The 288,358-nt window shown below is 41.6% G+C and overlaps 1 protein-coding gene across 7 annotated transcripts; it reads right to left on the bottom strand.

Annotated features, from left to right (window-relative positions):
- Nucleotides 1-66,279: 66,279 nt before the first annotated feature.
- LRFN2 (leucine rich repeat and fibronectin type III domain containing 2) lies at nt 66,280-242,374 on the bottom strand. 7 transcript variants are annotated; one of them, XM_030034415.1, is made up of 6 exons: nt 242,214-242,374; nt 241,174-241,256; nt 240,460-240,666; nt 219,104-219,183; nt 111,895-113,287; nt 66,280-68,997 (listed from the first exon to the last, which is right to left on the bottom strand). In XM_030034415.1, the coding sequence occupies exons 5-6, from the start codon at nt 113,265-113,267 to the stop codon at nt 68,079-68,081; spliced, it is 2,292 nt and encodes a 763-aa protein (XP_029890275.1). In that variant the 5' UTR covers nt 113,268-113,287; nt 219,104-219,183; nt 240,460-240,666; nt 241,174-241,256; nt 242,214-242,374; the 3' UTR covers nt 66,280-68,078. The 7 variants fall into 7 exon arrangements, with proteins under 7 accessions (XP_029890275.1, XP_029890276.1, XP_029890274.1 ...); XM_030034416.1 differs by lacking the exon at nt 219,104-219,183 and adding an exon at nt 115,828-115,920; XM_030034414.1 differs by lacking the exon at nt 219,104-219,183.
- Nucleotides 242,375-288,358: the final 45,984 nt, after the last annotated feature.

The following is a 288,358-nucleotide window of genomic DNA, read 5'->3' as shown; positions in this document are numbered from 1 at the left end:
GGTCTGAACGGCAAGAAGGCCCATTCTAACACATGCAATGGATCCGGCCAATCAGAATTCCATTGTGCGATCATGGCAAAAGGTACCAATTTGTCTATTAATACAAAAACCTGAACTGAAACTGTCAGATCAATTCTCCACACATGTTTATGCACAATTGCTTGCTCTACTTCTGTAATTACTTGTTTTGCCTCAGGGGTTAATGCCCGTGGTGCAGCAATATCTGTATCACCCTTCAATAAATCCAAAAGTGGCTGTAATTTCGATGATGGTAACCCTAAATAGGGTCGAACCCAACTGATCACTCCGGCCAATTTTTGTACATCATTTAAAGTTTTTATCTCCAATTGTAACTGAATGGGTTGTGGTGCGACCGTCTGATTTAATATTTTCATACCCAAATACAGCCACGGATGTTGACGCTGTACCTTTTCAGGTGCCATAACTAGGCCTAATCGCTGCAATGAATCACATGCTGTGACTTTCATTTCACTTAACATCTGTTGAGATGGAGCGGCTAACAAAATGTCATCCATATAATGATAACAATAACATGTTGGGAATGCAGCACGAACTGGACTTAAGGCCTTTGCCACAAACCACTGACAAATGGTGGGAGAATTTTTCATTCCCTGAGGCAAAACTTTCCAATGATACCTTTTCGTCGGCTCACCGTTGTTCACTGAAGGTACAGTGAAAGCAAACTTCTCCATATCAGGTGCAGCTAAAGAGATGGTGAAAAAACAATCTTTTAAGTCCATTACAATAATTTCCCATTGCATTGGAATCATAGTTGGAGAAGGTAACCCTGACTGCAATGCCCCCATGGTTGCTATTACCTCATTAAACTTTTGTAAATCATGCAATAGCCTCCATTTTCCAGATTTCTTTTTGATCACAAACACTGTTGTGTTCCATGGGCTATGAGAGGCCTCAATATGACCTGCGGCCAATTGTTCTGCAACTAAAGATTTCAAGGCGAGGAGTTTTTCTTGATTGAGGGGCCACTGATCCACCCACACTGGTTTATCTGTTACCCAGGTCAGTGCCAGTGTCGGGCACTCCACGCCCTGCAGCACAGTGGCCCCTATGAAAAATCCGTGGTAAGACGCACCCCCATTGATCCAACACATCTCGACCCCATAAATTAAGTGGCAAAGTGGTGACAGATGGCCTCACAGTGGCTTTCTGTCCCTCTGGGTTGCTTATTAGCACAGGTTTTGCTGCAATAAAACTATTTGAAACTCTACCTACACCCAACACTCCTTCCTCATTTACAACCAATGGCCACGAGGAGGGCCAGTTACGCTGTGCTATGATGGTCATATCAGCCCCAGAGTCCAGCAAACCTATCAATTTTATCTGTGATGTGGATGCATTTGCCATAGTGAGGGTACAGGTCATTTCTGGCCTGCTTTCCATAATGCATTGTGACCAAAATACCTGTGGCTTTCCCGTGGACCCAAAACCTTGAGTACCACGAATTACCTGCTCTGTCGCAGGCACACAGCTCATAAATGGTATGAGTTGAGCAATTCGTGTACCTCCTTTTATAGTGACTGGGGGGGGTTGCAGTAGATACCATTGCACTATTTGCCCATGATAATCAGCATCAATAACTCCCACATGCACCATTAACCCTTGCAAAGTACTACTTGATCGTCCTATTAGTAAGGCACTTAATCCTTTACCAATCGGTCCCCAGGCTTCCAGGGGCACTTTATGCACTCCTTGGGTAGATAAAGTTACTGTGTGGGCGGTGCATACATCCATCCTGGCTGCTCCTTGGGTTTGTCCCCGTAACTTGTCACAAAGGCTTGTGGTGTCTGCGCTGGCTGTTGTACCAGAAAGGGGTTGCTGGAGTGGTAGGGCATTTGTGTCTGCATACCCCCCTTCACGCTCTTTCTGCCGTTTCCCAACTGGAGGGGTTGACCGTTAGCATGAAATTTAGATTTACATTGCTTTGCAAAGTGTCCCAGCTTTCTGCACTTAAGACATGTAGCTGCTCCCACGGCCACCTGCTCGGGTCCTCCTTTTCTATTTTTAGCGGGACAGTTAGCCTTGACATGTCCAGCCTGCCCGCAGCAGTAACATTTCTGATTAGACATACGCATTACAGACATAGCTGTAGCTAATGCAGACATTTTGTGTTCAACAGAGCCCACCTTCCCACAAGCCGTAATCATAGCTTCTAGGGTTGGATCCCCAGGGAGCATCTCAATCACCTTTTGACAATCTGTGTTAGCATTGTCATGGGCTAACTGTTTTACCAGCATTTCTTGTATATGTGCATCAAATACCTGCCGCTCTATAGCCCCCATCAATTTCTCTACAAATGACAGAAACGGCTCTTTAGCCCCCTGTTTAATCATGGTATATCTTGCCTTAGGCTCTGCCAGCTCCACCGTTCGGAGCAAAGCTTCTACACCAATAGTCTTTACTTGCTCCAATACGAGTGGATGCCATTGAGCCTGATGTTGAGGATTATTAAATTGACCAGTCCCGGTCAGAACATCAGCTCCGTTACCATAATGTGGATCGGTTTGTGAAAGCTGCAAATTGTGTACTGCTTGCGCCTCGGCTTTCTGAGTCCAGATACTAAGAAAAACAGCACATTGCACAGGTTGGAAAATAATTTGAGCAATTTGAGCAATATCATAAGGTGTCATTTCTTCCATAGTTAATAGGCGTATTAATTGCATAACTGCGGGGGAGTTGGGACCATATTGCGCAGTTGCCTTTTGTAAGTCCTTTATCACTTTCCACGAATATGGTCTATGTTCATCCACAATTCCTTGTCCTGGATCACCCCGTACCACGGGGAAAGCCATTGTCCCAGTCCCCCTTAAATTCGTTTCACCGGAGTTGCCTGCTGTTACAGGAACGTTAATTTGCTTGGACAGGTCCCAATTTCCTTCTTGCAGAGCTCGAGCTTTCACCTGCTGCCAGAACTTCATGGGGTTGTGGGGACTGACAGTAATTCCAGCTGGCGGAAGGACCCAGGGCTGTCCTCGGCAATTCGAGCCTCCCTGTAATTGTCTCTCCTTCGGTGTTCCCGCAGACCCCCCAGATTCAGGATCCCCCATATCATTGTCCATGGGATCATCCCAATCCTCTGATGTTTCGGCTGGCAGAGGGGGGTACAGGCATGAGGTCCCCTGTTCCCCTCCCCGTGCCGGGGGGGGCCATTCCTCCCTTCTCGATCCTCTGAATCAGGCGGCAAGGCGGGGGCGGACGGGTTAACCGGCGCCTCTGCCGTTTCAGCGGGGCATACCAGGAAGCAAGTCCTGGGGCCGCTTATAAGTTCTATCTTTAATAATCCGAGAATGTCCTGAGGGCTGCTCATCATCACAGTCATCAATGAAAGGGTTCTTTTGTCGGCCCCATGGCTTTGGCTGCCCTGCGCGCTTGCCAGAGGACTGGGCAACAGACCCCACGTCCTCTGTGGGAGAGGACTGTCCTCCCCCCGCGATGGGGACGTCTGGCTCCTTCATCCTATCCCTTTGTTCTTTAATGTCTTTGACGGTTTCAAGGAGCAGGTACCACGTCATCAGGAGGCTGGCTGCCTCCTTAGACCCTCGGGACGCACTGTCAAACAGCTTGTCCCCGAGTCCTTGCCATACAGGCACACTAAATGCAGTCACTGTGTCTGCTTTACATCCGTGTTGCTTGCCCCATAAGAGCATTTTCCGCAACATCAACTCTTCTACTTTAAGTCCTCTTTTTTGCAAAATTACTTTCCACATATTTACAATTCCGGCGTCCTCTTTACTGAGGGTCCCGCCCATGTTCCCGGCAGCTCACCTGTTTATCTGCAGGTGTCAAGTATCGGTCCGGACTAGCAGCTCTTCCCGCCACTCTCAAGCTATGCCGGGCTCCGTCTCCACTGCTCTCCTCGCAGTCACAAGCATAATTTACAGCATCACGTCGGGGTCACCAATTGTCGTGGTCGAGACGGACAAACGACAAGTTGAGATGGGTTGACCCTGGCTGGTTGCCAGGTGCCCACCAAAGCCGTTCTATCACTCCCCCTCCTCAACTGGACAGGGGAGAGAAAATATAACAAAGAGCTTGTGGGTCGAGATAAGGACAGGAGAGATATCACTCATCACTTACCGTCACGGGCAAAACAGACTCAACTTAGGGAAATTAACTCACTTTATTACAAATCAACCAGAGTAGGGTAATGAGAAATAAAACCGAATCTCAGAACACCTTCCCTCCACCCCTCCCTTCTTCCCGGGCACAACTTCACTCCCGGCTTCTCTACCAACCCCCCCAGCGGCACAGGGGGACGGGGATGGGGTTTACGGTCAGTTCATCACACGTTGTTTTCTGCCGCTTCATCCTCCTCAGGGGGAGGACTCATCACACTCTTCCCTGCTCCAACGTGGGGTCCCACCCACGGGAGACAGTCCTCCACGAACTTCTCCAACGTGGGCCCTTCCCACGGGCTGCAGTTCTTCGCGAACTGCTCCAGCATGGGTCCTTTCCACGGTGTGCAGTCCTTCAGGAGCACACTGCTCCAGCGTGGGTCCCCCACGGGGTCACAAGTCCTGCCAGAAAACCTGCTCCGTGGGCTCCTCTCTCCACAGATCCGCAGGTCCTGCCAGGAACCTGCTCCAGCGCAGGGTTCCCACGGGGTCACAGCCTCCTTCGGGAAACCCACCTGCTCCGGCGTGGGGTCCTCCACGGGCTACAGGTGGATATCTGCTCCACCGTGGACCTCCATGGACTGCAGGGGGACAGCCTGCCTCACCATGGTCTTCACCACGGGCCGCAGGGGAATCTCTGCTCCGGCGCCTGGAGCATCTCCTCCCCCTCCTTCTTCACTGACCTTGGTGTCTGCAGAGTTGTTTCTCTTACATGTTCTCACTCCTCTCTCCGGCTGCCGAATCTGCCTGTCCCAACTTTTTTTCCTTCTTAAAAATGTTATCACAGAGGCGTTACCACTATCGCTGATTGGCTCGGCCTTGGCCGGCGGCAGGTCCATCTTAGAGCCGGCTGGTATTGGCTCTCTCTCGAACACAGGGGAAGCTTCCAGCAACTTCTTACAGAAGCCACCCCTGTAACCCCCCCCGCTACCAAAACCTTGCCAGCAAAACCAATACACAAGTACGCATTCTTATAGTACAAGCAAAGAAGGGATTTTTTATTACTACAAGCCAGCAAATTTATTCCTATTATACTTGTTACCTTGTACATATGTCTGTCCCTTATTGGTCAGAAAGTTGTCAGAAGTTGTTTTTCTCACCCCTCATTGGGTGGCTTTTTTCAGGTTCCTTATCACAACTGCAAACGGTCAACACATTCCTTAAACTTAGTTTCCCAGGCATTCTTCTCCTCCTTTCTTGTTCTCTCACGGGAACACTGCAATCTTGTCAAGGTCAATATCCTCCCCAGGCCCCTCGGTCCAGCCAAGGTCCTCCACAATTCCAGACCATATGATGTCATGCTCAGCATGGGGGAAGAAGAAGGAGGTGTGGGGGATGTTTGGAGTGATGGCATTTGTCTTCCCATGTCACTGTTAGGCATGAAGGAGCCCTGCTTTCCTGGAGATAGCTGAATACCTGCCTGTCAATGGGAAGTAGTGAATGAATTCCTTGTTTTGCTTTGCTTGTATGTGCGGCTTTTGTTTTACTTATTAAACTATCTTTTTCTCAGCCCATGAGTTTTCTCACTCTTACTCTTCCAATTCTCTTCCCCATCCCACCAGGGAGGAGTGTGCGAGCAGCTGTGTGGTGCTTAGTTGCTGGCTGGGGTTAAACCATGACACGTACCCACTTTGGTGATTCATAAGCTCTATGACTAGAAGGCTTTTTTTTAATGTCTTACCTGAATCTCCCTTATTGCAATTGAAACCCCTTTACTTCTTGTCTTAATCTCATGGACAAGGAAGAGAGATAATAGCCTTTGTCTTTGGAGCATCCTCTTGCATATTTGCAAGCTGTTTCCATACTTTCTGTCATTATTGCCTTACTTAGACAAAATTTCTTCTCATCTTTCCTTATAGGTTATTATTTCTAGACCTCTGACAATGCTTGTTGCTTTCTCTGTCTCTCTCCAATATGGCTACATCACTCTTAAAGGGTATCTTCTAACTGTAATCCATTTTGGTTTTAACTTATTTTATGAACTTTTGAAACTGACATTAATGTGTATGTTTCTTAATTACTGGAGCACAAGGGAGCTGCTACTAATAATATATCAAAGATCAAAATTTTTCAGATTACTATAGTAATAAATAATTATTTTCTATGTCTGTGGCACTATTGAATTCATGGGTCTTCAGAGAGTTTTCTGGATTATAAACTTGTTGCCTGAAACAAAAGCCAAATAAATCAGAAGAGAGATTTTCACTGAGTTAATGAACAGGACTTTGATTATGATATAATTTATGTCAGGTTTAGACTAGCATGACACTAATAACATCATGGAAGTTTTTCAGTGGTATGAAATGATCCTGAACCTCTGTTAATTTTAGCAACATCGCACCTGTTGCGCCACAGCACCCAGCAGTAAAAGATCCTTATGTCAGTCAGCATAACAGGGAGAGCCTATGTGTAATTTAGCCACTGAGTGGGCTGGTGTTGGATTAGCAGCAGAAATTTGTCTTTTTTATGAAGGGAAAAAAGAAATCAAGACAATTTTTTATACAGGAAAACATACAAATTCTTTCTATTGTCTGCTGCATTTGAAATCTTCATCTCTAGTTCTCTGCTGGTGCATCCTGGGTTTTTTTTTTTCTTCTTCCTTATCACCTTGACAGTGGCTTTTGAACAGTCCAGGGTCATAGCCCTGAAATGAAAAGAAGAATAGCTCTACTTTAGGCCCTTTTGGCATTATAATCTGTACATAGTCCTTTTAATGAGGCGTAAACAGTATCTGTAGATTGTAACGGAGGGCTGCTTCAACCTCTTTTTTTAATTTATACCTATGTGACTGTGAATTTCAATTTGTTTGCAATTCTTCTCCCCTTCCCCAGTGTTTATGGGCCCTTGCTTGCTATTAAAAGCAAGAAGGGAGCATAAGAGTCAGCCAGTTAAAAGCCTAGTGGTTTAATTAAACACTATTTGTTTTGTACTCAGTAGAATAGTTTCCTTGGAGTGAGCCATACTATGGACACTTGATGTAGGTCCCACTTGCCCAGGTTACAATATAAAGCTCATGGCCTCTTCAACCGTGGGAGAAATAGAGAGAGACTTCCTGGGACCATTGTTAATAACACATGTGGAGATCTAGTGAATAAATAGCGTACTGAACACAGTTTATATGGCAAGCCCCATTGTGTCCTACTGCTTACCGGCAACAGACTGCTCTTGCTGCTCCCATCCCAGGTTTCCTCTTGTAAACAAATCAAAATGGTATTAACTTAATCTATTTTGTTCATGTTTCAGGTTGCTGAAAGGGGCTTATTTCTAAAGCATGTGGTGAGTCAAAAAATGGTATCATGCTTTGTCATAACCTTTTCAGTTTAGGCACCAGACCTTCATTAGAAATGCACAAGAAGTATTTCTCCACTCTAACGTTTGACTGCTTTTGAAGGCAGGTTGCATGGACTTAGGTGTGTTATCTCGGGCTAACTGTGATGTTCAATAAGATACAGTCAGGCCTGCCATCTGTGCCTTTTCTTCAGCTCTGAAGTATTATGGCAAAGTATTATCACTTCAATTCTGCAGAATTATGACAAATTCTAACATGAAATTGAATGCATTTCTCCAGGAAATAAGAAGTGTTGTATGGCTCCCCATGAGGGTAATTCAGTTGAGACAAGGGGAGTCAAAAGAATCTCAGTAGACATAATAAAGGGGGATGAAAGATGATGTTTAGCGCTTACATTGTTGAAATTAGCTGACATAGAGACAGTCCTTGATAAAAAGAGCTGGTCCTAAGAACCAGCCAATAAGGTAAAGACAGTTCCTGATAAGAAGCAGGAGCAGGCCCCAAGAGCCAGCTAAGACTGGTCTTGCGGCTTGGGTGAATACCAAGAAATCACTGAGCCTGCGCAAGAAGAAAGGTTACTAGCGGTGACGAAGAGGAGTCATCTATCTTCATCTCTGTGACCACCAGACGACCACCATAAAGAGGCACTGCGCAAGCGCAGTTGAGAGGAGACTATGGAAATGACCTCTCGGAGCTAATTTTAATATGAAGCGGGGACAGGTCATGCATATGTATAGGCGTATTGTGAATATGTAACACTTGACTGTATAAACTTGAAACTAACTGCCGAGTCGGGCACGCATGACTTTGGTGGGACTACCCCCCGTGCTGCCCAGCGCTGAATAAACATACCTGCTTTACAATCTCACTGATTGTGGAGTCCGTTTCCGCACATCACAGTCCTCCAGTTGTGGGGTAAGTGGGGATGTAGTGATCCAAGTGGAGGTGACACAAGCCCCTGCAACAGTAGTTACTGAACAAATGCAGTTTTCTTTTCCTTTCTGATCCACTAACTGCCTGTGGGTAGACCTGGTCATAAAAAGGCTATTTTGGATATGTTCTCATTTGCTGAATTTCAAAGAAGCTTTTACCAGCTTCCCCCAATGAGTGCCAACGCTGCTTCGGGTAGAGTGTTTGTCATTATGTGGGACCCTGGAGCACACTGGAGGTCAGGGACAGAGCCAGGACTTTACTCCAAACCTCTTTACTTGTCTAGGTGATAATCACTGCACTGGGGTGTCTCTCAGAGCTATAAAATGCCATGTGGACAATCTCTCGCACTCACACCCACACATTCTTCGTCCTCCTCCTCCTTCTCCTGTTTTCATACATTTGCCTGGATAATGGATAATGCCCTTCCTGTCACCCCACATTGCCTCTCAGTTGGAGACAGTATTGCTTAATTGTAAAAAAAAAAAAAAAAAAAAAATTCCCCTTCTACAGCATTTGTTTGGAAGGGAAGGTTTCTCTGGTTTCCATGGCTCCTTTATCATATGCAGTGGAGTTAAAATGTTCATACTTTTAAAAAGCTTTCACATTAGGAATTATTTTACTCTCCTGCCAGAGGGACTGCAAATGCTGTTCTCCTGTTAGTCTTATGCTTAATCTGCTGTTTGCTACCCACATTAGAGCTGACCCAGGGCTCCTGTCTTAACATGACTTGGGTATGATTTGCACATGTATCAGCTTCAGGTGCCTTTCATGTTCTTTTTTGGTTTTGTTTTGTGTTTTGTTTTTTGTTGTGGTTTGTTTTTTTTTTTAACTACCTCCATTTAGTGCGATCTATATATTTTGCATAGATATTATGGACGGGATTTTCTAGGATCCTAATATGGCTTTGTATCCTTACCTATGGCATAAGAAAGGGAGATAATGGAGTAGAAAAGAGATGAGGCAGGCAAGGCATGAGTGGGTGGGTGGGAATAGGATTACAGAATGGAAAAATGATCTCTGCTTCCAAGAATTAGAGCTACATTTTTACACTTTAGAGTTGCTCCGTCTCCAAGACTCTGTGAGTCAAAAAGTGATTCCTCCATCTGCATTTGAAGGAAATAGAAAAACAAGCAGCATGGTTTCACATCCAGATGAAAAAAAGCTTAGTGCTTTGCTAATGCATTGGCACCTAGATAGTCTTATGATTATGATGAACTGCACAGTGAACATCATATAGTTGATGGTTTAACTTAGATTCTCAAAAGTCCTAACCCATGTGTCCTGTTCTTCTTCTCAGTAGTAAATGGGAAAATTCATACAAAGCTGGACTGTTAATCACTGTACAGCACCTTTACATTTCTTCCCTCAGTAAAAGGCTCTTGAAATGGGTGTAAACATAATTCAAGACAATTTTATTGTCATATGCTCCAAAAGAGGTATTAAGGGGTATTAGTATTCATTAATCATTACATGCAGACCTACTGACATGAATGAGAGTAGGTCTGAGGCTCCTTTCCAAAGAAATGTATTTTTCCTAGTTTTTCTTACTTTTCTGTAAAGTTTGTGAAAAGGATTTTCTCCCCAGGAGCATTAATACTCTTTGCTTCCAGCTAGACCAAGTTTGTTGTTATTTTTCAGTTCTTCTGCCTCTTTGTGCTGCTAAAAGACAAGGGTCAGAATACTGCAATAAATAGCAGAAGAGCGACCACCCTTTGGGCAAGGAAGACCTACCTCAAATGAAAAAGCTTCTGAGAAATACAATTCTGAACCAGCTAGGAAGCTGACTGCATTATCTAATAGCTCTTTGTCCTCTTCGCTAGTTTGCATGAAGAGAAAGAGACCAACAAATCTTTGGTCTTTTTTTCTTTCTTTTAACCTTAAAAGGCAGTTTATCTGGAATGTTAAACCCAGTTTCATTTGTGGTTCTTTTATCTTCTCCAGATGGATTCATCTAACATACTGACAGCCTGTAATTCTATGCAGCCAGCGATGGGTAATAAGCTTTAGGTGTTTCTTGCATGAAATAGGATGTTTATTAGAACTAAATGGTCCTGGCTGCAGACAAAAAACATGTGAATGACAGAACAGTCATCTTTGAAACAATGTGTTGACTAAAATAAAGCAGAGCTTCAATAGGAGTGAAAACAACCACCATAATTTCTCTGATTTGTCACAAATTTAGTGTTCTATGCATAGTCCAGGTGAGCAGTACAGAATGTAGCCTTGAGAACAGTGTTCAGTGGAGGTCTGATATCTTTGGAACACCATTCCACCTTCTGTTGCCTCAAGAGTCTTCCCAAGTAGCACTTCCTTGGTTATGCAAGAAAGCAGCAGTCACCACGAAAGGGAAATGATAGGAAGCTGAGCTAAAAGGCAGCATTTATGATTGGCCAGAAGCTGCAAACAGACTAAAATTTTTTAATTCTAGATTTAACCCATGCTTTACCATGATGACAGGCAGGACATAGCTAGCACATGTGCAAGAAATTCAGTTCCTTGGAAATATGATTTATTGCCTGTAAGTTATCTTGGCTTTCAGCCAAGGTGTCAGGATGTCAGAGTAATTTGTTACATGTATTTACTTCTTCTTCCCTCCCCCCTTCCTTCTTTCTTCCCCTTCTTTGCTCCTCACCCCCCCCCCCCCCCCACTTTTCCCCTGCTAGCATGTGGGTGGCAGGAACACTTCATTCAATACTTCCCTTTTCAGTATTGTACCACCGGGGTCTTTTCATCTGCCAATACTTTATCTGTTGTTTGCACCCATTCTTCACAAAAGCTGTTCACTACATCACAGCCCATGCACTGAGTTGTATCCCCTTGATAAAGCTGGGGGAGATCTATAAATAATTTCATTAACACCTTGTCATTCTTGAGGAGAATCACAGCAGACCATCCATAGGCCAAGCTAGGAACAGGAAAGCTGCCAGGTGACTTTGGAGTACTTACCATAGCGCCAATGCTTCCTCCAGTGGAGTCAATAGATGATGGTATAGCTCTACACAATGAGAGTAAGATAAACCCTTGAAGAGATTCTTCCATTCCCCTTATGCTGAAAAGTTTATAATGTCAGTCTACATCAGCTGGAATCACATCAGCAACTCAGTGGATAGCTGTATTTTTATGAATTTCACTGTTTTAGGATAAGAAGTAGTGTAGACAAATAAGATCATAACAGGTTGACATATAAGTTCTCCACTCCAGGCAGCTTTATTGCTGACAACTCATCATTTGTCACTGACATTGGGGGTGTATCATTAAGCAGTGGCATCATCTGACAGTGAGACTAATCCTAACAATTAATTGTTATAAACTGCCGTTTCATGCAGGTACCTGTTCAGTGGATTTGCCCAAATGACACCTTTTCTTTAGATCTTGGAAAAATAAAGAGGTGTGGCAAGAAGAAAGCACAAAGGATCATGTTGATGGTAAAAAGCACCAGTAGTGTTATGATTATTGAAACTTGTAGGTGGGCAAGGAGAAAGAACAGAGGGAGAGAGAGAGGTAGTTTGGAGGAGGCTGAGTTTGTTCCCTGGTCCCTGTTGCATCCCAAAGTTGGAGCGACTCAGGTTCGTGGATTTCCTTTGTCAGAATTAAGGTGAAATGACACCAGGGGAGTTCAAACAACAATCAACGTTTATTCAACCTAGCTAACCTTGCCCAAGTACAAGTGAACTTATCAATATGAACCTTGCAACATGTCATTAAGCCGCTGTTTGAAAAGAGAAGGGAGGTGTAGAAAAAGAAATGGAAAAAAGAAATGGAAAAATGAAAAAGAATGAAATGTATCAGAAGGAGAGCCCTCCCATTGAGTCACGAGGTTCAGAGCAGACCCCCTTGCTTTCTGGACTCCTTCTCAAATAGGAGCCCAGGGGCGGCTAGATCCACTCCTAGTCTCAGACTTGGTCAACAGTTTATGTTTAAAAGGATGAGGTGTAGGGACTGTGGAAAAGAGAGAAGGAAAAGAGGGAGAGAGAGAAAGAGAGAGAGAAGGAAAGAAAGAGAAAAGAAAAGGGTTTCACCAGTCCTGGGTCCAGCGTTGGTCCAGCCAGCGTAGAGATCCAGTTCCGGAGGGCGCGCGCTGAGAACTCGTTCTCCCTTCTTTTATAGTGTGTTAGTTGATGGTCTTGACAAGCGCAGTTCCCATTCCTGGGGTTCTCTGGAACAGGTGAGCTTTGGGGGGGATTCATTGCAGAGTTGCCTCTCTTTTTCTGCTGGCATGACCACTTAAGATAGAAGCACAGTCCCATCCTCTGTGGGGCCTCCTCCTCCGGGCGCATATGCTGTGCTCCTTCTCCTGGTCACTTAAGATAAGGAATTGCGGCTTTGGAGAAGCGCAGTCCCACCCTCTGGGAGGCCCTCTCCTCCGGCCACATTGTCCTGTTCACAAAACTCCAGCGGTTTTACAGAGGCCGTTTTCTCCACCAAAGTTCTTTAGCGAATGTTTGAGACATTGACTATAATTTGTCAGACCGTCACAGTACCAAAGTAGATTTTAGTTCCTAAGATGCACTACCATTCACTAGCTAACAAAGGAAATCTTGGCTGATAATATTTCCTATGCCATGTTGTAGGTACATATGCCGCTTCTCTCTTGGACAGCATCAGATGCCCGCTCTTATGCTGCTTGCTCTACAGTAATTTTAGACAGCGATAAGTATACATACATAGGCAAAAACACACTCATATATGGATAGACTATATATACATCTTATGTAGCGTTGCTACATATCAAGGTGCCGTGATTAGATCACTGGTTGGCCCAGACCAGGGAAGAGACAGATAACACACATGGTGTGAGCGTCAACTTCCTCTTTTATTGTGCAGTTAGTTCCTTTTATACTAACAACGGTAGGTGGGATCACTGATACGTCATAGGGAGGCGACGACTAGCCTTCTACCTTTCCGTGACATCGCGAGATCTTCCGAACGCTGTACCCTACATCTCCCCCTCCCCATGTCTAGCTAGCTTCTATTGGTTACACACATTATTCACACATTATTCATGCACTGTCCACGCGTCCAGTTACACTTAATGATTGGTTGTATCAACACTGTACAGGCGCATAAACATAAAACATAATTGGTTATACTAACTAAAACATACGAGACTTATCTCAGTCTAATTGGTCAAGATAAACTGCCGAATTGAGGTTGTTTGTGCCAAGTTCTCTTTATCGTGGAATGCGCACCTGTGTTTTTCTAATTGGTAACTTTCTCATTTTTGGCTTCTTGTTTATTCTGTTCAAGACCTTCTAAAGGCGTCTGGAATGCTCTTGTGACCGTTAGCTAAATATGTTCCCACAACAATTCCCCCCCCTTTTTCTTCAAAAAGAGCATTAACAGATCTAGTCACCACCATCCGCGAACTCAGCCCAGCAATCGGTAGGTGCCAGCTTTACATGGGCATCCCCACAGAGGCAATGATGGCCTTGCTGTACACCAACCCGATGCTCTTTGGAAAGTCCCGGTATTTATATATTTGCAGAGGAACGGATTTCAGCACACGTGGCCAGCGGGTGCCAAAATTCACCTCGGTTGAAACATGGGGAGCCTATGGCGCATGCGGTCGCTGGCCAGGCATGCCGCACGAGTCATAGCCATCCTGTCTATTGGTTCATGGGCTTTGTGACGTGGTTGCAAGGCACAGAGAATCTTGACCTGTTATGTCGGCTAAGGTGACCTACAAGATCTATGAACACAATTAATTAAACACAGTAAAAGCAACATTATACCTAATAAAATATACAAGAATAAAAGAAACCCCGATTTTTAACAAAGATACAAACCAACTCCTAAGTCCCCATCCCGCAGCTAAATGCTCTAAGCCGAAATGACAGCTTTTTTAATTGCGATAAAAACTCTTGCAGCTCCTTCTTGCCTCTGCAGTTTTGTTATCTTGTTTATTAATTGCTCCACTGTCAGAAATTCGTAGCAGATACCCAAGACGTCACAAGCCAGGAAAGGATGACAGCGATCTGTAAAGAAAAACACTCAAACACTACGAGGTTAGGGCAGGACGAACCATATGACTAGGGACCCATTTCAGTAGCCCTTCAGGCGTCTGTACACAGGCGTACCCCCGCCCGAGGCAAGGCAGCTCAAACGGTCCATCCCATTGGCGTGTCTGGGGATCACGCACACGGACCAACGGGTAGGGGCCTTTCTCTTCCGTACTCGTAAAATGTCGTTGCGCCGCAGTCTGGTCCAGGTCCCCCCGAATTGTCTGATTTAATGAAGTTAACGCAGTTAACAGGAGACGCTGTGTACGGAGAACAGGTGAGTTATCCCGTAAGCAGGAGGGCTCCGTGTGGTGCCCCTCCCTAAGCCGATCTAGCAAGGTCTTTAAGGTTCGATGTGCTCATTCTACAATGGCCTGGCCGGTGCTGTTATAAGGAATGCCATGTACAAGGTCAATACCCCAGGTTGCACAAAATCGCTTCACATTTTCTGCAGTATAAGCTGCACCATTATCCGTCTTGATCTGTCGTGGAATCCCCAGTTGGGCTATGCAAGCACCCCAGTGTTGTACAACCGCCAAGCTATTCTGCTTACTGTGCGCTGTAGCGAGAATATATTTACTATAGGTGTCTACGGTAACATGCAAATACTGCAGTGGCTTAAAGGGAGCATACTCCGTAATATCTGTTTGCCAGATCTGATTCGGTCGTAAGCCATGAGGGTTGGCCCCGGCTTCCCAAAGAGGTCCTTGGGCACAATGGGGACAGGCCGCGACAATCTCTCTAGCTTCGGCATGGGAAATGCCCGTTAGTACCGCCAAACCTCGGGGACAGCAATGCAAGAGGCGGTGTAACGTTATTGCACGTGCCCTCTCTGGCGTGCTGTTTTCATTACCGACAGCAGCTAACAACGCCCGTGCTGCGTGGTCGGCGCGGCTGTTCCCTTCGGCTAGCAGTCCAGGGAGACCAGAATGACTGGTGACATGAATAGGGAAAACGGGTGCACTACGCAACTGTAAGGCGTTCAACAGCATACCGGCTATCTCCGTAGAAGAAGCTAGGGCCCATTCCCGCACAACTAAGAGCTTATACACATACAGTGAATCCATGACCACATTCAAGGGCTCAGTTGGCCAACGTAACAATGCCATTGTCACTGCTTTGGCCTCCAAAAACTGCACTGAGCGACTTGGCTCAGTATATAATATTTGATGCCATGCCCCATCTTCCCTCCAAACACAGACGGCCTTGCTAGTCTTGGAGGAAGCGTCAGTAAAGATTGTGCGGCCGTCATTAGGGTGTTTAGCCAATTGCTGTGCTGGCAGGATGGGTAAGGCATGCAAGACCTCCCCACAGGGATGGACCTCATGTCCTGCTACTGTCCCGGCAAACTCTGCCAACGCACCCTGCAAAACGGACACCTGTGGATAAACTAAATTCCATTGCGTTAGGGAGCATGGCAAGACAATGCGGTCCGGGTCTTTGCCGATAAAGTGTTGACAAGCCCTCCGGCAACACATGATCATGGCGGCTACCAACAGCGGCCAACTAATGATGGCTGTGTGCACTTTGCCCTGATGCAGCCACGCAAAGGGCCACTCTGGGCCCTCAGTGGTCTGCATTAACACACCGTGGCAACTTTGCTTGGCCACAAAGTGTCGTGCAACAACTGGGCGTGTGGGTTGAAACCTCTGCAGGCCCCATTGCTGAGCCCGTTGGGCTATGTTTTCTAGCAACTCACGTTGTGCTGGTTGCAGCACACGTGGTGCCTGCAAAGGTTCTCCTCCCCGGAGTAGTTAGTATAAGAGATTCAGTTCATCGTCAGCAATGGGAACGAAGTTCCTTAGCCACAATAGTTTGCCCACTAACTTTTGGGCATCATGTAAGGTATACACTTGGTCGGGGACTGTGAAACTCTGAGCGGTGATTGTGCGGGGGGTTAATTGAGTGCCTAGATAACTAACAGAAGGTGCTATTTGTGTTTTGTTGGGGGATATGTGTAGCCCATATTCACTTAGTTGTCGGACCGTCTGATCATAGAGGCGTTGCAACACAGACTCGTCCTGATGGGACAGCAGAATGTCATCCATGTAATGTATAATGGTGGCCTCCAGGTGGTCTTCTCGCAGAGACCGTAAGGCCTTACCCACCGCGATTTGACAGAGAGTCGGCGAATTTTTCATGCCTTGAAGGAGCACTTTCCACTGATACCGCTGCATGGGTGCTTGATGGTTTCGCTCCGGGATTGAAAAGGCAAACCTTTCGCGATCTCCTGGGTACAAGGGAATACTGAAAAAACAGTCTTTTATATTGATCACAATGACACCCTGTCCTTTTGGCACGATGGCCGGAGAGGGCAGTCCTGGCTGTAAAGCCCCCATGTCCTGTAAGCAGGCATTGACTGCTCGCAAGTCATGGAGGAGCCGCCACATCCCTGATTTCTTCTTTATGACAAATACAGGAGTGTTCCAGGGACTGGTGGAAGGTTCAAGATGGTCCATTTGCACTTCCCTTCACACCAATTCTACTACTGCTGCCCGCTTCTCCTCAGTCATCGGCCACTGCTCCACCCACACTGGCCTGTCCGTAAGCCAGGTGAGCTTCAAGGGACGGCAGATGGCAGTGGCCTGCATTAAAAATCCGTGGAAAGGTGACATCCCCAAAGATGTAGGCAACAGCGCCCAAGAATGGCTGTTGGGACCGTTGCCACCATCAGGTTGCACCACGCCACTCTGTCAGAGTCTGCAGCAGTTGTAGGCTGGGCAAGAGTGATTTTCACTGGGGCCTTACTCATCCTCGACTCCTGTGCTCTCCCCACTCCTATCAATTGACCTTGTACTGTGGTGGGCCACTCTGGGGGCCAGACATGAACTGGAATCACGGTAACATCTGCTCCGGTATCTAACAGGGCTAGCAGAGTAATGTGGGGTGGAAAAAGGGGTAGTCCCACCTCTAGAACGATCACCCTTTCTGGACGGGTTTTCATGCCCATGGTCAATGCTATTTGGGCAGTAGGAGGAACTGTAGGAACCGTTGTCACATTGCCCTGTTCGTGCCCCTCCCCTTCAGTGGTCAGTTCTACGGGAGCACTGTTTGATCCTGGGTTGTTGTCGCTGGGCCCTGTACAAAAACCGAAGGAGAGGGCCCGGCCCCCATCCCTCCCCTCGTACCGTTTCCCAACATCGGACCCCATTGTTTTGCACACCCCAGAGCCCCCTGCTGGGCCCTGGTGCGGCATTCTCGAGCTCTGTGCCCGAGCTTGCCACATTTCCAACAACGGAGTTTGCCCGCCCCCACCTCCTGGGCCTACCCTCCGGGTTTGATTGCGCAATCCCTCGCTATATGGCCTCTACCCCCACATCGGTGACAAGTGCCTGCACCCGCCTGCAAAACTTGTTGCAAGGCCGCCACTACTGGACGTGCTTCCTGTTGTTGCTCTCTCTCCAGTACATGGCGTATCATGTTGCCTAGCGACGAACCCGCTGGCAAATGAGAGAGAAGCGCTGCAGTCTGTGGGTTAGCTTGAGCCTTAGCACATTCAACCACAATCGCTTCTTTAGCCGCCTCCGGAAGGTTTGCCACTTGCACAGCAAGCTGAAGCCGATCTAAAAAGGCAGTAAACCTCTCGGCAATCCCCTGCCGAACTTTCACGCAAGGGGCGGTCCGCTCTATCCATGGCCGCGACATGCCTAAGCTCGGCCAAGGCAGTTGTTGCGACTGCCGTAAAGTCACGTCCGCTCATGCCCTGTGCCTGTGCCTGAGGCATTGCAAACTGTCCCCCCCCCATAAGCTGCTCTATGGTCACCCCCGCCAGGTGATGACCAGGAGCCTGAGCGTCAGCCACTACCTTAACGCATTGAGCCCACCATTCCTCCTTAAACAACAACAGCAATGACGGGGGCAATACTCCTCTCATTAGCTGCATCACATCAAAAGGCACAACAGGTGTTGAGAGCAGACATTCAAACAAAGTGAGCGCCTGTGAAGAATTCACTCCATGCGCCTGCACAGTACTTGCGAGCTCCCGAACGGTTTTTATATCAAAAGGTGACCACTTGTACCCTCCCCTCGCTGCTGCCTGAATAGGGAGAATGACCGGTTGAAAATGAACCCCTGAGAGGCAACATTCTTTGGCCACCAGTTGCCAGTCTGTGCCCCTCTGGGTGTCCCCTTCCTGGCCATCCCCCGTCCCCGGCGTCGGAGGCATCAATGGCACCGCACGCTCCGCATTCTGTATAGCCCCCTCAAGCCTCCGCAACAAGCCCTGCAGTCTCTGCAAGGCATCCTGCCCCCCTTCTGCCTGCACTGGTGGCGCAGGTTTCAGTGGCCTCCGTACTGCATTGTCCGCCTTCCCTTCATCAGAACTATCGGAACCGACCTGAGGTGGCACCTCACGCCACCTCTGGAAGGACCCACACGAGGGTTTAATCCGCTCCAGCAAGGGCGCAGGTGATGGCTCAGCAGGTGTAGGCTCGGGTAAAGGTTCAGGAGGCTCAGTCCGCTCTCCCAGCAAGGGCATCTGATTTTCCCCATGGGGAGGTGCCTTGCCCCCCCCCCCCATAGCTTCCAGCCCCTGCAGCCTCGCAATTATCTCCTCCGCGCGTGGCCGTTCCTCCCACTCTCTCAGTTGGCAGTATAAATCGCCCTTGACATCCACGCCTGGGACCCAGTCTAAAAGGCGTTCTTCCAAGTCCCTCCGAACCGCCCGCTGCAACTCCTCCCATGGATACTGGGGGGGGGGGGGGGCGCATCAGGTCCCACTGGTGCCGCCTCTACAGGAAAAACTTCCGTCTCCGCCGCACCCTCCGTGCCCATGTCCGCAATTAAGGACAGACCACTCTGTGAACCCCGCTCCACGGTCGCCCACTCTGTTTGAGTCTGACTCACTGTCCCCGAGGGCACTGTCTCCCGCTGTTCCAGAGGCGGCTCTTTATCCGTGGACACAACAGCTTGCGTCGCCAACAAGCACGCCATAGTCTCCCGTACCACCGTGATCACCTTCTCTACCTTCCCCCAACTCTCCAATCGTTCAGCAGCGATTGGAGCAAGGACTCCCGAATATCTCCCCATTTTGGGGGGCTCAAAGCTTCGCTAGGAGACCCAATGTCTCCCCGGCGCAGCAACCATTGGATGCATTCGCCCGTGGGGCCCTTCCTAATTGAACCGCGGGCACCCACCTCATTGGCTAACGCCTTTAATACCTTAATCGCTTGCGCAAGCTCCATCGACGCCTGTGAGACCGATCACGTCGGGGTCACCACTATGTAGCGTTGCTACATATCAAGGTGCCGCGATTAGATCACTGGTCGGCCCAGACCAGGGAAGAGACAGATAACACACACGGTGTGAGCGTCAACTTCCTCTTTTATTGCGCAGTTAATTCCTTTTATACTAACAACGGTAGGTGGGATCACTGATACGTCATAGGGAGGCGATGACTAGCCTTCTATCTTTCCGTGACATCGCGAGATCTTCTGAACGCTGTACCCTACATCTTTCTAAGAAATTGATAAAATATCTGAAGCCACAAGGTGTGGGGACCATATTTGTCTACCAACATTTTTTTCTCCTGTGGTGGTCCTTTATTAACTATGGCAAAACATAAGGATGCATATTTTAAGCTGATAATTGCCCTGCTAAATGGGACCCCAGATGCTTAAAGAAGTTGGGGAGGACTGTAAAAATTACTGACTGTACTATCTTGCCGTTCTGACCATATTAATTCAAATTGCTTTCATGGCCCTCATCCAAACTCAAATCCCAATTCAGTGACCAATTAGAAGAAAAATTCTATCACATACTTTTTGCCATGGCTGAACATAGATGCTTTTTTAAAAAGCAAGCAAGATGGATGTTCATTTGAGAGAATCATCAGCTACATGTCTGAATATTTTAAAAGGGGCATTAGGTTTCAGATGCCTAAATTTTTGGATGTCCAGCTTGAAAAGTAATAAAGGGACTCATTTTCCATACAGTTCTGAGCCTGCCTTTTGAAAACCAACCTTCTGAAAGTGCCTCACCTGGTTCTTGTAAAGGAAACAACCACAAGACTACAGATGGTTTTAAAAATGCTGGGCACCCCAAGCCTGTAATTAGAGAAACAATGAGTTGTTTCAGAAGATCAGGTCACAGGCTCAAAATTAAAATGAAAGCTGATTACAGATATCACAGATGTAGACACTGAGATCCACACCATGATCTCTCTACTGGGAACTGCCACAGCTAAACTTATATAAATACGTTTGCAAGCCCAGTCACAACCTGTCTTTTGTTGCATGGTTTCATGTGTTGGATAGATTTACTGTGTTAGTGGTAGAAGTGGCAGTGCTACCTAGTAGGGCCAATGGTTTAAAAAATCCACCAGCTGACAAACTCTTAAGCTGCTATCTTGTACCAAGCTTCTTCCCCTTCCCTGAAGATACATCCATGATAAAGCAGGTAAAGCTTGCCTCACAAGCTGTAAATTAAGGTTTTTGGAAGGACTAAGAGAGCAAAACAGTAACAAATTGCTTGAGTACGGAAGTACTTGTGAAACACTGGCACCTAAGTATTGCGCTGTGACATGATAGGAGCCTCTGCTTGCCATTTGTAATAAAAGAGAAATGAACAGTGGAGTGTCAGAATGCCTTGCATATATGTTTTCTTCTGCTAAAATAAGACCAAAGCTAGTAAGAAGATTTACTCAGAGTTATACTGTCTTGGATTACATAGAGCTGGTTTGGCTACCTCCCTCCTTTCTGTTAGAAGAGCTGTGGAGATAATGATTTACAAATTAAAATATGCTTTCATTAATAGATTTTCAACAAATGAGCATAGAAGGCCAGTGGAGCCACACAGGATGTTATTTGTTCCATGAGGAGCAATACACTTTGTAATTAGTCTCATTTACATGTGTTCAGTGGCCACTGCACAAGTAATATTTTATCCCTATCTCCAGAAATCATTCTCAAATAACTATCTGTATATATGCAACACTGATGAAAATGAAATAATATGTTGCCAATGCTGGAGAACCTAAGAAATTATTTCATCCCCTGGAAGTCATCAACACAGATAAGGAAATTGCAAAGGCTGATAGGTCATTGCAATTATTTTCTTCTTTGTAACTAAATGTCCAGCCTACTCAGAGATTCAAGGAAATAAAGGGGTTTATAAGACAGGGTTTTAATTTTTGACAGCTAAAGCTATTTCCTAAACCATTCCCATGCTGTCAGTGGAAAGGAACGTGTTAATGAAACCCGAGGCTTTTGTGCCCCCTGCCGCGCTTGGAATTCTGCAGAGCTCCCACTGGTTTGATCAGGTTACCATGAACAGATACAGGAAACAAAAATGAGATTAAAAAAAGCCTGTAGAGAAATGAAACCCACTATTACATTACATTAAAGCTACAGAAAGTTTATCTTCTTCTCTTCTCACACACATGCATATACCTGACTTTCCTCTGTTCTACATCCATCCTCCTTCAGAAAGCCCCTCCATGAAAAAGTACTTGCCCAGTCCACAGGTCCTTGGCTACGTTTGTCGTTTGGACCCCAGAACGTATGAAGGAATTTTCAAATCCTGCTGAAGTCACTGGAGATACCTTACCATGGCACAGGATTAGCCTTTTGAGGACTGACATTGTCATTCATTGTATGCTTTACAGTCTGAAACACAAAACAACCCACTTCTCAGCTGGCATTTAAGCATTACTGGTGTAAAAGAGAACAACAACTATAAAATGTTTTAATAAACAAGAACCAAGTACTTTTATTCATTTATTTTCTTGCCATGGCAGTGAATCAAAACTTCCATTATTTGTATATTACAAGAAGATCTCTCTTTTACATCAATGTCATATTTGCATGGCAAAAGTTTTTCATATATCAATTCTAATCCAGCAGAAGGTTCAATGTTGAGATTGGATAAACACACAGAAGCAGGGTGTTTCCATTCATTTCTCAGATGTCTCTGGAAATATTCCTAAAGTTGTCTTTTTCTGAGATTTCCAGACCTTTGTGAGTCAGCTCAAGCTATAAATACACAGAGATTTTCTTCTTGTGGTTGGACACTTCATCTTTGTGGAAGCCAGAGCACCACATTTAACAATAACTGTGAAGAGAAAGAAACAAAAGATTTCAATACTGTAAAATGTAATGTTTTGATGCCATGTTGAGTTTTGAGATAGAGGTTCATGCAGATCTCATTCTTGTTACTGATTTTCTCTCTACAGGCACAGTGGACATGACGATAAATTTCTCTTTCAGTTGCTTCCAATTGCTATACTTTATTTACCTTAAGAAGCAAGGGAAAAAGGCTGCTTCATGAAAACACAAGGCCCACAGCTCCATTATTGCCAGCTGCTGGATGTATAGAAAGAGACTTGAGTAGACAATCAAATGTCTGTGGCAGGGTGATTCACTGGGAACCAGTGTCTTTTAAAGGTCAGGAAACAGCCTGATTTATTTCCCTTTCCTTGAGTGATAAGGCAGAGTGTAAAAACTGAATAGAAAACCATTGCTCTAATTGCTGTACAGGGACACAATTGTTCATTGGGCCACACTTGGGGCATATTTTTTTCTCCCGATGGACCTGTTTTCCCCCTTCTGGTTCATTCTTCAGCAATAGTAGCAAATTATAATTATGCCATTCAAGTCACCTGCTTGCAAGTCACCATGAATTTTCAGAATTTTCTATTGTCCTTTCTCTTTTCTTTGTTTCCACAGGAATTTTGATTGGTTTGCTAGTGCTTAGTTATGTATGGGGATATAGTCCCAGATATCTCTTATATCTTTCAGCCTAAAAACTCCAAGAACCCAAGGAATCATTTTCCCTATTCTCAAATTCAGTAATCTCTGGAATGTCATGTACTATCCAGGCATGCTTGGTGCAGTCTTCCAATGCCTATGGGCAGGAAGGGAAGGACAGTATCCATCCTACCTTCTATCTAAGATCTATCTAGAATTGCTTTTTTTTCTGTTCTTAAATCCCCAAAGGTTGGGGGTGGGTGGTGGTGGGGGGTGTGGTTCCCCACACACACACTTGAATCTGTTTTTCATGCTACTTTTTGTCTTTCTCAGATTATTTCAAGGTGTTTCTTTCAAAACATCAGGCATACTTACCATCGGCCTTTGTTCTGAGCAGTCTAAACTGGTTTTCTTGTAATCACTAGAGCACTACAAGAAGTCAGACTCAAGCTTTACATATCCTTTTAATCAGGGGTACACTGAACAAGAGCTGTTTGGATCCAGATTAGGCTTAGGTTGGAGTGTGGGTATGTGGTTGTATCATGTCAGGGTTCCAAGTTTAACAGAAATTGTATGATGTTGATTCATCCCTTTGAATGTTTCTTCTCAGGAAAAGAATGGTAAATTTTTGTAAAGAGATTTCTACAATCTCCTTCCCCAGACTATTTTGAAATCAGTTTGTCCCACTGGATTCTTATTGCATGGCTGAGGAATAAAAAAATGTATCCTTTTCACTTGTTCAGCCTAGTTACCCTGAATAGGGGATGGAAAGTTTGAAGCCACAGATGTCAAAACTAGTTTCGATACTATGATGTTGTGTAAGTAGCGACTTGGTAGAACCCTACACCATTTCTGGTCTTATGACTTTCTCTGGAGTGAGCCTGGTAAATTCTGTCAAGTTCACTACAGTCCATAGCCTTGCAATAGAAATAAAATACACAAATTAGGATTTATGATGCAATGTAAAATGCTTTTACACTGCAAAATTGCTCCTAACCTTTTCTTGCAGGAAATCAACTAGACTGGAGTGAAATGAAAATTGCATTCATCATTTGATTAAAACCTTTCACAGCCCATGTAATCCAAATGGCTTTATGAATTGTCATTGAGACTGAAGTTTGGAGGAGGGATTACCAGAAGTTAAAAAAAGTGAGAGTAAAAGAAAGAGAGAGAATCAATGGTAAATATAATGCTTATACAGAAAACAATTCAAGTTATCATTGCATTTAGTGACAGTTGTGTTTTGAAAAAAATTTCTGCTCTGTGATTCAAAATCCCACCCTTCTACCTCCTCCAGACTTTGGTCTGGCACCTTTACCTGTTTTGCCTTTGCCTACATTGCTTTACTGAGATATCAAGTCTTCAGAGAAGGGACTGGCTGTTTCACCAAAGTGTATTTCTTAACTATCACCAGGATACCTAGTTAGGAATTTAAGAAAGGAAGATATAGAAAAGTATACAAGGTCACAGAAAATATATTTAGTGAGATCAGGAAGAGGGCTCTGAGCACACAGAGCTCAGTCCTGTCCTGCAAGTGTGATACTATTTCCTGCTATTCTCCCCAGTGTTAAAAATTGTACCAAAGGAAAAAATTATGACAAAACCAGACATTTGTGAAAAAATACAGAAGCTTAATGCCATAATCCCCAAGCCATATACATTGGCCTTGATTCATACACATTGATGTCTTACCTCTTCTGATGCAGAGCATTTATTTTGCAGAGCAGGTATATTTATGTCCTTTTCATGCTCACAAAATGTGTATATAATGTCATTCACATCACAGAGATTTCTTTTTTCTTCCCAAAGTCTTTCACCTCTCATGAAATACTATTTTGCCTCCACACCAAAGAGGCACTTTCACCTATTAGCACATTTATAACTCAAGCACCACAGTCATCAGATATTGAGAACCCTACCTGATTGGTAGCCAACCTTAATATAATTTTGGCTATGAGTATATGGTACCTAGCAAGCCTTATTTTTTATGTGAAATCTAAGTCATGTTTTGAACCTCACTAGTATACAGTCACTCATGTCTTTTCATCCAGTGCTACACAGATTCTTGGATACCAATTTAAAAGCAAGTAGGAATTAGGTTGCTTCTTTATATTTAGTATAGTGTCTTAAGTCTTCAGGTTAAGTGAATTTACACTGTCATTGATAATGGGAATGGACTCACTTCAGGAATCACTTCAGGACTGTATCCTAATCAGAAAAAAATAAGACTGTGAAGCAGATGGTCTAGGTCATAGTGATGCTACTGCCACTAACTTGTTGGTGAAAAGTCACAAAACTTTCTCAATTCTTCAGTTTTCTTTTTGCAACATACCAGGTCTTCTGGCAAGCGTATTTAGAGATTCACTGTTAATGAAAAGATGGTTATGAAGGATTGTTTTATTATTTACTATGTCTTTTATTTTTAATAATCATCCTCAGCTAGGAGAGTCTCTCCCGATGCCATGAAAATAATTAAAGATCACAATACAATGAAAATAAAAATTTCTTTAATTATTTTTTTAATAGGGCTTTGGTTGGATTACAGAATGTCACTGAAATAATAATAACATGAAATAAAAGATTTGTTTCTCTCTTTGATTTTCCAAAGCCAATGATCTGTAACTGCCTGTTAGCTGTTACACAATCATGTCTCTAGGTATGCATTTAATACTTTAAATATGCCCTTGATTATATGAAAGTTTGATTATTCTGACATCTTTCAAGTTCTGCATAATAATCAAGGCTGAGCTAGAAGGACCTGATCTAATGCCAGCTGATGTCAAAGCAAAACCCAGCACTAAATACTGCAGGCAATATTATGGGTCTTCTAAGCCAGTGTTTCCTGAAGGGAAGCTGTGCAGCTCCAAATTGGACAACAGCCTCACGGTTTTTCTTTGATGTTTTCTATTACATTGTAAAGAAGCATTTCTTCAACTTTTATGGTTACAAAGAGCTATCTGGAAAATTTAAAGCAGGTGTAACTGGCCTCATGACAGAAACAATCTGTTGAAACTTCCCTGTAGCTCATTCCCACTGTTTAACCTCTCAATAATGGCCTTGTCTCCTCATGGTTCATCTATACTATGGTCTCCAGGACAGAATCATGGGATTTAGCACAGGTACTCAGACAGCAAGGTGACCAATAACCTGAGAGATTCCTTAAAAATCCTCTGCATAGGGAAGTATATAAATAGGCAAATATTAGAGAACTAGGTAAATAAGTAAATAAGCAGTGGATGAATAGGTAATTAGACAAACAGTAGTAAAGATTTATTATGTCATCCTTATTTCCCTGCCAATGCAGAATAGATTTTTTTTTAAGATTCTTGCTAATATTTCTGCCATTCTTAATTTAAATTGCAAAGCAGTAGGACATGGATGACAATTGTCATCAAGCACTATGTATTACCATCAGAGGTTACAAAACTTCTCCCTCTCACTTCCTACCCTCTAGACAAAGTCTGAATGATCATGGTTTCTTTCCTCTTGTATTTCCCCAGCACTGGATTCAGTAGTATTACTATTGGATGTAATTAAAAATGGCCTGAACAGACACATGGAGAACTTGGGAGGAGGGTAGGGTGTTGGTATCATAATCCAAATACAGACCAGAGCATCTTGCCTAGGGTTTAATTTTCACTGTCCAGTGCCTGAGGCATTCCTCTCATCCCATGGACATCTGCAGCATAAATGTCTGAGATAACATCTGAACTAATCCCACTGGGTTCCTTTTGTGGACAATGAGAGAAATAGGAGATTCAATAACATCAGTCCTCTGACCTGAGTTAGACATCTTCTTTACTGCAAGTTGAATCACACCATAGGAGTGCCTATTTTTCCCCACTGGATATAAAGCTAGGGTAATCAGTGAAATAGTCACACTATAGTCATATGCAGCCAGATGAGATAAATCCCAATCATACCAAACTGCAACTTTTGGTAGGGCTTCTAGGAAAACTCAAAGTTTTACTAAACCTCGATGGAAAACAAGGACCATGGTACCTGACCCAACAATGGTAAACACTAAGATGTCTTATTGCTGGAATTATTTGTTTTTCAAATCCAATTCTGTAGGCAAGATCACAGGATTTTATATTGCCCTCCTCCACAATAACTGCTTTCAGTTAGTCATTAGTGTTCTAGGTGATTTTAGAAAAGTCATCTATTTCATTGTCTTCCTTTAAAATGGGGATAATACCTTCCTCTCATTGTACTGTCGTGAGGATGAAGTCCTTCCATCAGTGTGAGGCACCAAACAGTGCATGGCAAGAGATGTTATTAGCTCAGTTCCACATCTTGTGCTTTGGCATGTTCTTAGAGACAATTTCTAACCACATCTGCAACAAATTGATTTAAGCTGTAACCATTTTGGAGTATTTTATACTGTAAATGGAAATCCTCATATAGTTCCAAGCTCTAAAAGCTAGTTGCATAAAAAATTCTGTTTGAAGTGGGGATTTTTCCTCAAATAATGCCAATCTGACATTGCTTCTGATTATCTCTCATCAAAAGGCTCATCTTTATCTGAGGCCTCTGCTCCAGTTCCTTATTTTCTCCCTTTCTTCCTCTGTCTCTGCATACATTTTAAAGTCTAATTTAGGTTCCCAATACCATACTAAATGTTATCTGTTCCTTTAGATCCTTATTTAACAGTTCTTGTCTTAATTTCATCTCTTGGAATTGTAACTCATTATTCAGGTTATTTCTCACAAGATTGATTTGAGTATTAGGGGATCATTTACTTTTCCATTATAACAGCCACTTCAGGTTATAAATTCTGACTGTAAGGAGAAAATGTGCTTATAAGTTTTGTCAGCATTTGTGTGAAACACGACTGGGCTTGTGCTGCAGAGACCTTCATGACTGATACAATTTCTGTCTTTGTATTTTCTGTGGATAATCCTGCTGTTGCATATCCTGCATGGTGAAGTGCAGAGGAAAACACTTGATTTTTATTGCATTTTCTGATGTGAATTGGGTGTATGTCTGAAGTGAGAGGATCTTTCAATCTCATGCCTGTGTTAAGAGCTGCTACTTGGGGGAGCAGATGGTGATTGCTAGCTATGGCTTATGTTGCTACTGTTGGGAACAATTATGGCTTTGTTTTCTGTGTGTTGCACCTTTAAACTTCTAAGTGTTTCCTGGAGGCTGCTGCCATTTTGTGTTCATTTCAGACAGTGAATGTTGCAGAAGATCCTCTGCTCTCCACCATAGGGGCTTTTGTTCTTCCTTTTTGTTTGATTTTCCCCTCATCCAAATTAAATTGCTGACAGAATGGAGCATGAACAGATCTTTGTGTATGTAACAGGAATGTCTATGAAGACTCCCAAGCTGGGTTTCTGGTTTGAATCTAGCTAAATTTACAGCAATCAGTAGCAAACGCTGAAGCTCCTTTCCAATCTGGGGATGCGGACTCAGAAAATTATGGCCTAAATTGCTTCCTTGCCCATGATATGTCTTACTGGTTATTTTAGGGAACTCTTCAAGCAACTTGTTAAATGTTGTTTGTCTGATGCTCAAGCTTCCAGGTCAGGCATTCTAAGCACTAGCAGAAGGGGTTTGCAGGCGTTTCGTTTGATATTAGCATTGGATTTTAGGGGAGAGTCCCCAAATACATGAATGGAGCCAATTTTGACTCCATGACTATTAACATTGTAGCTGTTATTTGACTGGCCCCTCTAGGCTGAACTAAGGATAGTTTCATTAATATTTATTACCAAGGAAACACAGGCTTTGGCCTAGCTACTGCCAGGTGTCATGGACTTGCAGCAGTTTTGCAGCAGCGATGAGATGTTTACCTATCAGCTGTGGCTAGAATATTTGTTTTTAAAGTCAGGGCCTCCCTCATTGTAAAAGTCCTCCACAGTTTCCAGAGTAGTCTCCTCTATCTGGCAGGCCCCTGGGGGCACTGCCAGCCCAGCCTGCCCTTACCCAGTCCTCCAAACCTCCCAACTCCTGCTCACAGCCCAGGACCCCACGACAGCCTCCTGGGGCAGTCAGTCCCTGCCCAGTGACACCCAGCAGAGCCAGGCTCCAGCTCCCCACAGCCCTGCTCTGCCCAGGCATTGGCCACCCCACACCAGGTCTACCCACAAGCCCATGTCCTGGCCTGGTCTTGGCCTGCCCCATCCCCAGGAAGGTGCCCCATGTCCAGGGCTGGGGCTGCCCCTGTGCCCCTCAGGCTGACCTGCTCCCTCCCTGTCAGCCCAGGGATCCCCAGCAGCTCCCAGCACCCCCAGTCCTGGGGAACTGCTGGCCCGCACGGCACCATGGCACTATCCACTTTGGCCTTAATTGAAAAGCTGCTCACTTCTTGCATGGTCCTCACTCACATCCCACAACAGTTAGGTTTTAGTGCTGGTTTTGTATGAGTGATTGCTGGGGAACAGCTGGCACTCATAAAACGAAACACAGAAGATCTTGTTAATGACTTGTCACCATTTTTCTCCCTTGCTTTATGGGATGGGGGAAAGCAAACAGCTACTCAAGTCTACACAGAAGGGCCCAGCAGCTTTCCCCAGCTTCCAGATGCCGAAATGATGTTGATTAACCGCAGTGCCTTATACTGAAACCGTGCAGAGTGCGTTTACACTGCAGATGCATATGGAAATCCACTAAGTAAGAAATCTGGAGGGGAAGGCAAAGTGGCAGAAAAGAGTTTGCCAACAAATGTCTCTCTTGTCAATTATTTACCAGGCCTAACCCTGCTCAGAGCAAGTCTCGTCTATGCAGTCTTCAAAATACTAGCAGCAGCACAGTGGCTTGAAGGGCTCCCCATACTGCAAACACTGCAAGGCTTGGACTGATGTTAGCGCTGCAGGGAAAATACTTCAAGGTGTCCCCAAAGCAGACAAGGCCTAAAAACGGGGGTTCCTGAAGCTACAGGTTTTCTTGTAAAGGCTCCTGATCAGCTTGTTTGCTACTCATCTGCTGTTCTCTCAGAGAAAGTTCCCATCTATACTAAGCCCCCCTGGTGTCGTACTAGGAATGTCAGCTGCTTTAAAACACAAACTAAGCATGATTCTCAGCTTACAAGTCCTTTACTTCTGTGTCATGTAAAAGGAAGAGAAGGAAGTACCCACAGGCAGCTGGGGATAAAAAGGATGAGTCGGTGTAGGAGTGCATCAGGTTTAACAGGCAAGATTTGGTAGCTTTTGATCAATTTGTGTCAAAACGTAAACATTCTCTCTATTCCAATCTTAATATTAAGAGATTGTAAAATTGCTGGATTGGCATCTCTAGGGAACAGAAATCTTCTATTTTTCCAGCAAGCAGGAAAAAGGAGACTGTAGAGTTTGCTTGCTTGGCTCACCAGCAGCAGACTTGAGGACTGCAACACACACCACTGCCTCTAGTCAAATGAGCTTAGCTAGTCCCTAATTTGAGAGGAACATAAGCATTCAGAGCATCTCTTCAAATCAGTTATTCAAGTCGGTAGAGTTAAAAAGGGATGTGTGTTATGCCATCTCTTCTCTCTGCCATCAGAAGACTGTCTTTAGAGATGTATCTGTCTTTGATCATTGGAAAATCTTCCCAAATTAGTGATGTAGGAGAAAACCTCTGGCCTGAACTCAGAAGTGCAGTTTATGTCCTAATTTGCCTATTCAAAATCTAATGGGAGACAAATGCCTAGAGGCATTAGGTACCTAAATATCTTTGTGCTTCTGAGCTTTTCTTCTTTTTATTAGTACACAGACTCTTTATAGTTGTCTAGTTTATTAAGAAAAATGGGCTTTACATGGAATTTTATAAAACTAATATATTGATTAAATACTAGATTGGAACAGCACCTGAGGAGCCATGCTGTTCTCTTAGGTGCAAAGAGGCATTCAGGCAGCTACTTAAAACCATATCGTGTGCTCAGCAGAGCTGTTCCGAGCTATCAGCTGCATCTGCATTCATATGTACAGCATATGGTATTTAACTATTACATTTGAACTGTTGCAGCTATGTTATTGAGATGAGTTCCTGAGGTTATTTCCACCCTGTGGCATATGAGGGATATGCAGGTTTCTGAGCATAACTCCATCCCAGAATCAGAGATGTCTTCTGTTCAGCCAGTCTCTCTTACTCAGCAATTATCCTTTACACTCCCATTTGTACAGAGCCATAAGCTAACAAATACATGATCCTTGTTTGGTGCAACTAATGCACTGATGATCCAGGAAAATAAAGTATCTTTTAAACCAAGAATGGTCAAGTAAACTGACCCATCAAATCTGTGGATGCTAAGCCTTGTCACAAAGCCAAATGGCCCCATTCAATGCCCTGTCAGCTGAGATGGGCATTTAAGACCAATACCTAATTCCCATCACCATGAGTGGGATTTAGCTACCTAAATAGGGATGTCTATTACTGTTTTAGACACTCAGCTGTATCCAAATCAACGGCAGCATGGGAGGCTAAATAGGCTTACTTTGCCTTTCAGTTGCCAGTCCAGAAAGGCATGGCATCCCATAGGTCTCACATCCTGTCTGCCAGCCCCACATAAATACTACATATGCAGCTGGGCATTCAAAACAGAATTAGACATCTCTGTTGTCTGAACCCCAAACTTTGGGAAATAGGATTGCTGTACAAGAAAGAAAAAAACATTTCTAAGATACGAAGTCTAAAAAGCTCCCTGAATTACCTGTTTTTCTTTCTGACCCCAGTGAATAAATGTCAAATCTTTAATGGTGGCAGAGCAGGGAACGGGATTTGATGTGCATGATACTTGCCATTTCAGAATAAATGACTAAAAGTGGAGAGTTACTTTCCAAAAACATTGTGTCAGCTGCTGAAGTTCAGGAGAAGACTGGAATGTAAATCTTTTCTCAGAGCTTGTCAGTCGTTGGCTACAGAGAGATTCTTAATCCCTGAGTCACCTGATTCTCTCCATCTACCACATAGACAGCATCATTGCCACATTTGAGAGAAAGCCAGATACCTGCTTCAGCATTAGCTCTACAACATCTGACTTCTAGGTTTTTAACTGATTCCAAGTTTCATGTTTGTTGAAATATTATTGAGTTATATAGTGAATATACATATACAGTATGTACCTATAGTGTATATATTCTGGTTTTATATATACAGTGTGTATCTTTAAATAATGTGCTTATATATTTTGTACATAAAGAGAAAAAGAGAGAGAGTATATAGCAATGATTGCAGATATACTAATGATGATGTGATGGGTTACACCCCACTTTGATTTGTATTTGTTGACACATTCCTTTCTTAGCATGTGAGATAAAGAACTTTAATTTCCTTAGACTCCACAAACAACATTCACAAGTCAGAAAACAAGGGGTTGGAAGTCAAAACATCATCTTAAGTGCATCTGTCTCTAAAACTTAGACCAGATTTCTATATCCTGGAGAGAGTACCAACCCTGGAGAAGGGAGTCTTTTTAGTATTGACATGTTTGGAATTGTTCTTTTCACTTTCCATTTCCAGACGGGAATGGGAACGATGTCAAAAGTTCAAGGACTTTGACAAGACAGGCTCTTCTCAGATGATCTGCGAGGTCTTAATCTAATCTCAGAGGATCACATTAGGTTCTCTGAGGTGGCTGGAGTGCTTTCCCAAATGGTACATAATTTTCTGAAGTTCATATGTTTTGGTCTGTCTGTGAAATTATATTGCAGTTATCACTGCAATAGTTGAGTTTTGAGAAACTAAAGCCATTTGAGGTATTAGCCAGGGCAATAAATTGTCATAGTATGACAATTTATTGATTTTAATGAAAATGTGTGATACCGACTATGTAAACCAAAGAATAGTGGCCCACACAGGACTCAAAAGTTATTCTGTTCCTGCATGTAAAGCATTAGTCAGTATCTTATTGAAATGCCTGATCTGTAGGATTATCCTTGAATTAAAAGTGATAGGATGGAAAACAAATAAACAATGCAAATGTCCAATAGGAAATTTTGTTAGTAAAATGTATGATGATTTACTAGTGTTATTACTGTTTCCAGTAAAACCTCATTTTTGCTTTTATAACTTCAAAAAACGTAATCCTATGTTCAAAAACTGAGACGTGTTGGTCATATAAAGACCTCTTATTTTCAGTCCCTCGGGTATTTACTTTGCAATAGCCCTAGGGGCATCAACACAATTGAAGTCTACAGTGATACAACCATGGACAACCATTGGTTCCATTCTTTGGAAATACCTGTAGACAGTAGCTTCTAGGTTTGACTAAGGGGCCTGTGATGTGGACCAAGATAAGTGCAAAAAAGCCTACAAAGCTTCTACCAAATTTGTTGTTTGGAGGAATGTATTGGGTCTGGCTGAGATGAAGTTAATTCTCTCCATAGCAGCCCTTGTAGTGCTGTACTCTGCATTGGTACCTAGAAAGGTGTTGATAACACACCAGTGTTTTGGCTACTGCTGAGCAGTGCTGGCACAGCATCAAGACTGTCTCTCCAACATTTTTGCCCCCCTCAACGCCAGGCTGGGGCTGGGCAAGGTCTTGGGAGGGGACATAACAAGGACAGCTGACCTAAACTAACCAAACAGGTATTCCATACTGTCCTGGGTTCAGCTGGGATAGAGTTAATTTTTACAGGAACCTGGGAGGTGGGGGGGAGGGCATAGCCGGGGCAGCTGACCTGAACTAGCCAAGGAGCTATTCCATACCATGTGACATCATGCTCAGTATATACATGGGGAGCAAGCTGGGGGGAGCTCTCTCGACTTTCAGTGGGGGAAGTGGTGGAGCGTCGGGTTCTGGGTGGTGAGCAGTTGCACTGTGCATCACTCCTTTTGTATATTCTTTTATAAGTACTGTTGTTGTTGTTGTAACTTCTCTTTTTTTGTGCGTTGTCCCAGTAAACTGCCCTTATCTCAACCCTTGAGGTTCAGGTTTTTTTTCCTTTTCTCTACTCCGTTTCTCCTCCCTATCCCACCGGAGGGGGGCGGGAGGAGTGAGTGAGTGGCTGCGTGGTCCTTTGTTACCGGCTGGGCTGAAACCACGACACATACCATATGACGCCAGCTCAGATATAAAAGCTAAGTAAAGGGAGACGGAAGGGGTGCATTTTTGTCTTCCGGAGCAACCACTAGGCGTACTGAAGCCCTGCTTCCCAGAAAGTGGCTAGACATTGCCTGCTGATGGGAAGTAGAGAATAACATCATTTGTTTTTCTTTGCTTTCGCGTGTGACCTTTGCTTTCACTTTATTAAACTGTCCTTATCTTGACCCACGAGCCTTTTGTTATATTTTCTCCCCCCTGTCCAGCTGAGGAGGGGGGATTGATAAGAGTGACTTTGGTGGGCACCTGGTGCCCAGCCAGGGTCAACCCACCACAAGGAAATATTTCTATCATGGCTTTTCAATGCACGGAATATAACATTTCCACCAGCTTAGTCCAAAAGGCATTAGTGTGCTAAATCAGGTGGTGAGGCTGGGGTTCCATCTGGTTAACCAGATTTGTTTCTCTAACAGCAAGGCTAGATGTAGGAACCACGGAATTGAAACCTATGACAGGTTTGAGTGTTTGTGTATATGTATTTGTATGTCTTTGGTTTTTTGGTTTTTTTTTTGCTTTGTTTTGTTTTGTGGTGTTGTCGGGGTTTTTTTTAAGCAGATCAGAGTAGATAAATTCTGATGTTTCCTTTTGTCCTTAAAAAGTCTCTACTTCTTCTTTCCTGTATTTCTGGAAGATATCTGTAATATTTGCCTTTCTTCCAGTAATTACACACCTCCCTCAACTGCCACAACTCTTCAAAGATGATAGAGAGTGACCTTGACTGCCAGCTCCTTCACCACCCTGATGATGTTCATTAGTTACAGATCAATGAGAAGAATCCCTGTCACAGTAACAGAATATGTGATTGGATGCTCCAATTTACAGATCTCTCTTGGATGTTGCATATCTTTACTCCACCGTTTGTGGGGACCTGTGATTGACACTTCAATGCTTTCTCAGAATGTAAAACTCAGTAAATGGATGTTAAAATAAACCAGATATTAATATTTGAATGAAACAAATTGAGGTATTGTGTGGCTTGCAAATCTCACAGAAGTGATGTCAATGCACTTGAAATGGTGCACTGCCCACAGCAAACCCCGGCCTGGTTTTAAGAGGTATTGAGAAGTTCATTTGTCGTGGTTTATTCCCAGCTGCTCACTCGCTCCCCCCCACTGAGTGGGGTGGGGGAGAGAATTGGAAAAAAAGTAAAACTCGTGGGTTGAGATAAGAACAGTTTAATAGGACAGAAAGGAAGAAACTAATAATGATAGTAATAACAATAATAAAGTAACAATAATAATAAAAGGATTGGAAAATACAAAACAAGTGATACACAATGCAATTGCTCACCACTCACCGACCAATGCCCAGTTAGTCCTGGAGCAGCTATCCCTCCCCACCCAACTCCCCCCAGTTTGTATATTGGGCACGATGTCACATGGTGTGGAATACCCCTTTGGCCAGTTTGGGTCAGCTGTCCTGGCTGTGTCCCCTCCCAACTTCTTGTGCCCCTCCAGCCTTCTAGCTGGCTGGGCATGAGAAGCTGAATAATCCTTGACTTAATCTAAACACTACTTGGCAACAACTGAAAACATCAGTGTGTTATCAACATTCTTCTCATACTGAACCCAAAACACAACACCATACCAGCTACTAGGAAGAAAATTAACTCTATCCCAGCCAAAACCAGGACAGCATTGAAGAGGACTACTAAGGGAAAGATTACTTAAGTCTTCAGACCAGGACCTGTGACCAGGGTTAGTTAAAATTAAGGAGGTAGATTTTAACTATCTGGGAGAGAGCTATCCCTTGTGACTATATTAAAATACACTGATGTGACCACATGTGTTCTCAACATGCTAAAAATATTAGTCACTGGTCTAGACAAGAGTGTAGTCAAAAGCAAGAAATTGGCTGGTATTCAGAGCATTCCATTTCATGCACATCATGAGTGAGATAAATCTGATCTTAGGATGTATCTCCTCATCCCTACCACCCCCCACCCCACCCTGCCCCAGTTAAGAGTTTTCACTTAGCTTTCTTAGCTAAATCTGAAAATTAACTGGGACAAGTCCAGGCTTGTGTCACTATGGGAAATTATCGGGGCTGTGTTCTCTTCTCGTCTGTGCTGCTGTGTGTCTCTGGGTGCTCGGTTTTCCCATCTGTGAAATTAAAGTAATACTTGCACAGCTTCTGAGGTGTTAGATACTACGCAGGTGAAAAGTGCAGTGCTGTCAAATGTTGTGACTGTGATACAGTGTTGTGATACACAAGATACATCTTGTGTTGCGAGAAGAACAGAATGGCCTTGTTATGCTGACTAGTGGTGGATAAGAAAACCTGTATGTTGGAAAATGTATAAGATACCAGAGGAAATTGCTTTTGGTTGACCTTGAAATTCCCTGGGAAGATGAGAGCCTTAGGCCCTTTTAGATAATTTAGCTTAAAAGTGTCAATGTGGCTTGTGTTAAAAGAATGAAAATCAAGAAAAGACAGATATTAGAGTTACTAATGAACATTCTTTAGGATAAATTGTATCAAAACTTGTAAAGTGTCCCACTGTCCAGAATCACTAGAAGAGGGTGAACTAGCGGACAAGTGAGGAAGACTATCAAAGACCAACATAGGACCCCTGAAGACCACCAAAGATCTCGAGTGTGCCTGTGCCAAGGACATTTACATATATTAATGAATTCCTGAAATTCAGATGAATATGTTAATTACTTCCAGGAAAAATCATGAATATGTATATCCATTTTGTATATAATCACAACTGTTGAAAGAATTGGTACGCACGATAGGCAGAATGATCCCCCATGCATCCAGCACTGCAATAAAGAATGCCTGCTTTCTAAAACTCCAAAATTGAGTCTTAAAGAGTTTCTGAAGTGCCGACTTACGGTAACAACTGTACAGTACCATTTATGTGTGTGAAAAAATGACTACATAAAAATTTAGAGCCTTACCATCACCATGCAAGATAATATGTATGAAGTACAATGAATATGAACCACTTGTTTGGCTGCCTGATAGAAACCTTGCTAATGTAACAGTTTAGATAATCTAAATATTTCCTTTGGGCAGATACTAAGGATATTTTGTCTATTGCTTTTCTGCAGAAATGAACACTGGATGATTAAAATAATTGATTTTTTAATGAAATCTGATTGAATTTATGTTGGCTTGTTTGGTTTTTTTTTTCTACAAAGAATGAAGGAGTAACCATGTATTCTACTGTTTTCTAGTATTGTCTTCTTATGCTTGTAGTTTAAACCCATCATCAGAAAGATTGATTATTCAGGAGGCTGACGAAAGGAAAGAACCAAAAGATTACCTTGTATATAAATTATGGACTGAGAAGGTTTCATTCTTAGCAGTATTCAGAGAATCAGTTACACCTGTTTCCTCTACCTGAAGAATAAGGCTAACCAGTATGTAACTATCTCACAAGTATATTGGGAAAATTAAGCATTTAATTAATTAAAAAAATTAAGCATTAATCTTTCAAAGATTTCTGAAATGTCTCAATTAGAACACTTCAAATTGCAAAGCTTTGTATTATCATAATCATTATTTACAGTGAAAGTATTCTTCAATTTTAGATGTCCTGTTCCTGTGTGTCTTTTCTAGTTTTAGTTGCCTCTAAACTTCCTGAACATAGACAGGCAGGTCTGTGCGTGTTTTATGAATACCCATAGTTCTTCAACTGTTGTGATGTAAATAAATTCCAGGTATTGTGATGTCATACATGTGACCACTTTTCTGTGATTTGCACCTTTGCATTTCCAAAAGCTTGCTATCCCTTGGAGGAGATGACATTTTATGTTCATTTAAGATGTAGCATGTTACAGAGGAGACGCGTGTTGTACCTTTTCATAAGAGATTTGTTTTCTTGTCTCCTCTTTTTGTTTTGTTTTGTTTTGTTTTGTTTTGCCTTACTCCATAAGGGTCATTCAGGATATGAAAAGAAAAAGACAATTCTTTGTTTATGGCAAACACGGCATTAATGTGTATCCTTCTTTTTTGCATTTTCTTCTGATCTCCAGCAGAGTAATTTGCCTGCTAATTCATTTAAAGCTGGTTTTGTCAGGCTGTCTGAACACCCAGTGGAATAGGAAAATTTGCAAGCATAAAAATGTAGAAGCATTTCCTACACTAGCCATTTAGAATGATGAAGTAGGCATCTCCACCAGAAGAGTTACATGCATGTGTAGCACTGTAACAGTGGCTGAGTGAGGGACTCATAGGATCTTCTTGCTGCTCAGAGGTGAAACTGAGGGCAAGACCACACCTGTCCTTTTGGCTGGACCAGATCACCTGGAGACATCCTTCCTCCACATTAAAACCTTTCCTCCTTCCCATTAACTCTTGCAGCTGTCTGATGGGTTACTGGGTGCTAATTTCTAACCTCTTCTAGTCAAAGTGACTTTCTATGGCTGGCCTTTGCTGACCTTCATGGTTTTGCCTTACAAGAGTAGGTGAGCCAACATATCTGGTGATAATCCCTGGGGTGAAGAATCTATTAATCTAGGATAGTTGTGAGTGAGGAGAACGACTGAGCAAGCTGCTGCCATGGGGCAGAGATGCATCATATAAACTGGTACTGAGCCCTCAGTACAGGCATGACCCAAATTGTGGTATCTGACCCTGCAACAAGCAAAGCATCCATTAAGAGGCACTGGTTTGCACTGTATTTTCAGGGATGTAATACACCTACATACTATCAGCCGGAGACAGTAACCTTACAGATGAACCAGTCTTCTCTGTTGCCATATTGTAGGTCTAGAGACAAATTCTGCTTAATTTGGTACCACTGTCCTCATATACTTGCAGGCACTTCTCATTCACCTGCTCTCCTGCTGGTTTCTCTGCAGGTTTATTTTCCATCTTGCTCCAGGCAGTGATGATTGATTCATAAAGCACAGAGCTGTGCTTTGCAAGGTCAGCATCAGCAATGTTATTACTGTGTGCATAGTTTATAATCCCAACAAATGTATTTTACACATTGAGCACATAGGGATACAGAGTCTGTTAATTGGAAATCTCCAGGTCTCTTTTTTTTTTTTTTTTAATGTATTACTAAAAAGCAAGCATTCTTTCTTGTATAAACTGAGGCAGGTTTTATTTGCATTGTGCCTTCAGAATGGATTATGGCAAGTTAAGCTGAGTCATGACTGATAATCACTAAGTGTTTTTTGTAGGAGTAGAAACACAGTTAAAGTCATCTCCTGTCATGGTTTAACCCCAGCCAGCAACTAAGCACCACGCAGCCGCTCACTCACTCCCCCTCCACCCAGTGGGATGGGGGAGAAAATCAGGAAAAGAAGTAAAACTCATGTGTTGAGATAAGAATGGTTTAATAGAACACAAAAGAAGAAACTAATAATGATAATGATAATGATAACACTAATAAAACGACAACAGTAATAATAAAAGGGTTGGAACGTACAAATGATGCACAGTGCAATTGCTCACCACCCACCGATTGACACCTAGTTAGTCCCTGAGCGGCGATTCCCCGCCCCCACTCCCCCCAGTTAATATACTATTTGTGACATGACATGGTATGGAATACCCCGTTGGGCACTTCGGGTCAGCTGTCCTGGCTGTGTCCCCTCCCAACTTCTTGTGCCCCTCCAGCTTTCTCGCTGGCTGAGCTTGAGAAGCTGAAAAATCCTTGACTTTAGACTAAACATTACTTGGCAACAACTGAAAACATCAGTGTTATCAACATTCTTTGCATACTGGACTCAAAACACCAGTTTTGAGTACCAGCTAGTACTGCTACTAGGAAGACAATTAACTCTATCCCAGCTGAAACCAAGACAGTATCCACCCCTTATTCTATACCATTGACATCATGCCCAGTTCCCATACCTTCAGTTACGTCCTGGTCAATCATCATCACCTTTTCCGTCCCTTTGAAACATATAAACAATTATATATATATATATATGTGTATATATGTATACACACACAGAGATATCATTCCTTTAGTTCATGGGTTGTGTTCATAAAATGTTTGTTGAGTTCATTTAGTTCCCTACTCTGGGCTCCATCTGTCATACCAGTCTTTCTGGGCATGAGGGATGGTGCAAAGTCCTCTCAGTCAGCAGAGCAGTATTGGGCTTCAGTGCAGTGTGGCGAGCAGGTGACATTGGATGCAGCAGGAGGATGGTGTGCACCATTGGATTGTTGCATGCTGGAGTCAGTTCTGGTTCCATCATTACTGTGCTTCACTCAATTTTATCACAGTTCATTCTTGCTTGATCTGAGTGATTCTTACTGTAGTACTATGAATATAGTATATAACAATTATAGTAACGATAACATACAGTAGCAGGGTTATATAGCAACTAATACCATACAGTTTAATTCTGGCTTTTCTCACCTAAAATCAAATCCCCTTGAGGCACACGTCGGACTTCCCCATCGTTTCGCATCACCCACCAAGTGCACCTAGGCCCTTGAGCAAAAGCAATCCCATGAATGGGTTTACATTTGCCTGAGGCAGGAGTAACCCAGACTGTCTTCCCTAACATATTTTTTATGTGCACTACAGGGACTTTATCCCCTTCTACAGTACATAAAAGTTCTGACTGGGCAGGACCACACCAATTGGCAGATCCTCTGATGTTGACTAACCAGGTGGCTTTTGCTAAATGTGTATCACAATGTTTGAAGGTTCCACCCCCCATTGCTCTCAATGTAGTCTTTAACAGTCCATTGTATCATTCAATTTTCCCAGAGGCTGGTGCATGATAGGGGATATGATACACCCACTCAATGCCATGCTCTTTGGTCCAGGTGTCTATGAGGTTGTTTCAGAAATGAGTCCTGTTGTCTGACTTGGTTCTTACTGGGGTGCCGTGTCGCCATAAAACTTTCTCTTCAAGGCCCAGGATAGTGTTCCAGGCGGTGGCATGGGGCACAGAACATGTTTCCAGCCATCTGGTGTTTACTTCCACCATTGTAAGCACATAGCGCTTGCCTTGGCGAGTTTGTGGGAGTGTGATATAGTCAATCTGCCAGGCTTCCCCATAGTTATACTTCAGCCGTCACCCTCCATACCACAGGGGCTTTAACCGCTTGGCTTGCTTAATTGCAGCACATGTTTCACATTCATGGATAACCTGTGCGATAGTGTCCATGGTTAAGTCCACCCCTCGATTACGAGCCCATCTATATGTTGCATCTCTTCCCTGATGGCCTGAGGTATCATGGGCCCACCGAGCCATAAATAGCTCACCCTTATGTTGCCAGTCCAGGTCCACCTGAGCCACTTCAATCTTGGCGGCCTGATCCACCTGTTGGTTATTTTGACGTTCATCAGTGGCCTGACTGTTGGGTATGTGAGTATCTACATGATGTACTTTTATAACCAGATTCTCTAGCCGGGACGCAATATCTTGCCACGGTGCGGCAGCCCAAATGGGTTTACCTCTGTGCTGCCAGTTGCTCTGCTTCCATTGCTGTAACCACCCCCACAGGGCATTTGCCACCACCCATGAGTCAGTATAGAGATAGAGCACTGGCCACTTCTCTCTTTCAGCAATGTCTAACGCTACCTGGATGGTTTTCACCTCTGCAAACTGGCTCGATTCACCTTCTCCTTCAGCAGTTTCTGCGACTTGTCGTGTAGGACTCCATACAGCAGCCTTCTACCTCCAATGTTTTCCCACAATGTGACAGGATCTGTCAGTGAAATGATCCTCTCATTTTTTGGCAGTTTGTTATACAGAGGGGCCTCTTCAGCCCGTGTCACCTCCTCCTCTGGCGACATTCCAAAATCTTTGCCTTCTGGCCAGTCCATGATCACTTCCACAATTCCTGGGCGACTGGGGTTTCCTATGCGAGCCCGTTGTGTGATCAGTGCAATCCACTTACTCCATGTGGCATCAGTCGCGTGATGTGTAGAGGAGACCCTCCCTTTGAACATCCAGCCCAGCACTGGCAGTCGGGGTGCTAAGAGGAGCTGTGTTTCAGTACCAACCACTTCTGAGGCGGCTCGAACTCCTTCATATGCTGCCAATCTCTCTTTTTCAGTTGGAGTATAGCGGGCCTCGGATCCTCGATATCCTCGACTCCAAAACCCCTGGGGTCGGCCTCGGGTCTCCCCAGGTGCTTTCTGCCAGAGGCTCCAGGTAGGGCCATTCTCTCCGGCTGCAGTATAGAGCACATTTTTAACATCTTGTCCTGTCTGGACTGGTCCAAGGGCTACTGCATGAACAATCTCCCGCTTAATTTCTTCAAAGGCTTGTTGTTGCTCAGTGGAGACATAGCTGCTATTTTGTTGATCATGTCCATTGGGATCTGATGACGTCCATCTTGCCATTTTATTCCTAAAAACTGGATCTCCTGTCCAGGTCCCTTGACCTTACTTTCTTTTATGGCAAAACCAGCTTTCAGAAGGATTTGAATTATTTTCTTCCCCTTCTGAAAGACTTCTTCTGCTGTGTTACCCCATATGATGATGTCATCAATGTATTGCAGGTGTTCCGGACCTTCACCTTTTTCCAGTGCAGTCTGGATTAGTCCATGGCAAATGGTGGGGCTGTGTTTCCACCCCTGGGGCAATCAATTCCAAGTGTACTGGACACCCCCCAAGTAAAAGCAAATTGTGGACAACACTCTGCTGCCAGAGGGATTGAGAAAAGCACATTAGGAATGTCAATTGTGGCATACCACTTGGCTGCCTTTGACTCTAGCTCATATTGAAGTTCTAGCATATCTGGAACGGCAGCACTCAGTGGTGGCGTAACTTCATTCAGGCCACGATAGTCTACTGTTAGTGTCCACTCCCCGTTAGACTTTCGCACTGGCCATATGGGACTATTAAAGGGTGAGCGAGTTTTGCTGATCAACTCCTTGGCTCTCCAGTTGGCGAATCAACTTGTGGATGGGAATCAGAGAGTCTCGGTTGGTGCGATATTGCCGCCAGTGCACCGTCATGGTAGAAATTGGCACTTGTTGTTCTTCAACCCTCAGCAACCCCACAATCGAAGGTTCTTGAGAGAGACCAGGCAGGGTAGACAACTCTTCAATGCCCTCCATCTCCAAGGCAGCTATAGTAAAAGCCCATCGATACCCCTTTGGGTCCTTAAAATACCTTCTCCTGAGATAGTCTATGCCAAGGATACACGGAGCCTCTGGACCAGTCACAATGGGGTGTTTCTGCCATTCATTCCCAGTTAGGCTTACTTCAGCTTCCAATACAGTTAACTCTTGGGATCCCCCTGTCACACCAGAAATACAAATGGGTTCTGCCCCTTTATAACTTGATGGCATTAGAGTACACTGCGTGCTGGTGTCTACTAGAGCCTTATACTCCTGTGGGTCTAACGTGCCAGGCCATCAAGTCCACACAGCCCAATAGACCCGGTTACCCCTTTCCTCCACCTGGCTGGAGGCAGGGCCCCTCTAATTCTGGTCAGAGTATCCAGTACTCACTTCTCATAAAATTAGCTCAGAAGTCCCTTCAAAAGGATCAGAAATAAGATCAGCCCTTCTACTCTGTTTGGAAACTGGAACGGCATTTTTCCTGGTAGAATCCCCTTTTGTGGTGGTTTTTCCTCGCAACTCACGTACCCATGCATTTAGGACTGAGGTAGGTTTTCCATCCCATTTCCTCATGTCCTCTCCATGATCACATAGGTAAAACCACAGGGCACCTTGCGGGGTGTACCTTCTATATTCTGTCTCTCAGGCAGAGGAACGCTCCTCCTAATAGCTGAGACATTGGTCCTTACAGGTGGGGAGTAGGACATATCCTCTTTGATTTGCTGGACGTCCTGGGACAGCTTCTCCATAGCCAAAATGCAGGCTTGCAGGGAGGAGGAGAGATTTTCTTCATACTGCCAGAGTTGGCGAGCCACTGCATGCGCTGTCGGTGCCTCTTCATCTTTCCAGGTCATTATCGCCAGTGAGTTGGCATAGGACGATGGTGCGCTCCGTACAAACTTCCGCCACATGGGTCGTGTGCATTGGACTTTGTCTAGATCTTTGGGTAATTGTGGGTTGTCTGGGTCATAATGAATCATCTCTAGCATGGCTAATTCCCTCAGATATTGGATACCTCTTTCCATGGTGGTCCACTTGCTTGACTGATGTATAACATCTTCCTTAAAGGGGTACCTTTCCTTCACACTTGACAGGAGTCGCCTCCAGAGGCTGATCGCTTGTGTCCCTTTTCCAATTGCCTTGCCAATGCCACCTTCCCTGGCAAGTGATCCCAGCTGCTTGGCTTCCCTACCTTCTAATTCCAAGCTATTAGCCCCATGTCCCAGCATTGGAGGAGCCAGGCGATAATATGCTCACCTATACAGTGGCCGAAATCTTTTTGCATATCCCACAGCTCACTCAAGGATAGGGATCAGGTGATTACCTCTGGTTCTGCCTCTTCCTCCTGTTCCCGTGATGACCCTGGCTCATCGTCATCCTTCACTACGTGAACTGATTTTTTTGTATATTTCTTCTTCTGTATGGGGGCAACTGATACTGGTGTGGGTTGGTCCGCTGGTTCAGTTGCAGCACCACTTGCCGGGTTTTGGATAACTGCAGTGTCTGTCGCCAGGGTTTGGGTAGGCGCAGTGCTCATCGCTGGGGCTGGAGGGACTGCAGTGCCCATTGCTGAGGTTTGGGTAACTGCAGTGCCTGTCGTCTTGTTGTTAGATCCAGAGACCTACTCTTCCCCTTGGGGGTACTTAGTGGTGTTGAACAGGCCAGGCCCCAGCACACTGCAGTGATTTGTATCTCTCTGGAGTTGCCGGGGTGACAGCATACCTTTTGCAAATATTTTACTAGTTCTTCTGGATTCTGCACTTGTTTAGGGGTGAATTTCCAAAACACTGGAGGTGCCCACTTTTCTAGGTACTTGCCCATACTACCCCACGCACCCCACCACTCATAATTATCCAGCCTCCGGGCAGATCTCTGGGTGATCTTCTTAAATAGTTGCTTAAACTTAAACAAGAGCTGAACCACATTCAGGAGCATGCCAATTCCTAGCAGTAGGGCTAGGACTCTGCTGGTCTCAACATCCCAAGAGTATTCAAATTTTTCAAAATTCTCAAACCCCATTGTAACTGGACTGAAGGAGAAAGGAGAGGGGAAGAAAGGTACCCCACCCATAGACTGGCTTTCCAAGGAGGAAAGGTAAATGGCTTAATTATTAATAGTTTCCCACAGATGGCTCCCAAAGTATAAAGGTGACAATGCTGAGTGCAAATAACGGATTAATCCCACAACCGATAACTTTATCATACCATAAACCAGTGTTATACAATACATCAAAGCGAAAACCTTAATCCACCTCCCACAGATGATAAGCAGCAGAAAAGGGACTACATATAGCAAGTGAGGTGATACATAACAGAACTTTAAAAACGAGAGCAACAACTCTAAGAACACATAAAACAACATAGTGACCAGCAACTGTTAGACCAATATAATGAATGCTTGTAACAAATTTGTTTTAACAAGCTCTGGTCAGGTTTGTTGTTATCTCAACCCTTCATGCCCCACGTTGGGAGCCAAAAACGACTGTCGTGGTTTAACCCCAGCCAGCAACTAAGCACCACACAGCTGCTCATTCGCTCCCCCTCCACCCAGTGGGATGGGGGAGAAAACCAGGAAAAGAAGTGAAACTCGTGGGTTAAGATAAGAGTGGTTTAATAGAACACAAAAGAAGAAACTGATAATGATAATGATAACACTAATAAAACGACAACAGTAACAATAAAAGGGTTGGAACGTACAAATGATGCACAGTGCAATTGCTCACCACCCATCGATCGACACCCAGTTAGTCCCTGAGAGGCGATTCCCCGCCCCCACTCCCCCCGGTTAATATACTATTTGTGACATCACATGGTATGGAATACCCTGTTGGGCACTTTGGGTCAGCTGCCCTGGCTGTGTCCTGTGCCAACTTCTTGTGCCCCTCCAGCTTTCTCGCTGGCTGAGCTTGAGAAGCTGAAAAATCCTTGACTTTAGACTAAACATTACTTAGCAACAACTGAAAACATCAGCGTTATGAACATTCTTTGCATACTGAACTCAAAACATAGCACTGTACTAGCTACTAGGAAGACAATTAACTCTATCCCAGCTGAAACCAGGACATCTCCTCACACTCAGAGCCCAGCAAAAGAATTTGGGAAAACACGGTTGAAGAGCCAGAACGTTTGTGAAGTAACATGGAAGAAAAGCTGTTCTGGAAATGTGTGATCTTTGGTCTCAGTCATGGGTTGTTTTTCAACTCTCTGTGAACAGAGTTTAACTGGCAAAGAGTAAATGTCATGCAATCTACTCAAACATCAGGGGACTCACCCATGCCATTGAATTTGTGCTTCCTCACTGGACAAAGTGGAATTTCTCATTCTGTGAAGTGTCCAAGAACTTAATCATTCATTCAAGGTCAGACTAATTTGATTCGGTTATGATTTCCTGACCTACTAACCAATGGCCACCTCTCTCTTCTCTGTCTAGGGATATTCTAGGGAGAAAAGCTGAAATATTCAGGGGAAGAATAACACACCTTTGCAGAAGTCAGAAGCTTCTGAAGGAAGACAGTAGGTCTGCTGACCTTAGCTCTGTACTGGGGGAGAAGGAGGAATTTTATTCCTGTGAGCCAAAGGATTGCATTGAGCAGCATATTACTCAAGGGGAGTAGACAACCTGCTCAGATTTCTCATAGCAATTAGAAAGTCCTGATAGATCCCTATCTCCATGGCATATGTAGGAATCCTTCTCTGAATTATGTATTCCAAGTGTTTTGCCTTGGACATGTTGAAAAAGAGAAGAAGAGGGTGAGAGCGCAACAAAGAAGGGGAAGAGAACTTGGTAAGAAGGTAGGGAATGAAGGAAAGAGGACAGTATCAGAGGAAAAAGAATAACATAGTAAAAACCAGGATGTGTGTATGTGAAGGTGCAAGTTTGTATCTGAAGGTCTAATGCAGGTGGTTAAAGGGAAGCATGAAATGAAAAATGTGCAAGTGGGAAAGACAAAAGTTTATGCAGAATAAGCTTCAAAGAGATGTTTCAATATTTCCATGTTATAACAACCCTCTCTACAGAAAATGTTGTTTCATTAAAGCTGATTTCAGCTCAATGATTTGATTTTTAAGTGCGGAAATGAAAATGACAAATGTTTTTTCCAGGTTTCATTTTACTTTAAACAAATAGAAAGGTTGTAAAAATACACTTAAAATTTAATTTTGAAGGAAGGAAAAATATGACACTTTTGTTAATTTAATTTAATTGAAAATATAAACATTTGTTGTTTGGAAGGCAGATTGCAACATTTTTCAGAATTGTAGTACACATTCTGTTTGGTACAGTGTTTGTTTTTTTCCTCCAACTTTAAGGAAAAGTAATTCTGGAATATAGAGATCTCCAGCCAAAAGACGTTCTGTTCTTGCACAGTGCCTTAGGTGCTGCAGTCACTGTGAAGCTGAGCACTTTCCATTTGCTGCTTTGCAATCTGCCTTTGCTCAAAGCTCACTATAACTGTTCACCTGGGCTCTTGTGGCAGGGCTTTCCTGAGCTGCCAGGGCAGTATTTTTTCCCTTGTTTTTTTTAATTCTGTTAGTCTCCCATGTTTTCCCTCATGGCCTTGTACCCACAAGCCCACATACCGATAGTATAGATGGTTCTTGTGGGATGCAATTGCCATCGGCATAGAGAATTGCCCTCCCTGCCCCTTTCCTACAGCTCATCTTATGGCTTTTAGTTTATATAAAGGAAACACAAAACTTAGAGCATAGCAAAACAGACAGTGGTCACCTAGATACCTAGACAGGATTATCCAGTGAAACACATGCACAAAAGCTTAGCAGCCAATCCATGTGCAATGTCTGTGTCCAACTAAGCTTGCTACAGTCAGCATGAAGAGCATCATGAATGGGATCAGTCCATAGGATCTGGAGCAGGTCCTGATGGAAGGTATAAAGTGCTGGGAAACAAGGATGGTGATGGCTACCATCACTATCATAACCTGCTGTACTGGAGAGACCACAGAGGGGCATGCTCCTCCTACAATGACTCCCAGCTGGCCACAGGGAGAGCCTCCCCTTTCCCTTTCTGCTTTCCCCTTTCCCTTCCCTTTTTTTCCTCTCTCTTTCTTTTCCCATTGTTTTTAATACTTTGGTAACTTTGAAGTTGGTGTATATGCCTTCACTTCCAGACCACACTAATAAAGCTTTGTGCATTAAGCCTTTCTCAATATCCTTCATTCAACACTTTTTTGAACAACTGTACTATTCAGTAAAGGCTGACTGTTGGTAAATGTGATTTATTGCAAGGCCCACTTACTTTGAGTAAGACAAACACATCCCTGTCAAAGTCTTCCTGACCTGACCAAAAAAAAAGACTTTTCTTCTCACAGGATATAATAGGCACCCAAGAATTTATCTGTGTCCTTATGTGGATTCTGTATCATGCATTCCTGTTGTTTTCTCCATACACAGAGAGAATTTCAGCTTGGGAGGAGGATTGGGCAAACCTGCAGTCACAGCATCAAGTGCCAATAGGTAGATTGCCAGGAAAGATCAAAGCTGAAATGAAGAGTCAAAAAACCAAGCTGTTTCTTACTCTCCTCTCATCATTGCTTGCTTGCCCCCATACATTTCCACAGTACCTTCAAGGTTTAAACATCTTTTGCACAAAGTAGTCTGTCCAGGTCCTCTGACAGTGTTAATATATTCCTTGGCTAATATGGACTAATATATAACCAGTTAAAGACAATGGAAAGAGTATGGTAGTTGTTGACTAGAGTCAGATTTTGGGTCATGCCCAAAAGGATTTCACTTTGCTGCTGGTGGCCATCCAGAGAATTTATGTGACCTATTTATGGGAGACTACATCATCCTAATTCTGTGAAAAATACCCCTATATACTGCTAGTGGAGTGGAAAGAACTGATCAGCCTCTTGAAGTGCATCCCTCTCTCTGCACAAAGGCTGCAGAGGGAGCCTAAATGACTAATATACACTAGGCACTTAAGTTTTTGATGGCTAAAAGTAGGTAAGATGAATCCCAGCATAAGTGCTCTGTTCCTCTCTATCATCTGCTTTTCCTAACAGTGCTCCTGCTCTAGCCTTATCTAAAGAGCATGTAGCAGCACTATGTCCTGGCAAAGCACTTGCTTCTGCTCTCCCTGAAGTCAGTGGGAGTTTTTGATTGCTTTTCATAACTAACTGCAGAATTAAGCCTAATGCCCCTTCTTGTTTGGTACAAATGCAAGTATTAAATAGCAAAGACAGATGCTGCTATCCCAGCAGCAGAGCATGTTAAAAGGACTCAGCTAGTGGATCTCGCTGTGCTTCTCTTGGCTGCCCAATTGCCTCCCCACCTCAGCTGTGCAGGAGATCACACAGGAAAATTTCCATGTTTGTTTATTTACACTTCTTAACCTAACCAAGAATTGATCACTCTTACAAAGTAGTTACCACCCAGGGGATGGAAATGGAGCAGCATTTTTCTCCTGATTGGGTACACCTCGTTAGGTCCACAACAGCCTTCAGCTGAACTCCCTGCCAGGGTAGTTGGTAGTGACAATAGTATCATGTTGCCACATAGCAGTCAGCATTGGCAGGAACAGACAGATCAGAGAAACACGCAGGAGGAGGTGAATCAAAAAGATTACAGAGATGTCACAAGATTAGTAATTAAGACAGACCTCCAGAAAGGTGTGTCTTAATTTTATTAAGAGGTGTTGAGGACAATCATCTGTCTTAAGTAACACATGACTGGGCATATAATTATGAAGTGCCAGTTAATAAAATTAGCAGCAGATGAAAGAAACTTCCAATATTGCCTGTAAATAGCTCAATGGAAGAGACAAACTGATCTTCCCTATATTTTCTTCCTCTATATCAGCCAGAAAGACATGCATGTGTGGGCTTTTTTTTCCACTGTAAATAAACTTCAGTGAACTGTTTACTGGTGTGTGGTGGGTTGACCCTGGCTGGATGCCAGGTACCCACCAAAGCCGCTCTATCACTCCCCCCTCCTCAGCTGGACAGGGGGGAGAAAATATAACAAAAGGCTCGTGGGTCAAGATAAGGACAGTTTAATAAAGTGAAAGCAAAGGTCATGCGCCTGTCACAAGGATCATAAAATCTGAATATCTTACTTAAAGGATTTGCCTGCACAACTTTTTACAAGTTTAATTATATTATATACTGAGCTGTTCAAACAATGTGTGAACTAGCCAAAACATACACTAAATATATAGTTTCTATTAAGCTTTGCAGCATAAACAAACCACATAGCACAGCCCACTGTCTGCCAAAAGCTGTGATGTGGCTGATATAGTCTTAAGGGACATATAAAATTAGAGCTTTTGGAAGCATGGCATTTTTTATCTCAAAGATGATGGGGTTGAAACAAATAAGATTGATCAGCCACATAGATGTCTATTTTAATACTTCATAGGAAGTGGGTTTCTTGTTCTATGAAAATTTAATACTGAAAATACCCACCCCATTCCTTTCCAACTGGAATACAAATAAAAAACATTCTTTAATTTATTTTTCATTGTTGAATTGTGTTTTGTTTCATTTCATAACAGAAAAAAAAAACTTTTAAAATGGAAAACTATGCCTTTTATTTCTGAAAAGGAGCTGAAATGTTCTGTTTTGACAGTTCTGCAATATTTTCCTAAAAAATTGTGTAAAAACACTCAGGAGGAATGGCCTACTCACATAAATTATTTTTTATTTCATTAATCAGTAATTTCTGAGAAGAAATGTCAAAAAAATCCTTTCAGTTCTAGTCAATATAATGTATATAAGTCTGGAATAATTCCATTGTCTAATTGCTTGTAATTTTCACTGTTGTAAAAGACCTCAGTATCAAGTCTCTCAAAATTTCCTTGAAACTGTGTAAATCATTTAACCTTCCTGATGTAACAGTCACATATTGCCTCTGATAAAGGTCTATTTTTTGCCCAGAATCCAGAAAGAAAAGGCATTTTTCCTTCTTTTTATGACATTTTCTGAATCTTTAGTCTCTGCCTTTGTCTGTAGTGTTTCTGTTCTCCCTTTTTATTTTCATTTGTTACAACCTTGCTCCATTGTCTTGCATGGCACTGGGTTCACTGTTCCCTCTCCTTTGCTCCCAAACATTAGAAAGCCAAGGAGAGCTTTCTTTTTAAAAGAATTGAACTGTGGGTGCAAGTAACATGGAAAAAACACATTCTTCTCTGTATATTATTTGAAGAGGTAGGTACAGGGCTTGACTTCACTTGGAACTGTATTTTTTTAGTTTCTCTAAACTAAACAAGGGGACCAACACATTTGTTAGATAAGCATTGCTTGATTGTTCCCTTATGTTTTCCAGTGTGCTTCACTCACAGGGAAAAGTGGGCACCTTTAAGGCAGAGCCAGCAGCTGTTTAGAAAAGGAACAAGCAAAGATTACGTCCACCAAAGGGGCATTAAATAGGTGTAGAAGGCATAAGTAAGCACACCCACTGCCTCACAAACTTGAGTGCTGAGCAGCCATAGTGGATAATGAAAACTGGGTTCAGGACAGCCTCTCAGAGCGCAACATATATGCAGAAATAAATCAAAATAGTGATGAACTGGACAAAAAGTACAGGCTCCTGAAACCTTCTTAACAACAGGCTTGCTCTATACAGCTTTTTTTTTTTGTTGCTCCCATGCCAAGGCAACCACCCAGGAAAGTCAAGAAGGAAACAGATATTTGTCTTCTTTAGAGATGTGATGGGAATGGTGCTTAAGGACATATTACCTCAGATTTGCCCATTCCCCTTATGTACCCTTCCTCTCCATAAAGCGATTATGAGTCCAGTGCTATTCATACTGAGTGCTTTGACTGCCTGTGTCTTTCCTTGCCTGCAGAGAGTCCTGCATGGAGCTTTTGGTACCTGCCCTGAATTTTTGTCTTTGTGCTGAGGCTATCAAAACAAAAACTGCCTGCCAAAGTGTCATCTCTCATTTAGGGGGGAGTGTTTCTTTTACCTGGCTTTAGAAGCTCTTCTTGTTAACTGCCTTTCCCTAGCATGTGAGAAAGGCAGGCTTTTACTCTAAGCCATATTTCACATGGGATAAACCTATGTCACACAAACAGCAAGAAGGGATTTGCCTATGCTGTGTCTTTAATCCAGTCTAATTCAGAGCAGATGGCTCTGAGAGCTGTGCATGGGGGCACCTGAAGTACAAGCTCATCCCTCCCCATGCCAGCGCCTGCTCACCATCAGCAGAGCGGTCCTCAGCCACCCATACAACCTCAGGGGCTGGAGGCTCCCCTGTTCTGTCCCCCGCTTGCAGGACTCCAGAGTGTCTTTTCACATGCCTGCCTCATCTTATTATTTGTAATCTTCTGGAAGAGGCTATTTAACCTTAAACATTCTTCTGTCCCTTAAAATCCCATGACCTGGAGGATGTGGAGGAGGGATGCTATCCAGTTAGTGGCTTAGGGTGCACAGAGGCTGGAGTGCTCAGCAAGTCAAGCAGCTGCAGGTGCAACATGTGATGCTCAGCTGAGAGGTGACACTGAATCAACAGTGAGAAGTGATGGGTTTTCCTCTTTCAGAATTGGATTAAATGCACCCTCGGAAAATACCTGATAATGGATTCCCCTAGCAGGCCCTGAGAAGGACTGACTGCCCTTAGTGGGTCTCTTGAAAATCTCTAGTTTCAAAAGTATCCTATAGCTGTCTGTCAACTCCAGATGCTGTAAAAGACTAAGTCAACTGGCTGCACCTAAACTGGGCTTTATTCTGAAGGAAGAAAGGATGTGGTTTCCTTCTGATCCAGTCTGGTACACAGGATAGATGGCCTCAAATTTTCAAAAATCATGAGCAAGACTCACTCCAACCGAATCACAAGATATTATGGTGCTAAAATGACAACTTTGGCATTTGAATTACCTTCTGATTTTCAAATTTAGTCAAGAGGGTTTTTGCCTCAGTTAGGATGGGTAAAAACTTTTTTTTTTAATGGAAGCTGACAATCTGTCAGAATAATGTAAGTGTAGGACCTTTATGAAAAACACCAAATATAGCAGCATCATGATAAAAATCACTGACAGTGGATCCATTTTTTGCCCTGAAGCATGGAGAGTGACAGCCCTTAGAATTTTTATGCCAGCAAGAGTAGCTGCAGATCCTATCATTATTTACCTAAATGGAATGTATAATCCTTTTACTGAAATATTTTCAGCTAGAAATCAACTTTAATAATTTCGTGGATTCAGCCCAGGTACTTATTCTGTCCCCATCAATCCAGTATCTGAACAGGTTGTAAAATTAAAAGAATTTCAAGGTCACTGCTTGTTGGCAGTAATTAAAGTAGTCTCTCTTTCCATGAAGAACTGATTGCTCTTTTTTTTTTTTTTACATATGGTTCTATACTTGGTTTTGCATGTGGTCTGTCAATGGTAGAAGATTTTGGGATGATCATATTCAAAGAGATCAGATTTGAACCTGAAATCAGGCTAGTTTGTGATTTTGGTCATTAATTGTTCAGAGTAAGGTCAGCTATTCCACAAAATTTAAGTGCATTTATGATCTCTGTCTTGGAGGGAAAAAAAAAATCCCTTGCTTCAACAGAACAGGCCAAAGACTAGGGAGGCAAGACAGATTTTTTTAAGTGTCCTATTCCTACATCATTGAAGACATGAAGAATAAGACCAGGAGACAGATACACATGAATAATGAGATGTTTAAAGTATTAAATAAATACTTTGTGGATCACCTCCTGGATTCAGAGATTTGAAAAGCCATCAGACTCAATAATGTAGATGCTTTTGTAAATCTCATTCTTTATTTGTCTTCACAATCAGGTGGCCTAGATACCTTTGTAAAGGCCCTCTCTGTCCTAACAAGAATGTGATCATAATGCAAAGTTGAAAAAACATGAAATAAGGTTTGATTAGAGAGTCCCTCCTGTCAGGACAGTGGGCGTCTTGATTCATGCACCAGGTCCAGCTTTTCAGATAGGTCTAAATATACTGGAATCAGTACTATGGGACCACAAATATGACATGATAATATGGTCATTAACCCAAAGGACAGGGGACAGTTTCCAGGTAATCAGTGTTTTATGATACTCTGGACAAAGAAATCCTGATATGTCTGCATGAATGGCTACTGCTGCATTAAACACAAGCTGTAAATGTATATCCCCTATCGCTAGCATGCTGCAGTGCTGGGCTTGGGCCATAAGACCGTGTTTTTTCTCTTTCCTCAGCTAAGCGCTCTCATGATGTTATGGACTTGAGGCAGGGAAACTAACTGCATCTTCTGTCCCCCCTACCAGGTCCCCTTCCCTATGGGTTACTCAAATATCACTGTATTTAACTGCTGGCCTAGCAATGGCAAAAAGAGTTTGTGCCTAAGGTGTTAACAAAAAAACACATTCAAATTCCCAGAGACTCAGCAAATCCACCTTTCTCTACTCTAGGAGTCAATCCCCACTGCTCCCCTGCGAGGTAATTTGCAAGTGGTTGTTGGACAAACCTACTTTGTTTCCCTTGATTTAGATGTCAAAGTCGGGAGTACAATCTTTTGGTATTTAATACATAAATCCCTCCCTCTTCAGAGGCATCCACTTAAAAGAATACATTGGCCATGTATATGTATAAGTATATATCAATTTAAGAGATTAAATTTACCATACAGCAGATGGAATGAAGAGCAGAATACCATGTTAAAAAAAGGTGTATCTGAGAAAGGGATAAACTCAGTAATTAAATATTCACATTCTAATGCACCAGGTGGGGATGAACTTAGAGACCCAACACTGATGCAGTATGTTTATTGCTACTGAGTTTAATTTCACTCTTTTGCCCTATAGTGTGGACAGGAAGAAAGTAATGGGAAATTTATGTAAACCAAGCCTGCCATACAAACAGACCCTTACTCGTACCTCTGTAAAACACTCTCTAAAGCTGAAAAGAATATGACCTGGTAGGTGCTTCATGGCTGCATATCAGGAGAGCTATTAGGGAGCAGCTGTCCTAAAAGTCACCCCTCATTCCCAAGTCACTCCATTTTAGTTGAGCAGAGCAGAATTCTCCATTCCCTTCCTTCAGCATCTTGGATGAGTGGTGGAGGGAGCTGCAATGAGGAGCCTGCCAGAAGCGTTGCTGACTACAGGTGTGTGATGATGTGGTAACAGGGATGTATGAGATGTGAAGGTAAGGAGACCTATGCAAAGTGCCACTGCTGCACCCACAAGTTGATAAGCTTGCCTCTCCTGCCCCACCTTGCTGTATTTTCATTTTCCTGTCTCATACTGACCTGACTCATGCTGGTCTTGCAGCAAAACTAGGATCCTGATCCCTGAAGCTTTTTAGGTACCCAGTCACCACTGAAATGAAGAAGTAAAAGATACCTAAAGGGCTGTTAGGGGTAGTGTCTGAAGTTCTTGTCTCTTCTAAAAAGAAGAATGCATTTGGTGGGAATGAAGCAGTGTTGAATATAGTCCCTAATACTTAGTAAGGAAGGATCAGCGTGATCAGCACTGGAGAGACAGCTGTTAGTGCAGTGCGTCTGCATTCAATCTCTTACCTCTGACACTGTCCCCTTCTGTGACCTTGGCCATTTTACTTTTCTTTGGTGCAGAAAAATGGAAATGCCATGAAAATACTTTAACAGACTGCCAGTGGAGACCGACAGAATTATTATACAGATGTTTGTGTATGTATGTATATACATACATATGAATGCACACACAGTTTTATTTATCAAGGTTGGGTTTATTCCAGAAATTTCCACATCACCTGTATATTTTCACAGGCATAGTGAAAGAAAGCAAACAAAAACCTGCACATATGTATCATTTTTTGTTTCACACCAAACCTACATAAAGGGTGTCCTAAAAGGAAAGGAGTGGTTTGAAATCTCCCTTGGAACTAATAGAACAGTTGCACTGTCAGTATGTGGATCAATACAGACCTGTCTGGTCTCTGAGCTTTCAGTCTCAGACACAGAATATATAGTCTTATAAATATATCTACCACAGGTAAGAAGCATAATAAATTGAAACAGAAAATTGGTATGTATGTGAAAGAAAAGGGAAGAGATATCAATGAAGAGGCGATGCCGTACTTCATTTCTGTCAGTTCTTACTGTAAGTTTAAGGAAATGCCCAAGCAAATCAGCTGGAGTCTTTCTGTTGCTACCAGTGATCTGAGGACTATTTGTAAATCCAGTCTTCAGGCAACTTCAGAGCTGTGCAATGGTCAGACAGGAATGGAGATAGTGCTGTTTGACTTTGGTGCCCGAGATTTATACACTCTGTAGGGCACGGTTTGTTTAATGTGCTGAATGCACATCATATATGAAGACTATTGAAGAAACATATTTTCACAGAAGTTAAAAATCCTGTGCCATGTAGCTGACTGCAAAAAAACAAGCCCCCTTTTTGCCTGCTTCCTATCCCACACACATCAAGAAATTCCATGTGCTCTCCCTCCAGATTTTCCTGCCAAGCCCAGTGCTGCCAGGCCACTGACACCCTGCTATCATGGCAGCAGGGACCCCCAAGAAACCGGGAGAACTGTAAAAAATGCAGATTATTTCCCACAAATCTGGGTGATCTCCTACTTCTGGGGCCATGGGAATGTCCTAACAAAATTTGTGTGGTTTGAATTCACTCAAAAGGCTCCCATTTGAGTCACGCTTTTCTAAGTGTTGTAGGCTGGCTGTAGTGATTTTTAAATATTGGAACTAGATGTCTCATGCAACTTAAGAGAAGTCAAAATGTTGTGAATAAGAGACTAGGTCAATATACACCTAGTGATTTGGTTTTGTCTGCTGACTCAAGCAAATGAATTTTTCTATGTCAGCAATTTTATTCATGGCACCCTACACCACATTCTTCAGTTGAGATAAATTGTCAGAAATGTCCTAGGGATTATACCCATATATACAAACAGAAGCTGCCCTGATGCCTGTAGCATTTCTTCACTACGTTTTAAGAGAAATCTGCCTCCGAGGACAATACAGACAGAAAAAAATGAAAGTGAAGTAACACTTGAATACAGACTAATTTGGATGTTTTTATAAAGTCTTGCAGACTTCTCTCCACAAACCATTAAGTCCTAATTGCCACACTAATGTTATTTTATATTGTAAGTGCAGCTCCTGAATCCTGATATTACGGGACCCAGTGGAATTAAAGCAGGCACTTAGCTTTACCGCCTTCTCTGCTGTAACCTTTTCAATCCATGATTATTATTCTGTCAATGCACACTTGTTCATTATTACTTAAAGGTGTCATCCCTTCCACCAGGATGACATGCTGCTGGGTAAATTAGGCCCATAACTAACCTGGTTCAGTGCTGAAGCAAGCACCTTTCTTCTGACAAGCCATGAATTAAGGGCTTCTTTCCTCACAGTGGAAGGAGCCTCTCTCCTTCGTTCCTAATAAGGGCAATGCTGAGGTGGATTTAAAAGGTTCTTTTCTGTTAAAGGGGTTTGATCTGTGATAATCTCCTATAATCTGGAGACTAGGAGCAAACTGAGCATTAGGTCTGGATTGCAAATCCACTCAGCCTTTTTTTTTATTATTATTTTATTTCAAACTTGTTTAAATACAGTACCTTCCTTTTCCCTTCCATAAGGGGCATTAAGGAAATGCCTTTCCAATTAGGATTAAAATTTGATTAAATATTATTAGTTAATCCCAGTTCCAGTAATTACATTCCTTCTTCAGGAATTTCACAACCCTTTTAGAAATGACACAGCACTGGGCTGTAAACTGCCTGCTATGACTCTATGCTAGCCTTACAGCTGATTTTCTTGCTCTGACTGTATATGGAGTAGATGCTATGCAGTTCAGGCAACATCATCATTTCCATTTTAACTCACTATTAAAGCTCTTAGACTTACATTTTCCAAATAAATCATCTCATGAATTTGATTTGTTTTGTTCTTGTTGTGTTTTCGTTCATGAATTTCTTCTGACCTACCATAATGTTAGCAAAACTTAGTGTCATTTGCACATAATTTTGGAGAAAGAAATTTTATTCTAGGATTTGTGATTATCTTGCTAATTTCAGCTGTTACATTCCCTATATACCTATTTGTGGTAGATCAAATGTTATTACTTCCAGTCCCTTGCCAGACAAGAATAACTTTTTCTAAGGCCAAGTAATGAAGAAGACATGATGAACAGCAAATCATGAATGGAGGAAACCTGTACTCATGCGGGAGCACTGTATGCTAATACAGGCAGTGGCAGAAGGACCATTCCCCATGCAGTCACATGAATGAAAAATAACTGACATAAATATTTATGAGTTGAAGATAACATGGGATAGACAAACTACTGGAACAGTTTGAGTCTGGCTGCGTTTTCAATAACAGAGGTGGTAAAGAGAGCCTCGCTCCCTCATCAGTTGCTTTGTACCAGGTCAAAAATAACAGGGAACAAAACAGCCAAGGGAGACTTTTTACCAGTGCAGAAGACTATCCCCCCAGCATTTTTGGGAAGGGCTGCTAAACAAATCCTGCTGGATTGTCTGAGGATGATTGATAGAAAAAGAGACAAAAATTTAGACCTGTAGAACTGCTATAATTTATACAAATCTCTAGCACTGGCTAGATTATACTGGGGGTTATGAGGCAGGTTGAGACCAGAAGAATGCAGATCCACCTATGTTCAGCACATTTGGGGTTGAAGTTTTGTGCAGAAAGTATATGTGAATATTTATGTCAAGAGTTATTTCATATTTAGCTCTAATTATCCTACTCCAGTTTGTGCTTGGGGTATAAATCCAGAATAAATCCATTCTTGAAAGACTGGAGATTTACTCTGGTGGATTTTGGAGGATATTTAGTCTGATGTACAGGATTTCATTCTGAACAGCAGTATGGCCCATCTATATCCACCACTAGTACAGATAATGGGAACATGTCACACTGCACGCTTTATATTTATAGGGATGAAGTTATACAGATATATAAAATAAATATATACAGTAATTACCTCATTAAAGAGATAGAGCAGATTCCCAAAAGTATCCAGGAGAGGATGAGGCATGCGAAGGGTATGAGATCGTCTCCTCACTAAAATGAGATCCAGGTCACCTGTCCTACAGATTAATTCTGAAGTTCTTCACCAGGTATCATCCTTATTAATGCCAGATACAATTTAAATACAGTGGCATTAACAGTAAATCTAACATACCTGACATAGTAATACCTTTTAGCTCTTTGAAAACTGGGTCACCAGTTTGATATTCCTAAGGGCTATGCTTTGTCTCCTGCTGGAACAATGACAAACCAATGGGTCTGTTTAATCAGTGTATTTATGGTCAATTAATCTGTCTGTTTTGTGGTTGTTCTAAAGAAATCATCCTGAAATGGCCATCCCCAAGCTACTAATCAGGAGTGAAAATATAGCAAGATCCCCAATATTGAACTGTGTTCATGCCACCTATTGGGAGAACACTGAAGGATGACAGACACCTCTCAGGAAATTCAAGTCCTCAATTTGTGAGTGATGAAGGAGCTCAGTTCATCTGACCATTTTGTTACACTGAATAATTCAAACAACTGTAATTGTAATCATAGGTCACTGTAGTCAACAGCAAAGTTACAGCAGGGTAACTGAGAAAGGAGTATGGCCAGGAAGCACATCAGCCATATTCAGCCTGCCCATTCTCCTGTGGTGTGCACCTTCCTTCATAGGACCAGCTGGGCTGAGGTGCATGGTAGATAAAAAATAGCCTCTTGCCTGAAATCAGACAATGAATCAGTGAAGAAAGGGAATGAAGGAGGAATGAAACTTGGGGCGGGGGGGGGGGGAAGCAGGGGGCAGGAAGGTGATGAGTCCTGGAAGGCCAGGCTAGAGATGTACAGTCCTTCCCTCTCAAATAAACTCAAGCTGTCACAGGCTGATCTAGATGGCAGAAGTGGGGGGCCTCCTTCTGGACTGAGGTCCTGGAGGGATCTGTAACCTACAGTCTCCAAGGAGGGACAAGTTCCTTAACCACATTCAAGATCAAGCGTGGCGGTCTTTGTGGAGGAAGTCCAACCCAGGTGGCTCTGACCCTCAGATTCTGAGTGGCCAAGGCCAGCAGCAGTGCAGTGATTCAGGCACCCAGTGGCATGCAGATAACTGTAGCCCAGAAGCTGCAGCCAAAACTGTATCGCTCTCATCTGTATTCATGACTTCTAACCAAGGCTAACCATTAGCCAACACACAGCATATTATAGGCAGTTACATTTCAATCATTTGCGTCTCTGTAGTCGTTTTGGATGTGTTTGTGTAGCAGCCCAACCACATAGCAAGCTGAGGCTCTCTGGCAGTTGTTAAAAGCATTTGTACTAATGGCCCCAGGACTGTTTGCATTTTCATGCACCTACTGAGCTTTGCACTGGCCTCACAACCTGACTTTAGAGGTCCACAATCCCACTGGGGTTTCTTCAATAAGAAACCATCATCTTATGGCTGGTATTAAACAGGAAGACAGATAAGATAACATCTTCTACTGACCTTAAATCTAGGGACATCAGTTTCTTAGGATAAAATTGGTGTTATACCAAGTTTTTCCTGTCTCATGTCCAAATATTAGCACACAACTTGGTATCGTGCAATGGTCACTTGGAAGAACGGATCTTTTTTCTATACAAACTCTGTGTTGTATGGATATCCAGATGGGTATTTGAATGGGAGAGAGAATACCTGGTCTTATATTTCTTAAAACCATGTGAGAAAGGCACTTTTCAAGGTGATGGTGGGTTGTTGGGGTTTTTTTTTGCATTATGGCATAGAGTTTCATATTTGATAAAGCTGCTACTGGTTTTAATGTTCTTGCTGTTGCTGTGCACTTTGGTCTGTGTTTAGTGACAGTGAGACACACAGAGGGTACACTCTGGCCTTCTTGTGAATGAGTAATGTTCTCATCATTTCAGTAAATACTCACTGTCCATTTACAAGCTCCTCGGGCAACCCAGTCTCAGATGACAAGGACTGTCTTTTTTTTAAGTCAGTCAGGCTTGACAGGCTCAGAGACAGAAACTCCAAAACAGGAGGAGTCATTCAGAGCTCATTCTTGTCCTACTTTTAGTTCTAAGTTGTGTTTTAATTGTTGGGCTGTGAATTTTGGAAGAATTTTTTTGCTTCCTTATGGAGAATAGAACAAGGACTCCCAGCCCACCAGGCTTTGGGACAGAGCTCTCTGAAGTTTTCCTGAAGGTACTTTCTCTGAAGTATCTAGTGTTGAACACTATCACAGGATACTACGGTAAAAATGATTTGTGGGACTAGTCAGGCCTAACATGTTTCTACATCACCATGCCTCCTGTCCGTGCTGTGACCTGTGCAGCGATCCCCTCCTGGGGATCCCGCTTCACCAGGCCCAGCCTTTGTGCGTGACACCAGTTCTACCAATGACCAGCACACAACTCTGCTGTACCAACACTTGGATCACATCAGTTCAATGACTGCCATATTTCTATGGTACATCAGATTTATGAACCTAATTATTCAAAGTTTCACACCTTTGCATCATGTTCAAAGGAAGGAAGATTAATACATCCACTCTTTGGATTTCTGTTTAAGCCTCATTACCACAGGGTAAAAAGTAGACGTTTCACCGCATGCAGTCCTGCCTATATCTTCTCAGATCCTACATTTCATACTCATGTAGCAATAACATTGGCAAAGAGGACCAACTTCCTTAAAACAAGAGTCTCTTTTTTCCTGTGCAGACACCTGTCTTGTGATTTGACTCATAAATGTTACGGGTGGTAATTAACTGCTCAGTAGTAAAATATTCCTGCATTGTTCATTGCAGGGAAGAGAATAGGAGTATTAATACTTTTAAAATAAACTAGTCCCACAGAAGGAACTTGAAAAGTGTCACAAAAGACATCCATTCAATTTCTCGTTGCATGAAAAATATTATGGGCAAACATGGCTGAGCAACTTTAACCATAAGTTGATGCCCACCTCTAACTGTACAGGTAACTAATGGAGCATTCTCCTCTCCTATTTCCAAACTAAGATTTATGGATTTAAAAGTCAGTATTTACTTTCTCCTAGCACAGGCCATTGATTTTCAATGTTTCTGTTTTCCACCAGTTTCTCTAGCCTTGTGTCCAGTCTCCTCATATGACTGAGTATAACATGTGATGCTGCCCTCTCCCAAAAAACAAACCAACTAATAAACAAAAGCACAACATTATCAGGACATTTAAGAGCATAAACAGGGGCTGTGAATGCAGAACAGTAGCTCCCTGCAGCTGCTTGCCTCCCTGCAAAACATGTGTCCTCATTGACAGGAGACTTACCTGCAGTATGTGATGGGAGAATCAAGTGAATTGATGCCCTAACTTTGTAGTTGAGCCTTCACTGTGGTCATATGAAACAAATGAAAACTTTCACCTCCAGTTAAATTCATTTGAAGCACTGATCTTTCCCAGCTGTGATGAGATGCAGATTATCAACTAACCTGCTTCCTAGAAAGAGGAGGTTTTTGTTCCGTCTCTCTTTTTCCTATTAGTATTTAATAAAAAATGTAAACGTTCCTTTGTTACCAAACTAGGAAATCTGTACATCACAAACCATACAGTTAAAGAGTACAATATGTACATGTGTGCATGTGTTCACATGAACATGTATGCATGAATACAAAAGTATGCACTTGCTGATATATCTATATCTGGATATATATTTATATCCCTGGCATTTACCATCTGTTGGGATTGTAATACTGGGAATAAGCATCTGGTGCTGTTTTGTCTAGTAGGGCCTTTTGACAGCTGATGCTAGGGAATGCTGTACCTTTGGGGATTAAGGAGTAATTAGTTAGGACAAGAAAACATACTGCGGAACATAAAATTCCTACATTGAAAGCAAGAGTTTCAAAGTACAATTTGATTTAGTTTTCATCTGGCCTACAGCCTAAAACCAAACCTAATTTAATGTTTTTGGAGGGAACCCCTCTTCATGTTTAGGGGAATTTGAAGGTGAAACATGTAAGAAGTTAATAACATCACTTGTTAATTCCACGTCCAGAATTACCCAAGTCTTGAATTACAAACACTGAACACAGAGGGAAGAGAGTCACTGAGAAAAGTCTCCAGAGAAATAGGCTGCAGGGGATCTGCATGCACCATCTAGTGTGCTGTGGGTTACCCACAGGTTAATGGTTACAAAGCATTGCAAACAGATGCGACATTTAAGCTATTCAAAGACTAAAATGTTTCCTTGGTTATCAGGTGGAACTATTCATTGGTCTCCAGGTCAGAAAGTGCTTAAATCGTTGCTGCATTTATTGCATTCACTCAGAGACCTCCAACGGCTTTTTTTGGTCGTCTGTCTTTGCAACCCTTTGCTGGGTGAAAAGTGAGAATGAAACAATCGATCAGAGTCTTTTGGAATATTATTTTCTTCTGTTTCCAGAGCAGATCAATCCCATGGTGTGGGATATAAACAGGTTTACCAAAGGAAAAGCTGCCACCTTTTCAGTCTTGCATCATGCAGGGCAGAGGTACCTTTCATTGCTTTGTTGTTATGCATTGCTTTACCAGTAAATTAATCCAAATTGTAACCAAGTACTGTGTGTAGTTTGGAGATGTATAAAAGGTTATCTTCCTCTAAGGATAAGGGGAAAGCAAATCAGTTGTTCTTTAGAGCTGGCAAACTCAGAAAAGACATTTGAAACCAGAAATATATTCCAATATTCCAATTCATGAAATCTGTAGGGAGGATATAAATTATAAGCAAATGGTATGGTCTGCTTTGCTATGCATATGTACATATGCAGACATACACACACACACACTTTTATTTTCATTTCATACAACCATTTAGTTCCTAGCAGACATCAGATGAAATCCACATCATCATTATTTTCAGAAATTTCCATTTTTTCATCTTGTTTAATAGTCTCCAGGATGATATTTTGGGGATTTGGGTTGGTTTTTTTAGCAGGACTAACGGTGTGCAGAATTTCACAGTGGAATCATATCCTGTTCATTCAAGTAAATGGCATATATTTTTAGAAAAAAAATAAGTTTATTCCACTATTATAAAACATGTAAAAAAAATTAACTTACAGGGGTTTCATATGCATATGCAGTTGTCTTTAATTATTCCCACAGGCTTCACTTTAAATTCTGGAGCACCTTTAATTTCCCAGGTTTCTCTTTCAGAAGCCTCTTGTTGATCTCTGTTGTTCTCTTTACTATCTGCTCTATCTGACACTTGCATCTAAAGTGCAGTTGGTGCAGCTGCATGTCACACTACCACATGTTAATTTGCTATCTGAGGCCTGTATAAATTTCTCAGTGTAGGGTTGTGAGACCAGGGGACTAGGCCATTGGACCTAGCTCAGCTCCTCAATGATGTGTGAAAATAGTTATTACACCCAGGTAAGTGGGTGATATCTATATATCATTTCACCAGCCACTGATGTGCAGTTGTGCTCAGAAGTGAAGCAAGGAAGAATCCCTACCATGCAGCAGCACTACAGAAAGATAATCAACTGCAGAGATGTTAAGTGAGGTGCACACATGAAAATGGAGGCAAAACAAAGGCAAGGTAGAGATTGGTCAGATTGTGTGTGGAGGACCCTGGGGTCACTCTTGTGCGTTAGCAACTAGGGCATGGATTCAGGATGTAACCAAAACACAGACCTGTTTTCAGCAGCTCTCAAAGTGGTAAAGGGAAAGCCACAGGATGATTTCAGAGGTCTGCTTGGCCAGCCATGTAAGTGGAGCAGTGGCTGGTGGCACCTGAAGGATGATCATAACCCAGCAGGTGCCCAGGCACTGCACCACCACACCAGGCTGGCTCCATCCCTCTCTCAGGGCTGGACACTTGCTGACTTGCCATGGGGCTCCCTGCCTCACCAATGAGTCCCTGAGTCCTCTTCCTCCCAGATGCTGTGGGCACCAAAAGTAATTGCTGGGCACTTGTTTCATTTTGCTCAGTATTTGCAAATTTGCTGATGTGGATTAAGCCTCATTCATTAAAGCTAAATGAATTAAAATCATGATTAACAGTAATAAATGCAGCTGTTAGATTGTGGACATTATTACCTGGGTTGTTTGGCAACTATCCATTATTTTAAAACAGCATCTGTTGGTTTACTTTCTCTAATCTTGTATGAGAAAGTGAAAGAGATGTTTTCCTTTTTAATAAAGAAAGTAGTATAGGATATTGCTTTTGAAAATTCATGGCTGCATATGATACTAATATTGACGATGAATTCAACAGCTAAATTAAAAACAACCCACATATCATGTTCAAAGTGAAGCAGCAACATAATAAAAAAGTCCAGCTGCACCACAGTGTAGCAAGGAAAAGAAAATAATTACATGAACACATTTAAGAGTCTTCAGTACAACATAAATGTAAATGTCATGAATCATAGAATGGTTTGGGTTGGAAGGGACCATAAAGATCATCTAGTTCCAACTGCCCTGCCATGGGCAGGGACACCTTCCACCAGACCAGGTTGCTCAAAGCCCCATCCAGCCTGGCCTTGAACACTTCCAGGGATGGGGTATCCACAACTTCTCTGGGCAACCTGTTCCACTGCCTCACCACCCTCATAGTGGTGATTTTCTTCCTTATATCTAATCTAAATCTACCCTCTTTCAGTTTAAAGCCATTACCACTTGTCCTATGACTACATGCCATTGGAAAAATTCCTTCTCTGGCTTTCTAGTAGGCCCCTTTAGGTACTGGAAGGCTGCTACAGGGTGTCCCTGGAGCCTTCTCTTCTCCAGGCTGAACAACCCCAAATGGTTAATATGAAGGTGCCATCTGGACAGTTGGATGATGTAGATTCTGGCACTAGAGGTGTCATTCTTCTTGGAAAGCATGAGAAAACCAGAGACTTTGAAAGATGTTGCAAACAAAGTTTGACTGGATCTCTTTTGAATATATTGTCAGCAGTGAGCAATAATTTGAGCAAAAACCTACAAAGTCAGGCTTCCTCTTATTTCTGCAGATTTTAGATCAGGTTTTAAAATACATTAGTGATATAGATCTGTATAAATGTTACCACAGAAAGAGGTGAAATGCTTTTTTACAAGATCTTTTCTCATGTGTTCCAAAAAATTATGTATTTCTTGATTCCTACTTTATAACTAAAATCCTGAAGTCAAAGATAGTTTGAGGGAAAGAGAAACCAAACATCTAAATTTTCAAGATAATTTAAAAAATAATTACTGCTCCTTTCTTAGGTTTCAAAGCAGACCACAGAACGGCAAATAAATGAAAAGCAAGTACTTTTCCTCGAGAATGTTTTTTACTGTACATTCTGTAGCAAAAAAAAGAAAATAAAGGAAAAAATATTCTGATCACAGGGATGTCATTTTCTAAAACTCCAAGTAGGAAACATGACGAATACAAGATCAAGTACACAGCCATGTCACAATATATCTCTGCACCTTTAAAAAAAATATACATAGAGTTTTTTCATGTGTTATTTTCTCTGTGCCTTGCACCCTTTCTCCACATGTCTTTTACAAAATCATACTAACAATGTGCAATTTCAGAATGGTTCCCAGCAGCTGATCATTAGGAACCAACAAATAAATAAAGGCATGAGAGTACAGTTGCAGTAGCCACCAGAATGCTGGAAATCACAGTAAAGTCATTAAGGACAATGAAGTCAGGTGGGTGGGCCATGTGCATTTCCACAACCACATCAGTGCTCCCCAAAAATGAATTTGAGAATCAGTTTACAAGCCCCAAAGAGCTCCCATTCTTAGTTAAGCAAGCACCTTAGTGAGGGTGAGAGACAGGGGGGCAGGAGTACACTGGGGACTGGGGAAGGGCTGTCTGTAATACAGGGGACACATGAGAGACCACCTGCTCTGAGACACCCAAATTTAACTTGGTTTCCATGGCTAATTGAGAACATACCCAGTCCCCTGAAATACACAAAACTTTACATTTCCTGTGATGCTACTGATACAGTCAAGCTATGTCATAGTGACTGTACAAAGAGCTTTTGTCACAATAGGGTGAAAGTCTGTGTTTTCTGTCAGTTGAAGGGAGTGACAGTGTGACCTTTGCCAAAAACCATTGGTATTCATAAAGTGGAGAGTTCATGGGAGCTACTTTTGTTTCCCCTTTCTTTATCCTTTAATAGGAAATCTTGATTACTATTTTTCCCATCTTTGATAGAAACACCCCTACAGATATCAATAGCTGCTGCAATCTGCCTTGAGCATTGACAAGCAGAAACTATGAAAAAGATGGAAGAAAGAGGATGATTTTTTTTAATTTATTAGCCCCTAACTTTATTTTTTCCTAGGACATAAAGGGGTGGCATTGGAGGTGGGTTATACAGTACATCAGAAATTTGACCTTTGTACATATCCTCCTTTTCACCTGGGGGATTTGTTGAAACAGAAAACAAAACCAAAAACATACATGGAAATATACTTTCTGCTGTGGGGAAAAAAAACTTCAAAAGCAGTAACAAGGCAAACCAGAAAGAAATCATTAAATTCCAACCAAAAGCACACTCAACAACAAGTATTGTTTTCCCAGAAATCACAGTTAACACCATGAGATTATGCTGAACAATTTGCTCTGATCTGTCCCTGTGGATGCCCTGCCTGCACTTTCTCAAAAGTCACTTGCAATGACAACCAGATATATCAACCAGTCTTATATCCACAGAAGTGTATTTCTGTGGTTAACAGAAAAGAAAGAGGTGCCCTTTAAAAAAAAAAAAAAAAAAGAAGAAACCCTGTAAAATTAAACTTGTGCTGTTAAACCCCTTTTCATCCTCCTTGTTTAATCTTGTGTGATGGTTCACCAAGAGTCTGAGTAACTTTTGGAAAGCAATGCTAAATACAACCAGCAAATTCCTTGAAACATTCACACATGGTTTAGTTGGGGCCAGACAAGAATGGTGCCATACGTGCCTATTCACATTTCACGATCTTCTTTCTCTTTTAGTATCCCTGTTACTTATTTATTTACCTATCTTTTTGGCCAGTACAACTGAAAACTTTTCCTCCTCTCTTTGCAAATGCATGGCCCTGCAGTAAACCATGCTTTATAACATATGAGGGGAGAAGAGGAGGGGGGAGACACTGATATTTACACTGTGCTTTCCATCACCCACTCTGAGCTCCCGAAAGTTCCTTTCACCCCTGTTAGGTCATTGTCGTCATACTGCAAAAGCATGCCATTCACCGAGAGGCTCCTCTTTGTCCAAATGTTTGTTATCTTTTTTGGGTAGGTGCAACACTGAGATGTGGCGAAGTCCCCCATGTCAAAAGAATGGCTACGTTTAGTTTTGCCCTCCAGAGGCAACATGAGGAGGCTGTGAAATTTGGACTCCGGCTGGCCCAGCAGTGGCTCTTTGTCCGAGTGGCGGGCCACTGTGGAAGTTCTGGAGTCTGTCATCTCCTCCTTTTTCTGACATTTCAGTTCCAAGGAGGCAAAAGCTCCCATTAGCCGGTCAATATTGTGTTTTGACCTGGAAGGAGGCCTCCACTTACTGGACAATGTGCCCTGTTCACTTTGGAGGCTATAGTCATCACAGTCACAGCTATTTGCAGAGCTGGAGGAAGAGGAGATGCTGCTCCGTGCAGACTGACAGTTAAACTCCATAAGTTCGTTTCTCACCACCACTTTGGGGTTGACTTGGGGCAAGACTCCGTTCTGAACTGGTTGTGCTCCATTTGTCTGTGAGTAGACATTGCTGACATTAGACATCTTCTCCTGGGAATTGTTGCAGACCTTATAGCGGACCATGAGTATTACAATGAATACCAGCAGAGTTGCCACAATGATGCCTCCAATGATCAGAATCATGGTCCCACCAAGGAACTGACTGTGCATTGACTGGCACTGAGGGTAGTCTTCTTTGGTGAAGAACTGGGCACATCCCACAATATTGGTGGCAGTAAGGGTAGTGGCCGTGTCATCCCACATTGCCAGGACACAGAGGTCATAGCCTGTTCCAGAAACAAGGTTGTTTACAACAAAGGCTTTGTTTGTAGCTGGAATCATCCTTTAAAAAAAAAGAAAAAAAAAAAAAAGAGAAAAAAAATTGGTTACTCTTGACACTAAGGGAAAAGAGAGAACAGACATAAGAACAGCGTGGTGTTTATTGTTCTTGGTACTGCCAGAGAGGAGTCAGAGCCATAAAATTTAAGCAAGCATTCAAGCTTCCCAAGTCCTGTGGGTCCAAAATCCCAGCATTCAGTAACATACAAGTTTTGAGGGCCATCTCTCAAATGTGCAATAAAGGGAATAAGAAAAAGCAGACGAAACTAGTCTGTTTTTTTTTTCTCCTCATTTGTGTCTGTCCTAATCTTAAATATATTCAAACCTGAACAAATAACTCAGAATAAAAATATGTGCCTACAGTAAGCAGTTCTTTCTGAGTGTGTAAATGACCCTTGCACTTGCTGAGTCTGAACTTGGCAGGTGTCACATTGCTTCACGGGTGCCTGAACATTTGCTGTCTAGCATCAGCAGGTTGCTTACCTTGTGAAGACAAGGGGCTACATTTAGTTTTCTCATTCCCTGAGAACTGAAGGCAGGCAACCACTTCTCTCTCTTTCTCTACTCTCCCACCTACTTTCCCCATCCTCCTACTTCTCACCATGGAAAATATCTCCTAGAAATGCAGCTAACATCTTCCTTGCCAGAAATTTCTCCCTGCAACCACCTTCCTCTGTGTGAGTGAAAAAGAAATACTGGCCTTGGCAGTATGGGCTGTGGAAGTGTGAGGAGAGGTAGGAAGACACAGGGATGGAAATAAGAGGGTTTCTTTAAAATAAAAAATTCTACTCAAATACAAATCCATTTTCAAAAACCAAATAGCTAGGCCCAAGCTGTGCTCCAAGTTTGGTCATTTATGGATATTATTCTTTGCTGCCACAAAACTTAAACAGCCATCTGAACTCATGCAATATTCAGAGCATCACTAGCATTCAAAATTAGCAGATGGGAATGAACATGGTCTACACCTACTTCAAACTTAGTGGAATACAGTGGAGAATCCCAGATTTGGTGCCTGGTGGGTAGCCAAGAATAAACCCAAAGAGATACTCCATGCATGTTTCTCTTTACTTCTACATAACAGCTTGAGTGAGAGAAAAAAGCTGAAATTAAAGCCAGCCCATTCTGACTTACAGCTGCAGATCTTTAGTATCAGCAACGAGGGAGCCCTTCAGGCTGGTGTGGCTGTAATTGGGATGGTAAGGCCTAGTCAGAAGAAAAAGGCATGATCCCTGTGGGAGCGCCAGGCTTTCTTAGCCTCAAATTTTCATCACAGCCAGCATAAATTGCAGCTCTGCAGAGGCCCTTCTGTGTAGTGGGAGGGAACAGGCCTGCACAGAGAAGCAGCAACATCAAGGCACTGCAAAGATGAGCTGCTGATCATCTTTGCGTTTATGCATTTACACCACTTACACAACCCTTCAGTGTGGCCACAGGCGAGGATGTGGCTCCTTTTTAAAAAGAAACAAATACACACAAAAATTCTGTGAGGAAAAGAAATATCAGTGAGAGACACCTGCAATATAAACATCACCTGGCAGGTTTACTCAATGTTATATTTGAGATTTTTGGTGCATTTATCATCCTAATGGAGATGTTCTGCACAGACATAGATGAGCTGTTCAGAATGATCTAAGAGGTCATAAAGCAGCCCTCCTGGAAAAGTCCAGATACAGTTGCTAAAATGGTTTCTAATAGTTGAAATGTTTGGTTTCAACTTATTTCTAATTGTTTTCCTCTTCCTGTGGCTCTGAGAACAACACACCACTAGCCACAGCAGCTGGGGCAATGTCTGTACTCTGTTGAATTGTTCAAGGAATTTCACATGTACACACCAAGAATGATATATGGAATAACAGAATACTATTGACCTTCAGACATATGATCTTCAAACTTTTGAACAGTTTCACTAATTGCTTCATATCTCTTTCTGTATCACCTAGTACAATACTCCACTTTCCGCCATCACTCCTAGCCATGTGCTTAAAAAATTCTGCAGTGTGTAAGTAATTAAAAAATTATTTCACTGTGAAATCTTATTACAAACAAGTAGCACTGTTAGCAGAAAGAATAGTCAGCCATATAAACTGGGTCTTGGACTTGGGTCATAACTCTCAAAAACCAGAGCTATAGCACCATCTGTTAGAGCAGTTCCTTTTGCTTTGCACTGATGAAACAGAGACCTCTATATTCTCTCCAAGTGAACAGCAAACAACTGGGTTTACATAGTATATCACTTTACACATACCTTACGCATATAGAAATACAGTCTTTCGACCTAACACACTATGCCAATTTATATAGAGTGAACACTGATAACTTCAATCATTTACAACTTGTTTTCTTCAAATACAATTACACACAGGCTTCCAAGGAAGTGTAACTGCCTGGAATATTTCAAGGACTGGCAGGTAGTGATAATGACACGAAATGTAAAGCCGGTCCATTTTTAAAAGTACAGCAGTGAGGCCATAACCAGCCCTAAAGCTTGGCCAGGTTAACTGTATTGAAACTTGCCATAAAAGCTCATCTTAGCCTTTAAAAGAAACTGAGTCATTTCTAAACTCAGTCAGTCCTGGAAGCTCCAGCTGTGATAATATTGGGACTAATAATAGCTTTATAAAAGATCACAGTTGCAATCCCAATTATGGAAAAAGCAATCAACTCTCCATATACATCTAAAATGAAGAATTTTGGATGTTTCCGTAAATAAACTTCAAATGTTCTTGTAAAATATTCAAATTAATGTTATTGTTAAAGAACAGCTGAGCATAGGAATAAGCACCAAGTTCAAGAGTACTAGGAGTTAAGTAATTAATCTCAGACTCAGTTTTCGAGCTTGCAGGGAAGATGATCGTGTTTTCATGAAGTTGCCAAATTGTAAGAGTATTTTGGCATTCCTCCATGCTTTAGCCCACCCTCCCCAAACACACTGCTGGTCAGCTATGATTGATGACATCTCTTAACATTCCCCACACCTAAAATCAATGCAGACACATTTTCATTCTGGGATATTGATGACTCTTTGATTGGCCCCAACATGGGTACCTGCAAGATGCCACTTCAGTCTTTGCTTTGCTGCCTAACAGAGGGAGTCTCTTCATGGCTGCTCTGTACGTCTAGCAACATTAATCATGGACCACCATGCCCCATTGGGACTCCATAGCTAGGAGCTGCCATAAAACTGAACCGGGACATTAAAACTGTGTCTAGGCAGAGATCCTGCAAGGCTTTGTTCAGTCAACTCATCAGCTAAACACGGAAAGTTGGTTTCAGGTAGCAAGCATCTATAGCCTGGTTCATTGGAGGTCAAAACCAGCTTTTGAAAGTTGTTAGCTTTTGAAACTCAGAAGATCATAGTGCTCACTTGTTAGCCTTCAGATAGCAAACATACTTAATTGCAGCAGTATCTTGAGACAAGGAGCCTGATATTGTCCACCCGATCTTCAGGGCAGTGTGATCTTGAAGAGATGCTTCTTATCACAGAAGAGGAATAGAGATCTAAATTTGATACTAGCCTTTCTTTGGGGAAAAAAAGAGTAACAGTTGACTAACTGCAAGAGGAGATCAACTAGCAAAACATTTGCTTATTTTTAAACTGATAGGTTATGTTAAATTTTAATTTGTACAGTTTAAGGAGCCTGGGAACAGTGAGGACTGGGAAAGCAAACAAATACTCAAATATGCTAACATAACAGTGTAAGTGTAAATGTAGATCTAGCTAGGACAACAATAAATTTGAAAATCTCCTTATGGAAATTTCACTGTCCAGACACATAAGACACAGTAATTTCTGTCTTTCTCCTCTGGTTTATTTTCCTTGGGGTAGGAGAAGCAGGCAAATCTCCTTCACATTGGTGCCAGGATTTTGTTACCTGATTCTTAAGCTAGTTTCTGAATCCTGTCTGAAGGTAAAAATATGCCAAGGAAAACTATTCATATAAGAACATGGTTCTGACCTCTCTGAAAATCTTGCCTCTAAGGAATGAAATGAACATAGGGGTCTTACATCTGATCGTAATTTACAAAAAAGCCCTCTTCTCTCACCTTTTGGCACAATAGTGTCACTTATTGGAAGAGGAGGAGACCTATGGCTGGGATTGGGGCATGGCATAAGCATCTGAAATAGAACAGCAATAGACAGATGCTCCTATGAGAGTTTATGTGTGATGAAGAGCTATGAAGCTGAGATGAAAGTTTGCAGGGCTTTTGCAAACAATACATTCCCTTCAATCCATGGAGATTTACATTTCATTTTATGAAAGCACCAAAATGAGACCGAGACCCTTTTTAAAAAAAGGATAGTGCTAGTACCCTCCTTTAAAGTCAACCTTATTTTCTACAACCACCACTAAAAAGTCCTTGTTACGTCCTTGTATACACAACATACAGAAAGCAAGCAATTCTGTAATTACGTACTTCAGTGTGTGGTGATATTAAGAAAATTAGAAAATAAATTACTTAGAAATGCAGGAGAAAAAGGTTTACTGCAGACTTCACTCGTAATCCCAGATGCAAGTGAGCACTGAAGCTTGCAGAGAGTAAGCTGTGTTGAGAATTTAGGAGACCTGAGTTTTATTCTCTATTTTATCAGTTACACTGATATCAGGCTCTACTTTATCAGTAACTCTCAGTTCCTGAGAAATCATTTTTCTATACTGTAAGTCTCCTCATTTATAAAATGGGGATAATGCCAGCAATCTCCTTTCAAAAGAGGCCTGTAGTGTATGCAAGGAAATTAGTAGATATTATGATTACACTGTAATATACAAATGGGTTCTTTTCTTCTTTGTAGCACTGGGGATTAGCAGGAGTGAACTGCTGGTTAATACTGTGGTTATGCAAAACAGACAAATTAAAGACAAGACAGATTAGGCTAATTGGCTAGGAAATTCTGTTCCTTTTCTCCATCAAGAAGGGTATGATACCATCTAGTTTTAGCCTGAAACTGCTTTAATCACAGAACTTTCAGGGAGCTGTCAAGGCAGTTCCTTTGGGAAGGCACTTGAATTCCCAAGACTCAGTTATATACTGACCTGCTAGACTATGTTGCTTTTCTCATGGTCCTTTTTTTGTATTATCCAGGGCTGTATACTTTCTACATTGCAATATGATTTCTCCTTTTGAAGTTAATGCTAGCAGTTTAAAACAGAAAATTATGCTAGTTTATTAAATGCTTGTATCTGTGGGAAAAAAAAAAAAGCCCAATTGCTTGGGTGTGAATTTTCTGTGCCTAAACTGCTCAACCCAAACTCTTCCTGTAAGATTCTATGTCTACATGCTGTGTCCCAGGGCAGACACCTCACAAGAAATGGTCCATGTCTCTGCTGGTAAATTCTCTTTTCTTCCAGAGTGTCTTCAGAAAGCTGTATATCAAAAATAGCCCTTGGAATATTAACTCCTGAACCATGCTGGAAAAAGCATGCAAGGAACTGTACCAAGACATTAGCAGTATAGATGATGGGGTTCTGGGCCCTGGGAATGGTTCTGGGCCCTCATTAGTTTACCACCACAGCTGTAGCCTATACACTAATTATGAAGCAACTGCTAAACCTTGTCACTATGCACTATCATTTGTAATAAACAGGGGAAAATGAAGACGAAGGGGGGTGCCAGGGTGAAATAGCTAGTGTTCTGTAAAATCATATTCCAGTTAGTTAGCACAGTAACTATATATATAGTAATATATATAGTATATAATAATATTATATACTATATATAGTAATGCCTTAGTGTGAAAATATCAATCTCACTGTACATTATTATTCCTAAACTTCCTCTTAACAAAGCTGAATTCACATAAGTGCAAAATATTACCCTGATTGCTCTCAGGACTAGAAATTGATCCAGAAAAGGTTAACACTAGAATCTGACCAATTTTCATTTTTCAGTGAAAATCTCAAACCAAAAATGTTCATTTATTTCATCAATAAAGTTTGTCCCCTATTTTAAAATCTTTGGGTTTTTAACTGCGTTTGTTTCATAGGTAATTCTGAAAAAAAAAAAAAAAAAAAAGATTATTCCAGCTATTCTTCCTTTAAAGTATTGTAGAAGGGTCTGAGAGAGTCCTACTTTTCAGGTGGAGTGTCCACCTTCAGTCCCAGTGGGATTATAGTAGGATGGCAGAGAAAAGGGAGAGGGAAAGTATCAATGGTGACATACTGGAGAAAGACTGGCTAATGAGCATGTAAAAAGAGTGGGTAATGAGAGGACAGAGTTCATTGCCTGAAGAAGGACCACATAAAGTATCCTTTAAAGCCTGGTGGATGTAGTTCAATGGCACACAGATCTTGCTTCTTACCAGACAGAGATAATGATGAGGTGTTATTTCACTGAGGACAGGTAAGGAGAGAAGAAGGAGAAGGTTAAAGTGAGAAAGAATGCAAGAAGAAAAGAAAATAATGAACATTGGTGGCTCTGGCAGTGTCAGAGCAGCAGAAAATGATAGAAAGAAAAACAGGTTCAAAGCAGCCATTGGCAGGGCGCTATCAGGCATGTGGCTACCATCAAAATGATGGAAGAAGACCAGGTGGCCACTGAATGGGGACCAAGAACACAAAAGCAACTCAGTCTACAGTTGAGTACAATCAAACATAGGTGAAGATCTTTCAGCAAAACCAAAACAATTAGAAAGATAGTGAAGTGAATCAAGGCAGTGGAAAGAGTTCAGATGGTGGTCAAATATTAAGAAGGCTGAAGAAAAGGGCAAAAAAAGATCAGAGGAAGACTAGAAGGATCTAAATGGAAGTGAAAATGTCACACGTGTTGTATTGCCTGGGAGAAAGAGCAAGTAATTGACAAATTTGGACTGCATACTTTGCATTCTTCTCTGCTGCCAACTTTTGCAATTTCCTTGAAAGTTTTATGGTGTATACTGGTGTCATTTTTTGCTGTGTTTTTATCTCAGAAAGCCCCAGTTTCTGCAGTCATGGAATGAAAGTAGAATCTAAAATATTATTAATAATTAAGTAAACTAACAATGGAGATTAATTTCTTGCCCTTCAAATTTCAAAAAAAAGACCTTGAATATATATCTTCAGATCATCCTAAAGCCTCAGAAATCAAAAAACAAATACCAAGTATATTGCTGTGTGAGATCTCACAGTCTTTTGGTGCCTGATTCAGGATATTTTAATCTAAGAATCTGAGAAAGACAGAGACCTACTGTGACTGCATCTCAAAAAAATGACAATTGTATTTCTGGTGTCCTGGGAAAAAAGAAAATTGTTAGTATTAGCAACAGGGCATAATTCCTCTGTCAGTCATGTCAACATACGGAAATGTCAGATAATACCAGGAGGTAGCCAGACTTGTTCGGTAAACACTAACTCAACCCAGTATGAATAATTTCCTCCATCTTTTATTTTATTAGTTTGGGGGGGGTTTATGACATACAAGCATAATTTTGCCTTCAGATGGAACATTTATTATTAAACACAAATACCTTCCTGCTTTTCTGAATCTTGTCTCCCCATCACTCATGCATCCAGCTGCCCTTCAGAGAATCTGTCTTGCCAAATGAAACACATGGTACATATCTTTTCATTATTATTTCCTAATTTGTTTATGCTCTTTTCTGCTCATTTGTAAAAGTGGGGTGGGAGGTGGGGAAAAGAAGACAGAGCCAAAAGCAATTGATATGTCTGTCACAGGATGGTGAGCCAGGGAGATACTGATAATGAATATATCCCCTGTGTTACAGGCGAAAGGAATAAAAAAACCCAAACATTAAACTACTAGCTCAGAGAATATAAATTTCTGGTGATATTTGATAGACTGCTGAATGGTGTCCCCTGGGGAGGCACTGAAGTCATTCAGCAGGTGACAGAACAAAGCATAGGTTTCTAGGGGACATTACTGCACAAGACTGAGAATGGGGAACCATGGTACAAGGTATTCTGCTCCCCTCCATAAACCATTGCTCTAAGAGGAAACGCTCCTCTCTCTATTATTCCCAGGTTCTTGCAAACAATAGGGTGCCACGCAGAACTGGTGAGGCACTTCTGGATGAATGAAGACCACCAGAACCATCCCGTAATGCCCTGAATCAATGAAGGTGCTCAGTGCAGCTGTCCAGGTGCAAGCTACTGCACTGGGACAACCTCATTTTGGTTAATGATGGTATGACAACACAAAATTAGCCTTTCAAGCTCCCTGGTCTATGCTATCATTTCTTTCATGTGGACATGATGGCAGTAGGCATTTAGTGCCCTGAACATTAAATTTTATCTTTAAAGGGAATGCAGACATACCCTAGGAACATTTGACAACACAAAGATAAATCCAGTCATACCCAAGCTATTCAGGTCTACACAGAACACCTTTCACCTCAATATATCTGAGACACTAACTGCCTCAGAAGAAAAATCCTCACACTAATTCAAATCCAACTAAAACATATTTAAGCTCATTAGCAGAATAATTGAAAGCCCATACAATATTTCTGTTAGTAAATGTGAAGCTGAAGTATTTATGGAAAAAATGCATAGCCACACTAATGAATTCATTCTGTATCATGTTAATATAGAGTTAGAAAGGTATCATAATTCACAGCAAAGTTTCAAAAAGCCAGACAGTAAATTTGAGATTAATAAAAAAATATCTAAAGTTAGTAAATTAGTCTACTGATAGTCGCAACAACACATTACAACTACCCTATTTCTAAAGATGGGAAGAGATAAAAGTTATCCATGAAAGGTGTGTTCAAGTCATCAAGCAGAGTGTGGGACCTGGGACACTCTTTTCCCAGGTTTTTATAGTCAAATGGCCCATACACTTGGCTGAAGCATCATGCTTATTCTCTCTGACTCAAGTAATTCTGAACTTTATGCAGAGTTGGACAGTTACACCAGAAAAGGTCATCCTACCATACCAACAGAGGTTCCCAGAAAAGAAGCAACATTAGAAGTTACGAGAACATTAAGGACCTCAGAGGAAATAAATTTGCAAATGGGATTCTGCTATTTTCCTGACAGAACACAGCTGTGACATTCAGCTATATGCTGTCCTTTCTTGAGAGTTACAAATGGGGCTTTCCATTTATTTCCAGGCAGTGAAATCTGTGCAAATTATAATGACAGGATCAAAGACAACTGACTGGGATCCTATAGTGGTTAACAGCTGTCCATCCCCTTTTTCTGTAAGAGCTCATGTGAGCTGAGGTGAAGAGGAGGATCTTCAGTGACTTACTAGTAATTTCGTTCATGCTTACTATGCAGAGCACTTATGCTGGGTTGCAACTCCTATGTCCTGCAGAAATCTGTGTCCTATCACACAGGCTAATTTTATCTCTGGAAGGTTGTGCTGGAATGACAAAAGCTCAAGGCACTGCTTGAAGTTACGTTCACCCATATTTTGTAATTGACTGCTCAAAGCAAACTCCAGCATGCTCTTTCAGGCTCTTCTGTCACAAAATCTTTGTGCGCTGGTGGGAGAAGTGTGGTGCAAGCTAACAGCTGACAGGACTATTCTAACCATTCCAACCAAAAGAAAGAGTCTTATTGAGTGAGTCCGAGGTCTCACTACCTATAGAAACTGTGAATACGCTGATATATCAGTCTGTAGAAAAAAGTGTTTCAATATCAGTTTAAGACACAATTTATGCATTATTAAAAAGTTTAATCACATATCATGTAAGTGTTCCTCCAGCTCAGTGATTGAACTTCTTGTGGATAGTCTCAAGAGATAGGGAATGGTTATCTACCGGAATCTCGAGCATCTCTTTCATCATGAAGTTGAAAAAATGAGTTTAATTCCCAGTGGAGACGAAGGGAGAACTACGTTTGCCAATTCTCCAAAAATGAGCTAAAGAAATATCAACTCACCAAAGATGCAGCCAGTGTATACCTATATTCAGAGGAGAACATAGCCATGATTTAGAAAAATGAAAAGGTGTTTATTTGAAGAGATTTTTACCATCACAGGCAGGTTGAAAAGAAAGCGGCAAAACTGTAAGGTTGAGGACCCAACCCTCTAACCTCTCAGCAAATATTGGAAATACCTTTTACTATCTAAAATGGATACAGTAGAATTGCTTGCTTGTAAATTAAGAAAACTTAATGAAAAACAATAAGGGGAAGTTTGAATAATAAGCTTTTAGTATCAACCATCAAGCTTTTAGTTCTGAGTTAGAAGAGGGAGAAAAATATTTTGCAACAAAAATCTCTGTGAAACGTGCACAACAATGCACAAAGTGAAGAGAACCAGGATGATTTGGGGTGACTTTTGCAATAACATTGGGGAAAAAAATGGTTTTTGCAATTTCAGAATGAGAACACAAGGTGAAAAAATCACTAATGGTCAAAAGCATTGTCTCTTACGGGGAAAAAAAACCGCAGAAAAAAAAAAGCAGCATAGATATGTAATAAAGGCATTTCCTAAAGCAGAGGTTTGACATTTTGCCACTTTCTGGGTATTGCATAAAAAGCAAAGGATAAGGAAACCTAGAAGGACTAGATAGGCTAGAAAGACATGGAGATGTTGAATTTCTGAATGCTCTACAAAAGGCCAGTACACATTTACATCCTTTCAGTTTGTGATACCAAAATTAGGTAAAAGCATCTCTCAGCAACCAAAGACATCCTGCTTCTTTCGAAGCTGAGCCTGGATCGAAACATACTGTGTGAAGAATGACAGATACATTACTGAAAAGGAAAGTAAAATCCATCTACTAAGACAGCAAGGTTTAATTTATAATGACCCTAGGAGGAAGAAAAGTAGAAGTCAATGATAGATTCCAATAGTAGCATGGTATTATTGCCTAGAAATACATTTCTGTGCTAATGGAACTTAGGCAAGTGCCACAGATTTCTAGTACGTGAACAAAATGTACTAAAAAGTAGTGTACTAGTTCCTTACACCTTACAAATGAGACCCAGAAAACTGAAGGAAGCTGACATGAGTCATCTGATAGGCTAATGGCATGACCCAAAACCTGAATGTAAGCAGTCCAGAATCCCAGGCTGTGCATCCCTATAGTGAACCCATTGCAAAGAAGAAAGCATGAGCAGTGTTTATTGGATTTTCTTCTTCCAGGTACTAGTCATATCCTGTGTAAATACCTATTTGGCCATCCTCATGTTACTTCTCACTCACGGAAAGTACACAGAAGGTTTGCAAGTACTTGGAAAGAAATTAAATCCTACATTTAAGCAAGGTTACAAATATAAGACTGCTCAGATTTGGTGTCTTCCTTTTATTTCAGAGAACCACAATTGATCTATTTAGGTTTGATGGTGTAACATTAAGAAGATACCAGAATTTCTTCTCATGTTTCAACTTCTCCAATTGATTAAAGTTTTACCTGGCTCCTCAGATTTACCCACTTATTTACATCTCAAGTTACACAGTTTTGCTGAATATGGATTTAGGATCAAATAGGCTCAGGCAATGAGCAGCCGATTAGCAAGTTAATAAGCTTTCACATGAAAACCAACTACAACAAATGTTAGGTATGTCATCAGTCTGTTGATATAGCTACATCCAGATCTGCTAGGTTTATTACTTCTTTACCATGATTAATTACTAGTCATCATACCTGAAGGTTTTTGCAGTCATGGATATTTCATTGTCCACCAGTAGAACAAAAGCTTCTACATGTTATAGGCAACCATATGAGGTCATTACAGATAATGGAAAACAGGTTGTGAATAATTTCATTGAAAAATTCTATAAATACTGTGGAATCACATATATAAGAGCACCCTGTACTGTTGAAAGTGAAAGGAAAGAATGGATTTTTCTTTATCTTTGCTTGAAAAACTTTCAAAGCAGTGAGTAATGAAGGAAGAGACTGGCAGATGGCTCTGCTCTGCAGTTTCAAGTGTAAAGCCTGCAAAATTCTCTCTTCTTCACTCTGTAAAACCTTCTCTGAGCTTTCCTGCTGTAACTCCAGTTAGCATAAGTAAGTAGGACATGCAAAAATGACCCTCAGAGCTAAAAAGGGAGAGCATGGAATAAAATGCAAATCAAATACACAATGATATTAAATCCACAATTTTTGCCCTCTTAGAGAATATAGAATCATTTGTCACCTCTACTATCAGACAAGGGAATGCTGTCCTCATCCTGTCAAAATGAGCAATAGTAGAAATTTGCCAAATGTTCATTGATATTTAGGAGCAAAAAAGATGAGCTGAACATTGATGCATAACATCAAGCAGCATCGAAACCTCAGTGTGATCCCTCCAAAAAGTCTAAGGAGTAAAAAGCCAGGCTCTATCATTCCTAGAAAGGAAGGTAAAATAATTACTCTAAAAAAATCATTACATAGAAATATAAGATTCCAGGCTTCTTGGAGAACACAGCCAGCACTGCATTCTAGGGTATGTTAGTTCTATGATGCTGTTTTCCCATACATATATTTATCATTAGTATTATCAATAAGGGCATTCGACTCAACATTTCTAATAGCCAATGTTATCCTTCAGAGGAAACTTAAGTATGTTCCTCCTTAACCACTATATGGGCTGGGAGAGTTCCTTACACCTGCAGTCAAAAAAGAACAAAATCTGTTGCCCTCAGTAAAGCATTTTCTCTTCTTTTCTCAATAAATGATCACCCCAGAAGTATTGGATTGCAGCTCAGAGTGTATGAGCAAGGGAATAAAGTAGACAAGAATTTTGCTCCCTTATGAAGTCCTGCAATGCTGTGCTCCACTAGCAGAACTGCTGATTTTAGCTTCCCTGCAGTGGGCTGGGTTGGGAGGAGTCTTAAACTTGCCTCTGCTCCACTTGATACACAGTTGCTGGGCTCCACATTCCCTTCTCTAAATGATGATTGAGTCCCCTTTCTAGGTTGTGCCAAGACAGTGCTGTCCACATGATGTGTGGAATTTGGGTAGGCACTACCATCAGTCTGTGGCAGGATTTCAGCAAGGTACAATGTCTGTCTTTTTGTCTGAGGAGAGAATGAGGGCTAGACTTGAGCATCTTGACAAATGAGATGACCTTTTCTGCTTTTTTTGCTGGGCAAGTCAGCCAGCTTTGGAAAGAAGGGATTTTTTAATTATTTTTTTTAAGTTTAACTTTCTTCCCTATTGACAGAATGACAGAAGGAGGGAGAGTCATTGGCAGAAGAAATGAAGCTTCAAACCTGCTGAACAGCAACTCTGACTAAACAAGAGGGGAGGATGTGGCCTGTACCCAGGTGTTTGTAAGAGGAATCCCCACATTTCCCCCAAAAGATGTAGCAAAAGAAGCAAAATGGGAATGGTCTAACAAGAGCTGTCTTTTGTCCTTAAAGTCTGCTTAGGAGCTACCTTTGTTTCCACAGTGCCTGGATACATCTCAGGCAGAACACACCCTTGTTTTGTTCCTTATGCCTTTCCCAGCAGATTGTAAAGGTAAGAAAAATCTTGTGTCCAAGCACCTCAAGGGCTTTTTATCCACTTTAAGATTCAGGATTGCTTTCAGAAGAGACATTTAGGGTGTAGTCCTTTCCTGGCCATGTGCACACTGTCTCTGCAGGTGTGTATTTGAACCATCCCCCCACATTCAGTGCAAATCTTTTTCCTGGACTTGACTTGGGAAATATTGGCCCTGCTGTAACAGTGCCACAGATCATTATTCGATGGTTGGAAAGTGCTGCATTCAGGGATTAAGTGGAGATAGCTGTGGCACTGCAGAAAACTTCTACAGGCTGCTGCCTTTTACATAACTTGGAAAAGTTACTATCTAATGTGCCTTGTAGGCAGATTAAAATTAACTTATCTCGGTCAACAGAAACTACAGACAGAGCCAAATGATTCCCCACGATGCATGTGTTTCTCACTTCCACATTAGCCTGACTATAAGTCACAAGTCAAAGACAAGTCTGGTCCTAAATTCATGTGGCTATGCACCTAATGAAGGTATAACTCTGACTCACAGTGATTAAATTTCAATGAAATATTGAAGAATGCTTAATTGGTTTTGACACCTCAGCAGTAGAAAAAATTTTATTTTGTCTTGACTAAACTTCATAACTATGTTTCAGAAAATTAGTTGGTTTTTAATGACCATGCTGGCAACTTTTTGCAGTGCCATAGAAAAGGTGAATGGACAGAAATTTTTTGTAACCACCAGCGCAATTTCTTGCTCCATAGTGTAAATACATAGTGGCCTGCCACAGGTTTCACCTAGGTTTTTTTTTTTCTCATGTGCATTCTGGGTTTGTCTGCAGATACTGGCCTCTTTATTCTCTGAAGTGTCCCAGAACTTTCATAGACATATTTCTGAAACCACTGCTATGTGGATTTTAATTTTTTTTTACCTTGCTATGGAATGAATCACTCCACCCTCCCTCCAGCATGAAGACAAATGTGATTGCTGCTCCTGAACATATGGAACAGCCTAAAAAAAGGGTTATCTTGTAGGAGTGTATCTGTATGGATCACTTATCACACAGTCCCAAATGGAGGATTTTGGAGGTAGCATCATTTTTTCTTTCTCAAACTGCTCATGTTCAGCATTTTTCTGCCTAGTGCTATCCAACATGCTTATGATTCCTTGAGAGAGGAAAGCCCACTCCTATTACAACTGGTCTTTTATGTATTGCTCAGCAAACTTGGATTCGCTGTAGTGCCAGGGACTAGTTGTATAAGATGCAAAAGAAAACATATAAAAGTTATCTTCCTTTCTGTGTTCCTCATTTCTGTGTGACATTATGCCACAATTTTTTGTCTCTGAAGAGAGCAACCTGTAACCATGTAAAAAGACAGATTTTCAAATTTACAAATTTCTATGCTGCTTTCAGTTTGAGAGAGACGATGTTAGCATAATATTTTATCCCAAAGCAATCTTCTCAGATTACAAGGTTTGTCTCCATCAAGAACCTATAAACATCTTCAGAAAGACTAACGTGATGAAAGCAAAGGGTCATTATTTCACGAGAATTCACTACAGTTTTAGGCAAATACTCTGAGGACTTCAGAATGCTTTAACTAATATCCAAAAGTATCTAACTAGAATAGTCTTTAATGGAAATCTTTTATAAAACTCAAGAGACAGCTATCCTGAGCTGAAGGAGCACCTGGCTCTATTCTTGGCTATAAGACAATCCTATACAGGTGGAGGTGGCTCCTCTGATGTTTCTGTGCATTGGCAAAAATAGATTTAAGGCTTGGTAGAGCAATGGCTACAGCAGTTGCCCACACAAAAGTTTACTAAGATATGACAAAAGTGGACCTAGCTAGGAAACCTGACTGAAACACAAATCCCTTACCTAAGTAGAAATTGCAAGTGTGATGATGGCTGGTGTCAGAAGTGCACACTTTTAACAATGGGAGGAAGAAAATTTTACTATGGATGCAGGATACTCAGATAAAGGTGAAGTGGAAGTATATGGGGCAGTATGGCCATAAAAGATGACCAGCAAAAATGCAAATGCATTGTCTGGCTTCATCTTGGTTTAAATCAGAGTAGAGTCATGGAGATGAGCACAGTGGTCCTAGGGAGCCTTTTGGTACTGAGACTGTTCACCCAGCCACAAGCACACTATGCTTTAACACTTCCTTCAGTGAGTATCAGCAGAAGTGTTTTAAGGCTGTGCCTGTGCTCACTAAACCTGGCCAAACCTGCACCACTGCACTGAGTCTGTGATTATTTCTTAAGAGAAACCTGATACTGCAATCTCTTAACCACAGTCCTGCTGGCATTGAGACCTTGACACAGGCATATCAATAACATCAGCAGAAGGAGCGAAGAGGAAGACACTGATGAATGACTCTGGTGAGCACTAACCATCCCAGAAAACAGTACACCTGAAAAGACAGATCTAGACCAGCCCTATTCCACAATGACTAACAGCATAGAAGGCAAGCTAAAAGGCAGAGAGATGTGTCTGCAGAGCTCAAAATAACCTTGGACACAACTATCCAAGGGACTGGCTAGCAAAGAACGTCCCTACAGTCAAGCAAGAAAGAAGTATACATTTTCATAATTTTCCCTCTCACTTGTAGCCCAGCACAAAGCATCATAATACCCTCTTCTCAGTATACTCACAGGTACAAATGTTTCTTGCAAGCTGGATCTTGCTGAGATAAAATCCATTGGAAAGATTCCAGAGAAACAGGATAGGAGAGACTTAATGGATCATAGCTTAACAGCTTACCCAGGGAATAAACAATGATAGAGAGAGACTTTGATCCTGCCATGTGCTTTCTGCACCTGTGGACATTGCTTAAGGTTTGGTAGGACCTTTCCTACCAAAGTTCTAGACCAGGAGTCTCTGAAATGATCAGTACCTGTTGTTTCCATTAGCCTTACTTTCAGGACTGTAAGGGGAGGGTTGGTACTTGGAGACAAGCAGTGACCGAAAGCTTGACAGCCTTCTACCATGTCAGTTAAAAAGGCTCTTCTTAGTTCTCAGGGAAGACAAGACCATGTAATACTTATTTTTGATACAGCCTAAGAAGATCAATTCAACATACGACTGCTGTGATATGACTGCCAGTTAAAGTAATGAGTATTCACACTCACAAAAGTTAAGGCAATTGAAAGTTAAGGCATTAGTGTACACAGAGATGTTCAGTTTTATTGAACCTGCTGGCTTTGCCAGAAGACTTTGATTGACAGTTTGACTGCTTTTTTATTCTTGCCTTTGTAGGGCGCTGGTTCCCAAGAGCAATACTAGTAGTCATGATCATCTAGTCTTACCTTCTGGACAGCAGAGTCCAGCATAGGTTGAGGAGTTTATCCAGGGATTCTTCCACCGAGACCCAGCACAGCGGTTTACTGGACATAGGGTCTTAAGGATTTCTTAGGACATGAGGAGTTGGTGATGCCACCTCCTCCTACTGGTTCATACCACAAGGTTAATATGTCACAGCTCATTTCCAATTTGAATGTATAGGTCTTCATTTCAGTCTGAGAAATATAAAGAGTGGTTTACACATCTGAATATAAAGACAAACCAATAAGAAAACAACAGAAAGTCAGCCTATTTAAAGCTGTTGCAAATTATTAAAGTTGTGAATTTTGGTTTTGGAAGAGTCAGGGGATGGTATGAGCTTCTATACTTGGGGGGAGGACAGGGGTTGCGGAGATTTGGAATAGAAAGAATAATGTCATGGGTGATGGATGGTCTATTATTGGCCAAGATGTCAATGGCTCCTCATAAAATGGTTGAGGGGTAGGCTTGAGAAAGCCCAGGTGGCCACAGGCAATCTGCCCAAGCCCATAATAAACATGAAGACAAGTATCCAGAGGTTATTTATGGGAGAAGACCTAGGACAACTGGTTGAAATTGAAGGTGATGCAAAGACACCATGGAAAAAGGAAGACCATGACATTTCATGTGAAAAAGGAAAAAAAACGTAGTCCCAGGTATTTAAAACCAGTTTTGGAGTGTCCAGAGATAGGTCATTTGTTTTGTATCCAGCCACTTCCACTTGAAATGTGCCTGTGACTGTGAGGTACTTCTGTGTATTATTATCACTATTTAAAAAGACATAGAAAAAAACCCAAAACATTTAGAAGCTTTTTCTGAAGGTCACAGGACCACAAGAACACAGAAGAATGCAAACACAGTGTCTTTTCAGCTTAGCATGTTAGCTACAGTTTCTACAGTACTACTCAGTTCCAAGGTGCCTCTACTATCACTTTGATCATCAGAAAGTCTGTGGGAGAAGCCAGTATCATTCAGCCCAAGGCTTTTGTGCAGCAGATCTTTAATGCTTTCATGACAAGCCATTTTCAAAACTTTTGTTGTGTAGATGAAATAAAGATGACCTTTATCTTTTAGTTTTCTCCATTCAAGGTCAACAGCAGTTCTGTGATCTACTGACAATGCACATGATGCTCATGAAGGATAACCCATTGCTGCCAATGATTAATAGTTGCGTTTCACTCTCCTGAGGGCCATAACTCACTCAAAGCTTCAACATTTGAGAATGATGGAATGTCCCTGGAACAGATAAATCCATAAATCCTTCCAAGCCAACAAAAAATTGCCAGATCTCTAGGAGTTTCTTCACAAGTCAGGCTATAGTTTTCAGATTAAAATGTGCGTGTAACACATGAGGGGGGAAACCAGACCACTGATAGGAGAAATCAGAGAAGCAATTTAAGGCTCGTTATTGTCACTTTGGTCACTGTTGTTCACTTTGCAGGAAGAAAATGTCAGACAGGCAGACATCATTTATTGTCCACAGTATCTGCATCTGTGTCAGTCATTTCATTTGCAGTTGTGCTAGGAAGCGCATTCTGAAGCACACAACTTATCCCCAAAGCAGCTGTATAATAACATCACAAACCAGCCTTCAAAAGGACTGCCTGTGGGAGTAGTGTATCAGTCACGTCATTCGGAGATATATCTGCTGATTTTAGCCATGAAAAGTTTTTATTTCTGATAGCTCTGTAGAACGAATTCATGTAGCAGAGAGAGCTGAACTAGCCTAGTGCATTGTCTACAAATGGCTCAGCCACTAAAAGCTCCACCTTCCTGTTGGCTAGAGCTCAAAGTCTACCACTATGGAGAGACAGAGTCTTGCCCCCATCCTGGCAACATGGGGGGCCAGCCCTGCTGCCTGGAGCTGTGGTGAGTCCAGCTCACAGGTCCATCTGAGATGGGAGACCCAGGGAAAGGGAGAGCTGCTGTCACTGTGCTCTGACTGAGCACTGGAGCTGGCGAGAGGAGGAAGAGCAACCCTCCTTGAGCTGCCTCTGCAAGCGCTCTCTAAACTAGATGGTGGAGCTAGGTGGTACGGAAACGTCTCTTGGGGAGCCAGGCAGTCTGTTTGTGTAGGTTGTCAACTACACTCAACTTTTTTGTAAACAAAACAGAAGGCATGTGAAATATTGTCAAAATGCGATCTGTAGGAACTCTCAGCTACACAGCGTAAAGTTCTTCTTTGAAGTTTAACAGAGCTTTTCTGGACACATAACAGAAAAGTCTCCCGTAGTTCTCAGAAGTTGTGGTGTATTTAAAAAGAATAAAAATATTAAAATGAAGTAGGTTTATTTGTATCTTTTATTTTTAATGAGTGTTCACAGGTTCAAGAAAAAAAAAATTAGCCTTTTCAGCTATCCATTTTCAAAAGCAGAACTTAGGAAGCTCTTTTTTACTGTGTGCTTTTCAGTGAAAACCTTTAGAATTTTAATGGAATAGAATATTATCTCCTACATATTTTTCTTACATGTTGTATAATTTCACTTTTCATTTTGAGGGAAAAAGATCTACATTTTTCCAAGTTGTTCTACTGTAGGGAACACCGTTCGGAAGATCTCGCGATGTCACGGAAAGGTAGAAGGCTAGTCGTCGCCTCCCTATGACATATCAGTAATCCCACCTACCGTTGTTAGTATAAAAGGAATTAACTGCGCAATAAAGGACGGAGTTGGCACTCACACCATGTGTGTTATCTGTCTCTTCCCTGGTCCAGGCCGACCAGTGATCTAATCGCGGCACCTTGATATGTAGCATTGCTACATAGTGGTGACCCCGACGTGATCGGCCGCACAGGCGACGATGAGGCTTGCGCAAGCGATTAAGGTATTAAAGGTGTTAGCTTATGAGGTGGGTGCCCGCGGTTCGATTAGGAGGGGCCCCACGGGCGAATGCATCCAATGGATGCTGCGCCGGGGGGACATTGAGTTTCCTAGATAAGTTTTGAGCCCCCCAAACTGGGGAGAGATTCGGGAGTCCTTGGTCCGATCCGAGCGCGGAGCTGCTGAACGATCGCAGAGTTGGGGGAAGGTGGAGCAGGTGGTCGCGGCGGGACGGGAGGCTGAGGCGTGCTGGTTGGCGGCGCGAGCTGCTGCGTCTGCGGGTGCAGCGCCGCCTCGGGAGCAGCGGGGACAGCGCCCTCGGGGACAGCGGGGACAGCGCCCTCGGGGACAGCGGGTCGGACTCAGACGGAGCGGGCGGCCGTGGAGCGGGGCTCGCAGAGTGGTCCGTCTTTGATCGCGGACATGGGCACGGAGGGTGCGGCGGAGACGGAGGTTTTTTCTGCAGAGGCGGCACCAGCGGGACCTGATGCGCCCCCCCCCCAGTATCCATGAGAGGAGTTGCGGCGGGTGGTTCGGCAGCTCATGGGGAGGGACGGTTTGCAACGCCTCAGGCACAGGCACAGGGCATACGCGGGCGTGACTTTACGGCACTTGCAACAACTGCCTTGGCCGCACTTGGGCGTGTCGCGGCCATGGATAGAGCGGACCCCCCTTGCGTGAAAGTTCCGCAGGGGATTGCCGAGAGGTCCACTGCCTTTTTAGATCGGCTTCAGCTTGCTGTGTAGGCGGCAAACCTCCCGGAGGCGGCTAAAGAGGCGATTGTGCTTGAATGTGCTAGGGCTCAAGCTAACCCACAGAGCGCAGCGCTTGTCTCTCATTTGCCAGCGGGTTCGTCCCTAGGTAACATGATACGCCAGGTACTGGAGAGAGAGCAACAACGGGAAGCGCGTCCGATAGCGGCGGCCTTGCAACAAGTTTTGCAGGCGGGTACAGCCTGATACTGCTTTTGAGGAGGCAGTCTGTAAGCAGGCCGCTAATGAGCAGGATTCTGATTCTGATAATAATTCTTTTGTATCAGGCAGGGTGGACTCTGAAAAAGAGCCGGAATTATATCCCTCATTACCTCCACCGCTGCCTCCCACGGCCGTCCCGCCGCTGCCTCCCGCGGCCTCTGCGCGGCCGGGACCGCTGCCGTGCCGCTGCCGGCCCCCACCCCCCCCACCCCAATCGCCTGGTACTCCCTCTCCAGGGTCTGCAGAACTTACAACGGAACCTGGCTTTGCTGCACTGCCTCTACCTCCTTCTCCTGCTACTCCCTCTAACTCTGTGCCTCTGTCTAATCCATGACGATTCACTTAATAATTTGGGAAAAAATACACATAGTTTGATGCAATGCTGTCGAGGAAAAGCTCTACAGCAAGGAGATACCATGTTTACTTTTCCTGTTGTATGCACACCTGCCTCAAGAAATGCAAGAACCTCAAGAGTTAGAGTTCTTAGGATCAGTCATCATGAATCCCTGTGTGATGTTTAATTACACCCATAACACCACTCAAAAGGGTCAGAATGTAAATGCTATTTTGCCTGTATATAGAAATGCTACAGCTTGGTGTAACTATATCTATTCCAGAATATCACGCTCTTTTTTCTATTCCAGCTGCTTTACCTACGCGGATGTTTTTAATTTGTGGGAATAGAGCGTGGGAGAGGAATTCCATCGAAACTTAACAGGAGGCCATGTAGCCTCGGACAACTTACGTTACTAACACCCGATATTAATATGATTCACAGTAAAAGGCTCACGATAACTGACACAGGTTTAACTGGATGGCTAACAAGTTTGGGAATTGCGGGATGATTAAAAGATTTGCTTATGCATGGCTTAGTTATTTTAATTGTAATATTAGCAGTTGTAATGATTGTACCACGTATCATAAAATAGTTGAACGTATGATTGCAAAAGCATTTCATGTAACTTGGCTTGCATAAAAATAATTGGGAAAAAAAAAAAGAGAGAGAGAGAGGAAGAGACAGAAAAAAAAATTAAATTAATGAAAACAAACGGCTGGAGAGGGGGAAGAGAGATGCGGTTGCGGAACACACAGACATGGCAGCTGAAGAGTGAGAACATCTAAGACAAATAACCCTGCAGACACCAAGGTCAGTGAAGAAGGAGGGGGAGGAGATGCTCCAGGCACCGGAGCAGAGATTCCCCTGCAGCCCGTGGTGAAGACCATGGTGAGACGGGTCGTTCCCCTGCGGTCTATGGAGGTCCACGGTGGAGCAGTGTGCTCCTGAAGGACTGCACGCTGGGGAGGGGACCCATGCTGAAGATCTTCGTGGAGGACTGTCTCCCGTGGGAGAGATCCCACGCTGGAACAGGGGAAGAGTGCGATAAGTGCTGCCACTGAGGAGGATGAAGTGATAGAGATAATGTGTGATGAACTAACCGCAAAACCTCATTTCCCATTCCCCTGTCCAGCTGTGGAGGAGAGAGTGATAGGATAGCTATGGTAGGTAACTGGTGTCCAGCCAGGATCAACTCATCACATAGACAAAATGCATTGTAAAATAGAATGAAATTACATTGCAATTGGGAATTTCAAAAACAAGGACTCTGTGTAACTCCTTTACAAGGGAATGAAAGTGTATGTGATTGGAATTAGGTGAAGGCACATTTGCAAGGTGCATTTGCTACTAATATTGCAGGAGAGACCTAAGACCTTGCACAGATATTACAAGATCAAATGGGAAATATACGAAATTAGCAGAATAAGGTGTTTTTCAAAGAATTGTCTAATACTGTTGAATGCTTAAATCCAAAAACATGATTTGAAGGTTTAAGTTTGTATATCTGAATTTATATTGCTATTGGAGAATTATTAATCATTTGTGTGTTTGCAGCAATCAGAATCACCTGAGCAGCAGTACGAGGATTGCGTCAGTTCGAAGCTAGAGTCCTCGCTGCCTTCCTCGTGAATCTGATGTTCCTAAACAAAAAAGGGGGCGATGTGGGAGCAGCTCGGAACACCTGGCATTTGTTTTCAAGAGTGACCGTTAGAATTTGTTGTGCTGCATGTTTGCCAAGCCTTGAAGAACTAGTTTTACAAGGTCAGGTTGGAGGATGGCCTTGTGTAGGCCTGGGAAGATGTGGCTGAAGACAGTCACGAGTATGTCTATGGAATGTTTTTATCTTTAACTGTTCTGAGGACTGGCAAACATCCCAGCTGGGTCAGATATGCCCTCCTGTGTTAGTAGTATTGGCTGTCAGTCGTTAGTACTTTCTGGATCTTTGTTGAAACATATATAAGTTGGATTCTTTTGTGAAATAAAGGGAATCTTGCATGGAAAAAAAAAAAAAAAAAAAAAAAAAAGGAAATTGTGGGAGATTTCATAGAAAATGGGGGAACATTTCTTTGAGCCTGATTATTTAGAGTTAGCATAAGTAACCCGCAGTCAACATGAGTGGACCGGAGTACGCTCCCTTTAAGCCACTACAGTATTTGCATGTTACCGTAGACACCTATAGTAAATATATTCTCGCTACAGCGCACAGGAAGCAGAATAGCTTGGCGGTTGTACAACACTGGCGTGCTTGCATAGCCCAACTGGGGATTCCACGACAGATCAAGACGAATAATGGTACAGCTTATACTGCGGAAAAGGTGAAACGATTTTGTGCAATCTGGGATATAGCCCTTGTACATGGCATTCCTTATAACAGCACCGGGCAGGCCATTGTAGAACGCCCTGCTAGATCGTCTTAGGGAGGGGGACCAGGCGGAGCCCTCCTGCTTACGGGATAATTCACCTGTTCTCCGTGCACAGCGTCTCCTGTTAACTGCGTTAACTTCATTAAATCAGACAATTCGGGGGGACCTGGACCAGATGACGGCGCAACGACATTTTACGAGTACGGAAGAGAAAGGCCCCTACCCGTTGGTCCGTGTGCGTGATCCCCAGACACGCCAATGGGACGGACCGTTTGAGCTGCGTTGCCTCAGGCGGGGGTACGCCTGTGTACAGACACCTGAAGGGCTACTGAAATGGGTCCCTAGTCGCATGGTTCGTCCTGTCCTAACCTCATAGTGTTTTGAGTGTTTTTTCTTTACAGATTACTGTTATCCTTTCCTGGCTTATGACGCCTTGGGTATCTGCTGCGAATTTCTGACACTACACCACTTAATGAATAAGACAACAGAACTTCAGAGACAATAAGGCGCTGCAAGACCTTTATAGCAATTAAGAAAAATGTCATTTTGGCTTGGAGCATTTAGCTGTGGGATGGGGACTTAGGAGTTGGTTTGTATCTTTGTTAAAAATCGGGGTTTCTTTTATTCTTGTGTATTTTATTAGGTATAATGTTGCTTTTACTGTGTTTAATTAATTGTGTTCATATATCTTGTAGGTCACCTTAGCCAACATAACAGGTCAAGATTCTCTGTGCACTGCAACTACATCACAAAGCCTGTGAACCAATAGACAGGATGGCTATGACTCGTGCGGCACGTCTGGCCAGCGACCGCATGTGCCATAGGCTCCCTATGTTTCAACTGAGGCAAATTTTAGCACCCGCTGGCCACGTGTGCTAAAATCTGTTCCTCTGCAAATGTACAAATACCGGGATTTTCCGAAGAGCATCGGGCTGGTGTACGGCAAGGCCATCGTTGCCTCTGTGGGGACACCCACGTAAAGCTGGCACCTACCGATTGCTGGCCTGAGTTCGCGGATGGTGGTGACTAGATCTGCTAATGCTCTTCTAATAGAAAAAGGGAGGGGGAATTGTTGTGGGAACATATTTAGCTAACGGTCACAAGAGCATTCCAGACGCCTTTAGAAGGCCTTGAACAGAATAAACAAGAAGACAAAAATAAGAAAGATACCAATTAGAAAAACACAGGTGCATATTCCACGATAAAGAGAACTTGGCACAAACAACCTCAATTCAGCAGTTTATCTTGACCAATTAGACTGAGATAAGTCTCGTATGTTTAGTTAGTATGACCAATTATATTTTATGTTTATGCGCGTGTGCAGTGTTGATGCAGCCAATCATTGAGTGCAACTGGACGCGTGGACAGTGCATGAATAGTGTGTGTAACCAATGGGAGCTAGTTGGACATGAGGAGGGGGAGATGTAGGGAACACCGTTCGGAAGATCTCGCGATGTCACGGAAAGGTAGAAGGCTAGTCGTCGCCTCCCTATGACATATCAGTAATCCCACCTACCGTTGTTAGTATAAAAGGAATTAACTGCGCAATAAAGGACGGAGTTGGCACTCACACCATGTGTGTTATCTGTCTCTTCCCTGGTCCAGGCCGACCAGTGATCTAATCGCGGCACCTTGATATGTAGCACTGCTACATTCTACCTATAGATATTTAGTATTAGCAATGGCCTAATTAAGAAAAGCTTGAATATTCCTTTGAATAGTCAGCCTCTGCAAAGTTTTGGTGCTTATCCAAATCTGACTGAACAGCAGTGAAATTTCCATAGCTTCTGAGGATGCAAAATAGGACTGGAAGCCACAGAAAAGGCTGTTCTGCTTCCATTCCTGGCCTGCTCTACAGGAAAAGAAAGCACCTCATGTTACCCCTGCGCTGGAGTAGAGAAAATACTGAATTTTTAGAGAACTGTGTGTGTTAACCCCTCCTTGGAAGCAATATTGCGGTTTTTATCTCTGAGTCCTCATGGCAGGTTGCTTCCACCTGTGATTATCTCAACTGTAGTTGCCATTATGTATGTGATAGGTACGTGTATCAGTAACATCCTACGCTGACTGACGAAACTGTGTCCTAAGTATATATTCATCTACCTGTGCTCAGTAAAACAATGGTTAGCATAAAAGGTATCTCAAAATAGTGGGGTGAGAAGAGAGAGCATAAGGTTAAACAGCCAGTCAAACGGTAAAACACAGTCCCAAATGATTTATCTAGCAGAAATATTTAAATAAAGAAATCTCTGCACAGAAAAGTCAAGTCATAGCTCTCATAATTACACTAGTTAGCAAAAAGTCTCACAAAACCTCCAGCTTGATAATTCTGAATAGAAATAAAGCTGAAGAAATCTTAGTCCAGTCATGGATTAAATCACAAGTGGAAAAAGAGGATCCAGTCCTGACAAATGGTCTGTTGTGACTTAGCTCTACTCAGCCCTTGATTTGTAGAAAAATCCATAAGGGAACAAAATTAAAAGAAATGAGGATTGCATTAAGCAAAGTTACATATAATTCATATTTGGGAATGGAACGGGGGAGGAAAGATAAAGAATTTTTTTCCAACAAATTGATCCCTCTGCCTCCATGTACCTTTTTATGTGTTCACGTCACACTTTTCATATTGTATCTTCCATCTTTATTCCTCTGCCTGTAGCTAAATGTTGTGCAGCTCTCTGCCTTTTTGAACTGTCATTAAAACAACATGTAAGAGACAGCACTGCAGATAAACAGCAATGCATGTCACCTGGTAAGTTGTGCTGTCACTGCAAGGAAAAAGACAGAACATCATGCACTCGAAATTGAGCAAAACATCTGAGAAGGTAAAGAGGGGCTTATTGTTTCACCTAAGTGCAAACCTTAGCTGGGATGGTGCAGCTGGAATGGGGCAAGTGTAGTATCTATTGCTGGTGTCAGAAAATGACTGAAAAATGTGATGGCTCCCAGGACATGAACTTCAGCCAGAGTTTTTCAGCTCCTGCAGCTGTGGCTGTGTAAGGCAGAGCCGTTAGGTTTCTGTCTGGCAGAGGGATTCATTACTCATGCCAAACCATCCCCTCCCTGAGGGAGCTTGTGTAAAGTGCACAAGTATTTTGCATTAGTTGGATGTCTCTCAAACCATGTGTTCAAAGCTCTTACAGGCACTAACACTAGATGAGTCTGGCAAAACCTTGGTATTCTGATGGTAAAACTGGTCGGATACCTCAAATGAAACACATTTTTAGTATTAAAATACGGGGTTCTGCTAGATCCATTTTTTTCTTCTGTCTTGTCAGGAAAATTAAAATGAAAGCTATAGCTGTGGGGAGCCACAATGCTCTTCCTCTCCCTGGCACCTGGGAGGGGCCCTCTGCTTCCAGTCCTTGCTCTGCTCCTCTGCCATGTCCTCTGCTCCTCTTCTACTCCCCCACAGACAGCTGCCCCTTCTCCTTGTACACCCTGACCATTCCTTCACCAGTGCGGGGGCTGAAAGCAGGGGCAATATGAGGGGAAGGAAGACCTCTGTGGTGAGGAGAGAGAGAGAAAAGTGAATGTGGATAACTTAAGGAGCTTTGCTTCCAGGAGGAGAATAACTCTCCAAGGGGCATGATGCATGGTGGGGATGGGGCTGTCACTCCCAAAGCTGTAACATCCACAAAGAGATTGATAGCAACATTTCCACATGTCCAAATGAAATACTTTTAAAGTTTTCTTTCCATAAGCAAACAAAACAACTGTTATGGAGAATTTTCAGCCTGATTCTTGACAGAAACAGATGTTGCAATATTGGAATTTCCCATGGGACAGTTATTCCAGGGTTTGTTCCATTTTAAGCAGGGCTAGAAAATAAAACTGGGTTGATATATGGTTTGCTTCTTCATAGTCATTGCAGAGGCAGGTGGTTGGAGGGTGGGCTAGACAGATGTTGCATGCTGCTGCAATGACTGTGAAACCAGCTAGTGTGGATCTTTTTTTTTCGTTAATTAGTTTTTAAATCTGCTGCTTGTTTAATGTAAGGAGCAATCAATCACTTTGTGGTTCTGTTCACACAGATAATACAGCTGATTAAGGTTTGCTTTGGGTAAACTGAGGCACTAGCTTCAAAATCCCCAAGATAACATCTTTTGTTTGGGACCTAGTAAAATGTGACCTGATTTGAAAAACAGCCTGCAGCTCTTTGGAGTTTAGGCCTCCCTGTCATCAACAAGCTTAACCCTGGTTAAGCAGAAGAGAGGAAAATGGCAGAAGCCAGGAAAACACTTGCAGATCATGTCGTCAGGGACTTTCTCTAAGTAGGAAGATGGACTCTGCTTCTATGGCTTTTCCTGGACTCCCTTTGCTACCCTAAAAACATGGAAAGTTTCCGGACTGTAACCACTTAAAGAGGGGTAGAAAATAGGTGTTAACCTATTGCAGACATATACAGTTTCGCTGGCTTATGGACATGAAGCTCTGCAAGCATGTTAATCCAATCTTAACTGGGGAAGTATGGGGACCAGCAAACTGTCAGGAGGTGGGTCCCCATGACTAACAAAGCCAGAAACTTCTCAGCACCATGCAGCTGTAAGTTCACAGCTTAGCCACCTTGAGCTGGAGACGATCCTGACTAAGTTCATTGTAAATGAAGGTTCCCCAATGTTTCGTCAAAGCCCTGGCCTTGTTACTGTGACTAGCCACATCCAAGGCATGCTAAGAGAAAATAAGGAAGAAAACTGTCTGCAGCACAATCCCACATACACACAGTGAAAGCCATGAGACAGCAAAAAGTCTTACTAAGACTTTACTCAATACTGCCTTTGATAGTTGAACAACACCTAGTGACTTTAAATGGACAGCTATGAAATAGCAAGGAATGGAGAAAAATGTGGATTTGGGCAGGAAGTTGTAGGACTTTGCCAGAGTTAGGCACCACTGGAAAAAACACATTACAATTCCACATTGCAGCAACATAAACCTTACCACTCTATGTGCTAATCAGGCCAAGGAGCAGCTCTCCTTGCCTGCTTCTCTGTGATACTCCTTGTCTTCTTTGGGTTTTTCAAGAAAGACCAGACAGCCTTGATTCCATTCACCTGTAATGTCTAGTTCAGCACCTCAGTGAGCAAGTAAATCTTTGCCTATAGTACAGCTAGCAACAGGAACAAGATTTACATACTGAGAAACTAAACCTGCTAAGGAAAAGGGAATATTTTTTTGTTTGTTTGGAGATGCAAAGGCCAAATTCAAAAAGCCTTATACTTGCTAGATAAAATGTATCCTTTAAAGGTGTTAATATGAAGGTTAAAATCACTTCTTCTGGAGTAAAGCTATATCATTATTATTATTTTCTACTCTAAAGCCAAAATATCAACTAAATTCTGCAGGAAGTTTTATGTCAGTGTGCTACTCCCAGGAGTATGCCACTTCTGCCCTCCAAAGTGCTATTCCTTCCACTCCACTTGGATAACCAGCATATTCATAAACCCCACTGAAACCAGTTATAAACACCTGTGCTACCACACAATGAAATACAAAGAAGATTCTATGAGAAAACCCAAATGGAAGCTGCTTAAGAATAAAAAAATAAAAGGATTTACTCTGAAAAATAATTAGCTAATTAAACCACAGCCAATATAATTATCTACCATGAGAGAGCCTGGATGGGGAAAACAAAGAGAAAAGGTGAAACAAACAACAATATTATGTTTTAGTGGGAAAAAACCCAAACAGCTAAAACCTCATATGCTTCCATTAGGCAGAGTTTGTATAGCACAAGGTCTTGCCACCTCTTCATCCCACTCCAATCTGGTGTTGTACAAAGGTGCAGTCCTAAGCCTTGAAATGGGACTGTTGCAGTCCCTCAGGCTTTTCACAGGTGTGAAACCTGATCCCAGTGTTTATTTCACCCTTCTCCTTGCAAACAGTCCTTCACCTCATAAAAGACATTAGTGTCCCCAGAGAAAGAAAACAGAATTTAAACTACTAGCCATATATATAGCCTTGTGTCCTCCAGGTGGCTCATCTCCCTAAGCAAATCATACAAGAGCCAAGCATCTATCACAGCTACTTCTGCACCGGTTTTCTAGCAGAGAGGTTGCAGCATTGTTATTGCCACTGAGAGTGCAGGAGGTTTGTCTGACACCACCCAGAGAAGATGGGGCTGTCACTGCCCTCTGCTTAGCCAGCAGCCTGTGACAGCACCCACCCCGGTTGCTATGAGGCCCTGGACATGAGGATCCAGGTTCTGAAGGTGACTCCTTCCATGTTGGCTGTTCCTCCTTCCGCCTGCTTGGAAAGCAAGGCATTGCCACATCATGGACTGAAACAGTAACCGGAGGAGCTGCAAGGATCAAGGGGTGGAGGAGAGAAGCAGGGGTCCTCTTGGCTCTGTAGCCTGCTCAGCTCACGTGAACATCTGGCTCCCTTTTAGGGATGAAAGGGAAGAGGCACAGAGACACAGGACAGTTTCAGGCCAGTTACCTCATTTCTCCTCCCCTATCCCATTGCCCAACATTTGCAGCACTGTCAAATTCCTCCCCATGGCATTCCCAGGCCATGAACCTCTGCATGCAGCAGAAAGAAGAGCAGGCACCAGGCTAGTGACCCATCCTTGCCCCAGAGTAACCAAGCTGAAATTCTGCCTCTACATACTCAAATTAGCAAGATTCAAGTTCACTTGGATGCTGCCATCCCAACTCTGCACTACAACGTGCGGGGAGGCTTAGTGATCACTGCCGTGTATTTTCTCATTCTGCAGCAGCCTTCTGGAGAAGAGGTGCAGGCAACCCCCACCCTCCCAGCACCAGCAGAAGGACTGATTCATCAAGCCTTACTCTCTGAGGCAATCTGCCAAATGACAGAGCTGCTGGTGCGGTGCCTTGATGCAGTCAGCTGCCCATATGTCTATCGGGCAGCTCCTGCTTGTGCGATCCCCACTCTGAGAAAAATTCAGAGCACAGTTTGGGATATCTACATAAGAACCAATTCCACAGTCCAAGCCAATTAAACAAACAAATAGATAATAAAAAAAAATAGTTTTGGGTTGAACAAACAGCTTTTTTATTTGTTTTCTTGTCAAAAGGAAGTAAATTCTGGAGTAATAAATATATTACAAAATTTAAACCTAGGTAAATTCAAAGTGATGCAAGGGGAAGGGGAGGGAGGACAGATGGGCAAATTCAGCACAAGTTCACACCTAGTGCTGGCTGTCTCAAACTGTTCATCTCTGCAGATAAACTAATCTGTAAACCAGGAGCAGCTGAACAGAAGGGGGCTATAGTATAGCCTTACCTTGCTGTCTACAGGGATTTTTCAGCCACCCTAAAGCATGGCTGTAGCCTCCAGTGGATGAGCTCTTTTCCATCCAGGCTAGGTATCTCTCTCTCTCTTGCTCAGCACCAGTACATCCCTCCCTATTGCTGTGGTACACAGGTGATTTTGCTTCCACTCTACAGTGCCCTCCACCGAAGGCTGAAGCCAATTCCCATTTCCTTTCTGGGCAGCGTCACTTTGTGGGATTCTTGTCAAATGCTCTGGGACCTAATATGATCACACTGACTCCCAGACATCAGCAGGGCTGTGGCAATAGGGCAGATCAGCCTGCTGGCTGAGCCACTTTTTCTCTGCTATGAAAATCAGAACATTTCTTTTATAGCATAGAAATTTCTCAATGGCATTATAGTTTCAAGATTTCTTTAGATTGCAGTACTAGCCTGTTATCTTCAACTAGGACTGGATTACCTTTGTGCCTGGCAGTATTACAGATTATTATGGATTACAGGGTACATGTCTGTACTGCCCTCATATTAGACTGTAAAACAAGACATGTTTGGGGGAAAAGGGTAATATGACAATGAAATAACCCATATCATGTTGTCAAAGACATCCATTACCTCACATTTTCTTTCTTTACCATTGAAAATTTGAGATAGATTTCTCCTGTGCCCTTTTAAGAACAAAGAAAGGATAAATGACTTCCTGGTAGTACAAGACTTCATTGAAAACCTACAAGTACAACACTGAAAAAAGTACATAGAGTATGAATCTGATTTCTGCCTCAAGTTTTAAGTTCCTCAGCTGGTCTGAAATCCTCCTCTTTCATCCTTCCCTGACCAGAGCATTAACATAAAAACTACTCACCACCAACAGCTCAATTAAAGCCTCAAAATAGGTTTAAATGAGAAACAAAAGTTGCATTCACCTTATATTGAATCACCTGAAAAGAATGATTTTTGCTCACCCTGAGTGCATATATTTTGCTCAGAAAATCTGCCTATTGTGGGCAAATCCAAAAATAATCAGGCTTGTAAGAGCTAAATCTAATGAAGATTTTATAACATAATTTACTTACTCCCGTGTATTCTTCTTTTTTATTTTTCCAGTGCTGTGTCTTTTTCAGTTCTGTATTTTTCAAATGATGAGTCTTAAGACATTTCTCTAAGGAAACAAGCTGTATCATTGCTATTATATGTTAGGGTTTTAATGAGCACAATCATTGTACAAAAAAGTACAGTTTTTCTGAAAACAACTTGAACATGCAAGCAGAAAGCCTGGTATGAAAGAGAGGGTATAATAGGAAATTCAGAACAAGCAATTGGATAGGTGAGTCTGCAGCTATGGCAGTGAAATAAGGCACTATGTTTTGTCTGTGTTTGTAACTTTGAGTTATTCTCCCCCTGCCATCCTCCTTGCCCTGTCTCATGTATTTGATAGATAAAATAGTCCTACATAAAAAATTAAACATAGTTTCTTGCATGAACCCCAAAACAATGCCCACAGTAAGAACTCAGCCAGTCAGTGCTGGAGAGACAAGGAGTATCAGGAACCTGCTGCAGGGGGAGCAGGTATTCTCCAAATCTCTCCTACCAAAAAGCTAAAACAAAGAAAGCTTTGAAATGGGTAAAAAGGCTTCCTGTGACTTCAGAGAGGAGCTGTATGGGGTAGGGTGTCAGATGGCTGGGGAGGCAGGAGCTGTCAAGGCACCCTGTTTTACCTACCCACAGCCTGGAGCCTGCGCATGAGCAAGTCAGAGCTAAGTTAAGCAGAATGATCTCAAACTGGCAAGGCAAATTTTAGGAACTCAATATGGTTTAGGAACACAATACGCTTTTAAGCTTTTCTTTTTTATTTACAACTCTCTTGCAAAGCACCTGTGGATAAAAATAAATCATCCTCTCCTTCGAGCAGGTAGTTTTCAGCCACTACTTTTACTATAGGGTCACCACTCTTGAAGGAGATTTGTTAGTAGTCTGGAGACTACCTGGATTGCTGGTGTCCTAGGTAAAATTAATGGTGAAATGAGGGGAGGGAGGAAGTTCTCAGATGCAGATTTAGAAAGGCTAGGAGTAGTTGTAATGCTCTGTGGTCACTGATACTTTTCACCTGTTTCCTAAAAGGACCCAGATGTCAGCAGCTGTGACCCAAAATGAGGAAAGGATTAGAGTGGGATCTTTGACACCACCTGGAACTCAATGGATCAGCACTGGAGAGACAATGAGTATTGGGAACTTGCTGCAGACAGCACCTGAAGAAGTGAAAACTTGGACATCACGTGGAGCATCTTGGGTGCTTAAATGTGCATTACATATACAAACTATGGAGGAAATCAAGCCTTATTGTTTTCACTGTTCCTTTTGAGGAGATGACACACCTCTGTTGCATACGTACATGCTTACAGTGAAGCCCTGATCCAAGTTTGATACTATTGAAGATGCTTTTCCCAAGTCAAGCAGATTTATAACCTATACTTAACAATAGTAACAACACCAAGAATGCTATGTTTTCTCCCCAGATCATGACATTATGAGGGGAAATTATCAGATTTGAAATGTGAGAAAGGACTTTATTAGGAACACATTAGAATTGAAATCAGGACTACTCCCAGCTGTGATTTTGTAGGCATGTTGTTTCTTCTACTGGCTTACTGAATTACCTTGAGCAAACTATTTAACCTCCTTCTTCCTCCATTTGACTCTCTAGAAAATAATGGTAATCCCTAAAATGCAAGATTTTCAGGCTGAACCAAAGCCCATCTAAGTCAATGGTGGCTATTCATTTCTGAGGGTTTTGACTCAAGCCTTCAGTCAAGCATTTGATCAGTTAGCATTTGTAACTATCAGTGCTAAGTATTATACTTTGCATGACTACAGATGACATGGGAGGTTATTACTGTTCAACAGTCAGCAAGTGGCAACAGTTCTTTTTGCACAGAGCAGCATATGAACTGCAATAAATCTACCCTAGATTCGAAATAGGAAAGATAGTGGTAACTGTGCAGCTATGTGCTGGCTTCTTAATATTCAGGAATGGTATGAATCTGAATATGTTAAAACTTTTCATTTAGAGATCAAATTGTTGACTCACCTCAAGCTTAATCAAAATCTTATTTCAATAGTTCATTTTGGCATCAGATATGTAGCTCATTATTGTGATGACGGGTGGAGACAGCTCCTGGGTTCAGAGAAACTGAGAGAGGGGATGTGGTAGATGTTATGGGCAAGCATTAGCTCACCCTGAATTTCCTTCAAGTAAAAATGCTGAGGCTTTGATAAGCTAAATAAACAATTAGCAACAGAGATAAAATAGGAATACTGCTGTCTTACTCTGAAAACCGATTCTGATTTCCTTTCCACCCTGTGCAACAGCCCTGACTGTGGTGGGGTGACTTCCCAGCAGCACAACAGGCGCTGAGGTGAGAATCAGGCTCTTTGCCTTTGTATTCAGCTCTGAGGCTGAGCTTCGGGGTAGAGCTGTAGCATACAACCTCTCCGCATACCTCACTAAACGTTATTTGAGAGTTGTTAAACTTTGAAGGAAATGGGAATGCCTCCAAGCTGGTGAAAGGTGCTGCCCTGCCCTTCTCTGCTTGCCCTTCTCCGCTCTGCTGGAGCACTGCAGCATGGGCAGCAGTAACACAAACACTGTCTCACATGCCCTCACATACATTTCATGTACTCATGTAAAGGGACATATCTCCTGTAGGGATAAGTGGCCATTTAGTATTTTGCCTTTCTGTGGTGGTTATCAAGCAAGAAAATATTGGTCTGGGTAACATCTGCATGGCCTGCCTCTGCTTATCACGAACTGGACTGGCTCTGACCAATGGATTTCTCATCAGTTTCTGTACAAGCATTCAGGTGGATGATAGTTTGTCATAACAATCTAGGATGACTTTATTGACAATATTAAGGTGTACATCTACTTTTCTTTAATTCTTGCTTATTTCATATTTTTATTATATTTATATTTATTTCATATTTTATATTTCTATTTTCCACTTCATTATCTGGCAACATATGTAATTTTTCTCATTTTCACTGCATTTTCTTTCTTATTCTTCAAAGATTTCTAGTATTGCAAGAGGTACAGAAGAAAAAAACAAACACAAGCAAACAAAAAAACAAACAAATAAAAAACAACCCTAGAAAACTCCTTGTCCCTGTACTTCTCCCAGCAGGAGAGACAAAATAAATAATAAAAATAAAATATAATAAAAAAAGGCTAGATGAAAATTTTTTTAGCAGACACAAATAAACCCCCCCAGTCCCAGTGTACATGCTTCTGTGAAGCAGGTTCTTCATTATGTCTGCACCTGCTAAGGGTTCTCTAGAAGTCAATGCACACTACTGCTGCAAACCACTCTCAAATGACTTGAAGTACCCAATGTCCATGTCAAACTTTCCCCTGCTCTGCTTATATAAATTTTGCTTCCTTTTGGGACTGTGACTTCACGTTTTTATTTTTATACAGTTGCTGTCTCAATCTGTCAAATACAAATGATTAATACATGATGATTAATGTCTTCATGTGATGTCCTTCCTTCCAATGGTTATTTTATTCAGTGTTTAAATATATAAATCCTTTGACCAAATCTAGGTTTGTATCCTGGATACAATGCAACCAGAATAGCATAGCTCAAGTGTTGAGGCTGAGGAGGGGTTTTTGTGCCAGCTATGAACCATGGAGGAAGGTCAGTACCTAGTGAGGTTGGAGACAGGGGTGGAACTGAAAAAGGGGTAGAAGAGTGGCAGACATTTACCTGGAAGTCTTCATTTGTACAAACCTACTGCCCAAATCACTAGTAAGGATAAATGTTCGTGCCTTTCAGAGTAAATTAACCCTCTGCCTTTTTTAAAATTACCAAAACTATGTATTTCTAACTTTCCTTAGAGACAAAATAATGTAATCACGCTTTACTACAGCATCAGGCTATTGAGATTATTTGCCCTAACAGCAATAGGGCAGGGCTTCCTCTGATTTCAGTCTTTAGTTGGTCCACACAACACGCTTTCGTTGGAAGAAGCATTAGCAATCTAGACAGCGGCATCCTCTCTGATGCATGACCTGGTGTTCAGTGTGGCACTGATGTTTGAGAGAACATCCTTACACAGCTTAGGTATTTCTGAAGTTTGCAGCACCTTAGTCAGAAAGCATTTTCTTATTGACATGCAATTGCCTAGAAGAGTGCATGGGTATATTTATCCCACTATGATGTGCGAAATTCAAACTCAGTTAAATACTTCCTATCTATGTTAAAGTACCCATAAGCACAAATGCTGAAGTTATTTTTTGCTCATAAAATGGAGTTGCACTGTCACCTGACTTCCAAACTGCAGCTAACAGTTAACTGAGGGGCAACGGTGTAGCAGTGGTTTGTAGAGTGATCTCCGTTCAGCCAGTCTGTAAAGCACTTGGAGTAAAAGGAGCTGTGTAAATGTAAATCATTATTATATTGTTTAAGTAATCAAATCGGTGGCACCATTGTTTAAATAGACTGGAGATGTGGAGTCATTTATTCTTATTTTAATGCTTAGACTGCCAGCTACATAAAATATATACGGAAAAAATAAGCTTTCAGAAATATATAAAATACCTTTTTTTCCAGTGCTGAATTTATAAGCTAGGGAGACTATAGTGGTACAGTAATTCTTAATTTGTATGGTTGTTTTTATCACTTTTAGTACGAAATACCACAAAATAACACAGACCTAAATCTCTCATAAATCTAATGACAGTGTCGCACTTCAGATGCACATTTTTAAGTGGCTGCATCATTGCTTTAATTCAAAACACAGCCAGCAGGCTCAGTATGACCTGGGAAGTTCTACAAAACACTTGCAGATTTATTAATCTTTTGAAATAGTGGTGGATTTATATATTACATCATTGCCCCATGGCCAAAACTCAGAATTGGTCCCACATCATGTAGGGTGCTCTACACATAAAAAAAGTCACAATCTCTGTCCCCAGATGCCTTACTTGAATTCAAGTGTTGCAGTTATATAATGCTCCATCTTAATCATTCATGACTACCCCTGTTGCTGCAGACTGCACAATGACTTAAAAGCAACAGTCTCCCTATTCATTTATGTGGGCTCCTGGTTCCACAGTATTTTCTAATGTGTTTATCCCTATGAGGCAAGGCAGTGCTGTCACCCCAGGTTACAGATGGGAAACTGAGGCCCAAAGATACTATTTTCCAAATATTTGTATTTCAGTTCAATCCCTTATTCAAAATGAATTAAGTATGCCAGTCCCCAAGTTGCACTGATCATAAGTCTGGTGCTCTTAAACATCTAAAACACTTTTGAAAGGAGAGTCTACACTGAGAAAAATGTGCTCTTAACTTTCCAGGGAGCAGGTAGGATTTCTATGATAGAGCAGGTCTCCTAGTGTTTGCTCCTTTAACTGTGAGTCTAAGGACAGACATTTCTTTACAGACCTCTGGTCTTCTTCCATCCGTCTCTGTTGGACATTGGTTACTCTTTTTGCATGTTTTTGCTTCAAATAAGAAGTGATTCTCAATTGTGCATTTTGTAACAAACTTCTGGTCTTGGCTAAAAATGATGGGTACAATACACATTTACTGTCATTAATGTGTGTTTAAAGGTGGTTTATATTACAGAAAAGGATGAAAGAATGGAAAAGCTGCTGCATTAGAACCCACATAACTGTCTAAGCATACCCAAATTCACTTGGCTCTGGCCTTTGCAAATTTTATTGGACTTTTCTAGAGGGACAGTTACAAATATCTTTTCTTCAGTGATTAGCTCACAGTGTCAAAAGGAAGTTCCTGAGTGGCACTCAGGATTACAGAATCAGAGAATGGTTGAGGTTATAAGGAATCTGAAGAAGTCATCTTGTCCAACCCCCCTGCTCAAGCAGGGCCACCTAGCCCCAGTTTCACTAGACCATGTCCAGATGGCTTTTGAATATCTCCAAGAATGGAGACTCCACCACCTCTCTGGGCCACCTGTGCCAGTGCTCAGTCACCATCACAGTAAAAAAGTATTTCCTGATGTTCAGATGGAACCTCCTGTGCACCTTCAGATGGTGCCTCTTGTCCTGGCACTGGACACCACTGAAAAAATCCCGACTCTGTCTTTTTACATGCTCCCTTCAGATTTTTGTACACATTGATGACTTCCCCCCGAGCTTTCTCTTCTCCAGGCTGAATAGTCACAGGTCTTTTAGCCTTTCCTCATATGTGAGATGTTCCAGTTCCTTAATCATCTTAGTGGCTCTTTGCTGGACTCTCTCCAGCATGTCCCACATTTCTCTTGTACCGAGGAGCCAGAACCGGACACAGTACTTCAGGTGTGGCCTCACCAGTGCTGAGTAGAGGGGAAGGATCATCTTCGTCTACCTTCTGATAACACTCTTCATAATGCAGCCCAGGAAACCATTAGCCTTCTATATGGTAAGGGTACATTGCTGGCTCATGTTCAATCTTGTGTCCACCAGGACCACTAGGTCCTTTTCTGCAAAGCTGCTTTCTAGCCAAGTGGCCGCAGCATATCTGGTGCATGGGATTATTCCTCCTCAGGGGCAGGACTTGGGATATCCTTTTGTAGAATACCATGGGGTTCCTCTCAGCCCATTTTTCCAGCCTACCAAGGTCCCTCTGGATAGACAGCATGACACTGGTCTATCAGCCACTCCTCACAGTTTTGCGTCATCAGCAAAATTTCTGAGGCTACACTCTGCGACACCATACAGGTCATTAATGAAGATGATATTAAATAGGATTGGATGTTGAATAGGTTGTGGGTCAGTATTGACTCTTGACTGCTAGTTACTGGTCTCCAACTAGACTTCATGCCACTGATGACAACCCTCCTGGCTCAGCTGTTTGGCTCGTTTTAAATCCACCTCACTGCTCATCCAGCCGATATTTCATCAGCTTCTCTACAAGATTCTTATGAGACAACATCAAAAGCCTTAGTGAAGTCAAGGCAATCATCTACTGCTCTCGCTTTGTCTACCAACCTAGTTATTTCATTGTAAAATGTTTTCAGGTTTGTCAGGCATGACTTTGTGAATCCGTGATGATGACTCCCAATCACCTTCTTGTCCATCACATTCCTGGAAATGGTTCCCAGGATTAGTTGTTCTATCACCTTCCCAGGGACTGAGATGACGCTGACTGGCCTGTAGTTCCCTGGGTCCTCCTTCTTTCCTGTTTTGAAGATAGGAGTGATATTTGCTTTCCTCAGGTATCTTTCCCAAGTGCCATGATTGTTCAAATTAATGGCCTCAGACTGACATTAAGCCAGATCCCTCAGCACTCTTGGGTGCATCCCATTAGTTCCCATGTATATTCAGTCTGCTGGATTGGAGCAGCATGAACCATGGCTACATATGCCAGCCAAGGGACCTTATTATGTGACAGTAGCTTAAAAAAATCACTTGCAGTTCTCAGAGAAATTTTAATTTCCACTTTAAAAGGGCCTGCTTTCGTAACCTGTTTATATGAACAGAAGACATAGATAGCAATCCATTATCTTCTTTCTATGGCACCTACTGCCCATGATGTGGCTTCATAATGTTACCAACAATTCCCATTTTCTCCATCCAGAGTAGCATGGGCAGAAAGATGAATAGGACAGTTAAGGAGAGTGAAGAGGAAAGAAAAGTTAGAATGAATAAGCAACATAAATCAGTAAAGGGAAAAAATACAGGACAAGGAAAAAAAAAAGCAAGTAAAAAAAAAAACCCCAAACAACCAAAAAGCAAAACAAGCTTTCTCTCACTCTGCCTAGAAAGAGGAATCCTGGTTCAGTTCCAGGTGAAACAATATCATCTTGACAGCAGGATTACTAAAAACAGTGCAAGGAAAAGTCAGAGAAAGAGAAAGAGCTCATTGGGAGCATACATAGATCAGTGAAGCAATGGTATTCACCTATGTGTGAGATGCAACTCCAACACAGGCCCCTGTTGCAGGATCTTTTTCAAAATGAGCACAGGTCAAGGCACAAAAAGGAAGCTCTGAGATACCACTGAGAGTTAAATGCATGCTCCATTAAAGAGAGAACAATCCTTTCTGCATCATTATGTGGAAAAGATAATATAGCATGTCACCTCTGAGCAGCTTCAGGTTATTGATTTGGTGCTAGTTTTAGGGACAGTCATTGTCTTTGCAAGTTGACATTGACCAAGCTGCCTCTTTGAGACATTCGCACAAGCTATCATTCCCTTCCCTCCAGCTTCTCCTCACTCTGGGAAGTAGAACAGAGTGCTGATCCAGGACCATTTGATCAGTATCAGAAATGTGCATCCTAAATCCACTGAAAGAGATAAAAACCTGCTTCTAGCTTCAGCAATGGCCCTGAGACAGCAAATACAAGGGAAGGTCAGATGGGGGAAGTAGACAAATGGTGCTCCTCCTGTTAATCCTTATTATGATGGCACTGGTGTATCCAGAGCCAAACTTCAGATTCTGACACCATTTCAGCTCAGTGAAATCAGGAGGCCCAACAGACAATGCTTGCTACCACCTCCCACGCCTTTGAATTTTCATGGGGCCATTGCACTCCACCGTGCTTCCCTTTGCACCATCTGCAGCTCCTGCAAGTGGAAGACCACAGCTGGGATGGAAGCAGGAATGGGACTGGTGTCCTGGGTAATGATCAGGAGAGATGTTAATGTCAATAGGGAGGGAAGAACTTCCACTTTCACTCTTTCACTATGAGTACAACGTTCATGAAAAATTCTTAGCAGAGAATGCAGCAAACTTTTGTCTTTTGTGCATACATTTCTTACTAGTGAGGCAGGATTCCTTCACGCTGAGCACAGCCAGTGTGCCTCAGTCCTGGCATACCAACATATCTTAACATATATTAAGTACCCATCATTTTAGCAGCTAAGCAGTATCACATACCATTTAGCACATACACAGAATTTTATAGAGCAGAGCACTGTAGAAATCCTTTTCCCTTAGGTTTTTCTACACGCTCATCGCAGTGATATGCATCTGACCAATTAAAGCAAAACAGCTTTAGTTAATTAACTCTAAGGGACTGAGTGGCTCCCTGACTGAAAGTCATAAGAGTGGATTTTGATATTATGAGTGCCACTGATTAACTCTCAGACACTGGACAATTCGCTTCATCTTTCTATGCTTCATTTTTCCCTGGTGCAAAATGTAGATAAATAAAATTTGTTTTCTTTGGTGAAGTGCTTTTGAGAGCTGTGAATGAAAAGAGCTATGCATCATCAATGAATCCTCAAAAAGACCTGATGGGAGATTTATGGAAATAGCACTGTCCTCAGGGTGCTTCTGGAAAACTGAGCCACAACCAAGTAAAGCAACAAAGGGCCAAAACCTCACTGAGAGGTGACAGTGGGGACAGGATGAGAATTTAGGGTTGCCTGACACCTTGACAGCCACTTGTTCCTCCAGACTAGGCTGGCAAGATGGCATCTTTCTCTCATTTCTGCCCATGGCACCTGATTCTCACCCCACCAGCTACTAGATTGCATGTCTTCACTTCCACATTGTTTTATTTACCCTGGCCATCCTCCCCCCTCAGCAAATCAACACATCCAACCTCTTCCAACACCTGATAACCTCTGCAAATTTCTCTTTCTAGCTTTGGGGATGTTCCTGTTCACTGGGCTGAATTCACTATACAGTGTCATATGACTATACACATCCTTCAGAGTATTTTTTCAGACTTCCACTGGGCTCAAGATCTTAAATACTGCTGAGTTTTTGCCAAAAGCTTTGCCTCAGGAAAAACTGATACCAGCATATTTCCTTTCATTCTATTCCTAATACTCTATCATTACTTAGTTTTATCTTATCCTTTCATTCTACTTAACTCCATATAGCTGCAAGTCCCAAAGCTAACACACCAGTTCCACTGTACATCATTAGCCAGAGCAAGATAAATAATTTCCACCTGCTAACTGATTTGATTATTTTTGTAACTGAGGAATGGAAGTGAACAGAACTGAATTTCCTCAGATTCTGTCAGTATTTGAATAAATATCCTTTCTAAAAAAAAAAGGTTCTTTGGACTTGCTGGTCAATATTCCTCCTTTTGGCAAAGAGTGAGTAAGTTTGGAGTAGCTAAATAAATCACTTCATTATTTCTGTTCTACAACTGATTGAGATAAAAATATTGCTTGCCCAAAATTTTGTCCATATCAACTAAACATTCAGTTCTGAAAAATTTTAAAATTAGATTTCATTGTAAGAGAAGTGTGAGTGAAAAACATCACATGAACATTTACTACCTCTCATTTTTACTTTCTCAGGGTAAAGAAAACTATATTATGGTAAAGAAGAAAATAGCAAGGTCTCTTCTGGGATCTGGCGGCTGAATACCGTGACTTGACTAATGCCTCAGCTCTCACTGCAGGCGGTAGGAGGACAGAGTAGTCTGCAGGCCAGCAGATAATAGCCCCAAGCCTACTGAGGAAATCAATGGCTTTGACTATGTTTTGGCCAGTTTATTCTCAAATTAAAGTCAAAACCCAAATCCCATTATTCCTCTACAAGATCCAATTTTTCTCCACAGGCTTCAGGATGCTTATAAAGCTATAGGAGTTTATGTGTTTGGTTCTACTTCACCAATAAGATTCTGACTTCTGCTGGTAGCTCACATACAGTCAAAGAGAGACCAGCTCAATGCATCTGATATTGCTGCCTTTGCAATAAAAAGGCAGGAAAGGGTGGTTTCTAGGGATTTATCACTAGCATGAGCATACTATGTCAATCATTCTTCCAAGACAGAAGGAAAAAGCAGTAGCATTGTTTTCCTGTACTGTTCTTACCCATTTTTAATCCCTAAAATTTACTGCTTCTTTACTGCAAGAGTGACTCTTTCTTTACATCATTAAAAGTCGGAGGAGTTGTAGAACTGGGGGAGCATAATGAACATCCAGGGCTTGCTTTTGAAATTATCTCCATCTCTTCTTGCATTTAATATGGTATAAAACATTAAATGTTCCAAAGTTGTCAGCCATTACAGTTGTATAAAACAGATGTTAGTGAAGTAAGAAACGAGCTCTTTCATATAGGTGAAAAATCTTTTGCTAACAACCCCAAATCTTGAATCGCAGAATAATTAGAGCCTGTGTTACGGGTAGACAGCACAAACTTCCTCCCACGTTGCTTCCTCTCTCAGTAGTATGTTTCAATCCCACCTACAGGAGGTGGAAAGGGAAACTTCTGACTTCTAGCCTGTCAAGTTTCTTTCTTTGTTAAGCCTAGTAAGGAGGTTACCAGCTGTGGTACTATTTTTTCCCAAATTGGAAATTTTACAGAAAACAGCTGTTGTTAGAGAATGAATACTACAGAGATTTGTAAAGTATGACTTACTTAGACAGAAAAGCGATGAACAGACCAACAGATAAACTGACAGATACAATGCAAACTTATCAGACACTGCTAACGCTACTGGTGGCAGTGCTACCTCATTTCAAAGTCAAATCAGTGACTTAAGAGTAAAAGACTTCATATCCTGCTTTCTGCCCCCTGCCATCATCAGAGGAGCAAACAGAAATTGCATTTACCTGTAGATCAGGACTTCATCATCTGAGCAATTATACTGCAGCTGATACATTTTTACCCGAGGGGCCGACTTGCTCACCGTCCACTTGACCAAAGCTGAGGTAGTGGTCACATCTGACACCAGGACAGCCCTTTCTGGTGGGCCTTTTGCTTCTCCACGATTAGACTTGCTGGAGCTGGTGATGTCCGAGAGCCTGGATTTTGGTGGGACTGCTCGGCCCGTGCCATTGCTGAGATGGGGGAGCTGAACAATTGAGAGCTCAATCGTTGCAGTGGACTCTCCAGCAGCATTGGCTGCTATGCATGTGAAAGTCCCATAATCCTTGGAGGTGGTGATGAGGATATCTAAGGTGCCATTGTCATAGACAGCTGTCCTTGAAGAGTTCCCGATGAGACGGTCATCGGGGGCTACCCAGTGAATGATGGGGGTGGGATCCCCAATGGCTTTGCATTTCAGTGTGGCAGTTTGCCCTTCTAAAACCAGCAACTTGTGAGTATGTTGTGTAATAAGAGGAGGCTCACAAACAAATTCTTCCTCCCGTACGTACCAGAAGTACCTTCCCTTTAGACCTGGAGGAGAAGCACAAGTTTCCATATCGTCATCTCTGTCAAGTCGCCTTAACCACAGTAGCTCGCAGTTGCAATGCAGAGGGTTGCCCCCAAAGCTAAGAGACAAAGGTGGAGAAAACGGGGTAACAGAGAATGGAATTACTTGAGATCTGGCAAATATAGGGTCAGGGGGGAGCTTCTGAAGTCTGTTGGATGTTAGATCCAATCTGGCCAATTTCTGAAGATCTGCAAACGTCCCCTCTGTAATATAATCTATCAGGTTATGATCTAAACTGAGCTGGTGCAAGTTTATCATCTTCCTTATAGATTCCCAGGGAATGCTTTGGAGGTTATTGTAGGAAAGGTCTAAGTCTTCCAATGTCAGCAAAAAATCCTCAAAGGCTTCATCAGAGATGCTGCTTAGCTGGTTGTTGTTTAAAATCAAATGCTGAAGGTTAATTAAGCCTCTCAAAATATCTTCTCCAATGTCAGGCAGCCTGTTGCTGTCCAGATGTAAAGACCGAAGGCTCTCCAAGTCAGTGAAAGAGTAGGGCTGTATGTAACTGATGGTGTTTCTGGACAAAGTAAGGTCAACAAGTCCTGACATATTGGCAAAATCCTGTCGGCTGATATTAATAATAAAGTTGCCCCCAAGTCGGAGTTCAACAGTCCTTCGATCTATGTCTATTGGTACAAATAGGAGACCCTTGGAGGGACACAAAGTCCCCAGTGACTCAGACAGGTTCTGACAGACACAATATTTGGGACAAGCGTTGACCATGACAGCCATTCCAAACACCAGGATGCTGCAGAGCAATTTTTCCATGGTAAATCATGCAACAGTACCTGCAAGAAATGAAAAGAGTTATAAGGAACATCAGCAGTTTTGATGTAACTGTCTTTCCTCTTATGTTTTACCTAACATCTACCTCCAAAGACACTTCACAGTGCCTCCTCTCAGGAGTCACACCTAAAGCAGTCAGCACTCTGGGATGGGAAGTTTAAGTGTTATAGCAACATGTTTCTCCACATAATGCATTTCTTTCTAAAAAAAAAGTGATTTTGGTTCCAAATCGGAATGGGATTGGAATTGTTAACACTTATGCCTGGTAATAGGGTCTTATGACTACCTATTTTCTAGTTACAGTTTTATAATTTTTATTAGGTAGCTGGTAGAGGACAAATCCTGCTGTCAGTGTGCATGGCTTACTTAAAACCCTGAAAGATTTAATTTGGAATAGTGCCTGCTTCTTTGAGGGTAGAAGCTGTCTTATAGTAATTACATACTGCTGCATAATAATGTGGAATTAGTCTTAGGGTTGAAAGAGCTGATTTTATGGATAAAAATAACTGCATATTTACCCTTCAGTAATGTGGTTAGTAATGACCATGTAATTATCTGGCCAGTCCTGGGCTGAGTCAGTTCACTTGCCAACCCATAACAAAATTCATGATAGGCAGCATAGAAAGCAGAAATCACTTGCATAATTGTAACCTGCGCTCAGCCAACCTATAGGAAGGATAACATCGCCTAGCTCCAAAGAGAAGAGATGTAGGGGAAACCTGTGGTACCTTAGGCTCCCAGCAAGCTTTCTGATGACCTCATGCTCTCATGCTGCAACCCTTTCTGTTGTGGTGACAGCAAAGCTCTCGCCTGCCTCCACAGCCCTCCCCTGCATCCTGCCCATTTCTCTTTGCACTATTATCTCCCTTTTTTTATGCTCTCATGTTTTTCCAGATTAAGCTAAAAGGTATGTATCTTTGAAGAATAATGAAATGTATTTACAGGCTGACTCAAAGGGCCAATTGTGGCTGGGGGAAGTTGCAGCCCTCCTTCAGGTTTGGGAATATCTTCTTACATGGGTTTTCTGACATTCTTTCCACATGTGCGGGATATAGGTAAACTTGTTTTCTTTCTGCCTCACCCTTGCCCAGACGCTGCTATCAAGGGGGGCTGAGGAATGGGCAGATCATTCATTTCTAACCCTCATTTTCCCTCTGAGGAAAGGGGCAGGTTGACAAAGAGCTATATATTTGTAAGGGATCTCCCAGGCTTTTTTGCCAAGATGGTGTGCTCTAGTCTCCAAGACCCTCACTTGTGGCAGTAGCTACGGGCATGATTCAGGCTATAATTTCCAACGTGGCCATTTTGCCTCCATTTAACCTACATCACTCCACCATATAACCTTGCATCACTGTCCTCTGTCCTTGGTATACACTACATATCCCTTCTCAATCACACAGGTGCTCGTACACTTAGCAGGTATGGGGCACTTGTGTTTCAAGAGTAGTCATGGCACAATAAGAGATGAGACACCCTCATGTTTCAGCAATTGCCTCTCCAGTGCCTAAGTGGTGGATGGCAGGCAGTCACCTGCGCCTAAGCTGGTTCTCTTACTGCTGTACACATGACGGGATAATACACAGTGTCTCGTAACAACTCCAGTAATTAGTACAACGAGGCCATTCAAACTTTAGCAAACATACAATGCAAGAAACACATTTCACAAAAAAGTCACATCACAATTATTTATACTCCATCATACAGCTGAAATGACAGTTATGCAGATGTTTTATAATAATTAAAAGAAATTATAAAAGTTAGTTATTAATCCCCCAGTAACACATACCAAACACAAAACAAAATCTATCACTTCAGCAATTTTTTTTTTTAACTCTTTAAACAAGTCTTGCCCCGTCTCCCTGTGAAAGGTATGAAAACTAGGGCCCTATGTGTGGGGGTCTGCCCAAAGGTGGCCAATTACTCTCCTGGGTAAGGTGGTTTGGTTTCTCCTCTATGGAATTTGTGAGATGACTCAGAAAAAAAGAGCTGTAGAAATGCAAGATGTTATGAGTGCTGAACTATGTATATTATGTTCTTTATGGCAAGGTTTTCTGTATGGTGTGATGTTAGTAATTATATACTGTTATTACTATTTCATAGGAGAGGAAAGGACTGAAGCATCTGTGTTTGCTCAACTCTGCAAACAAGATGAAAGCGAGATAGTTTTAGAAAGGATGGCTTGAGAAGAGTAATCTTACCTTCAATAGTAAGTAAAAGGCTACTGAATAAAACACTTGGAGATTAGCAAGTATGTTATTGATGCAAATCTGTGGCATACTTAGCAAAAAGCTATAAATATTTCTTACATTATTATCAATTGGTAGTTTACTAACAGGCAATTGGCTTTTTGAATCTGAATTATAATTGTGTTCTGCAGATTTAATTTAATGTATTACCCTACCAGCTGAAATGATAAACAAAAAGCAGTTTAAAAGGGGGAGAAATAGATACAGTTAATTAGTAATAAGCCCTTTCATAGCTTCTCCCTCATCTACATTCCCACCCTCTGAATATCTATTCAAAAATGTGAATGCACACTTACGAGAGCAGTGTCTCCTTTAAGTGTCCCAATTCTCTAACCACATTTTTTCCGGATGCTGTTAAATATCACAGTGCTTTGGGGAGACGGTTGACTCTAAGCATCAGAGTGAAAAGTATTTGTAAAAAAAAATGGGGGGAGGAAGAGAAGTTAATTACAGAAAATAGGGACTGCAACACTGAGAGGAGGCTGTGAAGCAGGAGGTCTAAATGGCAAAGTAAGCCCTGATGGGGAAACCATCTGTGGATGGCTTGAAAGCGCATCATCTGCCTGTGTGTGCTTGCATGTGTGCATGAAAAAGACACAGAGCGCGCAATATGTACTTTTACCAGCAGGAGGGCCAGTCAGTAACAACAGTACTAGGATGGAAATATCATGGCTACTGTCATTCCAGTTACTGAATGCATTTGAAAGTATTAATGTAAATATTGTTTGTCTGCAGAATAAATTTTTAGTCTTTGTGATCTTTTGTCTGTATCGATATTTCAAGCTTCTGAGCCTTAGGTTTTTCTATAATGTAATCCTGAAGTGACCAGTTCACAACAAAGCAAATAGGGTACAAACCCAAAGGGCTAACTATAAGACATTGGAGAGAACAGAGGTGGACAGGACTCCTTAAAGACAACATCTGGGGTTGCCATGGGGCAGCTGGTTTTCCTTTTTCTCTCCAGACAGACAAAGCACCTGGGCCACAGATGAGGTAAGAATTCTCGACTCTGAACAATTATAACAGTATCTTCTAAAATTTAGACTCTCCCAGAAAGTCATAGCAACTGCTAGTTGCCAAGGGGATGGATGTATAATAAAAATTGTTATGATTTTGGTTCTGGTAACTTTCATGTAAGACAGAAAATAAAGTGTCAAGTTTAGGGTCTGGTTTTGCTGACCAGTTTGCTCACCTTGTTCCAAAAATCTCTTGTGACCTGCAACAGGAAGCATTTTATGGGCTGCTAATGGTAGCCTTGTGTTAAGCTCACCATTCTGATTTACATTTTAAAGGTATCTATCAGACAGATAAAGTAGATTTCTCACAGTAAGTCAGTAAATCTGACAGAGTTTCTGTCTCAGCCCAAGATGAAAAATAGCCCCTTTAGTCCTCTTATAACATGGATTGGTATGAATTAATATGTGTGAGAGTCATAAAGCTTGGTGTTTTGTATTCAAATTTTCCTCATAAAGATACAACTTCTGAGATTTGGCATCTCATTTCAGGAATGTCTCTGAGGCATTTTTTAATTCTATATTCATTGAGCTTTGCATATAAATTCCAATAACCTTTGTGTACCACAGCACCAAGTACAAGGTAACTGTCAGACAAATAAGCTATAGCTGCAGCATATAGGCTGGGGTAAAAAAGAAAGACAAAAAGAAAAAAAAGAGAGGTGGATGGATAGGGGCTCTGATTCTTCTGTCTCCAAGTGCCCTGGGACCCAAATTCCAGGGACTATATGGGTGAGTTAATATACTTTTCTTCAGCTTTGTAGGTGCTATGGAGGAACTGGATTTCCTTTTCTGGGAGCTGCTCTTTTCCTTTTTCTTAACCTTCTCTTATCTCTAGTTTCAGTGAACCTCTGTGACTAGGAAATCTACCTCTTCCCCCCAACTGCAAAGCTTGAAGGACTGCAGTGATGGGTGAAGTTTCATGCATATTCTCTGAAGCAGTTTAATTTACAATGTGTAAAATGGGATGGGACTATGTCAGGACAAAAATTACTCCTTAATCCCTTGCCTTGCCAAAAACTGTGTGGGAAAGGTAGGTCTCATGTTCTCCCTGATCCATGCAGGTAGTTTATGACTAATTCACCAAGCAATGACAATGGCTGTAAGGAAAGTAAAAGTCTCTGCATCTGAATCTGTCCTCAGTACTACATACATTGAAACATGGGTTGGGTGTTAAGCCACTGCTAGCTTTGTGAGCATCTGTGAGACTGTTCGGGTGTTTAAAGTCAGTGAGGTATCTATGTGCTTACAGGCTCTAACTCAGGATAACTAACACTACTTCTGTTTAGTTTTTGTCTTTTGTGTTTGCCTAGGCTTCTGCACTCCTTGGGGGTAAAGCTGCTCGTCATCAGGTGTACATATGTATAGTGCATCTTAGATTTTGGCTAGGCCTTTTTAGGAGCTAGTTTTATTGAAAAGAATTAATAGCTCTAACATGTGAAGTGCTTGCTTTCTCCAGCCACCTTACATTTCATAAATCATAGAGGGGGAACATTTACAAGCACATATTTCTCCAGGTATTTGCGGCTTTCTCTACTAAGCTCCACCCATATTAATTTGACAGATAATGCTTCCACAGTAACAGAAAAAAAGGAACTCTGGATTAAGCGTAACAAATTCATTGCCTTTTGTACAACTTTTTCTTGAATACTGCAGTCATAGCAAGGTTGCAATCAAAAATATTTTACTGCCCGTGTACCATCATGAGGTTCATTTATGCAGTTTGCTTCATTTGAGAGTGCTGTTCTCTTGTTTTCACCTTTCCAAGCAGTTGGGGGTCCATCCTACCCGCTCTGTGCTCCCCAGGCCTGGAAGTAGTCCTAGTTTGGTAGTATTTAGGACAAGCTAGGCTAAAGAGGTGTATGCTTCCAAATGAAATTAACTCATAGGATGGTCTTAAATGTAAGAATGTTTCTGTTATGATTGCAGTGTTTAAAGAACTGGTTGTAGCTGGATCCAGAACAGAGGTAAGGATAGTCCATAAAAGGTAATTTTCAAGAGGCCTCACTCTGTGAAGGCTGATTTAATCCATCCAACAGATCCCCAAGGAAATAACCCAGTATTTTCTTTGGCAGGGCTGTCTCATACAGGAAGATATTGGCCTCTTTCAGTCTTTCATTGGCAAAACTTGTGTCTGTGTGCATTTTTGGGAAGCTTTTCTTTATTTTTCATAATGCTTTCCTGATCTTTCCCTGACACTAATCATGTTATTTCTTTCTTTAAGTACTAACTTTACCCAATTCCTTTACCATTCCCAAGACTGAAGCAATGCATTTATCAAAAACCCAAATTATCAATGTAGCTAGTCAGGTGCAGAGCCAGGTCAGATGTAATTCACTTACAACAAGGTGAAAGCCTGTTAGATCCCACCTCGCTTTCATTAGCACTTTGCTGAAATAAAGACATCATTGTAAGCCCTTCGGTTTTAAGAAATGTGCAAAATTAGTCAAGCTTTTGAGATTCATTTTGTGAGAAAATAAAACTTAGTGAACACATTCTGTGTACTTCTGAGCATCTGCCTGTCTGGCACTTCCCCACAATACATTTGGGACATTTTCATCACTTCAGATAAAATCTGAAGTGCAGAAGCCTCAGAATTATTTACTACTTACACATTTCAAGAATATAGAGTAAGTTTCCTGAAAGCAGAGGAGAGAGACTTCATTAGCTTTATTAGACTTCTGTGAAGGAAATAATGCATCATGAGTCCACCTCTTGCTGAGCATCAGAAAATCCACATGGAAGAGAGACACTGTTAATATCCTGGCTGCTGAAAAAGATTTAACCTGAGTTCAGCCTTTTCAGACAAGAGGCAGTCCACTCTGCTACTAGGGTGCTCTGAGCTGTAGAGGTTCTCCAGTGTCTAATAAGCAGTAATCTCACTCTGCAGTCCTAGCATAATTCAGGAGTAGGTCCTTTGGAAGCCAGACTTTCTACTAGTTTCCACAGAAAAGTGCATCCCAGACAGCTCAGGAACGTAAATGCTGATGAGGATGCAGATCTGGAAAACTCTTCAGGGAACCGGGATGCCCCATTCCAGTTCACTTCAATGGGCCTTGAAGGTCCATGTTCCTGAGATGTTTTTTAAAGAACCGGCACTAGATAGTAACACGGTTCTGTGAAAATAGCTACGCTGCTGTTATAGTGAGAGCTGCTGTTTCTGCAAACACACTGTGCAAATCTGAGTATTATTTAGTGATCCAGTTAAAAAAAATAAGAGAGTTTCCATGCAAAAGGTACAGATGCCACCACTTCATTATAACCAATCTCTAGACCTTGTCTGATCTGGCATCATGCTGCTTGAAGATTGGACTGAAAAGCCTTCATGCACACATAGAGAACAGAGCAAAAGAAACATGCGCTTAAAATTCCACTTAGCAATTAGCCTAAGTTTCTTGTGCTGCAGAAGATGGAAATTTTTACTCTAGAATGATATTTACCTTCAATGCCAAGGTCAGTTTCATTTGTATTTGTCCTGAAGCTTATAGTTCAATTTTTAATTTCTGAATGCTGATTGTAGTAACTAAACTAATTCAGTTCTGTAGTGTGAATCCAATAGGCATGTTTGATTTACTCATTTATTAAAAATCATGCTACTTTAGGCAAATACCTACACAAAACACATCATTTCAAAATGAAAACATTACAACTCAGAAACACTAGAAACAAATATTTTGAATACTTCATTTAACACCTTTCCTAAAAGGGTCTCATGAAACCTCAACGATCTCACAAATATGTTTTGTCAATATGGACTGATACATACCAGTGGGTAGAACTTCTGGCCAAGTAGAAAAAATTGTCTAGCTCTAGCCAGAACTTGTGAGTGGCATATTATAACCTTAATAATCACAGCCAGATTTTGTTGACTAGTGTGATTTTACCTGTGAAAATAGCTGCACTTGCATTATTCTACCTTCACTGACTGGAATGCACAGGCTTTAACTGCCTGATTTGTTGGGACAAAAAACTGCTTAGCTACCTGCATGGTTTTTGAACACGCACAAAATCTAAACATGCAGACAGTTACTTGTAAGCATACAAAAACAAACTGAAGAGAAAGAGTCCATTTAGAAAATCCAAGTGTAGACGTTTGGTAAACAGGCAGACTTACATAACACTACGTGATACATGTGTGTGCATCTGTATTTACTTCAGCTGCATGCAATGTCACTTTTCTTCAGGTGCAAGACACTGTCCCTGAATTGCTTGAGCCAACTGATCCAAAGCTGCAGGTTGGGGGTTAAAATAAGCAGCTGAGCAGTTACCCAGTGGCTGCTGGCCAGGGGAAGAAACCAGGCATGGGGGCGTGTTGCATCAACAACAGGTCTATTTGAGCTGTTTCTAGAGCTTTCCAGTGTAGCCACATCTGTGGAGGATAGTGATTTCCCAATGAGAGGGACACAGAAATGCAGAACAGCATTTTCAACAGCACTAATTAGAAATGGCTTGGGCTGGTTTCCTTTTTCCTCCCAGACAATTTGCAGGTCCATTCATTTTTGCTTGTTCATTTAATGCCACCCAACATTTATCTTTGCCTCCTATGTTGTGTGCCAGTCTCCATCAGGTTTCATCTACAAACTCATAAGTCAGCTAAGCTGAGCCCCTTTGCTATTTTTAGCCATCCAGTTCATTTATTTATCTGGTTCTTTACAGCAATCCTGCATTTGGCTTTATCAGCACAGTAGAGAAGTTACCAGTTATTCCATCTCTTACTCACTTTGAACACACAGGGAAGCTGCAAAGGTACAAAGGAGCATCTCTCTTGGAGATATTGCCTATGGTGTGAAACATAAATGTCCATCAACAGACCCTATTGCTTTCTGCAAATACAATTGAAGGCCTGTTCTCAGTATCTGAATCCAAATTCTCCTCAGCTCTGAGCCATAACAGCAGCTCCTCAGGTAGCTTTTTCTCTCTAGCTTACTTTAATTCTTATAAAAGCCTTTATAAATTCTTATTTCCTTCCACATCAAAGGAAAAAGGGGATAATTAAAATTGGGATTCTCTTCTTTATCTGGGCTTGTTACCTTTTTTTTTAATTGACCCTTCATTTAGCCCTAGAGACAAACTCTGTCCAATATTCCTTAGGAAGTATTCTTTATTTGCAATACAGACTGCAGTTTTCCCTTCTTGTACAACCTACATGCAAAGGGGGACTGGTACGAAAAACAAGGCATACATTCAAAAAAATCTTTTTCTGATGTTTGTCATAAATTTAATTGGGCACAGAAAGTCACATGCAAAGATTTGGACATGCTTTGAAAAATGGGCAAGGCAAATTGAAGTCCACACTAAAAAAAACCCCCTCACTTTTGCTGAATGCCCCAGATTAGGATTCCTAACCATGTTACCATAGGCATTCAGTAGCAGAGGTCCCCTTTTACAGGGAATACAATCCCAATGTTTTGTCACTGTGGTTGGCTCATGGTTTGGTAAGAAATTAGCAGAGGTCGTGAGAAGGAAATGTGAGACCCCTGCTATGCTGTTGCATGACAAAACACATGGCCTTCACAGCCTCCAGGTCCTTTCATCAGCCTGGTAAACTTTTTACTGTATTTTCTTGGTTTTCACTTAGTTTGGATGGAACTAGATTTGTCAGTTAAACTTCTCTTTCTAGTCACTCTCACTTTCTGATTCCCATGCAGGAGGATAATTCACTGTTTCTCTGGAGGACTTAACACTCCTATTATTTTCTACCATGTGAACAGTGGGTTCTCAAAGTTGTAGATTATGTCACATCTGGTTATACAGTTACATTTTCCAAACTGCTGTGTCACTGGATAGGAAAGAGAAAGGAGGCAGGGACTTTTGGTAGTAATACCTGTTCTTTAATATCAGGTTCTTAATGCACTTTACAGAAGAGACTACTACTACCTTGTTTTTGCAAGTGAGTAAGAAAAGGCACAATCTGCCTCAAATGTCTCTTGCCCAAAATTATTCACCAAGTCCCTCCTGGAAAACCCAGCTCTCTCAGCTCTCATAACTCATACCTTCTCTTTGGACAGTGATGTTTCCACATGTAAGGCACATCACTGTACAATTTGTTAATACAAAGCTAGTGTCATGAATAGTGTTTGTGTAATTATATTGAGAGACCATGGCACCTGCATCTCTGGGGAAGAATTCTGTTCTTAATGCTAACTCCTGGATGACTTTACCACTGTCTTGATATGTAGCCTTGGATAAGTTTCACTTAACTTTTCTTTCTCCTGTGTAAGATGAAGATAAATACACCTATTGACTTCTACTAATCAATTGTTTGCAAGGTACCTGGAGACTGTGTGAGTGGGTAATGCAGTTTATGGGGAAGTCTGTTGTCATTGCACAAGAAGGGAAATCGCAGATAGGAGACAACTTTTACAGCCTTTCCCCTAGCGCAGTCACTGGTTCAGTATCATCCCAAGGCTGGCAGTCAACAGAAGTCAGAGGAGGTTGATGTCTGTGCACAGCTAAAGTGACTCTAGTCCCTGGTGCCCCATTGGCTGCCCCAAATACCTGCAGCACAGAAGCCCCTGAAAGAAGCTTTGCCCTCTTTCCTGACATCTCACATTCTTCTACTTCAATGACTTAACCATAGCTCAGAGTCTCAGGTTTCACCAGTAGTAAGTTCATATATAGTGGAGTATGTTTATAACTCTCCTGGCTGTGGAGAAAACTTGACTAGTGCAAATGAGTACACAAGGAAACAGCACCATGAAAGCAAATGGAAGGTAAGCAAAAAGCACCCCTAGTCTATTACTTTATAACTAACAATAGTACAAGTGTATCATGACATTTCAGTCATGCTGATGAGGCTGAAGGTTTTGAATGTGAAACCATACAAGGTACTGTTATTTTCCTGTCAAACTCTGACTGGTCTGCAGAGACCTTGTCCCAGGAAAGATGGGAAGTCTTTCAGGTAAGGCTAGAGGAAGGTAAGTGGAAGGCAAGATGAAGATAGCTGCTTTTCTGCTATGCTTGCTGTGTTTATGAGGAAACAAAAGCCTTCAGTCCCCAGGGCTCACCATATAGCACTTTTCACTGGCACTAAGTCAGCAAAAAGAACAAGTCTTTTAAAATTAAAATGAAGGGAAAACATGCAATAAAATAAAACATATAAGACCCAAATATTTGAAATATATATTGTGCTTCACTTCGCAGTTTCTCCTCACCAACTACTCACAGAATGACAGTCTTATCAGGTAAGAGTGGCCAGCTGCTATATGCTGCATTTAAATTTATATTGCAAACAACAGGCTCCATTACCCAAGGATTTTCTCGTTGCATTCCTAATATTGTCTTTCTGCATGTTTTATTGTTCCTCATTTCCTTACATGCTCTTTGCTTTCTAGTGTGTGCCAACATATCCTGGTATTTGTTTCAAACATTTCCGCTTTTTTACTTAATCTGCCTTTGACTGAATTTCCTTTTTTATGCCTCTAAACACTCTCTGCTTCTCAAACACCATCTCTAAAGCTGCTGTCTCATACACTCTTTCCTGTTCCTTTCTCCCTTTCTGCTGCCCCCCCTTCATCCCCTAATCATTTGATTGCTGCAGTTCTTTGATGTGTCAGTCTTCCAGTTCAGGCCCAATTTAATTATGTTTTTCAGAAGACTGACCTCTGTGGTCCCAATTTGTTCAAGACATTCCCTTTATTGATCCAGGGCCAGATCCCTGTACTGCCTCTTCTAAACCAGATTCCTGATACTAGAAGCAGCCATGTATTAGCTCTCAAGGTCAGTTTGCATATATCGACAGTTAATTGCACTGATTTATTTCCAGTGGATACAATACACTCTTCCCTGCCCTTAGGTCTAGATGCATTAACACAAAATCAAGGGGAAACAATTAATGGTATTCTCATACTACAACAGACACTCCTGCTTCACTATTTATAAGCATCCTCAAAGAATAGATGGCATTTTTCAGTAAATTGCAATGCATCCCACAGGTCTGCCTATTTAACTTCTGTTGGGCTATTATGAAAACATCCAACGCTCTCAGACTTTCCCTTCTTAAATTCTCCTCCTGACATCCACCATTCAGGAAATAATCAGAAAGATGTTTCAAGCTTTGAGGTGGAAAGCTAAATGTATGGTTTCAAGAAAGAACAAGAGTCCTGTAGAACATTTACAAAGCAAAACACACTGTCTTGATGGCACCCTGAGTGGGTAGAAGCTAGTTCTGTTTATAAAATACCAGTCTGATATACACGAAAAGCTTTCCTATATAAGCAAGCAAACAGCTGCATTCTTCAGTAGAGCAGTACAAGCTTCCTATCTGCAGCAGAAAAAAGTTATGGAAAACTGAAATACATTTTTTTTATCCCAAGGAGGGAAAACTGCAATATTCCAGCCAAGAAAAGGGGAAAAAATGTCCATCGTGATTGCTGCTATTCATTGTTTCCATAGGTTCTGCAGTTAGTAGAGATCCAGAAGGACACAGAGCTCAGTGACAACTTCACAGTAACAGCACTGTGCCACTGAGCTGTGTGTGTTCAGTGAGCATGAGGTGTGGCAAAGGTCTCTCTGAATTAGACTGAGCTAATTAAATACAGCTCTGTGCTTGACAGGATCTACAAATGCCTCAATCCACTTTGTCCAGTTCTACCCAAGGATGATGTCAAATCTAAGTAGACCAGCATGAACATGTTATCCTTGCCTGCTGCCAAAAGCTAACAGCCTCAATAAGATCAGCACAACTATTACGCTTGACCCTGGCTGAAAAGTGTCAAGAAAGCTGAGCCTCTGGATAAAACCAGAGCTGCCTCAGGACCACAGTGTCCATTCCCCAAAGCAGAAGGCTAAAACTGGGATGGCATATCTGCTACTGTGAGAGAAGAAGTGCTCGCCTCCTGGACTTTAATGTGAGAGGTGCTGAAATCCAGAGAGATCTTGACAGTCCCTCTGTCCTCACCATGACCATTGCAAGATGTTGTTTTTCATGTTAATGGAAGATTTTTTGCTTGGGTTGAATTTTTAATTTTAAATATTGGAGAAAAGTACTCTCACCTCCCTTATGCTATTTGTATACTTATAACCACATGGTGTGAGAAATCACAGAAATTCTTCCCAGGAGATGGATGTTCATACAAAGGAAGAGATTAAAACAATCAGACAATCATAATTCAGAAATAAATAAAAAATAACTCTTGGATTATCTGTCCTACTATCTCACAGTTTCCACTGATTTTCCCATGTATCTTTAAATGACCCAAGAAGCACATCTCTTATCTTAACAAAGCAACACATTGTAACACACCTTTCAGTCTCAGAAATATTTTATAACACCTCAGCCCAACCTGATTTCCTGATGAAACTTATCTGCCCAACATGCACCCAACTCATTCTCCCACTTTTGAGTTCACTCACAGTAAGGTCTGCAAACAGATGTGCATCCTTGTAATGACTACTCAAAATGGGAAGGGGGAGGGAAGTGTCGATCCTGCAGGGATCAGTTCCTGCTTGATATTTTCCCACTCATGCTTCCTCACACCTGTTGGCTCATGGACAATGTTCTCTCTGTCTGAATTCTGGAGACTGATCTGTCCCCTCCTTTTTCTGGACTAAGTTCTGAAGTCTCCATTCTCAAAACCTGTGGGAAGTTTGCCTAAGTAAAATGTGAGTAAGGATTTCAAGACACAGACCTCTGAGTCACAAACTCCTTGAAAAAGACACCAAAAATGGCAAAAAAGCCCTGTCCAATGTACACCATCACATTAACTGGGAGCTGTGTCACAAGGACATCTCAGTTCTCCTGTACAGAGGGACTCAGTGGTGCCTGCTGACAATAATAATAGAGATGGTAAATACAGCATCTGTGGCAGGCCCTCTGCAGGACATCAGTGAGCGTCTGACACTTATTTGCCCAAAGAGTCATCATAAATCTCTGAGTTGGCTGGAGAGCCCTAAATGATCACAACAGTGAAACCTCCTCTGAAGGTATTCCTTGATTTCATTCAGATAATATTGTTTACTTTCTCTCTTTTTAATAGCTTGCTTTTTCTTGGATCTCTGACATGCACTGGAGTATACTTATGCTCCCTTTCCTATTCATCAATAGTAAGGATGCACTGTGGGTGTGCTAGATGCCAAGGAGTCTCTCATTTCCTTGGTAACAGCAAACAGTTACTAAACTGGAGCAAATAAAAGTGAGACATAATGCAGGCACTGAGCTAAGGGTTAGGATGCTTGATCTCCTTTGCTGATAACTCAGCCTGTAATTTCTGTTGGCCTGCTATTCCTCTCTATGCTTTATTTTCCCCAACAACTGAAGAGGCAAATTATGTTGCCCAGTATACAGTACTGAGACTCAAAAAATAATGTTCAATGTAAGGGATTAATAACACTTTGGTGATGACATATTGGAACCTAGAAAAAAGACAGCACAATAGGAAGTGTTAAATACATGTCAGTGTTCACATGGTTAATTCAACTGCAAGCCACATTTTTGCTGGTGTGCACCACAAGCACAGTGAACAGAAGCAGGCAGTAGACACAGCAGTTAGTTTGTGCACAGAGCAAGACCAGAAACTCAACTGAGGGCTCTGCAATGGTGGTTACACATGGCAGGGCACAGTCCCCAGAACCCACTGGAGCATCTCTCTCTGGTACATCAGAGGTCCCACCTCAGGCCAGGCTCCTGAGGGAGGATGCAGCTCTCTACGTCTGGGACTGCAAAGATGCCTGGGACCTCATGGTGCGACTGGGGCTAAATGGGCTCTTTGCCCACAGGTGTACGCTGGTGAAGGGTCTGCGTCACCAAGTAATGGAGCTGTGGGAGAAGGTCAGCAGGCTGCATAGCGTCAGAAATTATGAGAAAGAGATCAACTGGATCTTCACCCAGACTCTGCAGGTACAACGGCCTGAACCCCTAGCTATGCCAATGGAGGGCCGACCATCTGGAAAGCAGCTTTGCAGAAAAGGACCTGAGAGTCCCAGTGGAGACCAAGTTGAGCATGAGTCTGAAGTGTGCCTTTGTGGCAAAGAACACCAACAGCCTCCTGGGCTGCATAAGGCAGAGTGTTGCCAGCAGGTTGAGGGAGGCCATCCTTCCCCTTCACTCAGCACTGGTGAGACACTTAGAATCACAGAATCATTTAGGTTGGAAAAGACCTTCAAGATCATCGAGTCCAACCATCAACCATGCCCATTAAACCATGTTCTGGAGTACCTTGTCTACGCACTTTTTTAATACGTCCAGGGATGGTGACTCAACCACTTCCCTGGGCAGTCTATTCCAATGTCTGACAACCCTTTCAGTAAAAAAATTTTTCCTAATATCCAACCTCAACCTCCCCTGGCACAACTTGAGGCCATTTCCTCTTGTCCTATCTCCAGCCACCTGACAGAAGAGACCAGCACCCCCCTCACTACAACCCCCTTTCAGGTAGTTGTAGAGAGTGATAAGGTCTCCCTTCTGGGGGTGCTGGGTCCAATCCTGGGCTCCTCAGGGCAAAAGACACATGGACATACTGGAGTGAGTTCAGAGAAGGACCATGGAGATGGTTAAGGGGCTGGAGCATCTCTACTATGAAGATATAGATATAGAAATCTAACTTCTCTTAATAAAGTGTCTGTTGCTTAGGAGTCTTCAGTTTCTATGAATTTACAATCCTTAAAATCCAGTAAAAGTATGATTTACTTCCTTACCAATATGAGTCAGGAAGCATCTGGAAACTGCTTCCCATATGATGCAATATACTGAAATAATACAAGCATCTCAAGGTTCAGATACACTCACACAGTGCAGCTGCTTATCAAAATGCAAGCAAACAATTAATCAAAGCAGAAAGAGCTGGGAGAAAATGCAAAAGGTCCCATCTCGTTTCAGGTGCCTAACTGACTGTTTTCCAGCATTTTCAGACCACTATGTTCCTATTGGTTCCTTGTAAGAAGTTGTCATTTCTTCAAGAGATTGCTGGCATGGGGAGAATATTCTTTAATGACAGGGCTGATTTTACCAAGCTGCCCTCCACTCTCTTTGTACAGAAATAAGCTGAATGAGAGGTTTGACAGAGCAAACATGGAGGAAAAAAAGCAAAGAACTGGGGACTCCTTGATTCTAGTTATACCTCAATTGCAGGTGTGCTGTAACTGGAATCAGTTAGTCTTCAGCATTTAACTCCTTGTTTATTATTCTACATTTAAAATAATCAATAAAAAAACCAACATGTCCTGGTTCCACCTGTATAACAAAGTTTGGTCATCGGAATTAAGGTCAGATGAGATTCTCCATCTGAGTCTCCCAGTCATATATAAAATTTTAAACAGTTTTTCCTTCCTATAGTGCAAAAAGCCCGTGAAAGTTAACTATGGGGCTTTAAGAGGGTGGTTTAAAATGGTCACAAATTAACAGAACATAGAAGAATATACAAGACTTGTTATTCTTCCTGTGAGGTTTTTCACAGCCTCATAATAGTAATTGTTTAAAATTGTACTAAATCAAGAATAGATTTTTTTTCAGGAGATTCCTGATACCTGATATTAGGAATCCTAGACTGATGAAGTATGTGTTTGGCCTTTCATAGCCTTCCTTTTATGAGGTTTTCATGGAAATTTCAATGGCTGGAAATTGGAAGAAAGGTGGGAGACTGGGGATTGCTGCCAGTGGCACAGCTGCATGCCTGGAGCTTCACCTTGCCATCACGTCCCACCCTGGCTGGTGAAAACTGCAGTCAGAGCACATTTCACTAAGGAGACAGCACATCATTGGTACATAGTCTTTAAATGTTTTACAGGGTATAATTTCACAGATGGATCCAAGAATGTTTTAACAGAACTATTTATTTTTTTTTTAGGAGGACAGATTGGAATAAAAACCAAAACAAAAATAGAATCATAGAATAATAGAATCATTTAGGTTGGAAAAGACCAAGATCATCAAGTCCAACCATCAACCATGCCCATTAAACCATGTTCTGGAGTACCTTGTCTACGCACTTTTTTAATACCTCCAGGGATAGTGACTCAACCACTTCCCTGGGCAGCCTATTCCAATGTCTGACAACCCTTTCAGTAAAAAAATTTTTCCTAATATCCAACCTCAACCTCCCCTGGCACAACTTGAGGCCATTTCCTCTTGTCCTATCTCCAGCCACCTGACAGAAGAGACCAGCACCCATCTCACTACAACCCCCCTTCAGGTAGTTGTAGAGAGTGATAAGGTCTCCCCTCAGCCTCCTTTTCTCCAGACTAAACAGCCCCAGCTCCCTCAGCCGCTCCTCATAACACTTGTGCTCCAGGCCCCTCACCAACTTGGTTGCCCTTCTCTGAACACGTTCCAGCACCTCAGTGTCTTTCCCGTAGTGAGGGGCCCAAAACTGAAAACAGTACTCGAGGTGCGGCCTCACCAGTGCTGAGGACAGGGAAACAATCACGTCCCTGCTCCTGCTGGCCACACTATTTCTGATACAGGCCAGGATATCTTTGGCCGCCTTGGCCACCTGGGCACACTGCTGGCTCATATTCAGCCGGCTGTCAACCAGCAGTTTTCCAGCCACTCTTCCCCAAGCCTGTAGCGCTGCATGGGGTTGCTGTGACCGAAGTGCAGGACCCGGCACTTGGCCTCGTTGAACTTCATACGATTGGCCTCGGCCCATTGATCCAGCCTGTCCAGATCTCTCTGTAGAGCCTCCCTACCCTCAAGCAGATTGACCCTGCCTCCCAACTTGGTGTCATCTGCAAACTTGCTGAGGGTGTACTCAATCCCCTCATCCAAATCATTGATAAAGGTATTAAACAGAACGGGGCCCAACACAGAGCCCTGGGGAACACCACTTGTGACCTGCTGCCAACTTGATTTCACTCCATTCACCACAGCCCTCTGGGCTCATCCCGCCAGCCAGTTTTTCACCCAGTGAAGAGTACACTTGTCCAAGCCATGAGACACCAGCTTCTCAAGGAGTATGTCATGAGAGACAGTGTCAAAGGCCTTGCTGAAGTCAAGGTAGGTAACATCCACAGCCTTTCTCTCATCCACTAGGCGGGTCACCTGGTCATAGAAGGAGATCAGGTTGGTCAAGCAGGACCTGCCTTTCATAAACCCATGCTGACTGGGCCCAATCCCCTGCTTGTCCTGGACTTGCCATGTGAGTGCTCTCAAGACAAACCGTTCCATAATCTTCCCTGGTACCGAGGTCAGGCTGACAGGCCTGTAGTTCCCTGGATCCTCCGTCCGACCATTCTTATAAATGGGCGTCACATTGGCAAGCCTCTAGTCCTCTGGGAGCTCCCCTGTTGACCAGGATTGCTGATAGATGATGGAGAGTGGCTTGGCAAGCACCTCTGCCAGTTCCCTTGGTACTCTTGGATGGATCCCATCTGGTCCCATAGATTTATGAGTGTCCAGAGAGCGTAGTAGGTCACTAACTATCTCCTCCTGGATTAAGGGGGGTATATTCTGCTCTTCACCCTTGCCTTCCAGCTCAGGGGGCAGAGTACTCTGAGGATAACTGGTCTCCTTATTAAAGACTGAGGCAAAGAAGGCATTAAGTACCTCAGCCTTTTCCTCATCTCTGGTGGCAACGTTCCCTTCTGTATCCATTATAGGATAGATATTCTCCTTGGGTTTCTTTTTACTGTTAACATATTTGTAAAAACATTTTTTGTTGTCCCTTACAATAGTGGCCAGATTGAGTTCTAGCTGAGCTTTTGCCTTTCTGATTTCCTCTCTGTATGACCTAACAAGATCCCTGTACTCCTCCCAACTTGCCCGCCCTTTCTTCCAGAGATGATAAACTCTCCTTTTTTTCTTGACTCCTAGCAAAAGCTCCCTGTTCAGCCAGGCCGGTCGTCTTCCTCGGCGGTTTGACTTGTGGCACATGGGAATAGCCTGGTCCTGAGCCATTAATATTTCCTTCTTAAAGAATGTCCATCCCTCCTGGACCCCTTTGCCCTTCAGGACTGTCTCCCAAGGGACTCTCTCAACCAGTGCCTCAAAGAGGCCAAAGTTTGCCCTCCGGAAGTCCATAGCAGTGGTTTTGCTAACCCCCTTCCTTGCCTCACCAAGAATTGAGAATTCTATCATTTCATAGTCACTAAGCCCAAGATGCCCTCCGACCATCACACCTCCCACCAGTCCTTCCCTGTTTGTAAACAGTAGATCTAGCAAGGCTCCTCCCCTGCTTGGGTCACCTACCAGCTGTGTCAGGAAGTTATCCTCCACACACTCCAGGAACCTCCTAGATAGTTTACTCTCTGCTGTGTTGTATTTCCAGAAGACGTCTGGAAAGTTGAAGTCCCCCACGAAAACAACGGCACATGATTCTGAGACTACTGCCAGCTGCTTGTAGAATGATTCATCCATCTCTTCAACCTGGTCAGGTGGTCTGTAACAGACTCCCAGCACAATATCTGCCTTATCGGCCTTCCCTCTCATCCTTACCCATAAGCACTCCACCTTGTCATCACAATTGTGTAACCCTGTGCAGTTAAAACACTCCCTAACATAGAGAGCTACCCTATCACCTCTTCTACCTTGCCTATCCCTTCTGAAGAGCTTGTAGCCATCCATTGCAGCACTCCAGTCGTGGGAGTCATCCCACCATGTTTCCGTGATGGCAACTAAGTCATATCTATCCTGCTGCACGATGGCTTCCAGCTCCTCCTGTTTATCACCCATGCTGTGTGCATTGGCATAGATGCATTTGAGCTGGCGTGTCGAATCCACCCCTAACATTGGCACTCTGCCCCCAGGCTCATCTCTGGTGCACCTAGTTTTATTCCTTACCTCCTTCAAACCTAGTTTAAAGCCCTCTCTATGAGCCCCGCCATCTCACGAGAGAGGATTCTTTTACCCCTTTGAGATAGCTGGACACCATCTGTAGCTAGCAAGCCTGGTGCCATGTAAACCTCCCCATGATCAAAAAAACCCAAATTCCACCAATGGTACCAGCCTCTGAGCCATGTATTAACCAGGTGTGTTTTCCTGATCCTTTCAGTATATTTCCCTGCCACTGAAGGTATTGAGGAAAACACTACCTGTGCTCCCAATCCTTCCACTAATCATCCCGGTGACCTGAAGTCCCTTTTGATTGCCTTTAGATTTCTCTCTGCAATCTCATTACTGCCAACCTGCACAACCAGCAATGGGTAATAATCAGAGGTCTGAACCAGACCAGGCAGTTCCCTGGTAATGTCTTTTACCCAGGCCCCAGGGAGGCAGCAGACTTCCCTGTGGGATGCGTCAGGTCTGCATGTTGGGCCCTCTGTCCCCCTCAGAAGGGAGTCATCTACGACAATTACCCTCCTTTTTCTTTTTTCAGAGGATGTGAGAATGCATGGGGCTGCCCGACTGAGCCTAGACACCTCCCTAGGTAGGGCTTCATCTACACCCTCATCTTCATTGACCTGGTCCTCAAGTTCCAGAGCCCCATACCTGTTGCGTAGGGGCAACTGGGAGGGTAAGGGAGACCGGAAGGGGATTTGACTGCCTCACTGAGCAGGGACCTGTATCCATTCCTCTCCATCTCTTAGGTCCCCTTCTGCCTGGTAGCCAGAGGGCAGGGAAACCTCCGCTTCTTGCAGAACCTCCATCTGCTGCCTCTGCCTCAGGGATAGTAGTGTGTGGGTCCACCAGTCTATCTCCCCCTCAGACTCCCTGGTACTCCTCAACCTTTCCAATTCCTCCTTCAGCTCTACCACCAGGCTGAGCAGATCATCTACCTGGTCACACCTCACACAAGAGGTGTCACTGCTGCCCTCCGTCATCAGTGATAGACTCAGGCACTCCCTGCAGCCAGAGACCTGGACAGCTGCATGTTTCATAGAATCATAGAATGGTTTGGGTTGGAAGGGACCTTAAAGATTATGTAGTTCCAATCCCCCTGCCATGGTCACCTTCCACTAGACCAGGTTGCTCAAAGCCCCATCCAACCTGGCCTTGAACACTTCCAGGAATGGGGCATCCACCACCTTTCTGGGCAGCCTGTCCAGTGCCTCACCACCATTCTTCCTTACAAGATGTAAGAACTTCTTCCTTACATCTAATTTGAATCTACCCTCTTTCAGTTTAAAGCCATTACCCCTCATCCTATCACTATATGCCTTTGTAAAATGTCCCTCTCCAGCTTTCTTGTAAGTCCCCTTTAGGTACTGGAATGGTCTCTCATTTGCTGCCCAGAAGCTCCATAGGTTTGAAGGCAAGGCTGAACACAGAGCCTTTCCTACAAAATGGCTAGTCGAGGTATTAACCTCCAGTCACCAGGGTCCTGCACCTCTAGCCACTGTCTAGGTTGGGTTTATGTTGCTGCAGACTGGGTTTATGCTGCTGGATCAGCATCATCATCTACTGACTATGAAATGAGAAACAATGAATTAGGCTGCAAGTTTATGAAAACACATGACTACATTGTTCAAATGCTGGTATCTCTGTATACTAAGGCACTAAGTGGAGTAGGATCAGTGGTAAACAACCAAGACACAGCTGGACCTCAAGGTGGGTAAAAATTGATGTGCATCATCTGTAGCTATTTACTTAGGGTGCCACTGAGTGGGAGCAGTTTCCCTGAATCTTTATTCTAGATGCCTTGTAATTGCTGGGAGTCTGTTCTCCCAGTCTTTCCCTTCAATTCCTTAAAATGTACCTAAATAAAACCACAGCTAAAATCCAGCCCACCTGTTGTAAATACTTCCAGAAAGTCTTCTAAATCCAGATCAGAACACAAAAATAAAAGTGAATGGACAGAACGTCCCATGAAAAGGAACTTCAACATTTTCACATGGGTCTGGTGGGTGTTCTCTAAACTTGGGGTTAGAGACCCTAATGATTTCAGGCTGGTACTTAACAGAAAATGAAAAGAAACAGATAACAGTTTCTTTAGATATGCGTCAGGGATCCCTCCTTTGTTAGCACAATATCACTCTCCAGACAGGAGGTTTTACATAGGAGCTCTGTCTGCGTCGCCACATTTTTCCTACCAATGGCTTTCACCCGAGTGGCAACCATAGCTGGGTCTCCCTCTGGGCTGATGCCCACCTCTTGAGTAGCCTTCTCGAGCTGGGAAAAGGGGGGGGTGCGCCCTGCCTGCGCCGCGCCCTTTCTGACGTGCCACGCCCTGCCTGCACGCCCTGGTCGCCGACGCTCCTCAGGGCCGTTTAAAATCTCCCGCGGTTGCCCCGGCAACGCGCACGCCGCGTCAGCCTCTCTCGCGAGAGCCGCCGCCTCTGGACGGGTCCCTCCGCTCTTCTCCGGGGCTCCTGGGCCTCGGGAATCTGCCTGTCCGCCTCACTCTAGCGCTCAGCCGCCCACTTACCGTTGCCGCTGCTGGCCTCGCCGCTGACTGAATGAAATATATATAGCAATGACTAACTGTCTACAAATAGCTGAAATATCAGACTGTCGAAAAAGAGTTGTTTAACACATTGCAGAGGTACATAAGTCATCAGAATTTAGTGTGCATAAAACAGCTGAAGATGAAAAGGAAAGATGATCTTGTCATGCACAGGGATAGGGACTTTAATTCACTGCTTTGTCATAGACAACTGGTATTTGTCCTTTGGAAAGTCTCTTAATATTCTTCTATGCGAGTTCTCTGTCCTTACACTGAAAGCAAAAACTTTCACTTCTCATTGTTTTTCTGTCCCATTAACACATTTGAAAGCAGTTTGGGCTGAAATTGTTTCTTTCTATGCATTCACATGGTATGTGCAAATTATAAACCCAATTGACTTCGGGGCCTCTCAGCACTGCCCTGATTAAATAATTATACTAGTACAAGAAGTGCCTTATAAATGTTAAATATCATATTCTACCTATTCTAATTATATTATGTACCTAGTGCTATAATGTATAATATATTACTGTTTTCAAAGGACAATTTAATCCAAATATCAGCAGCCTCATTAAAGGCAAAGGCTACAATTTCAAAGAATCTTAGTGATTTAGGTACTGCAGACATATTTCCAAAAGCAACTAAGGCACCTACAGGCTCTGAGTATCATTGAGAACCTTTGGGAAGCTCACTTTTGGGGATGTAAGTAATTTATGAAATTTTTATTTAGGTATGAAGGACAGTTAAGGACTTCTGAAATTTTGATCCCAGAAGTCCTGACTATGAAATAGTCTCCCAGGAAAACAACGGGAGTTGCATTGCTAAAAAGCATATTTAAATGGTCTGGACAAAGCACTCAAATTTTGTCGCAAGGAAAATCCTAGAGTAATGAACAGAGACCCCATGCTAGAGGAAGGATAGACCACTATAAGCTAACAGGTCTTCTTTTGATCTCTCTCTTCAGTAAGTCTTTTGTAGAGCATTATTTTCTTCCTAATGGCAAAACTGATAGAAGAAACCTTTCTTCAGTACAGCCCTACCCTCACTCTGTTAATTCACTGGAGAATAAAGTTCCTTTATTAATATACTCTACACTCTCACACGCATATCAAATAACATGTCAAAAGATAAGAAAGGAAAGCAAAGAACTTGGGTGACATTTGTTGACATTTTCAACACAGAGGAAACAAACAAGTTACGCTGTTGCTGAATGTTAAAACGGCCTTGGAGAGCCAGTTTCCCCTCATCAATATGGCCCTCGGGGCATTTTTAACGCAGGTATTGTGTTCCCTAGCAGGAGGTATTCCTGCAACACTAGGATACAGGGATGGCTCCTCTCAGCTCTTTGGAAACCTAAATAAAAAGGTCACCAGGTCTTTTATTTTAATTTACAATTTAAAAAAATCAAGGTCACTTTTAAAAGAGAATAATAAAGATGCTTAGCCTGCATCTTAACAAAACGTCAGCTCCAAACAGAAATCAAAATCCAAATACAAGCATTTTCATTTTTATTTAAAACTTTAAGAGAGACTGAAAGTTCTTTATTTTGCTTCTTTCCTTTTCTGAGATCATGTTAAGATCCCTTTAGAGGCTGCAACCAAGAAACATCAAAAAACCTTAATGTGGCCTAAGGGTGGTTCACTACAAAGCCATGTGCTAATAATACCTTACATTTATAGCTCTTTTCATCGCGAACTGGATCCCCAGGCAGTGCAATTACTGTGTATGCAGGAATAATAACTTTGAGCGCCCTTACTGACATGTGGCTGTTCCTGTGGGGCCTCACCACCCAGCTCCCCAACCGCCCCATATCTTTAGAGCTGGGGGAGCACCCTGTGTTATGGAAACTGTATGGAGAATTTCAGCAGAGCAAAAACCAGATGACCTGGAATTCACTAGAAAAATGGAAGCTGTGAGCCCTACCCTTGCAGAAGATGTCTTGGGCTTACCAAAGTAACAGCTACACTGCTGGACAAGGTGCCCTGGAGCCTTTTGGAGGCTCTAGCTCAGCTGGGGTGTGTATGGTGGCTCCTGCCCGCCATCCTGGCAGCACCCCTCCTGGCGCAGCATCCATATGTGGAGGAGCAACTCTCTGACCAGGTCTGATCAACAATCTCAAAACCGCAGCACAAGCCACATAATTCACATGGAAAATCAAAACTGCTTTTTCTTGTAACAGAGAGGAACCTCATTCTTCCATTATCTTAGCTTTACAGAGCACCAGCTCATCAGGCAGGAAAAGCTGATACAATGAAATCTAATAATAAAACACCAGGATTACTCTGAATTAATTTTTACCACCTGCTGTTTTTGGAATTTATATTTACTTAATGCTTTGTATTTTACAGGTAAATATCTGTTTCATTGTACACATTTTTAAAATGATGAGGGAAAAGGTGATATGCTAATATACCTCACGTAAAAGATAAACACATTTTCTCTATGTGTAGGAAGCTGCCCTTATATCTATGTCCAAATACTGAACTACTTCTCAGTGATGCACATCAGCATGGCCAAATTAAAAGTCAACAGAGCAGTGCTGATTTACATCTGATGTGTCTATTTCTAGAGCTTTACTACTACAGTAATAAAATAATGATTAATAACTATCACAGCTTGCATTATTTAGTAGCAGTAATCATGAAATATCTCAAAGCATTTGTAAGCTATTTGCACAGGGAATTGCACCCACAGTTATGTACACACATAGAATAATCACATCAGTTATTTAGACTTTCTATTGTATATCTTATAGGTCGAGGATCAAATACTGTTTTAATCCTGTCAGCTCTACTACCTACACTTTCATGCTATGACTTTTCAAGTGTTTATCTATCATAACAATCCCTATATTTAAGATCATAGAAGCAATACCATTTTTCAGCCTTTCTGAAAATACTACCACCACCACTGGTACTGTTTTTAACTTCAATTCTTCCTCATTTATCACTGTGCTATGGCTCATGCAAATGTTTGAATTGCTCATTTTTAGGTTTAATAAACACTTTCTACAGCCCGTAGCTTTATATTTTGGATATTGAAAAAAGGAGAATTTAAACTGCAAAAAAGAATTGTCAATCATACTTTCCTGTCATCTTCCTGAGTAAGCTGGAAAGCTGGCACTCATTCTATTCTATAGCTCTAGTGTCATTTACATTTTTAATAAAGTAGCTTATTTACTGAAGTAAACCCTTTCCCCTCGCAGTTGTTCTATGGATTATAACTAGTTGTATGAATCCTGTGTGTGCCAGATTTCACGGATGCTCATTCCTTTTCTTTCTGTTCTTTTCCGTGTATGTGCATAACCCAAAATTTCCAGTCCATTTGCCTCAACCTGCCCCCTGACTATGCACCGCATAATTCAGTCCAAAATTCAGCCTTACGCAAAGTCCAAGGAAACTTTCACCTAATGAAGGCAACTGACTCACAGCTGGGTGATGTGGAGGAAATAGGGCATGACTGTCACTCACCATTAATGCTATTTACCACCTCCTCTATTGCTGCACAGCAGAATACCTCACAAAGCCTCTCCCTTAGGTGGGGCCAGCTAAGTCTGTAACTCTCTGTGAGTACTTGGTGACAAAATGCACCCAAGAGACAAGCTGCTGCCAGGTTTGGTTTCTAGAGTTAACTTTGATCAATTCTATTTGATATGGGCTTTCATGTCCATAAGCCACCTAGCATGAAAGTACATCACCTCGGATATGACTTTATAGCTTTTAAAAGAAAGGAGGACATGGTAAATACAGAGGTGTGAGCTGTAACTGAGTCCTCTTGAGCCTGCAGTCACCATGAGAGCTTTGCTGGCTTATTTCAGGGGCTGGCAGCAGTCTCGGACATGGGCAGTGCCATGTTTCTAGTGGTCGTGGTGGGGGCAAGGGGACAGGAAAACACCCTGTCCTCTCTCCGGACAAACTGGATGTTGTCACTAATTGTTGGTATGCTAGGACCAACATTGCTCCACGTTATCGCTGAGTCTGACAAAGGGCTGACACCAGTCTCACAGCAGTGTCTCACAGTAGCTGCCATCTCTCTGTAGCTCGAATCTCCAGTACATCTGATAACTGTGCAAAACACATTGCCTCCTCAGTTTCCCACTTTTGCAAACAATCTCTTCATTCCTCCTGTGATGGACCTGCAGCTACATTTCCTTTTGTCCTCATATGCCACCAGTATTGATTCTGACTGATGTATACTGGCTTCCCAAAAATTAATATTTGTGGTTTGTTTTCAGATTAATTAGCACCAGGACTTTATTATTATTAGTTCTTTACTTTATGAGTTCTCACCATTTTGAAAGATTGGCCAGCTCTGTTCCTGCAGTTTTAAATAGCAAATAACTGTCTGAGGAGCAGAACCATGATACTTTTAATAAAAATAATGGTTTGTTTATGAGTTTTCAGTAATTCAGTGAAAGTTCACAATTTTCCATTACATTTTATTCCAAATGCAACTTCCTGTGTGTTTTTGTTTAAATGTTCGGTTTCTTTTTCTCCCCACCCATCCTATTTTTCAAGTGCAGATAACAGGGAGCATTTCTAATGCAGACAGAAGACCGGAATTCATGTTCAGAACTAAAACATTCTCTCATCTTTCCCTCAGCTCATTTACTCAAAGCAGTTGCATATCTAGAAACAAAACAATTTGTTTTATTCTTATCACCAGGTGAAACTTCAGTTGGCTTTAATGTATATAACTCCATCTAACTCTCGGGACTTTTTTGAGGAAGTCAGGTTGAGTATATTGTAAGTCTAAGGTCACTCTCAATGGTCAGTGGAATGAGATGGGCTTTTCATCATACCTCAAAACTGAATTATCATCTGGAGATGTTTATCTCCATCCTTTGACAACAGACCTAGGCTTAAGTGACTACTATGCTCTCAGCTGCCAGAAGTTAGACAGGATGAATCCAGACCTGACTGTTTTGTCCTAGTAAAGGAACGTAAAAGGTAAACAGGCATTTCCCCAGGATATATATTTTTTATTTTATTCTTACAGCAGCAACACTACTATTGGCCTTCTAACTGCCTCACCTTCCATCTTAAAAAGTTGCAAGTCCATATGCCAGTTTTAACTGCAGAATTTTAAATTAATTTTAATTTGATGGGTTTATACTATCACCCACAACTTTACTAGGAGTGGCTTTCTGTGTCAGGGAGCTTAGTGAACAGAAACAGCAGTTGCAGGACAGTCATCTAATATAAAAATGGGCTTTGTAGAACTTCCTTGTGTAGCTCCCTGGACATAACTGCCTGACCTTAGGAAAAGAAGCAGGAGGTGTGTATATTTGACTTACTTAAGTATTAACAGATTGGCCAGTGAACCCTTCAAAAGTCCACTGAAAAGCAACAGAAATTCAACATAAAAGGAAAGCTCTGACCTTTACATTTAAGTATGCTGAAGTTACTAGGGAAAAGAACTGTGGCTCCTCTATAATGTTAGTCAACAGTACTGTCCACTTCAGAGGCAAAGTGTTCCCCTGCTGGGGATAAAACAAGTAGAAAAATGCCAAATCCTTCATAAATTACTCTCCCCAAGAGGTTGAGCAAATGTCAGCCAGCTGCCCTGAAGTACAATCTTTATCCATTAAAATAAATGTTAGTACATTATCACTTAGGTCAGTACGGGATGAGGCACAGAATTTGCTCCAGCAGTGAGGTTTTAATCTTTGGGCTAGATTCATTGGAGTAGCTCTGGTGGTCTCAAATTACCTATTCCACTAATGTGCAGGAAGCAATATGCCTATGAAGGGATTTAGTTTCAGGGACATGTGGCAAGAAGCACATCAAGTTTTCTGTAGTGAGTATTTTGCTAGTGAAAGCTTGACATTCTGAACAGTACTTCATAAAAACTTTGTGAATTGTTGACTGAAGACATTTTCTGGTCATTTTGTGTATTCTTCACTTCTAGTCACACTGCACAGTTTGGAGGTTGCACATACAGGAATAGAGGCTGCCTGTAACTTCTGTGACTCCTTTGGTTGAAATCTAGACATACAAAGGATTAACTATATTCAGTCATAGTTACTCACATGACAAGAGAGGCCAGGAGAGCTGTAATGACAACACTCAACAAAGAGTGAAAGAGATTTCATTTTCATTTTTTTCCCTCCTGACACTACATTTCACAAGATGACTGTTCTCCTCTCCCAACAGCATTGTAGAAACACAGTTATATGCAGCACACTGAAATAATGACATGTGCAAGGTTGATTTCCACTGTAACCGTAAGCCAAAGCTTTTTAAAACCCCCACAGAATTTTAGAGGGAACCAGAATCAGTGCTTTATGTTAGCCAAAAAGCCCTCAAAAACCAGACAACCCCCCTATTCTTTACTTTGCATTCAGATCTGTCACTCTGCTTGATAACAAACGACAGATTGTGTCCTGTACAAGCATTGCCAACCAGAGATCAATTTGAGCATTAAGACCCGGTAGATAGGAGCACAACACGTTGCTCCTCAGTGAGTTTAAGATTTCTAGGACCTCCTTAGGGACAGTCCTAAAAATTAAGTAGGTCAGGAGAACAGAACCATTATTTGCTACTTAAATTCACTGTAGGGCTATCAACATCTTCTGAAGTGATGGCTGGACAGGTGGATTTATTTCAGAGTGGCTGACAGCCAATGCTCTTTTTATGAAACCTTTATGTTATAACTTGGCATTAGAGCCTGCTTTAAAGTACTTAAGGAAAAAGCAAAGAGGAAAATATATATGTTTACTTTTCCACCCTTCTTCACTTTGTTTCCTGCCATCATAGTGGAACTGCACCTGTGGCAATCAGGTGGAAAAAGAGGGCTATTCATCAAGCTGTAAATTGATGTTATTTTTCTCCAAAACTAAGCCAAGTCCAACTGTTGTTTCTAAGCGTGAGGGAAAAGAGCAAGTGCTGCAATGTTTACATGGTAAAATTTCCCTGGTGAATTTGGTGCATTGGCATGTGATTAGCCAGTTGCCTGGTAGAAAAGCAAAACAACCAATCAAAAACCCGTTTAAAACAAGCCTGTTGTGTTACAGCTTTTTCTAGTTGTCTCAGCCAATATGTCACTGCTTAAAGTTGCAGTACTTACTTGAGACTGAAGTACCCTCCACCTTTCTGCAAACATAGTATAACTAATGTGCAGCATTACCGGTACTGTAATGCTGGCTCCTCTCCTTCACCCTCCCCTCCTGCCACTCCAGGCAAAGTGCTGTAACCCACTGTATCCACCAGCATTTGGGGCTTCTGCATTTAAACAGAGCTCTGTGCACTGCATTTGGGATGTGATCTCTTACCCTGAATTCCCTCCACACACTTTTCTTTGTGCAGCATCAAAATGTAATATAATTTGGAGGCTGAGGAAATGTACTGTAGGTATTAGGAAATAAAGAAAACTCATGCTACCCTCCCCACACACCTGTATTATTGTCTATAAGCCAAGATAAGACTTAGAATCATAGAATAGTTTGAGTTGGAAGGGACGATTAAAGGTCATCTAGTCCAACCCCTTTGCAATAAGCAGGGACATCTTCAGCTAGATCAGGTTGCTCAGAGCCCCATCCAACCTGACCTTGAATGTTTCCAGGGACAGGGCATCCACCATGTCTCTGGGTAACATGTTCCAATTTGTATTTTCTGGAGTCAGCCCATAGGCACCTTACAAGTGATCCTACTAAGTAAAACAAAACAAAAAAAAGACTTAATGTCTTTTGTAAATCCATCAATGCAAAAAAGAATATGACAGCTGCCTACATGGACTTGAAGAGTAAGGGTAAGAGAACTTGTAATAAGAGGTCCAAGGAAGAAGTGAAGAGAAAAAGTTTAATAAGAAATGTCATTAAAATTCTAAAATGAAATTATGAATTATGGAAACCTTCTCAGGAAAAGGAAAGAGATCTGTCATATGTAAGAAGGAAAGATAGTTTTTCACTGACTAGAGGGAAACGGTCTTGCTCTAACAAGGGGTGGGGAAGATGCCTTACTGGTAACACATTTTTCAGCTTCTGCTTCTGTGGTTCCACTGCCCAGCTACTGGAATAAATTTTGAACACGAGGGATCCCACAAAGCATGTGTTATGTTCATACCCGTGCACAGCCAAGTAGATTAAGGATTAAAACCTTTCTTAACTCTTTATAAATCAGTGTACTAAGATTTCTGCCATGATTTTTTAAAGTTATTTCTATTATTAAGACTAAGCTGATAGGAGAAACAGAGGAGTTTTGACCTTTAACGCTAAAAGGCTTTTTCAGAAGTGCATGAACTTTGATTCTTTATTTTTGCTCTTTCATTTTATGCTCAGCCTTCCTTTGCTTTTTAGCTTATAATTCTGACCAATGGTTTCAGGACTTTTTTATTTTAAGAAATGTCCATTCTTGAAATCCCTGGGAATCCTTTAAACTTTGATTTCTCTGAATACCTAAACATTCACTCTCAGCAGGGTATAGAAGATCTAAGTTCCCTAATTCAAACAGGAAGGACCAATCTAAAACAAGGGAATGTTAGCTGCACACTTCTGATGCACCAAAACAGCCCTTTAAATTTTAATACAAATTTTGAAGTGTGCACTTCGTATAAAGTTAAAAGTTTTTTAAAGTGAAAAATCCACCAAACTAACCAAAGACAAGAACAAGACTTTTTTTCATGGCAGGTGAAAAGAAACAGGTGAGAAAGGAATGTATTACAATATGTTAAGTGATCTCTACCAATCATCTCATTCAGTTTAGGTTTTCTAAATAAATTTTTTCTGTTCCCCGACTAAGGTGTGCGATTTACCCCCTGTGCAGCAGAAGTCTCATTCTGTCACTTGAGCAGTAATAGCTCAGACAAAGAAAATCTTTTTTACAGACTACATCAACTTTAGCCAAGGAAGGTGAATATTGCTTCTATATGTCATTACAACAAATGGTAATAATTATATTGCGCACTGGGGGTAGGAATGATGTCATAGATTCATAGAACAGTTTGGGTTGGGAGGGACCCTTAAAGATCATCTAGTCCAACCCCCTGCAATGAGCAGGGACATCTTCAGCTAGATCAGGTTGCTCAGAGCCCCGTCCAACCTGACCTTGAATGTTTCCAGGGATGGGGCATCTACCACCTCTCTGGGCAACCTGTTCCAGTGTTTCACCACCCTCACCGTAAAAAATATTCTGCTCTTCCACAGCACTTCTCCCAGTGTATTTCATCTGGGTAAAATGACACACACTCCCAAGTTCTTAATGGTTTGTAGTTTCATTGTGGAAAATATGACACAACGGTGGATGCCACCAAGACACAAAGTATAGCATGCTCTAATATGAGCTCATCATAACTCTCATGAGATTTGGATCTCTTCTCTTCTTTGCTATTCATCTGCCCAGGGTGTTCATTGGTTGCTTTGCACCATTCTCTCTCCTCCCAGCCCTATTTTGCATTGGGTAACTAGGCTGAAAACTCTGGAGCATTAGCTCTCTTTCTGCATGCGAACCAGAACACAGGCAACAGACCTTCAGCTGCAATTGGGAGCTCACAGTGCTGCTCATAAGTAGTACAGATTCAATTACACAGACCAGAGGCTTGTTCTAATCTCAGTTACCCACCTATGCAGATGCAAAATTACTCAAAAGAAAACCTCCGGTATGAGCCTGATAAAGTACAACAAATACTCTGTCCAACAATTACTTTGGAAAGGGTCAGTTGCCTGTGCAGATGCTTCTGGGCCTAACTGTTTTCTTCCTTACGCTAATGATTTTTTCCTTGTGAAAAAAAAATCCTTCTGATAGTATTTTCTTGTTTTTCTAACAAGCTTGTTTTGAAGCATCTCAGTACCAAATCCTTATAAGCAAACTGAATACACAGAATAATCCAAGGTTTATGCAAAGGCAGCCAATGACAGTAGTAGCTAAACCTCACTCCATCAAAGGAAATATATCAAGGACATTCTCTTCTTATGTCATTACTAAAAATTACAAGACATAGCCAAGAAAACAAGCTATGCTACAGGAGACTGACTTGCAGCAGTCTGAGGGTGAAACGCTTTTCTGGCTTATCCTGCTCCTGGCTTTAAACATCTGGTACCAACACAAACAAATTGTATCTTTTCTCCCTGCTAATTGTGAAGTATCTGACTGATTTCTTATGGCTGACAAGTGTCTGATAACAGGAAAAGGCGGCACAGTGGGAGTTCAATGGGTTAAGAGTGAGACAGGAAAACCAATGACGTGATTCTCCATTTAAATGTGTGTGCATACTAATTGAGGAATGTCAGCCTTACAGTTGTCAGAAGGGCTTGGATACAGGAATTGCTAAGCACCAACTGTTATTACTATCAGCGTTTGCACCACCATAGCTGTCCTGAACTCTAGTCACAAACGAACTTCTCACTGGGTCAATGAAGCACAGAGAAGCACCCCAGTAAGCCTGTTCCTCAGCTGCCTGAAATCACCTTTTCACCATGGTAATGCAGCTGCACAGTTATTCTCAGCAGCAGAGATGTTCTTTGGAAAGCCGTGTCAGCTCTGCTGGCTCTGTTTGAGCCTCCACAACCCGGGACTAAGCAGGAGACACTCTTGAGGCAAGCTGAGGATGAGAATGCACATGGCTGGGGTGATCCCATGGGTTGATGTTTCTGGTATCACAGGGACAGTTTAACCCCTGAGGGGACCAAATCAGCTCTCAGCAGCCTCAGAGCTAGAGATGCACAATGTGCTCCCCCCAGTCATTATGCTGCTGGAGATGGCATCAGAGACATGAACCAGGGGCCAACAGCAGGCTTTTTGGAAAGGACCCCAACAGATAAGGTCCCAAGTGAAAGGTTTGTTTGAAATAGTTGTCCCATGGCTGGGGCTTATTGGGAATTGGTTCAATTTCAAGAAGAAGAGCAAAGAAAGTCATGAAAAGAAGCTGATGAAAGTAACTGCTCTAACTTTGAAGCACCCATCATTGAACTGAAAACAAAAAAGTGAGATTGACTGAAAATCCAAAGTGAAGCAGAGCAGTCCACTTCCAGACCTAGCAGACAGAAGGGCAAAAGTAAACAAGTAGCCTGAAAGGTTGCCATTATTTTAGCAATATGAATTAGATGTTAAAATGTCAATTCATTTTTCATAGTCCAAAATATTATTTATAGCATAGATACAAATTTCTAACTTCCAATAAACAGTCCTGAAATGAATATTTTGTACTGAATCCTGCTCAAATTGCTCAAGCATATCATTGTGTCGAAGTCATTAGGACTGTACAAGTGAATAATGGCAGTAGGAACTGGCCTTTTATTGGCAAGAGTTTGAAATGGCTGCATTACTCAAGTATGCCTATAAAACACTCTTGCCTCACTATCACGTATTCCATTTACTTCCCATTTAAGAGAGAGGGGAAAAGGTTATTTTAGAAATACTTTAGAGAAATAAAATCTTTATTGCTACAATTTTTTTGTATCTTACGCCTGTGAAGTCAGTTGATTTAGTTATGTCCACAGTTCTGGGAGTGATATAAAGTCAGTACTTAAGCATTTTGTATACCTCTAAATATTACTTAAGCTAGCCTGTCTACAAATCAGGGGAGGTGCAGTTTTAAGGTCATATAGCTCACAACTTGACACGAATTAAAAAAAAAACACATGCTGGGTACATCACAGCCTCACAGTCCCTCCTTCCAGTGAAACACAGCAGGTGTTTCTGGCTCTGATGTCTTGCAAGGCAACAAATCTAAACAACCTGGGATTGAATTGAAGCCTGTTACTGTAAATGAAAGATTTGAAAGATTGAGAAGGAAAATCTGCCAGGAGTAGGGAAGAACATAAACACACACACATATAGGTTTGGGATCTTTTGAAACCTATGTTAGGACCACAGATACTTTCTAGGCATTATTAATATATAAGTATATTATTGCATATTTGGAACAGTATCTTCTTGCATTAAATTCAAAACATGAACTATTGTCCAGTTTATCTATTTAGTGTACAATGAGACAAATAAATACCTCTACCATACCAGCTAAAAACTTGCTTTTTATTCATTGAAGCAATACTGTGCATCACTGGGGAAGAAGTACTATATTCCTTCTACCACTCCTGTCTTCGACTGCTGTTGGCACACAGATGACCAAAAAAAAAAAAAAACACATTGCTCAGCTAGCTGAGCCACTATTGTTATGAGAAGTGAGCAAAATCCTAGTCTACTTTGTTCATCAACAAACCTGTCAGCTAAATGGTCATTGTGGTACCTCCTCTGGTAATGGCACAAGAGAAACAGAAGAATCCTGGTGCAAATTTCTAAGTCTGAGGTTGCAGTGCTGGCAGTTAGAAAAATAATTGTGTGACTTATAAACGGAACAAATTTGCTCAGAAAGTCACAAGGAGAAAAAATAAAGAACCCCACACTGCCATTTTGACAATTGCTTTCTTTTGTAACTGCACTTTAAAAGTGAAGCCAACATCATTTAGAATAGGGTATCTGCTTTCTCAGCCAACACCAGTCTGCTGAATAGCAGAATGACAAATATTTCTATGGTTATTTAATTATTTAGGGCATAATATGCTATTTTATTTGACAATCTGTTTGCTTTGTGGATAAACTGTAATGCTGAGTAATTTTTCCTTATGAAGGAACAAGATTATCTGCTCACTAAATAGCCTCATTGGCCCAATAGCAACATCACACTACAAATAGAAATGATGCTATGAAAAGAATGGAGCAGAGATGCCAGAAAATACAATAGGGACAACTCAGTCACTGCAGTAAGTGAGAGGAAGGAAAACTTTGGAGACTTGCAGCAGCAGTGCTGCCTGGATGGGCAGAGGAAGTCAGGCTGCCAGGAATGTACTGAGGTGAAGATCAGCTTTCCCTTTTTGGCTGGTCTGGTAAGTTGGCTTACAGACCCTGGGGTGACACTGTCTGAATTATGCTAGTAGCCCACAGGACCAAGATCAACAAACCTTGCTGTAATTTTCTGGGACTGCTGTACCAGTTGGTGGTTTGATCCAGGACCCCAGACAGATATGGAAGCTTCATTTTCCATAACTTGTTTCCATCTGATGTGCATCTTCAGATGGAAATGCTCTTTAGTTCATGGAGTAAGTTATATAAGTGAAGACAGCAGGCATTTCATGATGCTCTGATTTTGCAGGGCCTGCATTACACATGGTGATAATAATAAGCTCTAAGCTATCAAACAGTGCTTTCCATTTTAATGTGGCCAAATAGTTTCACAGAGCTCTGTCATCATCATCACCATTTTACAGATGAAAAAGCACAGAGAAGTACTTTGCTTGGGGCTGTATTAGAAACCAGTAACATATCTGAAACTAATACCTAGCTTTCCAACCTTTTAGTCTAATGCTCTAACTACTATTTTACCCTAGAGATAAGAACATGTATAAAAAGCTTTGTCATAACACAAGCAGAATAGTTTACATCACCTATATAAGAAAACAATAATGATAGGAGACGATTTTAATAATTGACTGTGCTGGGCAGCCAAAGATTTTCTCTGAACAGTGCTGTGTCAAATGGCAAACTGAATACCTCTGGAGCTAATGGACATCTGAGGGTTAGACCTTGCATCCTGGCTCAGATGAAAGGTCCAGATGAGAGCACCGTCTCACCCATTTTCTGTCTCTGACAGTGGCCAAAACAAAATGTTTAAGGCAGAGCTGAGCAAGCATTTATCAATATTTCTCTCGAATATTCTCAGAAGCCCCCAAAATTTGCAGATGAGGGACTTTCTGAGACAAAAGATGTAGTTTGTGTTTAATAGCCCAATACCAAGGAGTGCCACAGCTTACCTGAAAGCTGAAGGAGGACCTCCATTAGTTTATTCTGAAAACAAAAAAACAGGTGGCAGTCGATTCTTCATAATACTTGTATAGGAAGAAACTTGAATAATATCCCATTCATCCTCTCTGTGAAATTCCTCATTTTCTAGGCTTCTGTCACTCAAGGTTAAATGCAGAGAATAGACTCTGAAAGTAGGTTTGGTCCATTCTGGCTGCTGCTAGTGTTGGGAGAGGTCCACAGACAGTCTTGTGAAAGGAGGAACTCTGTCCCTCAGAGATTCAGTAAAATATCACAAGCCTCGTCCCCATATGCCTTGCTTGGGAATGTTACTACTTGGATTGGCTGACACAGACAGTGTTTTTAAAGCAAATAACTCTTTGATATCTACAGTAGGATAAGAATAATTCAGCATCTCTGCCTGTTTGACTTTTTGTCTTTTCTGACTGCCAGCATAGCTTCTTTCTGGTGTCAGTGTGGACAGCAATTAATTAGAAACATGAACCCATCAATTCATTGGACACAGACTGACTGGGTACCACTGACTTTCAGTGAAACAAAATTTGAAGTGGTTATCTACTGATACAGTGTTCTGTGACCTGTTGACAAGCCCCAAAGTGCAAGCATTTCTGTAGAGAACTCTTAAAAAAATTCATCTCTCTGCCCCAGTAGAAGCATACATTATCCCTTTGCCATTTTCATCAGATTTTTTTAGATCTTTAGATTTTCTTAAGGTGAAGGTGGGCAACTTAGTTTTAATAAGTGACTTTCAAAAAAGGGTGTCTGTTGGCCCTACAGGGTCTTTTGAGTCCTTCAGCTATGTCTGTCACAACTGTGACACTGCAATGCCATTCAGAAACAGCCAAGCTCAGGCTCAAGAACAAAGGTAACATAGTGTTTTGCATAAGCTAACGCACCTGGGTTTATAAGAGTATTTGGCCAAATAAAACACTGTGCTAACCCAGCAGGACTGTTCCCGGCCTGTGGTCAGATTTAGTCTGATCACCTCTGTAGGGCGTTTCTTGGCATGGAGCGACAAGACGATGCTGAGGCCTTTCATGTGTCAATTTATGTACCACTGCCTAACTAAGCTCTCATCTAGATTAAAAGTAAAACTTGTTTTTCTGGAGCACATGGAGGTTTTCAATGCCTCAGTTTGCCTGTCTGCATTGAAGTGCCAAAATAATGCTATGTGGCATACTTTAGTATGGGAAAAATTTCTAAGTATATAATCCCGTTGGTTATAATTAGCAATATAATGCCTAATGATCATTAGTCAAAAGAGGTCTTGAACTACTTGATTTTCATCCAAAACCTGTTGATTAGTAATCCCCTGTAGCTGAGCCATAACACTCTACTGAAGCACTGAAGAGAAACTTGACTTGAATGTAATCATTTGATTAGCATTCATCCAAGCAAAACATTCTCTTTTGTAGAGAGCAAGCATATTTCTACGTTTTTCTAGCTTTTGACAAGAGGCAGGTGTATTAAGCATAGGAAATGTATACAGTACAGACTGTTTTTCAACCAAGCACATGGAAAAATAAATTCTGCTTTGACAACAGTGACACTTCCTAATACACCGGTAAGGTATCACTGAGCTGTCATCAGCTATGTTCTCAGATGGGAGAGAGATGATGAATCCATAGAAACACAGAAAAATAGAGGAAGAGATGAAAAACACTTAAAAAAATAATTACAGATATGTTATCTAAAATTCGTCACAGGATTATTGTTGCTGTGATGTTGCATTTTGTCAGTGATAAGCAAGCAGATGGCAAGCTTAAATTGTGTCGTTTCTTCAAGAAAACATAGATCAACATAACAGCTACCAAGATGTTGATTTTGCTCCTGTGCCTTCTCTACTAAAACCCTAGGAACCTCTTAGTGTGCATTGCAGCTACTCAGGCGTGCCTAAATTAGTCAGTAGCAGCTACTATAAGTAACTACTGATGCATGTAAACCCCTGGAAGCTGATGCACATTTCAGAAGAAGTGGGATCAACACACACATATAGAGGGCATTGGACAGTGAAATAACATATGCCAAGAGTAGAGAAATTCCCTTTCAGTTTAAATACACTGAAATGTTACTCTCTGCTCCAGATCACATTGACAGCTTCCCTTTGATGGGGCTTGCTGTGACTGTGTTGACCCCTGTTCTGAGTTGTACTGAACAAGATGCATCTCATTTTTTGCTTCCTTCAACAACTCTCTTTCCTGCCCAGCCTTAGAGTATTTTGCCTTGGTCTTTTCAGTACCTACTTTTAGCCATTTGTTTATGCCACACAGCATAATATTACTATTCTCATCTCCCAGTTGATTATTGCCTTTCACTCCTGATATATTAATGAATTTTTTCTCTCTGTTGGGAATACTTGGAGAAAGTAAAAGCATAGTTGGAGGTTGGGTGAAAATTCTAACCTTCTGCCACCTACCCCAGGCTCTCAAGGCTTTTAGATCTATTCTTAACATCCTTTAAGCTCTTCAAATAAATCTCTGAATTCATGAAGCAAGGCTAAAAATGTACTTGGCAACTCAACATCCAAGGAACTACTTCCACTACAGACAGTAGCTACTTCTATCTGTATAATTTTTGTTTGTTTCTTCTGCACCTTCCTAACTGATGAGTTAGCAGGGAATTTCTTACTCTTAATCTTCTTCCTCAGTTGATGTTCATGAGGGAGCACAACCCCTGAAGCTGCCCTGCTAGGAACAGATATGCTGTGCTGTCACCAGATTACAGGACAGGAGGTTTCTTGTTTGGCAGTGCTAAGTCCACTCCAGCTACGAAAGGAGGTGACAGCAAGACCCAGGAAGAGAAGGAAGATTAATGGTGTGTGTAACACAGTAGAAATAAGAAGTTATCATACTCTGCAGAAAAGAGCTTTCCAGAAGAAATGGCTTGAGATCAGCAGATGTAGGAGCCCGTAACATCTGTAACTAGTCATTTAGCCAGTTTATGCAACTGCATGATAAACTTCATGCAGTCCCGTGATAACAGTTATCTTTGGACTCAAATGCTACACAAAGCAGGGGGATCATGACCAATGTCTGGCAGGCACAGGGTCCTTGTTACCAAGCAACACAACTTCTTTTGCAGAGCCAGATTTCTACTTTAATTCATTTCCATTTGTTTTCTACAATTCATACATTAGCAATTGAAAGGAACAGGTACATTTAGAGTAAGATGAATTAATAGAATAACCTGAGTGATTTTCAGAAATTCAAAGGTGATCTTTGATGTGTAAGAAGATAAGTGACTGTGGTGACCAGAGACCTTCTGCCTACGACCACTAACTTCAGAAGAACCGGGACAAGACAAGTTGAGACAGGAAAACGTATTGGAATTTTGAAACCAGTGGAGAATAGAGTACTGAGAGTTCATGGAAGAACACCTAGAACTTCTTTTGACAAATTATCAATTACATATTGTTTTGGAAACCGTATATATATATATATATATATATAGAAGGCGTTTTTGAGTGATCTTTTGCCATTCGTTGCGGTGGTGGCCCAACTCTGAGCTGTTAATAAAGCAAACCTAGAGAAACCCATGACTAAAATTCTTTAACAGTACAATAAATATCAATGAAGCATCTGTTAACTCTCTAATGTTCATTAACATTCAGATCAGTGCTAACTGACACAAACAGAGAAACTAATATATAAATCACCCATAAAATTAACTCTTCACAGATAAAACCTTTCAGAGAGAAACTTTGGGCTAATATTCAGTTCACTAGCTCTTGTGGACTATGTGGATGCTTTCCAGAGTTTTAATGTCCAAAGAGCATCCTGCCCTTTGCTCACAGAGATACACCCATAATATGGAGACAGGGACATTAGAAAGGGAGATGTGACGGCAAACGCAATGAAGAAGCTACTATATGTAAAAAAACAATCACTACATTATACCCTTTAAAACAACTACTATATACATATATAAACAACTACTATATACATATATAAAACAACTACTATACTATAAAACAACTTTATCAATGGGATTTGCCATGATGCAATCTCCTTACAGAAGAGCTACTAATTAAGTGGACAACTGTGTTATGAATTACTTACCTTTCCCAGTAACCCTCTGTGAAAGAGCATAAGCTTCAGAATGACTGTGGGTGGTTGCCTGATTTTGAAGAGTTAAGTACTGTTCTGGACACCTGTGACAATGAGTTTTTAGGTGATGTTCAGCAAGTTTCCTAACAAAGATTTGCATGAATGCTCACAGTAGCGTTAACATTTTTTGATCATTCAGCATGACATTTGATCATTCAGCTTCTAGAACTGTTGACATCTGTCTACAACTGAAAACAACAGAACTGTGCCCTGAGACAACAAGTTTATATAAAAGTTTATATAAAACGGTAAGGTGACACACTGAAAGCAAAGTGTCCCAAAAGTTAAGATGCCTGTAACAACTTTAATTGTCATTGCCATAAGTCAGGTCTTAAAGTGTAAAAGGAGAATAATGGAGAATGGCAATGTGGGTTGGATTTGGGGCAAATAGACATGCCACCTAGGGGTATACGGAGGGTCCAGTTCAGTCTTTTTCTATACTATTCATCTCCTACTTCTCTCTTTGGCAAAATCTAGTGATGCATCATGTAAGATGGAAGACAATAGAGCTCTAGAAGGGAAAGAAAAGTGTGGATAAGTCCACCTTTACTGTGCTATAGGAATAGCTGGTGAAGATATAGCCATGACATTTGAGACATCAGGAAATATACTTGGAACACCTTTTCAGCTCTGAACACAGACCTGATGTCCACAGTGTGAAGAGACACTCCTTAATAGCCATGAACCAAAACAGGAAGACAAGAGAAACCACAGAGTGAAGTAACCTGCCAGGAAGAACAATTTCCCCAATGTGGCCAGGAGATAATAATAAGTTTTGGTTTTGTGCAGGAGACAACGTCTGAAGATTTCAATGGATGGAAATGGATCAGTCTTTTTTCTATAGGTGTTGTCCTGGTTTTGGCTGGGATAGAGTTAATTTTCTTCCTAGTAGCTGGTATAGTGTTGTGTTTTGGATTTAGTATGAGAATAACATTGATAACACACTGATGTTTTCAGTTGTTGCTAAGTAGTGTTTATACTAAGCCAAGGACTTTTCAGCTTCTCCTGCCCAGCCAGCAAGAACACTGGAGGGGCACAAGAAGATGGGAGGGGACACAGCCAGGACAGCTGACCCAAACTGGCCAAAGGGATATTCCATACCATGTGATGTCATGCCTAGTATACAAACTGGGGGGAAGACGGGCCAAGGGCTGCTGCTCGGGTGAGCAATTGCATTGTGCAACACTGGGTTTGCATATTCTAATTCTTTTATTATTTCCATATTATGATTATTATTATCTTCTTTTTCTGTCCTATTAAACTGTCTTCATCTCAGCCCACAAGTCTGACTTTTTTTCTGATTCTCTCCCCCATCCCACTGGGTGGGAGGAGTGAGTGAGTAGCTGCATGGTGCTAAGTTGCCGGCTGGGGTTAAACCACGACAGGTGTAAATGTCATCTCTAAGGTTAGAAATATCCAGAGCCCATGAAAATTTTACTGTTGATTTCAAAGTGCCCAGCAGTTTTCCCCTCATTCCTGACTTTGGAAAAAGGTGTTTGAAATTTGAAAAAACCCACCTGAGAATGTGAAAACGTTTTCTAATAATGGCCAAACACAGTATATAACTTTGCATATGTACTTAGGGGAAATATTGCACTTGTGTCCTTTACACTTGCTCTCCGCAAACCTTCTTGAAAATGAACTCTCAGTACAAAAGTTTTTTCTTTGAGTTAGATACTTCTTATCAACTCAGCACCTCCTTCAGTTATTCTTGTTTCTGATGATATCTTTGATTAACTCCCCAGGTTAATTTTTAGGAATGACACAGCAAACCTGGTAACCATAATCCCTTAGTAGTTCAATATGTTTATGAGGGTTGAAGAATGTTAAATGTGGCAGTTTAAATGCTGAGTAATCAGTTCATTAGGAATTTGCTCAATATGTTTGCTGTCTGCAGCCAAAGCACGCAAAACCGGACTCAAATAATTCACCAGACAGTTTAATGTATGAACAAGATAAACTCCTCAAACATTGGTTGACAAACCTTTGGATTCTGTTAGCAGAGATAAGTGCATATTCACACCCACACCCATGGATAACTTACCCGCTTCCAGCATAGAGCCACTGTAATACAACTGCATTTAGCAGCCAGGCAGGTATGCACAAATCCACCTCCAAGATCCTGACCCAGGACAGTCTCAGCCAGCAAAGCCAGGCTTCAGGAGGTTAAGAAGGAATCTGGGGAGCTCCATCACAGCCATGGAAATCTTTTGGTTGATTGCTATGGGGACTGCACCACACCTGTGTGGTGGACCTGCAACACTGAAATACTCAACCCACGATTCTATGGCGGCCTGTCTGTCTGGAAGAACTATATCTCCCATTGCAGCAAAAACCTGTTGCCTTCTTGAAGCTATCTCAGCCTTTTGAAATCAAACTTTGTTTTATACTGTCCCATTCTTCCCTTCCACTCTAGCCTGATGAATATCCATCCTGCAGCCTGAATGTTGTTAGTTGTTTTGGGTTTTTTTTTCCCCCCATACATATAATTCCTCTCTTTGACCCTTATCTCACTCTCCACAGCAAACCTTATCTCTGCTAATGTTACAAAACAGCCACAACTATCAATAATTCAACAGAGCCCAGAAATAAATGACCCAAATTTCACCCAAGTCCCCATGCTAATATTTTTCTCTGACTGAGTTTATACCTTCAGACATTTCTAACCCGTGAAACACATGGAATAAAGCAATTTAGGGGGAGTTCAAATCTCCAGTTACCTATCTGATTTGATAGTCTCCAGGTGCACCATGCAGCCCCAATATGATAAATGCCCTTGCCTAGACAGCAAGAGAAATTTGCTCAGATCAGTTACAGTGTGAAGAAATGGCCAAAAAAGGCTGAACCACCCCAGACTCCATAGTTTCCTGAGCATCTAACCCTTTCAGTAAAGGAAGATGTCTCTGTCAGTAGAGAGTTAAAGACTTTTCCTATCCATGCCTAAGACGCCTGTGAGGATAACGCTGAAGAAGGACCTCCTCCTCCAGCACTCCATTAGCATTCACTCAGTTCCTTGCTAGTGTCCTATTAAATGCAGAGTTCGTTTAGACTTAGAAGCAATTCATGAAGCCCTGAATATTTCACTGATCAAAAACCTCTTGAGGCTCTGCTTTTGCAAAAAAAATTTATGTAAGGAGAGAAAGGTGGGCAGAGGAGAAACAGAAAAGCAAAACCCTGCATCATGGCTTAGGATGATAAACAAGCATGTGAAGGAAAGGTAAGTTATGGGGAGAGGGAGGAAAGAAGTGATTATGTGGCAGAGAATGATCTTCCTCCTCAAAATGCCACTGGGAAGGAGGAAGCAAGAAAACATGAGAATCCCACCAGTACACACAATGACCCTTCAAAACACCATGGGGAACCCACTGATGAAGAGCTTCTCTCTAATGCCTCCTGCCAACTTGATGTTTGCCAAATCCCATTTGCCTCTAATCACTCACAGACAATTGCTTGGCCTGAATCTGCTCTGTCTTTTTCTGGTGCAAAGCTGGAGTTAGGCTGCAGAAGCTCGCTTGGTGCTGGGGTATGAGAGAGTAGGCCTGTGCCTATCTTTATGGTCCCCAGAGAAATGAAAATGCTGACTGACCTGCCTTAGTGGCTGGCTTGGACAAGTCCTGGAGAAGCAGGTGGGTAGCAGAGTGGGCATGTGGACCTGCATGATATTATAAGGGTTATCCATATAGGAAGAGAGGGTACACAGCTAGGATATTCCCAGTAGGTGCTCTGGGAAGAAATAGTTAATCAGAGAGACAGTTATTTTTTTGACAGCTCAGGAAAGAGAAACTGCTTACCGAAGGCTGTATTGACATTCATCTCACAACAATTTCTTCCATTACTCTGCCCCAAAACCAGTTACCCTTTCTTACTCATCCAGTGACTTTTGCAGGATACTATGCACAAGGTCTGGCTGCCTTTTGGAGGCAAGCCCGGTTTTCTGAAAGATCCTTCATGGCACAGCAAAAACAAAGAGAAAATGGAGTCCTTATTAGGTGCTAGTCACCCAGACAAAGCACCAAGGCAAATCTAACCTGGATCTTAGTAATATGTGCCATTCTCTATAAGACCAGCAGTTCATCACGTCCACCTTCCTTCAACCCTTAAATTAGGGCAATACATAAGGACAAGAAATAGCTTTCTGACTCTCCTTTGCATACCTTCAGCAACAGAAGCAATTAGCTGACATCCTGAAGCACAGCATCTGGTTGCATTTCACATGCATAATGGTGGCTGTTATTATTGGTAACAACAGTTGTTACAGTTCAACAAATGTGTCTTAATAATTTTCTGCTTATGTAATACACCATATACAAGTATTAATGCAATCAAGTGCACTCTAAATACTGACTGCAGAAATACTGCCTGCAGTCTCCCTTTACTCAATAAGGACTGTTACTGAATCTAAAGGTCTATGCAGAAGCTGGGTAATTTGAGGGGGTTGGTCCCATGTTTAAATGTTTCATATGTAAGGTAATCCTTAATAATTATGGGTTTAGATCCTAGCTTAGGAAAAGTGAAACATAATTTCTCCTATGACTGATCTCTTCTGTCACTGGCCCATCAGGATTACTTGCACTGATTTCTGTCTTGTTACTCTGAATTTAGACTCTTGTATGTAAGAGCAAATGAAGCCTGTATGCAGCAATAACCTTATCTACCCTGGAGAAAAAAAATAAAAAAAAAAAAAGCAGCTCTGTGTGTAGATATAGAGATGCTATGTTTTTGCCTTTCATCCTCATAAATTAATTATGCCAATACTCTCTTTAGCACCGAGGAGAACAGCTACAGACTGGCATACACCTGTTCCGCTGAATTCCCTCATCCTTCCAACAGGGTAGTTTCATCCAGGCTGCCTATTGAGAGAAGCTTGTGGCCCCTTCTAACTCCTGAGTGATTGTGTCTAGGAGAATGCATGAACCAAATCCCCTCTGGGGACCATTCTAGCAATGTAACAGTATAAGCAATTAGATTTGGGTGCCCAGGAACCTTTTCTGGCACTTTTAAAAATCCTGAACTGTAATAAGCTCAGCATTGCTGTACCAAATTTGCTTAAGCTATAATGTTTTAGATTAGGGATTGCTAGCAAACTGAAAATAAAGGTCACTTTTAAAATATATATATGTATATAGCCATACACAGACTTCCAGTTCCCAGCGGGAATTAGATTACCTTCCAGGGAATTGTTCTTCTACAGACTCAGAAGTACCAGTACAAAATACACTTTCTTTCATCAGTGAACAAGTCATTACCTCTTTCTTTAATGTGAAGGAAGGAGAAGAACAAACTCACTCAGATGGGGAGACAAACAGTTCCCAAAGTGCCCCTGAAAACTCATTTCTTACTTGGAACTATCTGGGAGGGGGGCTTAACAGTTCTTGCTACAGTGTTTTTCGTATTTACAAATTACAGGATAAACCTTGAAATGAAGATATCATTCATGCCAAAACCAAATATCACCTTGGCTTTTTGGTACAATATGGAGCAATTAGCACAGTTCAGATAAAGTGTACAGAAGCATTCCTATTGCCTGGTTCTTCTCCTAACCAGGCTTTGGACCAGAAGTTTTGTTTTTCTCCTGCTTCTGACTCTTCTCCACATTAAACCAGGCTATTTAATTGAATAATGAGGGATTTTTCTGTGAATTCTTTGGTGACTTGGACTGAGAAAATGCCATCAAATATCTCAGGGGGCACTTCAAATGGTTTGTAACCAAAGTTTTAGACTGAAAAAAACACTGAGCATGTCTCCACTACTAACTTGAGCACAATATACAACTTTTTAACCTATGAGACTATACAAGTCTCATAGCTGGCTGGCTCCCTGTCAGCAACAAGTGAGGCTTGCTCAGCTCCTCTAGCTCAGTTTTGAGACAATGACTGTCTTGCCACTGGTGAGCAAGTTTCTGTGGTTGCAGTTTCAAAGGTAGAAAAGAGTCAGCTGCCCTTGATTAAACACTACAGTAAACTGAGCAAATGGGAGCAGTCAGAACTAAGACCAGCAGATACGCCTGTCTGCCTTCTTGCTCAGAGCAATGCTGAATGGCATAGACCACCCCAGGAGTAGATGTCAGAGATCAATGTACCTACTGCCTGCATGGTCACCCCTTTTAAAATCCACTCAATATCGTCTACTTTTGGACTCGGCACTTCTCCTGAGTTTGATTTATTGCTGAAAGTCTTTCAAATGGGGCTGGCTGAAACAAGCCATGAGAAGTTGAGCCATGCATCCCCCCACCTCAGGTAGGTGCTGGGAGGAGAATCCAGAGACAGACATCCACTGTGCTCTTGACAAGTTGTTTTGCTTAATGACTATAATGACAATCCCCAAGATTTTCGATTATTTTTCCATGACAGAAAAACAAACAATTTAATTTCCTTGCTGCTGGGATCAAACAGCCAAACAGCCTGTGCTATTATGAAATAAATACATCTGAATAAATTAAAGGAGGATAAAGGAGACATTGAATACAAAGATCATCCTCTTCTCAGAGGCACTCAGCACCAGAATGACCTTTCCATGTACAAGTATGAAATTTAGAAGAACTGCATTACATTCATGCCCTCTCAGCTTCTAAGAATATTTTGACAGCCTCTGCTGGGGGTCTCATGGCTTTCTATAAAGGCAGGTTATTGACAGATACCAGATACAATAAAATCAAAGGTATCTTGAGCTGGGGGATGTGAAGGTCCAAGAAGCAGATTATGCACAAATAGGTCTTTTTTCAGCATCTTGTGGGAGTCAGGGTATGTGTGACTGGCTTTATTTCTGTAAGAGGAAATAAAGGCTTGGCTTTCACAAGTTTGGGAATTATGAATCTAGAGATTTCTATAGCAGAAAATGCAGTACAGAAAATAGCGATATCCACACAAATACAGAGCAGTCCCTCAATGTTTAACAGTGTATAGCAATAACATATACCATTGTGGCAGCCAATAAAGAATACAGTACCCAGATGAAAATGCAGGGTATATTTTAGAATTTGTATGTTGAATGTATTAACAGTGCAGCCTGGACCACAGCCAGGATGCTAAGTCTCACAAAAGAGGAGTTACTGTGCAGTTGATAATTGCAAGGATGAATGGTTTTGTGCGTGGGGGATGAGATCTGGTTGGTGTCCTGATCACAATTATTCTGGATTTGCACTTGCAAAGAGGAAAGTAGTGTCTTCTGAGTTGCCAGCACCTGGATTATCCTGTTTAATAAATTCTTAGACCTGTTTTGGTTACAAAATTTGCGAGGATACAACAGACAAGTAAAGAAGAATTACTTAAGTGACAGCTTATCTAAATGAATCTGAACCTCTTGCCTAGAGAGATGTCTGGTTTGTGAAAGGGACAATTTACCTTGCCCTGTCTTCTGCTAGCAGAAGGGAAAAAAAAAAAAGCAGATGAAAGTACAGAACTGTGGGAAGGGAGAATTAGTGGAAGTTACAGTAATTGAGTGTAACTGCTTTAACAAAGTACTGGACAAATAAGCTGGAAAAAAATCCCTTGTTCAAACACTGTAAGGAATATTGGTCCTGCATTCACCTGCAGGAGTGGGCAGGGTGAAGGGCCAGAGCCATTTCCTCTGCAAAATCCGTCATTAAGCTATGTGCTCAATTCCGTGTGTTGCTTCACTATTTCAGGTTGCTGATGCCAACCCAGCGTGTTGGACTGCATGCAGTGCTGCCAGCAAAGAATCCCTCTGAGTGATGATCCTGATATTTCCAGTGACTGAGTCTATGACAAACCATCTGCACATCACAGGCCTCACTTTCCCCACCTGTGAAAAATTAATGAACACCTTCATTTGTCAAATTGACAGCGTTAAAATTAGTCAGCAAGAGTCAGAGCACAAAACCTTACACCCTGGGTGAATAGTTTTTCACCTAGCTAATCTGTCCAATTTCGCTGGAATTGGGCATTTAATTATTCTCTAAGACTGTAATATTTACACAGTATTTTGGAAGAAGTTTTAATAACACCACTTTATAAGACTCAACTTTTTTTTTTTTTTTTTCCTAAGAAGCATGACTTTTATGAGCCATAAGAAACTTAATAGTTTACAATGGCACTAGGGGTGCTTCTATATCCCTACCTTGTGGGCTGTATTCACAAGAGGATGTGAAGATGGAAAAGAGTTCTGTCATCTGAGGTTTTGACTGACTTGGTTTGAAAATAGAGTTTGAGTCTGATATGACAATCTGGCATGCTGGAAGTTGCTTTACAACCCAAAAATGGCAAAAAAGCCAAAATGTTAAAAGTATTTATGGAGAGAAAATTAAAGTAGTCCATAATAATTAGAAATATTGAAACATAAAATAATGACCTTTTCTATTTAAGCAAACTTGATCATCTAGAAATGTTGATATTTTGATATCTTTAAAGGTTAATCTGAAATACCTTTTTCCAAATTACCTCAAAATTGATTTTTCCATCATTTAAAAGAGACAAAACACTATCTTTTGGGATAACTTCTACAGTTCTTCTTTTTGCTTGACTGCAAATGGGTTCTGTACATTGCTGAGGTAGCAATTCAATTAGGGATCCCAAAAGCATTGTTTTATTACTGTAATTGGTCTTACTATGGCTTGACCTAAAAATCTCCAGGAAGATCAAGATGCCAAGGTGTTAGGGTCTGTCCAAACATCTAACACACCCCTCTAAAGAAAATTCTAATTTAAATAGGCAAAATACCAAGAGGAAAAAAGAAATATTAGACCCTCATTTTGAATGTGAAGAGCACATGACACCAAGAGGAAGCAACATGCCAATGGCTACCCAAGAACTCAGTGGCAGAGCCAGGGATCATTCTGACTCCCTGAGAGTATATTGGGTGCAAAAGCATCCTTGGCCTCTGGACAGTTATGTTATTTATAAGTTATTCTGTGTGATGAAGAAGGAAAAATGGAGGCTGTGTCTGTGTGCTACTCCAGATCCAGGATTAGTTTCTTACAGTAACAAGATGGCTAAGCAATTCTACAGGATTTCACCAAGGTAATCAAGTCCAGCCACTCAGAATCTTACAGCCTTTAGACACTGATGAACCCAAAGTCATTGCTATTATCAATGCATGCAGTTAAGGAGCAAGAAAGTAATTTGAAAAGTACCTTCTGCTTAGCACTGCCACAATTCTTTCCTAAAGCATGCCCTGACCAGAAGTGCGGTTCAGACAGCAGGAGTATTAAAATCCTTTCTGGTAAGAAGTTGCCAATGATGCTGGTGTGTATATGCCCTTGGAATGCCCAGGCTGTCAGCTGCAGCAGCTGCTGCTTCATTCATTATACATGAGGAGTCACAAGCAGCATGAAGCACTGAAATTAATCCTGACAGAGTCATGAATAAAATGTAAATATATCTTGAGAAGGAAACATTTGCAAGGGAATTGGAAAAGAAAAAAAAAAAGAAAGAAAAAAGAGGCAAAAAAGGGAAAGTTGATCAATTGTAGGAATGTGGGAGAAGAATGAAGCAGTACAGTCTGGAGAGTAAACACCTGAGTCTTCTTGCTTCATTTCATGCCACTGGGAAGCAGGCTCCAGGACTGCTAGCACACACCTCAGTGCTGCAGCTGCCTGGAAATATAGACACAGCAGCCCAAAAAAAAAAAAAAACCAACCCCAAAACAATAACAAAACCTCCATGTGTGCCTAGGGAGTTTTAAACCCAAATGAATTGTGGGACTAGCCTTGAGGACCACAGAATAAGACTTGCTTTATGTGTGGGTTTGGCAGAAGAGGGAAAAACTGGCATCTATTTGCCTTTTAGCCATGTCTTCCCATTGACTCAGTGCCTGGTTAAAAAATACTGGCAGTTTGGGTTGGAGTTTAAGACAAGCTATCGCCTGTCTGTTTCTGGTTACTACCTCTTTCAACAGGCAGTGATCATATGAGTGCTCCTAGGCTATTTGCCCAGTAAACCAGGCCAATTAAACCACCTTTTGTAAAGCCAGGTAATCCAGCTGGTAGGCTGTTACCTTCCTGAGCAGCTCAGACTAGGTTGCAACCAATCACCTGACTCCTTTCACACTGCCTCATAGCCAGCAAGTTGCTTCGACTCTCCCTGCCTCAGATTACCTGGTTTTACAATCCATCAAGTGATATTCATCTGCTTCACCAGGGAATGAGGAAGAATTATATGATCCTCGATCCTTGATAAAAAGTTGTTCTCTAGATACAAAGACTAACTATAACATTGAATTTTCACAGCCTCTTTCATCCCCTGTGGTTTGAAAACTGCAGGTCAAATATTGCTCTCAGCTACGCCCAGGCAATTCCAACCAATTTCAGTTGCAGGCAGGACAAAAATCTGCATATGCAGGGCTCAATCTAACATCACTGCAAATTGTGTGTGTATGTACGTGGAGGGCATGGGGGTTGCACACAACAGCCACTCTTTGACAGCAATAGTACCTACCCAGCAGGGTGCAGGAGGGAAAATGCAGAATCATTTTCCCAGTGGAAACTACAGGGAGAATTTTAAGCAGGCAGAATGTAATTTCCTGAAACGGAATCATACATTATACCCATCACACCATTCCATATAAAAATTTAAAGCACGATTTGCAACTGAGGAAGCTGAGGTGAATTTCTGAGTTTCATTAACTTGGTTCCTCCTCTTTAGCACAGTGCTGATGATGAAAGGCAGATTAACCTGCATGGAGAAGCAGTACCACCTTCTCCATGCCCTGATCTGGAGGGAGAAGCTGGGATGTGTGTTGTGCCTATTTCTCAGAGGACCTCAGCTACAGATCTTCCATCATATTCTTTGTACTGCTTTCACCCAACACAGCTATATTATCTATACCTTACTGGATGCATATATGTTGCTATACTACAGTCCTTAGCTCCCTTTATAACATGGCACCTGGATGTCTCAAAATCCTTAAAGCTCTTATCCTTCCAATTGATCCCTCCTGAGACACAGCTGACAATTTTAAAGGAAAGAACTGAGGCTCAGAAAAACAGGGTAGGATTAATCTCACTTAACGTTAGAAGTCTGAAATGTAGGTGTCTGCACCAAAGCTAGGAAACAGGGTTTCCTTAAGAGTTATTAGGCAAAAAGAGGTGCCTATAGGGCTGAAAAGTGTCTGGTTTAGGAGGGAATTGATCATTCCCTGGAAGTGTCTGCTTTCCTTCTTTGGCTATAAAGAAAGTTTAGATAATTGCCCTGTTATTTAGACCCATGCAGTCCAAACAGAAATCCATAGTGGAATAGGGAATTGAAACCACATGTAATTCATACACAGATTTCTTAGCTAGCAAGCCATGACCCTATTCCTGAAAGAGTTATTAAAAAAAAAAAAAAAAAAAAAAAACCAACCTTCAAAAATATAGTCCTGCTAGGAATATTGCCTTCAGCCCTTCCCAGACGTTGTGTCCCATGAGTGAATAGGCAATTCTGTGTCAGCTCCCACCACATTTTCAAAGAAACAATGGGCCCTGCAGTGCGTTGCTGGGGCAGAGGAGCATTCCTCCAACGCTTCAGTAGACAAAGTTTACATGTTAAAAAGATAAGCCTGAATCACCGAGAATTTCCATCTGACTAAACAGGTGAATGTGGCTGGATTGATGAGTGCCTACAGACTTGTGGGTCACTCTACTAGTGCTTATCATCATATGACAGATGAGAGAGGAATTTATTTTACTTGTAATACATACCTACTTATTAAATAAACAGACACAACAATAATCAAAACCTCAATATTAGTTGACTGTTGCACTAGTGACCAAAGAAGGAAAATTGCTTACACACAACTTCAGGATGGAGAAGTAAAAGCTTAGAGGGGATCCAACCTTCCAGTACCTACAAGAAAGTAATGGAGAAGACAGCGCCAGGCTCTTTCCTAAGGAGCAGAATGGGACAACAAAAAAGATGGTCATAAATTGAATCAGGAGAGGTTCAGGCCATATAGAAGAGGAAATTTTTTCACAGTGAGGGCAGTCAAGCTTTGGAGTGGTCTCCATCCTTGGAATTTCTCAAGATCTGACTGGATAAAGCTCTGATCAAGCTGGTCTGACCTCACAGCTGACCCCATTTTGAGCAGGAGGTCAGTCTACAGACCTCCTGACCTCCCTTCCAAACTATATTATTCTAAGATTGTATGATAAAGACATTGATTATGGACCACTTCCCATCCCATAACAAGGCATTCAGAGAGTAAATAAACATGATTCTTATTGAAACTTTATGTGGAGTAAATAGATCTATCAGAGCAGCCAGTAACCAGTCCTGCTCAGTCCTCTGTGCGATGTGTGCAACAAAGACAGCAGAGAGTAGAAATTCAACATTACATTTTGCAGTCTCTAGCTCCTTTAGCAGACTGAAAGTTTGAGCAGCCAGAGTAATGAAAACTAGCTTGAGAAATCTTTGCAGCACATGAGAGACCATAGAGGTGGCTGGTGTCATAATAAAGGTAGTGGCTGTGACTTTTGTCCCTGGTGCCTCAAGCAGCAGACAACAGTTTGCATCAGAGGGATCTGGCCTTAACTTTCCACAGAGAAAGCTAGCAGCGGGGATATTTCTGTTCTCTGAGTCAACTTAATTACCTTTACAAAGCACTTTCAAGAAAAGAACTTTACCTTCCCTGTATGGAACAAAGCCCCACCTTGTAGTATATCAAAAAAAACCCCAAAACCCCAAACCCCCCAAAACCCCCCAAATCAGTAGTGAATTCCCTGAACAGCCAGCATTTTAATTCTTTTGGACCTACCTAGATATTGCATGTTCCAGAAATCACCCAGGGTTTCCTTTGGTGTTTTTAACTCACAGTAGTTCCTGAGGGGAAGGAAATAATCTGTTTCTCTTTTGTGTATCACTTTGTTTTCATGGGAAATTACAGGAACCACTTGGCTGAAAAAGTGAAACAAGCTATGTCAGCATTTGGTATGGAGCTGGATTACTCAACCATGGTGTCACTGAGCCTGAGTCCCTGGTGTCTTTCACTCTTGCCAAGTCCAATTAGGCACAGACATACTTCTCTTGTACCTGCAAAACAGCTGCAAAAAGCATTGAATGCATCCTGCTCTAGAGATGGCTTTGCATTCCTACTCTTTCCTGTTTCATTAAGTTTTTTTTTTAAATTGAGGCTTAAATCACTTGGCTGACCAGCAGAACATCTGCAGGAAATGCAGAAGGCACATTCACACCTTATGGTTTGTTTTTCGTTTTTTTGGTTTTTTTACCTGGTTTAATTTTGAAAAGAGATCTACATCGTACTCTTTCTCAAGTTGTGCCTCTCAGCTTGCAAGGAGGAAAACTCCAGCAGAGAAAACTCTGCAAAGCTGAAGGGCAAGTCATAAAGCCATTGAAATGTAAAATTAGAAAGCAGTATAAATAGGCTCTTTGGAGGAAAATAGGTCTTCCCTGTTATAGTGAGCATGAATAAGCAATAAAAGATCATGTCAATAAGGAAAACACTAAAGAAGGTCTGTCTTCTTCAATTGCAAAGCTTTAATTGGGAGGCAGTGGTGCACAGGCAGAGAATTAACCTTGCTAGGCTCTTTGGTTGTGTTAATCTCCTATGGGATTTATCACCACCTTTTTTTCCCCCTAAAATAATGGATATGGTATCTTGTTTAATAATGACTATTTGATCCTGGCAAATGCAGGAATAGGGAAGGTGGTTTTACTTTTTCAAGACCACATAAAGAGACTTGGAAGAGCAGGAGTTCTGTCTTGTCAACTTCTGCTAAAGATGCAGGTTGTCGACCAAGTTTGAAAACATTAGCACTTCTATACCATATTTCTTAGGAGCACCTTAAATTTTCAAATTATTCAACTTCAGATAAGTGATCTGCCGATCTTAGAAGAGATTTAAGAGTTCATACTTAAGCAATGCACAGCTGAACCAAATCAGCACAAGAAAAGTTTAGCCTCTAACACATTGCTTCAGATTCCCAAATGGTACAAACTAGCAGATTTACTATGGAGTTATGTTGGTTACACATAAAATGACTGCAACCTTCAGCTTTTGGGAAGAAAAATTAAATCTAAAACTTTTTTTTTCTTCAGTTATTTTTGGTTATCAAAAATGAATATTTTTTCAGCAAATAAATTGGATGGGAAAGCAATCATTTCATTGTCCAAAAAAGATTGTATTTTGAACCTGCTTTTTCTGACAAAAAAGAAAGAAAATTAAAACATTTTAAAAGACAGTGAGTACTTTCAATACAATTTCCACCCAATTATAAACTTGGTTTTTATTCAAATGTTTATAGCCACTTCATTTTAAACTAGAATAAAGGAATATTGTGAACACATATCTCCAAAATAAAAGAAGAAACTAGGACTAAGCAAAATTTCACATAAAACCAGTCTGAGTCATCAAGAATGTGGAAACTGCCTCCTGTGAGGAGAATCTGAGAAGAAAAGAATGAAGAAAAAAGATTCAAGAAAGCCTTTGAATGATGATGAGATGAGCCAGTAATATAATGCCATATAAAATCTTAATTATTTTTTTTTTTTAGAATTTCTTTTAAACACAGCCAAATGCACAGCAGTATGCTCAGAATGCAGGCCATGCATACACAGGGAAAAACAAACAAACATACATACATATCCTGGAAAACAATAGCTTATAAATAAGTGTTCAGGCTATGACTGATAAGCAACTCAGATTTGAGCTCCCAGAATGGTGCATGGTGGTGAAGACTAATGGTTAGTGCAGTTTGATCCCCTGTTATTAAAGGAAAATGATGGAATAAAGAAATCTGAAAAAATAAAATTTATTTCTCCTTGTTCACGCTCATTTCATTGCATATTTCTGGACAGTTATGCATTCTAGATCTCCTTAGTTGGATATGGCATTATGTCATTAATTTAAGATTTTAGCTACATCAGTGAGTTTCATTCTTCAAAATGCCCCTGTTTCTAGTGAAATCTAATGCTGTACTCAGGACTGATTGCATTTTACTTTCAAAAGGAGGTATAAATACTTTTGCTACTCTTTCCCATCAGCTTCTACTTCCTCAGTAAAATACAGAGAGATTTAGATATAATGCTCTTGCCAAGTTTTAAGTTTAACAAGAATCAATTGTTGGTGGTGATTAGTAAAAGATTGACATTTTCTTTTTATGCTATCTGCAAACTATGCTAGGGTAGACTCCTACAGGCTTTATCTAACCATAAAGCTTATGCTTTAAATGAAAGAATAAAGAAATCTGGGGTTCATGTATCTGACAGCTCCACTTTAGCAACGATAGACACAGTTTACTCAATCTGAAATTTCATCAGCTGAGGGTGAAAAGTATTAATTGACTACAAATGCTGGGAGAGAAACACTTTCAGGTTCTTTAGAAACCTTGAGTGGATAAACAGCCACCACAGATTAGCACCCATAAAACAGGATTCCTCTTCACCACCACCACCATCATTGTCTGAATTTCTTCAATTGGAAGAAAAAGCACATAAAATATAAGATATTTCTGAGGATAATAATGAAAAATACAGCTTGTGAGACAGAGCATGAGGTCAAGCTTAAAGCTGTAATGAAAAGATGCAATTTTCTCTGCTCATTACATCTCTTTTCATGAATGGGCTTTATTCTCCGTTCTCATTTTTTTATTTATTTTTTCTCTCCACTTAGCATCATTCTTAGTACTGAAAATTCAAAACTCAATAATCCACAGCATTTTTTGGATCAGTGCAATGGCCTTTGACACAGATTTTTTCAGGACTGAAATAGTTTGACTAGTTCCCTAGCTATTAACTTCCCTCCCCACCTGCAGAGGCTTACTGGGATCTCAGACCTCCACCCATCCCTTTTCCACTCTGTCCTTAGAGAGAAAACTTTCCTCTGAGAACTTACCATGTTACTATCATGCCTCACCTGTCTTCTAGTCTTTTAAGAGATCAGCTCAGTAGTCAGCAAAAGTGAAGTACAATGCATTTAAATAAGATTGTAACCACACTACAGCTAGAAGAGATATGGCTGTTCTCATGCAATCATATGAGCTGGGTTTAATTGAGCCAGACTGATTTATAGTCACAGAAAGAACAGGAAAAAGGTGTCCAATTTCACTTTCCACCCCACAAGCACTGTCTGGAGTAGCTGGGATACTTATCTGACTGGAAAAGGAGGACATGGGCTTTTACGCAGTTGTAGGTCTGACAAAGCTGATGGACACCTGAAAATCCTGGACCAACAATGACTGCATACTAAGGTTGATCAGCAAAGTCAGTATGAAAGATGTGCTGCCCCTAAACTCTACCAGAAGTCCCATACTTGGATGGTTTCCGTGGTATAATAGCCTCATCCTGAGACACTTTGAAGAACTGAATTACTGATTAGTTGGACATTGCCTTCAGCCACAAAACATGGGCCTCTCGCCTGTTAACAGCCCTAGGATGCAGGCTGAGCTCACCATGAAGGTAAGAACACAACTTTTGGGTAAACTTTGGAATTTTGGCACCTTTTCTCCCATTCTAGCTAGGATCTGATGTGCAAGCTTGTTCACACTTAAGTGCTACTAACTTTGGTAACGTACACCCATTCCTAAACACAGCAGCCTGGACCATAAATGACATTGTAAAGAACTGGACAAGAACAGCAAATTAATATACCTTTTTGCTTTGCAGAAGATAGTGGGAATTCAAAGGCAAAAGAATGACCTCAGTGGTTACATGGGAGTGGTTGGGAGCATTTTCTCTAATTCAGTGGTCTAGTTTCCCTCAGTCTCCACACAACCTGTCCCTTAGAGAAGTCGAGCAGATGAAATTGCAGTCCTCTTGCCTTTGGGAGGGCTTGGACATGGCTGCCAGGGGGAGAGCTGTGCAGTTATGGATGCTTCCCTCTCGTGCTCCAAGGCTTCAAAACTGGGAGTGTTAATTAAGGGAGATTCAGAGCTCACAGTCCTCCCCCTGTTCATAGTTTGGTGTGAGCAGAGAGGTAAGGGAAGGGAGTGTGAGGATGCTTGTAAAACATGGCCAGATCCTTGGCCCAGCCTGGGCTGTTCTTAGCAGGGCAGCTATCAGCAGCTCCAGCTCTCTGGTACAAGGCAGGTTACTGGTCTGGGGACGTGCTGAGGGCTATTGCTCATTCCCATTAGTGCATACAACCCTGTCAGGTCACCCACCCCAGGGAGCAGTTTTGCGTTTTTGCCATTGAAACATGGACTGCGTCCATGGGGAGGGGCAGCAGGGGATCTGTCCCTCAAGGCAGGAAGCCATTGAGCTCTGCTGACCAGCTTCACATTGTTCACATGGGAACAGCAGAGTTCAAAAGTGCCTTAAGAATTTGGCTTGTTACAAGACATGGCATTTTCATTACTACAGATGCTTTGAAAACCTCCCCTCAGGGCCTGGGATTGCTCCTACCTTAAGTCCAGCAGAGGCTGACATGAAGGCATCCATAGCACTGATCCTGTGATATACCTAAACACTAGGGAAAACGGATATAAGGCAGAAAGAAATCCTGACCCATGTTGTTTCAACCTAATTGGAGGTCTTACAGAACATTTACACATTTTTGCCTTCTCAGAGGGTAAATCCATGAAGATTTATTCAGCCAACACAGAGGTTTCTGCTTTGGGTATTAATCCTTGACTAACAGCTTATGACTAAGAAGGAGTCCTCTATGCAGTAAGAACACGGATCAGATGCTGCTTCCAGTTACATTGCTGTCACTTTACAAATGTACATCTCTAAACTAGCTCAAGATGTAGCCCATCATCTGAATTCAAAGAAAGACACAGAGAAGTGCATGTGGGGCAGTACACTCCCTGCCCCTCCAGCCTGCCAGCAGGAAACAAAACTTCTCCAGGAAGGGAGAAGGGGAAGAAAACCCTGGAGGCTGCAGGTTGAAATTTGAACTGGCCAATCGAGATGCGCCAGGTACACCGAGGTGACCCTCCTGGCCAATAGGATTAAATGACCACAGGTCAGATTCGACAGGGGTATAAACGGGGTCCTGCTGGAGGACATGTTGGCAGTCCTCCTTGGAGCAGCAGGTCTGCAGTCAGGGACTCCCCCTCGGGTTGGGGCACCTCCCGAGGTAACTCCTCGAGGGAGAGAGCCCTCAGCTTTTAGGTGAGTGATATGCACGTTTTGAGCCATCACCTTAAATCTTGGGGATTCTTAAGTCAGCTGTGTAGTATTAATTCCCTTTACATCATTGAGCCTGTGGTTTTGTAAAATGTTACCGGACTTCTAACTAACTTTTGCTGAAGAATAAATCTAAGTTTTAACACCTGTTGGATTTGGTTAGTCGTGCATCTGTAACAGCCTGTAGAAATTAGTAAGTGATCCAGGCACTCCTTGGGGAATTTAATTTAAGTCTTACACATTGTATAACTGAGATGGGAAGCAGATGCCTAATAATAGATGTGTATTCTAATACCATCTGCTCAGACTAATCCCCATAACAAACTGTATCTGCCCACATGTCATGCATTTCTGCAGTTTCAGCCTTTCTGAGGCTCCTTCTCGAGGCTGAAAGAATAAATCCCTGTCATGTTCACCCAAAGCAAAGCATTAGGCCATCGGCCATCTGTTGTTTATTTGTGAGGTTATCTTAGCTCTGCTGAGCCTCAGCATCCTGGGACACCATGTAACTCAATCACATACCACTTCTCCCTCTTCTCATAGCAAGACATTAAAAAGGTCCTGTTAAATCAAATCAGCCCAAATATCTAAAAGAAGAAGCTGAATCTCAAATGTGCTTTTACAGTACAGAGTCAACAAGACATCTTATTTCACTCAGGCTAGAACAATTGATTATTTTTAAAATATCCTTACCAAGGTGTAACAACTGTGAAAGGAACTATCCCCTCAGTTTTCAAAACAGCAGACAGGCTCTTTCATTTCCTGCACAAACACACAGTACTGCAAACTGTTTAGAAGTGTATTTTCCTTTCTCCTTCTAATGAGTCTCTATTTCTGACAGAGGGCTTGGTCACAGCACTTAACCCCTTGATCTGTACAGCTGCTTACCCTCTCCAAAACAGGCAAGGGTAATCGAGGTCTCTAGGTATTCATAATGTACACTGGAGAGTAAATGCTATCGAACAGCTCTGAACAACACATTGTATCTTATACCCACAACTGGCCAGCTAAGCTCAACCATTAACACCATGCTCTCTCTAATGATGGAGGAGTTAGTGGACCCACCTTTGGAGAAGATGACGGTGGACCCTAGGTATTCAAGCTGGTCCTTCTGTTAGCTGGACAAGGTAGGATGCTCCTTGGTTTCTATGGAGTCTTTTAATGGCAAGAGTTTTGATAGCCCTAGATTAGTTTGCTAATCAACAACTAGGAAGCAATTGCAATTAACAGGAATCGGGTTTCTACACATATCTTTTACATGATGGCTGCAGGGATTCAAAATGTTTATACTAGAAGGGATTTTTTTCTGGTTTTTTTTCCACTTATCAAAAAAAAGCAAGTCCCTTGTTTCTTTCTACTTCACGTGCACCTAAATAAGCAGTATCACTCTAGCCACACTTTATAAAGCACTAGAAAATTTTCAGTGACAAGAATTCAAGGTGGATGCTAAGACTTCCCCCTCACATCATTACTCCTGAGCATTTCTTTTCTGACACTGCTGTTTGTGGAAGGGACTCCTTCGTGCTGTACACAGACCAGTTGCTCCAATCAGCCCCATAGAGTTCAGTGTAATGGGGCTGATTTATAGCACTGCCAGATTTACACCACCTCCATTTTCTTTGTCTTCACTCCTTCCCTGTTCCCCATGGTAGCAAGTTTGAAGCATGGGGACATGGAGGGTGGAAGTGTGAGAAAGGCTGTGCTGGACAGCCACTGGTAGTCACCCTGCTGACAGAGCATGGATAGTGCTGCAGCCACAGGGTAAGGAGCTAAATGTGAGCAACTCCTGTTTTGAGTCCTTAAGCAAAATCATCAGTACCAAAAAGAGTTTTCCCATGCGAAATAGCTTCTACCGCTACAAAACGCTAACCATCCATGAGTAAAATACTCCACCTGCTCTCCACAACCCTCAGTGCAAGGTCTAACTTGTCAGGCTTAGATCTGATCTCCACCGTGCTTGCATATCTGCATTTAGCCTTTCCATGCCAATTCTTTGAGGGATAGATCCCTTGTGTGCACTGCAAACACCTCTGAGTCCTTTGGATAAGAAGTGCAAAGCACCATTTTCAAACACTTTTGGCTCCAGTCATTCAGCATGTGTCTGATTTTGGCTATGGTGAATTTTTTCTTGATGATCATCAGATAATTCACAGACATCTCCTCTGTGGCCCACGGCTGTTGCTCCTACCTTATATGAGCCTGTTTCGCAGTGCTACCCTGGTAAACGTTCCTCACACACTCTATTGATGTTAGGAGTAGAATGGGGCTGTCCTAGCGAGATGATGGGCTGTATGATCAGCCATGGTTGTTATTGTAATGAACGGGTTAACTTTGTTCATGAAATCGCATGTGGAGGTAGGGATATTCTTCACTTATCTAAGACCATGAGTACCGATGATTAGCATATGTAGAGAGACCTTTACAGAGCATGACTGGGACTTGAGTCACCTAAAGAACAGCTGAGGAAGACTTCGGCCTTCATCCCAACAACCACCAGAAGGCAAATTACGACCACTTAACACCTGATGGCACAAGATACCGAAGATACCAGCCAGCCTTCACGTATCAGGGACTAAAAAGACTGTATAAATAAAGAGGCTCTTCCCCTGTTTGGGTGCGAGCTTGTGGCGGAGCACTGTCTCCCCGGCCGCCCAGCGCTGTTTTGCTCTTTTATCGCTTGCTAATAAATTTGATCTTTTATTTAATACAAATTGGCTCCTCCAATTTGTCACGAGCGTCTATAACAGTTATGAAAAGCAAAGGCGGAGCTTGGGGACAGGAAAGGAGCTCATATCCATTCTTCACCTGAAAAGACTTCATGAGTTTTGAAGCTAGCAGCTCCCTTAACTTGTAGAAGTAGAGCAAGCAATGCGTGGCTGAAAGAAACTCTTTAGTTAACCCATGAATCGCAACACAGCAGTCATCATAAACCCTGGGGCTCGGTGCCTGCTGCTCAGCAGCTCATAGGGTTGTCCTCCCTGCAGCCATCTGTTACACAGCTATCATGCCCAGTTCACTGGGCCAAATTTGGATCATGAGATGCTGAAAGTAGATTTGACCCTATCATCAATCCTCAATAGCTACTATCCAAAAACTAAACTCTGCATCATGAATGTTAAGCCCCAGAAAGAGGACTACTTTGGTGCTCTTAACTAAAAGTAGAAAACCCTCAGTGACACAGCTAATTTTCCTTAAAAATGTCAAGACAATCTCACCCATTCCCCCTTGCCTTTTGCTGCCCTGTACTCTAATAGTGCTGGATAATGAGGATTGAAGGTTTTTATATCTTTTGCAGCAGGGGACAAGAGAAGTCGTGAGCCATTCTGACACCCTGCCAGGAGCAGTTGTGTGGTGTGCTCCTTGCTCAGGAGCACAGCATTCATGCGCTGTGTTGCGATGCCAGTGTCATAATGTTGTGACACTGCAAATTGCTCTGCTCTCCTCACACATGTTTTCATTACGGAGATGCTCTCACCTTTGCCGCCTGGTAAAAATGGATGGGAATGTCTCAAACTGCTGAGAAAAAGAAGGAATAGGAAGTAAAAAGTGCTTCCCTGAGGCTAGAGAAAGAAAAGAACAAGTAACTACAACAAACCCTGACATAAAGTCAAATGGCAGTTCTCTAGAAGACAGAGCAGACAGGCTAGTATATTGACTGTATAGGGAAAGTTGATTAGAGGAGGCAACTCAGTATTGTTTTCAGTAAACTGAAAATAATATACCGTAAGTCAAGGTTATTTTAATTTTGTGTTCAAGTGACCAAAGATTTTTGGTTTATTTGTTGTTAGATTTCATCTGAGAAATTTTAATAATAAATCCATTAACAAAAGTGTCTGGGGAGATTTGGCAAGTCAAGCAGCAATAAGTAAAAGGATTTTTTATGACCTAATGTTATTATTTCATATCCAAAAAAGAACAGAACAGAGAAAATATGGTTTGTGTTGAAACAACAGCAGAAGCAAAACCTGTGAAAACAGGAAATAATCTCTAAACTGAATGCTCCTCATTCCAGTTCTTTGGACTATGTGAAACACAAAGCTTTTATAATTCACAAATATGACAGCAATTTTATTTTGTGCATTTTTGTGCATTGTTTTTTTGGTGGGTTTTTTTTTAGTCGGTTGGTTGTTGGGGGGTTTTTTGTTTGTTTTTGTTTTGTTTTGTTTTGTTTTTAAGAAAAGTGTCTGACTTCTTAAGGAGTATGATAGTGGATTCAAGTAACACAACAGGAATGCACCTATTTTCTTTGCAAATTTAGCTGAGTACATTATTGTTGAAATTATGTCACTTCCTGATTTTTTTTTTCTAAAAAACCCATGTATGTAATACAAAGAAGATAATTTTGCTGCATATTGAATACACGCATCCTAATTCTGAGTGGTTTTTAGACCTCTCAACCATATTGCCTCTTTATATTGCATACCAGACTTTTAGAGCTTTTCTAGTTTTCCAGGAATGTTAGAGTACATACCAATAATTATAGCAGTACTTGCCTAAATTAGAGTCCAAAGCTTTGATGTTAAAAAGCTAGTTAACATGCTTGAAATTTTCATCATAATTAAATCATGCTCACCTGAAATGCTAGTTTGTTTTGTAGGCTTTAATTCTTTGTGAATTTCAGAAACAGGTTAGCATAATTTATATTAAGATATCAGTCTACACCAACCTTCCAGCAGTCTGTGGAGCAATTTGAGATTTCCAGCATGTTAACTGAGGTTCTAAGATGGTTTATTGTTTAAGTTAAATATTTAAGATGAAATTAAGATTTTCTAGATGAAAAAAATGAGATAGATCATCAGGTAAGAAAATATTTTAGGATGTAAGTGGGAACTTGGGAAAAAAAAGAGGAGGCAAACTTCAGTCAAGATGCGCAGTCTTTTGTGTAACAGATTCTCATTTACTTTCAACACCTGCAAAGAGCTGTCAATCACCTGTACCACAGATATTTGTAAAAACATTTGTGAACACGGTTGAAACACCCTGCCATTCATCGAGGAAACACCACTGACCATAAACTGTTGAGTTAATAATAATGCTAATACGTCTGAACAGCTTCTTTCATTCTCAAGCCTTTTGATCTTATCAAATGCATAAACCTTGTAAACTGTCTCAGCCTCCTGGGGATGAATGAAAACCCGTATTCTGCTATAAATTGTACCACAGATGCAGCCCCAGGTCTTCAGCAACAAAGCCAAAAGGCTGGAGCTAAGTGAACCATTCTGCCATCATTCAGTTAAACACAATCTCTACTAATTGTTATGGCAGACAGTTACTAGAAAGAGCTAGTCTTGGTACAGATTACTGTTAAATGTAAGTTTTATCTAAACAGATGTCAAGCAGATGTACAAGACACCTGGTCCCTAGATATGCACATCATCCTTTAGAAGGATATCTGAGTAAATGTGCAGGAAAGGAATGCCAGTTCATTTGGAGAGATTGCCTACCTTTGATAACTGTGAAGCAGGACTGGGGAAAAGAGAAAGTTTCCCCAGTACAGGCACAGCCACATAAGCCACAAAAGCAGCACTGTAGGTTTGGAGGGTTGATTTCCTTTCTTCTGATTGTAAGGATTTTTTTTTTTTTCCCTAAAATTCAACACACTGTCTGAAATTATGTCTTCCTTGGGCTCCTTGTTATTTAGAGATGCATATAGATAGACAGAATGCGTCTCCAAAATGTTTATGTTGTTGAATATGCCAAGGAAAATATTTTTTCTGGACCAAAAAAATCTAACCATTATGTTGCTATGTATTAATCTTACCATTAGTCTAACCATCCATATAGCATAATTTCTATTGGGAATAAAATAAATCAGAAAGCAGCAAACAAAAACTCCAGATCCACTATTCATGCACAAATACTGCAAGTCAGCTCTATTATTTGCAGCAACTTGTTCATTTTTCACAGTTTTTTCACTCCTAATGAAAATTTCCTCAATGTTAACAGAAATTAAGTATTTGTTAAGGCTTACCTCTCATTATACCCATTTCAAGTGATCAAGAGAGGAAATCAGGTGACCAATTGCACAATGAAGTATTACAAATACTACCTGAAGGGACCTTAGATAAAACAGAAGCTGAAAGTTGTTCCTTGGTATTTTTTCAAGGAGTACTTCTGGGAGCCAGCATCTTAAAAGACTGCCAGGATTTTATGATGAACATGACAATGATGAAGTTTAGGCTGTGAATAAAGACACAGCATTGTCTCTGCCATGTTAAAACAGAAAATTCTGCAGTCCTTATGCCACCTACTTCATAGGGCTAAATGTCACCTATATTAATTTGAAAAAAGCCTAAATTTACAACAAATATGGCTCAGAATGAGTATATGAATAAAACTGTTGATGATAATATTATTTGGAGGAAGCCTTCCATATCTTAATAACAGATTATGAATGACCTCTAATAATCTAGTTTTGCACCTCTCTCTTCTGCACAGTTCTGTGTTCTAGTATTAAAATTCCACAGCTATACTGCTCTGATGCAATCCTACACAGCAGAGTAGGATGCTGTGTTCTGTATAAGCTATTTATATTAAGAGCCAATAAATCTCCCCTTTGATTTCATACTCTGGGCTCCTGACTGGGGTGCAGCCAAACCCTAGGAAAAGGGGTTTGTACTTAGCTTATCTCAGCCTACTGTAATGTAAAGTGAGCAAATGGCATATACCCTCACAGCTGGAGACCAATTTAGACCCCTGACTTCCCAAACAAGGCTGGGGACATAATGCATTAAAAACAAGGAGACCTTACTGTGCACTGCTATGTTCTGCAAAGAGCAGATAGCAATTGTGCCACAGTCATAGCAGACATCCAGAATTTTTGTGAAGCCAAAGACTGAAGAATGTGAAAGACACAACCTCAAAGCTGGGGAATGCAATTTTTAAGAACATAATAATCTTTCTACTTTGCAAGAAAATAACATAAATTCGAGAACAAGTGCATATACTCATCCTGGATTCCAGCCATAAAACACAGACAACCTGCTTCATAACTTTTACACGTCAATGGAAAAACTCCCATTGACTTCAGCAGGCTTTAGAAAAGACTAATCAGAATACCTGACTTAACAAAATACTGCTGGGGCATTTGCATTTTCTGATAAGGAAACTTATAATGTCAAAGTAGTGTTCAGAGGGAAAATAACATCCTCATTGACTTCCCTCTGTTAGTTTGGAACCACATCTCTTAACAGTCAGATAGATACCTTCACTGATTTCTCAGTGCCACAAAGAAGCCCCTTAAGTATAAACACAATATACATACTTACCTATCCACAGTCATGTTCAGAGGTTGTGTGACATCACTACTGAGACAAAAATGTTATGTGACTTGCTTTTAAAATCCATACCTGTCTGTTTAACAGCAAGGAATATCACAGTCCTTCAGATCTCAGAATAGAAAGTGTTTATTTAGTCAAGAGAACACAATATGAACAAGTGGGGAAGGACAGAAGAAAGTAAATGAATTCATTAATAAGAAAAAAGTGACACTTGGCATAGTGAAAAGCAAGCCATCCGTTAGTTGTTTCATATGTTTGTTGTGTTCTCTGCTAAAAAAATAAGAGCAATAAGGGTAAAGGGGACTTTGGAAAGAGGCTTTTCTTCATGATGCAAAATACTAGGAATAGAGAAAAGCCTCCTCACAGATTGCTGCTCTGCATAGCTCCTCCCCCCACCCCATCTTGCCACTCTCTCTGCCTTCCTCAGCCTTTCTTTTGAGCTCTGAGCATGTTTCCCAGCCTTTTTCTGTCAATCACCGTTGTCAGAAAGCAGCTGCACAGAAGTGTCCACAGAATTATTTTATTCTGAAAAAACACCAGCTTAATGTATCTGAAATCTGCAGGAATATTACTGGCAAGGAAACATCCCATTGACTGCCTGCCTGCTATTCCACCTCCTAAGGCAGGTGGTTTAGTGGGACACTGCAGAGCTTGCTGCCTGGCTGCTGATACAGTGAGAACTGGGCAGACCCAGAATTCTTCCCCTCAGTTGAAATGAAAGTCAGTTTGGACTGATTTTGATATTTTTGGCTCTGGGAGGCATGGCATTTGACCTGCAAATATGTCCACCTTCTAGTTTCTTTTCTGGTTAAGGGGCTTATTGAAGAATGAAGTCATAGTGTGACTAGGGATAAACTGAGGTAAAAGAGAGTCTTATAATGATGGGAAATCTGCCAACTGAACGTACTAGGTGATCCGAGGGTATTGCTGGAGATATGCTTTCTCCAAACAACATAGTTGGTTAGGAAAGTCCTCCCTCTGATTACACACCTGTGATCTACCTTACTGGGATGCCCACTGTGAAACTGGAGTGTCCCAAAGAAACATTAGTAGAGAAGGAAACAGGCTAGTGTATGCCTCATTTTAGGAGCATGCTGTCTGGAGAGTTTAACTGCCATCAGAGAGACAGGGACTCCACTGAGGAGCAGGGCTGGTGAAGGGGAAGAGCTAATGACTGCATATGGCTTTAGTTTTAGGTAAAATGAAGCATAACCTTTCCTGAATTATCTCCAGCTGTAAACTCCCTCCAGCAATACTTTTCCTGCTGCTGCCCCTAGAACAACTCCTTACTTGTCTTTTAAGTTTGAAAACATAAATCACAAACAATGAATTGATAAACATCTCAAACCTGGCATCTTTAGCCCAGCTATCAGAGCGTTCAAAAATCATGCAACAGAAAGTCTAAACTGTCCCCCCTCAAATCTCCCTTCACCTCTTAGTGACTCATTATTGGGTCTGTGTGTAGGGATGGAGGTGTCCTCCCTCAGTGTTGTGTCATTAGAAAAATCTAAGTGGCCTGGGCAATTCTGAGTCTTCTACCTCAGAGAGTTTCAGGGGAAACACCAAGCCTTTCAAACAGTAATGATGAGGTTGAACATAAGCCCAAAGCTGTAATTCTTGCTGACATACTGAAAGAAATCAACTCAACTCAAAAATACAATACATGGTTTGAGAAACTGTGTTCCAGGCTGAAATTTGGCATGTAAAGGTCTCAGCCCAAGACAAAAAATACATCACCCACTCTTTGAAAAACAACAAGGACTGGCATTTCCTATTCTGAATGAGTAGGAAACAAGTTAATCTAAATTTAATAAGTCTTGACTGGTTTGTGGCATTTTGGTTTTTGGGTGGGGGTTTTTTGTTTGTTTTTTTTAATATAATTTGATATTCATAAAAATCATTAATATATTTGGTTAAAAATATACAGCTGTATGAAACAGCATTATAAGGTGTAACTGATTTCTGAGGAAAGGCCCCCACAAAAACTACATTTAATTTAATTGTCTAGAGACTAGATGAGGGTCTCCAGTCAGTGCCAAGTCACAGGAGCAAAACCAGAGAACAATTCTCATTATATTTGGTTTCAGAGATTAAGTGGGATTTATGGACTGCCTAGACCTTGTGGCTGGACTCTCTGCAGAATTCCACTGCACAGAGGAAATAGTGGGAAATAAGACAGAGAACATAGAATATGCCTACCGGTAGATTAAAAGTTTAAAACACATCAGCAAGAGTAATTTTGTGGGGAAAAGGGATGATGCTGTGGGGTTGATGTGAATCCAAATGTAGTTAAATCTATAAATTAACAGAAGGAAAAGTATCATAACCATGAGGAATAAGAGACAGCAGAGCAGTACCTCACAGAAAAGGATGATGGCAAACCATTTTGACTTGACTCACTTGACACTCCACAGGGTACAGAGCTGGAGAAGAAGTTTACTGGACTGACAGGTAGGGCCATAAGAAATTATTATGACCATGTACCCATGCAGAAGAAAGGATGGACTAAACCCTACACTGTGTTTCTGCTCTCGGTCCTGTAGGTTTCTGTGGGAGAGAGAGGACATTACTCCCAGGAAAAAACTTGTCAACCATCTTTCCTAGGATGAGAGGGTGGCAACACATCAACCACAGTGGCTTTTCCAACATTCTGATTTCTCTAATGAGCTATCAAAAAAGACAAAAATCATTCTGAACACTTGGTTGGGGAAAAAAAGATATGATTTAACCTCAGAAAATGACACCACACATGTAACTACTAACCACAAGAGTGCTGATCACTGGCAGTAGAATTCATGCTGCTTTTTTTCTGAATAGGCATTTACAGGCATTGTGCTAGCAGCTGAAGGGTGATCATTAGCAGCTCCTGCAACATGATTCACAGTCTTTTAAGTTTTTCCTTTTTGCACTTTTTTTTTTTTTTTTTTTTTTGGCAGCCTGCTGGTAACCACATGAGCTAGCAGACCGAAATCTGTACAAAGAGAACATAGGTCTTGGTCCACCTTCCCCACAGTCTGGCACAAAATCCTGCATGCAGTACCAGCACCCTAGCACCATTCTTACTGAAGTCACACTATACAGCCCAAAGTAAAAGAATGCTCCCCACTTCAGGTCCTTCACAAGTTCTTGGTACCACTCCATATCAACACATTGGGTTTTCAGCTATCATCAGCAAATGCTTAAACCCCAACCTAACAGCATGAATATCTGGAGAAATTAAATTTAGTCACTTTGTCTAAATAGTGAACAAGTGTAAGCCTTTCTACTGCTTCTCCTTCCTGCCTGCCTTTTGGGAGAAGGCAGCCTAAATTCACAAAAGGGGAAAAACAAAAAACAAAAGAAAACAACAACAACAAAAAAAAGAAGGGGGGGGGGGGAGAGAGAGGGAAGAGTTAGCCCTGTTAGATGTTCTCATTCCCATTTCCCGTCCCTCTCTGATTCTAAAACCAAGCTTGCAGTTCAGCAGAAGTCCATAGCAATATTAACTTCATTACAGCAGTGCCAAACACATTCTGGAAATGAATACCTATTTCCAGTAAATTTGCATAACAGTCTTGTTTTCCTACTGGCAAAATAGGTGTTCAGCTAGAAGAGGTTATTATTAGACAATAAGTTTATTTCAAAGAAGTGAAGAACAGGAGGGGGCTTTACTCACACAGACAGGACTGAGAGTGAAGAGAAAACCTTTCAGCCGCAGACCCCCTTGGAAAGTACCTTCAGAGAGGAAGGGTCACCTTGCCAGTAGAGAAGAGTCCACTCCTGTTTCCCCTCTGATCAATTCCCAGGGGTGTGAAACTTTCCTCAGTGCTGCCTGTTGCTTCAGAAATCCTGACTACAAGAGCACCACGGGGCAATGCTGAGAAATGCCTGAGATGAGAACACAGCTGCTGCTCGGATGGACCTCTTGACCTCTGCTAGCTTTCCTGATGAATTCCCTTCAAAATGCTCAAGATCATCAATTTCCAGGTACTTCTGTATTTAACCAAAAGCCCAATAATCAAGCGAGACACACACACACTGGAACTGCTTATTGAAAATAAATAAACAAAGCATTTGGCAGCATTTCTACGTATTTTCTCACCCACTAATACTCTGTCTGCTTCTCCTAACTACTTGATGCAGTTACTCTGAGTATCAGTGTTAGGGCACCTTTGATAGCTGAAATAAACTTTGCTATCATAATTTTATCTGAACTGCCTTCCCCCCTTGGACTTAAGGAGTTGGGTAATTCACACGTATGTAGCATTGGAGTAGTCTTTTGACATCCCCATTTACCATCACTGTTAAAAGCTAAGACAGACAACAGGCAGAGATTTAAAAACAAAATACTGTTTTACTGAAACATTCAAGTTATACATTAATTTTAAGGTCTGCTTTTTTGGACCCTTTAGGATGGTCAAGCCAGAAACACTTCAGACTGTAAGGCAACCAAAGAACATGATGCCATCACATTACAGCCTCAGACATTTTGACACAAATAAAAACCTTTCACAAGCCTTTCAGAAGCCAGCATCACTAACAATGTTATTTACCTGGTCAGTGAGATTCCTGTTACTAAAATTTTGGGATCTGACAGGACTTTCCTCCAAGTCATTTGTTGTTCAGAAACTTTCATGAACCAAAAGTGGATAGGTTTATAGGAAAGTTTAGCAAGGGTCAGCTGTAGTACTACAACTGCTAAGGTACAATTAGTATCTCATTCCGAGGTTATTACTCTGAATTATTAGTTACACAGTAACATCCAAAAGAATTACTTAGCGAGACAAAACAAGGGAGTATGCAAGCTGCAGTCACGGCTAGGTAGAACGATGTGGGGGAGCAGGAGTCTCCTGGTGATAGACCAGATGGTGGAACACCTTCTTGGTGTAAGACTTGTCATTTGAGGCATGTGGGCATCGACTGAGCAAAACTTGGGAAGTGCAGCTTAAAGAGCTGCATTGGCTTTTGACTGGCACAAGATACCCCTAGATTACAAGGTGTGGCTGGTTAAGATAAAATCATTCAGTTTCATGGTTTTCCATCAGGCTTATCTTCATGCTATTTGACACAAATAATGAAGATCTAAGGTATTGGTTGTGTGTATCTATGAAAATAGCAGTTATTGCAGTTTCTGTAGTGATTTGAGGAATTCATGAAATTTCTGGCAAAGTCTGGAAATATTAAGTTTTCAAGTAAATTAAGGTATAAGGGTTAGGTGTTTTTCCTCAAACCTTTACCCACTCTCCCAACAAATCAGGAAAACGTGTCACAGCTTCAAAGAATCAGAGTAGGTCCCTTATTTACACAGAAATCTGGCACTTCCTGGCACTTCTGATACACTTTGCAGTATAGTTCTCTAGGTGACACACCTGTCAATTTGATTTCTCCAGTTAAGGGATGGGAGGAGATTCTTAGAAGCGTCTGACCTTCCTGATACTCATCTAAATTGAAAACTCAAAATGCTCTGAGATTCACTAGCTGCTCATCCTAATCAATTAGTCCTCTGCCAAGTTGTTAACCACATGAAACAGCCTGTGACCCAGAAGGAGCACGCCCACAGACACACGACAATGCTCTTATGATTTGAAAAATTCCTCTTCTGTGGTTTGGCCATATATAGGAGTGGAAACTGGCTGAAGCAGCTTTTTAGGACATGGAGTCAGGATTCCTGGTTTCCTTCCCTGGATTGAGGACCATGTGACCTACAACAAGTCACAGGCATCACTTTTTCCTCAGATTTTTGGCTAGGTTTAGATGCTGACCTTGACTGATACAGGAGTGTTTAAGTTCTCCAAAGATGCTGAAGTTTTTCAGCTCTCGTTGAAATCAGTGAGGGCCCAGGATACTTATAACTCAAAAATATATAACCTTTTTATCTCACCTGGACTACTCAAAAATAAAGTTACTGAAATTCCTTCAATTTTTTAAATATATATATGTATATATACACTTGTGCATTTATGGGATCACAGCCTCATTTGCCTCCTGAGCAAAATTCAGTAAAGACTTCCTCACCTCACCACATGGTGTGGCTGAGCTGATTCATATGCCAGAATTGGTGTACAGATGGAAGACACTAGAGGCTACACAAGACTTTATCACTGCTTTGCTTGCTTTCCCAAGAGCCAAGGGTCCATGCACAGCCCTCCTGCTTTTGGCACCACACAGTCCCTGCTGTCTGGATCCAGTAAGCAGCTGCTGAAAGCCTCTCTGCAAAGTGAGAAAGATGGTTTTATGCTGACACTGGATTAGTCCGAGATGAACTGCTGAGCACAGTGCAGCAGAGGATAAAGCTCTTACGTCTGCACCTGTAGATTAGGCCTGGTAGCATAGTGCAAACCAGGGAAAGGAAAGGGACATTCAACATAAAAGGTGCACCTAGAGCCTCGTGCCTCCTGCAGAACTCTTCTTCCCCCACAGCCAAATGCCAGGGTAGGTGACACTGCAGATGCTGCCCAGGTAAGGAAGCTGGATGGATGAAAGTGTGTCTTGCATGCAGGTACAGCAGCAAAACTAGCAACAATAAAGGATTTTAAAAAATCACAACTTGTAACTCAGGAAAAAAATATCTAGTGGGTGATCCAATCCAAACTTTATCAGTGGTGTAACTTTATATGTGGTATCCATGGAGAGGTGCCATTGCTGCATTGGCTGGCCTTACAGGATCCTTTCCCCACTCCTGAACATGAACGCAACTATGAATTTTTAGGCTGAATGGCTGCTTAGAGTGACATCTGTTGCTGAGTCCCTTTTGCCATTCTTTTTTGATCTTAGACATTCCCACAACTCAGTTTATTTACCTGTGAGTAATGCAATCATTCCAAGCCCATGCTGGCAAATCCTTACTATCTTATCTGTAGCTTAGAGAAGGCCCTGATCCACAAGGTCAACACATAGATTTATAGGATTATGGCAATCTAGTCTGATCTGCTTTATAAATTGAGTTCCTATAAGAATAAGACATTCTGTACTTAGAGGAAGAGTCTCCGTTGACTTCATTACTCTATAGGTCTGAATTTATGTATTTCAGCACAGGGATCCTTCATACATCGCAGTGTCTATGTATGTGTGAAGACACAAGCATGTGAAAGCACAGGCAGAGCCCTGCTCTAATGCTGTATAGTGCTGGGATGTGAAGGACCCTTGAAAAAGAATGGAACTAGAAAGAAAATTAAATAGAAATGAAAAGGCAACACTTCCATGTTTTGATGGCACACTGATAGCTACCTTAATGTGAGACCCCATTATTCTGATAAGAATTAGGGCTCTGCAACCATGTAGCATTCTACCTCCTGATGGTATTCCTCTTCTCACACTGGCATAACATCAGGGTTGCAGTCATAAGCCATATCCCATGTTTACTTTCCTGTTTCTTTGACTTGTTTCAAATCTTTGATTCTTTCCCCTCCTTCCCTTTTTCTTCACCTCCTCCAATGTACCTTCAGAGATACAAAGAAACAAACAAAATAAACAGCTATCTGTGGGCATACAGTTGCCGTATTTGCTCACAAGTGTGTGGAAAACTGATGCATGCATTCCAGCACATGCAGAGGTTAGAGTGAGTATTACAACAGAAGGCCAGGGGATTTTAATAGCGACTGGTAGCTTAGGGCATATTCGTGACTAATATCTAAACATACATGATGAGAAATTAAAATCTGGTCTCTCAAAAGAAGGTGAGAGCTCCCCAAACAAAGATATCCAGACTCCTGGTCAGGTCCAAGATTCTTGGTCCACAGGCCAATCTAAATTTGGTCAACACTTGGCATGCCTCAGAAATTGGCATATAATATGGTGTTTGGGTTTGTTGGTTTTTTGGGGTTTTTTTGGTTGTTTTTTTTGGGGGAGGGTAAAGGGTTTTGTTGGGGATTTTTTTTAATGCATTTTGTTGATTGCTTCTTTTCCCCTCAACTCCCCCCCAGCTATAGATGCCTTGCAAGCACTGTGAGGGTGGTTCTGTATACGTTGGTCTCTCATTCCTAGACCCTCCTAAACCAAAGGGCAGGAAGAAGTGGCATCTACTTTTTCTTTTTCAGAGGCCATTATCTCTGACAACATCCTTGGCTGGTTTGCCTTCTTGCACATCCAGGTGTTTCTCTCTCATCTTCACTTAAGAGATAAATTAACGTTAGATAATGATTTTAAACTATTTCCCCTTCAAGGAGCTGATATAAGTACCAGCATCCCCTAGGTAGATCCTTCTATCATTACAGAGTTGTGAAAGTTTAGAGCTGTAGTTTTTCCAGGGATAGTATCAACTCTTGTGGCCAATCCCATCAACCCACCTCAATGAACACAGGGAGGAACACTACCTTTCAGTCCCTGTTCTCTAATAATGGAGAACCACCACTGCCTAAATACATTCAGGGTGGATTTCATTCTTGTTTTCCAGCTGGAGGTCTTAGCCACTGCTAGAGGCATGATACTAGCTTTGATGGGAGTACTTTTTGACCTGATCTAACATATTACATGCTTTTAAAAATATACGTGCCTCACCTTATTAAGTTTCTTCATTTCTCGTTCCTGTTTTTATCCTAATGGTAGTATTACAAAGAATTCCTTGTGAGAGTTTAATGCCATATATACAGCCAGTTGTCCTGTATTATTTATCTCAGTGATCTGTTTTGAAGGATAAGACCCAATTCTAAAGTACTAACCTGGATACAAATCTTTATTTGTGCCTGATTTTTTACTGAGTTTTTATTTCTTTTTCTGTGTAACTTTATAATTACAGTAGCTTCATAATTGGTACTAGTTATAATTGCTTAAAAATTCTTTTCCTCAATTTTCTGAGGAATTTGCAGAAAATCCGTCTTTCATACCAATTGTAAAAGCTGCATATTTCTGTTGTCACATGGAAATAAAACCAGAGCCTCTCAGAGAAGAATCATGTCCAGAGCTTATGTACCAGTCTACCCAAAACACAGCTGCATTGTATAAACAGCAATCCATTCACACCCTTGGGAAAACCAGATCACAAATAAAACTGTCACAACAGACCAAAATCTACATCTGAATGACATACATCCCAGTGAAACAAACAATAACAATCATCATCATCACCATTATTATTAATAGGCATTGCCTGACAGATTCTTTGTAAACTAAGTCAAATGTTTCTCTTTTAGCTCACTCCTTCTGCAAATGGTCCTGACGAAATCCCCTTGACAATCCTAATGTGCATAAGGCATTGATGCAAGATACTGAGTTATGAGCCTCTGCATGCTAAACCAGCTATCTGGAAAATGTATCCTGGGGACAGTAACAATTTGAAATGCACTGTGAGATCCTTTATCATAAACTGCAGGATCATTCCACATATCATATAAGGACATAAAAGCAAAGTACAGGGATGGCCAAGAGAATGGCCAGTAGCTGAACCAAAGAGGGAACAGCAAATCCTTTAGTCTGACTGTGGGAATGAGTGGCGAGAGAATGGCAAGCTAGCTCCTTGTGACCCAAATGCTTTTCTGATCAAGGGTAATGGAAGTGAACACTTTTACTTTGGTACAGTAGACTTTTTCTTCATGAGAATGTGGAAAATTTTAAACTTCAGTTGGGACCACTTAGGGTAAAAACAGGGCAGACCCATCTATTACATTTGAACTGGGTACAAACCAGGAACACAGAGAAGGCAAAAGACATAGAAAACCACTATATTTGGCATAAAGCGTGGTTAGTGGCCAGGGTTTGGCCTGGGTCAGGAAGCAGGAGAAACCAAGGAAATTCCAGTTTGAAGATTAAGATGGAAATAGGGTCAAAAAAACAAGTAGCATGGGAATCCCTGTAAAAGCGAGGGAAAGAAATTTGAAGGGCTGGAGCAAGGCCAGTGCATGGTCACAGAAGCACAAAGCTGTGCAGGGATTTGGAGATAAGGACCAGGAGTAAAGTTGAGCAGGACGGGGGAAACACGATGTACTGGCATGGCACAGGCATAAATATGACTATGCTGTGAAAATTGGGCAAAGGTGAAGCACTCCGGAGAGGGAATCAGGGCTAGAAAGTAGCAAATAAGATCCATATCACAGGCTAGGCAGCAAAAGACAACACATGGGATCCCCCTCCCTACTGCTCAGACTTGGAGGCCAGCCCTGCTACTGGACTAGCTGAGGGCACAGCCTCCCAGAAGACTGACTGCAGTCAAACCATTCATAAACACTTGATTGCCAAGGCAGAGCTGTATGAAAATGAAGGCAATCAAATCCCGACTTTCCAAATTATTGGGCCTGGTAATACCATGGTGACACTCCATCATGCAAATAAAAAACCAAGGTTTGGATAATCAGCCTTTGGGCCATCTGTAATTTGATGAGATTGTGACTAGGAATGTCTCCACTTCAAAAGGCATGGGTGCTCTGTTCATGCAAGCATGCAAACCTCAGATTTCTGTCCCAAAATCTTGGGAATACAAAATGCAAATAAGAATCCTACAAAACCAGAAAAGTCTTCTTAATGTTTTTAAATCTTTCCTGCTTCTACCTAGACTATGAAAGTTGCAGATGCTTTGCCTTCTCCTAATGCTGCATCAGAATCCAGACATGCAACTAAAGGGACAGAGACTTTAAAAAAAAAATAAATAAAAAAAAATCACATCAAATAAACACATCAATAAAATGCCTGAGTCCAGATTTAAATTCTCAGGGAGTCAGTGAGTGCTTCAATCTGGATCCCTAGCTTACATGCATCTCTACATTTCAGAGGAATTGCTTGACAGTAATCTGACTCAAGAAACTCCAATTCCAATCAATTTAGTGCACAATGTGTTTTGGATGCTTTGAACATTACCTTTTAACATTTAAAATACTACTGTAAACATATTTTTACTTGTGGCCAGAGAAATACAGCCTTCTCTCTGCTATCTTTTTTTTCAGCACCTTGCAGCACAATTGTTTTTGTCATTGAACCATGTAAAACCTCAGAATCAAGGGAAATAGAAATCTCTGTTTTTAAAACAAATGCTTCAGCAGCCTCTTGTAATGACTTCCTGAAGCTTGGTCTTTACATGTTCATCTTAGCTATCCTGGTGAAAAGCACTGTAAAGAAAGTGCATAGATATTCAGCTGTAAGAGGGGAATGGTCTCAGTCACTGCTCATGACACACTACTTAACTCCTAAGTGGTGATTTTAAATTTTTAATTCCACACTTCTTGACAAAAGGAGGAAGTCAGGTTCATCAGTGCCTTTTCTCCTATAATTGGTTTCTTTTGAAGAAGAAAGGGAAATAGGGTCTTCAACCAAGGAAAGAGTGTGTTTGGGAGATTTTTTTTTCTTTCCCCTAAGTTTCCTTTTCTTGCAAAAATTTTTATTGAGAACAAGGACCTAATGGTTTTGAAAAAAGTTATGAATGGCAAATATCTTTCCTCTCCCACTTTTCACATGTAAGTACCTCTATGGCTTTTCAGGCAGTAAACATCCTCCCTTACGAGCTGCATGCACCACCTGGCTCCTTTGCCCTTTGACAAGGACATCAGTGATGAGCTATAACATGTCTGCAAGATGAAGGACTGGTAGTTGTAAGGTGAGTCTCACAGAGGGTGTTAGCACAGAGCAGGTTGACAACATGAACAACTTAAGCACCTCCAAAGAGACACGGAGCAAGAATTCTGAATTTAAATGTTTGTTTCAGACAAAGCTTTTTAGCTGAAATTTTTCATGCTTACTTTTTGAGGTCAAAAGGATTTTATACTTTCCAAGAAGAGAAAACTCTGACTTTTTTCCTGACAATATCTCATAATTACCTTTTGCTTGCTCAGGGAAAACTGAAACACAGGTAAGTGTAATGATGTGCCTACTGGCACATCCTGATTCACTGTCAATGTAGAAAGGGAGCTTGTGAGCCTGACTGCCAGTGAAGTGCTGCAATGAAAGCCCTAGTACAGATATAGTCAGAATAAGATAAGGTGATTTATGGGGGTGTAACTTATTTCTCCTGCTGAACTGGAATAAGATATACTGACATAAGCACTTTTACATTGGTAATAACTGCATTCATGCTACAGTTGTTTGCCAGTTTAATGATATCAGCACAGTTAAAAAGCAAAATTTCCTGGTGTCAACAAGACCTAATCCACATATGTAGGGTAGCCATGTTTTCAACAGAAACTGGGAGAGGGAAAAAAAAAAAAAAATATTTTGCTGAAAAAACCCCAAGTAATTTATATGGATAGTCCACTCATTCTTTCTCCTCCATTTCCCCCATTGGCCTCACCCCCAGACAGTAAGTTCAAGTAAGTTTGCACCAATTTTTTACTGACAATACTGAAGTTAAATCTAACATTACATTCACCCAGGTTTTGGGTGCAGCTTTAAAGGCAGTAAATGAAATAATTAATGCCTGCTGTTGAAATATGCTTGAAATCCCATTCTATTTGTCCTTTTGTTTCTTAACATGACTGTCACTCTAAAATTGAGATAGTTTGGCACCAGTTTATACACACATGTAAAATTAATTTTGCAGGTAGTATCATGACAATGGAGTTGTACAGTGCCACAAGATGCTGGTCACATCTACCCAAGGAGAGACAACAAGTTGGATCATCTTCAAAGCAGAGACATTGTTTCTGTTAACAACACTCCTTTACTGAGATACAATTCCCCATGTGCCAGGAGACTCATGTGAATCTTTTTTATATATATCTAAGACATCACAGCTTGTTACCTCATTTGAAAATGAAGGGTGTCCAGGATGTTTTGAGGATGCACGAATACTATGTTTCCATCAAGGGCAGGAGCACATGTCACAATACAGCTTGGACTTGTACAGCAGATAGGCCTGAACAGACTGAGATCCTGTAGGTTAGCAAAACTCAAGAAGACTGCGGTGTACAATGACTGCTTTAGGTCATAACCCATCTTTGTACATTGTCCTGATTTATTCTTACCCTGATGTAAACAGATCACAAACTTTATAGTAAATCTTCACTTTGACTTAGACTGAAGGTGTTCTACAGCTTCTGGCCTGTAGGATGTCATGTTTGATAAAACCTTCCACGGTTGATTTTGGGGGGTTGGTTTGGTTTGGGTTTTTTGGGTTTTGGTTTGGTTGGTTTGTTTGTTCTTTTTACCTTCTTCAATAAATTTGGTAAGCTGCCCACAAGTCTAACGAGATGGAAACATTTCCTTTTCAGTATAATATGTACCATAGCTTTTGCTTGCTTTCTCTTTAACCCCATATGTACTGATAGGCACAAAGATAGAAAGTTCCAGGCAAGCTGAATTATTTAAGAGTTATTGAAAGGGGCCAAAAGCAGAACAGACATATGCAGTCTTCTGAGCAGTCCAGGGCTCAGCAACACAGGATCATTCCCCACAATGTATATGTTCTCATCTTTACCAAACTTTTTATAAGACAAAGTCTTTCTCTCATTTGTATCAGGATGACATTGAACCATTAGGATCCGATGTCATGAATTACAGAGGAGACACTGATTTGCAGTGGAACTTCAGAATAGCTGGCAAAGTCTTAGTGCTGAATGACAACCACTGTGTGGAGGTACGGTACCACTGGCAGCATTATGCTTTAGAGGCAACATTAATTCAAAATGCACAGTGTCTGCTCTTGTGGAACCTAATGGTCCCATGGCACTACTGCATAACCATGATGCCTTGGCCAACATCCCCCTTGCCAATAAAACAGCTTTTATATATCCCCAGCTATGTATGAACCACTGTAGAGTACATCAGAGCAGTTGCTTTTGCCTGCACACTCCCTGCAGGATTCTGCTTTCTCCTACCCTGCTTCAAAGCAAAAGCAGTCTCAGGGAAGCTGATAGAGATAGAGAAAATCCTGGTGTAAGCTGCATCCTGTCCTCCCCTGGGATGTAACCTGCTGATTTGAAAAGGGCTTTGGGAAATCCTTTCTGCAAAAAGGACCTGGTGTAAAAACTTAATCTATTTCTTTCTATAATTTAGCCTATTGAATTCTCTACTATCAAATGCCAAGGACATTCTTTGTAGAAGACATACTCCTTTGTAACAAATTCAATATGGTAAAAAAAAATTTAAGACTTAAGAAAGCCCTAACAGTTTAGGCTCAAACAGTTTAGGTTCAAAACCTTAGGTGCTACATGAAGGATAAAACAGCTTTTGTGGTGCTTGTTAGCTCCTGTAGATGAAGAACTAGTGCTACCAGTTTCAAGCTTCTTTTTTTACCAGCATTTGTTGCCCTCAAGTAAGATTTCTCAGCTAGATTTCCAATCCAGAATTCTACACAGTGCCATATTCATTTGGCACATTTACTGCAGCACTAGAAATACAACCAGGTTGGTTAAGAGCAGCACAAACCAATTGGTTGATTTACCTGGCTTAACTGCCTTTGGACATTTGGTAGGACAAGTGCAAACACTGTGGACAGCAAGGGGAAAACAAAGCATCTGTTTAAATCAAGGAAGAACCTTGCAGCTGAATGCTGCAGTAAAACCAAACAATTTATATTTCTAATGGCTCCCAGAGTCCTTCTCTCCTTTTGGTGGGTTGTATTTACTGACCTCTGTTATGTAGCTTAGGTTCAAAAACATTCCACAGAGGCTTGTCTTAGCTGATAAATCTCTTTGAGAGAAGCCAAATATCTTTCACCAAGTAATTTAAAATACATTATCAGGGTTATTCACTGCTAATGCAGGACTGTGATCTTGGTTTAGGGTTATTTTGCTGCATTGCCTGCAGCAATCAGCTTTTTTTGGTGTAGCTTGGACATAGATATTTTCCTCCACATAATTTTCTTTAGGGAATGCCAAACAACTAGTTCATAGCAGCACTCACTTTTTAAGAGAAGTCCATCACATTGCAGATGTAAGCCACCTAAATCAGAAAAATACTTGGGTACTGTTGTCAAGAACAGTGTTTTTTCAGTCTGGTTATCACATCAGAGTTGTATACCTTGGATAATGCTTGGAAAACCTTTTCCAGATGAAGTTATAAATAAACCAAACTCCTAAATTTGAGGCTTACCAACAGCCAGCCTTCCCCAAATCCCCAGAAAACATTCATTCATTGTCATTGCAGGTAGTCTACTCATCAAGTGATCTATAATAAATATCACCAGTAACATTCCTGTTTCTATCACAGTAATCAAGGTCACACTCTGCTATATATTGCATAAAGGATGACACCGGCAGTGCCCCTATTGTCAGGAAAATGTTGAACTACTCTCACAGCTAAATCCTCCCAGGAGTCACACTGCTAGCTCAGCAGCCCACTCATCAAGCCTGTGCACTGAAGTTTGCTGGAGGCAGAGAGCCTGGAGAAATCTAGCACCAAGCCTGTGTACTTAGGCAACCTTAGATCAGCCTGTGTCCTGCCTGCCTAAGTCAGCTCTAGCCCAACCCAAAGAATTTTTTTTTTTTCTTTTAAATCCTATGAACCACATTAATGAGCCATAATAGGGATTGAAAACCCTAAGGAAGCTGACCCTCAGTATATTTAATGCCAGCTCTCATGCTCACTCTCTCTTTGCAGTGTTGGTGTATTCAAAGTGCTTGCCACCAACATCTGAGCAGAAGAGACTAGAGGAGGATTTTGCATACAGGCAAGAAAGTGTTTGTTAAGTCCACAGTAGTTTTCCTGTTACTGTCAAAGAAATTCTCAGATGATTCAATTTGGACATTTGAAGGAAAGATGTGTTTGGTTTTTTTTAAGCTAAGTAGTTTTCTCAGTAGTATGAATGCACCTGTGGTGGGACAATCCATGATAAAAGGTTTAATCACAGAGGCCAGGCATTCACAGTTGGATTTCAACTAAAATGTGTGTTATTTATACCTTTTAATTCCTTGCCTCCAGCCATATGCACTGACTACTTGTTCATTGATATAATACAAGAAGGTGCACATAAAAAGGGATATGGATGAGAACAAGCTAGTTATTAACTATGGGATTTTTCATTGCATAGTTTCACAATAATCTGTATTAACTCAAGTTCACTCGTCCCTTCTCATCCAGTCCATTCCCCTTCATTTCTGTAAGTAACTGACAACTTATTAACACCTCATTTGTAAATACTGACACCCATATGGTGTTAAGACTCCACTGTGCCTGAGAAACGTGTGTCTTGTGGCTGTTGCTATTGTTTGTATGAAGTTGGCACCTGGGGCTTGCAGCCAGGGATGAGGCCCTGGTTAGTGATGATGGGAATGAATATGCCTCCTCCAGTCCCCCCTCCAAACACTGGGTGAGCCACCTGTGGTGGAGGTTTTTGGTCAAAGAGAGATCAGGCAAGAAGGAGAAATAGGAGATCCTGGGAACACTGGAGAAGCCAAAAATAGTGTTCTGTTTTCACCTGATTTTAGGATATGCCAGCTTGGATCCTTATGTTTGTTCTGTTCCTGATCACCACTGACATATCAATGTTTCCTGGCTTCAAAAAAGATTTGAGTGGTTGCAGGATAAAATAACATTGATCCTTAGAGGCCAGAAGGGAATTACACTGTGGGTTCATATTCCCTGCTCCACTCAGATCCTGATGTCCTCATTCAGACACAGAACAGTCATCACATTTAGTTTCGGAGAAATCAAGTTAATCTCTGCTAAAAATGGTGATACAATGCTGGGGCTACAATTTTAATGAAGGGACCCCTGAATTTTTACTCAGCCAAAAAACACTACAAGCTAGTATGGAATTTTATTTCAGGAAGTCTGAAACAAGATCTTTGTAATTCAGGGGTCTGAATGTCAACTCCAAAAAAAGAAAAACCCAAAAGAAAAAAAATTATGAATTGAGTTAACAGAAAGACAGAAAATTCAAAGCTGATATCATGCCAAGATGCTTTATGATTTGCTTTCTGGTTTTTGAGCTGTGGGGAAAGAGATCAAATGCCTAAGCTTCCATTCACAACTATAAAATGTTAAAAAATAATTTTTTTTAATGACAAATGAGATTCTAGCCTAGTCTATTGTCTTCTGGGGCTGGGAGAAAAGTAAATAGTTCAATATATATTTGTGACAGTGGAATACAGTCCAGAAAGAGTTCAGTCTTTCAATGGAAGCATATCAGCAAACAGGTTGACGAGGTAACACTAAAAATAAAAAGATGCAGATTGTGGTGGGGTTCAGCCCACCTGCTTTTAGATCTGGCTTTCAGGTGGAGTAAGCATTTATAAGGAATACAATATGTATGTACAAAGCAGTGTGTGTTAACAGGATGAAACAGCAACAAGGTGACAATAATAAGCTGATAATCACAGTTTTGGAAGCAGCAACTAAGACACTGTTCTCAAGCTCATCCTTTCCTGATGTAACACAACATGAAAAATAGTGGGGGTATGTTCAGGTCAAGAGGCTGTCCAGAGAAAGACAGCATCTTGAACAGGTTTCCTAGTAAATCCAATGATTTTTCAGCTAAACTCATGTTTATGTAACAGGGAAGATTTCCACCCACCACAGCTCAGAACCCCAAGGAAGATCTAGGCTTACATGTGTAAGACCAATTACAAGGTAGTAAAGTCTTTAAGGCTTTCTGCATTGAACTGCAGGTAAGCATATACCTTGGCAAACCTTGTGGTCAAATTGATTTTGGAAAAAAGGTACAGAAGCAAACACTTTTCTTCACCCCAAGCAGAAAAAAGAACTTGTACACCTTTATCCACCCTCAGAGCTGGGTATTTCTCATAACAAACCTCCCCTCCAAGCTACCGTGGTTTGAAAACCAAAAGGAAAGTCTCTGTAGAAACTGAATATTGTCCCTATCTTGAATTTGACAAGGAAAAGCACTGATCTAGTTTCATGGGGTATTTAGCTTTCAAATGAGATTAATGTCTTATTTACATTGAGGCTCCCACTGGAAGCCAGTATATTGTGAAAAGTCTTTAGGATCAGTCTCATAGTTCCAATATTTGATATTCTGTTTGAAAGCCCTTCCCCCAGGAGTTGCAATATATGTTATATACCAGGATAATAATATGTTCTGAAACTCTTGGACAAGGTCATGGCACAACCTCCAAAGGTTTATTATTGTCTTTTGTCTGTCCCGCAAAGCATGATTGAATATTCTTGAGGAAGCATGGGTCTGAATAATATCTCTTTCTCTGGTGGCCCCTGACTAGCTATTTTACTATTGGTGAAATCACTTTCATTCACACTTCAGAGAGTGAAATGATCCTTGACCTTGAACTGGGTTTGTGCATCCCAGGAAGTAACATAGCGATCCACACTGTAAATACAACTTGGGATTTGTAATTCAAGTCCACTCCCACATAGGAGCAGAAGGACACATATTCCTGTCTGACAACTTTCTGAACTGACACTCTGAAGTTTCAGGTTCTGATCCTCCTTTGCTTAACACCACCAGTGCAAATTAATGCAAAAGGGCTGTTGCCACATCAACATGATAGCATTTTAAATTCTGCTTTGCAGATTGATAAATGATGAGAAGTAAACCAGTGGAGAATTAAAGCCTGATTCTGTGCAGAGAAGCAGGCAAGTGTTTATTGACTTCTAACCCAAGCATGCATATATATATATATACACACACACACGAAATTACAATTTTTTTCCCTTCTGATTATGATATGCAAAGATATTTCATTGGCTTAGGAATGTTTTCCTTCTCCAGCTCACTGCAAAAAACATACAGTGAGAAACCCTCATGAACTTTTGGAGACTTCAGATAATGACAATTTAAAGAATTCATGTTTGCCTGCATTTTGATAATATTAGGGATATCTCACAGATAATTGCCTATTTCTTAACAGCCATTGCAATATAAATCTATTTTTCATTAAAAAAATGTCAATTTAAGCTTAGAAAATTCAGCTTTTGTTTGTCTAATAATCAAATGCTCTGTTCTTGATGCCTATCTTCAAACTCATAAAGTTAGCAATTATGTTTTTTGCCCTTTAACACAATACATATTTATTTTGGCATGAATCCTCATTGGGCTGTCTTTAGCTAAATCAATAGGAGGAGACCACAAGAAGGATTCAGTCATCGTTTCCATATTCTGTGCATACTTTGTCCCCAGGTAATGAAAGTGAGAATCCAAGATTTCACCTAAAGGATATCCCTAAAGTTTGGGGAGTAATAAGACCATCTTCATTCAAGGAAGAAGCCTGTGGCTTTGAATCACCTTGCAGCAAGAATCCTCAGCAGGGAAGTCCTTGCTCTATTCACTTTCCAAGGCAACTCATCACAACCCTTGTGGCAGAAGCAGTTCTACTAGGAGTCCCTTCAGTTGCCAGCTCTTGGGAAGGCAGCACTGACAATATTCATGGTGTAACTACAATGGGACTCCAGGCTAGTTTTGTTCACTACATAAACAAGTGGGTGCTGCTGTTTGCTGTTATTTTTCATGCAGCTTACCCTATAAGCAGTTGCAGTTTCAGCCCCCAGTATGCCTCTTTTCCACAATCCACTCACCACCTTCTCAGGTTAGTGTCATGGTCCTTGATGGAAAATTCTACAGAGGACTTGTAGCACTTACAGCCTGTAGGAAAAGATCATATTTTGGCTCTTGACAAAGGATGTTCCCTTTATTTAGGATCAACATATTCCTTTTGGTCTCATGATTCATCCTATGTTAGGTCATCACAATAGACTACTATGAAAATGTAAGCTCAAGAATCTTCTACCCAGGTTCTAGATTTCTGCCTGAGACAACGTGTCATGGACGTTCATTCCTAATATGCCTGACAGTGCTCTGATTGACGTTGCTGTTGACCACAGGCCTTGAAAACCCAAGTCAACAGATGCTTCTCCAAATTAAATCCACAAGCCTTTGGAGATTCTTCAAACTGAGTCTCTACCAACAGCATATTTTAGCAAACCTGCTACCTGCACATTAATCCCGTATCTGTTTCCAGAACCAAAGCCAAAACAGACAAGTCAAGGAGCTTCAAAATTCTTAGATTAACTTTTACACTGGACTTGGCAACAGCAAATGTGTCATTTTGAGAAGAACAAGCAGTAGAGCAGTATTCTTGGCTGGCATACACCTCAGTCTACATATCTGACAAATGCAACGATAAATAGGGGAAGGAGGGTGGCAAAGGTTTAGGCATAAGTCTCTATTTATTCTTTGTTTTCTTTTTGCTTGTCTCCAAGAATCTGATTGCAAAAGGACTGGAATAAACGCTTGCCCATCAGGTAAATGGGAAAGGACAGTATAGCCCAAAGGGACTCACAGCTGCCTGTGGAGCTACTATATTGTTGCAGGTATAGAATATAATGTTATTTTCATTATGAGAAGAAAACCTAGAGCAATATCAAGCTGTTTGCAGAGCATTATGTCAGTTTACCTTTTAGTTTAGAGGGATGGCCAATGACATTCATTATTATGAAAGCAATGCACAAGCTTCATGCTGACTTTTTCCACACTCTTAAGTGGCAACAGCATGTCATTTTTGATGGACTTCATCTTTAATAAATGTAGAATAAAACATCTCAGTGAGAGATGAGGGGGGATGGGGGGGAGGGAGCTATCTCAAGCTTTTGTAGGCTCAGGTGGTCTACTACTTGCTTATTTCAGAGAGCACATCCTTTATCAGGACACACACCATGACCAGTACATCTGGTAGTAAGGAGTCTCGAGCAGTGTTTTGCATCAGCTTGGCCATACAGGTCAGCAATTTCCCTGACCTGGCTATTTCTATTTAGGACAGATCAGGCAAGTATGGTGACATGCTAAAATCACTTTGCCCAAGAGCAGTGATGGTCTAAATGGATTTCTCTGCCTCTGGTTTTCTGGAGCACACACATACAGGAGATTTTAAGTTTGACTTCTCTGTATCACTTTCCTAGGGTTTTACTCTGAGGTGGCTTTCAAGAAGAAGAATACAACATGCAGAATTGTTTCTCAAGGATACTAGGTCTCTCAATCTCTTCTCACCCAGTAAAAGCCAGCCAATCATTGCATTTCACCTCCCTATTATGCCTATTTCCAACACATTTATGGGCTATGCTTTAGCTAGAGGGAAGAAGGAACTAAAACCATTCTTACCTAAATTCTATTTTCCTGTCATAGCATCATATTAAACTTAACTCTCTGCTCAGACTCTCTTTTTCTCCTAATGAAGTTTCTGATTTTTATATACATAAAGCTGATGAGAGAACTAGCTGAGGTGAGGAAAAAATAACATATCTTCACCCTGTTCTTCTTGCATGTACAAACACTGCCCCCCATGCCACGCAAAAAAAAAAAAAAAAAAAAAAAAAATCAATCATGCATATTTCTCCTTACTCAAATATGAGCTCATTACCAACCCTGCCAGCCTGACTAAGGAAACACTCGAGGTAAGGGGACACCACATGCACCATATGGTACATGTCTTGTTGTGGCAGTTTCCAAGCGTACAGTACAGATTGTACAAACATCTTTACAGAGCTTAGCCAGAAGAGCACATTTCTTTTTATTTAACAGCAAATGCAATTGCCACCTAGAAGAAACTGCTTCCTTGGCTTTGAAAACTAAAAACATTCCTGAAATCATTATGAGCTGAGATGAAAACAGGATTAAAGGAAAATAAGTGGCACATACTGCCAGGAGCAATTTCCAATAAAATTTGTACCAGGTGCCCTGAGAGGGAGGAGATGGCTGGGGACAGAAATCATGTTCTCCCTTTTTAGAGTCTGCCTTACACATTGATTTAGAGACTTCTCTGAGTAGAAGCTGTGTAAAGCTAGTGGGATCTACAAAGGTAAGATGGTCAGCTAGATCTGAATGTGAGAAGGAAAAGTCCATGAATTTATAGATCTTCTGATAAACAGCTACGAGAGAAGAACCCTGTGCAAATACAGACTTTGTTGCTCACTGAACAGCATTCAATTAATCATCTGAGGAGGGGAGAGAAATACAATTGTCCCTAACTGTTTTGCTAGGACATTTGTGCATTGCACAATTAGAGCAGTGTGTTTGGCTCCTCAACAACTGGAATCCTTAGTTGTCAACAGACGCCAAGAGTATATGCTTCTTTTTGTAGGGTTAGTTGATCTATTATCATGTTCCTCTATCAAAAATTCAGAGGTTATGTTAGACTGAAACCTCCAAGACTTTCTTTCCAGGTACCAAATTCCCTCAGCCACCAACACCTCCTATTTCTACGGACAGCAGCTCTAATTACCCCAAAACAAGTGAAATTATGCCTTATGTTTCCTCTTCCTGAAAGTAAAGTTAAAAAAAAAAGTTGATCCCTCTTACAGATTGATCAAACCACCAGGTCTTTATCAAGTACTCTAACATTCATGCTAAGAGACTTCTGCTAGTAATGTACAACATATCCTCATGAAATATGCGGTGGCTCAGAGCTGAATGCTCAAACTGAGATGCAGATAGGTGCCCTCGTCCTCCCCCTCCCTGAAATAGCCTGAGATTTGCTTTTATTCTGTTTCTGCTGCTGACTTATATTTTGCTACTTCAAAAAACCAGCCATAATCTGTAGTGGAGGGCTGGATCTTAAATCATAGACATAAAAAGACGAAAGAGACCATCTTTCTGACAAGTGAGAATAAAGTGCCCTAATAAGAGATTAGTCAGATATTGAGCCTCTCTCACTTGATGTCAGCCAAAATACCCTGGGTTAACACTTTACAAGAAAGCAAGAATTTCATATTTTTTAATTAGTCAGAACATGCACTGTTTTCACATAAAAATGAAAATGACCAGAATTTTCTGAATTCCAGTCTCAGGTATATTATTTTTCTCTCATTTTTAGTATATTCCTGCTCTGACCCTCCCCCCTCCACAGACTGATTACTTTTTGTTTATAAAGATATTTACATAGTGTTTTTAACCAGGTCATAGTCTTCTGAGCAAACAGCAAGTAGGAAGGTTATTAAATGATAAAGCTCTAATTTCTTTAACTTTCAATTACTGAAACAAGATTATGCAAATGCCACAGGGAAAACACAATACAACGTTTGGAAAATACTGTATAGAACATTTGAGCATCTCTAGGAAACACATCAAGTTTCTCTGGATATTCCAGAGCCCTGACAAGTTTCTTTTACCTTCGCAACTTCAGTGGATACTCTGAGGCTACTTCAGAGGACACTTTCCCAGGAAACAGAAGGCAGATCTCATGGGATACTTCAGGTTTAGACTAAGGGGTACTGCCAAAGTTTAAAATTAGAAACAGTGAAAATGATACATGAAGAATCAGTTAGGGAAGAAAATTTAGCTTCAAGAATTTGTGACCTGATGGAAAGCACAAAAAAGTGGCTACCAAAACAAGGAAGTTCAAAATGTTACTGCAGTGTAGGCAAGATGTGCTTTACAAATGCTAGGAGGATAAGGAGAAGACAGCACTTGGGATTGCGACTCAGAATTCAGGTACATTAGGCCTGTATTCAGACATAACTATCATCAGCAGACCAAAAAAGACACTAGAAAGATGACAGTGAAAGAGGACATGGTTACTGTCAGACCTCTTTGCACACCCAATCCACTTACACATTCAGGTTGGGCATCTTAGTGCTTTTTCATATTCTGGAAAGCCCCTTGATAGGAGAAACCAACCCAAAGAAAACGCTCTTCAATCTATACATTAAACCTGCTAACTTCACCCACTGGTGGCAACAATAGTTTATGGTGTGGGAAACTGAAACATTCCCTCCCAGCAGGCAACTCTGGAGGGACTTTTTGAAGATGATCTGAAATGCTACATGGAGCTTGGTGAAAGCTGCTTCCCTCTTTTCCTGTTGGTATGGGTCAATTGCTGTGCCTGTCAAAGTGCTTGCTCTCATATGACAAGACAAATCAACAGAACCCTTTTGATGATAGTTTCCCATCAAAGCCTCCATACACAATTTAAGCCTTGCAGCTTCCCCAGCTTCTAGTCCTCAGACTACCACTGCCATCATCCCACAGGACTACTGCAGCTCCCACTCCAGAGTGCACTTTGGTGCCTTTGGTTGGTCATGAGGGGGGGGGAGGAAGGGAAGAGGGGGGGGAGGAAGGGAAGAGGGGGGTGAGGAAGGGAAGACGGTGGGGTTGTGGGCTGGAAGGGAAGACTGGGGGGGGGAGGCAGTGGAACGAGGGGGGGGGACGGAAGGGAAGAGGGGGGGGAGGAAGGGAAGGGGGGGGGGCGAGGAAAGGGCGGGAGGAAGGGAAGAGGGGGGGGAGGGAAGAAGGGAAGAGGGGGGGGAGGAAGGGAAAGAGGGGTGGGGGAGGAAGGGAAGAGGGGGGCGGGGGAGGAAGGGAAGAGGGGGGGGAGGAAGGGAAGGAGGGGGGGGGGGAAGGGAATGAGGGGGGGGGAGGGAAGGGAAGAGGGGGGGGAGGAAGGGAAGGGGGGGGGAGGAAGGAAGCAAAGAGGGGGGTGGAGGAAGGGAAGATGGGGGGGGAGGAAGGGAAGAGGGCGGGGGAGGAAGGGAAGAGGGGGGGGAGGGAGGGAAGAGGGGGGGGAGGAAGGGAAAGAGGCGGGGGGGGGGGAAGGGATAGAGGGGGGGGAGGAAGGGAAGAGGGGTGGGGGAGGAAGGGAAGATGGGTGTGGGGAGGAAGGGAAGAGGGGGGGAGGAGGGAAGAGGGGGGGGAGGGAGAGGGAAGAGGGGGGGGAGGAGGAGGGAAGGAAAGGAGGGGGGGGAGGAAGGGAAGAGGGGGGGGAGGAAGGGAAGAGGGGGGGGAGGAAGGGAAGGAGGGGGGGAGGAAGGGAAAGAGGGGGGGGGAGGAGGAAGGAAGGGAAGAGGGGGGGTGGAGGAGGAAGGGAAAGAGGGGGGGGAGGAAGGGAAGAGGGGGGGAGGAAGGGAAGAGGGGGGGGAGGAAGGGAAGGAGGGGGGGGGAAAGGAAGGGAAGAGGGGTGGGAGGGAGGAAGGGAAGAGGGGGGGGAGGAAGGGAGAGGGGGGGGAGGGAAGGAAGAGGGGGGGGGAGGAAGGGAAGAGGGGGGGGAGGAAGGGGGGGGGGAGGAAGGGAAGAGGGGGGGGGGAGGAAGGGAAGAGGGGGGGGAGGAAGGAAGAGGGGGGGGAGGAAGGGAAGAGGGGGGGGAGGAAGGGAAGAGGGGGGGGAGGAAGGGAAGAGGGGGGGGAGGAAGGGAAGGGGGGGGAGGAAGGGAAGGGGGGGAGGAAGGAAGGGAAGGGGGGGGAGGAAGGGAAGAGGGGGGGGAGGAAGGGAAGGGGGGGGAGGAAGGGAAGAGGGGGGGGAGGAGGGAAGAAAAGAGGGGGGGAGGAAGGGAAGGGGGGGGGGAGGAAGGAAGAGGGGGGGAGGAAGGGAAGAGGGGGGGGGAAGGAAGAAGAAGGGAAGAGTGGGGGAGGGAAGGGAAGGGGGGGAGGAAGGGAAGGGGGGGAGGAAGGGAAGGGGGGGAGGAAGGGAAGGGGGGGGAGGAAGGGAAGAGTGGGGGGAGGAAGGGAAGAGTGGGGGGAAGAAGGAAGAGTGGGGGGAGGAAGGGAAGGGGGGGAGGAAGGGAAGAGGGGGGGAAGGAAGGGAAGAGGGGGGGAGGAAGGGAAGGGGGGGGGGAGAAAAAGAAAAAAGAAGGCAGCCTTTCTGTTTATGGCAAGGTGATGAATACAGAATACTTCCTCTTCTCTTACAGCTTCTTTTGATATTTTACAGGACATAAAGAAATAGATGACCTTTCTTCAGTTTGTGTTCATTGCATTTCTGGACTGACACTGTAGGAGGCTGATACTCTCTCTGCAGCCCCCAGGGTCATGACAGAATAGGCTCCCTGGAGCAGCAAGGCACCGCACTGTCAAATGTCCCATTCCTGGACCTGGAAAAAAGTCACTTCAATGGCAAGAATTGCCAGGAAGCTTAGGTACCTGATGATAAATATTACAGCACTGCTCCATACAACAGCTGTGTGTCATATAAAGGAACAGGAGTCAACAACCAAGAGGTTCCTTCCAGTCCTAGGTCCCTATGCAAGAAAATGTTCACATGCAGAGCACTGTATGCTTATTAACTTCTCTGGACTGAACTTGCTGCATCTGTGGCCAGTCCTTGGCATTCCTCTGCTCTGCATTTCCAGGTTTCTTTTGTGACAACCTCTTGTTCCCTAAAGTTTCAGGGGCTCCCTCATGTCTCCTTATCCCATGCCAAGGTTCTTAAATGCTTCCCTTACCATTCTTTGTCATTCTTCTTTTTGCCTCCCATCATTTTCTCTGCCCTGGAAGAAATCACTCAATATCTAAGAGGGACAAGAACTGAGGTCACAGAATCACAGAATGGTTGAAGTTGGAAGGAACCTCTGTAGGTCATCTGGTCAACCCCCCCTGCTCAAGCAGGGTCACCTGCAGCAGGCTGCTCAGGACCATGTCCAGATGGCTTTTGAACATCTCCAGGGATCAAGACTCCACAAACTCTGTGGGAAACCTGTTCCAGTGCTTGGTTACCCTCACAGTGAAAAAGTGTTTCCTGATGTTCAGATGGAGCCTTGGATGTTTCAGTTTGTGCCCACTGCTTCTTGTCCTGTCCCTGGGCACCACTGAGAAGAGCCTGGAATTTCTGTAGAGGAATGCAGAAGTGGATACCATCAGTTTGCTCTTTAGCTGATAAACAGTTAGATGCACGATTGATGTTGAGATCATACTAAACAGACGTTTAGTTCTTGTTCTCTGTCCCTTTCTATTTTTATGTATCCTTAAAGTCAGATGGGTTCTAGCAGCTGATGCCTAGTACAGTACTTAGCAGGATGGGAGTATTCATGAGTTTTCATGTTTAATGCAAAGAAAAACTGTACAATTGTAAATAGGACCCTTATTTCTAAAGCTATGGTATTGTTTGTGACTTGAACTCACAAATAAAATCTGAGCTAGTAAATTTTTTTGCTCGAGTCCACTTACACAGCCATAGGAAAAGTAACTTCAGTAATGTCTGTGGTCAGCGCTACATTAGAGGTACGTGCAGCTCTCTATGTATGTACACAGAAACCAGCAGTAACTGTGAAAGTGAAGTATGCTATCATGCTCTTGGGACTTGATTATCTGTAATTACCTAGTTTTTCTTGACAGCAATGGAAAAAGAAATAATATTCCACCAGCACCAGCCACAGGAGCTTTAAAAAAAAAAAAAAAAAAAAAAAAGAGAGAACAAATAAATTAAGGTTGGTGGACACTGGAATTCCCATGAAACGAATACCCTAAAGAGACAAAATTAATGTTGGACACCACAAGGTTAGCTTCAGAGACTGTCTAAGGAGAGCCATTTGATCTCTGGCTCTCATACTGAGCTGTCTGGAGAAATGCCAGTCCACCAGGTGTGGTGAAAGACTGCACAATGTAGACAACTGCATTTGGGACTTAGCACAGCCCACTACTTTAACAAATGGTAATGATCATGCACTGTAGAGCTCATTTCAGATATGCTAATGACATTTGAAAGTGAAAGACTACTTGCCCAGAGACATCCACATGGAGGTGTTTTGAGGAGATTCTCCACAAACACACCATGGCAGATCTACCCATCAGAGGTAGGCAGGATGCAATGTTAACATACCCTGAAATAAGAAGGAAAACCACTCACTGAAATCCAGCCCCAGCACCCAGGGCTCAGCCTGCACCTGTGTGGCAAGCAGCCAGGATGGCTGGAGAGATGCAGCCACACATTGCCTGCATGCTAATGTGATAAAAGAGGCTGCTGAGGATCCATGCAGCTTGCTTCAGCAGCAGACAGCGAACTGACAACATGATCACATGTGTCAATTACAGCTCTCTGCTGAGCACCACAGAGTTAAACGCTGAAAGGCTGCCAAACTTTTCCCGAGGTTTCCATGAGACTGGCTCTTCCTCTAATCAGTCCAGTGCTGCTCAGACACTGTGAAACAGCTGCTCTGCTCCAGGCTGGCAGACCTCCCGCACTGCCCCAAAAATATATCTGTGCAGTGCTTTGGGTCCTGCCTGCTGTCATCACTCCCTTCATGCTTCTCAGGCATGCTGCACTTCTGCAAAGGGGGATTCATAGCACCATCACCTGTGCTTATTTCTGCACTCACATTTAACACAGTGTTAAGCCCTCCTTTGTTCTCTTTGGATGGAGAAGCTCCACTGTGCATGCAATAGGTAGTGTTCATAAAATATGTGCAAAATGTATATCTTCCCCATATGCTGTGAAGCTTCTTCTGTACTGCCATTCAGAGAGGGCACGGAGAGAAGAAAGGCGAGGTAGAGCAGGGTAAAGGCACTGTCAGTCCTCAGATGCTACAGAAACAGAAGTATGGATGCTTTCACAGGGGCTCAGTGTTGCACAGGGGAAAAAGAGCACTCAGTTTTCCATGAGTGGATATGGGAAAGCAAACTATTTGCTCCAGTGCACCCATAACTCTCAGAAACTGCATAGCTATGTAAGTAGGGTAGAGGAATCCAGATGTACAGTGACGGATGAGACCACCTCAAGGCTTTTGAGGAATGCCAGGAGAATTTCACTTCCCTGAGGGTGAAAAGTTAAGCATCTAACAGGGATACATAACTCCAGCTATGGAAAGAAATGACATAAAGATAAGGGACAGAAATAGAGATCTAGAGGGTTGAATTTGCTGTTTGCCAGGGAGAAGGATAGTGGCTGTGCTTCTGCAACAGCAACTACTGCCTCTTTTCCATAATCCCTCTCTCAGGCTCAGCTTTCCAAGCTTCTAAACACAGGCAAAACAGCACAGAGAATCACAAGCTGCTTTGTGGCCACCCAGTTGCCTGCTTTGCTGGCAAGTGCCCTCTTTGCCTGTGCCTAAAGCCAGCCCTGAGAATTTTGCTGGCTAACACAGCAAAACCCACAGCACAGAATACAGCACACAGGCATAAACAGATGCCATATTTCCTAGCAAAGGAACTGGGTCCAGAAACCCAGGGCTGTTCTCAGTTATTTGAAAAAAACCCCTAGCTTCTAGCTAAGCAGGTGGCAGCGACAAGTAGGAGGGACCCATTAATGACAGGAAGCTGGCACTCAACCATTGTAAGGCCTCACACTGCTTGTCCATAGGAGGATGCTACGAGCAAGGCGGTCTTGTCTTGCTAGGACACTTGACTGTAGAAACTACTAAGTTCACAGGGCCCAGAAAGCAATGCTATGCTTCAGTTAAGCCATTAAAAAAATACACTAACTCCAGCTGTAACATTATTGTTTGTAAGTATATTCCTACCGACAGGTAGTCGACATTGAAATGTGCCAACATATTTGCTAGCTTCATTGTGCTCAGCCAGAAATGACATGACGCAGATAATCGAGGCAAAACAGCACCATTAAAAACAAGCATATCCATCTGTCAAACAACAATAAAAGCCCCAGTCACTGGAAGTTTGTGCAGCATTTGCTTTAGTTAAGAGCAAAATGGTTTTCCAAGACAAAAGCAGAGCAAGATGCATATTTTTTTTAAAGCGTTTTTTGTTTGTTGTTTTTTTTCTTCTTCTTTTCCCTGTAGAGAGGCTCTAGGCAGCCAAAACTAATTAACCCCAATATGACACCTTCATTTCTGTGAACAAACATACATCTTCCAGCTAATTAGGGTAAGTTCTGTGCTTTGTAGCACTTGGGGGAAAAAAAAAAATTCTAACCCATCTCCCTATCCATTTTTCTCTGCTCATCGGGCAGGACAGGTGAGCCAAGGATTTCATAATGTCTATTAGTTGGCTAAACAAACCCGGAGAGGCCTGGAAAATGTTTTCAATATTAAAGAAACAGGACCCAAGAAGAAGGTTTCAAAATGAAACCTTACTGTTCATAGTGAACAAAAGTTTATGCCACAAAAATCCTTGTTTTTTCCAAGTAGTACTGCACCACAGCAGAAAGCCACATTGATATGGTTATGACTCCCAGACAAACATTTCTCTTATGTAAGGACATATAATTTCAGATCTTATCTACAGCGCTCTTCTGCTAGAGAACTTCATACTCCAGATTTGTCAAATCCGGAACTTCTGATAGCATTAATTTCATTTTTAGTTATGGAAAGAAGAAAAGATTGACTTTCGCTATAGGGGGGTGGAAATGACCATCAAACATCTACAGTGTTATTACATAGCTACAGTTGAGTAGATAATAGGTTCCTGGTTTTGATATTTTAACTTCCCTTCTGTTAGTTTATCCCCTCCCCCCCCCCCCCCAAATATTTCTGGTGTGGAATGAGATTTTTTCAAGCTGAAAGTGCTTTTGGGGTGGAGGGATTCCAACAAAAAGGAAAAAAAAAAAAAAAAAAGAAAAAGGAGATGGAGGCAGTTGCCCTAAATATTTCATTAAATCTGATATGAAGTCTTTTTTGTCATAATTTCTGGATTCATTTAAATCTCTTTGCAAGCATGTCATTTTTTTTAAAGTGGCAGGTGCCACTTCAAACAGAAGGTACTGAAACTTTCTCCAACATCTCACATAGAACAGCTTTCAGCTGCCTATACCATCCAGATGAGCTAGATTTCCTCTCTGTAGCTGGACCTGACAAGGGACTAGCTGCAAATGCTGTTTATTTCTTTTGGGCAGGGCTAGTCATAAAACAGAGCAGCAGATCTCTACACTTATTCTGCTCAAAACCACAGAAAGGGAAGAAAACCGGAGCCCTTTGGTTACCCGCTAGTTCAGACTGTCATTTACCCAAGGCAGGACACCTGGTCTCTGCTCTTCCCAACTCAGACATGGTACTAGAAAAGCACCTCTTGCATCTCGGATGCCCCCATTGCTTGTCATGCTCAAGCAGTTGCTCTCACCAGACTGCTCATTTTTAATGATGAACGTGCAGCAGAAGCAACCAGGAGCAAACTACAGAGCAGCCAGGAGATTACAGCATCTAGCCAGAAGGTGGGAAACAGGAGTCCATGTTCCTGGGCCATACTGTGAGGAACAGGGTTTTGAATGTGGGCTGTTAACATCCCAACTGAGCACCCAAATCCTGTTACCCTGCCTTTCCTCATGGAAGCGACAGGAAGATGTCTGAAAACACAAACTTGCTCTGCAGCATAAAACAGTTTCTAGCCCACTAATAGGACTGCTGCTTTTTGCCCTGGCCCTTGACTCCAAGGGCCTCCTTGAAGGGTAATACAGTTTCTTCTTTCTGACAGAATGCAATCTTTGACCTGCAGTGAAATCACACTGTAGAGGTTTGTGTAGCAGAAACATCGTTTTCCCTGGACTCCAACTTGCTTCTGTAATCAATGTTCACCACCTCAGGGAAACACATATATCAGAAACACCTCAGAAAACACTTATCACCTCCTTGACGGCTGAATGCAAGATGAGAGGACAAGTATGCTTTAGCTCAAATTATCTGCTCTAGTGAGATTCAGGAATTGCTGTCAGCGAGTAGGACACCTGCTGGAACCCTGGGAAAGGAAATACTTATTCAACCATTGTTGAGCCATAATTGAAGGTTTAGGTTTACTTGAATGAGGTTTAGGAGGAGAGTCAGGACATTTCATCCATCCTCTGAGCCTGTACTCCTTTGGTTTTGTTTCACAAGACAAGAAATCTGTTGCATGACTTACCAAGCTAAAAAAAAAAAAACCAAAAACAATGTATCATTAGCAAATTGAGAGAATGAATTACCTTCCTCAAAGCAAAAACTAGTGTAACCATATTCTAGATCTCCAGTGTTAAACACCCTGGAACAGTGCTACATGCACGTTAAGCAAAGGTTTGCTGTACTTACAGTAACACCTTTTCAATACTGCTGCTAGTGGAAAGTATAATGCACTGAGAATGGCCATTCTAACCTAGAGAGTGTTTCTTTTAAATGGTCATGGCTGTGAATTATGTGTCTCTTCACATTACATAGTTTTAGAAAAAAATTATTACTGATTAAAGATTTTCAATATAGACATAATTCTAACCTAAAACACCTCCACTGTACTCTTTCATTTCTAAGAAAAAAAAATAATAAAATTATAAATGTACTTCAGTGCAAATCTCTTCCTTGTCATTTTGCCACCATTCCCCAATTCAAATGAATGTCTTTGTTTATAGGTAAGTATTGTAAAAGGATGACATATAGTACTATTGTAATAAGACTGACTTTTTTTCCTGGTCCTTGTCACAAAACATGAATCCAGGTGACAAAAGCAGATGAAGAATTTAACTGTCTTTGTTGCAGTCATTTTTGGCTACAGAGTGAACCTCCAAACACTGTACGAAATCTTTTGTGGTACATCGTACAGAACTCAGTCACAAGAACAGAGCAGGCAATGTCTCTTCTGTCTGTATTGTGCTTGTGATGTAGTTGCTTATAATGAATTTACTCTTCATTTACCTTTGTATAGGCAGGGCACCATAAGACAATGTAAAAGAGGACATGTGTTACAGAAAACAAAAGCACCTGCTAGAATGCAATGCAGCAAGGAAGGCTCAGCTACCAACATACTGAAGACTAGAAAAAGAGCAAGGCACCCATTACAAGGCAGGTTGGAAGCAAAAGGCACCAGCATATTACATTAGTGACAGCATCTCCCCAGGCTTCTCCTTCCCTGTGAGTCAGTGGTGATTATAGCCATCTGCATTCATGTTCCTGTTGAGAAGCAGAGTAAGGGAGAAAGCCTGGCTGTGTGCCTACCTCACTTCACTTCTCTCCTGTGGTGGTGGAGACAGAGACCTCCTGCAGTGTGAGAGCTTTTATTTTGCTGACTTTGTGCTTTGTGAGAGCCCATGCTTCCCTGGCTCTGCAGCAGGTAACTGAGATTGTGTATTTGCCTGCAACATTGTTTGATCTTCATACTTTCCCCAGATTCAACCGTCCCACAAGGAATAAGCTTTGCTTTTCACTGTGAGCTAACTTCTAACTGCAGGTTTCTTGTTTAACAGAAAGCCAGAAATATAAGAAATGCCCATAATCTCAGGAAAAATGTGACTCTTGGTTCCTTACACTATAGTTTGCAACAATGCTACAGATGCTTACACAGATCTGCTATTCAATGTGTGGGTCTCAGCTGAGTTTCACAGTCCTAGTGACTTTCTATGCCAAGATTCTGTAAACAAACTGAAGTTACCTATTCATCAGGCTTTGCAGTATCATAACACAGCATTGAAAACACTAGACTCAGGTCACCTTGTCCCTTTTGGGAAGGAAAAACAAACACAGAGTCAAAAGGCTGAGGAAGAAAGTTTCACATTTTTTCATTCCACATAACTTTTCATTCAACATAGAAACAAAACAAAAAAAACCCCAAGAGTTCCGGTACCTTTTATTTTCTGAGACTGCTTTGTATGGCTAGAGAAGAAACTCTTGCTACCCACATCTGCATCTCCCTTTCTGGTCCATCTACAAACATTTCATGGAAATTGCTTTTTCACATTTCCAATAGGGACAGAAACAGATTTTGAACTCTCAAAATATCTTGCTGGTCAAGTATTCAATGTCCCCACTGGGCTGAAGAAAACTCCATCCATTTCACTTGGTTGGCTTACAAAGAATCTTTATCCTTTCTTCCAAGTGATATGGTCACGAGTAGAATTCCTACTCTCTTATCTTGCTAACTTTGTTCAACTGAATGAGATTCACTTCTGATAGCAGTAAATACTGGGAGATACAAAGGAAGAAAACTAGGTACATCACAGTTATTGCCACAACAAAATAAGTTGACTAAAATACCACCAGAGTACAGGGCTTCTTTCAGAAACAATAAATTGGGACTCATAAGTGAAAGAGATTCCATCTGCAGTACAGTTTAGAAGATTGCCTAGCACCATAATTTGAGAATGTTTACTGCTAGTTTGGTTTACTGCTTGGCTATAAATCCTATTTAAACAATCCTAGAAGGATTGTTGGAAACCTCAGAAGCACAAACAGTCCCAGAACAAGCCACCTTCCAACACAGGAAGGCTGCAAGCTTCAGTGGCAACCACCCCCGGAAGCCTAATCCACAAGAGACGTTTCAGAAGGGTTCTTTATGTGTTAACCTATTATTTTCCTAGAGGTTTATTAGGAAGGTGTAAGGTCAACCAGTGACTAAATATCAATAATTACCAAGGTTGGATTTGTTGAATTTCAGGAGCTCTATAGCAGGTAAGTCCTGGCATGTATCATTACTGAAATTCATTTGAGGTCTAAGTTGAAATCCAAACCAAGAGAGTTCAATGTGTAAAATGAAAAAAAAAAAACAAACAGTCAATCTCAGTTTGACAATTTGCAACAGATGCTTTACACTGATCCTCTGCCATGGGTGGCATCCTCAGCATATGCTCTAAGAAAATAGAAGGTAGAAGAGGTAGGGAAAAAAACACACAGATTTATATTGGCTTGTGATAAGTCAAGGAAAAATGTATTCCACTTAAACAGTAACAGAACCAGAAAGCACTGATGTGCTAGGATGCATCTTCTTTTATCCTAGGTTCATCTGTTACAAATAAAAATCTCTTCATAAATAGAGGAAAAAAACCCCAAGCAAACAGACCAAATATCTCCTTCTTCTCATTGTGTCTATAATAATAGTGATACCAAACCCACAAAATCTTACAAAAAAAGCTAAGCAAAGGATTTCCTAAATTAACATCTAGAGAGTTCAAGGAACATAATCAAATAAAGAAGGGTATCATCATACCACAGAAGGTTACAGTATGAAATAAATGATGTCTAAGAGAGTGAATCAGTTAGTCACTGTTCCATTTCTGTGTCTGTGCTATTAAAACAGTCTCAGAGACAAATTGTCTAAATGAAAAAAGCAAGCAATTTTAAAGGGAAATGGCCATCGTGGTGTGTACAGCTACACAGCATCTGAGCTGTAGGTAAAGATTTCAGAAGCAATTAACATTGAATTGCTTTTCCCAAGTGAAAACAGTGGGGCAAAACTAAGGTAAAGATGCAAAGTTAGAATAGAGATTAAGAGCTTTTGCACACTGAATGACCACTATGCTTTCTATCCATTATGACAACCACATTCAGCAGTGGCTTTGATCTCAGTTGTGATGCCCATAATACAGACATTCACATATTAGCTAGTCTTCTGGTGACCATTGTGAATGAATCAAAAGACCTAGGCTGTTCTAGGACATTATTCATCAGGCTTACTATAGATATCTACCTTAGTAAGTGCTTCATCTACTATAGCTGAGCAGAACTGCACCATGAAAGTGTATTTCGCCCCACCAATCCTAAAGGATTGCACATAGAACACCTCTATGCAGGCATCTAAACCCCAAACGTCTGCTGTAGGTTTAGGGAAAAGCCACAATTAGTACACCTGTTGGCAAGCTAAGATGTAAGGCACTCAGTACCACATGTGCCTGGTCCACCTACAGTACAGGAGCAAAGAGCTTGGACCTGTGCTGAGGCACAGGTTTGGTCGTCTGTGAGCTCAGATGAAGTATATTCTTAATCATATACCTATGGACAAACAGTAAAGATGGCAAGCAGGACCAAACATGCACATGAAATAGCATCTATTTATGCTAGGAGTATATTCACTGATTTCAATGAGAGCAGAATTTGACCCATTGGGAGAATGCCTGAAAATCCCACAACCAAGGTGCTTTTTCCAAAATAAGAAGAGGTTATTAAGAACCAGCTATCACAGACCTGAAGCATTTACATAGAAGCTGAATTTTCAAAGTTATTCTGTACCCAGAAGTCCTATCATAAGACCATTACAAAAAAAAAAAAATAATAAATAAATAGATAAAAAAAACCAAAACAAACCCCCCCCCCCCCAAAACCAAAAAACAACCCACAAAAAACTGAAGCACTTAGCACCCCACCTGCATTCAGTATGCTGAGCACATTTGAAAAATCTGACCTTAAATGATTATCTGACAGGCTCAAAATGTGTTTTTTTGAAGGAAATGTGCTTACTGTCATGTTAGTGAGAAAATGAAGGGGGAAGAAAAGTGTAATCACAGTCATTTGAAACTGCATATCTAGTTGGCCAAAATACGCCCGAATATTCTTCCCTGTTATTCACGACTTTATCTCAGGTTGTTGGCTATGCTTGTGCCAGATACAGGCATCAAACTGTGATTTTTGCCTTGATAGAATCTCTGTATTGGCAGGAGAACAGAATTAAAAAAATAATAATATATCATTAAAATACATATGATTCATCTTCCCTCATTTAGGGCTATGAAAGACCTTAGAGCTTGATTCAAATTTGGGAGGAGGAGGGAAGAAGAAAAAAATGGATGTTTTAATTTGGAAACCTGGCTTCTCTACAGCAACCAAATTCTTCACAAGGCATCAGCAACTTATAAAAAGGTAAGTGATGAGACTTAAAACAACTAAGCATTTTAATAACCACTTTCAGGAGCTTTTACAGGTTTTGAACTTTTACAAAATCCAAGAGCTGGTATTGATACTAATTCTAAAAGAGAAGCGCTGTACAGGTTAGAAGGAGCATGCCTAACTTTCTATGTACTTATTTTACGTCTGACTTTTGTGGTTGAGAAAGTCTGTTCGGGTAGGTCTTTTAAATTGAGAAGAGCCCAAATTAAATAAACCTCTGCCTAAAATTTTCTCCTATGTTCCTTAAAGTAATGCTTTTGCATAGGTAAGAATGAAAGTATTTTAAATTCTTTTTCTACCTGTTATGTTGCTGGCTTTTATTTCATCATTCTTGTCTTGATCAGTAGCGTTAGATAAATCAGTTTCTCTCTCTACAAGAATCCATTTCATTTCATGGTTTTCCTGAACCAACAGGTACGCTGATGTTCAAGTTTCTGGCTCTGAGAATACTTACGCAGTAATTTAGAAAGTATATTCAAAACACTATAGAGGAAAAAAAAAACAAACCAAAACCACCACAACAACCCTGTTGCTATTACATTATGTAATCTGCTTTTAAAAAAAGGTTAAAAAACACCAAACAAGAAAACCCACAAAATCCTGCATAGCATTAAGAAACTGTCTTGCTTTAGTTTGAAATGCACAAAGATAAAATAATATCAAATGGTCCTTAATACAGTTGCACAGGGAACATGGACAGTAAGGACTCAGTGTTGCTAACTTCCGCATTTGCTGCAAGATTCAAAAGAGGGGGTTTTCGTTTTACTTTTCCAGCTCCTGGAGTCATGTGGTTAGGAAAGACTATTTCTTTTTATTTTTCAAAAAGATGGTCCACAATAGTTCAGAAACTGGAGAAGGGAGCCTAAAAATAGACAGCTCTACAAAAAGTAGATTATGCCACATAATCTTATCTCATTTGAAGTTCAGAGTGATGATTTCTTAATGCTTATGATTAGCAAGACTTAGTATTTCCTACTGTTTATTCACAACCATCTTACAGGCCCCCTGCTCTACAAAACAGAGGTAGATTTATCGGGTTTGTGTGGTGCGGGTTTTTTTGGTAGCAGGCCAGGGGCTGCAGGGGTGGCTCCTGTGAGAAGCTGCTAGAAGCTCCCCTGGCTCCAAGTCAAGACCCACCACTGGCCCAGGCTGACCCAATCAGGGACAGTGGTAGTGCTTCTGGGAGAACAGATTTAAGAAGGGGAACCGGTAGTGAGTGGGGGGGATTGGAATACCTATGCAGGTACAGAGGTCAGCAAAGAAGGAGGGGGAAAAAAGGTGCCTGAGGAGGTTGATGCCCCTGTAGCCCGTGGTGAGATGGCAGGCTGTCCCCCTGCAGCCCATGGAGGTGAGCAGTGGAGCCGAGGCCCCCGAAGATGGCTGTGACTCCATGGGAAAGCCCGCGCTGGAGCAGTTTGTGACTGAAGATTGGCCTGTGGAAAGGACCCAAGCCAGGGAAGTTTGTGAGGAACTGCAGCCAGTGGGAAGGACTCACATTGGAGGAGTTTGTGAAGGACTGTCTCCCTTGGGAGGAACCCCACGCTGGAGCAGGGGAAGAGTGTGAGGAGTCCTCCCGCTGAGGACGAAGGAGCGGCAGAGACAAGGTGTGGTGAGCTGACCCCAACCCCCATCCCTTGTTCCCCTGCGCTGCCAGGGGGAGGAGGTAGAGAGAACCGGGAGCAGAGTTGAGCCAGGAAGGAGGGACGGGTGAGGGGAAGATGTTCTAAGGTTTGGGTTTACTTCCCAATATCCTTGTTTTCTTTTGATTTGTAGTAAATCAAATTGATTTTGTTTCTTCCCCAAGTTGAGCCTGTCTTTTGCCCATGACCATAAGTGGTGAGTGATCCCTCCCAGTCCTTATCTCAACCCACGAGCTTTCCTTTATATTTTCTCCTCATCCCACCATGGCCAGGGGAGGGGGAATGAGCTAGCAGCTGCATGGTGCTTTGTTACCAGCTGGGCTGAAACCACGACACTACTGCTTCTTCACAATCATCTTACAGGCCCGCTGCTCTACAAAACAGAGGTAGATTTATTTGAAACCTTTCCCCATGTGAGACTGTGCAAGGAATAGCAGAGAAGCCAGACATTTGTCTGTCCTCCCACAAATAAAGGAGAAGCAGGGTCCACACACCACAGAGCCATACAGATGTCGCCCACCTCGAGCATCAGCCAGGGCTGCAGACAATGCAGCCCTGCATGGAAGCACCCTGGACCCCACAGCAATTTGTCACCATGCCAGGATTTGTAGTATCTGCTTCCAGGAAAAGTTGCAGACCTTTTTTTGGCCTAGTAAGAATCAAGCCTCTCTTCCACATACACGTATTTATAGATAAAATGCTTATATATATATATACACACACAAAATCTTTGCTGGGAAGTAGCAGCACAAAGGTTGATGGCTCTTCTTTCAATCTCCTGGTCATGGACAGATATGGTGAGTAACAGCCAAAAAAGTAGAATTGAGATGAATTAAACTATCTGGATTCAGGTGTTACAAAAGGATGTTAATGTCATCCTTCTGAAGGAAGCTATCGTTGCAAGGAGAGGCCCTTCTTGGCCACAGATAGCATTATCTTGACAAATGGGGTGGGATGATTTTGCTTAAAAAGAAAAGAAGGGCAGATACTTTTAAAATTACAGCAGTAATTCTAGAGCTGAATGGCAGTTTAAATCTTCATCTTCCCTTGCAGCACATAATTGAGGCAATTTCATTACCTCATTACCAGAGGATAGTGCTGTAAGCTTTGAAAATGGCCTCTAAAAAGCCACTGACACTGCTTGAAGAGTTTTGAGAAAACATTGTATTTAGGGACAAATTTAATTATTCATCACACATTTTCTGACTCAAATGAAAGGGCCTTTGCATTGTAAGCCACAAGCAGCAGACAGCAAGAGCAGCCTGAATGAGAATGCACAAAGTGAGAGGTATGACAGCACCATGGAGAAGTGGGCCCTATTATTTTATAATGCAGTTGGGCAGCCCCCAGGACTGCATCCCAGACAAACCCAAGACACAGTATCATATACCTACACTGCAGCACCACTACCCAATTCCTAGCTTTGGGCCTCATTTGATAATATGGATGCATATTATCTTTTCCTCATCTCCAACATCCTTCATACCATTTATTTGCTTTTAGTCAGCTCTTGCAATTTCCAAATATCTTTGCCTGTTTCCAGTGACAAAGCTCATACAAAATTATAGGAAAAAACCTTAACAGTCTGAAGAAAACTGCACAGCTCTTGTATTGATACTGGAAACACATGTATGAGTTTTATATGTTTCTACCAGTATCACCCCAGAACAATTTTTTGGTTTATATGAATACATTTACAACAACTTGCAATTGCCCTTTGAAGAGACAGCCTCCACCCTTCCTTTTCTAGGTGTCTCCTGCTTCCCATGCTGTCCATCTGGAATACCTCTTCCTGGCCAGGTGCAGTCATAAAATGATGCTTCTTAGGCCACTTAATTGTCTTCAAGTGACAGATGGGATTTGACTAGAGCTGGTAAGCCATAAGCACATGAAGCAGATGAGCAGTTAATTCGCAATGCTTGTGTTTCTGTGCAAATATCTATAGAAAGTAGACATAAAAAGATAGCCTTATCAAGCCAGTTAGCCTACCCTCTCTCTACTAACACATTTTTTCCTCATGTGGTACATTTTAAAGGTTTGGGGTTGGTTCCCCCCCACCCCCAGCTACTTTTAAAATCCCAAGTGACAAAGTTTCTATCAGCTCCCTTAGGAGACTATTCCACAGCCTAATGAATCTTGCTGTCAGGAAATCTTTTCTTTAGGTTCAGCCTAGAGCTAGTTAATGAAAAATTGAGCAGGAAAAAAAACCCCAAAAAACCAGAAACAAGAGGAAAAAATCATATCTGATAACTTCACAGAACAATTTCTAAAACCAAAACTGAGCCTTCATGTCTCCTAGGATGCATTAGCACTTCTGTAAATGGTTGTATTAGAAAAAGAATAAGTGCAATTTTCTCTTGGGCAGGTCTTGCTTTATCTTACCACATTACACAAATCTAAAAAGATTCTGGTCATTAAAAAAAAAAAAAAAAAAAAAGATGATGAATGTAGTGGTCCCAAAAGAAATGAATGTGGTAGAAATGAATGTGGTGATCCCAAGGAGAAAGGCAATGCAGTCAGTACAGTTAGTCTTTCTTACATTCCATGTCAAAACACAATGGTCAATGTCTATGCAAGCAGATGGTCTCCCAACTTAAATTCATTTATTTAACCAGTGTTCAAAACACACAGAAGAGGCTGGAGAACTTCAGCTAAAGAATGCCCTCCTGGGACCCAGCTATTTCATAAAATAAATCAGGATTTCTTTCGGTTTTCAGAGTAGCTCAACAATACCTGAAAAAAGGTGCTAAAAACTCAGCCTAAGGAAAATTACTCCATTAAATTAACAGAAATAAAGACATATTTTAGTATATTATTTCTACCACATGTAGTATGTTTCTTTTATATACATATGCCAGTCTTCTGACGTTCTTATGTGCTGAGTCTTGAGAAGTCTGTTTACAGCTCATAACTAAAGAAATTAACAAAATGACATGTCGGCCTCAAGAAAGAAGAGAGGTCCAGGTCCTGACAACAGTTGTCTCTTTGCCAGTCCTCCCCTGTCCTTTTAATTTTTGATTTAGAGCCTTCCCTCTATTTTTTTCTGTCTGAAAAGTCTCTCCCTAGAAGGATCCTCCACCAGCAAGACCAGAAACTTCCCTGGACATGCAAGGCAGGTGACAGTGAATTATTCAGCCCATATAAAACTCAGGTCAGTCAGACACACACCAAAAATCACTATTTAAAGCAGCACAGGTCATAGAAACCATATCTGTTCATCAGCCAGATGTCTACTTGAAAAAGTTTCCCAACACTGCCATACCTTCTAACTTGTTACAGGGATTGAGCCTTATATGCAGGAGCTCAGACTCCTGCACCATCAGGAACCTCAGCCTTCCAGGAAGCCTCTCTTCTGTACACCCAGAAGTTATCATTACTAGGCTTTCAGATCAACAGTTTCTCAAGAGAGGAAGCAGAATGCTCACTCTTCTCTTTTCAGCTTAGAGACCTGTAATACAACTTGACTTTTTCTTCCCAAGAAGTAGGTAAAGGCCTACCTGCTCCAGCTGCCAGAGCTCTACAGCAAACCTCCCAGTGCTTCCACCAACACAGCCAACTACTGCAACTGTCAAGAAGCCTAAGGTGCAGATAGAACACTTTTCACCTAACAAGGAGTGAAACACTATAAAAAGCTATCTGAATTACTCAGAATTAGCCAGAGACCATGATTATATCAGCATCATTTCCAAATCAGGGGTGCTAATAACTTAGTAAATTCAGCAGTGATGCTCTGTCTCAACGTGCTGGTAGAAGATCACTGCTTCTGCCCACAGTTGTAAGCACTGAGTAATTAGCACCTCTTTGCACCCTGCTGAAATACAGCTGTGGGCTCAGCCAAACACTGTGTCAGGCTATGCTGTGAGGACTGTAGGAATCAAAGTATCCTGAGTCAAATCAGTCTGAACAAATCTGAATTGTGTCATGCCTATGGTATATCCAGCCCAGTATCTTGTCTCTGCTAGTAGTCAATAAGGAAAACCAATCAAAAAACTTAAAAGCAATGCAAGCCTACAGTGATAATTTCCAAGCATACTCTCTCTCGGCCTCTTAGCTGCTTGTAGTCTAGCTAACATTGTTAGCTGAAGATACTGTCTTTGAACATAAAAAACCCCTATATCTTTCTTTTGTTTAGTTCTCCAATTGGTCTATAAATCAATGCAAACATTTAGCAACGCCTGCATCCTGCAAGAAACCGTTTCACAGCTTCTCACAATCCCAAGTGAAGAACTGCTTTATTTTGTTTGTTCTAGACCTGTCATTTGCCAGCTTAATCTGTTGCCCTCTAAGACTTGTATTAGAAAAGACAAGGAACAGAAGTATCTTTTGTAGTCTTAGTTATCTTTACCATATTAAGCCAGAGTAAATCCCTTCCAAGCTGAGGAGTAAAATGGCTATTCAATCATTCTTTGTGCAAAACCTGTTCCATACATACATCCAGGCTGCCTTTCTCTGCATTTTTTCCAGTTCCTTTTCCAGGACCAGAACTGTGTAACATCATTGATGAAAGCACTGAAGTCACTTAATAGCTCGAGCTGGACTTAAATGGGCTGCTGTAAACAAACAGGGACTTGTACTGGTTGATCCCCTTTAGTGCATGCTTACCATTAAAGGCAATGACCCATTTACTGTCACTGCATAATCATCTGCTGTACCCACAAAGCAGTACCACTTTGTACCAACCATAAAAGCTTACACAGCACTTTCCAGGGACATCCAGTGTTTTTACAAGGACTAGACCCCCAAGCTTTTATTTCCTGAGCTATGGAATACAGGAGGACATCTCAGCAAATAAGGAGATGTTTGTGGCATCAGCCAAAATCTCTTCCTTCTGCCATTCTGTTTCATTATACAGAAAAGTAAATAAAATAATGAATGAATCATCACCTTAAAAATCTCAGGAATTCACAAATCACAAGTTTATTCATGACACAGTGAGTAAACTACCTATATTTAATAACTACTACTGTTCTTACTTCCCTTATGGATTATGTGTGCTAATCACAGTGATTGTCTTTGAAGATTTATTGTCGTTTTCCATCTCTGCTGTAGTCACATATTAGAAGCTTTTGCATCAAGAAAAACAAGTTAACATGCTGCTGCTGGCTGCATGATGAGGGGAGTTAGAGTGGGACCTTAAAAGTAAGTTTTTCACAGGCAGTGCATCTTCATTTAACTGAATGTCATGGGAGATAAAGTGTGTCTGAGTAATTACAGGAATTATCAGTGCAACTAACAGACGTGGAGGACCATCACCCTGTTTTGCATAATGGAGGTTTGGACAGCTGAGACTGTATTGTAGTCTACAGAATGAGGGACCAGTAGCAAATCAGCCAAATGACACCAAATGTGAAATGGGTGGTTGACAGCTGCAGCGCAGAACCTTCTTGGGTTTGATGGCTTTTGTTTATTTGTTTGTTTGTCAGTGCAGACTTAAAGGCAGTCCTGTAAAAGTGATAAGGAGAGATGGTGATCAATATTTTTTTTTTGCTGGGTTTACATAAGTAATTACAAATCTTGTAGAGGATGAATTTTACTTGTGTTTCCCCACATGAACCATTTATGAGCAGTTTGCATTTTTCGCAATGAATAACTAAGCCAATGATTTTGGGTCAGCTCAGCTTTCTCATTTTGCTAGACTGACCATTTTCACTACCAGAGGCTGAGGTTACATTTATCTGCACAATAAGGACAGATAGATGAGAAGTCCTTGGGCTTTTCATCTAAAAACTAAGGGAATAAGTCAGCCATGAGCTGAGATAAATTACATCCTCCAGAACTTCAGCTGAAATAAAAAGCCCTCAAAATTAAGAGGCCACATAAATATTAGCTGTAGCATAATAAATGTATAAATGTTGTATATGTTATATGAATAAAAGGTTTTAGTCCATCACTGAAGTAAAATAATGGTATCAGTAGAATTTCTCCTAGTATGAATTTAATCAGTAATTCAGTATGATAATTCACGATAATAAGTAGAAAATATGTGAAGAAGATTGGGTTTGCCTGGACACATACTTGGAAGATTTCTAGCATCCCAAGCAAGATAAGAAGCTAAGTATAGCTATTTCTGCATGTTTTTGATAATTTCAGATGCCAGTATATCCATATCCCTCTCAAATGACTATTAACTAAACCCAGCAAAAATAAAGAGGAAGATAATGCATGTGATGACTATTTTCTTCAACTCTGTTAAAGCATGTAAACAATTCATAGAATCATAGAATCATTTAGGTTGGAAAAGACCTTCAAGATCATCGCGTCCAACCATTAACCATGTCCACTAAGCCATGTCCTTAAGTACCCTGTCCACTCGCTTTTTGAATATCTCCAGGGATGGTGACTCAACCACTTCCCTGGGTAGCCCATTCCAATGTTTAACAACCCCCTCAGTAAAGAAATTTTTCCTAATATCTAATCTAAATCTCCCTTGCCTCAACTTGAGGCCATTTCCTCTTGTCCTATCTCCAGCCACCTGACAGAAGAGACCAGCACCCACCTCACTACAACCCCCTTTCAGGTAGTTGTAGAGAGTGATAAGGTCTCCCCTCAGCCTCCTCTTTTCTAGACTAAACAGCCCCAGTTCCCTCAGCTGCTCCTTATAAGACTTGTGCTCCAGGCCCCTCACCAATTTGGTTGCCCTCCTCTGAACACGCTCCAGCAACTCAATGTCCTTCCTGGAGTGAGGGGCCCAAAACTGAACACAGTACTCGAGGTGTGGCCTCACCAGTGCTGAGTACAGGGGAACAACCACCTCCCTGCTCCTGCTGGCCACACTATTTCTGATACAGGCTGTAATGAACGGGTTAACTTTGTTCATGAAATCGCATGTGGAGGTAGGGATATTCTTCACTTATCTAAAACCATGAGTACCGATGATTAGCATATGTAGAGAGACGTTTACAGAGCATGAATGGGACTTCAGTCACCTAAAGAACAGCTGAGGAAGACTTTGGCCTTCATCCCAACAACCACCAGAAGGCAAATTACGACCACTTAACACCTGATGGCACAAGATACCGAAGATACCAGCCAGCCATCACGTATCAGGGACTAAAAAGACTGTATAAATAAAGAGGCTCTTCCCCTGTTTGGGTGCGAGCTTGTGGCGGAGCACTGTCTCCCCGGCCGCCCAGCGCTGTTTTGCTCTTTTATCGCTTGCTAATAAATTCGATCTTTTATTTAATACAATTGGCTCCTCCAATTTGTCACGAGCGTCTATAACAAACTTGGTGCCGTGACTCGGATCCAGGTTCTTTGGTGCGGACCCTTGCAAGCGGGGAGGCGCCCTATCCCCGGATAGCCCCGTCTTGAAGAGGTGCCGCCGCCATACCCTGGACCCACGAACCCCTCTAAATTACGATAACTGAGCAAAAAAAACCTGCAGGACCCCTTAAATTTTGTGCACGAAGACCAAACGAAGACCCCGGGAGCGGGTGAGTATATAAAGCGTGAGCCGTTTGGTTGGGGTGGTTATCCCGAGGTGCGATTGTGTGAGAGGTCTCTCTGAGATCACACGAGTGCGGACCCTCCAGTAGTGCAGTTCTCGTAGCCCGCGAGGGAGCGAGTCACGACCGAGGGGAAGTGAGTGTGTGTGTGGACAAAGGCACCTCGGAAGATGGGACAGAGGAAAAGCAAGCCCTCTGGACCCATGGGGATGGGGAAGGGAAATAAGTTACCAGACATACCCCCGGACAGTCCCCTAAGCCTGATGTTAAGATATTGGGACAGTTCACCAAGGAGAAAGGATAGGTCTAAGGAAAAAGATGATTAGTTATTGTATTGAGATTTGGGGTGGAAAACCTCTCAGCAATCCTCATGTACTCTGGCCTGTGTTCGGGTCCTCTGAGGATTGGGTGTGTCAACAATTAAATATATGGGTAAACAATAAGAGACCACCAGCCAGCCCAGAGGAAAGTGAATATGCTGCCTTATGGATTTCCCAATCCTGGGAAATGTCATTCCTCTTTGCCTTAAGGGAAAACAGACCAGATAAACCTCGAAAAGATGATGAGGACCCCCTTTGGCCCCCTCCCTATGCCCCTCAGGCCCCTCCTCCTCAGGACCCACTCCAAGGCCAGGAAATAGCCCAGGCCCAGGAAGGGTCAGATTCGGAACCTAATTCCTCAACCCCGGCACCCCCTCCCAGAAGGTCTGCACGTAATAGAATAATACGAAGAAAGGAAAGATTGTTCCCTCTTCAGGAAATGTTGGTGCCTGGTGGGGATGGACAGGGGGGACCGGGAACGGGGTATGTGGCAGTCCCCCTTAATACAGAGGATTGTAAGGGAATTTAAGAAGGAAATGGGGAATCTGTTAGATGATCCCCTGGGGGTAGCCGAAAGGTTGGATCAATTCTTGGGACCGAATTTATACACGTGGGATAAATTACAGTCTATCCTGGGCATATTATTTACCGTAGAAGAAAGGGACAAGATTAGAGGGGCTGGGATGAGACTGTGGGACCAGCAACATCAGGCTGGCCCGGCGGCGGATCAAAAATGGCCCTTAAATCGACCAAACTGGAATAATCAGGATCCGGCTCACAGGAAAAAGATGAGACCCCAACGGAATGGCTTGATTGAACCATATGAGGTGGTTATTAAGAACCCCGAGATTCCAGTGAGAGTTAAACAATATCCCTTATCTAATGAAGGGAGAAGGGGACTAAAACCTGAGATTAAAAGACTACTGGGAAAGGGTGTACTCGAACCCTGCATGTCCCCTTTTAATACCCCGATTTTACCAGTAAAAAAATCCGATGGTAGCTATCGGCTAGTGCATGACCTAAGAGAAATCAATAAACGGACTGTCAGCCGGTTCCCGGTAGTGGCAAACCCACACACCCTGTTGAGTCAATTGGGGCCCGAAAACCAATGGTATAGTGTAATAGATCTTAAGGATGCATTCTGGTCATGCCCTCTTAAGGAGGAATGTAGAGATTATTTTGCCTTTGAGTGGGAAGACCCAGACATTCATAGGAAACAGCAGTTAAGGTGGACTGTACTTCCCCAAGGGTTCACGGAATCCCCAAACTTATTTGGACAAGCCCTAGAACGGATTCTACGGGAATACCGGTTGCAAGATGGGGTCGTGCTAATACAGTATGTGGATGACTTATTGTTGGCAGGAGAGGATCAAGAGACAGTCAGAAAAGAAAGCATATGGTTGTTAAATTTTTGAGCCTTCAAGGCCTCAAGATATCACGGTGAAAACTACAGTTTGTGGAAGAGGAGGTAAAATATTTAGGACACTGGATAAGCAAGGGGACTAAGAAGTTAGACCCCGAACGAGTAAATGGAATTTTATCACTGAAAGCCCCGAGGAGTAAACGACAAATTAGACAATTGTTGGGGCTATTTGGGTATTGTAGGCAGTGGATTGAAAACTTTAGTGCGAAAGCACGATTTTTGTATCAAAAGTTAACTATGTATGGGTTGCTTAAATGGACCCCGGAGGATGAAGAGAGATTAGAGGGTCTCAAGGCCGATCTAGTTAACGCCCCTGTCTTGAGTCTGCCTGATATGAAGAGACCCTTTTATTTATTTGTGGCCACTGAGGAGGGGACAGCATACGGGGGTTTGACCCAGGAGCGGACAGGAAAAAAGAAACCCGTGGGGTACATTTCCAAATTATTAGACCCCGTCAGTAGAGGGTGGCCCACCTGTTTACAGGCAGTTGTTGCTGTAGCCCTGATAGTGGAAGAAGCAAATAAGATAACGTTTGGAAGTGAATTAAGGATGTTCTCCCCTTATAATCGAGGGGGTTCTCCAACAAAAAGCTGAAAAATGGATCACCGATGCTAGGCTTTTAAAATATAAGGGGATCCTAATCCATTCCCCTAAATTGGAGATCGGAACAACGAACTTGCAAAATCCGGCGCAATTTTTTTATGGGGGTCCTGAAGAAGACTTAACACATAATTGCCTTCAGACCATTGAAGAACAAACAAAAATTAGGCTAGATCTGGAAGAGGTAGAATTGGGAGAGGGAGAAAAGTTATTCGCTGATGGGTCATCTCGAGTAATAACAGGGAAAAAGAAGACAAGCAATAAGAGGGCCCAAGCGAATAACTGTGGTACAAGTTAAGGGACACCAAAGAGGAACAACCCCTGAAATTCAGTGAAGCCAGGTGATATGGTATTAGTAAGAGCCTGGAAAGAATCCTCTCTCACTCCTAGGTGGGAAGGGCCCTTTCTTGTTTTACTTACCACAGAAACTGCTGTCTGAACTACAGAACGAGGATGGACTCATGCAAGCAGGATCAAAGGACCAATTTGGAGTTCTCATTAGGAGGCGACCAGAGACCCTGACAGCTTGAAAATCAAGTTCCGAAGAAAAGTGGAGGAGTGAGACTGTCTTTTGTAAAAATCCTCACTGTATATGTTATCTTTATATGTTACAGGTGTAAACTTTGTAGAGAAAAGTGGTGGACACATTGCTCCTATGGGTATTCCCCTAGTGACATTTGCCACGAATGTTATAATTATGAACAGGAATTAATTGAGCAAGCATTATGTATGGGAATATCAACTGAAAAAAATTATAAAAGACTCCAAAGAATGGTGGGATATTTTTGCTAAAGGCATAAACCCTGAGAGGTGTTGTCTTTATGTAAATGAGTTATGCCCAACGAAGGCTGAAATAGTGCAAGTATCCCGCAGACGAACAGTGGTCAGAGTAGGGTGGGGAGCTTGGGAAGTGAAGGATACAAACTGGGACGCATATAAGTCAAAGCAAAGTAAATATAAAGGAGGGTCCCCTGAAGAATACGACTGCTGCCGAGAAGATGGTACACCTCGCTGCTCTAAGCAACAGAGTAGGCAGAGAAGAGGGCAGAGACATACTGCTGTGGGGATTAAGGTTGATGAACTACCTCCAGAGAAGGCTCACGGAGCCTCTTGACTTATTACTCCCAAACAAAACGTCCTCAGAGCTTCCCCAAAGTCTCCCATCTCTCACCAGGGATGAAGACAAAAATCAAAATGATTATCAGCACCCTCGGAATACCTGTTGCAAGGGTAAAGGGACACCACTTTTCTCAAACTTGAGATTAAGCACTTGGATGATAGGACTGTTACTAATGCTAATAGAGACAACCCAAGGCAAAGGGAACCCCCACCAACCTTACAAATGGACGCTCTATAGGTGGGAGGATCAAAAGATACTACAGCAAGTAATTGCTGCCGGGGCCCCAAGCTTTAATCAATCCTTATGTCAAATCATACCCAGGAACCCATGTCTACATAACTTAGGCTTTTACTTTTGTCCCAGTTCTAACCCTGGAAAGGGGTATTGCAACCATCCCGACTCTTACTATTGTGCTTACTGGGGTTGCGAAACTATAGCTTCTGATTGGATTCCTAGGGGAGGTCCAGATAAATTCCTATCTATAGGGTGGGGGCCTCATGGATGTACACCTGCTTCACATGGTTAGGATGGAAGCCAAACAGGACTATGGAGTGGAAATTGCCCATATATTTATTTATATTAATGTAACCAACCCGAATGATCCTGCTTGGTTAACCGAGAGAACATGGGGAGTCAGACTTTGAAAACCAGGCGCAGATTCAGGGGGAATAATTACGATAAGGAAAGAGCTGGTGCCAAATGAACCCTCTGGTGTAGGACCAAATTCGGTCGTAACAGAAGAAGATGATAGTAACAGTATTGTACAGACTGCTACTATCCTCCCTAATATAAACATCGCTGAAAACAATATCTCGGGCGTATCAACAAGAATCAATCCATTGTGGGATATGCTCCAAGCCAGTTATCAGATACTGAATGCCACCCACCCTAATATAACTGAGCATTGTTGGTTGTGTTACAACATTCGACCACCCTTTTATGAAGCTATTGGGGTGGACAGTAGATTTAAAAAGTCCAACGGAACAAACCCAGCTCAGTGCTTATGGAATAAGGAATCTGGACATAAGCAAGGGATAACAATGTCCCAAGTATCAGGAAAAAGAAGATGTATAGGGAATGTCCCAAAAGACAAACGACACCTGTGTAACACAATTCACAAATCAAAAGAAATAACAGCTGAGTGGTTAATTCCTGCAGATAATACTAAGTGGATTTGTTCCCAAACTGGGGTTACACCTTGTATATCCCTAAAGGTTTTTAACTGGATAACTGAATATTGTATACAAGTAGCTGTAATACCTAGGCTTATTTACCATCCCGAAGATTTTGTTTATGACTATCAAACTACTCAGGCCCATCACATACAGAAATGTGAGCCCTTGACAGCCCTCACGGTAGCAACCCTCATAGCAGTCGGAGCTGCTGGAGCTGGTACAGGAATAACCTCCCTCGTACAACAAAATCAAAAATTTCAATCCTTAAGAATAGCAGTCGACGAGGATTTGGCTAGGATAGAAAAAGCCATGACAGCCCTAGAACAGTCTGTTAGGTCTTTATCAGAAGTAGTATTACAAAACAGACAGGGCTTAGACCTAATGTTCATGCAGCAGGGGGGGTTATGTGCAGCCCTACGGGAGGAGTGTTGTGTATATGTTGACCATACTGGAGTAGTTAGAGATACAATAGCCAAGCTACGGAGGGGTTAGAAAAACAAAGACAGGGAAGCACAACAGAGCTGGTATGAGTCTATGTTTAATTATTCACCCTGGTTAACCACCCTATTGTCAACTATTACAGGACCCCCTTATCTTGTTAATCTTATTTTTTACTTTTGGGCCATGCATTTTTAATAAGTTGATCGCTATTGTTAAAGGGCGCTTAGAAGCTGCACACTTAATGCTGTTACGAAAACAATATGAACAAATAGAGGATGAAAGAATTAATCCTATCCTCGGGCGGGCAAAAGAAGTATTAGATCGATTTAATGAACAAAATCAGGATAAAATAGAAAAGGGGGGATTGTAATGAACGGGTTAACTTTGTTCATGAAATCGCATGTGGAGGTAGGGATATTCTTCACTTATCTAAAACCATGAGTACCGATGATTAGCATATGTAGAGAGACGTTTACAGAGCATGAATGGGACTTCAGTCACCTAAAGAACAGCTGAGGAAGACTTTGGCCTTCATCCCAACAACCACCAGAAGGCAAATTACGACCACTTAACACCTGATGGCACAAGATACCGAAGATACCAGCCAGCCATCACGTATCAGGGACTAAAAAGACTGTATAAATAAAGAGGCTCTTCCCCTGTTTGGGTGCGAGCTTGTGGCGGAGCACTGTCTCCCCGGCCGCCCAGCGCTGTTTTGCTCTTTTATCGCTTGCTAATAAATTCGATCTTTTATTTAATACAAATTGGCTCCTCCAATTTGTCACGAGCGTCTATAACACAGGCCAGGATGCGATTGGCCTTCTTGGCCACCTGGGCACACTGCTGGCTCATGTTCAGCCGGCTGTCAACTAGCACACCCAGGTCTTTCTCTGCCGGGCAGCTTTCCAGCCACTCTTCCCCAAGTCTGTAGCGCTGCATGGGATTGCCGTGACTGAAGTGCAGGACCCGGCACTTGGCCTTGTTGAACTTCATACGGTTGGCCTCAGCCCATTGATCCAGCCTGTCCAGATCTCTCTGTAGAGCCTCCCTACCCTCAAGCAGGTCAACCCTTCCCCCCAACTTGGTGTCGTCTGCAAACTTGCTGAGGGTGCACTTAATCCCCTCATCCAAATCATCAATAAATTGTACAAAAGGGTTCAGTAGCCTCTACTTTAGCTAATGCTTGCTCTTTGAGTAGTTTTCATAATAGTCTTGCTGAAATGAAAAGCCTAAATGAAGCTCTGCAGTGGGCTTATTTGTGTAGGCATAGCTGACTTGGTTGCTGCACAACTCTGGGATTTGACCGGTTTCCATTCCACCAGTTTAGCCCTACCTCACCATTGCCTAAGCCTCATCACAATGACACCTAGTTTAATGGGCAACTTGATCAGCAGCTCTGCTGTAGACACTGTGTGTGATCACAGACTAGTTTAAGCCAAAATCCGTGCCCCATTTTTCTCGCTTATAGAATAGTAACAGTAACCCAATTTACATGGAAAGCACCATGGATCAATTTATTCATATTTGCTCAGAGTGCTTAGTGGCAGATGCACTAAAAGTATATGCAGTTGTTACGGCAGTGACACTGCAGACTAATACACAGTCCCCAAAAGCTCTGCACTCTAGGAAGATTCTGACTTAAATCATCACAAACTCCTCATTCCCCTTTGCCATGACTGAGAGAGATGAATCACCTGTTAAGGATAATGCCTAACATATTTCAAAGTGTAGTTGCGAGTTTCATTTCTAAGCATAAGATAACACAAACCACGTATCAGCCAACAGCATTTCCAGTACAAAGAGCACTAAACTGCTGCATGTGGCTGCTCTACCACAGGAAACTTTTTCTCTCTTGCTTTTTTCAGCTGCTTTTCAACTCTCACAGAAGCAGTGGTGGTGAAGTCCTTTTTAATTCCTTGATGATCAGTCATGTGTGTCCCCTCTCACGCCCCATTGCTTCCGTACAGCTAAAATTTGGAGGTTAATTCTCTCCACAGATTAGGAACTGTGATGGCCTGCTTTGCCACAGCCCAAGTCTCCCACTCATTGTCATTTTACCTTCATATTACCTGTCCTGGGAACCTTAAAGCAAATTCAGCATTTTTACAGCCTGTTTTATTTGGAGAAGTCATTGAACTATCTGTTCCCTTTATGCATAACCATCCACAAAGAACAGACTACTAGGGCAAGAAAAAAAAAATGAGAAAGGAGGAAAGAAAAATTCTACAAGAAAAAGTGGTACCATCTCTGTATGGCTATCAGCAATCCTAAAAATATTAAGAAAGCCTGATTTTATCAGATATTGAGAGACAAGTTTGACTTATTTATAATTTGGAGAGTATGTTTTCTAGAAACATTTCTAGAAACATTTATAGAAAATGCAAAAGCTTATTTTCTGTAAAAATAGGACAAAATGCCACATTAAAGATTTTCACATGATAAAAACTTCAATGTTGTTTTAAAACAAAACCCACAAACATTCCAGCTGAAAACATAAAAAAAAACCAAAGGAAGATGTTGCCGAACAACAACCTCCAGCCTCCCGCCGCCCCCCTGCAACATACCCAGTGAACTAATTTTGGGCAAAACCTATTCTCTAATGAAAAAAGCTGATTGGAAATTCTTCACCAGCTCTCACTAAGTTGTGTCTCTCCTTTTGCCAACACAGAGTTACTCTCCTGAGTGTATCCTTCATCTTCATTAGTCTATATACACTTCATAAGCATCAGTACACTTAAGCTTAAGACAAGTCTCTGACATATGTTAGTATTATCTCCTATTACAAAAGTGGAAGTGAAAAGCAAAGTTTATGCCTATGGTCAAGAATGGATCTAACCATATGCACACACATACGCAGCATGTGTAAATAAACATGTATGTTTAATGATTTGAAAAAATTAGTTAAAAGGGATAGAAAGGAATTAAAAATGGGTTTTTGAGCTGGCTTGTTTTATTCAAACAGGAGGAAGATACTTTGTTTAAGTTGGACTCATTTAACCTTTCCAAAAATATTTATTGATTCTGAAGTGGAAACATAATTGTGAATTATCAGAGCATTTCATTTCAAATCACCATTTCCATTTTCGAAGTGACCTAACATATGATACACAAAAGGGGGAAATATTTCCAATATTAAGCCAATTGTAATCATGATAGTTGCCGCTCCTTTTTCTTTTCAATTAAGTGTGTGCTTTTGGCAAGTTCTACTAAGTCCTGCATAGACTGTTTCTTGCAGGCCTACCTTGACTTTAAGACCAAAGCCTTAATTACAAGGTTATGCTTCCTCCCTGAGCTGTTTTCTGGTTTTATCCTACAATAAATGAATATAAATTTATACATATATATATATCACAGGGGCTGGTACTGCCATTCCTTTCCCTTGTGAGATGCAAGGATTTACTGGATATCAATATTAAACCGCACTTAACTGCTATAGAGTCTACATTTTATTTTTATTAATTTTTAATAGTGGTTAGTATTGATTTAAAAAATATTTGTTATGATTTAATCCTTACTTTATTTTCTATTTTATCCCAATTGTTTCATATATATTTGGCAAACAAATGCCTCATATTCTAGCTATGTGTCATTTGCCAGCTACTAATATTCATGATCTGCTTAATCACTGTTTGTGCTGTGTTCAGATTGTTGGTCATCCTAATCACGTGTGATATGGGTGCTGCTGCTTCTCTGAATGATTAAAACACTTGAAAGCATGGACATTTGAATATCACACTAGTCAAACAAATCTCAGAAAAATTAAAGGGAATCCAAGTGACCAATATCACTTAATATCACTCAAAGCTTAGCATCTATCAACAGAATTATAAGGAACCATCTTCCTCCTGAGTATCAATTTCCAAATGCCTACTGGTAAGCTCATATGTGCTTTTCTTATCTGAGATCAAGATGATTTTACTACCTGATGCCCTATAAGCATTCAGCAATATCTGTTACTCTATTACAGATGATAAAAAAAAAAATGTATGCATTGGCAAGCTAAATGTTTTTCTCTTGTTCCTGGTAAGACTACAGAAATAAATAAAAAAAAAAAAAAAAAAAAAAAAAAAAGAAGAACCCAACAATAAAAGGACCCCAAGATACGTTACAAAATAAATTTATACCTACAGGAGAGATTGTGTGGAAGCAAAGTGGAAGGTATTCTGAGACTGACAATCTGAGATCCCATACTAATTCTTTCCAAACAGCTCTCAGATAATGCTTTGCTTAAATGTCAGAAAGGCTCTGAAAATGCAATCAGGAATGGAAGGAATGGAAACAAAGGTCCAAAACTGTGTTCTTTTGTCCTTAAACGTTTTTGCCACCTATGACTAAAGACTCTGCAAATGTGGCATAATGAACTTGGGGCATGAACACAGCCCAGCTTCCCATCTTGAAATACTGTGACTGAAGAAAAGGCTTCTGAAAACAGACCTGATTTGCTGGGGACCAAGAATTGCAGTGCAAATGAAGTCTTAAGCTGCAATTTGCCTTTTACCTAAGCCAGCAAGACAAGACATATTTAGGAAAAACAGCTGGCTGCAGAGTTCACTTTTTGTTCTTTATGTACTTGTCAATATAAAGAAAAAAAAGGGAATGATTGTGAGAGCGTGTGAGTGCAACTACATCACATACTAAACTTGGGAGGCTTTTTATTTAGGTTTTCCTAAAAGATGCTTGATTTCCATAATAGAAGGACTTCTGTGGAAAACTACACTTTTACTGTATGCATTAAGCTCATCACAGTTCCATGATAAAATAACACGTGCTATCAAAAAAAAAAAGTTTAAAGCAACTCCTTAAAATTGACATGATTAGATTAACATGAAATAAGTAAAAAACCTCTGTAAGTTATAGAAAGAGATAGCACAGCCTAACAAAGACCTCATTCTCAGGTGTTTCTCCAGTGCCTGCTGAGGTGGTGGTGTAAGGGCCTGTACATCTGATGGCCTGTGTGTGTAAAGTCTACCCCAACTAAGTCTCGGTTTCAGTTAGGTCACTCACTACCTGATCTGTCTGTGATTTAACACTAACTACAGCAACATGGGAGTAGCAGGATGTGTCAAATGAGAGGACGAGATCAATGAGCCACGCTGGAAAGAACTGCAGCAGCTGTTCCTTGGCCTGAGGGCATTATTTACTTTTAAATGTAAATCCTATAGTTGAGATAGGATGTAGCATAACTTTGATTTTTCCATTCTGTGGTAGGACGCTGATGTAGGGTAGAAGTCACCAATGCACAGAAATTCACCATGTCCTATCTCAATCTTCTTGCAGGAGGAAGGATTTCTTCCTTTTCTTGGCACATTCTCAAATGCAGGGAAGTTTCCTGAACCACAAACCCACAGGGTCATCACAAACCTTTATGTTGTTCACAGAATTAGGCGGGTGAAAAATTTGTCAGAGGAAAACAAAACACTAAGATGGGCATGAAATGCAGTCATTTGATGTCCACCACAGAAGAGACAGATCTTAGCCCATGAATTGCACTCTCTCTGGAAGAGATACCACAGGACAATAGACCTGTCACCTGTCACGTTTTAGAGTGTCTCTCACATTAATTTGAAAGCTTGTTGCTAGGTTCTACTAAGAACTGGGGGGAGGGGTTATAATTATTGATGAGTGACTCATCTGATTACTGATAAAAACCTCTTTGTGTTCAGTGCTAAGGAAAAATAAATAAATAGCATTGTCATTCCACTCACTGATTCAGGGAGGTGAAAAAAAGATGGAGAAAACAGAAACAAATGCACAAAGGGCTTGGATAAATTTTTCCATGTTCACCAAAAGGCTAAAAGAGGTTGTGTGACAAATAAAACACCCCACAGTGGCTCAAGGAGGGATCAGTTACGTACAGTGTGACTAAAGACACATATCATAAGCCCTTCTTTAGCTTAGCCTGGCACTCCGGCTCAGCAGCAAGAAGGGCTGTACAAATATCTAAAAAGACAGAGACATCTTAACTGTACCACTGCTGATTCTTCTTTCTCTCTTCCCCCTCATCCTACCAAAATTTTTCCAGTTTTTCTCCAAACGTGACCCTCTTTGCTTTCAGTGCTTTTACTGTCATAAATATCCACCGGGCTGCTCTTCAACTCCTCTGCTCTGACCCGCTGCCAGTAAGGCCAGTTCTCTCCAGTTCACACGAAACTGCTGTCACCCACTCCTGGATCTGAAAGAAAATGTCATTTATTGAGGCAACTGAAACTTTTCCTCCCACCAGCTGGAGAACCATCAGTTCCAGTCAGGGTAGGGTGCTGAGAGACCGTGGACAGGGGAAAGCTCAAGCTCTATGAGACTCCTGGCCACACCGTGTAATTGTGAAGCCTCTCAATAACCTTCCCCCTCACCTCAAGAAGATATCATTGCCAAAGTGCATCTGGGGAGGTGTGAACAGAAGATGTAGCTGTGCTGATAAGGAAAGGTCACACTGTCCTTGCAAAGTGGGTGTCAACTGAAGTGTTCATAGCTTGGTGTGCTACTTGGTCACGGGATTAGAAAATACATACTTCACAGTGGTATTTGTCAAGCAAATTGAGATTTTTCAGGGATAACTACAAGATATTTTGACTACAGGCAGCCTGCAAAAAACCCTTTGATCCTCTCTTCCATGAGTTTCTGGGACTTATGTCCCAGTAGACATTTTTCTACTGAACATTTCCCAGAGGAGATAAGTTATCTGACCTGACTACAGGGAGAAAACTGCAGTCAATAATTTGGAGAGCAAGGAATCAATGTTGTACCCTTATTTAAAAACCAATATACAGTAAATATCTGCCAGCAACAGTGATAACATTCACTTACACTGGAGGTAACTCATACGAAATGCCAACTAGCCATCAGTTTAGGAAACCAACAAAATGGTCTCAGTCCAGATAAGTTATTTTCTACCAATACAGTTTGGCCTTTTTCTTTTTTAGTTTAGCACACTTGTTTCACATACAAACCATACAGAGCTTTCTGAGTATCACATGTATTTACCTAGTCACAGGAATATTCACAAAGGTAAGGAGATCAATTGACTACTGAAATGATTGGGAAAGGTTTGATTTTTATCTCTGAGGAGACAGGCATTTGTTGTTGGCTGCCTTCAAGCCAGACAGGGACTGCTGAGTGAGCCATGCCAGGCAGTTTTTTTCTTCTCAACTTTTCCTTTTGCCATTTGACTGCTCATTGTTTTCATTCTGTACTGAAAGGGCAGATATACAATTTTTTTAAGGCTGTTAACAGAGGGATCTAATATAAATTCTGGTACAGTCAGTTTTTCCTTTCTAGCACACATACAGGTGCTGCCCTTTCACTGATATCACAACCCACCCATCGTGCCACTGCAACAGAGGATGCAGTGTGTTTAAGACATCCTCTTTTCCTTTCCTGTTCTTAATTTTTATCTTTACACTCTGACAAAAGAAGGATTACTCATTCTGACTGACATGTATACTGAAGCTTTTCTGAGGAGCTTAGATGTGATGAGAGAATGGCTAAGGACTCTTTGCACCTGGTGCCATTTTGATCTCCCTCGCTCCTCAGCCTGCCAAAGCAAATTGCAACTGTAAAGGCAGGAAAGGAAAAATTCCTTACTTCCTCACCAGTGTGTGTATTTCCTCGAGTGTCACGTGTCTGATCCCCACAATCCTTGTGGCTTTATCATATTGAGGTCTTCCAAAGTCTGTCCTTCTCCCTAAGTCAACACAAATTCTGTAGTCTTAACTGGACAGTTGCAACAATTTGTCTCAGTCCTGCACATAAAGACTTATGCTCAGCCCTGACCTACCTCCTCTGGCTTCAGGGAAAGAGTCACACTGATAATTTTCTGTACCAGTGCCACACACGTGTTTTCCAGGGATTTTCAGTGCAACATTAGCTCTATTAAAATAGACAAGGTGCTTTCAGCCATCATGTACTTTCTGTTGATTTCATCCTTAATCCAGCTTTCTGTTCTGCTCAGAACCAACGTTGGTATGCACTGGGATGCACCAACCCTACCTCTCACCTTCTGACCAACCAGGGTCCAGCACTCTGGATTTACTGCTATTCCAGGGCCCTCTCCTTATCTCACCTCTTTCCATAACACCACAGTGATAGCAGATCTGTGGGAGGATTAGAGACCAGTACCTTCCTGAGGAGCGATTAGCAGAAGCCTCCCAAGTGCTCTATTGTACTGCTCGTACTATGGCTGCAGCCATCCTTTCATGTCTACTCTTATTTAGCTGGCATATCCTCTCAGCACATAAGTTTTTCATAGCTGGAAGAATGATTTCAAGAGCAGATACTCAGAGGCCTTGATATCTCACACCACTTCTTGGCAAGATGGTCCTGGAATAATCCCACTTGGCCAAGTAAATTGACTTCCAGGTAGGGCTTGGCAGACAAAAGTTTTCTGGTCCCATGAGTTGAAATGAAAGTGCTTACAATTTCCTTGGCACAAACTGAGATAGAAAGTATGCAAGCCTTCTAATAAGCTAGACGTGTTTAGTTCCAGTTCGACTGACAGATTTGCTTGTCATTTAGCGAAGTGGGATTTGAGCATGGCCCCTTTTACAATCAAGTTTCATATGAATTATTTTCAGTTTTCATACAAAATGCTCAAACTGGAAAGAAAAAATAAAATTTATCTTCCAGAAAAAAGTAAGATGGGGTGTTCTGGCAATTTTCTCCCTACAGTTTTTTTCAGTCAGGAAATTCATAAAACTGGCCAATTCCCAATTACATTTCATTCTGATAAATCCGTGTTTTCCTGAGAAAAACAAGAGCATTAATCACTGAAAAAAATCCCACTCATCTCTGTCTTCTCTGTAGGTCAATAGGGATTCTGCATAGGACCAGACCACCTCCTTTTCTCCCATGTTTTCAAATCAGCATGTTTTTTTACTGAAAAGGTGTTCTCTGGCTTTTGCTGCCGCTGCTCATTTCATATGTCAAAGTTGGCATCTTGGATTTGTCATGAATGTTTTCCCATGAAGATGAGGACATCAGCAGAGACCCAGATCATGGGCAAGACAGAGCAAATGACAGGAAGAGAGAAAAATTGGAAATACCGTCATGCAAACATTCTGAAGTATGGAGACAACCACTGCTCCTAGGGAAGCAGAAATACTTCCAAATTACATGCCCTTTTTGCAGTTTTCCATGTGGCATCACTGTGGGCCTTTTAATGACACATTTACATCTGTTAATTTCACGCCAAGGTTTGGCAGCCACCCACGCAGAAGGTAATTTGAGTTCTTAGAAGCAGAAGTACCGCTTATGAGCTTCCTTCCTTCCTGGGCATCCTGGGTGGAGGTGGGCTGGGCAGAGAGTGACAGCTGGCCCTTCACTGAAGTGCTGCATCACACTAGGTGATCTGTGGGGTTTGTTATTATTCCAGAGAACGTGGATGAAACCTTGTCTTTTGTCACAAATTTCAGTTGATGACTGGAACCTGTTCAGTGCCTGCGAACACACACGGCCTCTGGACACTGATAGAGTAAATCCCAGCACCTTGGTGAGATCCTTAGTCACAATAATTGAAGCCTACATGGTTAAAGCAAAGAGGAAACAAAAGGGATAGAGCAATGGCCCATTTGCTATTGGGCAATGGATTCCACAGTCATCAGGCCTGGCTTGAAGGAGCCACAGATGTCTTCCTTCTGCCTTTCTTTAGTGTTACTGCTTTTCAGTCCAGCACCTAGAGGACAGTTACTCTCTCCACAAAAACAAACACATGACAACAGACTATGACAAACCCAAATAAAGTAAGGCTGAGCACTCAGGCCAGAAAGAAGACTGAGTTACACACTTGGAACAAACTACCCTTTTTCTCCCACAGGTGATCTTTGCAGGTCAAGGCTGAAATGCATTAGCAATGCAAAAAAGGGGCTTGGGGGTGAACAGGCACTGTCATCACCCCCTCCCTCCCCTCTGTGTGGGTGGATAGCAAATGCAGCCTCGAGGGTTATCAGTCTGCAACCCCTTGCCAGGGAGTTAGATTCATTCTAAGTCACCTGAAGTATATTCCTGCCTACTACCAGTTAAACCTTGTTAATTTTGAATCAGCTTCCTATTTTTTTTTTTTGCCCACAAGGACAAAAAAAATAATAAAAAAGGGGACCAGCTGGGTCTAACAACATTACATTGCAAGGTATAGTCAGTGGCCAGAGTCCTCTGCAAAGAGAGGGAGCAGGAGTGCTATGACAGGGACTGCCAGGGACCTGCCAGCTTGGGTCCACCTGAGCAGCAAGCAGAGCAGAGGCTGTAGGGCAAGGCTACATATGCCATTTGTACTTCCCATTGCGAAAAATTATCAGTTATGTTCCAAACGTAAAATTTAAACAAGAAGCGCTAATGATGTGAAGAGCAGCATGAGGCAGAGAGGGCAGCAGAAATGTGGCTCTGAGGACGGATCACATTACTCACCCTGCATGGTGTACCTGGGGCTGCCTGCTTGCCTTCCTGCCAGCACCTAGCACAGCCAGATACTGGAGGACACCAGGCCCAGAGTCACCCTAATGAAAACAGAGCTATGCTGGGGAGAGCAGGACAGACACTGTCTCCGATCCGAGAGATGATGCAGATCTTTGGTGGGATTCATAGGTTAAAAAGGTTTGGTTGAGCATAATGACTTTTTTCTTCCTGTCTCCTAGCATTGTTGTTTATTTTTTATTGCATCCCCTCTCTCCCTGAGAATTAGTAGCAGTTTCAGGGAAGGTCTGAAGCTCTGCTTTGCGCTGCTGCGACAAGGCAGCTATGAGCAGAGCACACACAAAAAGCACTCTGTTGTGCTCAAGCAGTGATCTGTAGGCAATGCAAACTAACCACCAACCCAGGGCAAGCTGTAAACAATGAAACTGTAACCAGCCTGAAACACGGCAAGAGTAAAAGTAATTACCTGTCTCTCTTCCTTCTCACCACAAGCTCAAATTTGCCTTAGTATATCCTCTATACACAGCAAGGTCCAATAGAAAATTGATACCTTGCATGGCAATATTTCCTCTTTCCTGAGCAACAGAAAATGCCAGTGACAATTGTGTGGTGTGTGCTGGACTTAGCCCCAGTGAGCATTGTATAATAAAGTTAAGAGGTGTCAATTTAATTAACTGTGACTTTATAAACTTAAGTGATGCTTACTGTTTGCCTTTCAAAGCCTGTCTCTTCTCGTCAGAAGAGTTATTCTGTCCTATAAATCCCAAAGATGGGGTAGGTAAAATAAACTCTACTCTTGATATCTCCATGGCACTGCCCCAAAAAGACTAGATCAGCCCTGGCAAAAAAATGATTCTTGCTTTAAATCAGTGCTATTTGTCTCCTTTGGGTAGGAAGGAGTTACCCAGTTTAAGAACCCTTCCTTGCCTACATTACCACAACTGACAACTTTACATTTCTAGTTTACTAATCCATCATACTGGAACTTGTTGACTTAATCACTGAATTCTGCTCTCCCCTTTAGTTTCTTTCTTGTTTTATTCAGTCATACACTTGTTTTCTGATGCAAAAGTGTGCATGTGTCCATGCAAGTCAGGGAGAGACTCAGTTTTCATTTTGCTACATCTTGTCCAGTGCTGCCATTTAGATTCTTCCCCCAACTCAAATTCTCAGTGCACTTAGTCTTGCAGAGAGCATATATTTCTGATGACATCAGACAGACATGACATAGCATATACCTGCTTGTGTACCCCATCCCCCACATGCCCACCTTGCCAATTTTGGATGTCCATCATTAGTGGCATCACCTTACCAAGAACACCAACCTCTGACAGCAGACACTGCCCCTCCACACCCCTTACTCCTTTCCCTTCTCTAGCTCTTCCTATGCCTTCCGTTTCTTCATCTGACATTTGCTGAGGTCCCCACTCTTTTACTGTGTGGTTTTATATACAGCAGAGTTGATCTGTCCAGCAAAGTTCTTCCTTAGCTTTGCAGGATTTACTAATTCCTCCAGAAAGCTGCAGTCACTTCCACAGCTTTACAATATTGCTCAGTTTTTCCTGGATCAGAAACCAAATTATTATCCCTTCTTTCAAACCTCTTTCCATCACTGTTTCAAAACTGTCATGAAAAAAATCCCTATTGACACTTAAAAAAATAAATATTCTTTTTGAACTGCTTTTTCATGCTGAGAGAAACAGAAGCCAAACAGAGATTCTTTTCTCTATGTGAACAACCTTATCTAGGCTAGCATGAAAAGGAAGATAAAGTTATACATTTTTCCGATGCTTTTAAAAGGCACAAAACCAGCGCTTTTTTTGCCATCAGAGGTAATTGTATATAAATGTTTTGTGTACATATCTATATATAGTGTATATTGTAGCTATATAGTTTATATATACATATGAAAAAAATCTATCACTTACCTTTGAGAAGTAACATTTATCCCAGGTTCAGTAAAATAGTCTCAGACAGGCACTTAGACCTTCTTTCTATGCCATGCATCCTTTTTTCAAAAGAAGATATCATCAGAAAAATCCTGGTTGATCTCTAGCAAACCAAAATGCAGACTGGATTGTTTGTCAGATGCAGCCTGATTCAGTAAAGTCCAAGTGTGTGAATCCCTGAGACTCCTTTTTCAGTAATATCCAAAGCACAAAAAGGGAAAGAAACAAAAAAAAAAAAAAAAAAGAAAAAGAAAAAGAAGGAAAAAAGTGAATAACTTGTTCTTTTCTTGTTTGGTTTAAAAAACCCAGTCTTGGAGGACTAAGCAGCCTGCAGGCTTTTCAAGCATTCTGATCCTAGTGCATCCCAAGGTAACACATGCATTTTGGTACTGCAAGTCTAAAAGTTCATGCTAGCAAGCCTGGCTTCTGTGTATATGTGTGTGTGTTCGGGAGGGGGGTCAAGTTGTATCGTGGCAGGGAGAAAAGAGACAGGGAGATACACACACACACTCACGCAGAGCTGGAAAAAGGAAAAACAGCAAACTGGAGTGATCTCACAAAGTGCTCTAGATGGCAGAGCCTGCACGGCTTGTGAGACAAGCGATGTGCACACACACAGAAAAAAAAAAAAAGAGAGAGAGAGATTGAGAAACCAGAGCAAACTAGCAGGCAGCTTCAGGAATTTCTTCTTACCTCTTCTGACGATGCAACATAGAGCAAGTGCTTTGTGCTGCATAGGAATCCGAGCAGGCACGACTCAGTCAGACCCCTCACTTCTGAAATAAACAAATATGTACCATAGGAAAGGGAAGAAAATCAGAAGCCAGAGGAAAGAAGGGTACAAAAAGAAGCTATTAAACAAGTAAGAGTATCAGGGAGGAGGCCTGAATGAGTGGGAGGCTAATAGTTGGTACAGAAAGAGGCATCCAAACTCCTGGTCCTAATACAGATTGGCTCTGTAATTATGTGGCAAAGCACTGCCTTCTAAGCCATTGCATAATAATAGAAACCTAAGCTGCGTCGACACAGCCTGACATGCTAAATCCTCAGGAGCTACACTCAACATTTGTCAGTGGAAAGCATGCAAGCGCGTCAATTCTCTGGGGGTGGGGGAAGCTGAGGGAAAAGGAGAGAGAAATTTTGTTGCAAAATGCATGAGCTGCAGCTGCAAAGAACTCTCAGGTGGTGCCAATGCCTCAAATGTTATAATGGAAGTTGTATATATCTGTTTCTATACACGGAGAGATAGATAAATACAATAGCATCTTCATTCATGCTATTCAATACTAGAAGAATTTTCCTTTGCTATATTTTAGTAACTTAAATGACAAAGAGAAGAGCATGTACAAAGTTTTTCTGTGTTAAATATTATTATTTCTAATGCTGGTGGCAAATCTCCCTTTGTACTGAACATTATTGGAAGGTCTAAATAAAACCTGAATTAAGATAAAAGAACTCAGGAGGATTGATCAGCCTTTCGCATTTGCTGGTGGGTTCCTCTCCTCAACCCTCCAGACACAGAGACACACATTTTCTTCTGCCTCCTTTGGTTGAAGAGGCTCCTAGACAGCCAGGGAAAAGATGAGTACTCACTAAATAAGAGTAGGCAAAACCCCAACTCATTCAGACTACCACACACCAATATCAATACACCAACAGGCAGAACAATTTATAATGCACACGGAAGGAATCAAAAACAAAGAAAGAAATATAATTTTGCAGTGGAAATTTACCTGGAAATTGTGGCCCTGGCTCACACCTATGGTCCATCTAGTCCAATATCTTGCCTCTGGACAGTGATCAGTATTACACACCTCCAAGGAATCTGAATGAATTTGTGCAGCTAGGGCTAGACAGCCAGGGCTAACCTGTTCATGGGCAAAGCTTCTCCTTAATCTCTGCTCTTTAAAGATTAGTTGATGCACTGAAGCATGAGCAGGGGAAGAGTCTGCCTCTGCACATCCAGATTAAACGCGTAAGATCTGATTCTGAGGTCCTTTGTAGTTGCGTAAAGTACACCTCTTTTTACACACCCTAGATCTAAAGAGTAAAATCGTCTGATGCTTTGTAAACATCCCAGTGTGAAAAAAAGGGCATGAGTTCAGAAAGAGCTGTAGTACTTCGGTCTAGAGAGTAAGAAGTATGTTTTTATATAGACTAATCTAGCTTAGTTACTTTCCTCATTTACTCCTTACTCTTGGTGGAAACAACAGCTATATTTCAAGAAGCCATCCAGTGCAGGTGGGAGAACTAGGTCATTCAGCTAATATGTAGGTATCAAATTTGGCCCCTGGAAACTCAAACCAGACTGAACTGAAGATTTTGAAGATATTTTTGAGAATAACTGCATAGAGCAACATATACTTTCTTTGGAGGGGCTCATGAAAAAGATTCAGCTGCAAACTTCAGGTCCTGAGACTGTTACCAGTCTCACTCCTCTGATCTCTGCCTGCTGGGTTCCTGGGTGACTCTCTGTACCCCCAAGGTGCAGATGTTGCACATAAGGGAGTTACACTGTGGTAAAACAGAGGGGGAAGGACTGTGGATAGAGCAATTGCCTGTTTTGCAGCATATCCAGCTTTTCTCAGCTTTATGTGGAACAGTGCTGAAGGGCTCTTCTTGGGAGGAAGGCCAAGAGTTACAACAGTTGGTAACCTTATTGGGCACTGAAATACATGGCCTGGTCAAAGAAAGAGTTGAGAAGCTGGTAACTGCCAAACTAGGCATTAAGAATCTTAAAAAATTACTTCATTTACTAGATGACTAAAACATGAATTAGGGACCTAACTTTAAACATAGCTCCTGGGAATCCTGGGCCAAGCATGTTGGGTATAAAATCAAATCGAAGATCTAATCATGCCAGTGCCTTATAAAATAAATGTCAGTGCATCACAGACAGAGAAGACATGTCTTAAAGACATCAGGAATTAATAATAGACTCTGGGACTAGTGTTTCAGAGTCTGATTTGAAAGCAAAGTATTTCTTGCAATGGCAGAAATCAGTGAGCTCCATCAATGCACTCCAAAAACCTTCCAAAATTCTTTCACCAGCTACAATTGTGACAGTGCCGATTCCCAAGGAAAAATCAAAGATGATACAACCCTGGCAAAAAGTCACCCAAAAAGGTTTTAATGAGGCTGTGTTTTGGTGGGTTCCTACTGCACTAGGCCAGTGTGCTTTCCAGCTTTCCTTGATGTCCTTTGGACTTAACTCAGAGTTCTCTGAGGCTCGCCCCATAGCTGCTTCTCTCTACTAACCATCCCTGATATATATTGCTTCTCTCCCAAGTAAGGAGCTTTTCAGTGAATCAACCTCTTTCTTTCTTGGTCATTCTAGCAGGAAGAAAGCTACCAGTTCCATTCCTCTTTTTTGCTCAGTCCTCCCCTCTCTACAATCCTGCCTTAGTTCACAGTCAGCCAACATGGTTGCTTTAGCTACATCTGCTCTCATTTCCACTTCTGGGGAAATCCCATCACCACCCAAAGAGCCACAGGAGAAATCTTGCTCTGCCTAGGTAGTGATCATCTATCTCACAGGCCCACAACACATTCCCCTGGAAAGAACTGTCAAGGTTCAACATCCTGTTCCTGACTTTTATATCTAGAAAATATATGAGAGACCGTGACTACAGGTGACTAACTCCATGCTCACTGAACCTTTATAACTGCTGCATTGCTGAGCAGCTGAACCTTTTAGTGATGCAGCAATTCCAGTGCCCCAAGAGTGCATAATTTCTATATGAAGAAATCTCATAAAGCCTTACAACCACATTCATACACATTCCCTTATACAGTGGCAACCACCCAAAAGACTTAGCTTGACACAGAAATTTTGTAATGGGGATGTTCTCCTTTGACATACAGTGCCAAGTCCAATATCTAAATCCAAGAAAAATTTAAAGCAGGATATCAGAGCAAGACGAAAAGAAATTGAGATGCTTTTACAACCTCCAGGACAACTTGACCTGCCACAAACGTTATTCTCCCTTCCAAGTCCAGCAGACAACATACTGAAGCCTTTGGCCATCTGATTGACAGTACAATTTAGCATGTACATGTAGACATCAGCAATTCCCATTTCCTGCCCAGCCCCTTCCAAACTGAAGTAGTCAGCACTGGTCCACATGACTGTTTAATCAATGGCTGCCAATCAATTACAATGATTGAAGGACAGTTTAAAAAACATTTGGTCTGTGGCCCTACTGATGAAAAGAGTTATCAGGAGCTGAACCTATCAGCTTTCAAACACTGAAGATTTGGGGAAAAATTGTATATTTCCTGGGTGCTGTTCAGCTCAGCTCTTTACAAACCACTGAATGGCTGTTTACTCATGTATATGCCAGTACAAAATATCCTTCTCACAACCTCCACCCACACAACCCTCTGTTTTTAAAAGCAGCTCCAGCCAACAGACAAACTGAATATGCTTCCTTTCTGTTTCCTGCACCTTATCATGGGGAAATCCTGTTCTCAAATTTCTAGACCCAGAGATCCAACATAAAGCAGGCATTGTTTCACAGTGCAGTGGAAGAAGAAGGGTTCTTGAGGCTATTGGTGAGACAGAGGCAGCACAGAAACTCCCTTTTGCAATGCAGTGTTATAAAAAGCATAGACCAAAATCGCATAGGAAATATGAAGATAAACTTCTTTAAAATACTTCAACAACTCCACAAAAATCTTTCATTGTCCATCTTGTAGCTGAATGCAGAAGGGTTTCCAAACACCAGAAAACAGTTTTTTCAGGACATACAATCCATTCATAATCTACTCTATTCTAAGCATTCACCTCAGCTGGAATAACCAGGATAGTTATGCTAACCTTAAGAGGATCCACTGTAACTTTGTAGATGTTCTGAAAGAAGGTTAGTATAATATTTGTATCCCATGGTTATTATTCTTTCCAGGTTCTCCCTTTACAAGCAGGAAATTCCTTGTACTTTTATGTTGCATAATCACATGTCCAGCTCAGTGAGTGAAATTTAATGCCCTTTGATTGATAGGTTAAGACCAGAAGGGATCATTATGGCCATCTTATTTGACCCTCTGCATAACCTCAGTTAAAGAATTCCTCTCTGTGGTTCCTGCATCTATCTTCATACTATTGGCCGATACAGAAAATACCTTTTATAAAGACAGTCTCTTGATTTAAAGATTTCAAGTGATGGAGCATTCATTCCCCACTCTCTTTATAAGTCTGTCCAGTCTTTAATTGCCATCATTGTGAAAAAAAGTCTGCAACTCATTTTGTTAGTCAGAAGATTCTGGTATGTTATCAAAAGCCCAAAGTGATAATTATGAATTATAGCTGGGTGTCTCCTGATCAGAAAACTCAAAATGAGGAATAGCAGAAGTTTCTCACAGATAAGTGGATTTGTTGCACTGGGAGCTAAAGAGTGCTATTTGAGACTAGTGCAATCTATTTACTCAACAAACAAACAAACAAACTTGCTGTTTAATGGACACCTGTTTCAGCACAGCATTCATCAGAATAAAGGGACTGCCTTGGCGATGCTTTCCCATTTCTTGTAATTTGATGGAAAGTACAGCATTAGCTTCCAGAGTATACCTGGAGGCAGCAGTACTCTGCCACCTGCCCGTCAGGAAGCAGGACCTCATCCTGGTGTGTTCGCAACCTCTGGCTTTGATTCTTTCTGCACACAGAACATTCCCAGCCACCACCGAAATCCAGGAGGGCAGCAGATGCTCTGCATGCAGTCAGCGCAATAAAGGCATGGCTCAAGAGGAGCATGGATAAGAGTCTTCATTTTATATTTTGACCCTTGCCACATAGAATAAGGGATACTAACATTTTTCGCTATTGAAAAAGGATATGTATACCTGTCATGCAGCAGGGGCTCCCTGTTTGAAGAGAATGCTGTTAGGCTACAATTCCCTGTTACAATTCCACAGGCAACAGGAGCAATGTAAGGGAGGTCAGGCTTTCCAGTGCCCTAGCTGGAGCTTGCTGCAGTGACTCCCCTACCAATCCCACATTTGCACCAGCTGAACCATTTGCTTTCTAATTGTCACTTAAAAAACTGTTTGGAGGGAGAGAAGGTTGTTTGAGGTGTTTTAACCTCTAAGGAGAGAGGAATCATAAGAGACTGGGGACAGGTACCCCTTAGACAGGATTTGTCAACCAGGGATAATGTGAAAACAGACTTATGCTAATCATGTGAGAAGACAGGTACTCTAGCATACAGTGGGCAAGAGCCCACATCTAGGACAAGGTCAGCAGCTTAAGCTGTTTAGGAACCATCCTAATGCTTTCAGGTTTGTATGTCTCAGCCATGGAAAGGAATGGTTACAATTTTATATCTAAATGAATAAAAGTACACAGGGGAGGCAAGAATCATTTGGCCAGACTCTTGTTTTGTATCAAAACTACAGCCATCACCATAAATAAAGTCACATTTACTAACAGTTGCCACATCATAGCATGAAGGTGGCAAACGAATGAATCCATCAATAATCTCAATAATCTGCATTGTAAATTGTGGGAAGAAAGGACCATTCTGCCCAGTCACAAAGCACTTACAAAGTTTCTGTGGTCACAATTATCTGCAAACTATTAGGCTTGCCAAGGATGGGGGCAGGCACTTAATAGGAAGAATCCCAGCCCTCTGAAAGGAGTTAAAATTGTATCACAGGGCTTGCAGTACACAAAGCAAAAGAAATAATACAGGGTGATAATTTTCTTCGTGAAGCTTAAGCATGATGCAAGAAGTAGGTTTTGACTTCCTAAAACAAATTTTACATTACTTCAACAAACTCTTTTTGGTGGAAAAGAAGAAAAGCAGCAATAATCCATGTAGAAAACCCACAAACTAGGCAGCATGAACTTGGGATCTGACTTGGAACCTGAGCAATATGGGAAAGTTTGATGCAGAAAGGAATGGGAAACAGAAATGGGTGTGAAAGCCTCAGTGACAATGCCACCCCCTAGAAGGCAGTGTATGACCTTTGCCTGCTATGCTGGGTCCCAGCTCAGGGTGAAGATGGGCTCCTTCCTGCTTCCTCTTCCTGAGCCTCATGCCAATAAAGTGGGTGCATGTAGGAAAGAGGGCTCAGCAGTTCCTTCCTGAGACCTTGGAAGCCTCTGCAGGGTGTGCAAGAGTGAGGTTCCTGCTCCCCTTCATAATGCAGGTGGGCACACCCAAAGAAAGGAGGAGGAGGAAGTTTTGAGGTGTTGCACAGAGTAGCAGTGTGAGGATAACAGGTGATTTGGATTCCTCTCTCAACTTCTGTTCCTATTTGGTTCCATGAGAGGAAAAGAAGGAAAGAGAAAATTAGTCCACATCTTACTTACTCACTCCATAGCTTATTTCTTGCTTACTCCATATTGTCTTTCTTACTTACTTATTTCTTAATGTTAAGGGAAATCAAAGAGAAAATGACAGCTCTTAAAAACATCAGTGAATGCAAGACTGTTAAAGTATCTAAATTTAAGCTGTGATCAGAAAGAGGCACAGCAAGAACTACTTGGCTGTGAGGAGCAACAGGGGACATAGAGTAATTCCTGAAGTTTTGGGTTATCTCAAGCGTGGTATGAAGATAGGCTAGTGTTTTAAGAATGGCCCCAATACAGAATATTTTGAGATGGTTTTTACCGTCATCTGTGCTCTCAGCTTCCAAAGGGAAGTGGGACCTGTGGTTTTCCAGTGGGACCTGGGATGTCCAGGGCATCTCAGCATGTCTTAGCTCTGCTGCTATTTTGCTTAGAGACAGTGGAGCAGACAGAGCATGTAAGCAATAAGCATACATGAAGGAAAACTTTTCTCATGTATTAAAGGCTTGAGCATCTATTGCAAGGCATGTGTGATCCAGCTCAATATCATAGCACCCAATGTAAAAACTTTGGGAATTCAATTTTTACAGTAAGTTTGCTGTATAAAGGTTGGACAATCTTTGAATGAGCTGCTGCTTCTCCTCTGCAGCCTCCTCAGTCTCTCATGTTCACAGACAGCAGCCTCCTCATTCTTTCATGTTCACAGAGACAACACAAGGAGGACAGTCTGTACTTCCTAGAGCATCAGAGTGACTAAGGTTAATTGCATTTCTGTATTTCCTTATAAAATGTTAATTATTCATAGCTATGTCAAATTAAATTAATTTCTTGTACTGTTATTCTTTTCAGCTCATTGGATCCTCCTCAGATGATACCTGTCCTGCTACTATGTGATCTACCTCTGGAGACTTCACCTTTACCTAACGTTGTTCAATGAAAGCTCAGTTTCAGATCAAAATAAAGGACAAATACAATTTTCAGAAGGGCTTGATTACTGATCAACTGCTGTGTCTTTATCACAATTGTATTATAGGAGAGATGGAAAATACCTTTATCGTTGCAGGCACTACAGAGCAAATGGATACTCTCTGGAAGTTAAAAGGAAATTATTCTGAAAGAGCTACAGAAATCTCTAAGAAACCAGGCACATAAATGTACAAACTAGAATGAGCAATTCTTGCTTTCTTTTTGACAACTGCCCCTTTTTTCTGTACATAGGATTGAACATGAGCCCACCAGAGCAGAAGCCTGAAATATTTCCACGTTTCTCTTGTACCTGGAACTCATTGTCTCTATAGATGGGCATAAAATGGGATATTTAGAACATATTGACAATTACTGTACAGCTGGATGAAAAACTGCAGAGAGAATAATTGTTTTCACAAGAATTAGGCAGCTGAAAATATTAAAGGTAGAGGGTACCAGGAGAGCAGGTATAGCTGGGCATTATAGGATTAAATTTAGTCAAGTGAAAAAGCCTTGATCAGTGTAAGAAAAGGTGAAATTATACAATGTGTACATACATACACAGAGATGCAACAAAGTCTGTGGTAGCTAGAGAGCTGCCTCAGAGACTTTGGGGTCCTTCAAAGGCTACAATACTCCACAGGTGACCGACTACATTCAAAACAGAGCCACGTCTACAGGGCTTATAAACCAGATGGGATGTCAGACAGATGAATTAATGTGTGCTGATGAAGAGAACTGGGCCCTCTGATCATCATTTTGGTCTGAGGGGTCTCCCTGGCAGCAAAAAGTCTGCAGAGCTGTGGGATGGCTGAAGACCCAAGACCCCACAGGAGGCTTACTCCAGCCATCCCTGGACTGCCTGTTAAATTAACAGATGCCGGATCAGGCCTCTAGTTAAGAGCACTTCACACAAAGCGTATCTTTAGACTACATCTATCACTACACTTTGTACTGCTTTAACTGAAATGGAAGTTGTTTTTCCTAACTAGGAGCCTAGAAGCACTTACACCTGCTGCAAACAGACGCCATCAAGCTGACACCATCCTGCTTTACAAAGGGAGGAAGATGAGGGCTAAATGCACCCCAAAGCATCCCTGTCTCTAGATCTGACATCTGCTCACGTGCTACAGCAGTACAGGAGGAGATGGTGTTGCAGGAAGGTGAGGGTACAAATGCTCCAATGCGTTTACTGCTTTCATGCTACAGAAATGCTCTGCAACCCACTGTAAGGGTTTAATTCCTGATTTGCAGTAGAGGAAAAGGGGAAAATAGAGGTACTGTGAGGTCTCCCAGGGTTCCTGGGAAAAGACAGGGAATCTGTCTGTCATGGGAGAATGAACATTAAAAAAAATAAAATGGAGAGTAGTAGAGCCAAACCTAACCAAATGTGGAAAGAGAACAGGGACCTGAGGCATATGGGTGAAACAGGAAAGTGGAGCATGAACAGGAACATCACAAAGGGTTTTGAGACTTACATGTATATAAGAGCAGAGAATTTGAGTGAAGAAAGGGGAGTCTAGAGCAGAAGAGAAAATAAAGGTAAGAAAATAAGATGTGGGAACTCAAAAAGGGAATTGGTGAGAGAGCCAAAAGGGGCAGAAAGCATTTATGGTCATCTTCCTTTCTGTTCTGGGCAGCAACTTAAAAACAGTCTGATGTCCTTAGCATCAGCAGGCAAGACAAATCATTTTGTGGGGCATCAGTGCAGTGTGCAAATATTTTTGAATGCTTTCCCACCATCTTGTACTAGTGTATTAACATGAGTGCCTTGAACCTGAGGTGGATGGTTCTAAACAAATAAACATAACAAGAACTCCCTGCTTCACAGCAGCTAACTAGAGATAATCTCTACAATTATAAAAGCTGCGAAACTGAAATCTTAATTTCTTTCATGCAACGGTTTCAAAACAAATAGTCTCTATGGTTAGAAGATCGTATTTTATAGAATCCAGAACAATTTCCCCTACAAAAATAACAAAAGTGAAAGCCTTCCCTTGGTAATAAAACCATAATGTTTCCTGAATGTCTGATGAGAATGTATTTTGGGAAGCCTGATGTGCAATCAAACACCAAATTATTTCTGTATTCACATGACATGTGTAAGTGCTTTTCTCTTATGTATGCAGGCAGAAGAGAGGGGTATATATAAGTTTCAATTTTGTCAGTGCATTCCTTTTGATCAAACACACCAATGCTTAGAGAGAGCACAGAAGGACGAAAATAGAGTCAGGCATTAAAAAGCAGAGAGGCAGTGCTCAGAACTGGGATCCAGGGCACAGCCCCACTCCAGCATTTGGGGTAGGGCTCAGTGATGGCTCCAGGAGCAGTTCCCATCACTGGCCACACAACCATATGATACACAGGCAGACACCAAAAAGCAGCTGTGTCACTCTCAAGTAACCTCTCCAGCTGGGAACAAGGTCTACTCATTTACACAAAGACCATGGCTCAGCCATAGATGGCATCCAAAAAGGCATTGGCCAGAGAACAGAGCTACACCATGACTTGGCAGAAAATACGGTCACAGAACATTAAACTCATTCGCAGTTTTACATTATTAAGACTTCCACTCAATTCTTGGACTATCTAGTTACTCAAAATTGGAAATTCAGTTGTTGGTGCAGGTGTTTACCTTTATTTATCCACATCACATTTGGAGTCTTGCTGAGACAAGCCAAGAGCAAAATTATTTGACAGAAAACTGAACACCCTTCTTCCTGGATAAAGGGAACACCCATGCAAAGATGATGAATTAGGTATCTAACTGCCACTGCTGCCAGTAACAGCTAGATGCCAGACCTGCTAAGGCCAGGCAAAAGAGCCCACTAAGCACTCATCAGTATCATCAGGCATGCAAATGTCCATGGAAATCTGATCTGAGTTGTCAAGCCATTGACACTTCATGGGCCAAAGTCCTTCAAATCACTCAGAAATGTACTACACCTTCCTCAGGGGATTTTGGATCAGACTTTACTGAACACATAAAGCTGGCCATGTACTTTGTTCTTTGATAAATTTCCTTCTCTTTGAGGTGTGTATTTTAATAATTTAGCCAAATAGGCACATGCACTGCTAAGTATGTTCTTTTTATGCAGCAGGACAACGCTCCTAGTGCTGGGAACCAACCAGTTCAAGCAATCAACCCATTTGCTGTGAATCTCATTTACCTACCCTCATGCAGAGTATAGCTTTCCTCAAGTGCAGTACAAGGGCTGAGACAGGTTAACTACAAAGCTAACCCAGCTAGAGGCATAAGAAGCTTTCCAGAAAAAGAACAGCTGTGCTCTCTACCTCTCCCCAAGTTATTCAGTTAAAACAAGTTGGTAACTTTTTCCTTCTGGTTTCCAGCCCAAAAGAGAGATAGTCCTAATCTAAAATTCAAGCCTAAACCACAGTCATTCACCTCTTTTTAACACTGATGTGAAATCAGTGGTTTTTTCAGATGAGGTTTTTGAAATTATGCAAGTAAGACCAAGCTCTGAGGCAAGTAGGAATGAACTTAACTTGCAGAGTCCCTCAGAGAGTAGTTGTCTTTACATCCACCCAGAGAGGATAAACCAATCAGGGGTAAAAATACTTCAGAGATTTGGGCTCTTCTCAAGTGTACTTAAGCTGTCTGAACCTGAAATTTCACTGAAAATTCAAAATAGCCTTATTTTTCTCCTACAAAGATTTTCACATTAAAAACAGACCTCCTTTAAAAGTATCGCTTCTACTGATTTTCATATGAAAGTTATTGGTTTGATATAACTTTCTAACCATACCGCTGGTTTCTCAAGAGGGATTAAGTCAGAAGCTGTGTAAAAGCAAAACTGTGAAAATTAAATTGACCAAACTAAATTTCATTGAACTGTGCAATTGCCAATTCTAGTTCAGTGCTAGATCTAAAAGGCTAAATCAAGCCTCAAAGTAACACTGAAAACAGTCAAGATCCCAAGTGTACTGAAGTTCATCTCAAATACATCACAGCTGTGCCATGTTTCCTACTGAGTACTTCCCTTTGCAGACACACAAACTACTATCCCTGATGGCAGCAAAGAAACCTAATTGGGCAAATTATTTAAGAAAACCAGAATTGTGTGTGTTTATTAACCAGGTTAATAAAGGATTGAGGGAAGTTCCTTTGGTGGGAAGTAATTAAACTGAAACTGAGGTCAAAGACAACCTGTAGAAACAGCATTTTGTTAAGCACTGTCAAGCAAATGGGGTGAAAAAACTTCAAAAAGGCCAATAACCACATAATGATTAAGATTCAGGCTCATCCCTTCTGCTATTAACTCCAGATACAGCCTGAGGTCCTGATCAGAGTAACATCACCAATGCAAGGCTATAAATGCATGTAAATCTTGCCAACTTTTTTATGCTCTTCTAGAGGCTGACTGAGGTTTCAGTGAAGTTCTGTGGCAGGAGTAGATTTGAGAAGGCTTCATTTTTATAGAAAAAAAGGTATAATACACAAGCAACCTTTAAAAACCTTTAGCAAGTCCTCCCATGTCACACAACTTCTGCACTAATGGCACTATTTCATAAAACTGTTGTCAGAGGTACTTCAAAGAAAAGCAGGCAATTTGGAGGTATATTAGACTGAGTCTGAATTTACTGTTTATATTAGAGAAGACAGCCCAAAGGGAAGATATATTCAGCTGAATGTTGGATGTCCAGATTGCAGAGTCAAGTTGTCAGATTCAGGAGGCTGCTGCAAGTCAAAATTTCCTAAAGAACCTGACACAAGGTCTTTATCAAAGCAGGAGAGGTGACACTCTTCAGTTCACATTCCCACTTTGAAAGCTGCTGTTGCTTACCACTTCAGTTGTCTAGCAGCTGCTCTTCGATGCAGTAGATGTGTAAAACCTGACAGGGCAAATGCATGCAGGGTATGCATGCAGCCTATGTGTCATGCCCTCTATGCAGTCTCCCGAGGGGAAACAAGTTCAGCTCTATCACTGCAGTCATTTGGAGCTCCCCTGGATGATGCCCTGATAAATACCACATAGAGAAACCTTGCATCGAATATGATGAGCCGACAGGCTCTTTCCACCTCCATCTTCAAGATAAAGTCAAATAAGAAAGCGTAAGTTCAAAATGGCTAAAGTTTGGACCCTTAAACTGTGGTAAAGCACCAGACACAGCAGAACTGATACAGTTCTACTATTCCATTCGCATGCAGAGACTAGTCTAGGGAGCATGAACCAATCTGAGACCACCTACATAAATGTCTCAACCCTAAAAAAGATGCAAAAAGTGGTAGTAAAGGTTTCAAATGTCTCCACCATATGGTTTCTTGCCTTTATCAAGAAGTGAGCTACAGACCCCAGGAAAGCCACCATGGTAGTGAAGGTTCTGTGAAACAACTTTGCAAGTGTTCACCATGTGGTGAGTGATTTCTCCTTGCTTCTGTTCATTTTGTGAAATAAACTCCACATATACTTGGGTGGGGAAGGATAGGGGAAGCCAGGTCAAATGTACTTCCTCTGCTTGTGGAGATGATTATAAGGAGGCTAATAAGTCTGGATTTTGTTCACAGGTTTGCCCACCTATATCTGTAGGGAGCTGCAGCTGTATCTCAGGTCAGGGTTATAAGAAGAATAGCTATCCATTCCCTAAAGATCCAATTCATTTCTGTGCAAAGAATCAGCACACTGACTCTGTCTTACTTGTGTCTATTCTTGATGGCTTAGCGAATCAGTGACCCCATGCTAGCCATTTGCAAAGGGATGAACATCATGCTTGAAAGGTACATCTCACAGGGAATTTACCTACAAGCAACTGTCTCTTGAACAGCTCTGGCCAATTTTATGAAGTCAATTGCAATTATTTTTACATGTTCTATATGTGGAGGGTCTAGAATTTGATAAGTATTTTCCCTCAGGAAAAAAAAAACAACAAACCCAAAACATGTTACTCCTCCTCTTATTGTATAAGAAGCAAAGAATGTCATAGTTAAAGCCTGATTTCATGACATTTTCTGAGCCTGTAGAGTTTAGTAGGATCTAGGGAATATATTTTGTTAGACCTTATATTCAATTTTTGTTGTCATTCCCAATATAATTCTATTACATTAATAGAAAAAAACGTCCTCTCTTTCTCTATTGCCAAACATTGTGCAGTAGATGAAGTGCCTGTTCTATATGTAGAAGTAACTGAGAATGCTAAAAAGGAAGGTTGCTGTTACAGTCAGCCTAACTTCAGGTCAGAGCAAGGAAAAAAATTCACAGCAAGACTTCAGTCCACCTTTTCCCTCCCTTGAAGAACATTTGTAAATGTAATAAACCACAGAAGCCTTAATTAGCTGAATGTTGCCTGTGTCCCACAGAAAGGGCACAGGCACACCTTGTAACTTATGCCAGGTTGTGTTCTGGGGTGTTGGCTGCAGCTTTTTTCACTTTGTGTGCTTCGCCTCCATGGATGGAAAAGTGGGGTCCCTCTGACAGTGTGCTGGAGCACAGAGCCCAGGCTCGGCTGCAGAGGGGTTGGGGCTGCCCACGACACATTGAAAAGTCACTAATAACCCTTTCTTATACCACTGCAAATTTAGTTGGAAAGAATATATCCAAACCTCTCTCCAGAGTTCCCAAAGGGAGAGGTGCTAGTGGGGCTCAGTGACTCTTGTCGCACTGTGCGTGCTAGCATTAGCAACGCAGGAGCTCGTAGCACCAGCCAAGACAGAGCTGGGAGCCCTCTGCCAAGGGGGGCCTATGCCCGGGGTACAAGGCACCAGCACGCACCGGAGAGTATGCTTCCATGAGTGGTCCTCTCTAAGCTGCACCTGGGCAAAGATCAGTGATGAGCACAAACGTGGCATCCACAACTTCCCCTTCCTTCCCTGAGTCTCTCTTAACCTGGAGCTGGGAAGATTCATGGTGGATTAAACCCCACGCTGTGAGAGAGACAATTCAGGATGTGGTTTTCCATGGGAGGGGAAGTGGGGAGACATCATCCTTCTCCAGAACTCATTGGTACCATGCAAGCTATGTAGTGTACAATAGTACGCCTAAAGTATCAGGCCAACTGCCTGACCATTTCAGTTTTAATTCATTTTAACAGTAACAAGCCTGCCCAGGATGAGAGATCAAAAGCTTTGTAAAATTAGGTTGTGCGAGTGTTTGGCTCAAGGCATCTGGGTAGCTTTAAATAGCTGTTTAGGACTGTGACCACCACTGAAAAAGTCCTGAGCTGAATTAAGAACAAGTCCAAGCTTGCTTCCAAGACCAGCCAAACCCCTGCCTCCAGAAATTGACTTCCCACTATAAAGTGACAAGCAGGGCCAGAGGTTCTCTGCCCTGCTTTATATTCCTTCTAGCTTGAAAAGGCTGGGGTTTGCTGTATGCAGCCTGCTATTTCAAAAAGCAGGGGAAAATGAAAAAACAATAACCCAATCCTTTACAGAGAAAACTGGCAACACAACACAGTGACCTCATGTGCCTCTGCTGATACTTCCTCAAATTATAAAAGTCCTATATTGGTAGAGTAGAAAATCAAAAGAGGAAAGAAACATGCAATCTGAATTACATAAAGAAAAAAATATCTTAGAGATAAGGAAAAATATCTTAAGGATAAGGGGAAAGAAATATCTTAGGGAAAGGGAGCTTTACAGATAATACTTTCATCTTTCCATCCTACCTTTTCCCTCTCCCTATTCTCCTCCAGATAACCTAGCCGATTGGTCAATAAAATCCAACAGGCAGACAGAGGCCTTAGAAGTACGTAGAAACTACAAATGCCACAAAAAACAGCAGCTGGGAGGAAGAGCCATTATTTTTGTCCTTGATGAAAGCAAGTTCTGCAGTGCTACCTCACTAAATGCAAACCTTATAAATGCACCATCACAGGAGAGACGTTAACTGGAATTTGCACCTCTCAAGGCATTCAAGTCAAGCGATCCCCACACATAGCACCACCGTATACAAGGATCTGGTGTGCACGCTACTCAGGGAGCAAGCTATTTTTTTCTGCTTTCTGGATTATGCCTTTGCATTACAAAAAGCTTCTCAGCAGGAAAAATAAATCTATGTATTGCAAAGATGAATGGATGAGCAGACAAAAACAACCTGTTCAAGATGCAGGACCCTAGCCAGAATTAGATATATAACCTGAATCACCAAAACTCTGCTTCAGTTTGTGTGATGGCAAATCAAGTGTGCTGAAACTTCTTGTACATGACCCATGGTACTGCTGAGAAATTAAAGTGAATAGTGTATAAAATATGATTTGATACCCTTAGCAAGGAAGTGCTGCAGAAATTAAACAATCATGAATTTGTAATGCATTTTAAACCAATAGATCCATGTTTTCTTTAAACATTTAACTAGAACGAGTGTTAGGTGAAAGTTCTGAGAAAAACAGTGTACATTGTGAGGACTGATATTCTGAAAATAAGTATTTCTCTGTTTCTTACCAAAAGTCACAATGTTTGCCTAAATACTGTCCTTCACTTTTGTCATCTGAGCAGCCACTCTCACCTCAAAAGCATTTCAGTACTCTAAGAGAGACAGATGAAGCAAGGTGTCTGTGCCCCATCTGCAGGGGGAGTGGGGTTTTCCTTGGAGGAGCAGAGCTGGCACCTCTTCACAGAAGTCACTGCAGACACCAGTATGATACCGAATCACAGGGTGTCCCTCCTCTTGCTTTCATGTTATTTATGAAGCATACATGAGAACTGTTGGCCTGTTTAGATTTCAGCATCAAGAATAGATTTTATGTGCAAATCTTTAAGAAGAATCATAGCCTTAGAAGTTGAACACAAAGTTAATGAGCTTCAATATTCAAAAGGTCCTCATGGAAGTTGAGCTCTGCCATCCCCCATCCCTCTTTTCCCCAGGGCACTTAGATGAGTGATTGCCTTTTAAAGCAGTCTGCAGCCTATGTACTACAGAAGAAACCAACCCATCAGCAGTGGACCCTACAATTCAAAGTCTGTCAAGCACAAACAAATAAATGAAACCATTTCCTTCATCAAAGAAAATGATACTTATGGCCCAGGACATGAATTAATATATGTTGACATAAATCATCTTTGTGAATTGGGACAATATTGTAGGCTATTTGCTGTTCTTGGGTGTGGCAATGCTCTTCTCCCCACAAGCCCAGGATTTACTAAAGCTATTCAGCCACATGATCTGATCTGATGACGCTTCATGGAATGACAGTCTAGCAGGGAATCAGGTCCCACAGACACAGAGCGAGACCATGGAGTGCCTGGTACTACCATGTCCACAGGGCACTTCAGCAGCACAGTATTGCTCAGTTCAGCAGCAAACTGTCATAAGCAGTAAATTACACAAGTCATGAGGCTTGAACATGATAATTAAGAAAAATGATTGATGCAGACAGGAAAAGAGCAACACCTTATTTTGATTACTTGTGTTCACACATATATGTATCAGAGGATCTATCTGTGGGTAAGGGAGCTATTTACAGAGGCAGGTAAGGGCCCTATTTCCAGCCCCTTCTCGTTGCCATGTGCAAAGGAACTTTACCTTGTACACTTCATTTTGTGCTGCACAGCCTAATATATAAATCTCATTCTTATGTTTGGCAAGTAACTTGCACTCTGTTAAGCAAATTTGATTGTTTAGCCTACAGTTGAGAAGATTTCTGTGTAAAAACTGTTTTCTCTTTAGCTTTTATGCAGTGGCTTTAGTTGCAATTTATGTCTTTCTGTCAACAAACAGTCATTAATTTCTTGCAGTTAAAGTCAATATCTGATGTCATTCTGCCCCCTTCATGTTAGTGTCTGACGTTCCATTATTCTATTCATAACAAAGTTCCTTTTACACCACCTATGCAGCAGTCAATTTAGAGGAACGTTAAATCAAGCAAAATATTAAAACATAAAATAACAAGACTTTAAAACATAAACATGAAGAAAAAAGTGAGACAGAATTCTTTCATAAACTCCAAAGAAATGAAAAAAATGAGCAGGTGCCTGAAAATGAGATCTCTGGAAGGGTCTTGCAGCTGCCCAACTGGCAAGTAGTAGATCAGGTAGTAATGTGAATAAATATACTTCCTCTGAATTCACTGGAGTTTCATTGTCTTAGGATAATGAAAAGTTAGGTCATTAACATCTGATTAACCACCTTATTTTAGTGCATTTCTACCATCTTTACATGTCCTTTCCTATGTGGATTTTCATGTGGGAGCATTATCCATTCAGGGAGATGTGTAGCTATTTCAGTTTTTCTGAGCCATTCATTTAGGGGGAAGGCAGGCATTTTTCTCACACTGGTGATGCAGAAACCACAAAGCACTGGAAGAAAGGTTTCCCCACTCTTCATATCAATGGCCAGTCCAATAAGTTCACTAAATAGTGAGAAATCTTTGAAAGGATTCATCTACAGAGAATGCTCAAGATAATTAATATGTATTTTGATTAAAAAAAAAAAATCTGTTGTCATTCAGTTCCAGCTGTTCTAAATAACTTCTCCAGACACAAAACCTTATAATGGATATGCAAAACCTTTAAGGTGGCCTGTAGTGAAAAATGCGAACTTTCAAGAAGTTTTGAAATAATCTTCCTCACTAAGGAAATGGTGCTGGGTAAGGAAAAGGTTTTGTGTAATTAAGCAGAATGTGTGAGATATGTACTACAGGGCTATTTTGGGGGAAGCTCAGATGAAAGTCAGGTGAACCCAGAGAAAACAGAATACTGAAAATGACATGAGGTGGCAAAAACTTCAACATCTGAGAAGTATATGAAAAGGGAATCAAGAAGCTTGGAATAGGAAAATAGGACACAAAAGTCCACTAAGAAGAAAAAAACTTATGTCAAGAGATGAAACTGGAAAGAAAATCAATCCACTGGCAGAACACTTTGGGTTTCAAAATGAACTGACTATGGTGGGATTTATAAAGGAAAAGAAGTTTTTTGCATTCAGGGTATACCATTAAATATGCAGCTACTGTTCAAAACTTAAACACTTTCAGCCTGTAATTTTTACATATTAATCTTCATTACAAAGCTGTACAGCCTTGACTTACATTCTGTGGCATAACTCATTGCTTGGCTAAGGCACCCATTAAATAAATATGGAATCGTCACAAGTAATAAGCTAGCATTGTCTGCATTCTCACTTCTAACAAGCACATTTGACAATAGCTTTTAAACATTAATTGAACAGAGAATAGCTATACAGTTTCCTAAATAACTTGTTGTTTGTTTCTAGGCAAAACATTTCTAAGTAAATATAAAATGAATAATTGTTTTCAAATCCTTTCATATTGGAGTTTCAGTTCTCTGGAAGTTCTTTGTAGAATATAATTCACAACAGAATTATGTGGAAAGCTAAACGAAATAATAAAAACTGGTACTGTCATCCAGGATGATCTCTATAAAGTTTCTCCTCTTTCACTACATTAATTTTTACATTTCACCACTAATATCAGATAGCCACCTCTGCACTGAGGAGCAAAAGTGTTCAACACTGCACAGGTTTGCTTCGATAAAATGTACAGCAAGGCTACACATGGATTTAGTTGAGAAAACACTAGGTATCCTCTGTCAGCTCAAGGTGCAATTAAGGCAATTGAAAAAATAACGTTTACCCCTTCTGGTTCTTTGCTACACTTGCATCTATTCCACTTAACCAGTCTTTCTTTACAAAGAAGCTTTCTAAAAATAGTATCTGGAGCATCAGTAAAATTTGTATTTCTCTGGTCTGTCTGATATAAGACTACGCCAAGAAATGAGCATTAAAAAGAAATTACATGTTACATCAGTACTGGTTTTAATGCAAACTTCTTCAACATTGAGACTGTTTGAAATTTATTTATTTATTTCTTCATAGTTTAACCCTATCTTTATTTGAAAGTGACTGTACCATGGCTGAATAGGGATGGACAAGCTGCAAGATAAACTGAGCCTGAGGATATATTTAAATGCCAGCATATTTAGTATTCTGTGGAAATTTCCATTCTCCACTCACTCCTTCCTTTCCTGGTTTCTTTCAAGAGTGTCTGCCATCCTTTCCTATTCCATCCAAGATCATGCTGAAGGCCGACAGCAGAGAACAATGAATGCCCAGGGATCCAGGAAATCACTCAACAGAGGGGAGGGATGGTTGCAGGAGGGAGAAAAGAGTTCTTCAAAGAGTGAGATGAGATATGATGTCGTGGACATCTGGAGAACCAGCCAGTAGGAGGATAGATGTGCTGAGAAGTACAGGGAACAGATGGGAGGAGGAGAAGATGCTCAAATACTGTAGGACATTTAGAATGCTCTAGGAGGAGAACAAAAAACTTCTCTCTGCTCACAGGGAAGACACCTGATGGTTAGACAGTGTGACATCAGCTGTCCAATGGCATTTCATGAAACTTGCAGTGTTTTCCAAACAATAACATTTCATACTAAAGTACTGAAAAATATTGAAATAATTTCTTAATGAGATGGAGTTTTGAACCGTTTGCCCCCCAACTATTCCATTTGAGGAATAAGTAATATTTGCAGAGAACTGGGGGGATAGAGTGGTTATACCATCTTGCTACAGGTCTTGTTACAGTAGGTTTAGACAGTCTCCAGACTTGTGCTGATGATCTCTGACACAGCAAAGAAACAGGATCTGGTCCTTCAGACTGGCTAGAGAAGGGTACTAATAGCTTTGCCTCAGGCATAAGTCATTTGGCAGCTTACAGACAAGATATGCCCTTGGCCATTGGATCATGTACACCATGTAGGAACAGGATGAAAACTGAATGTCTCAATTATGTTTATAGATGAACTCAATAAGGCTGTTTACACTTTTCCATATTGTTCTTCACAGAATTAAAAAAAGAAAATTACTTGAAAATTTGACTTTTTGCCCCCAATCAAGGGGAAAACAGGTATTGATGCTAAAATTTCTCCAGGGATTAGAAGTGCAGTTCTCCCAACAGTTCTGCTCCACAGACCTGTCTACGCACTATTTGTTCCCATCAAATATGGCCATGGTAACATCCTCTGCAACAGAAGAGTTGCAGAAGCACAGCTGCACTGTGCCAGGACTGCTTGTCAGTGACATTCAGGAAAGTGGGAAGGACAGTTGGTAGAGTCACTAGAGAGAGCACAGAGGGAAAGAGGAGGGGTGCTTGTCTCCAGTACAGCACTCACCTCTTTCATGATGGATTGAGCAGCAAACAGCAGATGATCAGAAGGCTAGTAAATGACAATGAAAGATTCACAAAGGATGAAAGGTAAGGAGATTAATAAGCAATGAAATTTTAGAGGAGTCACAAGGTCAGCTGGTGAGACTTCATACGCACAATAATTAGTAGGAGGAAGTATAAATATTTCTCAGTCTTATTTTCTCTCCTCTTCCCCCTCTCTGTTACCTCGGCCCTGCTACCATTTTGGGTTTCACCCAACATCCACAGTAACAGCCCAAATTTACTGCACATATTGCAAAAGGAAGTGATAAAGCAGGAATAAATTATACATATGGTGAGACAAATCTATTTATCTATACCTACTAAGCCTCTAAAACTAGGACTGGCTAATACAGCTATAAACCTGTGTTCACTGTGTGTGGACTTCTTCCAACTATACAGCTGAAGGTACATCCACAGGTACAATTAGGTGTCCTTAAAATGACTAATTCCTATATGTCTTTTGTTCTTTCTGTTCACGTGCCAAATTATAGTCTGAAATCCTAAATTAGGCTCTACAGAAAGGGTTTTACAAGAGTCAGTACACCAATGGAAACCTTGTTGTGAGTGAGGCCCTGGCGAAACTTGGGAGTTAGTTGCCTAATTGCTAAGCAGGGGAAGGTTTCTAAATTCAATGAGAAACTGCAACTTTGAAGCTTATTTAATAAGCTAGCTTCTCAAGTCATCTTTTTCAGGGCATGGGTCCCAACAATTTTTAAATCACTACATTATTTTAAAGCGTCTTCTCAAGAGAAGGGAGCAGTACTCCTCTTTATTGAATACCCTTGTTAGACTATGTTGTGTGTAGTAGAAATTTCTCCAGAGCAACAGAGAGATGACAGTGTCCTAACCACTCAACTATGGGCTAGTCTGGTAGGAACATTAAGCCCTTCCTATTAAATTATTCTACTTTGCATTAGAAAAGTGGGTGCGCTGAAATAAAGAGTGGCAGAATGGAACTACCTGTTAATGCAGTTCTTGGGGGAGTCCTGGAATCCTGGATTCTTTGCTGTACGCGCTGTATGTGTACGTTATCTAATAAATGTCTTGAAAAAAACCCACAAGAGAAGACCTCAGAGTCGGAGGAAGTATTGAAATAATCTTTCTTAGCTCACCACTACATACAGAAAGAAGGGCAAGTCTCTGTGTAAGGTGTGGTCCTGCAGATGTACAGGAGGCCAGTTTGGCAAACTAAACATATGCAGGGTCAGTTGGAGAATAAAAGCTACGGTAGGTTTTGCTGTGTGTGACATCAATCAAGTTATTCAGGGCAGGCAAGAATAAACAGACCTAAGCTGACCGAAGAATGTTAGGGGAATATGAGAAAGATGCATCCTTTTACAAATACTAGATACCTATGAAATTATATTTAGGCAAACACCCAACTTAAAAACATTGGCATTTAAGGTTGAATTCTCAGAAATACTATACATTAAGGAGGAACTGTTCTGTTGTAGCTGTGAATATGGAGGTGTGAACCACCACTGCTTTATCTCCCAGAACAAAGTGAACAGCAAGTCCAGAAGATGTTTGTGATGTGAAAGGGGCAGGACAGATCCCAGTTCTCTTCTGGTAGGCAGTTCACTGAAGACTGTCTCAAAGGCACCATTTGGAGTAACGTAATAGTTGCTTCAGGTGTATCAGGGCTAAACCATGTCAAGAATTGACACCGTGGTTTGCTCCCCATTGGCACCCTGCTCCCTCCCCAGTCTTGCAGCAATCAGAACTGTGTCATCAGGGAAAGACTGGTACTAACTCCTACAGGAATAGGACAAACAAATTAGAGAGGTTATATACAGACATCGGCACCAACAGCTCCCACGTGTATGCCTATCCACAATGAGAAATTTAAAACTTGGAAAGTTGTCAGTGGCAACACCCTCAAAAAGGAAAAAAATAAGGACACTGCTTTTATAAAGCAACCACAGCAATTTCAACAAACGGTACACAGAGCAGCACTGAAGGGATTGATGGCAGGTCTGTGGTGGACAGACAGCAGAAAACCAAAACCACACTGGGAGAGACTGAGGGGTTGGATAAAGCCAGATTTCTAGGTAAAACCTGTAGTGTTCCTCAATGACAGGAGGAAAAGAGGAAGTTGAAGGCAAAAGAATTTGGTCCAGCTCTACTTTGTTTGGAGGGTAATATCAGGTATGAAAATTACTGAATGTGTGGGGAGGTTTTTAAGTTGTATGGAAAGAAGAAATGAGATGATAAAATGTTCAGGATGAAGATGGGTAAAGACATGGCCCATCATTTTCCCTAACTTGATTTCCACATAAAAACTGCCCAGTACTTATTTTGCCTCCTGTATTTTATAATGAAGGTAAAGAACAAGAAGTTTTAAGGACTAAGTGGGAAAAAACAAGCGGTTTAGTTTTGTCAGCTTATTAGAGCTCTGAGAAGAATTAAAAGGGCTGATGGAAAGAAGGACGCTAAAAGTTAAAAGACCATGCTGGTTCAAGAACAAATGAATACAAGCCAGTCATAGGTTTATTTCAAAAGAAATTTAGAAGTTTTATAGCCAATGGAGATGTGATAATCTGGGAGTGTCTTCCAATAAAAATAAAAAGAGTAAGAATCTATCAAACTTTAAGATGGAGCCCAGTAGGTTTCTGAAAGAATTGAAATGTTGTGATTGCTGCAGTAAAATTGTTTTGATTACCCAGGAAATCAGGTGGTTCCCCTCCAACATTTTTACTGCCAAACCTGCATCCAGTGTTAAATGAAGAGAGGTGTCAGGAGCTTCAAGAGTTGCAGGAGGAAGACAGGGGCACACATGCCACATGAGGAGCCATATCTCTCCTGCATTTCACTATTTCACACATCTGGTGCCCCTAACACCCTAAGTCATTCCCCTCCCTGTTGTTTAAGAAGAGCATTGGTACAGAGTTGCTCAGTGCACTGAACCATCCCCTTTTGAAACAGGGAGGGAGCAGGCACATGAGATCTCTCCTTCAAGCAGAAGAAGAAGAAACAAAACCCACAGTCCCATTTCCCTTCCATGTTGTGATTTCTTTTTCCTGTTTTTCCTGTCTGACTGTAAAGCAACATCAGAGAAAGGGTCTGTTTTTCCAGGGAAGGATTTAATTTCTAATTATGTTTTTCATGTTTAAAATTAGGAAACAGCGTGTTTTATATTCTGGGAAATAAAGAAAGCAGAATAGCCAGCATTTACAGGCCAGTCTTTTGCACTCTTGTATCTCAGTGCTTGTAAAGAAGCCACACATACTGTGACAAACTGAAATTCTCTCCAGGGTGTTCATCTGTCAAAAAAGTTAATTCACATCTCATCTGCTTTCTGAATGAGATGAAAATGAGTCTGCTACATTACTTCTGCTGTCAAAGGAGAGGATGGATTCAACCACCTTTAAAGTGACTGTGAATTTTACTGTCTTTGTCTGAAGAGCGAGTACATAGGGTTTGACTTTATCTGCAGGGAATTAACCTTATCTCATGTGTAGAGAACAAGGAGATATGTCCAAAAGACTTTCAGATTTGGTCCTTTGGGCCTAAAACAAAAATTCATTTAACTTTTAGCTTGTGTCTGCCTTCTTGAAGTTTTCTGATTCAATTGATTTTGAAAAGTGTCTGAACAACAGCACTGTTTGGGAAGAACCAATGTCCCCGCACTCCTTGAGCGCTTGTTTTAACCGGAAATTAGAATTCAGCAACTTGCACAGAGAGGGAGGGCAGAGACACAAATGTTCTTGGGGAGTAGGAAGAGTTAGGAACCAACTGTTAAAAAGACCTGCCCCTTTCACTTACAGAAGTGACTACAAAGCCATCACTATCCAGCCTGAGACTGAACTGGTGAACTGAAAATAAGGTAAACTCCATTTCCTTGCCCTCTGCCAAATCTTCACTCAGTCTTTATTTTTACTTATTCTCTTTAATTATTTAGTTATCAAAGCTCCTGTGAGCTCATCATTCTCCCCCTAAAAAATCTCTAATGCCATCCAGAAGCAATGAAGCATCCAGATCAGTTTAACACAAACATTTCTCAACTGCAGTCTCCCATTTCCATTGCCCTGTGTCTGACATGACCCCTTTCCTGTCCCTTCAGTCTTTCCATCTCTTAAATTTTGCATAGTCAGCCCCCCAGTCTGAAAACTGGGACCTGCTCAGGACAGGGGTCTACTTGTCTTCCTAAGATGCCACTTTCATATATACTGCAGACCAAGTATGCAGCAAATGGTTCCCCCAGCAGTGAATTGACAGTGATAATTTTGTGAGGGTGCCTGTTGGGTAGAGATCTAAACTCTGAAGGTGCAGGAGGTAAAGAAAATTCTGCTCTGTTTGAACATTCGTAAACTGGGGCAGCAGTCAGAGGCAATAGACCAGAGAGCAGCACAGAGGTTCCTGAGCTAAAAAAGCCAGAAAATCATAAATATACAGCCTAGTATTGATCAGGCAGCTTGAGTCAGAATCTGTTCGTGAAATGCATTTGCTTGCTAATGAACCCTATGACAACACTTTCTCCATCTCTCCTGTTGTAACTGTGCTATTGCTTATCAAAGAATGCGATCAGAAGAAAGCAACAGAGAGCATGAGCGTTGTGCTCAGCAAGGACAGTACTCATTTGAGAGACAGTTGTCTGGGTAACAGCCTTGTTCCCTGAACTATTTTTGCATTTTTAGCCATTGTTCAGTACAATATGGGGATGTAGTCCACAGTTCAGGACTCTCCTCCCTCAGGAGATCTTCTTTTATCTCCACAGTCCCCATCCACATTCCCATTTTTGCCATAAACCCTATATTTTTCATTAGCTCAGACCTTCATATTCTTGCTCAATGAGTGAAAGCAGTTGTGACTACTGTGATTTTGCAATGTTCAGTGTGGTGAAGGTGCTTTAGGTAAGGCAGACCAGGCCCTTCAGGGACACGGTCAGAGGAACATCTTGTTTCAAGATCTCAAATGGCTTCAGCAGAAGACAAGTGCTGAGAGATTCAGCTCTGTCAAAATGGATGCAGATCTGAGCATGTGAAAGAACTGAGCGCTTGGCATCTTAGAAGCCTTAGTGGTACAGATAGCTAGACATTAAACAGGAGTTTTCTGGGTCACACTGATGATTTCAGGTGCCTAAGTCGTCATCTTAATCTGAGTCAATGTTGTTTTCAGGCACTTTGTTGTGGAGCACATTAGGATGGGTGTTCTGAAGTCATGAAAATTGTACTGAAAAAATATTATTTTGAAAAATGTACTACAACTATTATTGTGACCTCTCACACTCCTCCCCGTTCCCCGGCCTTTCAAATGCCTAGGCAAACATACAGTCTTTACAACACACCCGAAGGACATCTCTTCTTTTCAAGTATGCTACACTAACCTAATATTAATGCAATACATAGAGACTGCAAGAACAAAGTTGGGATCCATGGCAATGTTCACATTTTAAAAAAAAAATAATGAAGAGATGAAGAAAGACTTTCCTGAGACCTGCTGCTGCATGATTTGCTGGTGAATAATAATGTACTGCACCATCCCAGTGGAGGACAGACATCCTCAGTTAGGATGGTTACAATACTCAGTACCCACCTGCTTCTTCAAAAATAAAGCCAGCAGCAGCACTCCTCTTGGTACCCATGGGGTCAGGATCAAATCTGTTGCCATCACAATGGCTGTTATATTATTTCCTTCTTTTAATTTTTGCCTCTGATGTAAAGCAAGATGGCTCAGGTCTCCCAAATCAATTCCACATTTCCAGCATTTCTCTGTTTGCCAGGACATCTGATCTGCACAGTGGTCCATCTATTTGAACATCTGCTGCAGATCTGTGGCCTGGATCCATCTGTCAGACTCCACAGTCCCAGCCTCAAAGATCTCAGTCAGGTGAACTCCAGCCAAGTAAAATTGTTCATGGGCAGTATCCAATACCATAGGAATCTGTCTCTTCTCATATCATGACATTGATATAGGCCTGAAAGATTTCCTGAAGTTAGTGAAATTACATTAGTGGCACTCAGCAGGGTGAAGGACATTAGAAACTGAAGTAAACTTTCATCACCCCATAATGCTGTCATCTACTTTACTGTTTCCAGGTTAACAGATTTAATTCACAGTAAAACCTGTCCTTAGGATGTGACTTTTGAAAAACCTGCATTAGCCAACTTTACAGTTTCTTCTCCTAAGAACCCAAATGACAGCTTTAATTTCCTCATCTTGTTTTTAAAACTGAGAGTTTCTGTTGCAAACTGGGCAAAAAATGGGAATAAAGCTCACAACCATATCATCAAAGGGACAAATCCATAGTCTTCAGGCCAAAATTCTTACTATGGTCACAGTGACAGCTTTGCCTGTGAAAGGAGCTCTGGTTTGTCTTGCATGCACACGCAAGGATCTGCTCGCTCGCTCCTTAGGAGGAGATCTCAGTTGCATGATTTTACCTTCTGAGACAGACAACAGACAATAAGGCATGTGGAAATTTCAGGGAGAATGTGAGGTGAAATTTTCAAAAACACTTAGTAATTATGAGAGTTTGCTTTCATCGAAAGTAAGATTTTATAACTTATTTCAATGGGAAAGGAACTGTACCCAGGGCAAGCCCTTTAAAAAGTTTTCCCATATGCAAATACTCAGATTTGAATATTTATTTACAGAAATGTTTCACTGATTGTTAGCATCACAAGTGCTGCAGAGGTCAATTTAGTATTTCCCCAGAAACAACTTTTCCTAAGAATGAGACACAATGGGAGTTTTGCTGTGGCTCTGCTTCCCTGCAGACAGGAGCAGAGGCGCAGGCTCATTCACCAAGGTACCCCAGTAGACCCAGAAATCATTGGATTGAGGTCCTTTCTTCAAATACAGACTCCAAGTAATGTTTTATCATGTGTTTATGTAGTACCTTATGGACTACTGACAAGCTTTTGCCCAGAGGAGCCTGTAGTTTCAAAGACACAGCCAAATACTAATTAAACTGAAATGCACCACTAACTTGCCACTAGAAGTCTCCTCTGCAGTAGATCTTTGCCTGTGCCCATTATGGCTATACAAAAGACATGGAAACATCCTGGTGTTCAGAGCACTCATCAATTAAAAAACAGAGATTAAAATATCAACGTTATTTCAGAAAATGAAGGAAACACAGACATTTAGCTCTTTGGGCTCCAAAATGTTTAATTTAAAGAACCAAGAAGACTATCTCTGCAATAATGTTATATTATTATGTTTATTACTGTTTCTGCCTCTCCAGTAACAACCTTTCCTATAACCATAGATCTCAAGCTACTCACATTACTATGATGATGTAATTTGTAATGTTTAGCCATAGGGTAAGCACAATTTCCTTTATGAATTGCATACTTATGTTCATACAGTAAATTCTTTCCTTGAAAGCCTTGTGTAGGTTTTACCAATATACATGCAGTTCATGGACATTCTGAAAAGATAAGCCAAATTGTCTGTCTCAATTAAACCTCATATTTAAAATCTCTTCTATGAGTGGAAATAATGGTACCTAATGATTATGTAATAATAGCTATGCTGGCTTTAGGTAGAAAAAAAAATAGAGACTTGGAAGTGTGAGCATGCATCCTGGAAGCACTGTATTCACTGAGGAATCCTTCCCCTGCTTATCATGCTTTGATAATTTAAGATTGTATTAAAAACCATTTACTACTAAATTAGCATTTTTTAATTTGTTTAAAGACAAGAATCCTACAATCATGAACTAACTGTAATTAGCCTGATACCATCAACCTGACCAAACATGTGACTGAGAATAACTCAGTCCCTTTGGAGCTATTTGTTACAATGGGCTTCTGACGGTGAAACCTACAGAAAACATTTAACTGTCCCCACTGCTCCTGATCTGAAGAAACACTTAAATATCAAGAGAGAGAGTTTTACCCTATAATCTCAAAATGCCAAGCTCCACCCTGCTGTCCCATCCTCTGCTTTCAATCCTGGATAATAAAAATCTGCATTTTCTTCATGTAACTACAGTGTATAACTGATATTATAGTAAGAACTGAATATGAAAACTGTAGGCACAGTTTCAATCCAGCATGAAAATAAACACAGGATTTAGAGTATTGAACATATCGCTCATTTTTGTAATGATCATGTATATAAAAATCTCCTCTGTAAAACCAGTAACCCACAAAAACTGTAGTCTGCCACAACAACATGACAAAAAGTTTGAGGCACAGAATCAAAATATAATGTGATGTGGAAAACAGGGACTGCAGCAAATGGATCTGATATACAGGTTCCCATAGGGTCTTCTCCATGCTATAGAAAGCTCCTTCAAGTTCAGTGTCAAGAGACTATAGGAAGAGCAGGACTTGTTTCCTCTCCAGAGGATAAGCTCAAGAACAGAGCCTGGAGCTGCACTTTAGGCAAACTCTGAACTCACTCAGAGTGGTTCCCATCCAAGCGCTGCTGCTACACTCATACTGAGCTCCTAAATTGCCAGGTACTGACGCTGGGGCTGATGGAGGGTGCAAACAGAAAAGGTGACAGAAGAGCTCTTCTTGCATTTAGTCCCCAGCTGATAGCACTGCACTTGAAGAACACCATGGATGCTTTCCTAAGGTAGAAAATTGCTATACGGGTCAATACCAAGCTAAACAAAACTGAAGAGCTGAGGCATTTCTCTATTTAATGTAAAACCCCAGTGATTTGTTGACTCCTTTTTATGTAATGACATGTTAAGCACTGCAATGTAAGGTTCTGGATGAGCACATCTCTAATTCAGACCATTGACAACAAAGTAGTTAAAAAATTCTACCAAAAGTAACATTTGGCAAGGCATGCCAGATGACTTAGAAAGCAAATACTGTCACTAGGGCTATGATTTGACTTTTTGATGTGCAATACATATTAATGAGGAACAATGGGCTGGAGCTTCTGTTAAAAGAACAGTTCAAAAAATAAAAAATTTTTGCTTCAAAGTAGTGACAGGTTCAGATTCTTACACATGTCAACATGGAGAAATCTTGCCTCTTCAATTAAGGTCAAATGCATGTGCAGCTTTACTCATGCTACCTGATTTCTGAGGATAAATACATGTGTTTAGAAGGGAAATCCAATCGCTAATCTGTTAGCTGTATTTAGGTTAGAACAAGAACTTGCAAAATATGGCTCCTCTCCTACCTATCTTTTAATTTCCATGTAACAAAATATAGAGCAATATTTAAAAAATATTTTATATATAACTGAGTACAACAATATTTAATTCCATGAATAATTAAAGGATCTAGTTATGCTGACCACACTATTTCAGGCAATGAAAATCATATAATGACAGCATCACTGTTTCAAGAGGGTGCAATCTAAATAGATACAGCAAGAAGAAAAACTAGGACATACAAACACAAGATTAAGAATGAAGGTAGAGAGAGATTTTGGTAATACACAAGGGCTCCAATATAAACTAGGAGTAAAACCATTGCTTTTGAACTCTTACCTGCAAGGGTTGAAGGGAACAAAATTATAGTCTATGTACTAGATAGAAAACCAGATAAACATCATGTAGGGATATAATCATAAAGTCATGCAAGCCCATGGCCATGTAACAGATTTTAATCAATGGTCATACGAAATGGAGGTTGGATGCTTTACCTTCCCCCCACCCTGACAAGGATGAACTCATTTTCATACTGATGTGTCTATTTTGGCTACTTAAAATTTTGGGTATGCAACACAAAATTCCTCTTTCTGCTCAGGTTTTGGATAAGACTTCTGAAGGAATTTGTTTGTGGAGAGAAAATCAGGTTCTGAAAAGATTAACATAATTTAGCAACCTTTGAGCAGAAAACCCCCTAACCTCAATCAATGATTAGCACTCTTTCCCCAAATGTAACTGAAAAATCCCTTGATGTGACCACTAGTACACTTGCATGGGGCCAACAACTCCAAATCAAACTTTATCTGCCATGGGACAGGAGTATGCAGTTTCCAAACAAATAGCATGCAGTAGATGATAAATAGTAACTGATTGTTTGTTTCCATCGTGTCACCACTTGCAAATGTGAAACTCAGTAATGTAGTTGTTCAGTATTTAGAATATGGCTACCTAAGATCATATAACATAATGTAAACCTGTGTGTGTTTGCTACGTACAGCACTACTGCTTCTGATTTTCAGTTTCATGATGGGATCTACTGATTTACTGGAACATATATTAAGTTTCAGAGGAGCTTAATCCAACCCATAACAATATTTAGAAGTAATTTTAGTTGGCTGTGGAAGTACCACTTCAGAGACTGTTCTTCACTGTGCTTCAGCTGTTCTTTCTTCCCCTCTTGATCCCCCAAAGCAGAAAAGGTTAATGATGGCAACTTTGGTGGATGATCATTTTCCTTTCTTAAAGTAGTATCTGTGAAAATGATTCAGCTGCAGTTACTGTCTCTGTTCTGATCCCTGTGTGCAGAATAGTTTCTAGATTTCAGCTTACAAAAAGTCAACATAAAATAACTAAGCAGTTCTGGGAGCAGGGAGGGACTGGACCAGAACTTGAACTTCCCCTACTGCCCACTAGTCTACAGTTATTAGTCTTCATGCACTGTCATGGTCAATGAATCATAATGAGCAAAGAGGAGTGGAGTGAGTCTCTGAAAAGTAACAGCAGTGGTTAGCAGACACAGGGGAGGTAGGAAGTACACGTTAGAACTATCTCAAGCCAAACAAAAATTTGAGCCAGACTCTCCTGCTTGCTAGGCAAAAAGCCTCACCAGTGAGCATAAGAAAGGTAGATGCTGGTCCCTCGTCTGGTGTTCGTGTTTTTAAGAAGGATAGGGATAATTTAATTCTCTGAAATAACTTTTCCAAGCTCTTCACACTGGGGACATTCAAATGGACAGAAGTGCCTTACCTCCAGAGCAGCAAGGGAGAGCAAGAGGACCTCTCTCCTCAGCAATGCTGACCAGTCCCTCCCCTCCCCCAGACCTTCTTCCATGCAGTGGACTCTCCGGACCTCACTCAACCCCTCTCCTTCAACAGCAACACGGTCTCCTACAGGACGTATATCTTTACTCATTGCAGAGTTCAGCTTTTAGGCATTGAAATCTGTCACTGGTTCCAATTCTCACAGCTCCCTGACATAACCCAGCTCACAGGCTGCAGGACCTCATTGACAATGAGAATTCAATTGCCTTAATGGTAAAAAAACTCTCAAAGAAAACCCGTTCATGCTTACCTGGGAAAGTGCAGGCACTATTCACTCCAGTATTGCCACAGACTGGATGTTACAGAGGTACAATAATAGCCACATAAAAGGTGAAAGAGTTTACTAGCATTGAGGTCCACATGGCAGAAGAGTTGAGCTGAATCATCTTTTGACCTGTGATATTCCAGTAATGCTTTATGATCTAAAAGATTTTTCTATTTATACAAGTTTATACTGTGGCCTTACAGTGTATTTTGTGCTCAGACTGGTCAGGGTGTTTTTTTGCTTTGGGCCTTCTGTGCCCTTGCAGCAAAGCAGCAAGAAATAGGACAGGGAACAAAGGAAAAATAAAACCACAGATCATCACAGTTATGGGGCCTATAAATGTACTTATGACACAGGTGCCAAACAAGATTGTATGTGAGCTACCACACATTCATCTGTTTTGTCCTGCTGGTTGAAAACTTTCTTCAGGTAAATCCAGTGTAGCTGAAAGGTACCAAATTAAAGTAAGGACTTGTAATGATCTGTAGGAGCTACCATATGAATAGCTGCAGTGTGAATCTCTTCCATGCTGCCTATTCTTACCTGCCAACAAGTTAAGCATACAAAGGGGGGAATATTTAGGGACAGATAAGACACACAAGAGCAGAATCTCAGTAGGTGTACATCTGTACTGCTCCTTTCAAACTAAAGAAAGTTTTAAGCTCATTTTGATGAAAAGGACTAATGAAATACAAAATTACATTGAACTTTTCAGGGTTGGAATGTGCTCTTAAAAACTCAGCTATTGTTCTGTTGATGGCTGTTCTGCCTGAATAGATTTTCCCTTTGGCCTCAGACACAGAAACAAGGAAGAAAGAGACAAAATTGCCTTTCCATCTAACAGCTCCTAAAGAGGTGTTGAAACAGGACACTACATAAATAAGGAAATGAGCTGCAGCTTTTCTCTGCCTCTGTTAGGCACAAGATGTGAATGAATTCAGGTCTGATGGAGAATATGTCTACTGCACCTCAGATAAAGAGTCTGGTCTCTTTGTCTAAAAACTGAAGAATTTCCAGATGAGGTCAGCTCCCTGACAGTATAGAAGTACTTACCACACTGGAAAGAAAAATAACAGAAGAGACAAAGAAGAACACACAAGAGATTGCTATAAGATACCTTCCTCAAGGTATTGTTCTGTAAGCATGTTATAACTAGAAAGAAAAAAAAAAAAAGGATTGATAATGAAATAAATGACATGAGACTTACTTTTGGGACATGCCAAGTGTCTGCATATCAATTCCCAATGCTTATCACCATCAGTCATGTAGGGCTCAGATAAAAATCTATTGTTATTATAGAGTGCCCAAAGGAGAGTCCAAAGGAAGAATCTGCCCTAATTAGTGCCCAAATTCTGTACAAAATAAATGCAGAAGTCTTAAGTACAACTGCTGTACTGAGAGATGTAAGTTTCCAGGTCAGTGCTCACAGAAGAACATGGCAAACTCTTGTTTTAAATCTTTTACCTGGTCATCTTGCCAGGTTTCCCCTGCTTCTTCAACTGTAAGTATGGCACTTTTAGTCATATTTTCCCTGTCATTTATTATTATGTAGGCCTATATCCCAGTCATTTCTTTTGCAACCTAAAGCATCCTTTTCCAACCTGAATAATGCTATGCAGTATTCAAAATGGGGGAAGAGAGCTATAGAACAATGGAATAATAGAATGTATCATGGAATAATGTTGTATTCTGTTTTGTTCGCTATTCCCTTCCCAATCATTCCCATCTTTGTAGTTACCTTTTCAACTGGTATTGCGTATTAAGATATTTTGTATCAAACTTTTTGCAAAAGCTCCTATATTTCGTTCTTAATTTTGTGTAGTTGTGTAGATGGAGTTACCTCCATCCTCAGTCTCCTCACTCACATTTTCATTTGCAAATATCAGCACGGAATTTAGCCTGATGATTTCTCACCCACTTATTCAATATCAGTCTGTTCCTCTGTAGCTCTTCTAACTCATCTTTAATTTTTTATTTAAAAAAATCTGAAAAACTCTGTATCATCAGCAAATGTTATCATATCACTGTTCACTTCTTTGTGGAGACAGCTTATGAATTTGTTGAGCAGTGCTGGCCCCAGCACAGATGCTAGCAGAAAGTGTTGGAAACTTCTTTCACCTGTAAAACCTGACTGTTATTCAGCCCACATAAGTCATGGCTGACCAGATCACCCACATATTTGAAACCTTCTGAGAGCTCAAATATACCACTTGGAAATTCTTTCCGAATATGTCATGTTCATTCATATATGTGCTGCTAGAATAACAGTTATGACCTGTACATAAGGCAAACAGTCATCAATTTAGATCAGATCCACAGCAACATTTAAAAAATGATTTTGTTACATGCCCAATCCTCAGATAATAGAACAAATTTAAAGGATAAACTATATATGGCCACTAATAGTTCACATTCTTGAACAAGTAATTACTAAAAAGCAAGCCCAGAACAGAAAAGAAACTTAAACAGACATATCTATAGCTCCTTTTTTTTCTTATTTTTTTTGTGATAGTCTTACATTGACCATACCTGCCATTTACTTCCATTAAATTGCTCATGGAATAAAGCACTCTTTATCCTGAATAAGAGAATCACAACCTTGTCTTTAATGGGGTTCATGTCTATCCAATACCAGGCATATTTATTTAATAGCAGGAACTCCAAGCACTTTCCTGTGATTTTCTGAGCTCTGCCTTTGACCCTATTTATTACCTGGACTTTCTTTTTAGGAAAAGGTAACAAACTGGAAGTTTCTGTCGGATGCTCAAAGTCAATAGTACTTGCTTATATTGACAAGAAGAGAGATTCAAAGAATCTGAAAAGACCCAAAATGAAAATTGGAAATTTAAAGGTGGGTTGGAGCTGTCAGCTTGTTTTTATCAGATCTCAACCTTATTGCAGGTCTAACCAGCCATGGCAGATTGATTAGGGTAGTAAGTTACATCTCTGTTCTACGAGACAGGCTGTCCTGGTTTCAGATGGGATAGAGTTAATTGTCTTCCTAGTAGTTGGTATAGTGCTATGTTTTTGAGCTAGGTATGAGAATACTGTTGATAACACTGATGTTTTCAGTTGTTGCTAAGTAGTGTTTAGTCTAAAGTCAAGGATTTTTCAGCTTCTGATGCCCAGCCAGCAAGAAGGCCGGAGGGGCACAAGAAGTTGGGAGGGGACACAGCCAGGGCAGCTGACCCAAAGTGGCCAATGGGGCATTCCATACCGTGTGACATCACATCTAGTATAGAAACTGAGGGGAGTGGGTGTGGGGGGATCAACGCTTAGGGACTGACTGGGCATCAAGTGGCAAGTGGTGAGCAATTGCAGTGTGCATCATTTGTATATTCTAATCCTTTTATTATTACTGTTGTAATTTTATTAGTGTTATCATTATCATTATTAATTCTTTCTTTTCTGTTCTATTAAACCGTTCTTATCTCAACCCATGAGTTTTACTCTTTTCCCGATTTTCTCCCCCATCCCACTGGGTAGGAGGGGGAAGTGAGTGAGCAGCTGTGTGGTGTTTAGTTGCTGGCTGAGGTTAAACCACGACACAGGCTTAGGATTTCCCTAGTTAACCTTTTGTGCCTTGCAAGTCTCTTTCTGTGGAAAATAAAGCCACTCACTGCAGCAACTGGAGAGTGAGAACAACAGTGAGCAGGAGTTTGGGTGCTGTTACAGAAAGGGCAAGCATGGGGGTCCAATTGCATGAAGCACTAGGAGGTGCATGAACAAAAGGAAGATTGCAAGATAGCCACCTTGATTCCCCATTCCTGTCAATACCGGTTTTGTGAAGGATGGTGAACAGCAGCGTGAGTGAGGACACTAGTGTCTATTACCACCTGAAGAAGTGGGAGACTAATTTATTCAGTAATGTGAATTGGCTGTGCTTGTTAACAAACAGAGCTGAAGAGTGTCTTTAATTGCAGCTCATGCAGGGTCCAGTACATTTACATACAGAAAGAAAATAATTTGGTTGTACTGTTCATCACTGAAACTCTTCCTGGGTAGAGATAATACCACAGAGGTGAATTTACAGTGCCCAACAATTAAGAGAAGATCTTATGATGATCTCAGCCTTGCCTCCACAAATTCTCACGGCACTTGCTTTACTTCAGAGAAGTCACATTACAGGCACTGAGTATCACCAAATATTTCCACACTTAAAGATATACTTTTAAGGTATAAATGATGATTAGGCAACTGTTTCCCATAGGAAGTGAATGAGATTTGGTACTCTATTTCCCTATGCACTTCTAAAATATTACATTGAATTTCTGCCCATGAAAAGAGATAAATCAGCTAAGACCTTGATTTACCTCTTTCATAGGGCTGAAATTCCATGAAAGAAAATGTCTTTGTGCAAAAGACTCACTTCAAAACTCAGAAAACTCATCAGCTTTATGAAAACCAATGCTTTGACAGCATATATTCTATTTATTGTATTGTATACTTGCTTGTATTATATGATTCAGTCACAGTTCTTTCCAACTTTCTTAAAAACAATAAGGAAGTGCCTTTCCTTGAATTGTTTGTGTCATTAAATTCAGAGAAAGGATAGTTTTGTTGCATTGGAGTCAGGAAATGGGAGGCCTCTATATGCAAAGAACCCTCATAAGGTTTGTCCCCAAGTACTTTTTCCATGTGCTGACCTAATTCCCCGTCTCTATATATCTGTACTCACTGACCATTTTAGTTGTGTTAGTGATCTAATCCTCATGTTCTCAAACTACAAGCACTGGACTCCTAAGCATTGCTTTGACAGAGCTAATTTCTTAGAAGTCGTAAAATCCCATTTGACACAAGGGGCTATTTACCATTTTATACTGAACCACACAAACAGCCTGCAGTACAAAACAAGCACCATTTCCAAGCTCTAGTTTGCAAAGCAGGTAACGGAGCCTGAAACGATGACTCGTTCTTCACTGTAGCATTAGCTTATATAGAAACTTGTCCTTTAAAAAATAAAACAAAACACTCTGTTCTATCGTTTCTCAGTAACCATGGAGCCACATGGGGGAAAAAACCCACCCAAACCCAACACTGACAAGAAAAGCTGTGCTATTTTGTGGTCTCTTATATGACAAGAATTACTTTTATGACTTCACTAACACATCTGAATGATCAGTATTATCTTTATATGCTAAACAATAGCTCCTTGCCACTGTATGTCCATCCCCTTTTTCACTGTTATATTTTCCCCCCACCCCCCCCCCCCATAAGATTGCCTTTCCAGAGTCAAGCCACTGTATACCAGAAACTGCACACAAGCAATAACAAAAGAGTTAAACATTTACCATCTCATAAAATGATTTTAGCCAGCAGGATTTTCTAGTAACATATAGTACAGACTAGATGCTGAGCAATTCAATATCTTCACGATACTTACAATTAGGAGGTTTTAATTACCTGCTTGACAAGGACATTTCCTTCCATGATTTATGAGGTGAATAATTAAGTACATGTTATAGGTGCAATTGTTGTATCAGTCAATAGTCTACCATCAATACAAGTATATGCCATATGACAAAAATCACTGAGTGATTCCTTGGTGTAATAACCTGTGTTCCAAGATTTGAAATAACTCAACCATTCCCAAGGAATAAGGAGCAAAACAGCAAAACAAAACAGACATTTTCCTCTGTTATGATTCTGTTCATCCAGTTGTGTTAACGTCTCATCTGATTACTCTTCTGAAGTTTTAAAGGACATTCAGAATCCCTTCAATGGTGTTTCCTAAACCATCACAATCTTCACTGGCGTGAAATTTGATCCTATCATAATTGATCAAAATTCCCATGCATTGTAATGCTAGCAATTCACTCAGTACAGAGGGGGTTTCCACAAGGAGAATGGCTTAAATGTCAGTCAAATACTTTTTAAAATAATCTTTCTCCCTCTGCATCAAGCATTGCTGTTTAGCTGCTATAGACCCTCCAGAGATGGTAACATCTATAACTACTGCTGATCTGTTTGGCAAGTTCTGCATCTGCGTGTGTTTAGCCACAACTTATGAGTCAAGCTAAGTAAAAAAGAGGTGTAGAGGTGGGTGTGCAGTGAAGGGTAAGTAAGAGTAAAGTATGAGAAGCTAGTGAAAGTAATCAATAGCTGTCATCCCAATACTGATGTCCTTCTACAGTCCCCCTCCAAAGTCATTTGCCCACTATGACACATGTGTATGCAGCATGCAAAAAGCATGGAAATTGTCTAGTACAACATACATTTAGCAGCCCACCATGTGGCCAAGAAGTAAGGTAACTTTTTGTATACTCAGCCCCATCTCACACAACAGACATTGAGAGGTAAATGCATGAAGCTACAGTTGACAAAATCCACAGAGAAACCAGGATTTTGCTAGAAGAACAGCCATATTTATTTTATATTCTTTTACGTATCAGCTTGCTGGCATCCAACCCCTGCCAGTAAAAACTACACTTTAGGTTAACAGTAAAATTTGTGTGTAATCAAAGTCTTTCTTTTCAGAAGAACCTCCTAGGCCTCTTGAATTTTTCTTTGCCGTTGACAGCAGTAACACCTTCAATAGAAATACTGCATGCTCTTATGACATAGTCATTAACTTTAATCTGATCTCTAATTCCTTGAGTACAGACCTTTAAAACCAGCATCTTGGTTATACTTTCAGTTACATTAATTTCATGATACAGTAGCCAAGTATGGCATTACTCCTGTGCAATGAAGTCAGATTTTTTTTTTTTTTGCAAAAGGACACAATGCTCCTGAGAAAGACAATTTCCAAATACGTCTGTAACATCTACAAGATCAGAAGTTCTTCAATAACAACTGGGGTCCTCTTCATATTTCTGAAATTCAAACTTGGCTGACTCGTTTAGGGGTTTTTTTGTAGCATTCAAAATCAGCACTTTCCTCTACGATATCTATATATAAACAAGCAGCTTAAGTGTGAGTCTGTCCCTGTGGAAACAGAATAAGGAACTGCTGGTGACAGGGCAGACAAATCTATTCTTTTTTGTGAGCTCCATGTTGGCTTGTAAAAATTTTTTTGAGCAACATCTTCTCTATTGCAGCCTCCAGGTTGGGATAATTTTTCAGTCTTTTATTGAAATGCAGGTGTTATCTGATAGAGAATGAAGAAGAGGAATTTGCCTTTTGCCAGGGAGATTATGTAATACCTGAATTTGGTCAAACATGTCCATGCTAAGCATCATATACCTGTGAACTCATGATAGATAAACAGCTCTCCTACAGATAACATCCTTACTATAAGGCCATGATTTCTTGTTTCGTTGCCATTTGTACAAGGATATAGCCAAAAGAAAACAAAATATGATCTCCACAGTCTTGTAGGCCACTGAGGACAGTCGAGGAAGTGACACCCTGATTTGCTTTGCCAGGAAAAAGCTGTCCAGTGACAGGAAAATGCCCCAGGATTTGAACATAGGATGTTTTAAGAAACCAAGTTCTAGGTATGGTAAAAACAGCTAGCTACTCCAGAGATCCCTTGGGAACTGTAATTTCAGCAGCTGAGGTTGAAAAGCCAAAGGGGATTCAGTACAAGACACAACTGAGCAGTTCACTGGTGGTAGTGAGATAAGCAGTATTTTAAATTTTTTAAAGTAGTTTGAGACATATGTCTGTTATAGCTTTATGATGACAGGAGAGCCATCAAGTCAAGGCTGATCTGCTAGAGCTCTGTGACAGCTGGGGGAGACAGCAGAAGTAGAGGGGATTTTGCAGGTTGCATCAGCAGATCAGTTTGGGACCAAGTATCAACATTGCAAAAGTTGCTGCAGGCTCAGCACTGTTGACAATTCACAATGGATCTGAAGGGGACTGCTGCTCAGATCTGAAGAGCTGTAGCAAAACAGCAGATGCTGATGGGTTACTGTTAGCTACGTTTTAGGACTGAGGTTAATTAACAAAACCTTCATGACACCTGTCCACATGATACCTGGCTCTAGTGCTGCTATTAACTACTCAGAGGCAGAAGCAATACATTTCGTGAACAGAAGAGACAGAAATCCATTATGAAATGCTGACTTCTGCCTTTAGCAGTTGTTGTGAGGTTGCAACTGTTTTCAAGCAAAGTCTAGCCTAGCACAGTGGATCCTTCCCATTTTTAGAGAAACATCACTGCAGTGGAAGCAACTTTCTCTGGCTTCAATGCAAGAGTTTCTCTCAGTTCAATCCCAAAGTTCTGTGGCACTCAAGCAAACCTAAGTGGCAAGTCATTTTCTGTAGTGAACCAGATACCAAAAGATAAGGATGAAACATGAAAGAAAATAGTGTGTTGATAATGAGAAGTATTCAAAATGATCCATATGTATATCTGTGCCATCTTAGAAGAGACACTTCAAGCCTACACTGCTGATGTTTATCAGTAAGAACAATGATGCTTTGTACTGACATGTCATACCGAAAGTTGCCTTAGGTTTATGCTCACCATTTCAAATTCCCCCTGTAGTTTCATCTAGAGAATTTATTTTTACTTACTCATGTGGAAGAGGATACAGTTTTTGCTTTTAAGCTACAATAGAGAAGTTGGAGTGGCAAAAGGTCCAGCTGACGGACGGCTATTGAGGGACTAATTGTATATCATGCATAGGATGCCACTAAAATAGTACAGATAGGAGAAAGGAAAAAAATAATTGGACTAGGAATGAAGAGGTCATAACTGCAATTGATTAGCTCAATCCCCATCACTTGTTACTGCAACAACTGATTGTCTACATAACTTGTAAATGGTGACACATGTACTAAGGCAAAGTACAAATACAAAGGATTGATGAGGTATATGTAACCAAAATACAACTTAAAGTATAATGATACTTTAAATCATCTCCAACATGGGCATTACTGTATTTTAAAACATGGTTTGGAGGCACTGAAGCCAGAAAACAGGAAAGAAATTTGCTTGAACAACCAGGCCTAGAATACAGGATTTCTTAACTATCTCCAAATTCAAGACCCTTAAACAACACAGACTCTAGATTTCAAAAACAGCTGAGGATATCCAGTGGTCTCTGGGTCCAGGTTGCCTTGGCCAGAGGAAGGAATGATATAACATGTAGGGAGTGGACAAAAGAGACAATCCCCAAGATCTCAACAGTAGGGTTTTTTCCTGTGTTGCGAGTAGCTACTAAGCTCATTTCAAACATGCTTATGAAGGCAAGTTATTGGCACTGGAGAAGCAAGAGTAAGCATCCAGGTCCATGTTTCCCCAATTGCTATACAGGCTCCCAGTGAGGATTGTGAGGGGATTAGCAGGCACAGAACTGTCAGGCAGACATAGCCATGCACCCAAACATAGGAGGTCAAGAACAGTTTTTCTTTATTGTGTTTTTCTGTTTCACTTAGTTCCTTCACGTGCTCTAGTCCTCTCCAGAATGCGAATTAAGTTACTACAAGAAAAGGTAATTTGACTGGTACTTCCAGCCTGGAGAGACCATAATCTGCCCACTCTTGAGCTGATCCACAGGCACCCTGTACAATTTATTACCATGGTGTTGCATGAAGGAGGATTACAGAATACCAACTGTCACAACTCATTATGCAGCATCTAATGCAGCACATAAAGGCTTCCTGCAATGTTCCTGAAAGCTAGGGGAGATAACAGTAACTTAATAAAGCACAGCTCTGTGAGGTGTTGCTGTTTACTTAATACACAGTTGTCAGTCACCTACATGCCACTCCAGGTATCCAATCTTTAAGGAAATAAAAGTGCAGTAGCTTTTCAGAAAGCATTGGCCAGAAGGTCCCATTTTCCCTATGGGCTCAGGACTCATCATCAGTTGGCAGTCAAGATACTTAGTGTCTCTGATCAGCACAAGAGTTTCCAGAAGGGGTCATTCAATCCAATGCTTAGGACTTCTAAAATAAAAAAAAAATGGCCAGAATGGTATCTCAAAAGGACCTGTCAAATTTCCTGCTTTAGGACCTAAAACAATTGGAGAATTTTAATGTAAAACCCCTGAAAACCTTGTCTGATCCTCTTAAAATCAGGTGATGCCTACTGGTGCACCCTGAGTCATACATGAGCAGGAGATAAATTGCTGGATAAAGCATCAGGTCAGTCTGATGGGTGTAAGAGACTGTGTTGGACTATATTTGTCTCGACTTTGCTGACCATTTGCTAGCCTCAGCATCCTGTTGCTGCAGGGAGTACGTGCTGAAGGCCCTGAAGAAATCACCATATCTGCCTGAAGCTAGCAGTCTCTGTGGAAATGGCTGGACTCTTCGGAAAAACTGTGTACTCCTCCCTCAAAAAAGGAACTGTAAGGCACTGGAAAAAGGAACTGAAAGGAACTGCAAGGGATTCATAATCAGCGCTTGAAACTGGGACTTGATCATCGTCTGTCTGCTGCAACCTAGAACTTGGACCCCCATCACCTGCACTGAGACCGAGCCAATGGGACGTTGCTGGCTTCGTGGTGGTGGTAACTAGTCTTGCTGCATCTCTCCCATTTTCTTGCTTAGGCCTGCCTCTTTTTCCTTTCTTCTTCCCTCTGTCCTGTTGCTATTATCAGTTGTTATAGGAAATAAAACTTCTAAGGTTGTACGGCATCTGACCTCGTTTGTGTCTTAATCTCACTCTTGGGATCATTTAAGAACCCTCCCTGATACTGGACTGGGACAATGGCATGGCTTGAAATTAAGCAATTCAGACAAACACATGATTTAATAAATGATAAGTGAGTGTGAAGTGCCCCTATTGGGTAAGATCTTACCTAGAACTTTCCTCTTTTACAGAAAGCACCTCTAAGGACAGACATCCTTTGAAAATGTAGCTGTTAACCCTTTTAAATTTCTTGTGTCTGAAATTGTATCCACGACAGGTACTTTCCTCAACTAGCACTAAAGTAAACCAGCGAACCTTGCATTGAAGATCACAGCTACTTCTTATCTCTAGAGGCTGAGGACTTGTTTGCTATGGTCTTGGACCCTTAGTATGGGTTTATTTCATTCCAGCAGAGTATTATGTAGCTCCTTGGGATACCTGTTTACTACAGATATAGTGTCTAGAAGCTTGCTTACAGACCAAAAGCATACTGAAGTAGTCACCGCACCATCACAACAGAAAAAGAACCTGGTTTTAGGTATATAGTACATCTATGGGTGGGGAACAGTTTGTACTTATTTGCATTAGTTTGAGCCTACATTTTCTGCATTTCCTTGACTTAAATAATTCAGATTATTAATGACAAAGTAGCTGGGAACAGAACTGGTTTTGGAGCTACTGGAATGTACGTTTATTTCCTCTTGAAGAGACAGTCCTCTGAAGCTATTGTAGCCTTTGTCTTACAGCATGAACTAGGATCATTCAAGCAGTTATTGCTGAAAGAAGTGTAAATATGCAACAGACGGACCCGCCAACGGTCACTGCAACTGCTCATGTAGCAGTGTTTTCCAGGGTTTGTCTGCTGACAGAAAGAAATGGGCACTTAACAGTAGTGTTTTTGTAGTTCTGATGGTATAAAAGGCAAGGTTTGTAGTCAGGGTTTTTTGTTTTGATTTTTTTCCTAGCTAGGGCTTCTGGTTTTGATACCAAAAAGCCGGTTGAAGAAACTCTCTAAGACTCGTTTTGGAGTTTTAGAAAGCAGGCATTCTTTATTACAGCGCTGGATGCACAGGGGATATTTCTACCTAGCATGCATACCACCGCTTTAGCACTAACAGGTTATATAGAATAACTAATTGCATATTAATCAGATTAGTATACTTATACATAAAAATAATTGCAACTGATTATCTTAGTACTGCCTACATCCGACCATGTGCAATGAAGGATCCATTTAAGTCAAAGGGCTGCTTTTGCGACCACCGACCCATTTGAAGTTCTTGTTGGCTGTCTTTGAAGTCTTTATTCTTGTCCTTGTTCTTTAATCTTGAAGCTTAACGCAGCTTCAATCACATGTGGTCAGTTTCAGCATTGTTCTCATCTAGCGTACAGGAACATCTAGTCATAAGAGCAAAGAACTGCAAAACTTATGAGTAACTACCTCTACTAGTTAATTGCTTGGCTATAATTTGTCTATTGTTTCAATCATAGTGTTAGTATAAGATTTCTAATAATTATTTACCAAATCTCACTTTTACAGTCACCTAGCAGCAAACCAGTTTCCACGGCTGGTACAAAATATTAAAACCATCAAAATATTTAGACATACCATACAGAATGTATGGAAATATGCTATCAGTTTAATAAAAATAAACAGCCTTTCAGAGACAAAAGCCATTCTTTAGGTAGAACATCTTTTAACAAGCCCATCCATCTATGCTCATTTGCATCCAGACTCTTTTGGAAGAAGGGGTCAGATATTCACCATCACACTTCAGCTGTTAACCCGGCTCTGTTTCTTATCTTTATTGTTATTGTTTTCCTCCCGAGGCAGATCCTGATCTTACTTGCCAGACTACTTCACATTGCTTCCTTTACTGCTACACAATCTCTATAGGAAACGGTTTTGTTGAGTGTGACTGGTGGCCCTAGCCAACCCCTTCTCACCCTGGTGTTTCCAGACACTCCAACCTCCCTATACCCTCCCAGTTTAATTTTTTTTTTTTTTTTTTTTTTTTACATTAATTTTAACTGAATTCAGCCAAGCAGCAAGTGATATACACTGCTGGAGACCAAAGCCATCTAGTTACCTTCCTGAAAAGTGCTGTGCAGTTGGGGCAGTGGCAGAGTACTGCAGTCCCTCCTGGCAGAGTGGACTCACCTCCTGCCAGACCAGGTTCACACATGGCTCATTCAGCCCCTGTTTCCCTCCAGAGCTTGTCAGCACAGGGCCACTAGAAGTCCTGGACCAATTGTGGCAAGCTCAGGCTAGCCATAATTCAAAGAGAAGGTCACTCACCTCTGACTGTCAGCATTTCTCCATGCTCCACTACACAGGAGTAATGCACAGAAGCAAGCACCATTTGGGTAATGGAGACAGTCAAAATTCCCCTGGTATTTGTAGCCCTTTAAGACTTTATTTCTAGTAATGTGACTCCTCATCTTAAAAAATTTATCTATATTTTTAATTATTATTTTTGGCAAAAGTAACTTTCTATGAAAGTTTTTTTTGAAAGTACTGTTCAATGATTTTATGCTAAATTGTTAAGATTTTTATAGGAACTATTATTGGAAACTTTTTAATAAACATTTCTATGCAGTGACCCTATCATATTCTGAATGCTTCTACCAGAAAGCCACAAATACCCATGAAGAAAATAAAAAGGATTACTTTCATAGCAATTTAAATTTTTTTCCATTTTTGTTTTCCCCAGTGACAAAACAGTCTTAAAAGATGACTTAAGTAAAACACTTCATAATCTATAACAAGGCCACCCTATTCTACTATTCTCACCATTTTCAGCCCTTTTCTTACATGTGCACATACACATTATTTTTTAAGCTTGATCTCCCTATACATCAAGCACAAAAAAAATCCAGAATGTCAGTATATATGTTACCGAAATCCAGAATAAAACTCCTTAACAGCAATGAGAAGTTAAGAAGCAGGCAATTTGTTTATTGCAGCGCTGGGGACACAGGGGATTGCTCCTCCAAAGGTGTGTCCAACTTAGTATCAAAATCCATCAGTTTTTACAGACTTTTTCTGTCAGGTCATTGTTACATAAGCTCTTTACATAAAAATGCATACTATGCTCGCTCTTAACTTTTATAATGATTGGTCCTTTGATTATATAACCTTATCAATATTCTTATTTAAAAAACAATCATTGGTCAGTTACACTTAGCTTTACTGATTGGAATCTTTGATACTCAAATTAAGATGGGAAGGGTAAGGGGGTTTTCAAGCAGCAAACTGGTGTCCATGACAGTTTCCTTAGTTTCTTGAAACAAAACATAGAAAAACCAGTAACTTCCTGGTGAGGTTTCTATGGTTAGCTATTTCAAACTTTAACAATGTTGAAGTTCCTATAGTCACACATAACACAGTTCCTAAAGTTTCTATGGCTACATTTCAAACTTAACAATCCTATACATTATGCTTCACAATTTTACTTCTTAATCAAACCTAATTCTTCTATGTGATTAAATTCTGGTTTTTTTACCAGAATATTTGCAACATATATGTCCATGCATTCTGAGAAGATACTGAAAACAGAAACTGCAGTTTCCCCCAGCCCAATTGAAAGTAACTGCATAAAGAAACAAAGATGGAGACATCCATGACAAAAGTTAAAAGCTCATATTTATCACACAGCATACTCCCTGCTTATGCATCTCTAAAACATACCGTGCTTCCTGGTAAAGCACTGCTAGCACTGATCACCTTATTCTTCATGTCTTTCAGGCAACATACCATTCATCCCTTTTACTTGCTTTACTACAACAGCATGACAAAGCCCAGTTGTGTTTGGATTATGATCTACAGCAGAGCCCAGAATCCTGCTTTCCACTGAGCTGCTTCCTGGCCAGTGCCCTCTTCTCAACCTGCTGGTTTTTAAAAAAAAAAAAAGTTCTTTTGATGTTTCATGGTTTTGTTTCCTTCCCCCACCCCCCCCCCCGCCAAAGCTCTTTCACTCCCCCACACAACACCATTACTTCTCCTGTAAAATCTGCTTTCCCAAGGACTTTAGCCCCATTTTTTATTAGTTCTTTCCCAGCAGAATTAGAGTTTTCTAATTCTAGCTGTTTTGACAGGAGGTCACAGGCCTCTGTCTGCCTCCAGCACTCCTCAGCATTTCCTTCCTTTCTCTTAAAGAGCTACTCATCCTGTGCTTTTGCCAGTAACATCAAGCCCTTTAGCTTCCCCCATCACCCAGCTTTCCTAAGCATAACCACATTTCCATGAGGACTAAGGGAAGGAGGGAGGTTCACACTGTGCCACATCTCTCTGGGCACTGGCAACTCTGGGAAGGCTTGCTAATTGCAGCCAGCTGCACATCTCTCTCCTCACCCTCCTACCCATAACAGTGTGCTGTCACATCCCTTCTCACACACTGCCTGATCTGCTGACAGAGAAGCAGCACAGAGTGCCTGACTGTCTCACCATCTCCCCACCCACAGAGTTTAGCACTAGCTGGTGGGCACTCAGCTGCCAGGCACTGTCGTCAGTAGTATGAAACCCCACAAGGCTCCCAGACCCTCCTGCACCTTACAGGGCTTCCAATAGCTTCACTTAATCTGCTTACCAAATGTTGTCTGCAAAGTGCTTTTGGGAACTGAGAGCTGCCTGAGAGTTTTAAAAGGGTCATCAAGAGAAAAAGCTATTGGTTTGCAAAGGATAAGCCCTGTGCTGTTGCCCAGCTCCATCTTGCTACCTTCCTTGACTGCTCTGCAGGACAGCTATTTAAACTCCACTTGGCAAGTAACATACCATGCTCTGTAGTATTAAACTTAACACAATCCATCATTTCCT

Source organism: Aquila chrysaetos, chromosome 13 (assembly GCF_900496995.4).
Source record: "Aquila chrysaetos chrysaetos chromosome 13, bAquChr1.4, whole genome shotgun sequence".
NCBI lineage: Eukaryota > Metazoa > Chordata > Aves > Accipitriformes > Accipitridae > Aquila > Aquila chrysaetos.
The sequence above is the reverse complement of the archived record's forward strand: the minus strand, read 5'-3'. Positions and strand labels throughout refer to the sequence as shown.

Coding starts and splice junctions, on each gene's coding strand:
- LRFN2 (XM_030034415.1), bottom strand. CDS start 113,267: ATGGAAAAATTGCTCTGCAGCATCCTGGTGTTTGGAATGGCTGTCATG. Junction 68,998..111,894: donor GATGAAGTCCTGATCTACAG/GTAAATGCAATT, acceptor TTTTTTTTAAAG/GATGATTCCAGCTACAAACA.